Below are 284,829 nucleotides of genomic sequence, written 5' to 3' on the forward strand. Positions count from 1 at the left end.
ATAGCCTTAGGCTGCCGATGGGATCAATCCCCGGTTTTCACTTCATACTGTAAGGATTTTTCCATAAATATGTGTTTTTCTGCTTGTGTATGCATATTTAATGTGGATCAATTTGGTATCCAAAAGAGTCGGCTCTTTTTGGTGATTGAAGCCAAGTGATTCTGCTCACCAAAAAGTGGCTTGCCTATCACTATCCCTGACTTCATGCTAAGATGAGACTGAGTAAGCAATTAGAGCTGAAGTATTGTGTAACATCTGTAACTCTGCCCATCCTGCTTTCATTGGTTACATATTGGAAGGCTTCCCTGTTCTTGCACAAAAATACACAAGGAAACAGAACAGACGGAGCTGTAGGGGCTGAGGCTCAAAATGGCTCTGAGTATCTCAGCATCGATTCTCCTGGCTACTGGAGTCACTCTCCTTATTTATCTCATGAAATGGTGGGGTAGGGTCAAACAGAAGGACCTACCCCCAGGACCTACACCTCTGCCCATCCTGGGGAATATCTTTCAGATCAGCACCACTGAAATGCCACAGTCATTAATTAAGGTAAGAACACATATTTGTAACCTTACTCTTCATATGGAACTGGTTATATAGTGATTCCTAGAATAACTTTGCTGTGGAAATAATAGTAGTTTCAGCGTAATCCAGTGATAGATAAAGGAAACCTTAGGGAATGTAGGTACTCTATAAAATCACTGTCATATTGTCTAATTTATCACAGTATGTCCCTCCTGCTTAGTTGGCTAAATATATATGACCATAAACAGCAATCTATACTCTCCTCTCAAACTCAAAGTGTGAAAGAGATGAAAGAAGGGAATTTGATGCCCCCACTGCTGTCTTCTTACATTGGGACTGATACATTGTGATGATTATTGTAAGTTAGGGCCCCGTCAAACATAGTGACTCACCAGCGATCCCGAGAACGATATCAACTTGTCAGGATCGCTGGTGAGTCGCTATATGATCGATGGTGAGCTGTCAAACAGACAGCTTCACCAACGATCAGCACCAGCGACGCCGAGCGCACGGCGTCGCTGTGTACTTTAGCGACCAGCGCGCTGATGCAGGGAGCTGGTAACCAAGGTAAACAGCAGGTTTCTAAGGGGCGTGCCTCACTTAGAAACCCGATGTGTACCTTGGTTACCAGCTCCTTGCATCAGCGCGCTGGTAACTAAGGTACACATCGGGTTTCTAAGCACTGCCTGGTGCTTAGAAACCCTGCGTTTACCTTAGTTACCAGCGCGCTGATCACTGGCCTCCCGACTGTCACACGCAGTGATGCGTGCTGGCCAGCGGAAGACCAGCGATCAAAAAAATGTCCTGGCCATTCCAGGAAGATCAGCGATAACCGGCAGGAGGGCCGGTCGCTGGTCAGTGTCACACACAGCGATCTCGCTAGTGAGATAGCTGTTGCATCACAAAATTTGTGACTCAGCAGCGATCTCGCTAGCGAGATCGCTATGTGTGACAGGGGCTTTAGGTAAAATGAAACCCTAATTCCAAAAAAGATTTTACACTGTGTAAGATGAAAATATTACAATAATTTATAAATCTCTCAAAGACATATTTTATTTACAACAAAACATAGAACACAGATTAGTGGCTAAAATTTGGTAATATTTGCATTTAATTTGAAATAATTAACATTTAAAAATTAATGACAGCAAGACTTTTGAAGACTACTCTGACAAGATTAACAAAAGGCTGTAAAAATAAAGTGGTTCTATTGAAAAACAGCTGGAGAGTCAATTTTCACCTAACTGTATAAAAAGAATATTAGAGAGGCAGTGTCTCTCAGAAGCGAAGATGGTCAGAGATTTACTAGTCTATGAACAACTGCTTGTAAAACTCAATTCAGGAAAATGTTCCACAACATAAAGATTTTGAATGTCCCTCCATCTACAGTGCATGATATCACCAAAATATTGAGAGATACTGTAGAAATCCATGTGCATCAGGGTGGAGGCTGGTGTTTAATATTTTGTGCTAGTGATCTACGGGTCCTCAGGTGGCACGGCAATAAAAACAGGTAAATTAGTGTGTGGACTCAAGCATACTTCCAGAAATCATAATTTGTGAACCCTTTGCAATGTAATTTCCAAATGAAGATCAAAGATCATGCAAAGAAGGAGCCAAATATCAACACAATCCAGAAAAGCTGCCATCTTCTCATTTATAATGGACTACGGCAAAATGGAAAACTATTCTGTGATCAGATGAGTCAAAATTCTTTATGGAAACCACAGACACTGTGTCATGCAGACTCAAGAAGAGAAAGACCACTCAGATTGTTATTGGTGAACAATTCTGTATCTCTGATAATATGGAGCTGCATTAGTACCTATGGCATGAGCAGGCTCTGTCAATGCTGAGCATTATATTGAGATGTTAGAACAACATATGATCCAAGCATACTATGTCTATTTCAGGGAAGCTCATACCTATTTCAGCAGGACAATGATAGACCACACACTGCATCCACCACTACACAGCATAGCTCCGCAGAAGAAGAGTTCGGCTGATGAACCGACCATCTCCAGTCCAGACCTTTCATCAATAGAAATTATTTGGCACATTACGAAACAGAAATTTCGGCAAAGATCCAGAACTCAGGAGAAACAAGAATCAAATATCAGAACAGGACAATGTTCCTCTTCCAAAAAATCCTAGCAAATGTCTCCATGCTTCCCAGACATTTACAGACTGTTACAAAAAGAAAAGGAGATGCTACACAATGGTAGACATAGACATAGCCCAACCATTTTGGAGTTATGTTGCTGCCATCAATTTCTAAATAGTTTTTTTTTTTCTAATCAAAAGGAAAAATGTCCAACCCTAAACTCTGACTTGTGTTCTATGTTCTATTTTGAATAAAACTCACAGTACTGTGCCAACATTTTATGCAGTTACGATGATGAATGTGATTTAATGTCAATACACAATCCCACACAAAGTTCTATGCAAATGTTTCAGACAAGTGTGGAAAAAATGCCGGAAAATAAGAATTCTATCTATCTTTACATGATAACATTAGTTTCACTGTCAAACATTAAAAGTATTTAGGACTGTATACTTTAATTAGGATCCTGTATAATAAACTGATCATAAAGGATCTCTGCTACTAGTACCATCAGCAATTAGCAGTGATTTGTGGAAAAACCCACCAACAAGTTTTTAACGTGCTTGCAGCACCTCAACAGGAAAAATGAAGTATTAAATTTTGCCCTTTAAAATTAATTCACTAAATGTAATCCAAGCACATGTTGGGTCCTCCAGTGAGACACACTTTGTATATTCTGCTCTTCTCACCGGCTAATAAAATTTGCACCTACTATGGGATTCCTACTATAAACTCAAAAATGTAAAGGCTTGATATGCAAATTGCCTCTTCAGAAAAAAAGAGGACATAGGCCTAGGTCTGTGTAGCAATTACATCTTAGCCTAAGTGATTTCAACTTTTTTTTACACATTTAGAGGGTAAATATACAGTTTTTGCCTACAGTATATCTTACTTGTTTGGAAGATAAATTCACATTCACCAGTTATTTTTTGCATCTCTCTAGCTAAGTGAGATGTATGGACCTGTCTATACTATCTATATTTCAAACCTCCGGACCATAGTACTGGTTGGGTATGATGCCGTGAAGGAAGCATTGGTGGACTGCAGCGACGCCTTTAGTGACAGGGGAGACATAGGAGCAGGAGAGTTTTTTACAAAGGATTTTGGTAAGTTGCTTAAGTAAATTAGTATCGTAGCAAAAATATGACTCTTTACCTTGATATTAATGTAAAATATTCAATAACACTAAATAAAAACCTTATGCTCACTCTTCCCAGTCCCACAAGCTCGCTGCCTCGGGGTAATACTTGATTCTGATCTCTCCAAACCACATATCTGAGCCCTTGCCACTTCCGGCCGACTTCAACTCAAAAATATTTCCCGGATCCGTACATTCCTCAAACAAGAATCTGCAAAAACTCTAGTGCAAGCCCTCATCATCTCCCACCTTAACGTCTTGCTCTCTGGCCTCCCCTCTAACAGTCTCACACCCCTCCAATGTATTTTAAATTCTGCTGCCCGACTATTTCACTTATACCCCTGCTATTCCCTTCGTTGGCTCCCTATTACACAGAGATTCCAGTTCAAAACCCTAACCATGGCATACAAAACCATCCACAACCTGTCGCCTCCATAGATCAGTGACCTCATCTCCCAGTTCTAACCAGCACACAACCTCCGATCCTCACATCTCCTACTCTACTCCCCTCTTATCTCCTCTTCCCACAATCCGATACAAGAATTCTCCCACACATCCCTCCTACTCTGGAACTTTCTACCCCAACATATCAGACTCTCGCCTACTGTGGAAACCTTTAAAAAGAATCCAAAGACCTACCTCTTACAACAAGCCTACAACCTACACTAACCACCAAACCGCTACATGCCAAGCTCTACCCTCACCAGCTCTACCCCCACCTACTGTATCCTGACCCATCCTTTGCAGATTGTGAGGGTCCTCTCTCCTCCTGTACCCGTCGTGACTAGTATTGTATAAGGTTATTATTAGTGATCAGCGAGTATACTCGTTGCTCGGATTTTTCCGAGCATGCTCGGGTGTCCTCCGAGTATTCTGGCATGCTCAGAGATTTAGTTTTTGTCGAAATAGCTGCATGATTTGCGGTTGGTAGACAGCCTGAATACATGTGGGGATTTCCTAACCAACAGGCATTCCTCACATGTATTCAGCCTGTCCAGCAGCCACTAATCATGCAACTGCGTCGACACAAACTAAATCTCCGAGCACGCGAGAATACTCAGAGGACATCCGAGCATGCTAATAAATGATTGATGATGGTGGGCAGAATTATTAGGCAAGAGAGTATTTTGGCCATGTCATCACTTTATACAGATTTTCCAACTCCAAGTTTTGCATATTGCATGAAGCAGATCAGGTGACTTGTATTTGTGTAATGAGGGTGAATGCAGCCTATGGTTACAATGACCTTTATCAAGGTGTGCAAAATTTTCAAACGTTTTATGGCCTGATGATATTAGAGTGGCTGTTGATGGAACAGATGGTTGTACCTGTGGCTGGATAAGTAATGTCCACCGACCTTCACTTCCACTCAGACAGTAGCAAGATATAGATGGAGTACTGCTACAGACTGAAATTATTAAAGATGAGCTAAGTGGATCTTTAGAGATTGAAGATGGACTTAAAATCAACTCCCAAGCTTGCTGACAGTATTTAGAAACTGTGGTATAGGAAAAAGTCTGCATCTTTCAGGATTATCATGGCTGTTCTGCAGGACAACGCTCCATCACAGCATCAAACAGAGGTGTATCTAGGCTTTCTGGCACTCGGGGCAAGAAGTCATTCGGCGCCCCCCCCCCCCAGTACTTATGCGATTTCCAAACTTAGTCATGTACTGACGAGCTGCTCTCCCTAATGATCTCAATGTTCAATGAAACACTGAGAGAAGCAGGAAGAGAAGCTCGTTGTCACAAAACCATAAGTATGAAAATCGCATTTGAGTGAAGAGTCCATGTGATGACTACTGGAACCTGCAGAGCTGAATCCTGACATTGCAGCTTCTGAATTCTCACAACAAATGCCCTGCACACTTAGGATTCTCCTGTACCGGTGGCAAGATGGCAAGAGTACATCGGTCATGTCAGCACAAGCATGTGATTTATGTACTTCTGGCCACATTCCAACTAGACGTGCCTGGCCTTGCTCCATTCTTTTTCACTGAGTGAGGCCACACATGTCTAGTCAGCATGTGACCGCATGTATGTAAATTACCGGCATGAGAGAATCCTAACAGCGCTCAGTGAGCTCTGTGAGAATTCAGAAGTCTGCAGTCACATAGAATGACTGCAGACTCAGCACAAACCTGGACAACCCCTGTAATGTTCCTGACATAAATAAAAATATAAGAATTAGTCAGTATCACAAATAATATTTACATCCAGGTACCTTATAGATGATGTCGTCTCTGGAGTCGTTCTCCTTCTTTTCTTCTTGTCCAGACCCCTTGATGAGTTTTCTCATCCACAGCCGTCTCTGCAGACTTCCATCTTCTCCGGTCTTCTGCAGTAAATCTCCAAACGATGCCCTTAAAGATAGAAGTGTCATTATAATGCTCCTAAATAAAAATATCTGCAATATACTGTCGCCTCACACTATTCCCCTCCCTCCTCATACTGTCTCCTCTAGCTATCCACCTGTTCACCATACTGTCTCCTCATATTATTACCCCCTCACTCTCTATACTGCCTGCTCACACATACCCCCTGACTCCCCATACTGTGTCTGCACACATCCCATCACCCTCACTCCCCATATTGTGTCCACATAGATTTTTTCCATCGCTACTCATGCTGTGTCCACATACATTTACCCATTTGGCTCCCCATACTGTCTGCACCCATCCCCCACTCACCATACTGTGTCTGCACCCATCCCCCATACTGTTTCCTCATACATGCCCTCATACATACACTCTTCATTTGTGTCCTCAAATCATAGAATCATAGAATCGTAGAGTTGGAAGGGACCTCCTGGGCCATCTGGTCCAACCCCCTGCTCAAAGCAGGATTCGCTAAATCAGCCCAGTCAGATGTCTGTCCAGCCTCTAAATCTCCCCACACACATAAGTATCCCCCATCCCCACTCCAAATCCTCCCACACATTAAATATCCCTACTCCAAATCCCCCCACACATTATGTTCCCCCATCCCCACTCAAAATCCCCCCACACATTATGTTCCCTTATTCCCACTTATCCCTATAATATCTTCAGGTTTCCCCCATAATATCCTCAGGTTTCCCCCCAAAATGTCCTCAGGTCCCCCCATAATATCCTCAGGATTCCCACATAATGTCCTCAGGTTCCTCCATAATATCCTCAGGTTTCCCCCCAAAATGTCCTCAGGTCCCCCCATAATATCCTGAGGTTTCCCCCATAATGTCCTCAGGTTCCCCCATAATGTCCTCAGGTTTCCCCCATAATATCCTCAGGTTTCCCCCATAATGTCCTCAGGTTTCCCCCATAATGTCCTCAGGTTCCCCCATAATGTAACATCAACTGTTATTCACTGTCCAATTAAGGGAATAGAAGAATCCAGGATATCTATAAACAGAAAGATAGTGAGGAAACACTTAGCTAGCCTAAATGAATTCAAGTCTCCAGGTCCAGATGAATTACACCCCAGAGTACTGAAGGAGATAGCAGAAGAAATTTTTGAACCCCTCTCCATAATCTTTGAAAATTCTTGGAGAACAGGAGAAGTGCCAGAAGACTGGAGAAGAGCAAATGTTGTTCCTATCTTCAAAAAGGGGAAGAAGGTGGACCCAGGCAACTATAGGCCGGTGAGTCTGACTTCTATACCAGGAAAGATCTTTGAACAAATTATTAAACAACATGTATGTCAATACCTGGATAAGAATGAAGTGATTAAACAGAGTCAGCATGGGTTTGTAACTAATAAGTCATGTCAGACTAACTTAATTTCCTTCTATGATGATATCACTGATTGGGTGGATCAAGGAAATGCTGTAGATATAGTATATCTTGACTTCAGCAAAGCATTTGACAAAGTCTCTCATACAATCCTTATTGAAAAAATGACTAAGTATGGAATGGACAAGGCAACTGTTAGCTGGATTCATAACTGGCTTAGTGATCGGACCCAAAGAGTGGTCGTAAATGGCTGCACATCCAGTTGGAAGAATGTCTCAAGTGGGGTACCACAGGGCTCTGTCCTGGGCCCTGTATTGTTCAACATCTTTATCAACGATTTAGATGAAGGAATTGAGGGTAAACTGATTAAATTTGCTGATGACACAAAGCTAGGAGGGATAGCTAATACTAGAGAAGAGAGAGAGAGGATTCAAAAAGATTTAAATAAACTGGAGAAGTGGGCAGCAACTAACAGAATGGTTTTTAACAGGGAGAAATGCAAAGTACTACATCTGGGCAATAAAACTGAAAAAAGCATATATAGAATGGGAGGAATAGGGCTAAGTGACAGCACATGTGAAAAAGACTTGGGCATACTAATAGATCACAGACTGAATATGAGTCAACAGTGTGATGCAGCAGCAAAAAAGGCAAATGCAATTCTAGGATGTATTAACAGAAGCATACAGACTAGATCACGTGAAGTCATTATTTCCCTCTACTCCTCTTTGGTCAGACCTCATCTGGAATATTGTGTCCAGTTTTGGGCACCACATTTTAAAAAAGACATCAACAAACTGGAGCAAGTTCAGAAAAGAGCGACCAGAATGGTGACCGGTCTGCAAACCCTGTCTTATGAGGAAAGGTTGCAGGATTTGGGAATGTTTAGTTTGCAAAAGAGAAGACTGAGAGGAGACTTAATAGCTGTCTACAAATATCTAAAGGGCTGTCACATTGTAGAAGGATCAACTTTATTATCATTTGCACAAGGAAAGACTAGAAGCAATGGGATGAAACTGAATGGGAGGAGACACAGATTAGATATTAGAAAAAACTTTTTGACAGTTAGAGTGATCAATGAGTGGAACAGGCTGCCACGAGAAGTGGTGAGTTCTCCTTCAATGGAAGTCTTCAAACAGAGGCTGGACAGACATCTGATGGGGATGATTTAGCGAATCCTGCTTTGAGCAGGGGGTTGGACCAGATGGCCCAGGAGGTCCCTTCCAACTCTACGATTCTATGATTCTATGATTCTATGATAATATCCTCAGGTTTCCCCCATAATATCCTCAGGTTTCCTCCATAATGTCCTCAGGTTTTCCCCATAATGTCCTCAGGTTCCCCCATAATATCCTCAGGTTTCCCCCATAATGTCCTCAGGTTCCCCCATAATGTCCTCAGGTTTCCTCCATAATGTCCTCAGGTTTCCCCCATAATGTCCTCAGGTTTCACCCATAATGTCCTCAGGTTTCCCCCTCCACCCCCATATGTTCCTCAATCTTTCGACACCAAATCACATTAATATGTCTGCACCCTGGGCCTGGCCTTGCCCCGAGTCCTCCTCACACACTCTCCTCAGTAAATTAACTCCCCCTGCTCCCTCCCTATCCATTCCATGGGACTCTGCAGGCAGCCATCCCCCTATCTTCCCTTGCACAGTCATCGGTGGTATCTTCAGCTCCATTACCCGTCTGGAACACTTACCGCACCAACCGCAACGCTGCCTCAGCTTGCCTCTGAAGAGCTGGCTTGTGACGTCACAGCGTGATCATGTGACCTGATCACGCTGCTGGCCGCTGGCAGTGGCGGCGCACGGGCGCAGTGGCGCTTACACCTTCACAACAAGTGAGTCAGAGACAGAGTCTGTCAGACAGTGTGTATTTGTACTAGTGTCTGAAGACGCTAGTACACAGACGCGCAGCACTTTCTCTGCGCCAGCTGTCAGTTTGACAGCCGGCTCAGAGAATGGGAGAGTCTGAGTGTGGGGGCGGCAGAATGCCGCCGACGGGGAGTCTCCTCCTTGGACCGCCGCATCAGGCAGCCCGATGGCGCCCCCTGTCGGCTGCGCCTGGGGCAAATGCCCCGATTGCCCCCCCGGGATACGCCCCTGGCATCAAAGCCTCCACTGCTCGGCTGCCTGTAAAGGCCTTAAAGATTAAAGATTAATGACATGGCCCCTTCCTCACCTATCCTAAACCCTACTGAGACCTTGTGGTCTCTCTTAAATGGGATATTTATGGTCAGGGAAAACAGTCACTTCAGCGCTATGTCTTGGAGGCTGTTGTTGGTGCTACCCAAATAGCCGATCTTATCGTTGCTAGTGAAAAGAAGGGCGGCTACGGTATATTAGTCACTGTGATTTTTCTTGAAATGTTAGAAATGCATTTTTGTACATTGTGAGATATTTGGTCATTATGCTACGTTAACAGATGAAACAAAAAAAATAATTGAGTTGGAAAAATGTATGATTTTCATTCATAATAATTCTGTACAATAATAGTTATCAGATAATTCTGCACACAGATATTCTCCTAAGAAAAATTAAATCTCCTTTGTACTATCTTAATGATTAAGGTTTCAGGTTTATTTACCTTATGGAATGACCAACAGCACTGCAGTTGTTCAATAGAAAAAAAATAATCATGAAAAATACAAATTGGCGAACAATTGTGCACACAGTGTAGGTTTGGTTAGATGAGGTTGACCTGACAGGTGTGTGGGGGTTGCAAGATTTGTCATAGCATGCTTATCACAGTAGCTTGTAAAATGGAGATTTGAAATTAAGAAAATGGACCTGTTTCACTCAAGCAGCTCTAGCTACTATAATGAGGTCTGCTATGCACATAAAGACTTAGAAGACAAAATTCCACAATCTTGATTTACAAACTATTTAACTACATGATTGAACTTACAGGGGTCATTGCAAGCAGTGGAGAAAGGTGGAAAATCCTTCGTCGATTTTCCTTAACAACGTTGAGAAATTTTGGAATGGGAAAACGAAGCATCGAAGAAAGAATTCAAGAAGAGTCTCGATGCCTCACCGAGAAATTTTTGAAGGATAAAGGTGGGTGGATAACCATATATTACACTGGCTGTGGACCAGCATCTGTCAATCTGGACCATCATTTCTGAGTTTGAAAACTTAAAGGGTTGTGCCACCATAACAAATACATTTAACTAAACAAAAAAGGCGGAAATAAATGGTTTTCTAATTTATAGTTATTAAAACTTATACACCATTCAAAAAATAACAAGGTTTAGTCTTTTGAAGCACACACCCCTGGCATTATTCCAATCCATCCTCCCAGTGACCGATCATGATATCGTAAGAGTCCCCACCCAACTGCCCACCCCCGGTGTGTACAACGTATGCTTCTTGTTTTCAACCTACATAGTCTTACAGCTAGCACAAATTCCTGAAAGAAAGGAAGTGTGTGTTAGGCACCAGGATTCTCCTGATACACAGGGTGGACTCCAAGCTTTGTCACCCTCTGCGGTCTCCCATTCAGCTTCAGCCACAGTGGGTGCTGCTCAGCAAAGATGTCAAGCTCAGCATCTTGCTCAGACTCATGCTGTTCTCTTGGTTACTGGTGGCTCTACAGCCAAAACTATAGTAACCAGTAATAAAAGACTCAAGGGAAGTGCAATATATAGTAATAAGTTAACCTAAAATCATAATAATGCACCCATGGAAATATAAAGGACAACTCGGATAATAGAATAAAACAAACGAAAAAAAACGAAAAAATGTCCAATGATGAAATACTTTATTTTATTAGAATATAGTTAAAATTAATGAAAATCAGGGGAGGCCAATGCCAAAATAAGGGCACACCCTGGGGACAACAGTAATTACTCAATATCAATACATCACAAAGAATATCTCACAATGTTAAAAAGTAATAAATAATAAATAAATAATAACAAGTGTCAATACAATATCTTTGTGTAAAACAGCCAAAATACATCACATAAAGTGTAGTCAAAAAGACTGTGCAAAGGACTAGATAGATATATACACATCAATATATAGCCACAATAAAGTGCATAGCAAATAAAAAATAATTAATAAATAAATAAATTGCCACACATAAAGTGCAATGTGCAATGTGCTACAGTAATGAAGTGAATCAATAAGTAATTAAAATGAAGTGAAAATACAATAAATAGAATTGCGAGCACAATGTGGATACCTTTCAGCTGCTTTAGTCCCCGGGATGTGCCAGCCCTGACGCGCGTTTCTGCGTACCTGATGAATTTACGCCGAAACGCGCGTCGGGGCTGGCACATCCCGGGAATCCGCTAGGGAATCCCTGTACTAGTCTGGACTCCTCGTCGTCCCCATCTTCCATCTCACTGCACAGTATTTCAACCTTGCAAGTGCTGTGATCCTGAGCAAGCAGGGGGGGCCCACTCATTGGCGACGGCACTGGCACAGGGCCCCTGATAGTATGGTGGTGTGTCTGATGGCGGGTGGGCCGAACCTGCACTTTCATCTGCAGCTTCCTCTTTGTCACCGTGTAAGATGGAATTGTATATGGGAAGGGTAACTTGAGTTTCATCAGGGTCAGATTCAGGCCGTGTAGCGTGCGAGGGGAATGTAGTGGTCTGGGTCAATGTGCCAGCAGATTCATCGAGCAGTGGCTGGGCATCAGTGCACTTGTGTCGCCCCCAGGAGTACGGTCGCCACAGTGGCATTACCTTCCTCCTAGGGAGTGTGATGTCATGCTTGGGAGCAACGAAGGATCTCTCTAGCAGGTTAACTGATTGGGCGGCGTTATTCCCACGAGTCATGACCCTCCAAACAGCGTTCATGAAGGCAAAGTGTTTGTTTTACGTGGGCAGTATGGTTGCAAAGCTGAACCTTAAAGGAATGTCCAGAAGGGCACCACCAGGAGTGGAGCCTATGGTTAAATTCGACTCCACCTGGGAAACCTCAACCATGCCAGCTACAGAAAAGATGCACACATTGCAAGCTTAATTCCGTTAACGAAAGAGACTCCGTCATGCCCCGCGGTCCGGGTCCGGCTTACTAGAGGGACATGTGAGGCTCTGGCACATGAGATTGGCCAATAACTGGTGTGTCATGCCCTTACATGTCCGTGGCTGCATGTGCGCTACACTGAAAAGGCCAGCGTTTGTCGCTTACAGGTGCAGATAACCCGCTGAACAACGTTAGTGATGGGGATCACTGATTACAATTATTACCCGCGAACGATGATTTCTCAGTAAGTGCAGGTCAACCGCAGTTCTGGAATTAGGCCTAACCGTCATTCCTGAAAAAATGAAAAACTTACGTGTGCAAACCACAGGTGCTGTAGCTTGCTTAACAGCTCGCCAGCCGTTCTCACGCCCAGTATGGATTACACGTGATTGCACAAAGGTGAGAAAGGGTACCGTATCCCCGGATAACATGTATGGATAGCGTACACATTCAAAATATATGTCTATACATCAGGAGGCAGGCTCAGACGGTGTTAGGCCCAGGATGGCTTGCACGTGATTGCACAAAGGTGAGAAAGGGTACCGTATCCCCGGATAACATGTATGGATAGCGTACACATTCAAAATATATGTCTATACATCAGGAGGCAGGCTCAGATGGTGTTAGGCCCAGTATGGTTTGCACGTCATTGCACAAAGGTGAGAAAGGGTACCGTATCTCCGGATAACATGTATGGATAGCGTACACATTGAAAATATATGTCTATACATCAGGAGGCAGGCTCAGACGGTGTTAGGCCCAGTATGGATTGCACGTGATTGCACAAAAGTGAGAAAGGGTACCGTATCCCCAGATAACATGTATGGATAGCGTACACATTCAAAATATATGTCTATACATCAGGAGGCAGGCTCAGACGGTGTTAGGCCCAGTATGGATTGCACGTGATTGCACAAAGGTGAGAAAGGGTACCGTATCCCCGGATAACATGTATGGATAGCGTACACATTCAAAATATATGTCTATACATCAGGAGGCAGGCTCAGACGGTGTCAGGCACAGTATGGATTTGACGGCCCAGACTACACAGCGGAGGAGCAGGGAGAGGTTAAGATTGCAAATGCTGGGGCCCTGCCCAAGCAAGGGGGGCCCACTTGTGGGCGTCGGTACTGGCACCGGGCCCCTCTTAGTACAGCGGTGTGTCTGACGGCGGGTGTGCACCACCACCGTCATAGACACTTGATTGCACTATGAGGGACCCTGTGCCAGTGCCCGAGCCCAAGAGTCGGCCTACCCACCTGTCCAGGGCAACGGCACTCGCACGGTGTCGTGCGCTAGGTGGTGACCCCGGCCATGGGGGGGGGAGGCAGCACAGTTAGGGAGTTTTAGAAAGTGGCATATGTTGATGTTGGACATTCAGCTGATGCAAAAGGCGAAATAGGTCAAGTCCCAGGAAGAGGTGGACCAAAACAAGCCATTTTTCTGTCACCCTATGTGTCATCAGGGGAAGGTGGGACAAAATCCTTGGAAACCCATGCATGGTTCATTTTAATGAAGGTTAGATCATCCACATTTTGGGTTGACAGACGGGTCCTTTTTTCTGTCAGGATTGATCCAGCTGCACTGAAGACTCTTTCCGATAGCACACTTGCAGCTGGGCAAGCAAGCTCCTGTAAGGCATATAGTGCCAATTCAGGCCAGGTGTCCAGTTTAGCGGCTCAATAGTCAAAGGGGAATGACCTGTGTGGGAGAACATCGATATGGGAGGAAAAGTAGTTTGTAACCATAGTTGACAACTGCTGTCTCCTGTCACTTTCCATCGATGCAGTATTACCAGTTGTGTGAGCGGTACTTGAAAAATCAGTCCACAACATTGTCATGAAACCCCTGTCTCCAACGCCACTTCTGCTGTGTGCACCATGAACACCTCTGCCAAGCTGCCCCCGGCCCGTACGGCTCGTGTGAGAACCATCACCGCTGCTGTGTGCTGGGAATGCCTCAAGCAACCGATTTACCAGAGTTGCTTGTATATTAGCCAATATTAGGTCAAGGTTCTCCTGTGGCATGATGTTTTGTAATTTGCCTTTATAGCGTGGATCCAGGATGCTGGCCAACCAGTAGTCATCATCGTTCATCATTTTGGCAATGCGGGGGTCCCTTTTTAGGATCTGCAAGACATAATCTGACATGTGGGCCAATGTTCCCGGTGTCAATGATGCACTGCGAGTGCTGGTTGGAGGAGCACTTTCTGGCAAATCCACATCCCTCCAGTCACGCACAAACCCTGTACCAGACCTTGCCACGCCAGCATTTTCACTTGCCCCACGAGATGCATCCTCCTCCCCTAAGTAATCATCCCCATCATCATCCTCCTCCTCCTCTTCTTCCTCCACCTCGTCCAGGAGAGGTCCCTGAGCAGACAATGGCTGAATATCATCAAGGATTCCCTCCTCCTCTTCCTCCTCATCAACATTGGCTGCAGACGCCTGCTCCTTAAGGTGCGTCAAAGTTTGCATGAGCAGACGCATAAGTGGGATGCTCATGCATAGGATGGCGTCGTCTGCGCTTACCAGCCGTGTGCATTCCTCAAAACACTGAAGGACTTTACAGAGGTCTTTCAGCTTCGACCACTGCACACCTGTCAACTCCATGTCTGCTCTCAAAGTGCCTGGTCGTGTATCCTCCCACAAATGCATTATGGCCTGCCTCTGCTCGCACAGCCGCTCCACCATGTGCAGGGTGGAGTTCCACCTTGTTGCAATGTCGATAATGAGGCGGTGGTTGGGAAGGTGGAGCAATCGCTGCAGCTTCTGCATACGAACGGAGTGTACAGGCGACCGGCGGATGTGCGCGCACAGTCTTCGCACCTTCTGGAGCAGGGCTGTTAACTCCGGATAATTTTTGAGGAAGCACTGCACCACCAGGTTCAAGGTGTGAGCCAAGCAAGGTATGTGGCTGAGTTTTGAAAGGGCTATGGCTGCCACAAAATTACGGCCGTTATCACTAACTACCTTGCCTGCCTCAAGATGTACACTGCCCAGCCATGACTCAGTTTGTCGCTTCAAGTACTCGGCCAGCACCTCGGCGGTGTGTCTGTCGCCCAAACACATCATCTGCAACACAGCCTGCTAACGCTTTCCACTAGCTGCTCGATAGGGGGACACCTCGTGTGCAACAGTGGCAGCTGCAGATGGAGTGCTCGTACGACTGCGCTCTGTGGACGAGCTTTCGCTTCTGGAGGAGGAGGAGGAGGAGGGTCGAACGCCTACAGCCAACTGTTTCCTATACCGTGGGCTAGGCCTCACTGTCCCACCACCGCTGTCCCCTGTGGACCCTGCATCCACCACATTAACCCAGTGCGCAGTGATGGACACGTAACGGCCCTGGCCATGCCGACTGGACTATGCATCAGTTGTGAGGTGCACCTTTCCACTCACTGACTACTTGAGTGCATGGACAATGCGGTCTTTTACATGATGGTGGAGGGCTGGGATGGCTTTGCGAGAGAAGAAGTGGCGACTGGGTAGGTCATAGCGTGGTACTGCATAGGCCATGAGTTCGCGGAAAGCTGCGCTTTCCACCAACCGATAGGGCATCATCTCAAACGAGATTAGTTTGGCAATGTGGGCGTTCAAACCCAGTGTACGCGGATGAGAGACTGAGTACTTTCTTGACCTACTCATAGTGTCTGGGAGGGTGAGCTGGACTTGAGAGCTGCATATGGTGGAACTAGCGGTGGACAGGGCGGACTGAGAGAGGGTTGATGATGGTGATGGAGTTGGTGTTCTTTCTGATGGCCTAGATTCAGTATTTCGTTGATATAACAGTGGGATTCCCTGACTGCTGTGGCCTTGCAACGACACCTCAACATTTGCTGCTGTGCTAACCGGTGGGCTTACAGTGGTGGAAACAATGTAGCGTTGCTGACTACCTTCTTTGTGATCAGTTGCACATGTGGCACTTGAGGTTTGGTGTTGTGTCCACGCTTGCAAGTGCATGGTGGTTAAATGTCTAAGCATGCAACTGGTATTCAAATTTTTCAGATTTTTCCCTTGGCTAAAGGTCTTTGCACACTTCTTACAGATAACCTTGGCCTGATCATGAGGATTTTGTTCAAAAAAGTGCCACACTGCACTCTTCCAACTTTGGCAGACATTTTGCGGCCTAGCACGCTGTGATCTTTTGACCCTCTGGACAAGCTGTCCAGCAACTCTTTTGATTTTTGGAACCTGTCTTTGGAGTGCTCCGGGCCTGCCAGATAACAGCTGTTGCAATGTCGATGTCTGCTGTGGATGCTCCTCATCTGAGGTATTGGAAGCAGCACCCTCTTCCCCCAATGGATGCCAATCTGGGTCAACAACTGGATCATCCATCACCTCCTCTTCAATGTCATGTGCACCTTCCTCTGTGTCACCGTGTATGGTGGTATAGTGTGCGGGAAGGGGCACCTGAGTCTCATCAGGGTCAGAATCTGGCTCTGTACACTGCGAGGACAATGTAGTGCTCTGAGTGAATGTACCAGCAGAATCATCTATCAGCGGCTGTGCATCAGTGCACTCCATGTCAGATTCATCTTGGCCTGGGTAATTCACCATTTCACTTGATAATCCAGGCATGGTATGTGAAAACAGCTCCATGGAGTAATCAGTAGTATGACCTGCGTCATCCTTCAATCTTGGTTGGGGTGAAGGACACAAGGAAAGGTGTGGTTCATGAACATGAGCCTCCAATGACGACTCAGTGCTTTTACTTTTTACAACTTCAGAAGAGGAGGCGATAGAGCTGGAGGCTGAGTCAGCAGTGTAAGACAAAACTTTTTCCTGATGCTCTGGCTTTAAAAGTGGTTTGCCAACTCCTAGAAAACTAAGCCTTCGAAGCCTTATGGAGCCAGACGATGATGCAGGCTCAACACCTCCTGCATTCGGTCCTATTTTGCTCTTGCCACTACCATTAGATCCACCACCAACACCATCATTACCAGCTGCCAACCCCCGCCCAATTCCACGGCCTCTTCCACCAGCCTTCCTCATTTTTTGTAGAAATGTAGACAAAATCCAACAAACTATATAGCAATGTAAAACAAGGTACAAGGTGTCTATAGGACAGGGGAGATTTTGAATTTCTGCACACACTTGTGGACACTGGACACTTATGGATTGTGTGAGGCCCACTGAATATCACAGCGCTATGTCACAGGCTCGATGGCACAGGTGTGAAAAAAGTGACTACAGGATAAGGGAGATTTTGAATTTCTGCACACACTAGTGGACACTGGACACTTTTGGATTGTGTGAGGCCCACTGAATATCACAGCGCTATGTCACAGGCTCGATGGCACAGGTGTGAAAAAAGTGACTACAGGATAAGGGAGATTTTGAATTTCTGCACACACTAGTGGACACTGGACACTTTTGGATTGTGTGAGGCCCACTGAATATCAGAGCGCTATGTCACAGGCTCGATGGCACAGGTGTGAAAAAAGTGACTACAGGATAAGCGAGATTTTGAATTTCTGCACACACTAGTGGACACTGGACACTTTTAGATTGTGTGAGGCCCACTGAATATCAGAGCGCTATGTCACAGGCTCGATGGCACAGGTGTGAAAAAAGTGACTACAGGATAAGGGAGATTTTGAATTTCTGCACACACTAGTGGACACTGGACACTTTTGGATTGTGTGAGGCCCACTGAATATCAGAGCGCTATGTCACAGGCTCGATGGCACAGGTGTGAAAAAAGTGACTACAGGATCACAGAGATTTTGAATTTCTGCACACACTTGTGGACACTGGACACTTATGGATTGTGTGAGGCCCACTGAATATCAGAGCGCTATGTCACAGGCTCGATGGCACAGGTGTGAAAAAAGTGACTACAGGATAAGGGAGATTTTGAATTTCTGCACACACTAGTGGACACTGGACACTTTTGGATTGCGTGAGGCACACTGAATATCAGAGTGCTATGTCACAGGCTCGATGGCACAGCTGTGAAAAAAGTGACTACAGGATCACAGAGATTTTGAATTTCTGCACACACTAGTGGACACTGGACACTTTTGGATTGTGTGAGGCCCACTGAATATCAGAGCACTATGTAACAGGCTCGATGGCACAGGTGTGAAAAAAGTGACTACAGGATCACAGAGATTTTGAATTTCTGCACACACTAGTGGACACTGGACACTTTTGGATTGTGTGAGGCCCACTGAATATCAGAGCGCTATGTCACAGGCTCGATGGCACAGGTGTGAAAAAAGTGACTACAGGATAAGGGAGATTTTGAATTTCTGCACACACTAGTGGACACTGGACACTTTTGGATTGTGTGAGGCCCACTGAATATCAGAGCGCTATGTCACAGTCTCGATGGCACAGGTGTGAAAAAAGTGACTACAGGATCACAGACATTTTGAATTTCTGCACACACTTGTGGACACTGGACACTTATAGATTGTGTGAGGCCCACTGAATATCACAGCGCTATGTCACAGGCTCGATGGCACAGGTGTGAAAAAAGTGACTGCAGGATAAGGGAGATTTTGAATTTCTGCACACACTAGTGGACACTGGACACTTTTGGATTGTGTGAGGCCCACTGAATATCAGAGCCCTATGTCACAGACAGAAATTGGCTAGTGTATCACAAACTACAAGGTGTATGTAGAATTGGGCAGAATAGGAATCTCCCTAGAGTGTAGGTCTGTAAGAACGGAACAAGTCCTCCACTTATCCTTCCACAGTGACACACAGATAGCTTCACTGTGGCCGTGATAACAGCCGTTGCACGGTACTGAGAGGAGCGTGCACGTACACGGCTGTCCGGTGTACGTAAAATTGTCAAGCTCCGTGTTTTTTAAGTATACGGACTGACACACGCTGTCTCTCTATAGTTTTGAATGTGATCAAACAGCAAATATATTTAACTGTTTGAAAGCTAGACAAAACTAGCAGGTGCAGGTCTGTAAGAACGGAACATGTCCTCGACTTATTCTCACAGAGTGACACACAGATAGCTTCACTGTGGCTGTGATAACAGCCGTTACACGGTACTGAGAGGAGCGTGTACGTACACGGCTGTCCGGTGTACGTAAAATTGTCAAGCTCCGTGTTTTTTAAGTATACGGACTGTCACACGATGTCTCTCTATAGTTTTGAATGTGATCAAACAGCAAATATATTTAACTGTTTGAAAGCTAGACAAAGCTAGTAGGTGCAGGTCTGTAAGAACGGAACATGTCCTCCACTTATTCTCACAGAGTGACACACAGATAGCTTCACTGTGGCTGTGATAACAGCCGTTACACGGTACTGTGTGAGGAGCAAACACCGCTGTATGGTGTGAAAAAATGCACGCTCAGTACCTCAGCAGGACAAAAAAAAAATTGGGATTGCTTTTAAAAAAGCAGTTTGCAGAGCAGTGGGTATGCTAAGATCGGCAGAAGTAAGATGGCGGACGGCGTGCACGCCCTTTTATAACCCCTGTGACGCCCACCAAAGCAAGCCAATCACTTGCATGCCCTTCTGAAAGATGGTGGTGACCCCTGCCTATGTCATCACGTTGCCCACAGTGTCCGTGGATCCTGATTGGCTGAAAAAGAGCGCAAAACAAACTTTTGAAACCCGACTTTGGCGCGTAAGTCGCCGACCTCGTGGCCGACCTCATCCTAGAGTCGGGTTTCGTTTCATGAAACCCGACTTTGCCAAAAGTCGGCGACTTTTGAAATTTTTCGACCCGTTTCGCTCAACTCTAATAGAGAGATTTACATTTTTCCATACACTGTATAGAGCTGTCCATATCTGATACTGTACCGTATATCTGCTGTTTGGAATTACGGTCAAATCCATACTGAGGCAGCGTGTGTGTGTGACTCCAGAAATAAATATACGGAGATTTACATTTTTCCATACACAGTATAGAGCTGTACACTCTTTACACACTACTGTGTACTGGCTGGTATCACGGACAAATACATGCTATCTGTGTGTGACTCCGGAAATAAATATAAAGAGATTTAAATTTTCCCCTACACCGTATTCAGCTGTTCGCTTCTGTTACAGTACCGTATATCTGCTGTTTTAATTACGGTCAAATCCATACTGAGACAGCGTGTGTGTGTGACTCGGGAAATAAATATATGAAGATTTACATTTTCCTCTACACCGTATTCAGCTGTCCGCCGTATATCTGCTGTTTGGATTACTGTCAAGTACATCCTGGGAGAGCGTCTGTGACTAAGGAAATATATAAGGAGATTTAAATTTTTCCTTACACTGTATACACCTGTATGTTTCTGATACAGTACCGTATATCTGCTGGTTGTATTATGGTCAAATACATACTTGGAGAGCGTCTGTGACTAAGGAAATATATACGGAGATTTACATTTTTCACTACACCTTATACAGCTGTATGCTTCTCATATAGTACCATATATCTGCTGGTTATTTTGGTACATTTTCCCAAGATGGAAGAGGCCGCAGACGTGGGCAGGGGGGCGCGGCTGGTACTGATGGTGGTGGTGCATCGGCTGGTTCTGGCAAAAGCACAATAGCAGCTAAGGTAGGAGGTGTTGAGCCTGCGTCATCGTCTGGCCCAAGAAGGCCTGTAAGGTTCCCTTTTCTTGGAGTAGGAAAACCGCTTTTAAAACGGGAGCATCAGGATTTGGAGTACATTGCCGTAACAGCCACCAGCTCTATTGCCTCCTCTTCTGAACGTTCGAAACCTGCAAGCACAGAGTCATCAGTGCAGGGTTGTGGTCAGGAAAAACACCTTTCCTTGTGTCCTTCATCCCCACCAAAAGTTAAGGATGAGGCAGCCCACACTTCAGATTACTCTATGGAGCTCTTTTCACATACCATGCCTGGGTTATCCAGTCAAATCCTGAATTCCCCAGTCCAAGATGAATCTGACATGTAGTGCACTGATGCACAGCCACGGCTAGATGATTCTGCTGGTACATTGACCTACAGCACTACATTGCCCTCGCAGTCTACTGAGCCAGAATCTGACCCTCATGAAACTCAGGTGCCCCTTCCCGCATACTATACCACCTTACACGGTGACACAGAGGAAGGTGCAGATGAAATTGAAGAGGAGGTGATGAATGACCCAGTTGTTGACCCGGATTGGCATTCATTGGGGGAAGAGGGTGCCGCTGGCAATAGCTCAGAAGAGGAGAAGGATCCGCAGCAGGCATCGTCATCGCAGCAGTGGTTATCTGGCAGGCCCGTAGCTGTCCAAAAATGTGTTAAAAAAACAAAAAGAGTTGCAGGACAGCTTGGCCAGGCGGTGAAAGTAGCACAGCGTGCAAGCCCTGAAAATTTATACCATAATAGGAAGAGTGCAGTGTGGCACTTTTTTGACCAAAATCCTATTGATGAGGCAAAGGTTATCTGTAAGAAGTGCGGAAGGACCTTTAGCCGAGGGAAAAATCTCCGAAATTTGAATACCAGTTGCATGCTTAGACATTTAACCACCATGCACTTGCAAGCATGGATGGACTACAAAACCTCAGGTAGCACACCTGCTCCGACTGAAGGTAGCCAGCAATGCTCCATCGTTTCCCCCACTGTAAGCCCACCGGTTAGCACCCCACGAGCAAGAAATATTGAGATGTCAAGGCAAAAGCAGTTAGGGAATCACAATGTTTTTGCAACGAAAGACTGAATCTAGGCCATCACCACCATCAACATCACTAACCCCCTCTCAGTCCACCATGTCCACTGCTAGTTTCCCCATATGCAGCTCTCAAGTCTAGCTCACCCTAGCAGAGACTCTGAGTAGGACAAGAAAGTACTCATCCTCTCATCCGCGTACACTGGCTTTGAACGCCTACATTGCCAAACTGATCTCATTAGAGATAAGATAAGATGAGATAAGATAAGATAATCCTTTAATCGTCCCACCATGGGGAAATTCAGAAATTCAGATGATGCCCTTCCATTTGGTTGAAAGTGCAGCGTTCCGAGAGCTCTTGGCCTACGCTGTCCCACGCTATGACCTACCCAGTCAGCACTTCTTTTCTTCAAAAGCCATCCCTACCCTCCACCTGCATGTGAAAGACCGTATTGTCCATGCACTCAAACAATCAGTGAGTGGAAAGGTGCACCTCACAACAGATGCATGGGCCGTTACGTGTCCATCACTGTGCACTGGGTTAATGTGGTGGATACAGGGTCCAAAGGGGACAGCGGTGGTGGAACAGTGCTGCCTAGCCCACGGTATAGGAAACAGTTGGCTGTGGGCGTTCGACCCTCCTCCTCCTCCAGAAGCAAAAGCTCGTCGAGAGAGTGCAGTCGCACGAGCACTCCATCCGCTGCTGCCAGTGTTGCACACGAGGTGTCCCACTATCGAACAGCTAGTGGTAAGCTTCAGCAGGCTGTTTTAAAGATGATGTCTTTGGGCGACAATAGACACACTGCGGAGGTACTGGCCGACTACTTGCAGCGATAAACTGAGTCATGGCTGGGCAGTCTACATCTTGAGCTAGGCAAGGTAGTCAGTGATAATGGCCATAATTTTGTGGCGGCCATAGCCCTTGCAAAACTCAGACAGATACTTTGCCTGGCTCACACCTTGAACCTGGTGGTACAGTGCTTCCTAAATAATTATCTGGAGTTAATAGCCCTGCTCCATAAGGTGCGAAGACTGTGCTCGCACATCCGTCGCTCGGCCGTAGACTCCAGTCGTATGCAGAGGCTGCAGCGATTGCTCCACCTCCCCAAGGACCACCTAATCATAGATGTTGCAACAAGGTGGAACTCCATCATGCACATGGTTGACAGGCTGTGCGAACAGAGGCAGGCTGTAATGCATTTGTGGGAGGATACACGGGCAGGCAGTTTGAGGGCAGACATGGATTTGTTGGGTGTGCAGTGGTCAAAGCTGAAAGACCTCTGTAAAGTCCTTCAGTGTTTTGAGGAATGCACATGGCTGGTAAGCACAGACGACGCCATCATAAGCAAGACCATCCCACTTATGCGTCTGCTCATGCAAACTTTGACGCACATTAAGGATCAGGCATCTGCAGCGGAGGAGGAAGTGGAGGAGGATGAGGGAAGCCTTGATGACAGTCAGCCATTGTCTGCCCAGGGAACTGTCCTGGACGAGGTGGAGGAAGAAGAGGAAGAGGAGGATGAGGGCGAGGATTATTTGGGGAGGAGGATGCTTCTCGGGGGGGCAAGAGAAAATGTTGACTTGCCAAGGTCAGGTATCAGGTTTGTGCGTGACTGGAGGGATGTGGATTTGGCAGAAAGTGCTCCTCCACCCACCACTGTCAGTGCATCATTGACACCTGGAACATTGGCCCACATGTGTGATTATGTATTGTGGATCCTAAAAAGGGACCCCCGCATTGCCAAAATTATGAAGGATGAGGACTACTGTTTGGCCAGCATCCTCGATCCATGCTATAAAGACAAATTACAGAACATCAGGCCACAGGAGAACCTAGAGCTAATATTGGTGAACAAACAAGCAACTCTGGTAAACCGTTTGTTAGAGGCATTCCAGCACACAGCAGTGGTGCAGGTTCTACCACGAGCCGTACTGGGCCAAATGGAATATATGTTCGTGGTGCACACAGCCGTATTGGCGTTGGAGACAGGGGTTTCATGACCATGTTTTGGACTGATTTCTCGAGGACCGCTCACACGACTGTTAATACTGAATCGATTACAACAGGCAGGAGACAGCAGTTGTCAACCATGGTTCAAAATTACCTCACCTCCCCTATCGATGTTCTCCCTCACAGTTCATTCACCTTTGGCTACGTGCACACGTTGCGGATTTTGCTGCGGATCCACAGCGTTTCAGGCCCTGCGGGTCCACAGCAGAATCTGCTTTGTTGTACAGTACCATTTTACTCTATGTAAAATGGAAACCGCTGTGCACATGCTGCTGAATTTTCCGTGCGGTTTTGCTGCGGTTTGAGATCCGCAGAAAGAAATGACATGTCACGTCTTTTCTGTAGATTCTGCTGCGGTTTCCCATCTCCTCCATTGTAGAGGTGATAAACCGCAGGGCTAAGCCGCAGCCTAATCCGCAGGTAAACCGCAGGTCTTTTGACCTGAAATTTACCTGCGGATTTTTACAAATCCGTGGGGAAAAATCCGCAGCTACAAAAAATACGTGTGCACATAGCCTTTGACTACTAGGCCTCTAAACTAGACACCTGGCCTGAATTGGCACAATATGCCTTACAGGAGCTCGCATGCCCTGCTGGTAGTGTGCTATCAGAAAGAGTGTTCTGTGCTGCTGGATCAATCCTGACAGAAAGAAGGACCCGGCTGTCGACCCAAAATGTTGGTGATCTCACCTTCATTAAAATGAACCATGCCTGGGTTTCAAAGGATTTTGTACCACCTTCCCCTGATGACACATAAGTTGCCAGCAAAATGGCTCGCTTTGTCCTCCTCTTCCTCAGACTTTTGCAATTCCTCCATTTACAGCTGCTGAACATCCAGCCTACACCTCAACATATTCCAGTTTTTCCATCTCCGTAACTGGGCTGTACCCACCCAGGGCTGGCGTCAGCACCTGGTGCACCCGGGCAAGTGCCGGGGCCCTGAGCAGGTTGGGTGGGGGGCCCACTCGCCGTCACAGACACCGTTGTACTATGAGGGGCCCTAAGCCACTGCTGTCATCCACGAATGGGCCACCCCTGCTTGCTCAGATCACCAGCACTTGCAATACTTGCCTCTCCCTATACACTGGAGAATTATATATGGGGCCCATCATACACTTGAGCATCATAGATAGGGCCTATTATACACTCGAGCATCATATGGGGCCCATTATATATGGAGCATTATATAGGCCCATCATACACTGGAACATTACAAATGGGGCCCATAATATATGGAGCATCATACACTGTGTGCATAACTATTATTAGGCAAGTTGCATTTGAGAGGATTCTTCTTATTATTGAACAACAAATATGTTCTCAATCAACCGAAAAGACTCATAAATATCAAAGCTTAATATTTTTGAAAGTTGGAGTAGGTTTTTTTTCAATTTGGCTATCTTAGGAGGATATCTGTTTGTGGAGATAACTATTACTCTGCAGAATTATTAGGCATCTTAATAAAAACCAAATTTATACCCATCTCACTTGTTTATTTTCACCAGGTAAACCAATATAACAGCACAAAATGTAGAAATAAACATTTCTGACATTCCAAACCAAAAAAAAAGGGACCAACTGTCAGGAGTCAGATTTCGGCCATTGCTAGGCAGGAATCTAGACCCTCACATGCTGCGGTCTCCTGCTCTGCGTTTAATGCAAAGGAGATTGCAGAGGAAATTGCTTTACAGCAACTCTCCCCGGAGGCTAAGTCCTTCATCCCTTCTTCTGAGCATGCTCGTGGGATAACTTCCCATTGGAGTTCAGGAGTCAGGTGCTCAGGTCCTGCTCCTGATTCCATTGGTTCATCCCAGGGCTCTGGAGATTTCCGGAAGGTCCCGCTCACTATAAAAAGTGCGCATGACTGTTCCGCCATGCGCTAGTATTTCATACTTGCTGCTGTATGTATGGTGATGGATGCTTGGACTGGTGACTGACTTATTAAGAAACCCCTTCCCTCTGATAATACGATTGTGTGAGTGTTTGGGTCCAGCCTGTAGCAGCGCTTGCGCCAGCGCGCTTACTTTCCATCTACCTCAGCAGCTAGCGTCCTGCATCGCGCTTGCGATATAGCGGTGCCATCTCTGCGGCACAGGTTTCGCCGCGCTGCGCTTGCCGTCTTGTCGGGCGTTCGCAGTTGCGACATCACGCACCTTATTTAACGGTAGGTCTAGATGGAGTAGTCCTGTTGTTTATGGCTACTTCTGTGACTTCTAATACTGTGTCTGTATCGCTGATAGTCTGTGACCCTGAACAGACTCAGCGCTTAATTTATGCCTTATGCCTGCAGCTCTGTGAATGTAACTGAGCTTGCTTCGGTGCACTGGGTGCAGTTTAACCCTTGTACACCTGCATACTTAATGCCTGCTGCTTTGTGCAAATAACAGAGCTTGCTCCAGTGCACACTGGTGCTGTTATCCCTGTGCACAATACCGCCATAGTGCTCTGCCTCTTTTAGCAGCGGTTTTTCCATCCACCGCACGGTGGACCCCGAGTGGCGAAGGCACTTTATTTATTTTTTATTTAGTGTCTTCCGCCACTCCTAACACCAACATAGCCACCTTTCTTTACGATGACACTCAAAAGCCTTCCATCCATACATTCTTTCAGTTGATTGATCTGTTTACGATCAACATTGAGTGTAGCAGCCACCACAGCCTCCCTGACACTGTTCTGAGAGGTGTAATGTTTTCACTCCCTGTAGATCTCACATTTTATGAGGGACCACAGGTTCTCTATGGGGTTCAGATCAGGTGAACAAGGGGGCCATGTCATTATTTTTTCTTCTTTTAGACCTTTACTGGGCAGCCACATTGTGGAGAATTTGGATGCATGTGATGGAGCATTGTCCTGCATGAAAATCATGTTTTTCTTGAACGATACCGACTTCTTCCTGTACCACTGCTTGAAGAAGTTGTCTTCCAGAAACTAGCAGTTGGTCTGGGAGCTGAGCTTCACTGCACCTCAACCCGAAAAGGTCCCACAAGTTCATCTTTGATGATACCAGCCCATACCAGTACCCCACCTCCACCTTGCTGGCGTCTTATTCAGAGTGGAACTCTCTGGCCTTTACTGATCCAGCCTTGCGCCCATCCATCTGGCCCATCAAGAGTCACTCTCATTTCATCACTCCATAAAACCTTACAAAAATCTATCTTAACATATTTCTTGGCCAAGTCTTGACGTTTTATCTTATGTTTCTTGTGCAAAGGTGGTCGTTTTCCAGCCTTCCTTACCTTGGCCATGTCCCTGAGAATGGCACACCTTGTGCTTTTTGATACTCCAGTAACGTTGCAGCTCTGAAATATGGCAAAACTGGTGTCAAATAGCATCTTGGCAGCTTCATGCTTGATTTTTCTCAATTAATGGGCAGTTATTTTGAGCCTTTTTTTATCAACACGCTTCTTGCGACCCTTTTGGCTATTTGCCATGAAACGCTTGATTGTTCAGTGATCACGCTTCAAAAGTTTGGCAATTTCAAGACTGCTGCATCCCTCTGCAAGACATCTCATGATTTTTGACTTTTCAGAGTCCTTCAAATCTCTCTTCTGACCCATTTTGCCAAAGGAAAGGAAGTTACCTAATAATTAAGCACACCTTATATAGGGTGTTGATGTAATTAGACCACACCCCTCCTCTTTACAGAGATGCAAATCACCTGATTTACATAATTGGCAGTTGGCTTTCAAGCCTATACAGCTTGGAGTAGGATAACATGTATAAAAAGGATGATGTGACCAAAATACTCATTTGCCTTATAATTCTGCACACAGTTTATAGGTCCATCATACACTGGATCATCATCCATGGGACCCTTCATATACTGGAGCATCATATGGGGCCCATCATATACTAGAGCAGCATATGGGGCCCATTATATATGGAGCATTATATAGGCCCATCATACAATGGAGCATCATCCATGGGGCCCATCATATACTGGAGCATCACATGGGGTTCATTATCTATGGGCTATCATATAGGGTATGGAGCATTATATGGAGCACATATGGGGCCTATTCTGTATGGAGCATTATATGGAGCCCATTCTGTATGGAGCAATATATGGGGCTCATTATTCTGTATGGTGCACTATGTGGTGACGATAATACTGTATGGAGGAATATACTGTCCGGTTTTTGAGCTATTGTAGAATTTAGAATAGATATCAGTCATGTAATGTAAGAAGTGAAGTATTTTTCATTGCACTATACCAATATTTCTCTGCCGCATCGGAGCAGCATGAATTGCTGTATGTGTTAAAGGGGCCCACTGACACTCTTTCGCTTGGGGCACACGGAAACCTGGAGCCAGCCCTCCCCCCCCACAACTTTAGCCAAATAACCCCCAGTTTTCAATGCGTAACTATTTATTATAAAGTAAATTGAGGTTGACAAGCTTAAGTAATAAGAATTGATGTCGTTGGCATTGAAATGGGCAGTGTAGGTGTGTTTACTGTCCTCCACTCCCTGCCGACTTTGTTTCCCCATTGTCTTGCATTGAGTTTCGTGTTTCAGTCGGACCTCTGACTTTTCCCGATAGTCGGACGATTTTGTTCGACTCGACTTTTGAGAAAGTCGGGTTTCATGAAACCCGACTCAACCCTAAGTGTTATGATTGAGTAACCGTAGGAGGCAAAAATAGAAATGCTAGCTAAGTCCAGAAAACCAGAGAAGTTGGCAGCTATCGGATTGCAGACCCCTGAACCTATCAACACAAATAGCAGTAGCCGTGGGGTGCTCCTACGATGCCCTAGGCCCCTCGATCACAGCCGGAGGACTACATAGCCTAAAGACAGAAAGGGAAATCTAAACTGCCCCAGAGCAGACCCCAAAGTAAAAGGCAGCCCCCCACATATAATGACGGTGAAGCAAGAAGAAAGAACAAAACACAGACAGAAAGATAGACTGAGCAAAGATGGGGCCCACGCTAGCTTAGATAGGAAAGGACAGGAATGCTGCTGTCTGCAATCCGTGACAACCCCTATGAAAATAAGAGCCAACAAACTGACAGTAAAAAAGGCCCTGAAGACGCTAGGCTTCAAAAAAGCTATGTCAGTACTCAGGAATATTCTGAAGACAGAGCAACAAGCAAAAGGAGATTCAGCTTACCCCAGCAGGGAATGGCAGAATCCAGAAAAGCAAGGAAAACAAAACACTAATGCAAAAAGGCAAAGCAGAAATCTTAGCTTTAGATGAGCAGGAATCAGACTGGTTTCCTAGAAGTCCACAGAGAAATCACCCGCAGGCCAGAAGGGCGTCGGCAGCCTTATATCCAGTCATTAACTCCACTCAGCCAGTCATCATCATCAGCCCCAGGTGTTTGACAATCAGGCTCACTACCTTTCTTCACCAAAAGAGGGAGTTCCTCGGGCCTCAGTAGTGAAGGGGAAAATGAACTCACAACACCTAAAAAAGGCAAAGTCGCTCATCTCTAGTGATCGGTCGTCAGCTACTCTGGTGACTTGGCGGTTCCGGATTGGTCCATGAGCAAGTTCCTGTCTTGTCGGCGTGCTAAGTTCATATGTGTATGTGTGTTGGTGGATACGGTCACTCCCTGTGTGGACGTGTGCCGCTACTTGCACTGCGAGTGTGTGTCTAGACAGGCAGTGTAGGGTGAGAACTACTGCTTGACTCAGCATCTGACTCCGGGCGTCCTAAGTCGCATGTGCGTTCAGCACAAACCGTGTGTCAGAGCAAAAGAGGGAGTTCCTCGGGCCTCAGTAGTGAAGGGGAAAATGAACTCACAACAGTACCTCCCCCTTGAGGAGGGGTCACCAAACCCTCAACCACGCCACCAGGGCGATCAGGGTGAGCCCGATGAAAGGCACGCACCAATCTTTTGGCATGAATATCAGAGGCAGAGACCCAGGAATTATCCTCCTGACCATAACCCTTCCACTTAACCAAATACTGGAGTCTCCGTCTAGCCAGACGGGAATCCAGTACTTTCTCTACCTCATATTCCATGTTACCTTCAACCAATACAGGGTCTGGAGGTGCAACCCCCGGAACAACAGGTTCAACAAACCTCTTCAACAAAGATTTATGGAACACATTATGGATTTTAAATGTGGCAGGAAGAGCCAAACGAAAAGAGACCGGATTAATAATCTCCAAAATCTTGTAAGGTCCAATAAATCTAGGCTTAAACTTAGGAGAAGCCACCTTCATAGCAATATTTTTTGATGATAACCACACCATATCACCAACCTTAAACTGGGGACCAATGGTCTTATGTCGGTTGGAAAACCGCTGGGCCTTTTCCTGGGAGAGAGATAACTTATCCACCACTTGGTCCCAGATCTGGTGCATTCTCTCCACCACAGTGTCAACCCCTGGGCAGGCGGAGGGCTCCACCTGCCCTGAAGAAAATCGAGGATGAAACCCAAAGTTACAAAAAAAAGGAGACATCAAAGTGGCAGAACTAGCTCTATTATTTAAAGCAAATTCGGCCAAGGGCAAAAATGAAACCCAATCATCCTGATCAGCAGAAATAAAACATCTCAAATATGACTCCAAGGTCTGGTTTGTTCTCTCGGTCTGCCCATTGGTCTGAGGGTGAAAAGCAGAGGAGAAGGACAACTGAATTCCCAGCTTGGAACAGAAAGTTCTCCAAAATCTAGACACAAACTGGACTCCTCTGTCAGATACAATGTTCTCAGGAATCCCGTGCAAGCGAACCACCTGTTGTAAAAACAGGGGCACCAATTCAGAGGAAGACGGCAACTTAGGGAGTGGTACAAGATGAACCATCTTAGAGAACCTATCACAAATCACCCAAATAACAGTCATCCTTTGAGAGACAGGCATATCAGAGATGAAATCCATTGAAATATGGGTCCATGGCCTCTTGGGGACAGGCAAAGGCATCAACAACCCACTAGAGCGAGAACACGATTTAGACCGGGAGCACGTCCCACAGGACTGCACAAAATTCCTGACATCACGAGACAAGGAGGGCCACCAAAAAGACCGACTCACCAGATCTCTAGTACCAAAAATACCTGGATGACCAGCCAAAGCAGAGCAATGAACTTCAGACATCACTCTCTTCTTCCACTGGTCATGAACATACAACTTTCCACTGGGACAATGCTCAGGTTTGTCCTCCTGGAACTCTTCCAGAGCACGTCTCAAATCGGGTGAGATGGCAGAAAGAACTACCCCTTCGCCTAAGATGGTAGCAGGCTTGGTCACCACAGGAGAATCAGCAAAGAAGCTCCTAGAGAGGGCGTCAGCCTTGACATTCTTAGTTCCAGGAAGAAAAGAAACCACAAAATCAAAACGTGTAAAAAACAAGGCCCACCTACCTGTCTAGGGTTCAAGCGCTTAGCCGACTCTAGGTAAATCAAATTCTTGTGGTCAGTGAGGACCAAGACTTGATGCTTAGCTCCCTCCAACCAATGTCTCCACTCCTCAAATGCCCATTTCATGGCTAACAGTTCCCGATTCCCCACATCATAGTTACGTTCAGATGGAGAGAACTTTCGGGAAAAGAAAGCACAGGGATTCATTTTAGATGTTACAGGATCCTTTTGGGACAAAACAGCTCCTGCACCAATCTCAGAAGCATCCACCTCTACCTGGAACAGAAGTGAGACATCAGGTTGCCGCAACACCGGGGCGGAGGTGAATCTTCGCTTCAGCTCCTGAAAGGAAGAAACAGCCTCCGGAGACCTATTTAACACATCAGCACCCTTCTTAGTCAAATCAGTCAATGGCTTGGCAATACTAGAAAATTTTGCTATAAATTTCCGATAAAAATTAGCAAAACCCAAAAACTTCTGGAGGGCCTTCAAAGAAGTGGGCTGAACCCAATCGTAAATGGCCTGTACCTTGGCCGGGTCCATTTCAATAGTTGACGAGGACAAAATAAATCCCAAAAAAGAAATCCTCTGTACTCCAAAAAGGCATTTAGATCCTTTGACATACAGGGAATTCTCCCTCAAGATCCGGAACACAGTCCGAATATGTTCCACATGAGAATCCCAATCCTTGGAGAAGATCAAAATATCATCCAGATAGATAATCAAAAATTTATCGACAAAATCTCGGAAAATATCGTTCATGAAGCACTGGAAGACAGAAGGGGCATTAGTGGCCCAAAAGGCATCACCAGGTACTCAAAATGTCCCTCCAGAGTATTAAACGCCGTCTTCCATTCATCCCCATGCTTAATGCGAATAAGATTATACGCCCCCCTGAGGTCAAGCTTGGTAAACCAGCAAGCACCTTTAACTCTGGAGAATAGATCAGAAATCAGGGGTAACGGATACTGATATTTAACAGTAATTTTGTTGAGAGCACGATAATCAATACAAGGTCTTAATGATCCATCATTTTTGGCTACAAAAAAAAAAACGGCACCTAAGGGTGACGAGGTTGGTCTAATATGACCCTTCTCCAACGCCTCCTTAATATAGGATCGCATAGCCTCGTGCTCGGGTACAGATAAATTGAAGAGCCGACCCTTGGGAAATTTACACCCCGGGCTCAGTTCAAGAGCACAGTCATAACTCCTATGAGGAGGCAGAGACGCAGACTCATTCTCACTAAATACATCATAAAAGTCCGCCAAATAATCAGGAACATCATGCGACTGAGGAGAGGTGGAAAACACCGGAGCCTCACTAAAGGCACACCGACAACCCCAACTCACCACAGACACAGATTTCCAATCCAAAACTGGATTATGAATTTGTAACCAGGGAAACCCCAGAACAATAGTATCATGCAGATTATGTAACACCAAAAACCTGCAATTTTCTTGACGGTCTGGGGCGACCCGCATTACCACCTGGGTCCAAAACTGAGGTTTATTTTTAGCCAAAGGAGTAGCATCAATCCCCCTCAAAGGGATAGGCGTCTGCAGAGGTGTCATCGGAAATCCACAACGTTTAGCAAAATCCAAGTCCATTAGGTTTAGAGCTGCTCCCGAATCAACAAAAGCCTTGGCGGAAAATGTGGACAGGGAGCAGATCAGAGTAATAGCCAGAAGAAACTTAGGTTGAACACCACCAACAGAAAACGTGTGTGCAAAGCGTTTCTCGCGTTTAGGACAGACAGAAATAATATGCGAGGCATCTCCACAGAAAAAACACAACTTATTACGCCTTCTGAACTCCTGACGCTGCTCTCTGGAAAAAACTCTATCACATTGCATAGGTTCAGACACCTCTCGTGCAGCTCTGCGTTCGCGTAAACGCCGATCCACCTGAATGGCTAAAGACATAGAATCGTCAAGACCAGAGGGAACAGGAAATCCCACCATAGTATCTTTTACGGCTTCTGACAACCCCTTCCGAAAGAGAGCAGCCAAGGCATTATCATTCCAGGTAGTAAGTACTGCCCACTTTCGGAATTTTTGACAGTACAATTCTGCAGTATCACGACCCTGGTTCAATGCCAGCAGGGTCTTTTCAGCCTGATCAATGGCATTAGGTTCGTCATACAACAACCCCAAGGCCTGAAAAAATGCGTTCACATTAGTCAGAATAGGATCATCTGGCTTCAAAGAAAACGCCCAATCCTGGGGATCGCCACGCAGCAAAGAGATGACAATTTTAACCTGCTGCGCGGAGCTCCCTGACAAGTTAGGTTTCAAGGCAAAAAATAATTTACAATTATTTTTGAAATTCAAAAATTTAGACCGATCCCCAAAAAATACATCAGGTGTAGGAATCTTTGGTTCAGCAGCATGTGAATGAGCAAGGTAGGCGGAAATTCCCCGCACTTCCGCAGCGAGCAGCTCCACACGATCAGACAATTGCTTTATCTCCATTGAGAGAAAAAAAAAATTCCCCCTACGGCCTCAGAGATATAGAGGAAAAAATATACACACCCTTTTTTTTTTTTTTACAATTCTTTCCTGCTATTGAGTACCCTAGAATCTGCGGTATGGCGGGTGATTCTGTTATGATTGAGTCACCGTAGGAGGCAAAAATAGAAATGCTAGCTAAGTCCAGAAAACCAGAGAAGTTGGCAGCTATCGGATTGCAGACCCCTGAACCTATCAACACAACTAGCAGTAGCCGTGGGGTGCTCCTACGATGCCCTAGGCCCCTTGATCACAGCCAGAGGACTACATAGCCTAAAGACAGAAAGGGAAATCTAAACTGCCCAGAGCAGACCCCAAAGTAAAAGGCAGCCCCCCACATATAACGACAGTGAAGCAAGAAGAAAGAACAAAACACAGACAGAAAGATAGACTGAGCAAAGATGGGGCCCACGCTAGCTTAGATAGGAAAGGACAGGAATGCTGCTGTCTGCAATCCGTGAAAACCCCTATGAAAATAAGAGCCAACAAACTGACAGTAAAAAAGGCCCTGAAGACACTAGGCTTCAAAAAAGCTATGTCAGTACTCAGGAATATTCTGAAGACAGAGCAACAGGCAAAAGGAGATTCAGCTCACCCCAGCAGGGAATGGCAGAATCCAGAAAAGCAAGGAAAACAAAACACTAATGCAAAAAGGCAAAGCAGAAATCTTAGCTTTAGATGAGCAGGAATCAGACTGGTTTCCTAGAAGTCCACAGAGAAATCACCCGCAGGCCAGAAGGGCGTCGGCAGCCTTATATCCAGTCATTAACTCCACTCAGCCAGTCATCATCATCAGCCCCAGGTGTTTGACAATCAGGCTCACTACCTTTCTTCACCAGAAGAGGGAGTTCCTCGGGCCTCAGTAGTGAAGGGGAAAATGAACTCACAACACCTAAAAAAGGCAAAGTCGCTCATCTCTAGTGATCGGTCGTCAGCTACTCTGGTGACTTGGCGGTTCCGGATTGGTCCATGAGCAAGTTCCTGTCTTGTCGGCGTGCTAAGTTCATATGTGTATGTGTGTTGGTGGATACGGTCACTCCCTGTGTGGACGTGTGCCGCTACTTGCACTGCGAGTGTGTGTCTAGACAGGCAGTGTAGGGTGAGAACTACTGCTTGACTCAGCATCTGACTCCGGGCGTCCTAAGTCGCATGTGCGTTCAGCACAAACCGTGTGTCAGAGCAAATGCAACCACCTGCCTCGACTTTCCTGGGCGGATATCTATAGGGACCCCAACTAGCATCATTACCACTATGCTCCTGTGACGTCTAACAAGGTATGGCATAGAGTGCGTTCAGTTGTAGTGCCGCTCTGTGGAGTAACAGAGTCAGGTAATTTGCTTTCTGTTCACACCGAGTGACATTTAACTAGGTGTGTTTACGGTGCTTGCTCACAGCTTCGCTCCACCATTGTCCAATAGGTGCAGTTTTCCAACACCGCACGATGGACCCCGGGTTGCGATCGCACTTTACCATCATTTAAATTCAGTGCGATCCGCTAACCCTAAGGCTAAGTGCACACATTACGGAATTCCCGTGGAAGTTACCGTGGGAATTCCGGAATTCCATTCCACGGGAAAATCACATTTTAACTTCCCGCGATTTTCCTGCGGAAAAACTAGCGATTTGCAAGCGTAATTAGCTTGCAGAATGCTAGCGTTTTCCAAGCGATCTGTAGCATCGCTTGGAGAACTGATTGACAGGTTGGTCACACTCGTCAAACATAGTGTTTGATGAGTGTGACCAACTTTTTACTATTGAGGCTGCCTATGCGGCATCAGTAGTAAAAAGATCAAATGTTAAAAATAATTAAAAAAAATAAAAAATCGTATTTTTCTAACCTTCCGGCATCCCGAGCAGCCTTCCCGGTCATCAGCGATGCTCCCGCTCCCAGTAATGCCTTGCGAGACCTTTGATGACGTTACAGTCTCGCGGTACTGTAGCGATCTCACGAGACTGCTGCGTTATCACAGGTCCTTGCCGCAAGGCATTACTGGGAACGCGAGTTGGCAGGAGCATCGGTAAGGCTGCGCCGAACGCCATAAGGTAAATATAACACGATTTTTTATTTTTTATTCTATTTTTTACAGGGATATGGTACCCACAGCCTGGAGGACAATCTCCTCTCCTCCACCCCCTAGATACCATCCGCAAATGTTCTGCTTACTTTTCGCATGGTGGGCACAGCCACATGCGGAAAGTAAGCAGAACAATGGAACAATGCATTCCTATGTGTGCGGAATCCCCGCGATTACGCAAAATTAATGAGCATGCTGCATATTTTTCCACGATGCGATTCCACAATGGGAAAATCCGCAGCATTAGCACAGCATTACAGAATCCCATAGCAATGCATGGGATGCTTTTTTTGCATTTTCGCGGCAAAAACGCACGTTAAAACTGCAGCAAAAACGCGAAAAAACGCAACGTGTGAATGCAGCCTAACAGTGTGTCACTGATTCTTCCCCTTGAGCTCACACGTCTGGCTCCTGGTTGAGATCGTTCTGCTTCACAGAGCTGTGTGAACACCTTTGCAGACAGACAATTCCCAAGCTGTAAAGCAGGACTATCTCACCCAGAGGACAAACTTTTTCAAAACTTCTGGATAGTTGGGAACCCTGCCCCCTAGGAATATGAAAGGTTTTGCTGAGAAAGCAAAAGATTAGTTATGTTGAAATATACCATTTCTGAGTCTTCTATTTCTCTGTGTCTACAATAAAGAGACTGTTCGAATTACCACTGCAGTATTAGCTCAATGTCTGATCCCCTAAAATTGATGGGTAGAGTTAACTTTACCATGAGCTCACATTACACAACAGACTATAGATCTGCAGTCCTACTTTGTAATTTTTTCCATTATCAATGTTTTCCTATTATATGTATTGCACTATGCACTATGTAGTAATGACTGACCACATGGTTATATTTCCCTACAGACTCTCCAATTAATCCAGTACATATAATGCGACTCGCTGTTTCCAATGTCATTTGCTCCATTGTATTTGGTGACAGATTTGACTATGAAGACAAAAAATTCTTAACTCTCATTTCATATTTTAATGAAATTGCGGAGCTGTTCAACAGCACTTTGGGACAGGTAAATAACTGTATGCTACCAAGTACATACAAACTCTACATTGTCCTATTCTACAGTCATATTTCATTCTGTCAGACCTCCATGACACCCAGTTCAACAAGACTGGCATTTTTTTACATTGATTTTGATGACGAGATACGGTGGAGTCCAAGGTACTTGATTACTTAAGAGGGGCACGCATCTTAATGAATCTGATGAGACATAAAGTGGCATGTACCTCTGTGTCCACTTTGGCGCAAAGCTTATTCCAGTCCGAGATCATGATAGATTTGTGGCATAAGTAATGCTGCCAGTCATCATAAATTGAATGAGCCAGCATTGACTTGCTCCGTCATGCCCCAATCCCAGCTTTGCTAAGTTTTTTCAGAACTGGGCAAAACTGGTCTTTGCTAAGAAAAAATTGTTTTTTTAAAGCTTTATACACAGGAATTCTGTCATCACAGCTTTTTAATTGAGGCCATGGGCCATTTGTAGTCTGAAATCATGGAGATATGTCTCATTTTTTAAGTTTAGATTCACTGAATCATCAGCAACTTCTTTTCAAAAAGGAGGGCATAGAATTTAAATATGTCACTGACCTAACCAAATAATAGTCAAATCATGTTTTTCTAACACTTCTTCCCTTAATAAGCTCCTCATCATGTTCCCAAGAATAATGCCCTACATTCCTGGTCCTCATCGGGGGATCATTAAAATTATGAACAATTTGAAACAATTTATTAAGGAGATGACAGAGACACATCGAGCCACCCTGGATGAAAATTGCCCTCGTGACTTCATAGATTGCTTTCTCATGAAGATGGAAGAGGTACTTTTCTTGATAACATTAGATATTTTGACATTTGAGGGATCACATATTGTTTGTACAGAATGTGCACAGTAATCAAAATTCAACTAGTTTTGAAAAAAGGCATTGAAATAAAAATGAGCGGATTGATCTGTGGAGAATTGACCTTGAGTCGAATTTCCTGAAATATGCAGATGCCCACAAGTTCAAATCCAAACATGCAAAGTCGCCATTTAACACACTGCTGAAGGCTAAGAAAGTGGGATAATAACATCAGGCGCGGCTGCCCAGTCTTCCCATTAATATCGTTCAGCTATCACATTACTTAACTCAGCCAATCAGGAAGATATAGAAGATGGTGGGAGGCCAGAGAACACAATTTTCTGCCTGTACTGTATAGAAAAATACCTAATCTGAATGTGATGTAGTAATTCAGTGCTCAAGCATATTAAAAATGTGATGGGAGTGCTACTGATATATAAGGAATTGCTGGACCTGTATTCAATGTGACTTCGAATCGATTGATATTTGATAATCTGTAGTAACAGAATCTTAATCACAGTCTTTTTTTTAATTCTTTACCTACTGTAAAGAAGGAGGGCAGTATTAAACCCCTCAGTGTTATTTTTGATTCTTGTAACGTATGATGGGCAAGCCACATTTTTTTAAATCCTAAATAAAAATCTCTATAATATGCTGTTGTAATAGTCCAGTATTAGACTGGTACACGTCACTTAAATACAGTAGTTAGTTACCATCGTTTACCATCCGTTTTTCCCTAGCCAGGAAGGATGAGGTCATTTGGAGATTACTAAGGCTTTGTTTGCAATATAAACCTCAAAATGGTTCAATACAGTCCTAGGGTATGTCAGGGTTTGAGTTACATGTTTTCTGGGCAATTAGAGGTTTTTTAACATCATGGCTCACAGAAAATATATTCACCACCATGAATCAAACCTTTCTGCAAAATTCCAAAACTGATCATTCCATTTCATTGCTCTTGTTCTGACTTATTTAATCTTTAAAGAGCTTAAAGGCTTTTGACAAATTTTCATATATAAAATAATGGTGAGTTTTATGTATTTACTTTTGTAGGAAAAAAAGAATCAAGATACAGAATTTCATGAGGAGAATCTAAAGGCAACAATAACAGACTTATTCATAGCTGGAACAGAGACGACAAGTTTGACTCTGAGATACGGTTTTCTTATACTCATGAAATATCCAGAAATACAAGGTAATAATTTTAATGTATTTTTATATAATTTATTAAGGTCCTCTCATAGCATCATGGCACGAGTAGTGGTAGCATTTTGCCTCTTTACCACTGGTGTCTGAGTGGGTACAAAGTTCTGCCCATCAGGGTACATGGTAACTTTGGGGATCTTGCTAAAGATTATGAATTGGAGCCTAGGAGTTTCAAAATTTAAATGTTATCTTTTTCATTTACTTAATAAAGGAATATAAATATGACGCTGAGTCACTTCACACAGACAAGCCATGAGTCAGGATTGTCAAGGAGTTCGAGGTCAAAAGCCAAAAGGAGACTTCCTAAACAGAGGGAAGAGACAAAAGCATAGTCAGGTAACGGTTCAAGTTCAAAATACCAGGAAGATAGCAGATCAGAATGCAAGGGTTAAATAGTCAGATGGTCAAAGCAAGGTCCAAGGTTAGGCAAGGAAAGATCATCAAGCAAAACACTAGGCACAGAGAAAATCAACAATACTTAGCTGAAGCTACGTCTGGCAGAGGGTTGGGGCTAACAGCCCAGCTAAGTAGCTGGACAGTCACCTAGGACAATGAAAACCTAGAAACAACCAGCACCTCCCAATCTCAGATTGGACAGCTGAACTGTCAATCAAAACACCTACAGCTCAGCACGACCCTACAACAGACTGAACACTGAGCAGTCAAAGTACTGACAACTTCAGCATGCCCCTGTACCAGATTAGATGACTGAGCCATCAGTAACTGAATCCTAGATACACTGAGGGGTGGAATCTATATATAATAATATATACACTACTGTTCAAAAGTTTAGGGTCACTTAGAAATTTCCTTATTTTTTAAAGAAAAGCACATTTTTTTCCAATGAAGCTAGCATTAAATGATTCGGAAATACTCTATAATACTCAAACTATAATACTCAATATTTTTAACAAAGACGAAAGAATCTAATTAATAAAAATATTGGAGAAAGAGAAACCAATCACAAACTAAAATGTTTCTATACTAATGCACAAAGCATGGGCAACAAACAAGGAGAATTGGAACTACTAACACAGGAACAGAAATATGATGTAATTGGAATCACTGAAACTTGGTGGGACAATACACATGATTGGAATACAAGACTAGAAGGATACGACTTATTTGCAAGAAACAGACTTGATAAACGAGGAGGGGGTGTCGCATTGTATGTTCGAAACGCGTATATCTGCACAGAGATTGAAGCTTCAGAGACTGGGAGTTCTGTGGAAACTGTTTGGGTAAGAATACAAGGACAGAACAATGGAAAGGACACCATTGTAGGCATTTACTACAGGCCGCCTGTGCAAGCCGAAGATATAGATGAACTCTTTATGCATCAGATGGCCAAGTTCTCCAAAAAATATGACATAGTTGTCATGGGAGATTTCAACTATCCAGACATTTGTTGGGAATCTCTCTCAGGCAAAACTAACAGGTCAAGGAAATTCTTATCCTCTCTTGCTGACAACTTTATCTTCCAAAAGGTAAGGGAGAAAACAAGGGGAACTGCTACCTTGGATCTAATCCTTATAAACAGGGAGGAAATGGTTGAGGAGGTAAAAGTGGCTGGGACCCTAGGAGGTAGCGACCATGCTATTTTAGAATTTTGGATTACTAGAGGTGGAAGACCTGTGAAGACTCAGACGTCAAGGTTAGATTTCAGAAAGGCAGATTTTAAGGGATTCAGAAAGAGAATTGGAGGGATCCAATGGCTGGATATCCTTAAAGACAAAAATGTCCAGGAAGGATGGGAAATCTTGAAAAATGAAATTCTCAAAGCACAGTTGTTAACAATTCCGAAAAGAGGGAAGAATAGGAAGCATTTAAGGAAACCAGGATGGATGAACACAGAACTTAAGCACATGCTAAAAAGGAAGAAAAAAATGTTTATAAAATGGAAAGAGGGAGGCATATCTAAAGAAGAATATAATGCTGTCTGCAGAACCTGCAGGGCACAAATCAGATTATCTAAAGCTGAAAATGAACTGAGGCTTGCAAGAGATGTCAAAAGCAATAATAAAGGATTTTGGGGATATGTCAAAAGTAAAAGAAAAGTCAAAGATGCTATAGGATTTTTACAGGATGAAAATGATGAAATGGTAAGACAGGATGTTGAGAAGGCTGAACTTTTAAATTCCTATTTTGCATCTGTTTTCTCTCAGAAAGGAAATGCAACATCAACTGTTATTCACTGTCCTATTAAGGGAATAGAAGAATCCAGGATATCTATAAACAGAAAGATAGTGAGGAAACACTTAGCTAACCTAAATGAATTCAAGTCTCCAGGTCCAGATGAATTACACCCCAGAGTACTGAAGGAGATAGCAGAAGAAATTTTTGAACCCCTCTCCATAATCTTTGAAAATTCTTGGAGAACAGGAGAAGTGCCAGAAGACTGGAGAAGAGCAAATGTTGTTCCTATCTTCAAAAAGGGGAAGAAGGTGGACCCAGGCAACTATAGGCCGGTGAGTCTGACTTCTATACCAGGAAAGATCTTTGAACAAATTATTAAACAACATGTATGTCAATACCTGGATAAGAATGAAGTGATTAAACAGAGTCAGCATGGGTTTCTAACTAATAAGTCATGTCAGACTAACTTAATTTCCTTCTATGACGGTATCACTGATTGGGTGGATCAAGGAAATGCTGTAGATATAGTATATCTTGACTTCAGCAAAGCATTTGACAAAGTCTCTCATACAATCCTTATTGAAAAAATGACTAAGTATGGAATGGACAAGGCAACTGTTAGGTGGATTCATAACTGGCTTAGTGATCGGACCCAAAGAGTGGTCGTAAATGGCTGCACATCCAGTTGGAAGAATGTCTCAAGTGGGGTACCACAGGGCTCTGTCCTGGGCCCTGTATTGTTCAACATCTTTATCAACGATTTAGATGAAGGAATTGAGGGTAAACTGATTAAATTTGCTGATGACACAAAGCTAGGAGGGATAGCTAATACTAGAGAAGAGAGAGAGAGGATTCAAAAAGATTTAAATAAACTGGAGAAGTGGGCAGCAACTAACAGAATGGTTTTTAACAGGGAGAAATGCAAAGTACTACATCTGGGCAATAAAAATGAGAAAAGCTTATATAGAATGGGAGGAATAGGGCTAAGTGACAGCACATGTGAAAAAGACTTGGGTATACTAATAGATCACAGACTGAATATGAGTCAACAGTGTGATGCAGCAGCAAAAAAGGCAAATGCAATTCTAGGATGTATTAACAGAAGCATACAGTCTAGATCACGTGAAGTCATTATTTCCCTCTACTCCTCTTTGGTCAGACCTCATCTGGAATATTGTGTCCAGTTTTGGGCACCACATTTTAAAAAAGACATCAACAAACTGGAGCAAGTTCAGAAAAGAGCGACCAGAATGGTGACCGGTCTGCAAACCCTGTCTTATGAGGAAAGGTTGCAGGATTTGGGAATGTTTAGTTTGCAAAAGAGAAGACTGAGAGGAGACTTAATAGCTGTCTACAAATATCTAAAGGGCTGTCACATTGTAGAAGGATCAACTTTATTCTCATTTGCACAAGGAAAGACTAGAAGCAATGGGATGAAACTGAATGGGAAGAGACACAGATTAGATATTAGAAAAAACTTTTTGACAGTTAGAGTGATCAATGAGTGGAACAGGCTGCCACGAGAAGTGGTGAGTTCTCCTTCAATGGAAGTCTTCAAACAGAGGCTGGACAGACATCTGACTGGGATGATTTAGCGAATCCTGCTTTGAGCAGGGGGTTGGACCAGATGGCCCAGGAGGTCCCTTCCAACTCTACGATTCTATGATTCTATGATTCTATGATTCTATACATTGTTAATGTGGTAAATGACTATTCTAGCTTTAAACGTCTGTTTTGTAATGCAATGTATAGGTGTATAGAGGCCCATTTCCAACAACCATCACTTTAGTGTTCTTATGGTACTTTGTGTTTGCTAACTGTGTAAGAAGGCTAATGGATGGTTAGAATACCCTTGAAAACCTTTGTGCTGGTATGTTAGCACAGCTGAAAACAGTTTGGCTGATTAGAGAAGCTATAAACCTGACCTTCCTTTGAGCTAGTTGAGAATCTGGAGCATTACATTTGTTGGCTCTATTAAACTCTCAAAATGGCCAGAAAAAAAGAACTTTCATGTGAAACTCGACAGTCTATTCTTGTTCTTAGAAATGAAGGCTATTCCATGCGAGAAATTGCCAAGAAATTGAAGATTTCCTACAACGGTGTGTACTACTCCCTTCAGAGGAGAGCATAAACAGGCTCTAACCAGAGTAGAAAGAGAAGTTGGAGGCACCGCTGCACAAATGAGTAACAAGACAAGTACATCAGAGTCTGTAGTTTGAGAAATTGACGCCTCACAGGTCCTCAACTGGCAGCTTCATTAAATAGTACACGTAAAACGCCAGTGTCAACATCTACAGTGAAGAGGCCAGCACAGTCACCAGTTCTCAACCCCATTGAGCTGTTGTGGAAACAACTTGACCGTAGGGTACAAAAAAAAGTGCCTATCAAGCCAAACCAACTTGTGGGAGGGGCTTCTGGAAGCATGGTGTGAAATTTCTCCAGATTACCTCAGCAAACTAACTGCTAGAATGCCAAAGGTCTGCAATGCTGTAATTGCTGCAAAGGGAACATTCTTTGACGAAAGTAAAGTTTGAAGGAGAAAAATATTATTTCAAATAAAATTCTTTCTTTCAAACCTTGTCAATGTCTGGACTACATTTTAAATTCAGGAAATCTAAAAGTAAGCACCGACACTCCACCTAATGCAAACTAGAGCTGCAGGTGCTGGGACAACCTCTGTGCTGGTGGCTGTCAGGAAAGGAATTTACAGGAGGAGGACAAAAGAGCACCGCACTGGAGTTGTAAAAATCTCAAAAGTAGTGACTAAAGATCACGAAGGTATAACAAGTGGGTGAAAGAATCGTCTGCTTACCTTACAAGGATTGAATGGTCCAGGTTAAGTAGGGTGATCCTATGAAGGAGATTCCTGATCCATCAAAACATCCATAGAAGTGGCTGCAGTAGAGGATTCTGTGCACTGGAGCAGGGGTGTGGGAGTCATTGAATATGTAGATACTGGCGATAGACACCAACGGCACAAGGAGGGTGCTGTACACTCCAGGCAGAGGACAAGTTGGGACAGGGGAGCGTCCCCCCCAGATAGTGGGGCCCACCTGAACCTCACCAAGAGTGGAGGCGCGCGGCGTGCACCGGCCGAGAGACGCCGCTGACAGTGCCGAGGTGTCGGGGGGCGTGGTCTGGGTGACGTCACCTAGAGCAGGGAACTGAACACAGGGGGAACAGAGGCTGGGAGAGACCAATTGCCTACACATTTCGAAGGTGCACGGACCTTCTTCGTCAGGGCCCTGATTAAGAAGGTCCATGCACCTTCGAAACACGTAGGCAATTGGTCTCTCCCAGACTTCATAGGATCACCCTACTTACACTGGACCATTCAATCCTTGTAAGGTAGGCAGACGATTCTTTCACCCACTTGTTATACCTCCTTGATCTTTAGTCACTACTATTGAGATTTTTACAACTCCAGCGCGGTGCTCTTTTGTCCTCCTCCTACATTTTAAATTCATTTGACAACTCATTTGATTAATAAAAGAATGAGTTTTCATAGAAAATACAAAATTGTCTCCTAATGTGTTGTGATGCCCCCACAAGGTCTTAGGAGCAAATTCCTTAATTGATGTAAAAAGACATAAATCCATGCGACACATTCATTCCAGCATTGAGAGTGTCAAAGGTCATCATAAATTTATACTCACAGACTCTTCTCTCTCTCTGAGATGTGAAGTTACCTTTCAATACCAGTGATTTCATATCCTGGTGTTGTGGTCCATCATACAAAAATGTTTTGCCACAGGTAGAGCCATTCTTTTTTCTCTTATTGTGTGACGATGAGCATTCATCCTTGTTCTAAGCTTTTGCCCTGTCTCCCCCACATACAGACCCCCAGTTGGACATTTAGTACAAATAATTAAGTACACCACATTAGATGTAATGCAGCTGAAAGTACCTGGGATCTTGTAGTCCTGATGTGAATTGGGGATCTTTATCTTGTCCGTGGTCATTATAGATGGACAGGTTTTACATTTTTTCTGATTGCAAGGAAAGGTTCCTCCAGCTGTTGGAGAGGACAGGGAGCTTCACAGTAGTGGGGGGTCTGGAAAAATGGATTGTAATCGGGCATCTTTTTGTAGTAAAGGTTGTAATTTCCATGCAGCTCCCCTTAGCACTTCCAGATTTGGGTGATAGGTGACTACTAGAGGCACCCGGTTATTTCCTTCTTTAGCTTTGCAATGTAGCAGGTGATTCCTTGACATTCTGGTGGCTCTTGTAATTTGGTTTTCAATTGTTCTTGGATGGTAGCCCTGATTCAAAAAGGTCTTTTTGAGGTGACCAAGGTGTTTGTCTCTATCCATGGGGTTGGAACATATACGATTGTATCTGATGGCTTTGAAAAAGATAATAAAGTTCTTTGTGTTTTGGATGGAAACTGTCCCATTTAAGGTATGTTGGACGGTCGATTAGCTTCTGATACAGGGATGTCTCTATTTCATTATGTTTTAGCTTAATGATGGTGTCCAAAAGGTTAATCTCAGTGCTGGAGTAGTTGAGTGTTAAATTGATGGTGGGATGAAATTGATTAAACTGTTCATGCAAAGTCACACGTCATAGGCTATGTTGTGAGGCAAAATTTTAACCCCGCATGTTCCAATTCACCAAACAATTTTACCCCTATCTACATAATGGGGAAAAAGTGTATGTATGTATTGGCATCTGCACCGTCGTAGCTACAGCCACAAAATTTTGCACAGTCACACATCTGGACCCTGAGAGCGTCATAGGCTATGTTGTGAGGCGTAATTTTTACCACGCGTGTTCCAATTCACCAAACAATTTTGCCCCTACCTACATAATGGGGGAAAGTGAAAGGAAAAGTGTTGGAGGCAAATTGATAGCTGCCAGATGTGAACAAGGGGGACTTAAAGAATGAGAGCGATGGCGCCAAAGAGTATATACTGTACAGTTGCTAAGGTGGGGCCCTGACATGGGATACTCACCACTCACGGGGATATGAACACACACACACAAAATGCGCCACACACTACCACGTGCTTCGACACATATACCACCCTCAGCACACATTTCACCACACATACACCAACCTCGCCACTTAAAAGTCGAAACACAAAAGTCGCCACTCAAAACTCACCATGCTGTCCCAGAGCTGTTTAAAAGATGAAAAATGAGCTGTGATTGGTGTCAAGAACACCGCACTGCACTTGCTCACTGAGCCAGTGCGTGTGTCCTGAGTACAAAAACTGAGCACAAAGATACCTGCGGAGCGGGGCAGCAGTGGTGACGATGCATTCTCCAGGCTCACAGGACCTGAAGCACGTGACTGCTGGGGTATGGCCTAAGCTCCACAGAGTTAGGAGCTGCAGGGAAACTCCTAGAAAGGTAACTACTGGACAATGTTACCAAGGGGCATAGACAGACAGAAACCAGATCAAGCCGAGGTCAAAGCACGAGATCGCACGACAGTACCAAAGAGTTAGACAGAATGGAAAGTCAGGACGTAGCAATAGATCAGAAAACCAGAACGGGCAATAGACGGTACAATAGGGACAAACTGTAACGGAGTAACGATAGCCAAGCCAGAAGGTCAGAACCGGAAAAGACAATAGTACCAAAATGAGAGACGGAGTATAGTGTGAGGGGACAGACTGGGTCATACACGGGAAGCAAACAAGCAATGCAATATACAAGCACACCAGGTGGGTCAGACACACAGCCAGAATAACAGTATAGCTGACAGAGAACCCTGGTAAAGAGTGAGTATAAATACCCCTCCCACATCCAGAAAGAGGCCATGTACACTTAACCCTGTGAGTGCAGGGCAAGAACCCTGTTCAAACCATGACAGTACCCCCCTCTTAGCGGGGGGCCACTGGACCCCCAGGCTTGTCTGGGTATCTGGCGTAGAAAGTCTGCACCAGACGATCGGCATGCACCGAACTGACCTGAACCCATGACCTATCCTCCAGAGAGTGCCCCTTCCAGTGTATCAGATACTGGCCCCCTCCTCTTGTCAGCAAACCGCTTATAGTTTTCCTGGGCCTTGGAAATATTCCTCTGAACCTCCCTCCAAAGAATTCTAAGACATTGTGTCGCACCCTCAGCTCCAGGACAACCTGAATCCATGCGGGAAAACTCTCCAAAATGTGGGTTAAACCCATAGTTGATCTGAAAGGGAGACTTCCCAGTAGATTGACTCACACGACCATTGAACGCAAACTCTGCCATGGGCAATACCTCACACCAGTCCTCCTGCCTGGAAGAGGCCAAGCATTTCAGAATCTGCTCAAATGATTGGTTTGTGCGCTCCATCTGTCCATTAGACTCTGGGTGGTAGGCAGAGTCCATAAGTCCGAGATGGAAACGTTCCGGTACAAACAATTTACCAGGGGGTTTACCACCCGGAGCCCGAGCCTGGACCTCCAAAATCCCTCTCTGTAACTCAGATGAGATTTCGGCCACCACTACTCCTGGCTGAAGAATGGAGGAGGGAGGTTCTGGAGGGGACACCGAATCAAAGCTTCAGGACAAGGCATCAGCCTTGATGTTTTTAGATCCCGGGCGGAATGTGATGGTAAGCCTGTCTGGGGGTCAATCTCTTGGCAGACTCGATATAGGCCAAATTTTTGTGATCAGTGATGACTGTAATGGGATGAACGGCCCCCTCCAGGAAATGCCTCCATTCTTCAAAAGCCAATTTTACCGCCAACAACTCTCTATTGCCGACATCGTAATTTCTCTCGGCAGAGGAAAATTTTTTAGAGAAGAAGGCATCAGAATAGTAAGGGTAGGAGGGCCCTGAGACAAAACTGCCCCCATCCCTACTTCCGAGGTGTCAACCTCCACGACAAAAGGTCTTGACGGGTTGTATCAATACAGGGGCTGAAGAAAAGCACTTTTTTAATGTCATGAAAGAATTTTTTGCAGCTACAGACCAATTTTTTACAGCAGCTCCCTTGAGTGTGAGGTCTGATAGAAGCTATACCACCTGCGAGAAGCCCTTAATAAATTATCTATAAAAGTTAGCAAAGCCCAAAAATCGCTGCAACCCTTTCAAGTCATGAGGCTGCACCCAATCCGTAACAGCCTGGACCTTCTTAGGATCCATGCGGAACCCCTCCCCTGACACAATCAACCAGAGAAAGGATACTTCTTGCATGAAAAATGAGCATTTTTTCCAACTTGGCATACAAATGATTCTCCCTCAGTCTCATGAGAACCATCCGCAAATGGTGCAAGTGAGATTGACTGTCCACCGAGTACACCAGAATTTCATCCAAATAGATAACCACAAAACGACCAGTTAAATCAGAGAAAATTACATTAATAAAATTCTGAAAAACAGCAGGAGCTTTGGTGAGACGAAAGGGCATAACCAAGTTTTCGAACAGCCCTTCAGTCGTCAGGAATGCTGTTTTCCATTCGTCCCCTTCCTGGACTCTTATAAGGTTTTATGCCCCACCTAAATCCAGTTTAGAGAACCTCTTGGCCCCTGTGAGTTGGTTACATAGATCAGGAATTAGGGGGAGAGGGTATGTATTTTTCACAGTAATTTTGTTTAATTCTCGAAAGTCGAGGCACGGCCGCAAACCACCATCTTTTTTCTTAACAAAAAAGAAGCCCGCCGCCACAGGTGAAACAGAAGGCCTAATATGCCCTTTGCGGAGACTCTCGGTAATGTACTCCTTCATGGCTAGACGTTTGGGCCCGGACAAATTGAACAGGCGAGCCTTGGGTAACTTGGCTCCAGGGACTAGATTAATGGCACAATCAAAGGGTCTATGTGGTGGTAGCGCCTCAGCCTCACTTTCAGAAAATACATCTTCAAAATCTTTCAGGTACTCCGGAATACCTTCCAGATCGACAGATGACACTGACACAGATTTTACTGGGGTGACAACAGTTGTCAAGTTATAACATAGACCGTTAGCCATACAACCCCATTGAATGATCTCCCCCGTGACCCAGTCAATAGTAGGATTGTGGCGTTGAAGCCAGGGCATACCCAGTACCAGTCCAGCCGGCAGATTATTTAGAATAAAACACCTTAATTTTTCCATGTGAGTGGAACCCACTTTCAGAGAAAAGGTATCAGTCATGAAACAAATTCCCTCCTGGGTGATAGGAGAAGAATCAATTGCCACAATTTTAACAGGATCTTTTAACCTGACTGTCCCTATTTTATGAAAACCATGAGTAAGACCTTCTAGGTCGAAACGCGTTGGTTGGAGACCACCAGAGACCCCATCTGCCTGTATGTCCTTATTCATACTTTTTTCTTGTCCGATTTTAAGAATTTATAATAAATGATAAATTTTTAACTGAAGTCCAGCGCTGGAGATTCTATCCTTTATCTTATGAAAAGTTACAACTTTGGCATCGATCAGATTAATAGAAGAACCACAGTCAACACAGGCGGTAGTCACAACCAGACCGCCTGTAAGTTCTAGTTCTACCAGAAGTAGAATTTTAGTAAGTGAGGAAAAGGGTACCTGGGAGTCTGGGCAATCTCCTCGATTGTTACCCAGACTCAGTCGTTTTCCTGACGGCTTCACTGAAGAAGGGCAAGAAGGACAGTTCCTTCTCCAATGTCCAGCGGATCCACAGTAAAAGTACAATTGGTTGTTTCTACGGCGTCTCCTCTCTTTTTCCTTCAATGACGTGGCACCAACCTCCATGGGCTCGGGACGAGATGTAGAGTCTCTCAGATTGGAGAATAAAGGGGTCTCCTGCAGCATGACCCCTCTCGCCCGCAGCCTACGGTCCATGCGGACAGCCTGGATCATAGCATCTTCCAAAGAATCCGGTGGAGGATGAAGGGCTAAGGCATCTTTCAAACGTTCGGACAGGCCTCTACAGAACAAACCCCGGAGGGCAGCATCATCCCAGGAGACCTACGCTGCCCAGCATCTGAACTCAGAGCAGAACCACTCAGCCGAGTGATTTCCCCGGCACACACTCATCACCATATCCTCGGCTAGACTCACACGATCGGGTTCATCATAGATATGCCCAAGGGCCTCGAAGAATGCATTCACTGACATTCTCTCAGGGGAGGTAGGGGGAAGGGAAAAAGCCCAAGCCTGAGGGGAACCCCTTAACAAAGACATAATGACCCCAACCCTCTGACTGTCATCCCCAGAGGAGCGTGGCCTTAACGAGAAGAAGAGTTTGCACCCCTCCTTAAAAACCTTAAATGTTTTTTTTATCCCCAGAGAAAAAGTCAGGCAATTTAACAGGTGATTCAGGGGAGATTAATGAAACATCTGGGGTACCCTCACCCCGGGCCCCAGAAGGAAAAGAACCCTGCATGGCATCAGCAACCTCCCTCTGAACCTGTTGCTGCGACTGAGCCAGGGTTCGCTGCTCCACAGGCAGGTTTTGCATCATTTGAGTGAGGCTATTCACTTGCTCAGAGAGAGCATGCAGCGGAACCATGTCTCAAGGAAAAAAAAGTGCAAACCTCATTTAAATGTTTTGGGTCAGCTATAATGTCAAGAACACCGCACTGCACTTGCTCACTGAGCCAGTGTGTGTGTCCTGAGTACAAAAACTGTGCACAATGATACCTGCAGAGCGGGGCAGCAGTGGTGACGATGCATGCTCCAGCCTCACAGGACCTGAAGCACATGACTGCTGGGGGTGTGGCCTAAGCTCCACAGAGCTAGGAGCTGCAGGGAAACTCCTAGAATGGTAACTACTGGACAATGTTACCAAGGGGCATAGACAGACAGAAACCAGGTCAAGCTGAGGTCAAAGCACGAGATCCCAAAGAGTTAGACAGAATGGATAGTCAGGACGTAGCAATAGATCAGAAAACCAGAACGGACAATAGACGGTACAATAGGGACAAACGTAACGGATTAACGATAGCCAAGCCAGGAGGTCAGAACCGGAAAAGACAATAGTACCAAAACGAGAGACGGAGTACAGAGTGAGGGGACAGACCGGGTCATACATGGGAAACAAACAAGCAATGCAATATACAAGCACACCAGGAGGGTCAGACACACAGCCAGAATAACAGTATAGCTTATAGAGAACCCTGGTAAAGAGTGAGTATAAATTCCCCTCCCAGATCCAGAAAGAGGCCACGTACACTTAACCCTGTGAGTGCAGGGCAAGAACTCTGTTCAAACCATGACAATTGGTTGCTATCAGCAACATTTTTCTTTGCAGACAGTTGTAGTAACTGAGGCCTATTATTCTTATAATTTTTATGGTGTTATCGTCCTTCTGTAAAGCTGGAAATAACACAATTTATTAACGTGCTGACACAGACCACCCTCTGACACAGACTGCAGGGGAAGCCCAGTATCACACAGGATAGGATTAGATACACGGCTCAGCAGTCAGTATCACACAGGATAGGATTAGATACACAGCTCAGCAGTCAGTGTCACACAGAATAGGATAGATACACAGCTCAGCAGTCAGTATCACACAGGATAGGAATAGATACACGGCTCAGCAGACAGTGTCTCACAGGATAGAATTAGATACGCAGCTCAGCACACAGTATCACACATAATAGTATTAGATACACAGCTCAGCAGACAGTATCACACAGAATAGGATTAGATACACGGCTCAGCAGTCAGTATCACACAGGATAGGATTAGATGCACTGTTTTTATGTGCAATATAATCATAATTTGTTATAACTAACCACAGTTGGTTACTACTGTATGCCCAGGCAACGCCGGGCTCTTCAGCTAATATATATATATACATATATAATAATTCCACCACAAACCTCAACTTTCTATTCACATGAAATGTAAAACTCCTTCCTTTACCCTAACCCTCAATTGGGATCCAAATAATATCAGCAGGGATCTCGCCTGTATATCTGAGTTTTTTCTGAGTTTTTACAGTCCCTGTAGAAGGAGTGTAAATTAGAGGAAGGGTTCTGGTGTACTACATAGTGTCAGAGGTAAGGCAGCAAACTAAATATTTGCTGCAGTTATGGCTTATGCATATGGAATTATTGAGTTCTAGTCACTCTGTGTGACGCCATATTGTGCCTCCATCTGCAATGCTTTTTGCAGAAAATGGCTTGTGATTAAGGACAAGCGAATAGCTTTGGATAAGATAATAATATAATAATAATAAATTTTATTTCCATAGCGCCGACATATTCCTCAGCACTTTACATTTCAGAGGGGATTTGTACAGACAATAGACATTACAGCATAACAATAATCACATACAGTAGATTATAACAAATACCAAGAGGAATGAGGGCCCTGCTCGCAAGCTTACAGTCTATGAGGAAAGAGGTAGACACGAAAGATGGGTGGTAACAGTTGCTCTGATTGTATGGACCAGCCATAATAAGTGTGTAACAGTACAAACAAAGAGGGCTAATGGATGCATAAAGCATGTGGGAACATGATGCGGGGAATCTGGTTATGGTAAAACTTTTGGCTGTGCCACACAGGGATAGATTAGGTTAATGTGTTGAAGCGATAGGTCGGTCTGAATAAATGCGTTTTCAGGGCACGCTTAAAATTGTGGGGATTGGGGACTAATCTTATTGACCTGGGAAGTGCATTCCAAAGAATTGGCGCAGCACGTGTAAAGTCTTGGAGACGGGAGTGGGAGGTTCTGACTATTGAGGATGCTAAAGTCAAGGTCATCAGCAGAACGGAGGGCGCGGGTAGGGTGGTATACTGAAGCAAGGGAGGAGATGTGGGGTGGTGCTGAGCTATGGAGGGCTTTGTGGGTGAGGGTAATAAGTTTATACTGAATACAGAGTGGATGGGTAGCCAGTGTAATGACTGGCACAAGGTAGAGGCATCGGATAAGAGCTTATCCGAATAGCTATAGCGCTTAACGAATAGCTGCATTGGGAACCCAGACACTTGGATGGCTCCCAATGATCAGCTGTTCGTCACCACAGCTGCATGTGTCACGGCTGTGTGACAGTCACAACACAAGCATGGAGAGCCCAACAAACAGGCTCTCCATGCATGTGTTGTGACTGTCACACAGCCGCGACACATGCAGCTGCGGTGCCAAACAGTTGAGCATAGGGAGCTCTCCAGGTATCCAGGTTCCTGATGCAGCTATTCGCTAATGCTATAGCCATTCGGATAAGCTCTTATCCGAAGCTATTCTTTTATCCCTACTTGTGATGCAACAAATTAAGAAATTTCATCTCAAAAATGTTATTTGAATCCATGAAAAAAAATTATATGGAATTGGAAGCATAAGGAAGTATTTAATAGGCCACAAAATAGAGCCTGGGAGTAAAATGTGGCCTGTGGTGCCAATGCCGGTCTCCAACATTATGGCTATCTAAGTACTTTGCGAATGTTGTCAAATCAGAGCAAAGAGGAGCCTCTTGGGAGCAGGGATGGGTAAATACTAATGATGCCTTTTATAGCCATCTCTGTAACCCCAATATATTATGACAGTGGCGTCCCTTGAGCAATAATTGTCACTTTAGAAAAGAGTATATGAGTTTAAAGTAGCTGCCTATGAATGTGGCTCTCTCCATTTCAGATAATGGAAGTTGCCACTCTGTTGTATAACAATAGTATAACACTAGCAGTCTATAAAGGAGAAAGTCATATGCAGGGTCTTCTCCCCTCTGGAGTACTGATTAAGAGAGAAGAATCCATCAGTCTCCTAAAAGGTACAGTAGTTGCCTGGAAGTGGAACTTGCATCTATCATACATGTGGATACCAGAGGGGTCAGCTGTTGCTCTAGTCCACTAGCCGAAACCACATGGACCAGGGATCATTCCACCGAATGCCCGCTCTTCTTTTACCGTTGGCATCATACTACTCAGACAACATAAGGGAGGGTAAAACAGTGTGGCAATACTTTATTGAACCACAAAACAGGCAAACAACACATAGAACAGTCCCAGCAAAAGACTCAAGATCGTGAAAAATTAAGCAGTCTCACCCTTCCGCTGACTCACCAAGAAAAAAGCAGCTGTGACTTCAGAGCTTCCAGAACCAACTACCTCCACCTGTGGCATGCACAGAGAGGAGGTAACGAAAAGCTTAGGAAGCTGACAGTCCATTGAGGTACGAGGCCAGGTGACCGGAGGGCCACAACCTAGCTTTTGCGAATATCTACATAGAGCTAGGTGACTGGTGGGTTCCAATCCTGGCCTTCCCAAATGTATCCATGGGGCTCAGGTGACCGGTGGGTCCAAATCCTGGCTTCTCAAAACATATTCAAGGGTTTAGTCATGGTCAATGGAGCAGATATGTATTCTTTCAGCTGGACCATATCAGAACTGTATCCCATGTGATTGGGCCATGATGTCTTGGCGGGTTCTCCTAGGTGTGGTTTTGGAAAGAGTTTCTGGTTCTTTGGATCTCTGGATTTCTTGGATGTCTTGTTACAGAAGCATATAACCCTTTCTGTTATGAATGGGTCACCGAGGAGAAAAAAGCAAAACAAGCTAAGTCACAGAAAACCAGAGAGGTTGGTATCTATGCAGATTGCAGATCCCTTATCCTAACCACACAACTAGCAGCAGCCGTGGAGCGTACCTACGATGTTCCTAGACGCTTCGTCACAGCCGGAGGACTAAATAAACCTGAAGCATGAAAAGGGGAAAACTGTTGTGAGCTCATTTTCGGGTTTGCCTCTGGCTTCTGGTGAGGGTTATGGAGCTGGCTGTGCTGACAGAGGAGTAATGAGTTCTCTATCTGGACTCCCTCTGTTGATGAAGGGAGGTAATGAAGCTGATCTAAATGGCAGAGACCGGCCACCTGAGGAAGAGGACTGCGATTGGACATCAGGACTTTCTGATTGGATTTAAGGCAGCCGACTCCCTAGTTTCTTGCTGGTGATTTTCCTGACTGTGGCTTCTGGTTTCCAGTTTGGTTCCTGCCTTCCTAAAGCTAAGTTTTCTTCTGCTATTGTTCATATGAGTTTTTGTCTGGTTTGCTTAGTTTTTGTGCTCAACCAGCCCTGGCTGGGACTGGGCTGAATCCCCATTTTGTCTCTGATCAGTTGATCTCTTTTGCTCTGTCTTCAAAATATACTTGAGTGCTGATATAGTGATTTGAAGTCTAGCGACTTCAGGGCCTTTTTCTATCAGACGTGTTAGACATTTTTTTGGGCAGGGTTTTTGCATGATTGCAGACAGCAGCTTTTCTTTCCTGTCCTTTCTAGTTAGTGAGGGCCCCATCGTTTGCTCAGCCTATCTTTCTATCTGTGTCTGTGTTTTCATCTTGTTTCACCGACAATACATGTTGGGGGCTGTCTATTGCTTTGGGGTCTGCTCTGGGGCAGTTTAGATTTTCCCTTTCTTTCTTTAGGCTTATTTAGTTCTCCGGCCGTGACGAGGCGTCTAGAACCACCGTAGGCACGCTCCACGGCTACTGCTAGTTGTTGTGGATAGGATCAGAGGTCTGCAATCCGCTAGTTACCAACCTCTCCGGTTTTCTGGGCTTAGCTTGCTTTTTGTTTTTTCCTCCTCGGTGACTCATTCATAACAGAATCACCAGCCATACCGCAGATTCTAGGGTACTCAAAAGCAGGAGAGAATTGTAAAAAAAAATTAAAAAAAAAAGTGTCAGAATTTTTTTTATATGTATATTTTCTCCTCTTTTTCTCTGGGGCCGTAGGAGGATTCTTTTTTTTTTTCTTTTTCTCCTTGATGGAGATTAAGCAATTTTCTGATCGTGTGGAGCAGCTCGCTGCTGAAGTGCGGGGAATTTCTGCCTATCTCACTCATTCACATGCTGTTGAACAAAGGATCCCTGCTCCTGATGTGTTTTCTGGGGATCGGTCTAAATTTTTGAATTTTGTAAATTATTTCTTGCCTTGAAGCCTAACTCATCGGGGAGCTCTGCGCAGCAGGTTAAAATTGTCATCTCCTTGCTGCGTGGCGATCCCCAGGATTGGGCATTTTCTTTGACACCTGAAGATCCTGTTTTGACTAATGTGGATGCATTTTTTCAAGCCTTGGGGTTGTTATATGATGAACCTAATGCTATTGATCAAGGTGAGAGAGCCCTATTGGGATTGAACCAGGGCCAGGATCCTGCAGAGCTATACTGTCAGAAATTCCAAAAGTGGGCGGTCCTTACTACATGGAATGATAGAGCATTGGCAGCTCTCTTTCGGAAGGGTTTGTCTGAGACTTTAAAAGATACTATGGTGGAATTTCCTGTTCCCTCTGGTCTTGACGATTCTATGTCACTAGCCATTCAAGTTGATCGGCGTTTACGTGAGCGCAAGACTACACGGGAGGCGCTGCCACATTTTGAACAAATGTCTGAACCTATGCAATGTGATGGAGTTTTGTCTAGGGCGCAACGTCAGGAGTTTAGAAGGCGTAATAAGCTGTGTTTTTTCTGTGAAGATGCCTCTCATGTTATTTCTGTCTTCCCTAAACGAGAGAAATGTTTTGCACACACATTTGCTGTGGGTGGTGTACAACCTAAGTTTCTTTTGGCAATTACTCTGATCTGCTCCTTATCCACATTTTCCATGAAGGCTTTTGTGGATTCAGGAGCGGCCTTGAATCTAATGGACTTGGATTTTGCTAAACGTTGTGGTTTTCCTATGACACCTCTGCGGACGCCTATTCCTTTGAGGGGTATTGATGCTACTCCTTTGGCGAAGAATAAACCTCAGTTTCGGACCCAGGTGATAATGCGGGTCGCCCCAGACCACCAAGAAAATTGCAGATTTTTGGTGCTGCATGATTTACATTATATCATTGTTCTGGGTTTTCCCTGGTTGCAAATCCATAATCCAGTTTTGGATTGGAAATCTGTGTCTGTGGTGAGTTGGGGTTGTCGGTGTGCTCTTGGCGACACTCCTGTTATCTCCACCTCTCCCCAGTCGCATGATGTTCCTGACTATTTGGCTGATTTTTATGATATATTTAGTGAGAGCAAGTCTGCGTCTTTGCCTCCTCATAGGAGTTATGACTGTGCAATTGAGTTGAGACCTGGGTGTAAATTTCCCAAGGTGAGCCCGTATAGGCCTCCAGACAAATGCACTATCAGGGTGCAGTGGACCCATATAGTTAAGATGGCAACACAGGTGCATGAATACCGATATAAAACAACCGCTCACAGCCTACCAATGTATGGAGGGGGCGGTTGCCTGGTATGTTAATGCATAGCATGGAGATCTTTGACGTAGGTTACGGGCTCACGTATTTTGGCCAAAATATCAGCTAATACTCCACATTATTAATGTATTTTTTAATGTGTTTTTTGCACTTATTATTCAGGGTGCAGTTGGGCCCATCTGGTCTTGTAAACTGCGGCGTCTGTTCACATGGCATGCATTTTGATAGCGCTGGGCCAGTCCGCCTGAGCTAATAGAAGGGTGTCACTACTAGGCTGGCCTGGATGCTGTGCATGGCCTTAGTGTGAACAGCGCCGCATACAAGTGTTTTGCTGTGCATTAACATACCAGGCAACCGCCCCCTCCATACATTGGTAGGCTGTGAGCGGTTGTTTTATATCGGTATTCATGCACCTGTGTTGCCATCTTAACTATATGGGTCCACTGCACCCTGATAGTGCATTTGTCTGGAGGTCTATACGGGTAAACCTCTTTGCTCTTTTTGCTGTTTCACATTATTGGTGGACTTTCAAGTCCTCTTTTTGTGCTGTATTAGTCTTAGGATTAGTGTTAGGTACCCGTAAGCGTGGAGATCTTTGACGTAGGTTACGGGCTCACGTATTTTGGCCAAAATATCAGCTAATACTCCACATTATTAATGTATTTTTTAATGTGTTTTTTGCACTTATTATTCAGGGTGCAGTTGGGCCCATCTGGTCTTGTAAACTGCGGCGTCTGTTCACATGGCATGCATTTTGATAGCGCTGGGCCAGCCCGCCTGAGCTAATAGAAGGGTGTCACTACTAGGCTGGCCTGGATGCTGTGCATGGCCTTAGTGTGAACAGCGCCGCATACAAGTGTTTTGCTGTGCATTAACATACCAGGCAACCGCCCCCTCCATACATTGGTAGGCTGTGAGCGGTTGTTTTATATCGGTATTCATGCACCTGTGTTGCCATCTTAACTATATGGGTCCACTGCACCCTGATAGTGCATTTGTCTGGAGGCCTATACGGGTAAACCTCTTTGCTCTTTTTGCTGTTTCACATTATTGGTGGACTTTCAAGTCCTCTTTTTGTGCTGTATTAGTCTTAGGATTAGTGTTAGGTACCCGTAAGCGTGGAGATCTTTGACGTAGGTTACGGGCTCACGTATTTTGGCCAAAATATCAGCTAATACTCCACATTATTAATGTATTTTTTAATGTGTTTTTTGCACTTATTATTCAGGGTGCAGTTGGGCCCATCTGGTCTTGTAAACTGCGGCGTCTGTTCACATGGCATGCATTTTGATAGCGCTGGGCCAGCCCGCCTGAGCTAATAGAAGGGTGTCACTACTAGGCTGGCCTGGATGCTGTGCATGGCCTTAGTGTGAACAGCGCCGCATACAAGTGTTTTGCTGTGCATTAACATACCAGGCAACCGCCCCCTCCATACATTGGTAGGCTGTGAGCGGTTGTTTTATATCGGTATTCATGCACCTGTGTTGCCATCTTAACTATATGGGTCCACTGCACCCTGATAGTGCATTTGTCTGGAGGCCTATACGGGTAAACCTCTTTGCTCTTTTTGCTGTTTCACATTATTGGTGGACTTTCAAGTCCTCTTTTTGTGCTGTATTAAATTTCCCAAGGGTCAACTTTTCAATTTATCTGTACCCGAACACGAGGCTATGCAATCTTATATTAAGGAGTCGTTGGAGAAGGGTTATATTAGACCATCCTCTTCGCCCTTAGGTGCTGGGTTTTTTTTCGTGGCCAAGAAAGATGGTTCATTAAGGCCTTGTATTGACTATCGTTCCCTCAACAAAATTACGGTTAAATTTCAGTGTCCGCTACCCCTGATTTCTGATTTATTCTCCAGAGTTAAAGGTGCTTGATGGTTTACTAAGCTTGACCTCAGGGGGGCGTATAATCTTATTCGCATCAAGCATGGGGATGAATGGAAGCCGGCGTTTTATACTCCGGAGGGACACTTTGAGTACCTGGTGATGCCTTTTGGGCTCACTAATGCCCATTCTGTCTTCCAATCCTTCATGAATGATATTTTCCGGGACATTGTGGATAAGTTTTTGATCATCTATCTGGATGATATTTTGATCTTTTCCAGGGATTGGGATTCTCATGTGGAACATGTTCGGACTGTGTTCCGGATTTTGAGGGAGAATTCCTTGTATGTTAAGGGATCGAAGTGCCTTTTTGGTGTACAGAGGATTTCATTTTTGGGAGTTATTTTGTCTCCGTCAACTATTGAAATGGACCCGGCCAAGGTACAGGCCATTTATGATTGGGTTCAACCCACTTCTTTGAAGGCTCTCCAGAAGTTTTTTGGTTTTGCTAATTTTTATCGTAAATTTATAGGTAATTTTTCTGGTATTGCTAAACCACTGATTGATTTAACTAAGAAGGGTGCTGATGTGCTGAATTGGTCTTCAGAGGCTGTTTCGGCCTTTCAGGAGCTGAAGCGGAGGTTCACTTCTGCTCCGGTTTTGCGGCAACCTGATGTCTCACTTCCTTTTCAGGTGGAGGTAGACGCTTCATAGATTGGTGCAAGAGCTGTTTTGTCCCAAAAATATCCGGTGACGTCTATTATGAATCCCTGTGCCTTCTTTTCCCGAAAGTTCTCCCCATCTGAACGCAACTATGATGTGGGGAATTGGGAATTGTTAGCCATGAAATGGGCATTTGAGGAGTGGAGACATTGGTTGGAGGGAGCTAGACATCAAGTTGTGGTCCTCACTGACCGCAAGAATTTGATTTACCTTGAGTCGGCAAAACGCTTGAATCCTAGACAGGCTAGGTGGGCCTTGTTTTTTACGCGTTTTGATCTTGTGGTCTCCTTTCTTCCAGACACTAAGAATGTTAAGGCAGACGCCCTTTCTAGGAGTTTCTTTGCTGATTCTCCTATTGTAACCAAGCCTACTACCATCCTAGGTGAGGGGGTAGTTCTTTCTGCCATCTCGCCCGATTTGAGACGTGCTCTGGAAGATTTCCAGGAGGACAAACCTGAGCGTTGTCCTATGGGAAAATTGTATGTTCCTGACCAGTGGAGGAAGAGAGTGATGTCTGAAGTTCATTGCTCCGCATTGGCTGGTCATCCAGGTATTTTTGGTACCAGAGATTTGGTGAGTCGGTCTTTTTGGTGGCCTGCCTTTTCTCGTGATGTCAGGAATTTTGTGCAGTCCTGTGGGACTTGTTCCTGGTCTAAACCCTGTTCTCGCTCTAGTGGGTTGTTGATGCCCCTGCCGGTGCCTAAGAGGCCATGGACCCATATTTCAATGGATTTTATTTCTGATCTTCCTGTCTCTCAGAGAATGACTGTTATCTGGGTGATTTGTGATAGATTCTCTAAGATGGTCCATCTTGTACCACTCCCAAAGTTGCCATCTTCCTCAGAGTTGGTACCCTTGTTTTTACAACAGGTGGTTCGGTTGCATGGGATTCCTGAGAACATTGTATCGGACAGAGGAGTTCAGTTTGTTTCCAGATTCTGGAAAGCCTTTTGTTGCAAGCTGAGAATTCATTGTCCTTCTCCTCTGCGTTTCACCCTCAGACCAATGGGCAGACGGAGAGAACAAACCAAACTTTGGAGTCCTATTTGAAATGTTTTATATCTGCTGATCAGGATGATTGGGTTTCATTTTTGCCCTTGGCTGAATTCGCTTTAAATAATAGAGCTATTTCTGCCACCTTGATGTCGCCCTTTTTCTGTAACTTTGGGTTTCATCCTTGATTTTCTTCAGGGCAAGTGGAATCTTTAGCCTGCCCAGGTGTTGACACTGTGTTAGAGAGAATGCAGCAGATTTGGGACCAAGTAGTGGATGAGGTGTCTCCCAGGAAAAGGCCCAGCGGTTTTCTAACCGGCATAGGACCATTGGTCCCCGGTTTAAAGTTGGTGATATGGTTTGGTTGTCATCAAAGAATATCTCTATGAAGGTGGCTTCTCCAAAGTTCAAACCAAGATTTACTGGACCTTATAAGATTTTGGAGATTCTTAATCCGGTTTCTTTTCGATTGGCTCTTCCTGTTACGTTTAAGATCCATAATGTGTTTCATAAGTCACCGTTGAAGAGATATGTTGAGCCAGTAGTTCCTATGGCTGCACCTCCTGACCCTGTATTGGTCGAAGGTAATGTGGAATATGAGGTAGAGAAAATACTGGATTCTCGTCTGGCTAGACGGAGACTCCAGTATTTGGTCAAGTGGAAGGGTTATGGCCAGGAGGACAATTCTTGGGTCTCTGCCTCTGATATTCATGCCGATAGATTGGTTCGTGCTTTTCATCGGGCCCATCCTGATCGGCCCGGTGGTGTGGATGAGGGTTCGGTGACCCCTACTCAAGGGGTGGGTACTGTTGTGAGCTCATTTTCGGGTTTGCCTCTGGCTTCTGGTGAGGGTTATGGAGCTGGCTGTGCTGACAGAGGAGTAGTGAGTTCTCTATCTGGACTCCCTCTGTTGGTGAAGGGAGGTAATGAAGCTGATCTAAATGGCAGAGACCGGCCACCTGAGGAAGAGGACTGCGATTGGACATCAGGACTTTCTGATTGGATTTAAGACAGCCGACTCCCTAGTTTCTTGCTGGTGATTTTCCTGACTGTGGCTTCTGGTTTCCAGTTTGGTTCCTGCCTTCCTAAAGCTAAGTTTTCTCTGCTATTGTTCATATGAGTTTTTGTCTGGTTTACTTAGTTTTTGTGCTCAGCCAGCCCTGGCTGGGACTGGGCTGAATCCCCATTTTGTCTCTGATCAGTTGATCTCTTTTGCTCTGTCTTCAGAATATACCTGAGTGCTGATATAGTGATTTGACTTCAGGGCCTTTTTCTATCAGACGTGTTGGACATTTTTTTGGGCAGGTTTTTTTGCGTGATTGCAGACAGCAGCTTTTCTTTCCTGTCCTTTCTAGTTAGTGAGGGCCCCATCATTTGCTCAGCCTATCTTTCTATCTGTGTCTGTGTATTCATCTTGTTTCACCGACAATACATGTTGGGGGCTGTCTATTGCTTTGGGGTCTGCTCTGGGGCAGTTTAGATTTTCCCTTTCTTTCTTTAGGCTTATTTAGTTCTCCGGCCGTGACGAGGCGTCTAGAACCACCGTAGGCACGCTCCACGGCTACTGCTAGTTGTTGTGGATAGGATCAGGGGTCTGCAATCCGCTAGTTACCAACCTCTCTGGTTTTCTGGGATTAGCTTGCTTTTTGTTTCTTCCTCCTCGGTGACTCATTCATAACAGAAAACTAACTTCCCCAGAGCAGACCCCAAAGGAAAGACAGCCCCCACACATGTACTGACGGTGAAACAAGATGAAAGCACAAACACAAGCAGGAAAATAGGCTGAGCAAACGATGGGGCCCAAACTAACTAGGAAGGAAAGGAAAGACACTGTCTGCAATCTGCAAAAAACCCTACAAAAATAACATCCAACTTTTCTGATAGCAAAATTAACCCTGAAGTCACTAGACTTCTCCCACTATATCAGCACTCTGAAATATTCTGAGACAGAGAAAAAAGAAGCCAATCTAGTAAGGGACAAAAAGCAAATTGGCAAATACAGATAAATAAGAGTGGAAATTCAGCGCAGCCCCAGCCGGGGCTGGCTGACCACACAAAAAACTGAATAGACCAACAAAATCAAGTGTGAACATTAGCAGAAAAACTTAGCTTTAGATGACTGGAACAGAGCTGAAAACCAAGACCTGATAAGCCAGAAGGAATCACCAGCACCAGAATAGGGCGTCGGCTGTCTTAAATCCAGTCTGAGATTCCTGAGGTCCAATCGTCATCCTCATTATCAGGTGCCAGATCTCTACTCATTAAATCAGCCTCACTACCTCCTGTTACCACCAGAGGGAGTCTGGAAGGAGAACTCAAAACTGGTGGACCAGACAATGAACTCACAACAGTACCCCCCCTTGAGGAGGGGTCACCGAACCCTCATCCATGCCACCAGGCCGATCAGGATGGGCCCAGTGAAAAGCACGAACCAATCTATTGGCATGAATAACAGAGGCAGAGACCCAAGAATTATCCTCCTGACAATAACCCTTCCATTTGAGCAAATACTGGAGTCTCCGTCTAACCAAACGAGAATCCAATATTTTCTCTACCTCATATTCCACATTGCCTTCAACCAACACAGGGTCAGGAGGTGCTACCATAGGAACCACTGGCTCAACAAACCTCTTCAACAGAGATTTGTGAAATACGTTATGGATCTTGAACGTAACTGGAAGAGCCAATCGAAATGAAACAGGATTAAGAATCTCCAAAATCTTATAAGGTCCAATAAATCTTGGCTTAAATTTAGGAGATGCAACCTTCATAGGAATACTCTTAGATGACAACCAAACCATATCACCCGCTTTAAACCAGGGACCAATGGTCCTATGCTGGTTGGAAAATCGCTGGGCCTTTTCCTGAGAGAGTGACAATTTATCCACCACTTTGTCCCATATCTGCTGCATTCTCTTAACCACAGTGTCCACACCTGGGCAGGACGAAGATTCCACTTGCCCTGAAGAGAATCGAGGATGAAACCCAAAATTACAGAAAAAGGGTGACATCAAAGGGGCAGAACTAACTCTATTGTTCAGTGCGAATTCGGCCAAGAGCAAAAATGAGACCCAGTAATCCTGATCAGCAGATATAAAACATCTCAAATAAGACTCCAAGGTCTGGTTTGTTCTCTCAGTCTGTCCATCGGTCTGGGGATGAAACGCGGAGGAGAAGGATAACTGAATTCCCAGATTGGAACAAAAGGCTTTCCAGAATCTGGAAACAAACTGGACTCCTCTGTCGGACACAATGTTCTCAGGAATCCCATGTAACCGAACCACCTGTTGTAAAAACAAGGGCACCAAGTCAGCGGAATATGGCAACTTTGGGAGTGGTACAAGATGGACCATCTTCGAAAATCTACCACAAATCACCCAGATAACAGTCATTCTCTGAGAGACAGGAAGATCAGAAATAAAATCCATTGAGATATGGGTCCATGGCCTCTTGGGCACCGGCAAGGGCATCAGCAACCCAATAGAATGAGAACAGGGTTTAGACCGTGAACAAGTCCCACACGTCTGTACAAAATTCCTGACGTCACGAGATAAGGTGGGCCACCAAAAAGACCGACTCACCAAATCTCTGGTACCAAAAATACCTGGATGACCAGCCAATGCGGAGCAATGAATTTCAGACATCACTCTCTTTCTCCACTGGTCAGGAACATACAATTTTCCCATAGGGCAACGATCAGGTTTATCCTCCTGAAATTCCTCCAGGGCGCGTCTCAAATCGGGCGAAATGGCAGAAAGAACTATCCCCTCACCTAGGATGGTAGTAGGCTCGGTCACATTAAGAGAATCGGCAAAGAAACTCCTAGAAAGGGCGTCTGCCTTAACATTCTTAGTGCCCGGAAGAAAAGAGACCACAAAATTAAAACGCATGAAAAACAAGGCCCATCTAGCCTGTCTAGGATTCAAGCATTTGGCCGACTCCAGATAAATCAAATTCTTGTGATCGGTGAGGACCACAACTTGATGTCTGGCTCCCTCCAACCAATGTCTCCACTCCTCAAATGCCCATTTCATGGCCAACAATTCCCGATTCCCCACATCATAGTTGCGTTCAGATGGGGAGAACTTTCGAGAAAAGAAGGCACAGGGATTCATCTTAGAAGTCACAGGGTCTTTTTGGGACAAAACGGCTCCTGCACCAATCTCAGAAGCATCTACCTCCACCTGAAATGGAAGTGAGACATCAGGTTGCCGTAAAACTGGAGTTGAAGTAAATCTCTGCTTAAGCTCCTGAAATGCTGAGACAGCCTCAGGAGACCAATTCAGCACATCAGCGCCCTTCTTGGTCATATCAGTCAGTGGTTTGACAATACCAGAAAAATTACCTATAAATTTACGATAGAAATTAGCAAAACCCAAAAACTTCTGGAGGGCCTTCAAAGAAGTACGCTGAACCCAATCATAAATGGCCTGTACCTTGGCCGGGTCCATTTCAATAGTTGATGGAGATAAGATAAATCCCAAGAATGAAATCCTCTGTACACCAAAGAGGCATTTCGATCCCTTAACAAACAGGGAATTCTCCCTCAAAATCCGGAACACAATCCGGACGTGTTCCACATGAGAATCAAAATCACTAGAAACGATCAAAATATCATCCAGATAGATAATCAAAAACTTATCCACAAAGTCACAGAAAACATCATTCATAAAGGACTGGAAGACAGAAGGGGCATTAGTGAGCCCAAAAGGCATCACCAGGTACTCAAAATGACCCTCCGGAGTATTAAACGCCGTCTTCCATTCATCCCCGTGCTTGATGCGAATAAGATTATACACCCATTAAAAATACAACAGGAATTTGCGCTAATAATACCCGCATAAAAACCACTCTCTATAGGGAAAGCAAAGATGGATGCCAAAGAATATTAATATGCTTCTATGCAAAACGATAATAATGACCCCCTTACTCACGTGGGGGGGTGTGCTATAAATATGTGTCTCACTGTAAAAAGTGAGTAACAGTTTATAAAATACAACCAGTCTCACTGCCCAATAAACATGAATGAGTCTGTCACTAGGAAGAAAAAATCATACTGACCGTCCAGATTACTGTTCATGTCATGGGCAATGGTAACAGTCTTGAATTCAGAACATAGCAACTCCTCTCCTGATGGACTTTGATGAATTCCAGTAGTGGTGTAATACTCAGTCCAAAAAAAAAATTAGCAGGCTAGTAGTGGGTAGACTCCAAAAGAGGGGGGTCACCTCTGCTATAATCGCGGGCGATGCTCCGGCCGGTAGCAATCGCCCAATTCCCCCGATATTGCACTGCCCGTTATCAGTGGGACATGCAGCGGGAGACACGGTGAATGCCGGCAACGTACAGGACCTTGCGTGACGTCACAGTCACGTGTTGAGTGCGATACCTAAGGAACAGAGAGAATTTATTTTGGATTGTATTGAATTCATTCTAACGCACAATTATTTTAAATTTGGGGTGAACTACTACTCCCAGAAATGGGGCACAGCTATGGGCACAAGATTTGCCCCGAGCTATGCCAACCTCTATGTGGGAAAATGGGAACTTGAGACCATTTATATGGATGGGGAATTACGGCCAAATTTGGTACTATGGCGTCGCTTTATTGACGACATTTTTTTCATTTGGTCAGGGGGTGATGTTTTATTAAACAAATTTTTAAGTGATCTAAATAAAAATTGTTATTTTTTAAACTTTACTGCAAATATTAGTCACAAAGAGCTAAATTTTTTAGATTTGAGGATTTTTATTGAGGAGAATACCATTCAGACTCAAGTATATCACAAACCCACGGATTCAAAAAATTTTATTTCTCTAGATAGCTGTCACCTCCCGAAATGGCTTCTAAATGTCCCTAAGAGTCAGCTCATTAGAGCGCATAGAAATTGCTCTAAACAACAGGATTTTGAAAAAGAAGCAGAGTCCATGAACATTAAGTTTAAATATAAGGGATATGATGTAAAAACATTGGAAAAAACTACAGAAATGGTTAGAAAAATACCAAGAGACCAACTACTGGACCCTATAAAAGAACGTATTCCTAATGATTCTTTTGTCAAGAATGAAATTCCGATTATTTTACAATATAATTCCAATGTCAGGATCATTAGGAATATTGTTAGTAGACATTGGAATATCTTACAAAATGACAAAATTATTGGGGAATTACTGCCCACGTATCCTAGATTTGTTTTTCGGAAGGCAAATAATCTTGGGAACTTGATAGCACCTTCAATCCCAAGAGTTTCAAATAGAAAAATTAATGGTGAACGAGTCTTTCTTAGTGGTTTTTTCCCATGTAAGAAATGTGGACCATGTAAAAAATTAAACACTAAGAAACAAAAAATGATTATTAATAAAGGTATTGAGAACAATATAATTGATTTTATTGATTGTAATACAAAAGGGGTTATTTATGGGGTAATCTGTCCATGTGGTAAACTATACATTGGAAGAACTATTCGTCCAATGCGGGTACGAATTGCTGAACATCTTCGCAATATTACTAATAAATTTACAGGTCATCCTCTTTCTAATCACTTTGTTACACATCATGGAGGTTCTATTAAGGGAATTACGGTAACCGGTATTAAAATAGTTAAGAAATGCTGGAGAAAAGGTAACTTCATTGAGCAAATGTCAAAAGTAGAAAGTGAGTGGATATTTAAAATGAACACTCTCAGACCAAATGGCTTGAATAGCGAGATTGAACTTTTTGCCTTCAACAAATAGGACTAATACACTATACGGGCTGGGTATATAGGTGTCACCTCCATGACAGGAATCATCCCTGAGGAAGGAAGCAGTAAGCCTCCGAAACGCGTAGGATTGGTTGTTGATCCTGTCAGTCATTCTAAGCCGGTCACGTGACTCAACACGTGACTGTGACGTCACGCAAGGTCCTGTACCTTGCCGGCATTCACCGCGTCTCCCGCTGCATGTCCCACTGATAACGGGCAGTGCAATATCGGGGGAATTGGGCGATTGCTACCGGCCGGAGCATCGCCCGCGATTATAGCAGAGGTGACCCCCCTCTTTTGGAGTCTACCCACTACTAGCCTGCTAATTTTTTTTTTGGACTGAGTATTACACCACTACTGGAATTCATCAAAGTCCATCAGGAGAGGAGTTGCTATGTTCTGAATTCAAGACTGTTACCATTGCCCATGACATGAACAGTAATCTGGACGGTCAGTATGATTTTTTCTTCCTAGTGACAGACTCATTCATGTTTATTGGGCAGTGAGACTGGTTGTATTTTATAAACTGTTACTCACTTTTTACAGTGAGACACATATTTATAGCACACCCCCCCACGTGAGTAAGGGGGTCATTATTATCGTTTTGCATAGAAGCATATTAATATTCTTTGGCATCCATCTTTGCTTTCCCTATAGAGAGTGGTTTTTATGCGGGAATTATTAGCGCAAATTCCTGTTGTATTTTTAATGGTTTTAATATTCAGACGAATAGGTGGCGTAGTCTGCTAATTTGCAGCTGCTATACCCCTACACAGCGCCATTGGTTGTTAAAAATTAAGATTATACACCCCTCTGAGGTCAAGCTTAGTAAACCAGCAGGCACTCTTAACTCTGGAGAATAATTCAGACATCAGAGGTAACGGGTACTGATATTTAACCGTCATCTTGTTAAGGGAATGATAATCAATACACGGTCTTAATGAACCATCTTTCTTTGCCACAAAAAAAACAGCACCTAAAGGTGACGAGGATGGTCTAATATGACCCTTCTCCAATGACTCCTTAATATAGGATTGCATAGCATCATGTTTGGGTACTGATAAGTTGAAAAGCCGACCCTTGTGAAATTTACACCCAGGCATGAACTCAATTGCACAGTCAAAACTCCTATGAGGAGGCAAAGACGCAGACATGCTCTCACTAAATACATCAGAAAAATCGGCTAGATATTCAGGAATATCATGAGACTGAGGAGAGGCGGAAAAAACAGGAGCGTCCCTAAGAACACACTGACAACCCCAACTCACCACAGACCCAGATTTCCAATCCAAAACTGGTTTATGAGTTTGCAACCAAGGAAAACCCAGAACAATAGTATCATGTAAATTATGCAGCACCAAAAATTTACAATTTTCTTGGTGGTCTGGGGCAACTCGCATTGTCACATGGGTCAAAAACTGAGGTTTATTCTCCGCCAAAGGAATAGGCGTCCGCAGAGGCGTCATGGAAAAACCACAACGTTTAGCAAAGTCCAAATCCATCAGATTCAACACTGATCCTGAATCCACAAAAGCCTTCGTGGAAAACGTGGATAAGGAGCAGATCAGAGAAACTGCCAAAAGAAACTTAGGTTGTACACTGCCCACAGCAAATGTGTGTGCAAAACGTTTCTCTCGTTTAGGGCAGACAGAAATAGTATGAGAGACGTCTCCACAGAAAAAACACAGCTTATTACGCCTTCTAAACTCCTGACGTTGCACCCTAGACAAAACCCCATCACATTGCATAGGTTCAGTCGTTTGTTCAAAAGGTGGCAGCGCCTCCCGTGTAGTTTTACGTTCACGTAAACGCCTATCAACTTGAATGGCTAATGACATAGAATCAGCAAGACCAGAGGGAACAGGAAATCCCACCATAACATCTTTTACTGTCTCTGATAAACCCTTCCGAAAGAGAGCTACCAATGCACTATCATTCCATGTAGTAAGGACCGCCCACTTTCGGAATTTTTGGCAGTATAACTCTGCAGAATCCTGACCCTGGTTTAATGCCAACAGGGTTCTCTCAGCTTGATTAACAGCATTAGGTTCATCATACAACAACCCCAAGGCTTGAAAAAATGCATCCGCATTAGTCAGAATAGGATTTTCAGGTGTCAGAGAAAAAGCCCAATCCTGGTGATCACCGCGCAGCAAGGAGATGACTATTTTAACCTGCTGCACAGAGCTCCCCGATGAGTTGGGCTTCAAGGCAAGAAATAATTTACAATTATTCTTAAAATTCAGAAATTTAGACTGATCCCCAGAAAACACATCAGGAGTAGGGATCTTAGGTTCAGCAGCATGTGACTGAATGAAGTAGGTGGAAATTCCCTGCACTTCAGCAGCAAGTTGCTCCACACGATCAGACAATTGCTTAATCTCCATTAGGAAAAAAAAAATCCTCCTACGGCCCCAGAAAAAAAAGAGGAAAAAATGTAAAAAAATTCTGACAATTTTTTTCTTTTTTTAACAACTTTTTCCTGCTTTTGAGTACCCTAGAATCTGCGGTATGGCTGGTGATTCTGTTATGAATGGGTCACCAAGGAGAAAAAAGCAAAACAAGCTAAGTCACAGAAAACCAGAGAGGTTGGTAACTATGCAGATTGCAAATCCCTGATCCTAACCACACAACTAGCAGCAGCCGTGGAGCGTACCTACGATGTTCCTAGACGCTTCGTCACAGCCGGAGGACTAAATAAGCCTGAAGCATGAAAAGGGGAAAACTAACTGCCCCAGTGCAGACCCCAAAGGAAAGACAGCCCCCACACATGTATTGACGGTGAAACAAGATGAAAGCACAAACACAGGCAGGAAAATAGGCTGAGCAAACAATGGGGCCCAAACTAACTAGAAAAGAATGGAAAGACACTGTCTGCAATCTACAAAAAAACCCTATAAAAATAATGTCCAACTCTTCTGATAGCAAAATTAACCCTGAAGTCACTAGACTTCTCCCACTATATCAGCACTCTGAAATATTCTGAGACAGAGAAAAAAGAGGCCAATCTAGTAAGGGACAAAAAGCAAATTGGCAAATACAGATAAATAAGAGTGGAAATTCAGCGCAGCCCCAGCCGGGGCTGGCTGACCACACAAAAAACTGACTAGACCAACAAAATCAAGTGTGAACATTAGCAGAAAAACTTAGCTTTAGATGACTGGAACAGAGCTGAAAACTAAGACCTGACAAGCCAGAAGGAATCACCAGCACCAGAATAGGGCGTCAGCTGTCTTAAATCCAGTCTGAGATTCCTGAGGTCCAATCGTCATCCTCATTATCAGGTGGCAGATCTCTACTGATTAAATCAGCCTCACTACCTCCTGTTACCACCAGAGGCAGTCTGGAAGGAGAACTCAAAACTGGTGGACCAGAGAATGAACTCACATCACCTTTCAAAGTTCACAATTGGCATACTTCAAGCCATCATCCACATGTCAAGGGGAAGGGATGATAAGATTAACCCGCATTGTTTGATTATTTATAGTTTACCCTTCAATGATTGCAAGTCAACAAACTGCATGGCCTGGTATAATATTCAATCTACATATTAGCAAACATCATAGTTCAGTGACCTTGCATCCATCTTTTGCAAAGATAACAGTACAATAAACTGTAGGAGTTGAAATAAGAGGTAAATAAAGCCCCCGTTACACACAGCGAGATAGCTAGCAATATCGCTGAAACGTCACTGGTTTTGTGACGCAGCAGCGATATCGCTAGTGATATCGCTATGTCTGATACTTACCTGTGACCGGTTCCCCCCCTGGTTATCGCTGATCGTGCGAGAAGGTCCTGGACCATTTCTCGTTGGGCACTTCCTGCTGGGCTTCCTGTGGCGCCGAGAAGCGACGCGTGGACGCGGGGGGGAGGATGTCAGGATCGCCGCGTCTGACAGGTATGTAGCGACCCCCGACCGCTGCTATGTTGCTGGTGAGATCTGCCTGTGTGGCAGCTCACTAGCGACCACTTAGCGATGCACCAGCGATCCATATCATTGTCGGGATCACTGGTGCATCGCTTAGTGTAACGGTACCCTAACTATTCATCGATTCAACCTACAAGAAGAGTCAACATAAAGATAACAGTTTATGCCTCCTGGATTATTGTATTTACGTCTGGATAATTAAGATTAAGTGCTGTGTCATAACAATATACATACCCAGTATGGTATATTCTGTTGGTTCGTTTGATATTTTATGAATGTCTCAGATTGTAATGTATTTGTTTTACTTACTTAAGTAGTGCCATCATATTCCACAATGCTTTACACTTAAATTTACATGCATTACCATTTAATTATGGCAGTGTGCATATATGCATTATGTTTCTATTCGGGGTTATATTCATTAGACAGCATGAAGATTGTAAATTACTTTTTCTATCTGCTATAGTTGTGATATGAGAGCTTTTGTGTTACATTGTTTACATTTTGTTTCTACGGAGATTGACCACCTTCCACTCAGCTCCAGATCCAGATTTACTGTTATCAGTCTTTCAAATTCATCATTGGCTGGTTAAAGAGCAGTTCTCCTATTCACAGCTAACTTTTATGCAAATTGTCACAATAAAGGTACAAAATTATTTTTATATTATTTGGTGTTATCCTTTTTGTTCTGAATGTTTTACAATAGCACATTCAGCTCAGCAGAAGGACAAAGCTACTAAACTAGAAATGTCAGTCAAGAAGGAGTGCTGGATTCCCAGCAACAAAGAACTGAAAAGGCTGGGAAGGTGTGTGCTCCTGAAGACACATATTGAGCATAGCCCTTTTAGGCTATGTGCCCACAATCAGGATATAGCAACGTTTTGGAAGCAGCATATTTTAGCTGCATCCAAAACGTTGCGTTCTAATCAAACAGGTAAATCCGTATGCATTCATTGAACCATGCAGATTCACCACATATAATGAATTGCTGTGGGTCAGACTACACAGCGGAGACTACCATCTTTGCTTCAGATAATTGACATGCTGCAGCGTCAAATAGAAGCACAGTGGGCATCAGGTTTCTATAAATCCCATCCACTGTGCTTGTCACCTTGAACGCAGCCGTTTGGACGAAGTGCAGTTGAGCGGTGTCCAAACCGCTGCTATTCCGGATTGTGGGCACATACCCTTAACATTTCAAACTATCTGCAGCTGTTATTTGGTTGTAATTGCAAAATAGATACAATTTGAATATAATTCTAGATTGAATTCTAGATTGAAAAATATTTTCATTCTTCCATATTTGTTAACTTCAGAGAAGATCCACAAAGAAATTGACAATGTAATAGGAAAAGATCGCTGTCCATCCATAGAAGACAAGAGTAACATGCCGTATACTGAAGCCGTAATCCACGAGATCCAGAGATTTGCTGATATTGCCCCTGCTGGCGTTCCACATGCTGTCAGCAAGGACACAACCTTCAGAGGATATCACATTCCAAAGGTAGAGTATGCTGCTCATCTCAATCTTTTGATCATGTTTGCCAACCTTTGATGGTTGGTATCAGGAAGATTGGTAGTTTAGTGGTATGAGAAGAGTGCCTTCATAAATTTTCAAAGTCACATTCTCTTTCAGGGATCTTGGCCCTCCCTGCACTCCATCCAATCACCTCTCCAAGTCTCAGCCTCAACCTTTCCGAAACATAAGGGCCAGAGAGATTTCTTAACTGCAGCTCAGGAGGTCTCGCCTTTTTTCTAGAGCTTCCTAAACATACAATATTTTCAGTCTATGAATCAAATGCAGTATGTAGGAACCAGATCCCTTTGTCATTAGTGGAGACCATACCTATAGTGTGTGTGTAATCTCTTATAGTCAACAAGTTTCTCTCTTCCTCTTTCTTGCTCACTGTGTCTCTCTCTCCTATGGAGTGTGATTTGTTATGATCATTAGGGTCCTTTTTCTATCTCTTCTGTAGTTTGTAAGCTATTATTGTTATTATGGTCCTCTTTCCTATAGAGTAAGCTCCTATGGTCTGCAGGGTCCACTCTCTTTTTCCTGGAGTTGTAAGCTCTTATTGTCATCAGGGTCCGCTCTCTCATCTATAGTGTTAGTGCCTATTTTCTCTCTCTTTCTCCTTTAGCATGGTGTAAGCTCTATGGTCTGCAGGATCCTCTCTCTTTCCTTTAGAGTCTAAGCTCTTTTGGATAGCAGGATCCTCTCTCTTTTTCTCGCAATCTATATCTCTTCTATGAGAGTAATCTCTTATGATCATCTGGGTCCAATATAAACTCTTATCATCAGTGGTGTTTTCTCTCTCTTCTTTGGTGTGATCTGTTTTGATCATTAAGGTCCTTTTTCTAACTCTTTTGTAGTTTGTAAGCTATTATAGTTAGCATGGTCCTCTTTCCTATAGAGTGTAAGCTCCTATCGTCTGCAGGGTCCTCTCTCTATTCCCAGGAGTTGTAAGCTCTTATTGTCAGCAGGGTCCTTTCTCTCTCTTTCTCCTTTATTGTTGTGTAAACGCTTATGGTCAGCCAGATCCGCTCTCTTTCCTTTAGAGTCTAAGCTTTTATGGTCAGCAGGGTCCTCTCTTTTTATCTTTTTATCTATATCTTTCCTAAGAATTGTAATCTCTTATGATCATCTGGGTCCTTTATCTCTTCTGTAATGTGTAATCTCTTAGGCTACTTTCACACTAGTGTTTTTTAGCGCTGCGCTTCGTGCGCAATGGAAAAGCATGCACATGCGTTTTTTGAGACACGTCGGACGGACCAAAAATGCAACAGGTTGCGTCCGGCGCGCCTAGGTGCACACTACAAAAAAACGCATGAGCACGAAAATGCATATGAACGTGTGCAAACGCTATACCATGTGCCCCCATGTCAAAGATAGGGGCGCAGGACGCATGCGCATGGGTGCGCATGATGTGCTGCACTAAAAAACACAAGTGTGAAACCAGCGTTAGGCCTGTTTCACATTTCCGTTTGTTGCCATCAGTCAAAATCCGCCGTTTTGCCAAAAAAACGGATCCGCCAATTTTTTTCCCATTGACTTGCATTAGCGGCAGATTTTGACTGATGGTCATCCGTTGGATCCGTTTTTTGATAGATCTGCTATAATTTTGGCTTCCGCTGACTTGAGTGGATGGACAATGAAACGTTTTTTGTGTGCGTCAAAATAGCGGATAGCAACTGATCCGCCGCTATCCACCATTCGTTATAATGGTCGCCTATGGGCGGCGGATCCGTTGCCAACCGTTAATTGATGGAATCCGGCAACGGATCCGCTTTTTTACACTGAGCATGCACGGAAGCATTTCCTTGCCAGAAATATAACCCCAAATTCCGTTCTGGCGGCGGAAAATTCCCTCTATCTCTCTCTCTCTCTCCATACATACACTGTATAGAACTGTCCACTTGTCAAACAGTATCCTATATCTGCTGTTTGATTATGGTCAAATCTATACAGAGACAGCGTGTGTGACTCCGTTAAAAAATAGATGGAGAATTAAAATTTTCCATGCATACACCGTATAGAGCTGTCTGCTTGTCAAACAGTATCCTATATCTGCTGTTTGATCACGGTCCAATCTATACAGAGACAGCACGTGTGTGTGTGAGTCCGTAAATACATAGACGGACATTTCCATTTTTCCATACATACACCGTATAGAGCTGTACACTCCTCACACACTACCGTGTACCGGCTGGTATCTCGGACAAATACATGCTATCTGTGTTTGACTCCATTAAAAAATAGATGGAGAATTAAAATTTTCCATACATAAACCATATAGAGCGGTCCGCTTGTCAAACAGTATCCTATATCTGCTGTTTGATCACGGTCCAATCTATACAGAGATAGCACGTGTGTGTGAGTCTGTAAATACATAGACGGACATTTCCATTTTTCCATACACCGTATAGAGCTGTCCGCTTCTCTAACAGTATCGTATATCTGCTGTTCGCTTTACGGTCACATCTATACAGAGTCAGCGTGTGTGTGTGAGACTCTGTAAATACATATACGGACATTTCCATTTTTCAATACATCGTATAGAGCTGTCCGCTTCCCATACAGTACCATATCTCTGCTGGTATTTTTCGTTCATTTTCCCAAACATGAGGAAGTATGGTGGGAGAGGCCGCGTACGTGAGCGGGGGGGCACAGCTGGTATTGATGGTGGTGGTGGTGCATTTGGTGGTTATGGAAAAGCACAATAGCAGCTAAGGCAGGAGGTGTTGAGCCTGCGTCATCGTCTGGCACAAGAAGGCCTTTAAGGTTCCCTGTTCTGGTAGTAGGTAAACCGCTTTTAAAGCCGGAGCATCAGGAACAGGTTTTGGCTTACATTGAAGAAACAGCCTCTAGCTGATGTCAGTGCAGGCTTCTGGTCAGGAACAACACCTTTCCTTGTGTCCTTCACCCACACCAAAAGTGAAGGATGCCACAGCACACACTTCAGATTACTCCATGGCGCTCTTTTCACATACCATGCCAGGGTTATCAAGTCAAATCCTGAATTCCCCAGTTGAAGATGAATCTGACATGGAGTGCACTGATGCACAGCCACTGCTAGATGATTCTGCTGGTACATTGACCAAAAGCAATACATTTGCCTCCGAGTCTAGTGAGCCTGAATCAGACCCTAATTAAACTCAGCTGCCCCTTCCCGCATACTATACCACCTTACACGGTGACAGAGAGCAAGGTGCAGATGAAATTGAAGAGGAGGTGATGGATGACCCAGTTGTTGACCCGGATTGGCATCTATTGGGGGAAGAGGTTGCCGCTGTCAATAGCTCAGAAGAGAAGGATCCACAGCAGGCATCGACATCGCAGCAGCAGTTATCTGGCAGGCCCGTAGCTGTACCAAAACTTGTTAAAAAAACAAAAAGAGTTGCAGGACAGCTTGGCCAGACGGTCAAATTTGCACACCGTGCAAGTCCTGAAAATTTATACCATAGTAGGAAGAGTGCAGTGTGGCACTTTTTTTACCAAAATCCTATCGATGAGGTAAAGGTTATCTGTAGGAAGTGCGGAAGGACCTTCAGCCGAGGTAAAAATCTCCGAAATTTAAATACCAGTTGCATGCTTAGACATTTAACCACCATGCACTTGCAAGCGTGGACGGACTACAAAACCTCAGGTAGCACATGTGCACCTGCTCCGGCTGAAGGTAGCCAGCAACGCTCTATTGCTTCCCCCAGTGAATGGCCAACGATAAGCACACCATCAGCAAGAAATGTTGAGTTTCGTCGCAAGGCCAAAGCAGTTGGGGAATCACAATGTTTTTGCCAAAAAACACTGAATCTAGGCCATCACCAACACCACCATCACCATCATCATCCCCCTCTCAGTCTGCCATGTCCACCGCTAGTTCCCCCATATGCAGCTCTCAAGTCCAGCTCACCCTACCAGACACTCTGAGTAGGACAAGAAAGTACTCATCATCTCATCCGCATACACTGGCTTTGAACTGCTACATTGCCAAACTGATCTCATTAGAGATGATGCCCTTCCGTTTATTTGAAAGCGAAGCGTTCCGAGAGCTTTATGGCCTACGCTGTCCCACGCTATGATCTACCCAGTCGGCACTTCTTTTCTCGAAAAGCCATCCCTGCCCTCCACCTGCATGTGAAAAACCGCATTGTCCATGCCCTCAAACAATCAGTAAGTGGAAAGGTGCACCTCACAACAGATGCACGGACCAGTAGGCATGGCCAGGGCTGTTACGTGTCCATCACTGCGCATTGGGTTAATGTGGTGGATGCTGGCTCCACAGGGGACAGCGGCGGTGGAACAGTGCTGCCTAGCCCACGGTGTAGGAAACAGTTGACTGTAGGCGTTCGACCCTCCTCCTCCAGAAGCGAAATCTCGTCCACAGAGCACTGTCGCACGAGCACTCCATCCGCAGCTGCCAGTGTTGCACACGAGGTGTCCCACTATCGAACCGCTAGTGGTAAGCCGCAGCAGGCTGTTTTAAAGATGATGTCTTTGGGCGACAAAAGACACACTGCGGAGGTACTGGCCGACTACTTGCATCGACAAACTGAGTCATGGCTGGGCAGTCTACATCTTGAGCCAGGCAAGGTAGTCAGTGATAATGGCCGGAATTTTGTGGCAGCCATAGCCCTTGCCTGGCTCACACCTTGAACCTGGTGGTGCAGTGCTTCCTAAATAATTATCCGGAGTTAACAGCCCTGCTCCTTAAGGTGCGAAGACTGTGCTCGCACATCCGTCGCCCGTACACTCCAGTCGTATGCAGAAGCTGCAGCGATCGCTCCACCTCCCCAAGCACCACCTAATCATAGACGTTGCAACAAGGTGGAACTCCACCCTACACATGGTTGAGAGGCTGTGCGAACAGAGGCAGGCTGTAATGCATTTGTGGGAGGATGCACGGGCAGGCAGTTTGAGTGAAGACATAGAATTGTGGGGAGTGCAGGGGTCAAAGCTGAAAGACCTCTGTAAAGTCTTTCAGTGTTTTGAGGAATGCACCCGGCTGGTAAGCGCAGACGACACCATCATAAGGATGACCATCCCACTTATGCGTCTGCTCATGCAAACTTTGACGTAAATTAAGGATCAGGCGTCTGCAGCAGAGGAGGAGGAAGAGGAGGAGGGAAACCTTGATGACAGTCAGCCATTATCAGCGAGGGCAACTGACCTGGACGAGGTGGAGGAAGAAGAGGGGATGATTATTTTGGGGAGGAGGATGCTTCTCAGGGGGCAAGAGATAATGTTGGCGTGCCAAGGTCAGGTCCAGGGTTTGAGCGTGACTGGAGGGATGTGGATTTCCAAGAAAGTGCTCCTCCACCCACCACTAGCAGTGCATCATTGACACCTGGAACATTGGCCCACATGTGTGATTATGCCTTGCGGATTCTAAAAATTGACCCCCGCTTTGCCAAAATGATGAAGGATGATGACTACTGCTTGGCCTGCATCCTGGATCCACGCTATAAAGGCAAATTACAGAACATCATGGCACAGGAGAACCTAGAGGTAATATTGGTGGACAAACAAGCAACTCTGGTAAACCGTTTGTTGGAGACATTCCCAGCACACAGCGGCGGTGCTGGTTCTCCCACGAGCCGTAGAGGTCAAAATGGAAGAGGTTTTCGTGTGCACACAGCTGAAGTGTCGTTGGAGACAGGGGTTTCATGACCATGTTGTGGACTGATTTTTCAAGCACCGCTCACACGACTGCTAATACTAAATCGATTGCAAGTGACAGGAGACAGCAGTTGTCAACTATGTTTACAAACTACTTCTCCCATATCGATGTTCTCCCTCACAGGTCATTCCCCTTTGACTATTGGGCCTGTAAACTGGACACCTGGCCTGAATTGGCACAATATGCCTTACAGGAGCTCGCTTGCCCTGCTGCTAGTGTGTTATCTGAAAGAGTCTTCAGTGCTGCTGGATCAATCCTGACAGAAAAAAGGACCTGTCTGTTGACCCAAAATGTTGATGATCTAACCTTCATTAAAATAAACCATGCATGGGTTTCAAAGGATTTTGTCCCACCTTCCCCTGAAGACATATAGGTGGTAATAAAAATGGCTCGCTTTTGTCCTCCTCTGTCCTCGTACTTCTCCACTTCCTCCATTTGCAGCTGCTGAATGTACAGCCTACACATCAACATATGGCATTTTTTCAACCTCCCTAACTGGGCTGCCCCACCCCATGGCCGGGTTCACCACCTGGCGCACCCGGGCAAGTGCCATTGCCCTGGACAGGTGGGTGGGCCCACTCTTGGGCGACGGCACTGGCACAGGGCCCCTTGTAGTACAATAAAGTGTCTCTGACGGTGAGGGGGCCCACTCGCCGTCAGAAACACCGGCGTACTATGAGGGTCCCTGTGCCAGTACCGCCGCCCACGAGTGTGCCCCCCCTGTTTGCTCAGGGCCCAAGCACTTGCAAGACTTACCTCTCCCTGCTCCACCGCTGTGTAGTCTGGCCAGTTAAATCCTTCACAGGGACGGGACTACAACTTTGCTGAACTGATCGATGATGGTTAAAATGTAGCTATGGCGAGTCCTGCTGGGCTCAACCTTCAGATGATCAATGGCCACCATTTGTAATGGACGTCGACTCACAATCGGATGCAGGGGGTGCATTATGATCAGCTTTCACAGTTTTCCTAGTCACAGACGTGTGACATTCCTGCCACCATTTTTCAATGTCTCCTCTCATGGCAATCCAATAGAATCGCCTACGGCCTGTGGCTTCCGTCTTTTGCACTCGAAAGTGAACAGACAGATAATGATAGGCAGTGAGGACCATGTGTAATTCTCTCCCTGTGATCACAATTTGATGGAGACGAGTAACAGTGATGGGATCCACGCTACTGCTATACAGCAACCCTTTATTCACAAAGAACCGTTTTCGCAGTCTCCACAGACAAATTAATTGAGGGTCAGCATCGCCTCTGCGAATCCTCCTGGGAGGTTTTCCAGTGATTAGTCATTTAAAAAATTTCTGCAATCACTTGACTTTCCGTCTGGACTTGTATCCATCTAGTTTCCTGTAGCGGACAGTCTGAACTGGCTTACTGACACTGAAATATATACGAATATTTAAAAGTACCCCAACGCTGTATACTGTTGTATTGTACTCTTCGAATACATTTCCCTTTTTCTAATTTTTATATTCTGGTGTAATCCATACTGAGCCTGTGAGAGTTTGTGTCTTACTCTGCAAAACTATAAGGAGATTTAAAATGACACCAACACTGTATGCAGCTGTACGCTTGTAATATATTACCCTTTTTGGACTTTTTTATATTCTTGTCTAATCCATACTGAGCCTGTGAGTGTATTTTTCTGACTCCAGATATATAGACGGATAGTTCCAATTACCCCTGGACTGGATACACCTTGTATCTGCTGATACAGTACCTTTTTTCAACATGTATGAGTACAGTTAAATCCATACGAACTGAGTGAGCAGGTGTGGTTGACTCATGAAATCTGGTGGTTGGAAAAAATAATGGAAACACATGGAAACCAACAAAACTTAGGTTAATATGGTGTAGGTCCACCTTTTGCGACGATTACAGGCTCGATTATCTGACGTATGGATTCATACAAGGTGTGAATTGTTTCCAAAGAATTTGTAGACCATTCTTCAGTTAAAACACCCTCCAGTTCTTTGAGCGACAATTGTGGTGGAAATTGACGTCAAACTTGAATCTATAAAATCTGCCATAAATGATCAATAATGTGGAGCTCTGGGGATTGTGGGGGACAGATGAGATGATTAACTTCATTACAGTGTTACTCGTGCCATTCTTTAACGATTTGAGCTGTATGAATTGGTGCATTATCATCCTGAAAGATGACGTTCCCCTCCGGGAACAGTGCTTGATCCATAGGATGCACTTGGTCACCCAAAATGCCTAAATAATTGCAGCTGTTACTTCTTCAATGAAGGGATATAATTGTCCAGGCGTATCTCCACGAAATAGCACCCCAGACCATCACAGCACATCCGCCATGTTTTACTGTTGGGAGAAGGCAGTCTGGATGGAATGCTTCTTTCGGCTGTCTCCAAACGTACACTTAGCCGGAGGTCGGAAATAGGGTAAACGTTGATTTGGCTGAGAATATAAAATGTTTTCACAGCTCAAGAGACCTATTCTGGAGGTTTCTGCACCACTCTAAACGCATGGAAACATTTGTCATTGAGAGAAGCGTTTTTACAATTGCAGCTCTTCCATGAAATCCAGATTTGTGCAGCTCGAGACAAACTTTTTTTGTGGAAACTGTGTTCTGTAGGTGTTCATTGAGCTCTGCATTGATTTTCCGAGCTGTGGTCTTGCGATCCTCTCTCCCAATTTGCTTTACAGTCCGACAGTAACTCTCTCAGTCAACTTCGACTTTCGGCCGGACCTGTGCTTTGCTGCGGACATTTTTCCTTCTCTTTCAAGCGCAGTCATTACTTTGGAGACAGTACTGCTTTACACGCCAAGCATACGGTCACTTTCTGTTACACTAGCGCCCGCCATACGAGCATCAACAATTTGGCCTCTTTGAAAATCAGAGAGGTCTGCCATTGGTATCAGGTTTTCCTCAAAGTTCTTAGAATTATGCAAAACAAACAGTTAATTTACATACACATATCACATGACACAAATAATCAACTACAAAACATTAACATATGTCACGATTTGCATGTTTATAACATGTTTGAAGATTATGATGACGACACGTTAGGTGTTTGGTTGTATTATTTTGTCCAACCCCTGTATATACGGAGTGTGTATAAAAGCCCTCACTGCCATTTTTCTTCTGCCCATCTTTACAGTAGGGAGAGGTTGCTGACGCTGTTTATAACTTAGGCCTGTAAACAGAAGTTATGTGCTTGCGCTGAACGCAATTGTTGTGTTCTGTTAGTGTGCAGTGACAGGGGAGGATTTCCTTGTGTGCAGCAGCGCTAGTTATTAGGCTGCCTGCCAGTGACAGGGAGGATTTTCTTGTGTGCAGCAGCGCTGATTATTAGCCTGCCTCATAGCAGTATTGCTGTGTGGACACTGCTGTGCAGACTGCTTTTTACACAGCACTAATACTTTTATTCTTTTTTTCTGCACAGTGAACGAACGTTCATTATTTCCCAAACCGTATAGAGCTGTACGCTCCTCACACACTACCGTGTACCGGCTGGTATCACGGAGAAATACATGCTGACTATCTGTATGTGAGTACGGAAATTTATAGGGAGAATTACATTTTCACTTATACTATATAAACCTGTTATCTGCTGATACAGTACCTTATTTCAAATTTTTTTCTTACGGTATAATCCATACTGGGTGAGCGTGTGTGGTTGACTCCTTCAATATATACGGAGATTAAAATTTACCCTATACTATCTACACCTCCTATCTTGTGATACAGTACCTTTGTTAGACATTTTGTATTACGGTGAAATCCATACTAAGTGAGCATTTGAGGGTGAGTACGGAAAAATATACGGAGATTTCAATTGTACCCTACAATATATATACTAGCTATCTTTTTATCCAGTACCTTTTTTCAACATTTTGTATTATGGTCAAATCTAGACTGAGTGAGCGTCTGAGGGTGACTACGGAAATATTTACGGAGATTTAGAATGTTTAAACTATGCTAAATATACCTTGTATCTGGTAATACTGTACCCTTTCTCAACTTTCTACATTCTTGTCTAATCCATACTGGGCCTGAGAGCGTCTGTGCCTGCCTCCTGAAATACATACGGAGATTTTTTCTATTTTCACTATACTATATATACCTGGTATCTGTTGCTACAGTACCCTTTCTGCCAGAAAGTTCTCCTCCACTCACCATTCTAAGTGCATCATTAACACCTTGAACATTGGGCCACATGTGTGATTATTTCTTGCGGATCTTCTTTTTAGATCATGGTGTGACCCATAATGAGCGTGTGAGAGTCTGTGTGTTACTCCTGAAATATATATGTAGATTTAGAAATTACCCCTAACACTGTAGACAGCTGTACGCTTGTGATACATTACCCATTTACTGCTTTTTATATTCTGGTCTAATGCATACTGATCCAGTGAGAGTCTGTTTCTGACTTTGGAAATATATACAGAGATTTACAACGACCCCTACACTGTATAATGCTGTACGCTTCTGATCCATTACCCTTTTACTGCTTTTTATATTGTGGTGTAATCCATACTGAGCCTGAGAGTGTCTGTGTCTGCTTACTGAAATATAGTCATTCAAAAGATATAAGCCAGCTCACCGACTTCCATAGGAGCACGGATCACCATCCCACAGTGGTAGATTCAGCGAAGAAAGGAAAAATTATCCAGCTCCACACGATACTCGATTTAGGAATTTATTGCAATAGAGACAATATACAAGTCAGCTCCAGAGTTGCATGGCTCACACAGGAACGGCATTAGCGACGCGTTTCGATCGCTGACTGCGATCTTTATCACATGCGCCTGTAGATGTGAATGTGCCCTCTGGTGTATCGGCTTCTTATGTGCAGCTGGATAAGCTGATGACACAGGAGATGAAGACCTGGTGGGATTTGACCACTTTGCAAAACTATGTTTCCAAAGATATGGTCCCTCGTGGATTGAGAATTAAGAAGAAATGCACCACGTTTTTTTGAGACAAATTTGTGGATGAGTGGAATGCGGTTTTAAGTAATTGCTCACTCACTCTGATGCGTTTGATTATACAATATGAAGAGACCAAATTGTCTGATATACAAAGAGAAATTTCTGATATTAAACAATCCTTTAATGCATCAGATTCCTTGATTAAATATGAAGGTTGGATTAAAAACATTCAGGATAATATGAACATATTGGAGAATGAAATCATGCAACGGAAAAAACGTAAATTTCAGAGAGATCTAGAGGACTACTCCCAGAATAAAGTATTTGATTGGAACACCTGGGATGTGTCCAAATCACCTAAGTCCATTTTGAGGCGGGGTAATTACAAAAAAACGCTTTCCAGACAGCGTGTTAGTTTTTCATCTGAAGGAGATTCCATTGAAAATAATCTGGATACATCAGAAGCGTCTTCTAGTAGTTCAGTCAATTTTAATAGGTCAAAAAACGTAAAAGGCGCGGTGGGCGCAAACATAGAAAACAATTTTGGTATGATGACTCGCCGCAGGAAGAGTTTCAGAAGGAAATAAATGTTATTGATAATGTGCTCAATATTTCATCTAGGACTTTGTCTATTGATCATATCAAAGTCTTGGCATATGGCTTGAATTTTGTTCCTGATAAGGATTTTAATCTTTTTTCAACATTGCTTGATGTCAATAAGTTTATTCGCAATTTGACCATTAGGAAGCACTTTTGGACTGGTTCTCCTGATGTTTTGGAAAATTCTGATGCGGTTTTTTCCAATGAATATCATGATTTGGATTTTCAGGAGCAGATTTCTCTTATATCATTGAAAGAATTGTCTAAGGAAAATTTTGATGAGAATGTTTCTATCAATCAATCTGCTGCGTTAAAAACGAAAAATCCATTTTTTTATCCAATTCAGTCACGTTCAGAGTGTATGGACCGTTTTCAAGATGTTATTGAACATGAATTAAAGATTCTACATGACAAGAAGAATGATTTCAGTAAAAAAACCAATCTGTCAATTAAAGAGAAAAAGGCGATACAAGAATTGAAGGATATGACGGACATTACTATCAAAATGTCGGATAAAGGAGGAGTGGTGGTGGTGATGAATTCTAGTGATTATAAGGTTAAAATTCAAGAAATGCTTTCTGATTCTTCTCTTTATAAAAAATTGCCAAACAATCCTACCTCTTTATATAAAATTCAAGTTAATAAAATTCTCCAGGAGGGTTTGTCATTGGGGGTGTTAACGAAGAAACAAGCTGATTTCTTGGAAGTGTCAAATCCGGTTTTACCCATTTTACATGGTTTACCTAAGATCCATAAAAATGAGGATTTTCCGTCTATGAGACCTATAGTCTCGGGAATCGGTTCTATTAATGAGAATTTGGGTGAGTGGTTGGATTCTTTATTGCGCATGATTCCTGGTTTTATTAAGGATACTGGTGATGTTCTTGATATTTTGACACAGAAGAAATGGTTACCAGATTATTCATGGCTGAGCTGTGATGTCACAGCTCTTTATACTAATATACCCCACAACATTGCTTTGGAAGCTTTGGAATTCCATCTTGTGGAACATAGTGATTATTCTTCTGATTTGATTAATTTTATGTTACAGGTTACTTTTTATCTTTTGACTCATAATTTTTTTTCATTTGATCACGTTTGTTATTTACAATGTAAGGGCGTAGCGATGGGTGCAAAATTTTCACCATCATTGGCAAACATCGTTATGGCCTTTTGGGAACATAATTTTTTGTATTCTTTATCCAATGAGTTTGCTCATCACATCGTCTGGTATGGTAGATACATTGATGATACTTTAATTATTTGGAGAGGAGATGTATCTGCCATACCAGACTTTGTGGAATATATCAATTCCAATGAATATAATTTAAAATTTACTTTTGTGCATAATAAAAATGAGATTTCATTTTTAGATTTATTTTTGCAGGGTGTTCCAGGTCAGCTTATTTCCACCCGTACTTATTCTAAACCAATGGCAGGAAATACTATCCTGCATGCCAATAGCAGTCATCCGAGACATACAGTGAAGTCGATCCCTGTGGGTGAGCTTACAAGAATTAAAAGGAATTGTAAGAATAACAACAGTTTGCAGCAGGAACTTAATAGATCTTGTAACAAATTGAGAAACAGAAATTATCCCAATTGGATGTTGAATAGAGCTTTGCATTTAGTTACAGAAGACAGGTGTGCTTCAGCTGATAATAAGAATATAAAATCTGTTATGTCTAAAAATCCATTTATATGTTTTCAATTTAGCCTTCAATTTGTTGAAATTAAAAAGATTATTAATAAATTTTTGCCTCTATTATATGAGGATCCTATTTTGGCTGCTGTATTAGGAGAGGGATGTAACTTAGTTGCACGTAGAGCCCCCACTTTAGGCAATATTTTATCACCAAGTCTTTTTTCATATAGAAATAATAAGGGTACATGGTTGGACAATAGAGGTAATTATAAATGTGGAGGCAACAATTGTAGGACTTGTAAACATATGGTAAAAACTAAATTTTTTCATAACAATGATAAATCCACATCGTTCAAAATCAATAATTTTATTAATTGTAATACTGATTTTGTGGTGTACAAAATTGATTGCACTATTTGTAATAAATCTTATGTAGGTTGTACATCTAGGAAATTGAAAACTAGGATAGCTGAACATCTATATGATGTTATCAATGTTACAAGTGGAGTCCGTAATATTTCTTCTGTAGCCAAACATTTTATTAACTTCCATTCTCGTAATATTGCTTCCCTGCAGGTGGCAGGTATTGAAAAAATCAGGAAATCTTCTAGGGGTGGTGATATCAGAAGAACTCTGCTCACCCGGGAGGCTTTCTGGATTTTTAATCTGGGGACGAGATTTCCTGATGGATTAAACAAGAAGAATGAAATCATGTTTCATTATTAACATTTCAGAGCATGTTTATAATATAATGTTTTTTATTCTTGCTTGTACAGATTTGTGTATGATATTTTTCATGTTTTGTGATAAATATATGTGACACCGCTAATAGTTTTTGCGCTGGTTAGGTCAGCTTTTGCGGTCACATGATTCATGAATTTATACATGTAGTTTTATTGTTTTCGATAAAATTGTGGATTTTTCCTATTATAAGTGTTTTTTACATTTATATAGTTTTTCTTTTGCATATTTCAGATGTAATTTTGAGATATATTTCACAAATTTGTTGTTTGTCTGTATTGCATTAATGGAACAGGACCTTCCAATCATGTGATTTGTATCAGATTTTGGATTGGTCTTTGCTCTTTTTTAACCTGTGTGTGATTTTGATGTAGTAGCTTTGATAAAGATCGCAGTCAGCGATCGAAACGCGTCGCTAATGCCGTTCCTGTGTGAGCCATGCAACTCTGGAGCTGACTTGTATATTGTCTCTATTGGAATAAATTCCTAAATCGAGTATCGTGTGGAGCTGGATAATTTTTCCTTTCTTTACTGAAATATATACGGAGATTTAGAATGTTTAAACTATGCTATATATTTCTGGTATCTGGTGTTACAGTACCCTTTCTCAACTTTCTATATTGTTGTCGAATCCATACTGGGCCTGAGAGCGTCTGTGTCTGCTTACTGAAATATATATGGAGATTTAGAATGTTTAAACTATACTATATATACCTTGTATCTGGTGATACTGTACCCTTTTTCAACTTTTTATTCTATTGTCCAATTCATACTGAGCCTGTGAGCGTCCGTGTCTGACTCTGGAAATATATACGGAGATTTACAGTGACCCCTACACTGTATAAAGCTGTACGCTTCTGATACAGTACTATATATCTACTGGTATTTTGGGTGCATTTTCACAAAAATTAGGCAGTATGGTGTAAGAGGCCATGGACATGGGCGTGGGTGGCTAGATGGTACTAATGGTGATGGTGGTGCATCTGCTGGTAGTGCCAAAAGTACAATACCAGCTAAGGCAGGAGGTGTTGAGACTGCAGCATGGTCTGGCTCCTGAAGGCCTGGAAGGATCCCTTTTCTGGGAGTAGGTAAACCGCTTTTAAAGTGGGAGCATCAGGAACTGGTTTTGGCTTACATTGCTGAAACAGCCTCCAGCTCTATCGCCTACTCTTCTGAAGTTGCAAAAAATGCAAGCACTGAGTCGTCAATGCAGGCTTCTGGTCAGGAACAACCCCTTTCCATGTGTCCTTCACCCCCACCAAAAGTGAAGGATGCGGCAGCCCACACTTCAGATTACTCCATGGAGCTCTTTTCACATACCATGCCTGGGTTTTCAAGCCAAATCCTGAATTTCCCAGTCCAACATGAAACAGAGATGGAGTGCACTGATGCACAGCCACTGCTAGATGATTCTGCTGGTATATTCACCAACAGCACTATATTCCCTCACACTCTACAGAGCCAGAATCTGACTCTGATGAAACTCAGATGCCCCTTCCCGCATACTATAGCACCTTACACAGTGACACAGAGGAAGGTGCAGATGAAAGTGTCGGTTCCCTGAGCAGGTGGGGGGCATACTTGTGGGCGACGGCACTGGCACAGGGTCCCTCATAGTACGCAAAAGTGTCTCTGCCGGTGGGAGAGCCCACTCACCGTCAGACACACCGGCGTACTATGAGGGGCCCTGTGCCAGTGCCGTCTCCCACGAGTGGGCCCCCCTGCTTGCTCAAGGCCACAGCACTTGCACTACATACCTCTCCCTGCTCCACCGCCGTGACGTCTTCCGCGTTTCCTGACAGTGACATTCAGGTCAAAGAGCGTGATGACATCACGTCTGTATGCCCTCTGCCTAAACAGTCCAAGTGCAGAGAGCTGGTAGATGTTGACGCTGAGGAGTCCAGAGTAGAGCAGTTCCCAGCGAGGAGAGGTATTTAATTTTTTTAAAGGTTAGGAGCAATTTTTGGGGAGCACTATACACTGGAGAATGAGATATGGGGCCCATCATACACTGGAGCTTCATCCATTTGGCCCATCATATACTGGAGCACGCCAAATGGGGGACATCAGACACTGGAGCATTTACAGGGCCCATTATACACTGGAGCATTAGAAATGGGGCCCATTATATATGGAGCATTATTTGGGCCCATAAGACACTGGAGCATCATCCATGGGGCCCATCATATACTGGAGCCTTCTAAATGGGGCAGATTATATATGGAGCATTACTTGGGCCCACCATACACTGGAGCATCATCCATTTGGCCCATCATGTACTGGAGCATTCCAAATGGGGGACATCAGACACTGGAGCAGCATTTACGGGGCCCATTATACACTGGAGCATTAGAAATGGGGCCCATTATATATTATATGGAGCATTATTTGGGCCCATAAGACAGTGGAGCCTCATTCATGGGGACCAACATATACTGTAGCATTATGTGGAGCTCATCATATACTGTATGGAACATTATATGGGACCAATTATTCTGTATGGAGAAATATATGGGGCTCATTATTCTGTATGGCACACTATGTGGTGGCCATAATACTGTATGGAGTAATATACTGTCCGTTTTTTGAGCTATTGTAGAATTTAAAAGAGATATCAGTCATGTCATGTAAGAAGTGAAGTATTTTTCATTGTACTATACCACTATTTCTCTGCCGTATCGGAGCATCCTGAATTGTTTTATGTGTTAAAGGGGCCCACTGACACTCTTTGGCCCAGGGCACACGAAAACCTGGAGCCAGCCCTACCCCCCCACAACTGTAGCCAAATATCCCCCAGTTTTCAATGCGCAACTATTATTATAAAGTAAATTAAGGTTGCCAAGCTTAAGTAATAAGAATTGATGTTGTTGGCATTGAAATGGGCACTGTAGCTGTGTTTACTGTCCTCCACTCCCTGCCGACTTTGCTTCCCCATTGACTTGCATTGCGTTTCGTGTTTCAGTCGGACCCCCAACTTTTCCCTATAGTCGGCCGATTTCGTTCGTTTCATGAAACCCGACTCGACCCTCAAAAAAGGCAATGTCGCTCATCTCCAATTACAAGCTTCGCAATATTGAAATTCACACAAATTTATTTGCTGTAAATTACATTTTGGGGGAAAAATTTGGCAAACTCGGTAAACTCAAATTTCAAAAGATCTGCTCATCCCTACATAGGACTGATAAGAGCATCTCATCAGGAGAATGTTAAGGAGGAAGGGGATCTTTAGATTGGTCTTTGGATTTTCTGTTACTGATTATCCTCACATATTATTGATATAAATGATGTGTATCGTGTTCCACGTGACTAAGGAAGGTCTAATCAAAGCCAAACAATTAAAAAAAATGATCCAAAGACTGAAAGGGCCAAGCAGAGGAGCTGTGGGGTCTGGAGAAACCTCACAGCATATTATACGTCTTTTCGGGGCACTTTCAATTTGGACTAAATTTGATTTGACCTGAGTCGATTCTGCCCAAATCAAATTTTGGCAGATTCGTTCATCTCAACTTCATAGGATTAACTCAAACCTCATTTTTAACACTTCAATTTTTCTAGATATGCATATTTATACATTCACTTTCAGGGAAGCTTGGTATTCCCAGTCCTGACTTCTGTTCTGAAAGACCCCAAATATTTCAAGAACCCAGAGGAGTTTGATCCAGGACGCTTTCTTAATGAGAAAGGCTGTGTTAAGAAGAGTGATGCCTTTATGCCATTCTCTACAGGTAAGATGTTAGTACTTGATCGTGATCTGTGAATACTGAATTTAAAGTGCACTTGTCACCTGTTCAGCCCGCTATAAGATGCGTCCGCTGCCTTTCAGGGCTTATGTACAGCATTCTATAATGCTGTGGATAAACCTCGGTCCAACCTGCAAGATAATAAAAATAAGTTTTATTATACTCACCTAGGACGGGCGGTCCGATGCGGTCTGGTCCGATGGATGTTGCAGACCCGGTTCCGTCACCTCCCATCTTCTTGCGACGCCATCCTCCTGCTTGCTTCATCACTCCCAGCATCGCACTTCTGCAGAGGCATATTTCTCTTCCCTATTGAGGGTAAAGCAAAGTACTGCAGTGCGCAGGCACTGGGCCTCTCTAATCTTTCCCAGCGCTTGTGCACTGCAGTACTTTGCTTTGCCCTCAACAGGGCAGACAAGTTTGCCTGTGCAGGAGCGCAATGCCGTGAGCGAAGAAGCAAGCAGGAGGGCGGTGTCGCAAGAATATGAGAGGCACCAGACCCGGACCTGTGACATCCATTCGACCGGACTGCATCGGACCACCCCCTGGGTTAGTATAATAAAAATAATAAAACTTATTTTTCTTATCTTTCAGGTCAGATCGAGGGCTTATCTACACCATTATAGAATGCTGTAGATAAGACCTGAAAGGCGGTGGCCGCATCTTATAGCGGCCAAAACAGGTGACAGGTTCCCTTTAAGCTTCAGTATATGAAAATATTTTTATATGACTGGTTGACAGACTGGTATTAGGAAGATCAAAAATATTAATTGATATGATTTAGGAATCAATTGTTTGTGCGTTTTTTTAAATTCACTGAATTAATTGACATTTATCACAGAAAAGAGATTAAGACACAACTCAAAGGTATTTTTGGACCGAGAAATTTGCGGCATCTCACAAAAGTTCTGATCTATTGTCCATGGTAGAAAGGTGATAATGTGACATGTCATGACTTGTAACCAGGGATACCAACTTGATTTTGTACTATTTCTGAACAGTTTATCAAAAAATCAAGGAGACTCAATATTTTTTACAGACACTTTGTAAAATCATGGTAAATCATTAAGATTAATATAATTTACTGGCAATACACTGAGACTTTTGACAATATTGCAAAATTATAAACTTAAAGGTGTTTTCCAAAAATGAACATTTTCCTCAAAAGCTCTTTCTGGATGAAAATAAGAAACTGAGCATTACTTATTTACTTGCTGCATTACTTCACTTGCTTCAGCGTCCGCACTTCACTGCTGCCTTTGGTGATTGTTTACAGGCAACACCACTGACTCCACAACGCTGACTTCACAAATGGCAGTAAATGTCCAAGCTACAGCCAATAATTCAGCTCAGAGTTTTTGCTGATTTAGGAGGCCTGAGCAAAGCTTAGTGTTTGGCTGCAGCAGTGATGTCTTCTGTAATCATGACATCACTCTGCCTGCAGCCTGTGAACTATCACTGGAGGCAGTGGTGAATACCGGTGCTGGAACGAAGTAAGAATTTACTTCTCCAATTAGGTAAGTGAAAATTACGTACTGACCCTTCAAATCATTCTTCAAACTGGTTTATGCTGGAAAGATAACAGGATGTCCGTCCATCCTCTGTTGATTTGCAAAAAGGCAATTAAAAATGTTTTTTCTAAATCAAACAACGCCTTTAATTTGACTACTTATGGTGTTTGTTCTCTCTGTTTTCTCAGGCAAACGCGTGTGTTTGGGAGAAGGCTTGGCTCGCATGGAGCTCTTCCTCTTTCTAACCACCATACTGCAGAAGTTCACCTTGGAGCCCACTGTAGACAGAAAAAATCTGAGCATAAAACCCGAGCCCAACACCAATGCTTCAAGACCTCAGTCCTACCAGATGATGGTTGTCCCTCGTTTCTGAGCTGAAGATCAACTTCTTGCCTAAAGAACGCCTAAAAGTTCTGGAACCTAGAAAATAAGAAAGCTGGTCTAATATTAAAGATATAAACATTGAAATAAATACAAAGATTAACAATTATATATTTTTTAATTCTATTGTTAATATCAGCCATGCCTGTATGAGTGTGCAAAATATATAACTATCAAGAGCTGTAATCATTTTATGCTAAAATAAAGAATGACAACTGTGTTATTTTATGCAAGGAGTCACAACTTTGGCTAATTTCACATCTACACTGGAGGCTTTGTTTGTAGCTCAGCTAATTTGACCGGAAAAATGGTAAAACAACGACAATGGCCCAACTCAGCACATCATAGTCAACTGGGTCTGTGAGGTGCTGCTATTGTTCATCGTGTAACTGCCATAAATTTCTGTTCCTACAATGGAGTAAAACAATAAGTTAAACAGGATAAATATGAATGATGTTTTATTTTGCTTGTTGAAAGTGCATTATGTTGGTTAAAGTTCCGTCATTAGGTATCTAATATTTCCATGGGAATTGTTGATTATTGGATTGTGCATATGAGCAGCCACTCATTGTTGTATTAACTAGCCACAAATTATCCAATCTTAAAGTGGATAGGATAAAGAAAGATCAGGCAGATATCCTTTTCCATTTCAAATTCCTTTTCTACTTAACTGAGTTGAACTATTAACCAGTTGATGCATCCATTATTGTCAACAAATAAACATGACCATTATAACCAATGGTTAATTTGTCCATTATAGTTAATTAATGAACATGCCCATGATAGTCTAGTCGCAAACATGCCTCTGACAATAAAATTATCAAACTCTCCCTGATAGTCAAACATCGTAGATTGTCTAAATATTCTGTATGCTTGTTCATCCAATATAAGCTATTACAATCTACCAAAAGCACAACCATAATTTGAGTTTTTGGAAAATGAAGGAACGTATACAAATTTAAGGATCCATTGAGTACTTTTCATTCTCAGATAGGTAGATAGCAAAAAAGATATAATATTTTTTGAGGGATTTGCAAGTTTGGTAGTCTGAAGGATCCCTCCCTCCACTCCAGGTTTTGGGAGTGTCTCTATGTCCACAATTCACCTTTAAAATTTTCAGTGTTGTCTTGGGTGTGTCAGTTTTCATTTTGCAAGCTGCGGAGGAGGCTTTGTGCAACCCAGGCCTTTTTGAAGTTAACACAGAGCCAGGTACTTCAAAGCTGCTGATGCAGCCAAGAGATACGGCGGTCCCACAGCAATGGGTTTGGAGATGGACTGTTTTAAGGACCCAGCTTTGAACTGGAGGATATCACTTACCGTATTTTTCAGACCATAAGACGTACTTTTTTCCCAAAAAATTTCGTGGGAAAGTGGGGGGTGCGTCTTATGGTCGCAATATACTCATATTGGTGCCGGTGCGGCGTGGCTCTGTGGTGTAGTGGTGGCAGTGGGCTGTGCTCCGGTGCAGGGGCAGCGGCCCTCTGTTCTCCGTGGGGGGGCTCTGCCGGCTCCGGCATTTCCTCAAAGCCCAGAGGCCCCGCACATCCATTGCTGCCATGTTGCGGTGGCCTACGGGAACATGGACGCCGGGAAGATGGCCGCCTGTCCGGGTACTGCGCATGTCAGGTACAGATCTCGTCCCGAGATCTCAGGAGGCGAGATTCAAATCTTTGGGGGAAATGCCGGCGGAGCCTCCGCCCCTGCACCTGAGCACAGCGCCCCTGCACCTGATCACAGCACAGCGCCCCTGCACAGTTCCACAGCACAGCGCCCCAGCACAAGCAGAGTGCCCCCAGAACAGCACAGTGCCCCCAGCACAAGCACAGTGCCCCCAGCACAGCACAGCACCCCATCACAAGCACAGTGCCCCCAGCACAGCCCCACAGCACAGTGCCCACAGCACAGTGCCCCCAGCACAGCACAGTGTGTGGCACCCCTGAGGGTCCAGTCACCACAGAGGTACTGCACCTCATCCAGAGGTGTGGTATCCCACCCTCAGGTAAGGAGGGAGCACCACCCAGGACTCCTATCACTCACACACAACACACACTAGTTTAGTCAGGGCATCTTGGTGTACCCTTTGGGAAGAAGGCCTCATCCTAGACTGGCTAGGAAAGGGTGTTGGGAAGATAGTGGGGAAGGTAGGTAGAAGGGGAGGAGCTTAGGAAGTGGAGTGATTTAGAACAGCCAATCAGAACAGTGAGTGGGAGGAGCTAGTCCTGAGGTAAACAGATCTTTCCAGAGAGTTGGCAGTTGGTGACGGGACAGAAAAAGAGTAAAAGGAGTCAGAGCCAGAGTGAAGGAAGAAGACCTGAAGGGAGCTTCTAAAAAGACTGAAGGAGTCCTGAGGGGCACAGGAAGTGCGGCAGTAGCCCATGGGGCCCGCTCCAGTTTGGAAGGACTAGGTCGCAGTAAGGGGACTGGCCCCTGAGTCCAGTGGAGAAAAAGACAGACTTAGCTGGCAAGCCAGAGGCTGAGGTGACTGCAAGTACCTCAGCCACATCCACATCAATTCCCTGAAAAGGTGGCCACGTAGAGGATCCCGGGGCCTGACCCACGTCGCTCGGTAAGGTCCAAGGCTGCTGGCTTAGGGACACTGTTGTGAAGGTGCTAGGCGAGAGGAAAGGAAAGACCAGCACAGGGAGACGACCATTAAAGAGAGGGACGACACAAAAGGAAGTCCTGGAACGGTGTTTCCCAAATTAACTGAGAGTTGGCTGGACCCCTTACTTGGAGGACACAGTGCTACGTGGGACACCTGAGCGCACAGGTTAATTGTGAGTAAAAGCCGTGAAACTGCACCTCACTGTGTCAATTGTGTCATTCACGTCCCACTTGCTTATCATCGCACATAACATCACAGTCACCAACTCACAAGCAACATCTTGGCTGCCCTGGGACACAGCTCTGCCCGTGGAGAGCTACACCTTCTCTGCGGCTGCCATACCACCGTTCCAGAGGATCTGTATAGCAGCGTCCGCTACCCTAGTCAAATACTATGGGTGGCGTCACGATTTCCCTTTTCCCCTACAACTATCCTACCATCTTCCCAATCTGAACTTCCATCATCTGCACTGGACGCCCGGTACCGAATACCCCTGGCCCTGGGGGGCATTACAGATGCCCCCAGCACAGCACCACAGCACAGTGCCCACAGCACAGCACAGCGCCACAGCGCAGTGCCACCAGCACAAGCACAGTTCCCCCAGCACAAGCACAGTGCCCCAGCACAGCCCCCCTTCCCCAGCACCCCTGCCCCAGCACAGAGCCGCCACAGCACCAGCTTGGGATGGGATTTCCTAGAGGCCACTACACCAGTCTGGAACACCGAACGACCCCTGTGACCACTTCTCTACCTGTGCCGGATCCCTTCCCTGGTAAGCTGATTTCGGACTGTAAGATGGACCCCTATTTGACACATTATTATTTTTTTCCCTATTTTCCATCTGAAAATTTGGGGTGCGTCTTATGATCCGGTGCGTCTTATAGTCCAAAAAATACGGTACCTGTTTTGTCGGTTTTCTGCAATAAAGACATTTTATGTTGAATTTTCTTGGGTCCCTTCCTAATAGTCGCACTGTGTGAACACTGCTGCACTGCGATATGTACTCAGCAATCATCAAATCTGAGTAGTTTTCAAAGAGAAGAGTAAGAGCAGGATGCAGCTATAGTATTCTCCATTGGAGTTTCGGCTGCCATATGGGTGGGTGTCATGTCTGATTAGTCAGACACAAGTAGCCGGAGAACAAGATAGCTCAATGTTATCCAGATAACAGTATTGATCATAGAAGCAGTTTTGCTCACCTGATTCGGTTGTGTGAGACACAACAGTAAGAGGGCATAGATAAATGGAATCCCAGATGCTGTAGCACCACAGGTTTGAAAATCCAACGTAATGATGAATTAAGGAAGGAAACTACTTGAGTTTAATTTACTACTAATGTACTACTTGAGTTTAATTTATTCCTTGATCGTATTCATGCCAGCAGTGCAGCAGACCTGTTTTTCCTCCATTAATCCATGTCTGATTTATCATAGCACTCCAAACTAGTGGCAGGCCATTCTCAATCAATCTAGTACAAAGAGCCAGCTGTTATCTGTGAATGATGGGAGCCAGCAGCCCACTGAGAGCCACTTGCAGTTTCTGATTGAATCTCACTGGGGGGTAAAATTACTATGCTAGGCTGGCAATAGGATCAATCCCCGAGTTTTCACTGTGTTATAGTGTGAGGATTTTTACATAAATATGTGTTTTTCTGCTTGTGAATGCATATTTAATGTGGATCAATTTGGTATCCAGAAGAGTTGGCTCTTTTTGGTGATTGAAGCCAAATGATTCTGCTCACCAAAAAGTGGCTTGCCTATCACTAACCCTGACTTCATGCCAAGATGAGACTGAGTATTGTGTAACAGCTGTAACTCTGCACTTTGCACTCACCCTTACTGCTTTCATTGGTTACATGTTGGAAGGCTTCCCTGTTTCTGCACGAATATAAATTCATAAGTATGCAGAACAGACGGAGCTGTAGGGGCTGAGGCTCAAGATGGCTCTGTCTATCTCAGCAACGATTCTCCTGGCTACTGGAGTCACTCTCCTTATTTATCTCATGAAATGGTGGGGTAGGGTCAAACAGAAGTACCTGCCCCCAGGACCTACACCTCTGCCCTTCTTGGTGGAACATCATTCAGATTAGCACGTCAGAAATGCCAAAATCATTAATTAAGGTAAGAACACTTATTTGTAACCTTACTCTTCATGATTCCTACAATAACATTGCTGTGGAAATAATAGTAGTTTCAGCGTAATCCAGTGATAGATAATGGAAACCTTAGGGAATGTAGGTACTCTATAAAATCACTGTCATATTGTCTAGTTTATCACAGTTTGTCACTCCTGCTCAGATGGCTATAAACAACAATCTATACTCTCCTGTCAAACTCACAGTGTGATAGAGATAAAAGAGGGGTTTTTGACGCCCCCACCGCTGTCTTTTTATGTTGGGACTGATACTACTTAAAAAGGGAGATATTATGCTGATTATTGAAAGTTAGACAAACTGAAAACCTAATTCCAAAAAGATGTGACACTGTGCAAGGTGAAAAAATTACAATAATTTATAAATATCTTACAGACATATTGTATTTACAACAGAACATGGAACACAAGTCAGTGGGTAAAAGTTGTTAATTTGTCCCATTCATTTGAAATAATTAGGTCAATAATTAATTTATTTAAATATTAATGGCAGCAAGACATCTGAAAACAGTTGTGACATGATTAACAAAAGGCTAGAAAAATAAGTGGTTGTATTGTAAAACAGCTGTAGAGTCAATATTCACCTAAGTTACATGACTGTATAAAAAGAACATATACAGTAAGAGAGGCAGAGTCTCTCAGAAGCAAAGATCATCAGAGGTTTTAGTTTATGAACATCTGCCTCTAAAAATCAATTCAGGAAAATGTTCCTCAACATAAAATTGCAAAAACTTTGAATGTCACTCCATCTACATTAAATGATATCACCAAAATACTGAGAGATTTGGTAGAAATCCATGTGCACAAGGGATGAGGCTAGTATTTAATATTTTATGCTAGTGATCTACCGGTCCTCAGGTGGCACGGCAGTAAAAGCAGATAAATCACAGCGTAGACTCAAGAATACTTCCAGAAATCATTGTTTGTGAACCTTTTGCAATGTAATTCCCAAATGAAGGTCAAAGATCTATCATGCAAAGAAGAAGCCAAATATCAACACAATCCAGAAATACTGCCATCTTCTCTCGGCCAAATCTCATTTATAAATTACTGGGCTAAATGTAAAACTGTTCTGTGGTCAGATGAATCAAAATGTGAAAATCTTTATGGAAACCACAGACGCTGTGTCCTGCATATTCAAGAGGAGAGGGACCACCCAGCTTGTTACCAGTGAACAACTTTTGCATAAGTGCCCATGGTATGAGCAGTTTTCACATGAAAGGCGCTATTAATGCTGAGCATTGTATTGAGATGTTAGAACAGTATTTGTATCAAGCATACTATGTCTATTTCAGGGAAGACCATACATATTTCAGCAGGGTAATGATAAATCACACACTGCATCCATCACTACATAGCATAGCTCCTCAGAATAACAGTTTGAATGGATGGACCGGCCATCTCCAGTTCAGAACTCTCACCAATAGAAATTATTTGACACCTTAAGAAACAGAAATTTAGGTAGAGATCCAGAACTCAGGAGAAGCAAGAATCAGATATCAGAACGGGACAACGTTCCACTTCCAGAAAATTCTAACAAATGTCGCCTCACTTACCAGACATTTACAGACTGTTATAAAACGAAAAGGAGATGCTACAAAATGGTAGACATAGATATAGAAATAGCCCAAGAATTTTGGAATTTTTTTGCTGCCATCAACTTCTAAATAGCTGTTTTTTCTTCTAATCAAATGGAAAAAAGGCCAACGTTAAACTTCTGACCTGTGTTCTGTTTTATTTTGAATAAAACCCACTAGTACTGTGCCAACATTTTATGCAGCTATGATAATAAATGTAAGTTAATGTCAATCCACAATCCCACACAGAGTTCTGTTAAACGTTTTAGACAGGTGATGAAAAAATACTGCAAGATAAGAATTCAATCTATCTATCCATATTTGTATTATAAAATTAGTTTCACTGTCAAAAATTAAAAGTTCTTTGGACAATATACTTTTACTAGGATCCTGTATAATAACCTGATAATAAAGGATCCCTGCTACTAGTACCATCAGCAATTAGCAGTGATCTGTGGAAAATCCCTGCAACAAGTGTTTAATGTGCCTGCAGCACCTCCACAGGAGAAATGAAGTATTACATTTTTCCCTTTAAATTTAATTGGCTAAATATAATCCAAGCACATGTTAGGTCCTCCAGAGACATGCACTTTGTACATTCTGCTCTTCTCACCAGCTGATAAAATTGCCACCTACCATGGCATTCCTACTATAAACTCAAAAATTTATAGGTCTGTGTAGCAATTACATCTTAGCTTAAAGGATCTCAACATTCTTTACACATTTACAGGGTAAATATACAGTTTTTGCCTACAGTATATCTTACTTTTTTGGAGGATAAAGTCACATTCACCAGTTTTTAAGATTTTTATATTTCTCTAGCTAAGTGAGACGTACGGACCTGTCTATACCATCTATATGTCAAACCTTCAGACCATAGTGCTGATTGGGTACGATGCCGTGAAAGAAGCATTGGTGGACTGCAATGACACATTTAGTGACAGGGGAGACATAGGAGCAGGAGAGTTTTTTTTCTAATGATTTTGGTAAGTTGTAAAATATTCAATATCACTACATAAAAACCATATAATTATAGTATTATCTACTATACTTGATTTGTGATGGTGATGATAATGGGCAGAATTATTATGCATGGGAGTATTTTGATTGTGTCATCATTTTTATACAAATTTTACAACTCCAACAAGTTCTACATATTGGATGACGCAGATCAGGTGACTTGTATTTGTGTAATGAAGGGGGATTCAGCCTAAGGATACAACACACTTTATCAATGTGTGCATCATTTTCAAGGGACATGTGCCTGGATCAGTAATGACACAGACCTTCACTTCCACTCAGACGCTAGCAAGATATACAGTGGGGCAAAAAAGTATTTAGTCAGTCAGCAATAGTGCAAGTTCCACCACTTAAAAAGATGAGAGGCGTCTGTAATTTACATCATAGGTAGACCTCAACTATGGGAGACAAACTGAGAAAAAAAATCCAGAAAATCACATTGTCTGTTTTTTTTTTCATTTTATTTGCATATTATGGTGGAAAATAAGTATTTGGTCAGAAACAAGCAATCAAGATTTCTGGCTCTCACAGACCTGTAACTTCTTCTTTAAGAGTCTCCTCTTTCCTCCACTCATTACCTGTAGTAATGGCACCTGTTTAAACTTGTTATCAGTATAAAAAGACACCTGTGCACACCCTCAAACAGTCTGACTCCAAACTCCACTATGGTGAAGACCAAAGAGCTGTCAAAGGACACCAGAAACAAAATTGTAGCCCTGCACCAGGCTGGGAAGACTGAATCTGCAATAGCCAACCAGCTTGGAGTGAAGAAATCAACTGTGGGAGCAATAATCAGAAAATGGAAGACATACAAGACCACTGATAATCTCCCTCGATCTGGTGCTCCACGCAAAATCCCACCCCGTGGGGTCAGAATGATCACAAGAACGGTGAGCAAAAATCCCAGAACCACGCGGGGGGACCTAGTGAATGAACTGCAGAGAGCTGGGACCAATGTAACAAGGCCTACCATAAGTAACACACTACGCCACCATGGACTCAGATCCTGCAATGCCAGACGTGTCCCACTGCTTAAGCCTGTACATGTCCGGGCCCGTCTGAAGTTTGCTAGAGAGCATTTGGATGATCCAGAGGAGTTTTGAGAGAATGTCCTATGGTCTGATGAAACCAAACTGGAACTGTTTGGTAGAAACACAACTTGTCGTGTTTGGAGGAAAAAGTATACTGAGTTGCATCCATCAAACACCATACCTACTGTAAAGCATGGTGGTGGAAACATCATGCTTTGGGGCTGTTTCTCTGCAAAGGGGCCAGGATTACTGATCCGGGTACATGAAAGAATCAATGGGGCCATGTATCGTGAGATTTTGAGTGCAAACCTCCTTCCATCAGCAAGGGCATTGAATATGAAACGTGGCTGGGTCTTTCAACATGACAATGATCCAAAGCACACCGCCAGGGCAACGAAGGAGTGGCTTCGTAAGAAGCATTTCAAGGTCCTGGAGTGGCCTAGCCAGTCTCCAGATCTCAACCCTATAGAAAACCTTTGGAGGGAGTTGAAAGTCCGTGTTGCCAAGCGAAAAGCCAAAAACATCACTGCTCTAGAGGAGATCTGCATGGAGGAATGGGCCAACATACCAACAACAGTGTGTGGCAACCTTGTGAAGACTTACAGAAAACGTTTGACCTCTGTCATTGCCAACAAAGGATATATCACAAAGTATTGAGATGAAATTTTGTTTCTGACCAAATACTTATTTTCCACCATAATATGCAAATAAAATGAAAAAAAAACAGACAATGTGATTTTCTGGATTTTGTTTTCTCAGTTTGTCTCCCATAGTTGAGGTCTACCTATGATGTAAATTACAGACGCCTCTCATCTTTTTAAGTGGTGGAACTTGCACTATTGCTGACTGACTAAATACTTTTTTGCCCCACTGTAAGTAGGGTACTATTAAGGGCTGAAATTATTACAGATGAGCTAATTGGATCTTTAGAGATTGAAGATGGACTTAAAATCAACTCCAAAACCTGTTGTCAGCTTTTAGAAAACACTTTCTTCCACCAGTGGCACAGGAAAAATTCTGCATCTTTCAGGAACATCATGGTTGTTCTGAAGGACAGTTCTCCATCACAGCATCGAAACCTCCACTGCTCAGATATCTGTAAAGGGCTTAAAGATGAAAGATTAATGACATGGTCCCTTCCTCACCTGACCTAAACCCTACTGAGACCTTGAGGTCTCTCTTAAACGGGATATTTACAGTGAGGAAAAACAGTCACTTCTGCCATATGTCTGGGGGGCTGTGGTTGGTGCTACCCAAAAAGTCAATCTTATGATTTTTAATGAATAGAAGCGTCGCTTTATTGGTCAGTGAGATTTTTTTTGAAATGTCAGAAATGTATTTTTGCACATTGTGAAAGATTTTGTTATTATTCTCACATTAACAGACAAAAATAAATAATTGAGTTTGAAAAATGTATGTTTTTTCATTTAGTTACATAATAATTCTGCACACTAATAGTCGTTAGATAATTCAGCACACAGATATTCTCCTGGGAAAGACAAAATCTCACTTTTACTTTCTTAATTATTAAGGTTTCAGGCTTATTAACCTTATGGATTGACCAAGAACACTATAGTTGTTCAATAAAAAACAAATAAACGTGAAAAATCTAAATTGGCGAACATATGTACACACAGTGTATGTCTTGCTGATGTTGACCTGACAGGTGTGTAGGGCTTAAAATATTTGTCAGAGCATGCTTATCAGTTGGACACTATAGCTTAGAAAATGGAGATTTGAAACCAAGAAAACGGACCTGTTTCGCTCAAGCATCTCTAGCTACTATAAGGAGGTCTGCTATGCACATAAAGACTTAGAAGACAAATTTCCACAATCTTGATTTACAAACTATTTAACCACATGATTGAACTTACAGGGGTCATTGCAAGCAATGGAGAAAGGTGGAAAATCCTTCGTCGATTTTCCTTAACAACTTTGAGAACTTTTGGAATGGGAAAGAGAAGCATCGAAGAAAGAATCCAAGAAGAGGCCCGATATCTCACCGAGAAATTTATGAAGGATAAAGGAGGGTGGATAATCACATATTTCACTGGCTATGGACTAGCATCTCTCAACCTGGACCATCACTCAGAAATTGACAACTTAAAGGTTTGTGCCACCATAAAAAATACATTTATCTAAGCAGAAAAGGTGGTAATAAATAGTTTTGTAATTTATAGTTATTAATCTTATACTCCATTCAAAAAATAACAAGGTTTCGTCTTTTGAAGCAGGCGCCCTCTGGCATTATTCCATTCCTTCCTCCCAGTGACAGATCAGCTGGGCAAGCATGCACCGTTCCTGACATCATAAGGCCTCTTTCACACATCAGGTTTTCGCCGTCAGGCGCGATCCGGCGCTTTTGACAGAAACCGGATCCGGTGAAATGCAATGCCGGATCCGGTTTCCCCCCCATTGACTTGCATTTGCGCCGGATCGCGCCGGATGGCCATGCGTTTCATCCGGTTTTCGCCGGATCCGGCAATGTGTCGCGATCCGGCGTCTGGAAAAAACGGCTACTGTAACGTTTTTTGTCTCCGGCGTAAAAGCCGGACACGCCGGATCCGGCGCGTCCGGCTTTTTCACACAATGAAAGTCTATGAGCGCCGCAATGGCCGGATCCGGTTTTTTTGGTCTGAGCATGCTCAGTAGCTCTGCCCACAAGACATATATAAAAGCAAGACAGTGGGACCCACAGCCACACCCAACATGCCACCCAAGAAAGCAACCAAGCGCAGCAGGAGAAGGCCACTGCAGCACCATCAGCACCACCACCCCAAATGGAGCAGCAAATGGAACATGCTGAGGAGGGGAGGCCAGCAGCAGATGAGAGACGGTAATTATCAAATCCCCCATTCCTCCAAACTAGGGCTATTGAATATCAAGATATTCATTGGCCCTTTGTTTCTCTTTATTCAACAACCGCCCAATAGATGCAGCAGCAGCAGCAGCAATGGCAGCAGGTGGAACACCACCCACAGGCATGGAGTGTGGCCACCAGGAAGACAGCACATCATCTTCTGGGAGCCCTCCCTCGCATCGTCAGCGTTTGACGGTAAGTTTTTATTTCCAAAATCCATCATCTCTGTAATATATGTCTATTCATTGCCTTTTATTTCAAAACAGGATTCACAAGATGAAGAGGAGCTCCCAGAAGAAGAAGGAAGGGGTGGACAGACACCTGGAGTGGGCTCACAATTGGTAAGTTTTTTGTATCAAACGCAGAAACACAACATCACACTACACACAACACATAGAAAACAATGTTCTGCAGACCACACACAGCAAACAAATGCCTACATCCAAAGACATAACATTTTTTGTTTTCTTCTCTAGTCTTCCCAATCTGGTGCTCGGCCAAGAGGTCCTCGCAGTGCCTCCCAGGGTCGTCGGCGACAGCAACGCGGCGGTCACCAGCGTGTAAGTATAAATATTTTTGCTTTGTTTTTTTGCACTTTTTATTTCATTTCTTTTGTGTAGGCTAATTATGTTATTTTTGTCTTTTTCTTTAACAGCCTTCACAGCGTGCTCCCGACTCTGACGGTGAGGATGGAGGACTCGATGTGGACCACCTCATCGATCTCGTCAGAGAAAGGGAGCCGCTCTGGAATATGGCTGACCGCCGCCACGCTGACCTTATCGTTACCCGACGACTCTGGGAGGAAATCTGTTCGCTCCTTGTGGGCCGCTGGGAGGACCTCGATGTTCGGGCCCAGATTAAAGAGCGTAAGTATATACAGTACCGGTTGCTTGATGTAAACCAGTGTTTCCCGAACTCCAGTCCTCGTGGTCCCCACGGATCATGTGTTCAGGATTTCTATTTACTATGGAAATCCTGAAAACATGACCCCTGGGGACCATGAGGACTGGAGTTTGTGAAACACTGATGTTGTATACTAACCACTCCTTTCTCGTTTCAGGGAACAGAATTGTGAGTCGGTGGCGGTCTGTGAGGGATCGTTTCAAGAAGGAGTTCAATAAAGAGATGCGGGCCCCGAGTGTATCTGGAGGACGCAGGAGCAAGTACAAGTACGCACAAGCCCTGTCGTTCCTCCGGGAAACAATGGTCACTAGAAGGTAAATATTACACACCACATGTGAAAAAAAATGTTAGATGTAACTTTTTTTTTTCAGCCAGGGCCATACCATGTCAGTATTTTAATTGTTTTTTTTTCTCTTTATTCCACAGCACGGTGAGCAGCACTCGGGAGCCTGCACGATTGGACCCTTCTGAGGCGATCCCTGAGGAGACCGGCACCGAGGGACACTTCGACCGCCCCGGTACATCTGCACCTTCCCAGCCTTCCCACACATTCGACCCATCTGTCCCATCCACCAGCACAGGAGCATCGTGGCCGCCTACATTACATGAAGCTGCTGGTGAGGAGATCGCTTTCCCTTTACTCCACCCTTCTGCCCCTGCCACCTCTAGTACACCTGCGGGTACTGGGCGGCAGCGGCAGAGGGGTCAGGAAAAGAGTTATGCGCCAGAGTTCTTGCATCTGAATGCATCTTTCCAGAACTGTCTAAAAGTCTTGTCAGAGCAAATCTCCGCAGGCTTTCAGCAGATCAACTCCAGCATTCTGGAGGTGAAGACACTTCTGCAAACCATGCATTCAGAAGCAAGATCTTCGCCAAACCACACCTTTTTCAGGTCTGCTGTGGAGCGCATGGCAACACTATCTCCTACCCAGCAGATGCATGTAATGCATTCGTGCCACGGTGCTCTACAGCAGGTTACCTCCCAACCTCCACCTCCCACCACTGTAGTTCCTCCACCTGCACCCCCTCCAGCCACTTTCCATCCTCCCCCTCCTATTACATCTGCACCCCCTCCAGCCACTTTCCATCCTCCCCCTCCTATTACATCTGCACCCCCTCCAGCCACTTTCCATCCTCCCCCTCCTATTACATCTGCACCCCCTCCAGCCACTTTCCATCCTCCCCATCCTATTACATACCAGCAACCTCACCAGTACCAGCAACCTTCCCAGTACCAGCAACCTCCCCAGTACCAGACATCTCCCCACTTCCAGCAACCTGCCCCGTACCAAACTCCTTCCCCGTACCAAACTCCTTCCCCATACAACTTTCCATCAACATCATCTGCTCCTACAGTCCCTGCCCAACCCTCCACTCCACCGCCCACCACCTCTTCTGCCTCCCACATGTCCACCCATTCTGTATCTTTTTCCACACCATCACCTCTAACTGTTCCTTCCCCACCACGATCCCAGTCCTCTCTCCACACTCCCATTGTCGAAGTGTCCCGCAGCCCCTCCAGCAGTATTTCCACCCCACACTACACCGAGTTATAATGTATTTTTTGTAATAAAAATGCCCATTTGGTTGGTTTCAAACCTTTATTAAAAAAGTTTTTTTAACTTTAAAAACAGTTTACACAAAAAAACAATTTTTAAATAAAAGTTAAATTATTGTTTACACTGGTTGTCTGTCATTTCTTTCTGCGGCGAAATATGTTTAAAAAAAAGGTTAAATACAGGGTATTTAAAAGGTAAAAAGGTATTCAAAACCAGGTATATAACTGTGGGTAAATTTTAGCTTTTTGCCACAGTTGTGTTCCTGGTTGTGTTTGAAGCAAAGTATTTCACCTGAAAAGTTGTGTTTATTGTTGGTGATTTCCTAACAATGTACACAACTTTTGTTAAAAGGTGAAATACTTTGCATAAAACACAACCAGGTACACACCTGTGGCCTAAAGCTAAAAATAGTAAGACCATGACAAGATAGCCAACTTTGGTTGGCAAAGGTATATACTGTTGGTCCAGAAGGTACACAAGTTTGGTTAGGGCACAAATCTTTCACACTCTGTCATCCTGCCAGTGTACTCTGCCTTGAGGTGACATAAAGTATAGTGCAAAATTGTCCCTCATTACTGAAACCGTCACAGAACTTCTAGTGGTAATATTTCCAATGACAACATCCATCATATATATAGTTTTCCAGTAGCCAATCCCGTTCGGAAGGCCACAAGGGTCAATTTTAAAAACCAGATCCGGCGTAATCCGTCGAAAAACGGATAGAAAAACGGATGAACCGGATGAGACGGATCCGGTTTTGTCTGTCAAGAACAAGACGGATCCGGCAGAAAACCGGATCCGGCACATCAGGTTTTACAAAACATTTGCCGGATCCGGCATTCCGGCACGACGCCGGATCGCGCCTGATGCCGAAAACCTGATGTGTGAAAGTAGCGTTCCCCCTCAACTGCCTACCCCCAGTGTGTACAACGTGCTCAACCCATATAGGTCTGACAGCTAATGCATGGAGCAAATTCCCGAAAGCACGGAAGCGTGTCTGTGATTCTTACCCTTGCGCTCACAGGTTTGACTCTAGGTGAGATCGTTCTGTTTCACAGAGCTGTGTGAACGCGATTGCAGACAGACGATTCCCGCGCTCACACAGATCTGTGAAGCAGCACTATCTCACCCAGCGGTCAGACTTTTTTTAAACTTCTGGATGGTTGGGAACCCTGCCCCCTAGGAAAATGAAAGGTTTCTCTGGGAAAACAAAAGATTAGTTATGTTAAAATATACCATTACCAATCCTTCTTTTTCTCTGTGTCAATTAAGAGACTGTTTGAATACTCGCTGTATTAGCTCAATGGCTGATCCACTGAAATTGATAGGTAGAGTTATCTTTACCAGAAACTCACATTACACAACATACTATAGATCTGCAGTCCTACTTTGTAATTTTTTCCGTTGTCTGTGATTTCCTATTATATGTATTGTACAGTAATGACTGACCACATGGTTATATTTCCTTACAGACTCTCCAATTAATCCAGTACATATAATGCGACTTGCTGTTTCCAATGTCATTTGCTCCATTGTATTTGGTGAAAGATTTGACTATGAAGACAAAAAATTCTTAACCCTCATTTCACATTTTAATGAAATTGCGGAGCTGTTAGGCAGCACTTCAGGACAGGTAAACAATTGTATTCTACCAAGTACAACCAAGCTCTGTGTTATCCTATTCTGCAGCCATTTTCCATTCTATCAGGCCTCCATATCGGTAGCTTGACATAAAATAGGGGACAAATAACAAGGAACATGACACCCAACAAGACTGGCCCTTCTTACATTGATCTTGATGACGAGATAGGGTGGAATCCAGGGTACTTGATTACTTAAGAGGGGCACACATCTTAATGAATCAAGTGATGCACAAAGTGGCATGTGCTTCCATGTCCACCTCGCCACAAAGTTTATTCCAGTCAGAGAATTGAACTGTAGGTTGCATTGACGCTAAAGGAGAAAAAAATCTCTTTAAATCTTCTTCCTTAGCGAGTGTGAGCGAGCTGATTGTGACCGGAGCATAAGTGCAAAAGGAAGTAAGTGTGTGACTTGTGATTCAGTGACTTTGGATTCAGTGATTTTACAAGGGAGGAATTACTGAATTGCTGTTGGCATTTTATTAATTTTTTGCATTTCTTTTTACTTAAATTTTCTGTCTGGTGCAACCCCTATTAGGAAAAGAGCTCCATTATTGACAATGCCATCCAGTGTGCATCTTGCCACATGTATGCAATCCTTCAACAGCCGGTCGATGGTGCATACTGCTGTGCGAGATGCGAGCACGTTGTGCATTTGGAAGCCCAGATACTGGATCTAAATGTGCAGCTGGCAACACTGAGATCCATAGACAAAATGGAAATGAGTCTCCTGCTCACTGAGCAATAGCTCACTGGGATAGATGAGAGGGAGGATGGTAGTATGGAGCTGCAGGTCAGTGAGGCATCTAGATGGGTGACAGTTAGAAGGCAGGGTAGAAGGAAGAGTGCCAGGGAGGCTATTCCTGATTTGGCACACCCCAATAAGCTTGCTAAGTTGGCAGATGAGGGGGTGTTAGTACAGGGGTAGCACTGCTGCAGCAAGGCATGTCCTCTGAAAGCCAGAGGAGTGTCTGCTCCTGTAATAGGGAAATAGGAGAGCAGGAAAGGCCAGACAGGTGCTGGTAGTGGGGGACTCAATTTTTAGGGGAAAAGATAGGGCAATCTGTCACAAAGACAGGGATCGTTGAACAGTGTGCTGCCTACCTGGAGCTCAAGTCCGACACATTGCTGATTAGGTTGACAGATTACTGGGAGGGGCTGGTGAGGACCCAGTGGTTATGGTGCACATTAGCACAAATGACAAAGTTAAAGGTAGGTGGAAGGTCCTCAAAGATGATTTCAGGGAATTAGGCTGCAAGCTTAAAGCAAGGACCTCCAAGGTGGTACTTTCTGAAATACTGCCTGAACCACGTGCCACACCAGAGAGGCAACGGGAAATTAGGGATGTAAATAAGTGGCTCAGGAATTGGTGTAGGAAAAAGGGGTTTGGGTACCTGGAGAACTCGGATGACTTTTCAGTTGGCTACAGGTTCAGTGCTAGGGATGGGCTGCACCTCAATGGGGAGGGTGCAGCTGTGCAGGGGGAGAAAATGGCTAGAAGGTTGGAGAAGTGTTTAAACTAAGTATTGGGGGGAGGGTATTCATTTTATAGGAAGGGAAGATATTGCAGATAGAGACCTGGGCAAAAATAATGAAATTGGGGGTGGGGGTGGCATGGGGGTGGGGCTAGAACAGATAATATTTTAAGAAAGAATATGGGTACAGAGAGATACATAATGTGCGTGTATATTAATGCCAGAAGTCTCACCAACAAAATGGAGGAATGAGAATTAATTTGGTTGGAATATAATAATAATAATAATAATCTTTATATTTATATAGTGCTAACATATTCCGCAGCACTTTATAGTTTGCACACATTATCATTACTGTCCCTGATGGGGCTCACAATCTAAATTCCCTATCAGTATATCTTTCGAATGTGGGATGAAACCGAAGAACCCGGAGGAAACCCACGCAAACACGGGGAGAACATACAAACTCCTTGCAGATGTTGTCCTTGGTGGGATTTGAACCCAGGAAACCAGCAATGCAACAGTGCTAACCACTGAGCCACCGTGCTGCCCTAATTATAACATGGTGGGGATATCTGAGACATGGCTGGATGAGAGCCATGACTGGGCTGTTAATTTACAAGGCTATAGTTTGTTCAAAAATGACCATACAAATAAGCGAGGGAGTGTGTGTTTATATGTAAAATCATCCTTAAAACCCATCCTGTGTGATAATACAGTGCCTTTCGAAAGTGTTCGGCCCCCTGGAATTTTTCAACCTTTTCTCACATATCATGCTTCAAACATAAAGATACCAAATGTAAATTTTTGGTGAAGAATCAACAACAAGTGGAACACAATTATGAAGTTGAACTAAATTTATTGGTTATTTTAAATTTTTGTGGAAAGTCAAAAACTAAAAAGTGGGGCGTACAATATTATTCGGCTCCTTTACTTTCAGTGCAGCAAACTCACTCCAGAAGTTCATTGTGGATCTCTGAATGATCCAATGTTGTCCTAAATGACTAATGATGATAAATATAATCCACCTGTGTGTAATCAAGTCTCCGTATAAATGCACCTGCTCTGTGATAGTCTCAGGGTTCTGTTTGAAGCACAGAACATGAACACCAAGGAACACAACAGGCAGGTCCGTGATACTGTTGTGGAGAAGTTTAAAGCTGGATTTGGATACAAAATGATTTCCAAAACATCCCAAGGAGCACTCACTGAAAATCTACCAAGACCCAGCCATCCCTCTAAACTTTCATCTCAAAAAAGGAGAAGACTGATCAGAGATGCAGCCAAGAACCCATGATCACTCTGGATGAACTGCAGAGATCTACAGCTGAGGTGGGACAGTCATCCATAGGACAACAATCAGTCGTACACTGCACAAATCTGGCATCTATGGAAGAGTGGCAAGAAGAAAGTTATTTCTCAAAGATATCCATAAAAAGTGTCATTTAAAGTTTGCAACAAGCCACCTGGGAGACACACCAAAACATGTGGAAGAAGGTGCTCTGGTCAGATGAAACCAAAATCAAATTTTTTTGGCAACAATGCCAAACGATATGTTTGGCTTAAATCAACACAGCTCATCACCCTGAACACACCATACCCACTGTCAAACAGGGTGGTGGCAGCATCATGGTTTGGACCTGCTTTTCTTTAGCAGGGACAGGGAAGATGGATAAAATTGATGGGAAGATGGAGATTTGTCTTCCAACAAGACAATGATCACAAACATAAAGCCAAATCTACAATGGAATGGTTCACAAATAAACGTATCCAGGTGTTAGAATGGCAAAGTCCAGACCTGAATCAAATCGAGAATCTGTGGAAAGAGCTGAAAACTGCTGTTCACAAATGATCTCCATCAAACCCCACTGAGCTCGAGCTGTTTGCAAGAAAGAATGGGCAAGAATTTCAGTCTCTTGATGTACAAAACTGAGAGAGACATACCCCAAGCGACTTGCAGCTGTAATCGCAACAAAAAGTGGCGCAACAAAGTATTAAGTTAAAAGGACCGAATAATATTGCACGCCCCACTTTTCAGTTTTTGAATTTCCACAAAAATTTAAAATAACCAATAAATTTCATTCAACTTCACAATTGTTTTCCACTTGTTGTTGATTCTTCACCAAAAATTTACATTTGGTATCTTTATGTTTGAAGCATGATATGTAGGAAAAGGTTGAAAAGTTCCAGGGAGTCGAATACTTTCGCAAGGCACTGTATATGTGAATCTAATGAAAATATAGAGTCCCTGTGGGTGGAGATAAAGGGAGGGGGGGAAATAATAAATTACTGATAGGGGTTTGTTATAAGTCTCCAAAATTAATGGAAGCAATGGAGAATATCCTCATAAAGCAAATAGATGAAGCAGCGACTCAAGGAGAAGTCATTATTATGGGGGACTTCAACTACCCTGAAATACATTGGGGAACCGAGACCTGCAGTTCCAGCAAAGGTAATAGGTTTTTGGTTTTTGACAACTATGAGTGACAATTACCTTTCATAATTGGTTCAGGACTCAACAAGAAGGGGGTGGCACTGCTAGACTTAATATTAACTAACAGACCAGACTGCATATCAAATATAAGGGTTGCGGGTCACTTGGGTAATAGTGATCACAAAATAATAAGTTTTCATGTATCCTTTAATAAGATGTGTAGTAGAGGAGTTACAAGGACACTAAACTTCAGGAAGGCAAATTTCCAACGGATGAGAGATGATCTTGGTGCAATTAACTGGGATGATATCCTGAGACATAAAAATACACAAAGACAATGGGAGACCTTTATTAGCATCCTGAATACGACCTGTGCACAATATATACCGTAAGGGAATAAACATGCTAGAAATAGGAGGAAACCACTATGGTTAAATAAATCTGTAAGGGGTGCAATAAGTGACAAAAATAAAGCATTTAGAGAATTAAAGCAAGTAGGTAGTGATGAGGCATTAAATAAATACAGAAATTTAAATAAATTCTGTAAAAAGCAAATCAAGACAGCAAAGATTGAGACAGAGAGGCTCATTGCCAGAGAAAGTAAAAATAATCCCAAAATATTCTTTAACTACATAAATAGGAAGAAACTAAAAAATGATAGTGTTCGTCCCCTTAAAAATAGTCTGGGTGAAATGGTGGATGAGGAAAAAGCAAATATGCTTAATGATTTTTTCAACAGTATTTACACAAGAAAATCCCATGACGGATAACATGATCAGTGATAACAAAAAATTTCCATTAAATGTCACCTGCTTAACCCAGCAGGAAGTATGGCGGTGTCTAAAAATCACTAAAGTTGACAAATCCCCAGGCCCGGATGGGATACACCACCGAGTACTGCAGGAATAAAAGTACAGTCATAGATAGACTGTTATTTTTAATCTTTAAATATTCCAAAATAACAGGGCCTGTACCACAGGACTGGCGTATAGCAAATGTGGTGCCAATATTCAAAAAGAGGACAAAAACTGAACTTGGAAATTATAGGCCAGAGGGCTTAACCTTAACTGTGGGTAAAATCCTGGAGGGTTTTCTAAGAGATACTATACTGGAGTATCTGAAGAAGAATAACCTCATGACCCAGTATCAACATGGGTTTACGAGGGACAGTTCCTGTCAGTCTAATCTGATAATTTTCTATGAGGAGGTAAGTTCCGGACAGGACCAAGGGAATGCAGTGGACATGGTGTATATGGACTTTTCAAAAGCTAGGATAGGAAACAAAGGGTGGTTATTAATGGAGCACACTCGGACTGGGTCACGGTTAGCAGTGGGGTACCACAGGGGTCAGTATTGGGCCCGCTTCTTTTTAACATATTTATTAATGACCTTGTAGGGGGCAGAGAATAGAATTTCAATATTTGCAGATGACACTAAACTCTGCAGGGTAATCAATACAGAGGAGGAAAATTTTATATTACAGGAGGATTTATGTAAACTAGAAGCTTGGGTTGATAAATGGCAAATGAGCTTTAATAGGGATAAATGTACGGTCATGCACTTGGGTAGAACAAACAAGATGTATAATTATGTGCTTAATTGCAAAACACTGGGCAAAACTATCACTGAAAAAGACCTGGGTGTATGGGTGGACGGCAAACTCACATTTAGTGGCCAGTGTCAGGCAGCTGCTGCAAAGGCAAATAAAATAATGGAAAGCATTAAAAGAGGCATAGATGCTCATGAGGAGAACATAATTTTAACTCTATATAAGTCGCTAGTGCGACCACACTTAGAATACTGTGTATAGTTCTGGTCTCCGGTGTATAAGAAAGACATAGCTGAACTGGAGCGGGTACAGAGAAGAGCCACCAAGGTTATTAGGGAACAGGGGGGTCTGCAATACCAAGACAGGTTATTACACTTGGGGTTATTTAGTTTGGAAAATTGAAGGCTTAGGGGTGATCTTATTAGAATGTATAAATATATGCGGGGACAGTGCAAAGACCTTTCTAATGATCTTTTTACTCTTAGACCTGTGACGGGGACAAGGGGGCATCCTCTACGTCTGGAGGAGAGAAGGTTTAACCCCTTAACGACAAGGGGCATTTTTGGTTTTGCATTTTCATTTTTCCCTCCACTTTATTTACTATGTAAATTCATCCAGGCATTTGTGGAATAAATAACGCTATCATGCATCATAAATTTGACGAGACAGGGTTGGCTTGCTACGTCACACCACACTCCCAGGTTCGCTCAGCTTATCAGAACTGGGCAAAATGGTCTTTTTTAAAAAAAAAATGGGTCTTTTTAAAGCTTTATACGCCAGAATTCTATCATGAAAGTTTTGTTGAATTGGGGTTATGGGCCATTTGTAGTCTGAAATCATGGAGACATGTCTCATTTTTTAAGCTTAGATTCACTGAATCATCAGCAACTTCTTTTCAAAAAGTAGGGCATAGAATCTATAATAATAAATGCCCTAAGCAACTTCCGGTTGTAACAACTTCCGTCCAGTTGTAACCGGTGACGTCACCGCACACCTCTTTCCATGTTAACCCTCAACACACACACTCCACTCACCTTTCACCATCTCCACTCACGTCCACTCACTCTTTCACTCCACATACGACCCTTTCTCTCACTCCGTCTCTCATACTCACACCGTCATCGCCGCTGATCCACGATCCCCGACATCTTCTTCCGCCGGCGCCATCCTGGATCCAGACGTCCTCCACGCCGGCGACATGTTCTTGCGGCGACGCCATTTTGGATCGGCGAAATCCCGCGATAGTCAAGATGGCGTCGTCGCAAGAACATGTCGCCGGCGAGGACGACGTCGGGATCCAAAATGGCATCGGCAAAAACTCGCGAGATTTCGCCGATGCCATTTTGGATCCTGACGTCGTCCACGCCGGCGACATGTTCTTGTGGCGATGCCATTTTGGATCGGCGAAATCCCGCGATAGTCAAGATGGCGTCACCGCAAGAACATGTCGCCGGCGAGGACGACGTCGGGATCCAAAATGGCGTCGGCGAAAACTCGCGAGATTTCGCCGACGCCATTTTGGATCCCGACGTCGTCCACGCCGGCGACATGTTCTTCCGGCGACACCATCTTGACTATCGCGGGATTTCACGATACTCAAGATGGCGTCACCGCAAGAACATGTCGCTGGCGTAGACAACGGCTGGATCCAGGATGGCGCCGGCGGAAGAAGATGTCGGGGATCGTGGAGCAGCGGCGATGACGGCGTGAGTATGAGAGACGGAGTGAAAGAAGGGGTCGTATGTGGAGTGAAAGAGTGAGTGGAGATGGTGAAAGGTGAGAGGAGTGTGTTGAGGATTGTGTGTGTTGAGGGTTAACATGGCAAGAGGTGTGATGTTATCGCATCCTCCCGATGCGATAGCATCGGGCCATAATTTAACTATAACACTGATGTAGCAAAATAATAGTAAAATCATGTTTTTCTTACTCTTCTCCCCTTAATAAGCTCCTCATCATGTTCCCAAGAATAATGTCCTACATTCCTGGTCCTCATCGGGGGATCATTAAAATTCTGAATAATTTGAAGCAATTTATTAAGGAGATGACAGAGACACATCGAGCCACCCTGGATGACAACTGTCCTCGTGACTTTATAGATTGCTTTCTCATGAAGATGGAGGAGGTAGGTTTCTTGATAACGTTAGATATTTTGACATTTGAGGATAAAATATTGTTTGTACAGAATGTGCACAGTAATCAAAATCCAATTAGCTTTGAAAAAAGGCATTGAAATAAAAATGAGCGGATTGATCTGCGGAGAATTTACCTTGAGTCGAATTTCCTGAAATATGCAGATATCCACATGTTCAAATCCAAACATGCAAAATCATCATTTAACACACTGCTGAAGGCTAAGAAAGAGGGATAATGTCAGGAGCGACTGCACAGGCTTCCCATTAATGTCCTTCAGTTATCGTATTACTTAGCTTAGCCAATCAGGAAGGTTATCACGTCCAGTATAGAAGATGGTGAGAGGCTTGAAAGCACAATTTTCAGTCTGTACTGTATAGGGATAGGAGATCAGAGAGCACAGCTTATTCCACGTAGGGATAGAAATCTGAATGTGATGTACTGATTCAGTGCTTGAGTATATTAAAAATATGATGGGAGTGCTAATGATATATAGTGAAATGCTGGACCTGTATTCAGTGTGACTGTGAATTGATTGATATGTGATAATCTCTAGCAACAGAACCTTAATCACAGCCTTTTTTTAATTCTTTACCTACTGTAAAGAAGGAGGGCAATATTAAACCTCTCAGTGTTACTTTTGATACTAATACAAAATACTGCACCTATAACCTGTGAGTCAAAGGAAGTGTGATTCTTGCAATGTAAGATGGGCAAGCCACATTTTTTACATCCTAAAGAAAAATATAATACGCGAATTGTGAAAAAAAAATGTTTTGTATACCATACTTTGTTGTTGTAATAGTCCAATATTGGACTGATACGCATCACTCAAATACAGCAGTTAGTTACCACTGGTTACCATCCATTTTTCCTTAGCCAGAAAGGTTGAGGTCAATTGGACATTACTAAGGCTTTATAAACCTCAAACTACAGCTCAATATAGTCCTATCAGATGTCACAGTTTTATACACGTTTTCTGGGCAATTTTTAGTGACATGATTCACAGAAAATATATTCACCATGAATATTCTGACTCTTTAATGCAGTATGAGTCTCTAAATCCCTAGCCATCAATCACTTAGATAACTGTATGATTGTTGTACTCACATGCGTTGCGTCCTCAGATAGTTCCGACTCCGCCACATTGACTTGTAATAAAAGTCCAGGAGAAACAGAGTTGATTTTCTCTGAAATCTTGTATTTAAGCACAATGCAGCAGGTGGAAAAAGTAATCCCAAACAGAGAAGCAGAAGCACACATGTACATTCAAAATGGCTACAGCAAACTGATAATGAGAAAGAAGGGAGGAGCAAAAGCTAACATCATCAACTACAGGAGAGAAAAGGGACAAACTTCAAAGGGCAGAGCTTCTCCCTAGCAACAGTAGAATGAAATGTATAACTTAGAAAATATATAACAAGTTGTTAGAGCGTCATGAGGGCTGTTGATTTGCTGGCATACCTTGTGTAAACGGAGGATGTCTATCCCAAGTAGAATCAGGATTTCTGCGTTGTGATCAAGAGCTGGAATCTTGCTGGCTATAGTCTTCAGGTGAGGGTGATGAAGAGTGACTTCCAGCACTGGGATCTCTTCCTTTTTGGATGCTATCTGATTGCACTCGATGAGTGTGGGTAGAGGTATACCTATGGTATTTTCAAGAGACATTACCATGAGACCACTGGCTCTTCTTCCGAAGACTTCTGAGATTCCGAGATTCCGCTGAAGGTGCCTAAGGTGTAGGGGTATAGACAAATGATGGGAAGAGTCAGCCAATGCCATCAGGAAGTTAAATATATCAATCATGTAAAACCAGAGGCAAAATATCTTTCAGCTAGAAATTTATTGAAAAAATATCAGTCACACAGTATCACCAACGTTTCGGCCAGTATGGCCTTTGTCAAGGTAATTTATCTAAATAAAGCACAACGAAGAAAGCAAAAATTACAGAATTGACATAACATGGTAACAGGACTGATGTAACATAAATACCAATACATCAAGTAAATACAAAAGAGACTAGCAAAATTGAATAAAGGCAAAAGAAGGCACAAATAATTGTGAGGATTGCATCATCCACAATTTGAACTATGAATAATACTGTAAAAAAAATGAAAAATGTATTATTCCAAAACGGTTATTACAATAGTATGTGCGTATATATATATATATATATATATATATATATATACCGTATATACTCATGTATAAGCCGTCCCGTGTATAAGCCGACCCCCCCTAATTTTGCCGCAAAAAACTGGGAAAACTTATTGACTCATGTATAAGCCGAGGGTGGTGCTGCACAAGGGTTAATGGTGGTCCAAGAAGATGCTCCAAAGATAAATACCCCCATAAAATGCTGAAGAAGGGTTAATGTTGGCCCAAGAAGATGCTCCATAGATAAAAAAAAACCCATATGCTGCTGCACAAGGGTTAATGTTGGCCTAAGAAGATGCTCCATAAAACCCCCCATATGCTGCTGCACAAGGGTTAATGCTGGCCCAAGAAGATGTTCCATAAATACCTCCCATATGCTGCTGCACAAGGGTTAATGCTGGCCCAAGAAGATGCTCCATAAATACCTCCCATATGCTGCTGCACAAGGGTTAATGCTGCCCCATAAGATGCTCCATAAATACCCCCATATGCAGCTGCACAAGGGTTAATGGTGGCCCAAGAAGATGCTCCATAAATACCCCCCATATACTGCTGCACAAGGGTTAGTGCTGCCCCATAAGATGTTCCATAAATATCCCCATATGCTTCTGCACAAGGGTTAATGCTGCCCCATAAGATGCTTCATAAATACCCCCCATATGCTGCTGCACAAGAGTTAATGCTGGCCCAAGAAGATTTTCCATAAATACCCCCCATATATTGCATCTGCACAAGGGTTAATGCTGGCCCCATAAGATGCTCTATAAATACCCCCATATGCTGCTGCACAAGGGTTAATGCTGGCCCAAGAAGATGCTCCATAAATACCTCCCATATGCTGCTGCACAAGGGTTAATGTTGCCACTTAAGATTCTCCATAAATACCCCCATATATTGCTTCTGCACAAGGGATAATGCTGGCCCATATGATCCTCCATAAATACCCCCATATGCTGCTGCACAAGGAATAATGCTGCCCCATAAGATGCTCCATAAATACCCCCATATGCTGCTACACAAGGGTTAATGCTGGCCCAAGAAGATGCTCCATAAATACCCCCCATATATTGCTTCTGCACAAGTGTTAATGCTGACCAATGAAATGATGCTCCATAAAAACCCCCCATATGCTGCTGAACAAGGGTTAATGCTAGCCCAAGAAGATGGTCCATAAAATACCTCCCATATGCTGCTGCCGCTGCTGCAATTCAAAAAAATGACATACTCACTTCTCCTTTGCTGATGGTCAGGTCCCGGTGTCCTGACCAGGTGGTGACACTGGCGGGCTATGTGGGCCAGGTGCCAGTGTTGCCGCTGGCTCAGGCCCCCATCACTGGTGATATTTACCGGTCTCCACTCCATCACTGAGCCCCACTGTATCTCCTGGGTCTCTGCAGTGATGTTCAGCAGAGGGTGCGCACTAACTACATCATTGCGCCTCTGCTGGACGTCACAGCCAGAGGACCCAGAGACAGAGCGGTGCACGGCAATGTAACGGGGACAGGTGAATATTGCTCTGCCCCCTGTCATACTCACCCCCTCCTGGCGCACGGTCTTCTCTGCAGCCCCTGCTTCTCCCTCCGTCATCTTCTTCCTGCATTCAGCGGTCACGTGGTACCGCTCATTAAACTCATGAGTATGCGCATATTCATGAGTTTAATGAGCGGTACCATGTAACCTTGAACACAGGCACAGAAGACCTATTTATTTGTGACTGATGATATTTTTTCAATAAATTTCTAGCTGAAATATATTTTGCTTCAGGTTTTGCATGATTAAGGTTTAGGGGTAGGTGCTTCCCATTAAATCGAAAAGATCAAAGAGTTCTGACCATGCTAGTGATCAGATTCTCTAATCGTCCAGGATGCTGTACACCTTCATGGCCTTCTCTGAGTGATCCTTGGGCTAAACCTTTAACAGATAAATCTTCACACAAGACTTGTCCCCAAGACCTTATCCGCAGACTTCTGTGCTTGAAGAAGATACTGCGAGATGACTTGCTGCTTGCCTGTATTCTCCCTGCCATAGCTTTTGGTGGGAGAAAGCATAGGTGGAAGGTAAAGCTCTAATGCATGAAGCACTTGTACGTGGTCCTCACTGTGACACTCAATACACTTGATTGTAACCATACAGTCCTTAGCAAGGTGTTTGGTAGAAGCACACCATCTGAAGCATGCTCCAAACTTTTTTAGAAGCTCCTTGCGTTCTTGGAGCTGTTTCTTTCTGGAGCCGATACATTTCTTCAACGGATGTGGCTTCTTGTGGATGGGACACTGACGGTTTGGATTCTCAACTCTTTCACTCTTGTTGCCCTCGTCATTAACTGATGCTGGTGTGGGAAGAATATCAGTCTTTTTTACCGATACTGGGACTCTACTTTTTCTGTCAATTTGACGAGGGCTCTAATATTTGGGAGCAGGTGAAGCTGTGCTGGTGGGTTCTCCACAGGTGAAACTTGGGTTGGTCTTACGCTTTGCAATGTCTTTCATGAACGGGGGAAAGGACATCTGGTGTTCCTTTTTGTAACTTGTCCCTAGCGTAGTCCACCTTTCTTGCACGTTATATGGCAACTTGGCAACTATGGGTTTCACCCTACTTGCAATGTCTAGGTAGCTGAGGTCAGGTAGATGTGTGCCAGTCTTGGCCAGCTGGAGTTCGAATAGCAGGTCACTACATTCCAGGAATTGTGAAGTTTCCATGCTGGATAGTTAAGGAAAATCCTGTAATTGTTTGAGCAGTGTGTCTTCTATAGCTTCAGGACTGCTGAAACCTTTCTCTAGTCTGTCCCATGTGGTCGTGAGACCAGTCGCTTGCTCGCTGATGTAAATGGATCTTCATGCTATTGTAAATGAGGCAGAGAATTAGAGATCCTTCCTGTCTTTGCCAGTGTATACAGGAACGCAAAGGTGGGGGCTGCTCTGCTCCTAGTTGAAGGAACTCACAATGTTGCTGTTTATAAGCAGAAGGGGCAGTGTCTGCAGACTCTGAAGCTGCTGTGTTTTTACAATTTGCTTGATAGATGTTCCTTCCTCTGGATTGTAAGCTGTATACTGCTCTCAGTGGCAGGCCACTCTTTCCACTATTCTGACTCTTCAAGGCAGTATGAGCCTTTAAATCCCTAGCCATCAATCACTTAGATAGCTGTATGATTGTTGTACTCCTATGCGATGCGTCCTCAGATAGTGCCAACTCAGCCAGCACTAACTTGTAATAAGAGTCCTGGAGAAACAGAGTTGATTTGCTGATGACACAAAGCTTGGAGCGATAGCTAATACTAGAGAAAAGAAAGAGAGGATTCAAAAAGATATAAATAAACTGGAGCAGTGGGAAGCAACTAACAGACTGGTTATTAACAGGGAAAAATGCAAAGTACTACATCTGGGCAATAAAAATGAAAAATGCATATACAGGATGGGAGGAATAGGGCTAAGCAACAGCGCATGTGAAAAAGACTTGGGTATACTAATAGATCACAGACTGAGTATGAGTCAACAGTGTGATGCAGCAGCAAAAAAGGCAAATGCAAATCTGGGATGTATTAACAGAAGTATACAGTCTAGATCACGTGAAGTCATTATTGCCCTCTACTCCTCTTTGGTCAGACCTCATCTGCAATACTGTGTCCAGTTTTGGGCGCCACATTTTAAAAAAGACATCAACAAACTGGAGCAAGTTCAGAAAAGAGCGACCAGAATGGTGACCAGTCTGCAAACCCTGTCTTATGAGGAAAGGTTGCAGAATTTGGGAATGTTTAGCTTGTAGAAGAGAAGACTGACTGGAGACTTAATAACTGTCTACAAATATCTCAAGGGCTGTCACATTGTAGAAGGATCATCTTTGTTCTCATTTGCACAAGGAAAGACTAGAAGCAATGGGATGAAATTGAATGGGAGGAGACACAGATTAGATATTAGAAAAAACTTTTTGACAGTTAGAGTGATGTGATCAAAGAGTGGAACAGGCTGCCACGAGAGGTGGTGAGTTCTCCTTCAATAGAAGTCTTCAAACAGAGGCTGGACAGACATCTGTCTGGGATGATTTAGCGAATCCTGCTTTGAGCAGGGGGTTGGACATGATGGCCCAGGAGGTCCCTTCCAACTCTACCATTCTATGATTCTATGATTTTCTCTGAAATCTTGTATTAAAGCACAATGCAGCAGGTGGAAAGAGTAATTCCAAACAGAGAAGCACACATGTACATCTAAAGTGGCTTCAGCAAACTAATAGTGAGAAAGAAGGGAGGAGCAAGGGCTAACATCATCAACTACAGGGGAGGAAAAGGGACAAACTTCAAAGGGCAGAGCTTTTCCCTAGCAACAGCAGAATGAAACCTAGAAAATACATAACAAGTTGTTCCCATTCATGGGACACAACAATGAATCAAACCTTTCTGCAAAATTCAGAAATCAATCATTCCATTTCATTGCTCTTGTTCTGACTCTTATTTCATCTTTAAAGAGTATAATGGTGAGTTTATTTATTTTTTGCAGGAAAAAAAGAATCAAGATACAGAATTTCGTGAGGAAAATCTGCAGGCAACAATAACAGACTTATTCATTGCTGGAACAGAGACGACAAGTTTAACTCTGAGATACAGTTTTCTTATACTTATGAAATATCCAGAAATATAAGGTAATAATTTGAATGTATTTTTATATAAATCTGTATGTGTTCATTGAACTTTGCAGTTTCACCACATATAATGAATTGCTGTGGGTCAGACTACACAGCAGAGACTAGCCTCTTTGCTGCAGATAATTGACATGCTTCAGCGTCAAACAGAAGCCCAGTGACCATCGGGTTTTTATAAATCCCATCCGCTAGTAACCAAGAACTCAGCGGTTTGGACACAGCGCAGGTGAGTTGCATCCAAACCGCTGCTATTCCTGATCGTAAGCACATACCCTTAACGTTTCAAACAATCTTCAGCTCTTATTTGGTTGTAATTGCAAAATAGATACAATTTGAATATAATTCTAGATTGAAAAATATTTCCATTTTTACATTTTTGCTAACTTCAGAGAAAATCTACAAAGAAATTGACAATGTAATAGGGAAAGATCGCTGTCCATCAATAGAAGACAAGAGTAAAATGCCGTATACTGAAGCTGTAATCCACGAGATCCATAGATTTGCTGATATCGTCCCTGGAGGAGTTCCACATGCTGTCAGCAAGGACACAACCTTCAGAGGATTTCACATTCCAAAGGTAGAATACGCTGCTCCTCTCAATCTTTTCATCATTTTTGCCAACCTTTGATAGTCGGTATCAGGAAGATTGGTAGTTTAAAGGTATGAAATGAGTGCCTTCACAAATTTTCAAAGTCACATTCTCCTTTAAGGATCTTGGCCCTTCCTGCACAAACTCCACCCGATCATCTCTCCAATAGAGTTGAGCGAAACAGGTCGGCCAATTTCAAAAGTCGCCGACTTTCGCAAAAGTCGGGTTTCATGAAACGAAACCCGACCATAGCGTGAGGTCGGCCACGAGGTCGGCGACCAGAGCGCCAAAGTCGCGTTTCAAAAGATGCTTCCAGTGACCTTTTTCAGCCAATGATGAAGGACGCACACTGTCGGCAACGCGATGACATAGGCAGCGGTCACCACCATCTTTGAGAAGGGCATGCAAGTGATTGTCTTGCTTTGTGTGGCGTCACAGGGGCTATAAAAGGGCGTGCACGCCGACCACCATCTTACTTCTGCTGATCTCAGAATAGGGAAAGCTGCTGCTGATTCTGTAGGTAGAGCGTTAGGCAGGGAAGAGGATACAAAAACTGCTGCTAGCGATTTTGCCTGTACAACACACCAGTTAGCGTGCAGTGCAAGGGGAGGCTATATTTTGGTGCATCAGCTCTGTTGGTTATTAGGCTGCTTTATAAGGCTCCCTGATAGCTGCATTGCTGTTTTCACACTGCTGTGCAAACTGCTTTTTTAAAAGCAAAAATAACTTTCATCCTCTTTTTTGCCCAGTTACCAAGCGTTCATTTTTCCACACTTTTGTGTTGAGCAGTCCTGCTTATTAGGCTGCCTGCTGCCATAATTGGGACTGAGAGCATCGTTGTCAGCTTGCTAAAATCTCTAGGGAGATTCAAATTCTCCCCAGTCCTATATAGACATTTTATACACCATCCAATTTCAGCCTGTTATATTGAGGTGTAATCTACACTGGGCCTGAGATAATAATTCAGTGTCCTCAAGTCTGTAAGGAGATTCAAATTCTCCCCAGTCCTATATAGACTTTTTATACACCATCCAATTTCAGCCTGTTATATTGAGGTGTAATCTACACTGGGCCTGAGATAATAGTTCAGTGTCCTCAAGTCTGTAGGGAGATTCATATTCTCCCCAGTCCTATATACACATTTTATACACCATCCAATTTCAGCCTGTTATATTGAGGTGTAATCTACACTGGGCCTGAGATAATAATTCAGTGTCCTCAAGTCTGTAAGGAGATTCAAATTCTCCCCAGTCCTATATAGACATTTTATACACCATCCAATATCAGCCTGATATATTGAGGTGTTATCTACACTGGGCCTGAGATATTAGTTCAGTGTCCTCAAGTCTGTAGGGAGATTCAAATTCTCCCCAGTCCTATATAGACTTTTTATACACCATCCGATTTCAGCCTGTTATATTGAGGTGTAATCTTCACTGGGCCTGAGATAATAGTTCAGTGTCCTCAAGTCTGTAGGGAGATTCAAATTCTCCCCAATACTATATACACCTTGTACCTTGTTTTACAGTACCATATTGCTGGTGGTATTTTGGGTACATTTTCCCAAAAATGAGGAAGTGTGTTGGAAGAGGCCGTGGAAGTGGGCGGGGGTTGCCAGCTGGTAATGATGGTGTTGGTGGTGGTGGTGCATCTGCTGGTAGTGGCAAAAGCACAATAGCAACTAATGCAGGAGGTGTTGAGCCTGTGTCATCGTCTGGCTCCACAAGGCCTCGAAGGCTCCCTTTTCTGGGAGTAGGTAAACCGCGTTTAAAGCCGGAGCTTCAGGAACAAGTTTTGGCTTACATTGCTGACACAGCCTCCAGCTGTATCGCCTCCTCTTCGGAACTTTCAAAAAATAAAAGCACTGAGTTGTCATTGGAGGCTCATGGTCAGGAACCACACCTTTCCTTGTGTCCTTGACCCCTACCAAAAGTAAAGGATGCGGCAGGCCACACTACAGATTACTCCATGGAGATGTTTTCACATACCATGCCTGGGTTATCAAGTCAAATCGTGAATTACCCAGTCCAAGAAGAATCTGACATGGAGTTGCACTGATGCACAACCACTGCTAGATTTATCTGCTGGTACATTCAATCAGAGCACTACATTGTCCTCGCAGCGTACTGAGTCAGAATCTGACCCTGATGAAACTCAGGTGCCCCTTCCAGCATACTATACCACCTTACATGGTGACACAGAGGAAGGTGCACATGACATTGAAGAGGAGGTGATGGATGACCCAGTTGTTGACCCAGATTGGCATTCCTTATGGGAAGAGGGTGCCACTGCCAATAGCTCAGAAGAGGAGGAGGAGCATCCGCAGCAGGCATCGACATCGCAACAGCTGTTATCTGGCAGGCCCAGAGAAGTCCAAAAACGGATTACAAAAACCAAAAGAGTTGCAGGACAGCTAGGCCAGACGGTCAAATTAGCACAGCGTGCAAGGCTTCAAAATGACTTCCATAGTAGGAAGAGTGCAGTGTGGCACTTTTTTGAATAAAATCCTAATGATCAGGCAAAGGTTATCTGTAAGAAGTGCGCAAAGACCTTTAGCCGAGGGAAAAATCTGAGAAATTTGAATACCAGTTGCATGCTTAGACATTTAACCACCATGCACTTGCAAGCGTGAACGGACTACCAAACCTCACGTACCACATGTGCAACTGCTCCCAATGAAGGTAGTCAGCAACGCTACATCGTTTCCTCCACTGTAAGCCCACCGGTTAGCACACCACCAGCAGCAAATGTTGAGGTGTCATTGCAAGGCCAAAGCAGTCAGGGAATCACAATGTTATTGCTATGAAAGACTGAATCTAGGCCATCAGAAAGAACACCAACTCCATCCCCATCATCAACCCTCTCAGTCCGCCATGTCCACCACTAGTTCCGCCATATGTAGCTCTCAAATCCAGCTCACCCTACCAGAGACTATGAGTAGGACAAGAAAGTACTCATCCTCTCATCCGCGTACACTGGGTTTGAACGCCCACATTCCCAAACTAATCTCGTTAGAGATGATGCCCTATCGGTTGGTTGAAAGCGAAGCTTTCCACGAACTCATGGCCTACGCAGTACCACGCTATGACCTACCCAGTCGGCACTTTTTTCTCGCAAAGCCATCCCAGCCCTCCACCTGCAAGTGAAAGACCGCATTGTCCATGCACTCAAGCAATCAGTGAGTGGAAAGGTGCACCTCACAACAGATGCATGGTCCAGTAGGCATGGCCAGGGCCGTTACGTGTCCATCACTGCGCACTGGGTTAATGTGGTGGATGCAGGGTCCACAGGGCACAGCGGCGGTGGGACAGTGCTGCCTAGCCCACGGTATAGGAAACAGTTGGGTGAAGGCGTTCGACCCTCCTCCTCCTCCTCCAGAAGCGAAAGCTCATCCACAGATCGCAGTCGCACGAGCACTCCATCCGCAGCTGCCAGTGTTGCACACTCGGTGTCCCACTATCAAACAGCTAGTGGTAAGCGGCAGCAGGCTGTGTTGAAGTTGATGTGTTTGGGACACAACAGACACACCGCGGAGGTACTGGCCGACTACTTGCAGCGACAAACTGAGTCATGGCTGGGCAGTCTACATCTTGAGGCAGGCAAGGTAGTTAGTGATAACGGCCGGAATTTTGTGGCAGCCATAGCCCTTTCAAAACTCCGACACATACCTTGCCTGGCTCACACTTTGAACCTGGTGGTGCAGTGCTTCCTCAATAATTATCTGGAGTTAACAGGCCTGCTCCAGAAAGTCGGAAGACTGTGCTCGCACATCCGCCGGTCGCCCGTACACTCCAGTCGTATGCAGAAGTTGCAGCGATTGCTCCAATTTCCCAAGCACCGCCTAATTACCGACGTTGCAACAAGATGGAACTCCACCCTGCATATGGTTGAGAGGATGTGCGAACAGACGCAGGCTGTAATGCATTTGTGGGAGGATACATGGCCAGGCACTTTGAGGGCAGACATGGAGTTGTAGGGTGTGCAGTGGTCGAAGCTGAAAGACCTCTGTAAAGTCCTTCAGTGTTTTGAGGAATGCACACGACTGGTAAGTGCAGACGACGCCATCATAAGCATGAGCATCCCACTTATGCGTCTGCTCATGCAAACTTTGACGCACATTAAGGAGCAGGCGTCTGCAGCCGAGGAGGATGAGGAAGAGGAGGAGGGAAGCCTTGATGACAGTCATCCATTGTCAGCTCCGGGACCTCTCCTGGATGATGTGGAGGAAGAAGAGGAAAAGGAGGAGGAGGAAGATGATGGGGATGATTATATAGGGGAGGAGGATGCTTCTCATGGGGCAAGAGAAAATGTTGGCGTGGCAAGGTCTGGTACAGGGTTTGTGCGTGACTGGAGGGATGTGGATTTGCCAGAAAGTGCTCCTCCACCCAGCACTCGCAGTGCATCATTGACACCTGGAACATTGACCCACCTGTCAGATTATGCCTTGCAGATCCTAAAAAGGGACCCCCGCATTGCCAAAATAATGACCGATGACGACTACTGGTTGGCCAGCATCCTGGATCCACGCTATAAAGGCAAATTCCAAAACATCATGCCACAGGAGAACCTTGACCTAATATTGGCTAACAAATAAGCAACTCTGGTAAACCGTTTGTTTGAGGCATTCCCAGCAAACAGCAGCGGTGATGGCTCTCCCATGAGCCATAGGGGGCAACATGGAAGAGGTGTTCGTGGTGCACACATCAGAAGTGATGTTTGAGACAGGGGTTTCATGACCATGTTGTGGACTGATTTTTCAAGTCCTGCTCACACGACTGGTAATACTGCATCGATTGAAAGTGACAGGAGACAGCAGTTGTCAACTATGGTTACAAACTACTTCTCATCCCATATTGATGTTCTCCCTCACAGGTCATTCCCCTTTGACTATTGGGCCTCTAAACTGGACGCCTGGCCTGAATTGGCACAATATGCCTTAAAGGAGCTCGCTTGCCCTGCTGCTAGTGTGCTATCGGAAAAAGTCTTCAGTGCTGCTGGCTCAATCCTGACAGTAAAAAGGACCCGTCTGTCGACCCAAAATGTTGATGATCTAACCTTCATTAAAATGAACCATGCATGGGGTTCAAAGGATTTTGTCCCACCTTCCCCTGATGGCACATATTGTTATGAATGAGTCACCATAGGAGGCAAAAACAGAAATACTAGCTAAGTCCAGAAAACCAGAGAAGTTGGCAGCTATCAGATTGCAGACCCCTGAATCTATCAACAACAACTAGCAGTAGCCGTGGGGGGTTCCTACGGTGCCCTAGACCCCTCGATCACAGCCAGGAGAACTAAATAGTCTAAAGACAGATAGGGAAATCTAAACTGTCCCAGAGCAGACCCCAAAGCAATAGTCAGCCCCCAACATATAATGACGGTGAAGCAAGACGAAAAAACACTCACACAGATAGAAAGATAGGCTGAGCAAATGATGGGACCCAAGCTAACTAAATAGGACAGGATAGAAAAGCTGCTGTCTGCAATCCGCCAAAAACCCTATCAAAACAAGAGCCAACAGACTGATAGGGAAAAAAGCCCTGAAGACGCTAGGCTTCAAAAAGACTATATCAGTACTCAGGTATTTTCTGGAGACAGAGCAAAAAGGAATTCAGCTCACCCCAGCAGGGAATGGCAGAAATCCAGAAAAACAAGGCAAAACAAAACCAAAACACAAATGCAAAAAGCAGAGCAGAAAACTTAGCTTTTGAGGAGCAGGAATCAGACTGGTCTCCTAGAATCCCTCAGAGAAATCACCCGCAAGGCAGAAGGGCATCGGCTGCCTTATATCCAGTCCGCAATTCCAGTCACCCAGTCATCATCATTCTGCTCAGGTGCTTGGTAATCAGCCTCACTACCTTCCTTCACCAGAAGAGGGAGTTCATCAGACCTCAATGGTGAAGGGGAAAATGAACTCACAACAGTACCTCCCCCTTGAGGGGGGGTCACCGAACCATCATCCACGCCACCAGGGCGATCAGGGTGAGCCCGATGAAAGGCACGCACCAATCTTTTGGCATGAATATGAGAGGCAGAGACCCAGGAATTATCCTCCTGACCATAACCCTTCCACTTAACCAAATACTGGAGTCTCCGTCTAGCCAGACGGGAATCCAGTATCTTCTCTACCTCATATTCCATGTTACCTTCAACCAATACAGGGTCCGGAGGTGCCACCCCAGGAACAACTGGTTCAACAAACCTCTTCAACAAGGACTTATGAAACACATTATGGATTTTAAATGTGACAGGAAGAGCCAAACGAAAAGAGACCGGATTAATAATCTCCAAAATCTTGTAAGGTCCAATTAATCTAGGCTTAAACTTAGGAGAAGCCACCTTCATAGCGATATTTTTTGATGATAACCAAACCATATCACCAACCTTAAACTGGGGACCAATGGTCCTATGTCGGTTGGAAAACCGCTGGGCCTTTTCCTGGGAGAGAGATAACTTATCCACCACTTGGTCCCAGATCTGGTGCATTCTCTCCACTACAGTGTCAACACCTGGGCAGGCAGAAGGCTCCACCTGCCCTGAAGAAAATCGAGGATGAAACCCAAAGTTACAAAAAAAAGGTGACATCAAAGTGGCAGAACTAGCTCTATTATTTAAAGCAAATTCGGCCAAGGGCAAAAATGAAACCCAATCATCCTGATCAGCGGAAATAAAACATCTCAAATACGACTCCAAGGTCTGGTTTGTTCTCTCCGTCTGCCCATTGGTCTGAGAGTGAAAAGCAGAGGAGAAGGACAACTGAATTCCCAGCTTGGAACAGAAAGTCCTCCAAAATCTAGACACAAACTGAACTCCTCTGTCAGATACAATGTTCTCAGGAATCCCGTGCAAGCGAACCACCTGTTGCAAAAACAGGGGCACCAACTCAGAGGAAGATGGCAACTTATGGAGTGGTACAAGATGAACCATCTTAGAGAACCTATCACAAATCATCCAAATAACAGTCATTCTCTGAGAGACAGGCATATCAGAGATGAAATCCATTGAAATATGGGTCCATGGCCTCCTGGGGACCAGCAAAGGCATCAACAATCCACTAGAGCGAGAACAAGGTTTAGACCGGGAGCAAGTCCCACAGGACTGCACAAAATTCCTGACATCACGAGACAAGGCGGGCCACCAAAAAGACCGACTCACCAGATCTCTAGTACCAAAAATACCTGGATGACCAGTCAATGCAGAGCAATGAACTTCAGACATCACTCTCTTCTTCCACTGGTCAGGAAAATACAACTTTCCACTGGAACAACGCTCAGGTTTGTCCTCCTGGAACTCTTCCAGAGCTCGTCTCAAATCGGGCGAGATGGCAGAAAGAACTACCCCTTCGCCTAAGATGGTAGCAGGCTTGGTCACCACAGGAGAATCAGCAAAGAAGCTCCTAGAAAGAGCGTCAGCCTTGACATTCTTAGTGCCAGGAAGAAAAGAGACCACAAAATCAAAACGTGTAAAAAGCAAGGCCCACCTAGCCTGTCTAGGGTTCAAGCGTTTGGCCGACTCCAGGTAAATCAAATTCTTGTGGTCAGTGAGGACCACGACTTGATGTTTAGCTCCCTCCAACCAATGTTTCCACTCCTCAAATGCCCATTTCATGGCTAACAGTTCCCGATTCCCCACATCATAGTTACGTTCAGATGGAGAGAACTTTCGGGAAAAGAAAGCACAGGGATTCATTTTAGATGTTACGGATCCTTTTGGGACAAAACAGCTCCTGCACCAATCTCAGAAGCGTCCACCTCTACCTGGAACGGGAGTGAGACATCAGGTTGCCGCAAAACCGGGGCAGAAGTGAATCTTCGCTTCAGCTCCTGAAAGGAAGAAACAGCCTCTGGTGACCAATTCAACACATCAGCACCCTTCTTAGTCAGATCAGTCAATGGCTTGGCAATACTAGAAAATTTTGCTATAAATTTCCTATAAAAATTAGCAAAACCCAAAAACTTCTGGAGGGCCTTCAAAGAAGTGGGCTGAACCCAATCATAAATGGCCTGTACCTTGGCCGGGTCCCTTTCAATAGTTGACGGAGACAAAATAAATCCCAAAAATGAAATCCTCTGTACCACAAAAAGCCATTTCGATCCTTTGACATACAGGGAATTCTCCCTCAAGATCCGGAACAGACGCAGACTCATTCTCACTAAATACATCATAAAAGTCCGCCAAATAGTCAGGAACATCATGCGACTGAGGAGAGGTGGAAAAAACCGGAGTCTCACTAAGGGCACACTGACAACCCCAACTCACCACAGACACAGATTTCCAATCCAAAAATGGATTATGAATTTGCAACCAGGGAAACCCCAGAACAATGGTATCATGCAAATTATGCAACACCAAAAATCTGCAATTTTCTTGATGGTCTAGGGCGACCCGCATTACCACCTGGGTCCAAAACTGAGGTTTATTTTTTGCCAAAGGAGTAGCATCAATCCCCCTCAAAGGGATAGGCGTCCGCAGAGGTGTCATAGGAAATCCACAACGTTTAGCAAAATCCAAGTCCATTAGGTTCAGGGCTGCTCCCGAATCCACAAAAGCCTTGGCGGAAAATGTGGACAGGGAGCAGATCAGAGTAATTGCCAGAAACTTAGGTTGAACACCACCCACAGAAAACGTGTGTGCAAAACGTTTCTCTCGTTTAGGACAGACAGAAATAATATGCGAGGAATCTCCACAAAAAAAACACAACTTATTACGAATTCTGAACTCCTGACGTTGCTGCCTGGACAAAACTCTATCACATTGCATAGGTTCAGACACTTGTTCAACAGGTGGTAACACCTCTTGTGCAGTCCTGCGTTCACGTAAACGCCGATCAACCTGAATGGCTAATGACATAGAATCGTCAAGACCAGAGGGAACAGGAAATCCCACCATAGTATATTTTACGGCTTCTGACAAACCCTTCCGAAAGAGAGCTGCCAAGGCATTATCATTCCAGGTAGTTAGGACCGCCCACTTTTGGAATTTTTGACAGTACAATTCTGCAGAATCTCGACCCTGGTTCAATGCCAACAGGGTCTTTTCAGCCTGATCAATAGCATTAGGTTCATCATACAACAACCCCAAGGCTTGAAAAAATGCGTTCACATTAGTCAGAATAGGATCATCTGGTTTCAAAGAAAACGCCCAATCCTGGGGATCGCGACGCAGCAAAGAGATGACAATTTTAACCTGCTGCGCGGAGCTCCCTGACGAGTTAGGCTTCAAGGCAAAAAATAATTTACAATTATTTTTGAAATTCAAAAATTTAGACCGATCCCCAAAAAACACATCAGGAGTAGGGATCTTTGGTTCAGCAGCATGTGAATGAGCAAGGTAGGCGGAAATTCCCCGCACTTCCGCAGCGAGCTGCTCCACACGATCAGACAATAGCTTTATCTCCATTGAGAGAAAAAAAAATTCCCCCTACGGCCTCAGAGATATCGAGGAAAAAATATACACACTTTTTTTTTTTTTTTTTTACAATTCTTTCCTGCTATTGAGTACCCTAGGATCTGTGGTATGGCGGGTGATGCTGTTATGAATGAGTCACCGTAGGAGGCAAAAACAGAAATACTAACTAAGTCCAGAAAACCAGAGAAGTTGGCAGCTATCGGATTGCAGACCCCTGAACCTATCCACAACAACTAGCAGTAGCCGTGGGGGGTTCCTACTGTGCCCTAGACCCCTCGATCACAGCCGGAGAACGACATAGCCTAAAGACAGAAAGGGAAATCTAAACTCCCCCAGAGCAGACCTCAAAGCAATAGGCAGCCCCCAACATATAATGACGGTGAAGCAAGATGAAAAAACACTCACACAGATAGAAAGATAGGCTGAGCAAATGATGGGGCCCAAGCTAACTAAATAGGACAGGATAGAAAAGCTGCTGTCTGCAATCTGCCAAAAACCCTATCAAAACAAGAGCCAACAGACTGATAGGGAAAAAAGCCCTAAAGACAAAGCAAAAAGGTATTCAGCTCACCCCAGCAGGGAATGGTAGAAATCCAGAAAAACAAGGCAAAACAAAACCAAAACACAAATGCAAAAAGCAGAGCAGAAAACTTAGCTTTTGAGGAGCAGGAATCAGACTGGTCTCCTTGAATCCCTCAGAGAAATCACCCGCAAGGCAGAAGGGCGTCGGCTGCCTTATATCCAGTCAGCAATTCCAGTCACCCAGTCATCATCATTCTGCTCAGGTGCATTCTGCTCAGGTGCTTGGTAATCAGCCTCACTACCTTCCTTCACCAGAAGAGGGAGTTCATCAGACCTCAATGGTGAAGGGGAAAATGAACTCACAACAACATAGGTTGCCAGAAAAATGGCTCGCTTTTGTCCTCCTCTTCCTCGGACTTCTCCAATTCCTCCATTTTCAGCTGCTGAATGTCCAACATCAATATATGCCATTTTTTAAACCTCCCTAACTGGGCTGCCTCCCCCCATGGCTGGGGTCACCACCTAGCGCACGCAACCGTGCGAGTGCCATTGCCCTGGACAGGTGGGTGGGCCGACTCTTGGGCGCCGGCACTGGCACAGGGTCACTCATAGTGCAATCATGTGTCTCTGACGGTGGGGGTGCACACCCGCCGTCAGACACACCGGCGTACTATGAGGGGCCCAGTGCCAGTACCGACACCCACGAGTGGGCCCCCCTTGCTTGGCCAGGGCCCCAGCATTTGCAATATTTACCTCTCCCTGCTCCTGCGCTGTGTAGTCTGGGCTATTAAATCCTTCCCTGGGACTGCCACTACAAATTTGGTGAACTGATAGATGATGGTTAAGACGTAGCTATGCCCTGTCCTGCTGGCCGGGCTCTAGCTTCAGATGATCAATGGCTTCCATTTCTTATGGACGTCGACTCACAATGAGATGCAGTGGTGGTTTATCATCAGCTTTCACAGTTTTCCTACTCACAGACGTGTGACATTCCTGCCCACATTTTTAAATGTGCCCTCTCATTCCAATCCAATAGAATCGCCTACGGCCTGTGGCTTCTGTCTTTTGCACTCCAAAGTTACCTGACAGATCATGATAGGCAGTGAGGACCATGTCTACATTTCTCCCTGTGATCAAAATTTGATGGAGATGAGTAACGGTGATGGGATCAACAATACTAAGATGCAGCAACCCTTTCTTCACAAAGAACTGTTTTTGCTGTCTCCACACCCAAAGTAATTGAAGGTCAGCATCGCCTCTGAGAATTCTCCCGGGAGTTTTTCCCCTGATTAGTAATTCCTAAATTTCTTCAATCAACCGACTATATGTCTGTACTTTTATCCATCTCGTTTCCTCTTGCGGAGAGTCTGGACTGTCTTACTGAGACAGAAATATATATGAAGATTTAAAAATACCCCAACAGTGTATACTGGTGTACGCTTCAAAAACATTTCCTTTTTTCTACTTTTTAGATTGTTGTCAAATCCATACTGAGGCTGTGAGTATCTCTGTCGGACTCCGGAAATAAACACGGAGATTTTAAATGTTTAAACTATGCTATATATACCTGTTATCTGGTGATACTGTACCCTTTCTCAACTTTCTGCAATCTTGTCGAATCCATACTGTGCCTGAGACCGTCTGAGTCTGCCTCCTGATTACAGATGAGTGGTGTTTGAGTGGAACTGTTGGTCATGTTCAAATTCTAGCTGTTTTGGGCGGTGTTAGATCCGTTCGTCGAACTACAACACTTTGATTAAAATTCGGCTGTTTGAGTTTCCGTTTGAGAACGTTTCGTTAAACAAAAGCATATCTTTTTTTTCACATTAATAATGGTTTTCAATGATAACAGATTTAGGGCATAGTAGCGGTGTCTGGTAGCCAGCGGTATAGTATACCTGTGAAGGAGCTACACCGTGTTTGTTTCTAATAATTTTTTACCGCATATTGTCCTGAAAATCCTTTTGGGCCTAGTAACTGTGTCTGCTACTCAGAAGAGGGGCCCACCCGTGAACCGAGCTATGCCGCCTGTTTATGAAAGAACCAGTTTTTGACTGCATTTATACCACTTAATACTTTGGGCCTAGTAACTGTGTATGCTACTCAGCAGAGTTGGCCACCCGTGAACCAAGCTATGCCGCCTGTTTATGTAAGAACTGTGTGCTACTCAGCAGAGGAGCCCAGCTGTTAAGCAAGCTACAGCACCTGTGGTTTGGACACTTAATTTTTTCACATTCTTTCTGGAATGCCGTTTAGGCCTAATTCCGGAATTACGGTTGACCTGCACTTCCTGGGAAATGCTTGTTCGCGGGGAAGAATTGTAATCCCAGATCCCCATCACTAACGGGGTTCAGCGTGTTATATGCACCTGTAAGCGATACACGCTGGTCCTTTCATTGTAGCACGCGTGCAGCCCCGGACATGTAAGGGCAAGACAGACCTGCCATTGGCCGATCTCGCGTGCCAGAGCCTCGTGTGTCCCTCTAGTAAGCTGGACGCGAACTGCGGGGGCATGTCTGAGTCTCGTTCGTTAACGGAATTAAGCTTGCAATCTGTGCAGCTTTTTTGTGGATGGCATGGTTGAGGTTGCCCGTGTTGAGTCCAATTAAGCTGCAGGCTCCACTCCTTGTGGTGCCCTTCTGGACATTCCTTTAAGGTTCAGCTTTGCGACCATACTGCCCCCGGAAACTAAACACTTTTCCTGACAGTGACATTCTGGTCAAAGAGCGCGATGACATCACATCTGTACGCCCTCTGCCTAAACAGTCCAAGTGCTGAGAGATGGAAGATGGGGACGACGAGGAGTCCAGAGTACAGGGATTCCCTAGCGAGGAGACTTATTTAATTGTTTTAAAGGTTGGGAGCAATTTTTGGGGAGCACGATACTCTGGAGAATGATATATGGGGCTCACCATACACTGGAACATTCCAAAGGTGGACATCAGTCACTGGAGCAGCATTTACAGGGCCCATTATACACTGGAGCTTCATCCATGGTGAACAACATATACTGTAGCATTATGTGGAGCTCATCATATACTGTATCGAACATTATATGGGACCAATGATTCTGTATGGAGAAATATATGGGCCTCATTACTCTGTATGGCGCACTATGTGGTGGCCATAATGCTGTATGGAGGAATATACTGTCTGTTTTTGGAGCTATTGGAGAATTTAAAATGGATATCAGTCAGGTGATGTAAGAATTGAAGTATTTTTCATTGTACTGTACCGCTATTTCTCTGCCGTATCAAAGGATCATGAATTGTGTCATGCGTTAAAGGAGCCCAGTGACACTCTTTGGCCCTGGGCCCACGAAAATCTGGAGCCAGCACTACCCCCCCCCACAACTTTAGCCAAATAACCCCCAGTTTTCAATGCCTAACTATTATTATAAAGTAAATTAAGGTTGACACGATTAAGGAATAAGAATTGATGTTTTTGGCATTAAAATGGGCACTGTAGGTGTGTTTCCTGTCCTCCACTCACTGCCGACTTTTCTTACCCATTGACTTACATTGGGTTTCGTGTTTAAGTCAGCCTTCGACTTTTCACGATAATCGGCCGATTTCGTTCGACCCGACTTTTGCGAAAGTCGGGTTTCGTGAATCCCGACTCGACCCGAAAAAAGGCAAAGTCGCTCATCTCTACTCTCCAAGTCTTAGCCTCAACCTTTCCAAAACAGAACCGTTTCAGGGCCGGAAAGATTTCTTAACTGTAGTTCAGGAGGTCTCCCCTTTTTTCTGGAGCTTCCTGAACATACAATCTTTTCAGTCTATGAATCAAATGCAGCATGTAGGAACCGAGTACATCAGACATGATTGGATCCCTTTGTCTCTAGTGGCGGCTATACCTACAGTGGGGGAAATAAGTAATTGATCCCTTGCTGATTTTGTATGTTTGCCCACTAAGGCTACTTTCACATTAGCATTTTTTAGCGCAGCACTTCGTGCGGAATAAAAATGCATACAAAAACGCATCATGCGTTTTTGCATGCATTTGCGTTATTTAGGCGCATGCGTTTTTAACCATTTTCTATCCATGTTACCTCCTAAAATGCATGCATATTCAAATGCTGGCGTACGCATGTCCAAGCGCATGCCTATGTTCCCATATACTGTAATGCGTTATTTTGTCGAGTTCCGTGCGCAAGTATTTTTTTATGCCTTGCGGTGCACCAAAAAATTCAACAGGTTGCGTCGGGCGCGTCTAGGCGCACACTGTGAAAAAACGCATGCGCACGAAAACGCATACGAACGCGTGCAAACGCAAGACTGTCTAAAGGGGGAAGGGCTGGGGGGTGAGTTTGCATTGTTGGGGGCGGGTTCTTTATGGGAAAATCAAAAATGCTTGTACCACTGTTGTATGAATACTGTGCTCTTCATCTTAATAAAAATCTATTTGAGTAAAAAAAAATGATTTAGAGATGATTTGCAAAGAGTAGTGGACCAAAATTCCTCCTGACATATGACTTAAACACAAGAAAACACGAAATGACAAATTTGCAAAAAACACTCTGCAGCAAAAAACTCGACAGCAATCAGCAAGTGCTGTATAACGAATACAGGGTATTTAGTCGATACGTTTTTTGCACAAAATGTATACCAAGCCGCTTCACCACGTCACGGTAACCCTTCACGAAGCAGTCCCTAATGTATTTAAAACCTGAACATGTGAACAGTGTCTAAATGAACAGGATACAGACAGGCGCCTCCTAGCATAAGGGCTTGTGGTGTAAGACAGCTCATTTATGTGCATGTCACACACGAGAGGGGTGGTGTTATGATTGAGTGACTGTAGGAGGCAGACACAAAAATAGAAGCTACGTCCAGAAAACCAGAGGAGCTGGCAACTATCCGATTGCAGACCCCTGAACCTATCAACACAACTAGCAGTAGCCGTGGGGGGTACTTACGGTGCCCTAGACCCCTCGACACAGCTGGAGAACTATATAGCCTAAAGATAGAAAGGGAAATCTAAACTGCCCCAGAGCAGACCCCAAAGTAAAAGGCAGCCCCCAACATATAATGACGGTGAAGCAAGATGAAAAAACACTGACACAGATAGAAAGATAGGCTGAGCAAACGTTGGGGCCCAATCTAATCTAAACAGGAAAGGAAAGGAAAGCTGCTGTCTGCAATCGGCAAAAAACCCTATCAAAAACATAAGCCAGCAAGCTGAAATGGAAAAAGACCCTGAAGCAACTAAGCTTCAAAACTAAATCAGCACTCTGGTATTTTCAGGAGACAGAGCTAAGGAGTTCAGCTCACCCCAGTAGGGAATGGCTGAAATCCAGAAAAAACAAAGCAAGGCACAAATGCAAAAAGCAAGGAAGAAAACTTAGCTTTAGTAGAGCAGGAATTCAAACTGGACTCCAAGGATACCACAGAGAAATCACCCGCAGGGAGAATGGGCGTATGCAGCCTTATATCCAGTCTGTGACTCCACTCAGCCAGTCATCATCATTAATCTCAGGTGTCTGATAATCAGACTCACTACCTCTCCTTACTAGAAGAGGGAGTTCCTCGGGCATCAATGATGAAGGAGAAAATGAACTCACAACAGGGTGGGGTCTCCCAAACCATGCTGAGCAAGGAAAAAACGGATTAAAAACATATGTGACATGCACAAGTGTTATCAAGTCGGTCAGACAATGCCCACACCACCCAATGGCTGAAACACAAGAAAACACAAAATGACAAATTTGCAAAAAATACTCCTGACATATGAGCAAACCTCATCATCAACTATAAAAAAAAGTCTGACAGCTGTGCTTGCCAAAAAGGGTTTTGCCACCAAGTATTATTAAGTCTTATTTGCAAGAGGGATCAAATACTTATCTCTCATTGCAAAATGCAAATAAATGTATTTAATTTAAATAATGTGATTTTCTGGATTTTATTTTTGATATTCTATCTTTCAATGTTAAAATTAACCGACCCTTAAAATAATAGACTGTTCATGTCTTTGTCAGTGGGCAAACTTACAAAATCAGCAAGGGAGCAAATACATACACACGTGGTCAAAATTGTTGGTACCCCTTGTTTAATGTCAGAAAAACCCACAATGGTCACAGAAATAACTTGAATCTGAAAAAATTAGTAATAAATGAAAAATCTGTGAAAATGAAAGTCAGATAATGCTTTTCAACCATGCTTCCACAGAATTTAAAAAAAAATAAAACTCATGAAATAGGCCTGGACAGAAATGACGGTACCCTTAACTTAATTTTTTGTTGCACAAACTTTTGAGGCAATCACTGCAATCAAACGATTCCTGTAACTGTTAATACAGAGAACAAGTGTAGATAAAATACACCAGCGCTCCTACTAATACAAACTGAAGCTGCAGGTGCTTGTGCAGCCTCTGTGCTAATGGCTGGCAATAATAAAAGATGCAAAAACAAAAAGGGAGCACTGCGCTAAAGTTGCTGCTGCATAAGCCAGAGATGCCTAGTCACAATATGTAGTCCGAAAAAAAAAACAAAAACACAATGGCTGAGAAGGTAATGAAAAAGTGGAGGGTAAGTTTCTGAGTTGCTGCCCCATAGGTTGATCCACGAGAATAACTGCAACAGGAGGATCCTGGGCGCTGGAGCAGGGAGATGTGAGCTGAACAGCTCACCGATACTCACGCAGGATCACACCGGCACGTGAGATGTATTGAGTGCGCCAAGGTAGAGGGAGGCTGGGGACCGGAGAGCATCCTCCCCTGAACAGAACCTACCTTACCCTTACCAGAGACTGGAAGCACACGGCGTGCGCCGGCCGGGAGACGCCGCTGACAGTGCCAGAGTGTGGGGGGGGCCTGGTCTGGGTGACGACACCTAGAGCAGATAGCTAGAAGCTGGGAGACGGAGGCTGAGAAGGGCCAATCGCCAACGCGTTTCGAAGGTGCACGGACCTTCTTCGTCATGCTTTTCAACCATGCTTCCACAGAATTTAAAAAAAATAAATAAAACTCATGAAATAGGCCTGGACAGAACTGATGGTACTCCTGAAAATAATGTGACAAAAGGGGCATGTTAAATCAAGGTGTGTCCACTAATTAACATCACAGGTGTCTACAATCTTGGAATCAATGAGTGGGCCTGTATAGAGGACTACAGATACTCTGTGCTGTTTGGTGACATGGTGTGTATCACACTCAACATGGACCAGAGGAAGTGAAGGAATGAGCTCTCTCAGGAGATTAGAAAGACAATTATAGACAAGCATGTTAAAGGTAAAAGTTATAAGACCAGCTCCGAGCAGCTTGATGTTCCTGTTACTACAGTTGCACATATTATTCAGAAATTTAAGATCCATGGGACTGTAGCTACCCTCCCTGGATGTTGCCGCAGGAAGAAAAATGATGACAAATTAAACAGATGGATAATACGAATGTCTGACTTTCATTTGTTCATTTTTATAGATTTTTTTATTTATTATTACTTTTGTCAAATTCAAGTTATTTCTGTGACCATTGTGGGTTTTCCTGTCATTAAACAACGGGTACCAACAATTTTGACCACGTGTGTATTTCCTCCACTGTATCGTGTATGTAATCACTTGTAGTTAACCTCTCTCTATCTTGCTCACTGTGTTTCTCTCTCCTATGGAGTGCGAGCTGTTATGATCAATAGGGTCCTTTTTCTATATCTTCTGTAGTTTGTATGCTATTATGGTTAGCATGGTCCTCTTTCCTATAGAGTGTAAGCTCTTATGGTCTGCAGGGTCCTCTTTCTCTTTCCAGTAGTTGTAAGCTCTTATTGTCATCAATGTCTATTCTCTCTGTTCTGTGCTCACTGAATGAAGCAGACTTATTGCAGTTATACAGATCAGCTAAACCGCTATGCCTGGGTCCAATAAGGAGACTGTAGGTTGAGTCTGTGCTTTTATTGAACTTGATATATTGGAGCAGTGAAACTACAAGCAAAACATAATATATACAATCAGTCAGTACAGGGTACATCAGGAATACATATTAGACATAGTACATTGTAAATCAACATCTGCACACTAATAGCTGACCAGGGGCAGGACTAATTAAACCAGGCTAATATAGGACAGGAATTGGCTACAGAAAGCATGAATATGTACCGGCGATGTAATCGCAAGGGGAGAGGAAAAGATGAGATGCTTCCAGGATGCAGACTGCCGGAAAATGGAGGAAAGTGAGGAAGATGGGGGCTGAACTAACCATAATGCTTTGCAAAGGCTACCATAATGCACTGCAAAGCTTACCAGAATGCACTGCAAAAGGAGGGAAAGATTCAGGCACCAAAGTGAAAGTAACAAGAGAAGACTGTGATTATGACTCTGGCCACTAGAGGGAGTCAAAAACACTGAAAAAAATACAGTCTATGTACATTTAGATTTCTCCATATTCTCACCAGTAATCACTGTAAATATTATCAAACAGACAATCAAAGATTAAATGTCAGAGACAGAACACTCTCATCTGTAGAGCGTTAGTTCCTATTGTCTTCAATGTCCTTTACTCTCTCTCTCTCCTTTAGAGTTTAAATACTTATGGTCTACAGGATCCTTTCTCTTTCCTTTATAGTCTAAGCTCTTATGGTCAGCAGGGTCCTCTCTCTTTTTCTCTCTATATCTCTCCTATGGTTTGTAATCTCTTATGATCATCTGGGTGCTTTATCTCTTCTGTAATGTTTAATCTCTTAGGAATAAAGGGTACTTCACATATAGCGAGATCATTAGCGAGATTGCTGAAACATCAAAGGTTTTGTGACGCAACAGCGAAGTTGCCAGCGAGCTCACTACATGTGACACATAGCGGCAACCGGGCACCCGCTGCGAACTCACTGATCGTGCTCAAATGTCCTAGACCATTTTTTGATCGTTGGTGTCCCGCTGGCCAGCATGCTTTGCTGTGTTTGATGCCATAAACGACGAGCGACCTCATTGGCGACTCATAACACATGCCTATCGAGGTCTGAGTCATCAGAATAGCTGCTGTGTGATAAGGTCCCAACGACCGCCAAGGTCATTATATGGATCGCCGTATCGTTGCTGCATCGTTGAGTAGATCTGCCTGTTTGACAGCTCACTAGCGACCATGTAACGACGTACCAGCGATCCTTACCAGGTCGTATCGTTGTCAGGATTGATGGTGCGTCAATTAGTGTAACGGGACCCTAAGCTCTTTTCGTCAGTGGTGTTTTCTCTCTCTTCTTTAGTGTGTAAGCTCTTACGGTCATAGTTGTTTTCTCTCTACTGTAGATTGTAAACTTTTATGATCAGTAGGATCCTCTCTTTCTCCTCTGTAGTGTGTAAACTCTTCTTATGGTCAGTGGGGTTCTCTATCTCACATGTAGAGTGTAAGTTATCATGGTCACTGAAACACTTTCCTTCCTCTCCCTTTCATATTTTTTCCAAGCAATTACAAGCTTTTCAATATTTAAATTAGCACAATTTGCCACAAGTCAAATTTTTTTTTTTTTTTGGGGGGAGGGGGAATTTGGCAAACTCGATTAATTCAAATTTCAAAAGATCTGCTTATCTTTACATAGGACTGATAAAAGCATCTCATCAGTAGAATGTTAAGGAGGAAGGGGACTGAGATTTTAGGAGTTTACTCATCTCCTGGAATGCAAACCAGAGTCTAGGAAAGGGTTGGTGGTTGAGCTCCTGTTAAAGGGATTGTCCAATCAAAATCCATTAGTCTGCAGTCACTCTGTGTGACTGCAGACTTATGAATCCGCAATAGTCCAGTGAGAACTCACAATAGTCCAGTTGAGAACTCACTGCTGCTCACTAAACTAGCAACTAGAATTGCAACTTTATACGAACTAGGCCCCATCCATCTACCTGTTTACTTCCAGATAGCTAATTTTTGTTAACAACCCTGTTGTAAAGACACACTTGGCAGTGTGTCTTTATGTGCGCGAAACCTAGTGGAGTGCTGCTGAGGATCATGGTCCGGCTAGAAGCATGCAGACACTGCTACGTGCAGGGGATCTCAGAGCAGGACCTGGCGGGGCACGTGACCGCTGGGGGAGTGACCGGGGGTGGAGCCAACCCACGAGATAGGAAGGGAGCTGACAGCACACGATGTGCTGGGGACGTACTCAGGAAAGCCGAGGTCAGAAGCTGGGGAGCGGAGTCAATGCATGGGATGAGACAGGAGAATAGTTAGGGACGAGCAGAGTTCGGAAGCCAGCGGGGATGCAGGAACCAAGGGAGAAGAAAAAGGGAAACAAGTAGAGCAAAATCATTAGGCAGAAGCAGAACGAGGGTCAAGCCGAGTCATGCATGGAAACACAAACACACAGAGGAACAATGGTATCAAACAGAGAACACCTGGGTAAGCTGCTCAAGCCAGTCTATGGAAAGTATCGCTGATGCAGAGCCTGGCCAGAAGCAGGTGTAAATAGCCCTTTCCAAATCAAAGAGAGGTCATACAAGGTTAACTCCAAAAGAACCAGTACGGGGAAAGAATCCCCGTCCTGAATTATGACACCTGTATTGTGCAGAGCTGAATCATACATCTTAAAACAAACATTCACATTCATTAATCATTTAGCATAAAACATCTTCCAATTGTTCCCTCTGGTCTTCGAGTTGGTCTTAATAACAATCTTCACATATCACTGATGTCAATGACGTGTATCATGTTCCAAGTGACTAAGTGAGGTCTAGTCAAAGCCAGAAGATTCAAAGACCGATCCAAAGACTGAAAGGGTCAAGCAGAGGAGCTGTGGCGTCTGGAGAAATTTCATACATATTAAGGCTATGTGCACATGTAGCGGAACTCTCGCGGAAATTACCGTGAGAATTCCAGGGGAAAATCGCATTTAAATTCCCACGATTTTCCCGCGGAAAAAGTAGCGTTTTGCAAGCGTAATTAGCTTGCAGAATGCTAGCGTTTTCCAAGCGATCTGTAGCATCGCTTGGAGAACTGATTGACAGGTTGCATGTTTAAAACCGCTGCGAAAACGCGAAAAAAACGCAATGTGTGAACGTAGCCTAAATGTCTTTTCGGGGCATTTTCAATTTGGACTAAATTTAATTTAGACTGAATTGATTCTGCCCAAACCAAATTTCAGCAGACATGTTCATTTCAACTTCATATTAACCCTTTCGCGCCTGAGCCTGTTTTTGCCTTCGTGACCAGGCCAATTTTTTCAATTCTGACCAGTGTCACTTTATGAGGCCATAACTCTAGAACGCTTCAACGGATCCTGCTGATTCTGACATTGTTTTCTCATGACATATTGTACTTCAGGATAGTGGTAAAATTTCTTAGATATGATCTGCGCTTATATGTTAAAAAAATCGAAATTTGGCAAAAATTTTGAAAATTTTGCAATTTTCAAACTTTTAATTTTTATGCCCTTAAATCAGAGAGTGATATCGCACAAAATAGTTAATAAATAACATTTCCCACATGTCTACTTTACATCTGCACAATTTTGGAAACATAATTTTTTTTTTTTTGGAAGTTATAAGGGTTAAAAGTTGACCAGCGATTTCTCATTTTTACAACAAAATTTACACCATTTTTTTTAGGGACCACCTCACATTTGAAGTGAGTTTGGGGGGTCAATATGACAGAAAATACCCAAAAGTGACACCATTCTAAAAACTGCACCTCTCAACGTACTCAAAACCACATTCAAGAAGTTTATTAACCCTTCAGGTGCTTCACATGAATGAATGGAATGTGGAAGGAAAAAATAAACATTTAACTTTTTTTCACAAACATTTTACTTCAGAACCATTTTTTTTATTTTCACAAGTGTAAAAACAGAAAATGAACCACAAAATTTTTTGTGCAATTTCTCCCAAATACGCCGATACCCCGTATGTGGGGCTAAACCACTGTTTGAGCACACGGCAGAGCTCAGAAAGGAAGGAGTGCCGTTTGACTTTTTCAATGCAGAATTGGCTGGAATTGAGATAGGATGCCATGTCGCATTTGGAGAGCCCCTAATGTGCCTAAACAGTGGAAACCCCCACAAGTGACCCCATTTTGGAAACTAGACCCCTTAAAGAACTTATCTAGATGTGTCGTGAGCACTTTGAACCCCCAAGTGCTTCACAGAAGTTTATAACGTAGAGCCATGAAAATAAAAAATCATTTTTGTTCCACAAACATGATCTTTTAGCCCCCAATTTTTTATTTTCACAAGGGTAACAGGAGAAATTGGACCCCAAAAGTTGTTGTCCAATTTGTCCTGAGTACACTGGTACCCCATATGTGGAAGAAAACTACTGTTTGGGCACACGGTGGGGATCGGAAGGGAAGTAGTGACGTTTTGGAATGCAGACTTTGATGGAATGGTCTGCGGGTGTCATGTCGCGTTTGCAGAGCCCCTGATGTGCCTAAACAGTGGAAATCCTCCACAAGTGACCCCTTTTTGGAAACTAGACCCCCCCAAGGAACTTATCTAGATGTGTGGTGAGCACTTTGAACCCCCAAGTGTTTCACTAAAGTTTATAATGTAGAGCCGTGAAAATAAAAAAATCATTTTTTTTCCACAAAAATGATCTTTTAGCTCCCAATTTTTATTTTCACAAGGGTAACAGGAGAAATTGGACCCTAAGAGTTGTTGTCCAATTTGTCCTGAGTACGCTGGTACCCCACATGTGGGGGGGGACCACTGTTTGGGCACACGGTGGGGCTCGGAAGGGAAGTAGTGATGTTCTGGAATGCAGACTTTGATGGAATGGTCTGCGGGCGTCATATTGCATTTACAGAGCCCCTGATGTACCTAAACAGTGGAAACCCCCAATTCGAATTCCAACCCTAACCCCAACACACCCCTAACTCTAGCCCTAACCCTAGCCCTAACCCTAGCCCTAACCCTAACCCTAACCCTAACCCTAGCCCTAACCCTAACCCTAACCCTAACCCTAGCCCTAACCCTAGCCCTAACCCTAACCCTAGCCCTAACCCTAGCCCTAACCCTAGCCCTAACCCTAGACATAGCCCTAGCCTGCCTACCTGCTTTTTTTTTCTTTACTTTTTTTTTTATTTTTGTGTTTTTTATTTTTTGTATTTTTGACTCATAGTAACGCCACTTCTCCTCTGATCTCACACTGACAGATGATCAGAGGAGAAGCAGCGTTACTATGTGACAAGATCGCTGCCCGGCACATAGTAACGCCACTTCTCCTCTGATCTCACACTGACAGATGATCAGAGGAGAAGCAGCGTTACTGTGTGACAAGATGAGCTGTGCCAGGCAGCGATCTAGTCACACTGTAACGCTGCTTCACCTCTGCTCATCTGTCAGCATGAGCTCAGAGGAGAAGTCGCGTTATAATGAGGGAGATAGCCGGGAAACAAGCAGCTTTCCCAGCGAGCTCTCTCATTGGCTGCTGTGACGCGACGTCATCAGGACCTGAACCAATCAGGTCTCGATGACGTCGGGGGTCCCAGCATGCATTGTGCACCGGGATCCCCGCGTTATAAGGTATGAGGGGGTCCCGGGGGGCACAAAACCGCCGACAGTAGATAAACGTCGGCGCTGCACAAAGCCCAGCAAGCGCCAACGTTTATCTACTGTGGGCGGTCGGGAAGAGGTTAATAACTCAACAGACCCCACCTTTAATGATTGCATTGTCTAGATATGCATTTTCATACATTCAATTTCAGGGAAGCTTGGTGCTCGCAGTCCTGACTTCTGTTCTGAATGACCCCAAACATTTCAAGAACCCAGATGAGTTTGATCCTGGTCGCTTTCTTAATGAGAAAGGCTGCGTTAAGAGTGATGCCTTTATGCCATTCTCTACAGGAAAGATGTTATTACTTGGTTGTAATCTGTGAATACTGAATTTAAGCTTCAGTATATGAAAATATTTTTATATGGTTGGTTTACATAGACTGGTATTAGGAAGATCAAAAATTTTGCTTGATATGATTTAGGAATCAATTGTTTTTGTGTTATAAATCACTGAATTAATTTACATTTGTCACATAAAACGGTTTAAGACTAGTGTTGAGCGATACCGTTCGATACCCCAAAATATCGTATCGGATGGTATCGCCAGATACGAAAAAAATATCGGGTATCGCCGATTCCGATACCGGAAGTCCCATTCAAGTCAATGGGACTTCCGGTATCGGAATTAAAAAAAGCCCTTTATTTCCTTGTTGGCTAATTCTACATAATTGAAAACAAATAAGAATCACGTAGAATGTATAGAATGTATTGTGGGAGGTGGAGGAGACATTAAAGGCATAGTGGTTTATTCAAATCACATGGCATAGCATTAATTCCAATTTTTTTTTTCCAAGACGTGCGGAGTTAAAAAGATATTGACTATGTTAACTTTTTTATATTTTGCCAGATATGTATGTTTCACAACTTCCATGCTCTTCACCTTCTTTTGTACTTCTCCCACACTTTCTGCTTCATGATCCGCAGCAGTAGCATTTTTTTCATCAACTTTTTCTTCACCTTATTCATCTTCTTCTTCTTCATCTTCTTCCCATTAATTTTTTTTTCCACTCTTCATATTCTTCTTATTCAGCTATTATTAATTTCCATATGCTATTTCTTCATCTTCTTCCTATTCTTCTTTTTCTTCATTTTCTTATGGTGACAGGCATTCCTGTAGTACTTATCTCTAAAAGTTATAAGATTACACCTTACGTTCTGCCTGTCACAAAAGATTTACAACAGGATTTGTCCGCGTTCAGTTTGGCCTGCAGCAACAGGCAGAGGCGTATCTAGGCTTTCTGGCACCCGGGGCAAGAATTCGGTTCGGCGCCCCCCCCCCCCCCTCGCCCAAGTACATATGCGACTTGAACACTTAGCCATGTACCCATGAGCTGCTCCTCCTAATGCTCTCAAAGTTCAGTAAAAAACTGAGAGAAGCAGGAAGAGAAGCTCGTTGTCACAGGACCATACCTATGAAAATCGCATATGAGTGAAGTGTCCATGTGATGACTACGGCAACCAGCAGAGCTGAATCCTGACACTGCAGCTTCTGAATTCTCACAACGAATGCACTGCACACTTTTAGGATTCTCCCTTGCTGATGTACCGTCATGTCAGCACAAGTATGTGATTTATATACTTCTGGCCACATTCCGACTAGACGTGCCCGGCCTCGCTCTGTTCATTTTCATTGAGTGAGGCCACACATGTCTAGTCAGCATGTGACCGCATGTATGTAAATTACCAGCACGAGAGAATCCTGACAGTGTGCAGTGAGCACTGTGAGAATTCAGAAGTCTGCAGTCACATAGAATGACTGCAGACTCAGCACAAACCTGGAGAACCCCTTTAATGTTCATAACAAATAAAAACATGAGAATAAGTCAGTATCACAAATAACATTTACATCCAAGTACCTTATAGATGACGTCGTCTCTGCAGTCAGTCACCTTTTCTTCTAGACCCCATGATGAGTTTTCTCATCCACATCTCGTCTCTGTAGACGTCCATCTTCTCCGGTCTTCTGCAGAAAATCTCCACACGATCCCCTTAAAGATAGAAGTGTCATTATAATGCTCCTAAATAAAATATCTGCAATATACTGTCTCCTCACACTATTCCCCTCTAGCATCCCACCTGTTCACCGTACTGTCTCCTCATATATTTACCCCCTCACTCTCTATACTGTCTGCTCACACATACCCCTAACTCCCCATACTGTGTCCATCCACATACATTAACCCATTCGCTCCTCATACTGTCTGCACCAATCCCCCATACTGTTTCCTCATACATACTCTTTATTTTGTGTCCTCAAATCTCCCCACACATTAAATCCCCCCATCTCCAATCCCCCACACACATTAAGTACCCCATCCCAATTCCAAATCCCCCCCACACATTAAAAAATCCCCCCACACATTAACCCAATCCCCACTCATTAACCCCCATCAGCACTCCAAATCCCCCCACCCCCACTCCAAATACCCCCACACATTAACCCCAACCCCACTCATTAACGCCCCCATACATTAACCCCCATCCCCATTCATTAACCCCACGCACATTAACCCAATCCCCACTCATTAACCCCATCACCACTCCAAATCCCCCCCACACATTAAATAACCATCTGCACTCCAAATACCCCCACACACATTAACCCCCATCCCCACTCATTGATGCCCCCACACATTAATCCCCATCCCCATTCATTAACCTCCCCACTCATTAACCCCCATCACATTAAATAACCCCCATCTCCACTCCAAATCCCCCCACACATTAACCCCATGGCATCCCCACTCATTAACCCCCACACACATTAACCCCCATCCCCACTCATTAACCCCCATCCCCACTCTAAATACCCCCACACATTAACCGCCATCCCCTCTACAAATCCCCCCCATCTCCACTCATTAACTCCCCCTCATCTCCCATCTTCGGTGGTTCTTCAGCTCCACAGAGGAGCACACTTACCACCAGCGTTTGCTTTGGGCGCCGGGGAGTGACATCAGCAGCGTGATCACATGACCTGATCACGCTGCTGACGTCGCTCTGGCTCGGCGGTCAGAGCTTCAATTGTACAGGCGTCTGTATAGACGCCAGTACAATTGCTCCCTGGGAGCCGGCACAGCCTCCTTCTCTGCGCCGGCTGTCAGCTTGACAGCCATCACAGAGGACCGCCGACTCTCAGGCGGGGGGCGGCAGAACGCAGCCGCCAGGGAGGACACTGCGGACCGCTGCATTAGGCGGCCCGACTGCGCCCCCCTGCTGGCTGCGCCCGGGGCAACTGCCCCGGCTGCTCCCCCCTAGATACGCCACTGGCAACAGGCATTTTCCAGGGGCACCACGAGGAGGAACGGACTCACCCCCATTTACTGCTTAGTCTTCTTCTGCTTATAATTTTGATTTCTTCTTATGCTTAATGTTCTTCTGCTTTCTGTTCTTCTGCTTTCTGTTCTTCTGCTTCTTGTTCTTCTGTCTTTTGTTCTGTATCTTGGTGGTTGTCTTCATGTTCTTTGTCCTCTTGGTCATATTATTTAGGGTCATATTTCTGGTCTTCTTTGGTGTGGTCTTCAGGGTCGTCGTCATCAGGGTCATCGTCATGGAGATCAATAAGGATTACCAAAGACAATTTCAAAAAGCTTGATCTTGGAAATGTAGCAGAAGGTACAAGAAGGCTGAGAAACTGGCGAGAACCAGCTGACAGTACTGGAACCCCTAGTGGCAGCAGAAGGAACATTAGCCAATGGCACTACTGAGGAACAGCTGACGGTGCTGGACCCCGGTTACTATGCAGGAGGTACCTGTGCTAGAAACCACTACCAAGGACCAGCTGACCTTGCTGGACCTCGGATACCGAGATGGAGGCACCTAGGCCAAAGGCTCTGGCGAGAACCAGCTGGCATCCGGATGGGTAGCAGAAGGAACAAGAGCCAATGGCACTACCGAGGACCAACTGACGGTGCTGGACCACGGTTACTAAGCAGAAGGTACCTGTGCTAAAAAGCACTACCAAGGACCAGCTGACGGTGCTGGACTTCAGATACCGAGAGGAGGGAACCGAGGCCAAAGGCTCTGGCGAGAACCAGCTGACAGTGCTGGCACCCGGATGGGTAGCAGAAGGAACAAGAGCCAATGGCACTACCGAGGACCAACTGACGGTGCTGGACCACGGTTACTAAGCAGAAGGTACCTGTGCTAAAAAGCACTACCAAGGACCAGCTGACGGTGCTGGACTTCGGATACCGAGATGGAGGCACCTAGGCCAAAGGCTCTGGCGAAAACCAGCTGACAGTGCTGGTACCCGGATGGGTAGCAGAAGGAACAAGAGCCAATGGCACTACCGAGGACCAACTGGCAGTGCTGGACCACGGTTACTAAGCAGAAGGTACCTGTGCTAAAAAGCACTACCAAGGACCAGCTGATGGTGCTGGACATCGGATACCGAGATGGAGGCACCTAGGCCAAAGGCTCTGGTGAGAACCAGCTGACAGTGCTGGAACCCGGGTGGGTAGCAGAAGGTACCCATCCAAAGCAAAGTAGCCAGGCCGCAAGCCGGCCGCAGTTACCGAAACCCACAGTCCTACAGGGGGTCCATGTCCCATTGGCACTACGGATGCAGCCTTCAGTGCCAGTTCCCGCAGCCCACATAGGAGTCACCTAAACTGCAGGCACCGTAGAGTCGGCAAACCCGGCCGCAAGACGACAGGACAACAGATTGGTGGCATAGTGACCTTGACACTACCTGGAAACAGCAGGCGTGCTGAAAACAGGCTGGGCAACAGGGAATACCCGTGCCAAAGACACTGCCGAGAACCAGCTGACAGTGCTGGAACCCAGATGGGTAGCAAAAGCTACAAGAGCCAATGGCACTACCAAGGAACAGCTGACGGTGCTGGACCACGGTTACTAGGTAGGAGGTACCTGTGCTAGAAAGCACTACCAAGGACCAGCTAATGGTGCTGGACCTTCGGATACCGAGATGGAGGCACCTAGGCCAAAGGCTCTGGCGAGAACCAGCTGACAGTGCTGGAACCCAGGTGGGTAGCAGAAGGTACCCATCCAAAGCAAAGTAGCCAGGCCGCAAGCCGGCCGCAGTTACCGAAACCCACAGTCCTACAGGGGGTCCATGTCCCATTGGCACTACAGATCCAGCCTTCAGTGCCAGTTCCTGCAGCCCACATAGGAGTCACCTAAACTGCAGGCACCGTAGAGTCGGCTAACCCGGCCGCAAGACGACAGGACAACGGATTGTTGGCATAGTGACCTTGACACTACCCGGAAACAGCTGGCGTGCTGGAACCAGGCTGGGCAACAGGGAGTACCCGTGCCAAAGACACTGCCGAGCACCAACTGGCGTTGTTGGAACCCAGGGACAATCATGGTGTAGGCCGAGACCTACTTGGTGGCAGTATTATATAGGTTGTAGACTACAACAGACTGTCAACATGCTCCAATTAGGCATCTGTCTCCACTCTGTTTCCAGGATTTCATGTGACCACCAACACCGCCAGTTTATGCGTACAGTAGCCGTCTGCCCAATCCACACGTCACGTGTTCCTGTGTTACTGGGGTTCTGTAATGTCAGCAGATCCCCTGATGTGTGTCTGCCAATGTCTCCTGCTCTGTCCACATTCCCACCACTCGCAGTGGGAAGGTGGACAGCGCAGGAGACAGTGCCGGACACACATTGGGGGATCAGCTCACGTAACAGAACACCAGGAACACAGGAACACGTGTGGAATGCGTGGACGGCAACTGTGAGCAGGAACTGGCGGTGTTGGAGGTCAGGGGAAATACTAGAGACAGAGTGGAGACAGAGGCCAAATCAGAGAATGTTTAAATCTGAAGTAGTTACAATTTGGAGGCAGCAGCAGTTTGCCCTCCACACAGCAGGGGATCAGCTGACGTTACTGAACCCCACTTTCACATGAACGAGTGTTTTTTTCTGTGTGGACAGCACTTCCGAGCACCAACTGGCGTTGTTGGAGCCCAGGGACAATCATGGTGCAGGCTGAGGCCTACTAGGAGCCAGGTGTAAATCGGAGGTATTTTGACTTTGGAGGGAGCAGGACACTTTGCCCTCCACACAGCAGGGGATCAGCTGACATTACCGAACCCCACTTTCACATGAACAAGTGTTTTTTTCTGTGTGGACAGCACTTCCGAGCACCAACTGGCGTTGTTGGAGCCCAGGGACAATCATGGTGTAGGCCGAGGCCAACTAGGAGCCAGGTGTAAATCGGAGGTATTTTGACTTTGGAGGGAGCAGGACACTTTGCCCTCCACACAGCAGGGGATCAGCTGACATTACCGAACCCCACTTTCACATGAACAAGTGTTTTTTTCTGTGTGGACAGCACTTCTGAGCACCAACTGGCGTTGTTGGAGCCCAGGGACAATCATGGTGTAGGCCGAGGCCTACTTGGTGGCAGTTTTAGATTGTTTCTAGACTACTACTAACTGTCAACGCACTCCAATTAGGCCTCTGTCTTCACTCTGTTTCGAGTATTTCCTCTGGCTTCCAACCACGCCAGTTGCTGCTCTGAAATGCCGTCTGCACAACCCACACTTGTTCCTGTGTTACTGGGGTTCTGTAACAGCAGCTTCTCCCTAGAGGTGAGTCAGGCAATGTCTCCTGCTCTGTCCACTTTTCCACTACAAGTAGTGGGAATGTAGACAAAGCAGGAGACATTGCCAGACTCACCTCTGGAGATGAGCAGATGTTACAGGACCCAGGTAACACAGGAACAAGTGTGGATTGTGCAGACGGCACTTGAGAGCAGAAACAGGCGGTGTTGTAGGCCGGAGGAAATACTCAAAACAGAGTGGAGACAGAGGGCAAATCAGAGAACATATTAAATCAGAGGTAGTCAGAAGTTGTAGGCAGCAGGAGAGTTTGCCGTACACACAGCAGGGGATCAGCTGACGTTACCGAACCCCACTTACACATGAGCGAGTGTTTTGTCTGTGCGTACAGCACTTCTGAGCACCAACTGGCATTGTCGAAGCCCAGGGAAAATCAGGTAGTAGGCCGAGGCCTACTTGGAGCCAGGTGTAAATCTGAGGTACTTTGACTTTGGAGGGAGCAGGACTCTTTGCCATACACACAGCAGGGGATCAGCTGACGTTACCGAACCCCACTTACACATGAGCGAGTGTTTTGTCTGTGCGTACAGCACTTCTGAGCACCAACTGGTGTTGTCGGAGCCCAGGGAAAATCATGTAGTAGGCCGAGGCCTACTTGGAGCTAGGTGTAAATCTGAGGTTGTTTGACTGTGGAGGGAGCAGGACACTTTGCCATACACACAACAGGGGATCAGCTGACGTTACCAAACCCCACTTACACATGAGCGAGTGTTTTGTCTGTGCGTACAGCACTTCTGAGCACCAACTGGCGGTGTCGGAGCCCAGGGAAAATCAGGTAGTAGGCTGAGGCCTACTTGGTGGCAGTTTTAGATTGTTTCTAGACTACTACTAACTGTCAACGTACTCCAATTAGGCCTCTGTCTTCACTCTGTTTCGAGTATTTCCTCTGGCTTCCAACCACGCCAGTTGCTGCTCTGAAATGCCGTCTGCACAACCCACACTTGTTCCTGTGTTACTGGGGTTCTGTAACAGCAGCTTCTCCCTAGAGGTGAGTCAGGCAATGTCTCCTGCTCTGTCCACTTTTCCACTACAAGTAGTGGGAATGTAGACAAAGCAGGAGACATTGCCGGACTCACCTCTGGAGATGAGCAGATGTTACAGGACCCAGGTAACACAGGAACAAGTGTGGATTGTGCAGACGGCACTTGAGAGCAGAAACAGGCGGTGTTGTAGGCCGGAGGAAATACTCAAAACAGAGTGGAGACAGAGGGCAAATCAGAGAACATATTAAATCAGAGGTAGTCAGAAGTTGTAGGCAGCAGGAGAGTTTGCCGTACACACAGCAGGGGATCAGCTGACGTTACCGAACCCCACTTACACATGAGCGAGTGTTTTGTCTGTGCGTACAGCACTTCTGAGCACCAACTGGCATTGTCGAAGCCCAGGGAAAATCAGGTAGTAGGCCGAGGCCTACTTGGAGCCAGGTGTAAATCTGAGGTACTTTGACTTTGGAGGGAGCAGGACTCTTTGCCATACACACAGCAGGGGATCAGCTGACGTTACCGAACCCCACTTACACATGAGCGAGTGTTTTGTCTGTGCGTACAGCACTTCTGAGCACCAACTGGCATTGTCGGAGCCCAGGGAAAATCATGTAGTAGGCCGAGGCCTACTTGGAGCTAGGTGTAAATCTGAGGTTGTTTGACTGTGGAGGGAGCAGGACACTTTGCCATACACACAGCAGGGGATCAGCTGACGTTACCAAACCCCACTTACACATGAGCGAGTGTTTTGTCTGTGCGTACAGCACTTCTGAGCACCAACTGGCGGTGTCGGAGCCCAGGGAAAATCAGGTAGTAGGCTGAGGCCTACTTGGTGGCAGTTTTAGATTGTTTCTAGACTACTACTAACTGTCAACGTACTCCAATTAGGCCTCTGTCTTCACTCTGTTTCGAGTATTTCCTCTTGCTTCCAACCACGCCAGTTGCTGCTCTGAAATGCCGTCTGCACAACCCACACTTGTTCCTGTGTTACTGGGGTTCTGTAACAACAGCTTCTCCCTAGAGGTGAGTCAGGCAATGTCTCCTGCTCTCTCCACTTTTCCACTACAAGTAGTGGGAATGTAGACAAAGCAGGAGACATTGCCGGACTCACCTCTGGAGATGAGCAGATGTTAGAGGACCCAGGTAACACAGGAACAAGTGTTGATTGTGCAGACGGCACTTGAGAGCAGAAACAGGCGGTGTTGTAGGCCGGAGGAAATACTCAAAACAGAGTGGAGACAGAGGGCAAATCAGAGAACATATTAAATCAGAGGTAGTCAGAAGTTGTAGGCAGCAGGAGAGTTTGCCGTACACACAGCAGGGGATCAGCTGATGTTACCGAACCCCACTTACACATGAGCGAGTGTTTTGTCTGTGCGGACAGCACTTCTGAGCAACAACGGGCGTTGCTATAGCCCAGGAAATAAAGTTCAGGTCATAGAAACATGAACACAACAGGAGACCTGGATCCTGTTGCCAGCCAATTATTTATTCTGGAAGAGGACTGGCAAATTCAGGTGAGATCCAGGCCTTGTTCATTTTCACAAAAGTAAGCCGGTCAACATTATCGGCGGATAGTCGCGTGCGACGGTCTGTTACCACACCACCTGCAGCACTAAAGACACGTTCCGATAATACACTGGCAGCAGGGCAAGCCAGCACCTCCAATGCATACTGGCTAAGCTCCGGCCATGTATCCAGCTTAGAGACCCAATACTTGAACGGGGAAGAGCCGTCTGGGAGTACACTAACAGGGCAAGACAAGTAGTCTGTCACCATCTGACGGAAACGTTGCCTCCTGCTGACTGGAGCTGTCTGTGATGGTGTAGCCGTTTGTGGCGGTCCCACAAAACTTTTCCACATTTGGGCCATACTGGCCTTGCCTTGTCCTGCGGCACTGCCTCTGCTACCTCTTTGTGCAGAGCTTCCTCCACTGCCTCTACCCACATGGCTGCTTTGAAAAGCACTACTAGCAACACTTGCGGGGGGAATGGAGAACATGATGGCCAGCACAAGTGTTTCTTGGTACTCCCGCATTTTACGCTCCCGGTTGAACTGTGGTATGAGGCTTTGTAAGTTGTCCCGGTAGCGAGGATCTAGGAGGGTGTACACCCAATAATCAGCCGTGTGGAGAATGTTGGCGATGCCGCGGTCATTTAACAAGCACTGCAGCATGAAATCAACCATGTGCTGCAGACTGCCAACTGGACCGGAAACACTGTCCCCAGCTTGAGGCAGCATCTCAGCCTGCTCAGCATCACCCCACCCTCACTGTACTCACTGAATACTAGAGCCTTGTGTACCTCCCTCCTCTGGAGAGATGTGTTCCTCCTCCATTGACTCCTCGTCATCCTCCTCACTAAGTGTCCCCTGCCTGGGCCTTTGTGTGGAGGCACGTTGCGCAGACTTGCCAGAAGCAGATGGCATTTCTGACTCCTCATCCTCGACCGTTTCAAAAACCTCCTCACTTAGTGCTTGTAAGCTTTTTTGAAGCAGACAGATAAGGGGGACAGTCATGCTGACTAGTGCATCATCTGCACTGGCCATCCGCGTGGAGTCATCGAAGGCACACAAAACTTGGCAGATGTCCCTCATAGTGGCTCACTCAGTGGTGGTGAAGTGTGTCCAGCGCACAGTGCGACTTGTTTGCGCCTGATGCAGCTGATACTCCATTATTGCTGCCTGCTGCTCACACAACCGCTCCAACATATGTAACGTTGAATTCCACCTGGTGGGGAGGTCACATATGATGCGATGTTCTGGCAGGCGGAATCGGTGTTGCAGAGATGCAATGCGCGATCTTGCCATGCTGGAACGCCGCAAGTGAGCACACTCTAGGCGAACCTTGTGCAGCAGTGCATCAAGATCCGGATAGTCCCTCAGAAAGTTCTGCACGACCAAATTGAGCACGTGTGCCAGACATGGTATGTGAGTGAGGTTGCCTAGGCCCAGAGCTGCCACTAGATTTCGGCCATTGTCACTCACTACCAAACCTGGCTGGAGATTCGCTGGCACAAACCACACATCGCTCTCCTGCTTGATTGCATTCCAGAGCTCCTGTGCTGTGTGGCTCTGATTCCCCAAAGAAATTAATTTAAGGACGGCCTGTTGACGTTTGGCCACACCTGTGCTCATATCTGGCCTAACAGGCTCATGCAGTGCTGATTCGGAGGAACTAGAGTAGGAGGAGGACTCAATATGTACAGACTGCATTCCTGCAATCCTTGGAGTTGGCAGAATACATACAGAGCCACTCTCCAGATCAGTACCAGGCTCCACAACATTGACCCAATGGGCAGTGAGGGAAAGGTATCGTCCCTGTCCATGGCTACTGGTCCACGCATCGGTGGTCAGGTGGACCTTGCTACTGACGGCGTTTAGTAGCGCATTTTTAATTTTTCCCTCCACATGCTTTTGCAGGGCAGGGACGGCTTGCCTGCTGAAATAAAAGCGGCTGGACACATTGTATTGTGGAACTGCCAATGACATCAAGTTCCGGAAGGTGTCAGTCTCCACCAGCCTGAATGACAGCATCTCAAGGGCCAGTAGTTTGGCAATGCCGGCATTCAGAGCCAGTGTTCGGGGATGGTTTGCCGAGTATGGCCGCTTTTTCTCCCATACCTGTGCTACCGATTGCTGGTGAGTGGCCTGGGAGTGTGCTGATGACTGTGAACGTGGTTAAGTGGGTGGAATTTCACTGGGTCTCTGGACAACAGTGGCAGTGGTTCTTCCATGGCGTTCCAGTGAGGAAGCCGAACCAGCTGTGTGTGAGCTGGAGGAAGAGGCCCCAACACGAGCTGAAGAGGTGGTAGGTGCTGCTGAAGGTTGGCCTACATCTTCAGTGTGTCTGTGTAACTCCACCTCGTGCTTGGTACGCACATGTTTCCACATATTTGTGGTATTGAGGTTGCTCACATTTTTCCCTCGTTTCACTTTCTGATGACACAGCTTGCATTTGACAAAGCAAATGTCATCTGCAACTGTGTCAAAAAAAGACCACGCACTGCAAGTCCTGGGAGCGCCCGTTTTCTGTTTTGGAAGAGGATTGCTCCTCACGGGTGCCAAAGTGGAGGCTACAGGCAACCAAGTCTGCCCCCGCCCTCTCCCTCCTCTTTTGGCTGTTCGGGGAATCTCTTCCTCAGAGCTGCTTCCACCACCTTCCTGTGGCTGACGCCATGATGGGTCAAGGACCTCATCATCTCCACTCCCCTCTTCAAGCACCGGCTGGTCCAGAGTTGTCTCGCCAGCACCGTACGCACCAGAAATTGGCAACTGAGTCTCATCATCATCAGATGAGCACTGAGGTGTGCTGACAATAGGCACTGGCCCACTCGCCTCTTCAGATTCAGAGGGACAAAGCAGTTGCGCATCACTGCATACTCCCTCTTCTTCACACTCTAGAATGCTGCTTGGCTGGCCACCTCTTTCCAAGCCAACAGATTCTGAGAACAGAAGTAAAGATTGAGATGGCTCCTGTCCAGGGCTCTCAGACTCCCTGGGCAATTTGGCAGGTGGTGAAGAGACAAATGGTTGCTCTTCAGTGCTCTGGCCCTGGAAGGATGCGGAAGTCATTGAAGTGGATGCGTTAGCTGCCATCCATCCGACAACGGCTTCAATTTGTTCGTCACGCAGCAGTGGGGTACGGCGAGGTCCTACAAAGCTGCGCATGAAGGACTGTTGCCTGGTAAAAGTGGGGGATGCCGGGTCACTGGTGGCCGCAGCAGACACCGAATCCCCACGTCCTCTCCCCGCTGAAACTCCACGGCCACGACCACGTGCCTTACTCCCTGCCTTCTTCATCTTGGTAGACTGATAAAGATAGGCAGAAAAGTAAAAAAGGGGTGGCTTAGTGTTCTTATTCCTGAACACCTGCTAACCAGTATAAGAAACACTAATTTGGCTAAGAGTGTGTGTACTACACTTTAATATGATCTAATGTGGCCTGCACAACTCTAAAGTGGAGTGTTTGGTGAACTTTATTTCCTTTTTTTTTTGGGGGGGGGGGAAAAGAAAAGGATGTGACCAAAGTTTGAAAGCTATGGTATCACAAACTTTTTGGAGCGATTACAATGCAGGAAGCTAACCTACAATGCAATTGATGAGGCTCCAAAAAATAGGGTGATACTAGTCTGGCTAGCCCTGAAGGGCACAAGCCAGCAAAAAGGCTCCTCTATCTAATCCTATATAGTGTTTGCAACCAACCCATGACAATGGATGTGGATGGAAGCACACTAATATAGGAGCAAAAATCTGGACAAATTAGCTGCAAAAAAAGGACTATGTATGAGGCAGTGATGCACGCTGAGCGGACTACAACCAGCGGTGGCTGTAGAACACACTGCAACATGAGCTGCACTCACACACAGAGAGACCTATCAGACAGCCAAAAACAGTGCAGAGAAATGGGCTATAGCACTGAAAGGCTGCTGAAAGGCTCCGCTGTCCACTCCTTTAGTGTTTGCAACCAACGTATATGGATACGTATGGAAGCACACTATACAGGAGAAAAAAAAAGCAGCAATAAAAGAAAAATGTGTATGAGGCAGAGACACACGCTGGGCGGCCTACAAGCAGACGTGCCTGCAGGACACACTACACAGCGTGGGTCTGCACTCACACAGCCCTTGCAGACAGCTATTAAAACAGCGCTGCTGGGCTACAAAAATGCTACAGTGGTGGATTATGTAGCCTGGGTAGAGCAATAGATATGTTTGATGATCGCTATTTCTAACTGTCCCTCACAGTCTTCAACAGCAGCCTGTCCGTAACTGAATTCACAGCAGAGTGAACCGGAAATGGCGGCTGCTGCGGTTTTTATAGTGCATCATGACATCATTTCAGCAGCCAATCACAGCCATGCCAGTAGTTAACATGCCTACATGCCTAACAGGATGTGCCCACACTTCTGAGGGGGATCCTTGGCTGATCATTGGCTGAATCAAATCGAGCGGGCTCCTAGCATTATGGGAACTTCCGATTCCAGTATTCGATATAAAAAAATATCGGAACTAAGTATCGGAATTCCGATACTTGCGGTATCGGAATGCTCAACACTATTTAAGACACGACTCAAAGGTTCTTTTTTGGACTGAGAAATTTGCGGCATCTCTGAAAAGTTCTGAGCTACTGTCTATGGTAGAAAGGTGCTAACGTGACATTTCATGACCTGTAACCAGAGCTCTGCAAAGGAATACGTGGATTTCGTCTGCGCTGCCCAAATTATGAAATTCCAGAAGGTTAATAAGGTTTGACAGTGGTTTATTCTACGCGTAGAATAAACCACTGTCAAACCTTATTAACCTTCTGGAATTTCATCATTTGGGCAGCGCGAACGAAATCCACGTATTCCTTTGCAGAGCTCTGTTTCAGATGGTCGGTGACCGACTTGTGGATCTGCAGCAGCCCTTATCTATACATGCTTTGAATACCTACTACCAGGTGAGCAGTTTTTTGTCAAACCGCTTACTTTATTTGTGGGATAAGACCCTATATTGCGCTTGTGTCTCCCTCTTTCCTCACAATACTAATGACCTGTAACCAGGGATATCAACTTGATTTTTGTACTTCTGTACAGTTTGTCAATAAATCAAAGACAGTTAATATTTTTTTTTTTACAGACACAAAGAAAAACCATGGTAAATCATTAAGATTATCGAATATAATTTACTGGCAGTATATTGAGACTTTTGACATTATTTCGAAGTTATAAAGTTAAGGTGTTTTCCAAGAATGACCATTTTTCTCCAAAAGCTCATTCTGGATGAAAATAATAAACTGAGCATTACTTATTTACTTGCTCCATTACTTCACTTGCTTCAGCGTCCGCACTTCACTGCTGCCTTTGATGATTGTTTACAGGCTACCACTGACTCCACAATGCTGACTTCACAAATGGCAGTAAATGTCAAAGTTCCAGCCAATTATTCTGCTCAGAATTTTTGGTGATTTTGACGGCATGAGCAACAGAGCGTATCGTTTGGTTGCAGCAGTGATGTCTTCTGTAATTGTAACATCACCCCTGCAGCCTGTGAACTATCATTGGAGGCAATGGTGAAGACCGGCGCTGGAACGCAGTAAGTATTTAGTTCTCCAATTAAGGAAGTGAAAATTACATGCTGACCCTTCAATTCATTCTTCAAACAGGGTTATGCTGGAAAGATAACAGGATGCCCGCCCATCCTCTGTTGATTTGCTCAATTGAAAATGTTTTTTCTAAATCAAACAACACCTTTAACTTGACTGCTTATGGTGTTTTCTTTTTCTGTTTTCTCAGGCAAACGCATGTGTTTGGGAGAAGGCTTGGCTCGCATGGAGCTCTTCCTCTTTCTAACCACCATACTGCAGAAGTTCACCTTGGAGCCCACAGTAGACAGAAAGAATCTGAACATAAGACCCAAGCCCAACACTAATGCTTCAAGACCTCAGTCCTACCAGATGATTGTTGTCCCTTGTTTCTGAGCTGAAGATGAGCTTCTTTCCCAAAGGAAGCCCAGAAGTTCTAGAACATAGAAAATTAGAAAGCTGATCTAATATTAAAATATATAAACTGAAATAAATACAAAGATTGTGAGCAAAAAAGTATATATTTTTTGATTATATTTTTAATATCGGCCATGCCTGTATGAGTGTACAAAATATCATATAGCTCTCAAGATTTGTAATCATTTTATGCTAAAATAAAGATTAAGCTTGTATGACAACTGTTTTATTTTATGCAAAGGAGTCACAAGTTTGGCTAAGTTCATATCTACACTGGAGGCTTTGTTTGTAGCTCAGCTTTTTGACTGGTAAAACCGAGCACATCATAGTCAACTGGGTCTGTCGGGTGCTGCTATTGTCCATCGTGTAACTACCAGTAATTTGGGCTCGTTGCTCGGATCGAGCACACGAGTATTTCAATATGCTTGAACTGAGCAACGAGCACCCGAGCATTTTAGTGCTCGCCCATCACTACTGGGAACATCACAAACTTTCTTCTTTTTTTTATTGTGTCTTGTGCATTTGAGATATTTTTGTATTTGCTGCCACCATGGTGTCACATACCCTCAAGTTGTTCAGAACATCCAGACACATCAATTTGGATGCTTTCTCTTTCCTACAATGTGGCACAATAAAAACCATTTGGTACAGCAAAACTTGACAGTCCAACTCCTGAAAGCACACCACAGGCATGCATCTAATCTTCTTGTCAAAATTGATGACATTTGTAAAAGAATCTCCAAGCTGAGTCTCCTGAGCATAATTCAAGAGAGATATAATAACAGTGGATTGTAAAAGAAAACTCTACTAGTACAGATTGAGAGATACTGCAAGAAATACAATTGTAAGAGCACTGGAAGTGAGGTTCTTTGGACGCAGTAAAGAGCCGGATGCAGAGAAGGGGTTAACGCGATTTACTATAACAGATTATGGATGTACAAGAAATACTCCGAGCAGGGAGATGAAATAAAAAATGGGAAAACGTAGGAACACTGAGCGCAACAACAGGATTTGCACAGAAACACAATATTTGGAAAAAAGGTGTACGAAAAAAGAGATCGCTTTCAGTTCTAGTTGGGGAAAGGCTGGAATATCTCCCACCGGCGTCTTAGATCGTGGACAATGTCTCTGGCTCTGTTACGGAGGAACGAAAAGCACTGTCTCCCGACTGTGCCGATGTATCCTGGCTTGCTGGACTTGAGTGCGCTGGAACATAGAAACAGTTTATTTTCTTTATTCCTCTGGAATAGTGCTGAACACAAACAGCAGCGTGCGAACCTCTGAAGTAGTCGCTAGGAGCAGAGTAAGTCAGATTATTTTTTACTGAGAGAGAGAAGGAGCCATCTAGTAAAGGAAAGTTTGTGGACAGCTCAGTAAGGACACTGTCAGTGGGCAAGTCAAACTATGGGGGATAGATGATGAGGAGTTAGCAGTCGGGGCAGTTGGGAGGGAGTCAACCTTCTCCTTGTTCTCCTTTCGCCTTCCCGACAAATCTCCCTAGTTCCCGCACTCAGTCCCTTTTATCTCCCCCATGCCCCCTGCTGTCCAGTGCAAAGGTCCTCCCCACTCAGAAGATTCATTCCCTGGCAAAAGTTGGGACAGTCCCGATAGTTCCGGCCCTGAAGTGTACCGGCAACCGCTGATTCTGTCCTGGCTCATCTTCTTAAACATTCAGTGAAGATCATGTTTCATAATTGCAGAAATGCATGAATCTATTTTTGCAAATGATAGACTGTTTATAATACACAAATAGGGGCCTCTTCATCCCCATCCGGGTATGCATGGCTCCCCATCCCTATCCTTTTATGCATAGCTCCTCATACCTATCATGGTATGCATAGCTCCTAATCCCTATTGTGGTATGCATGGCTCTTCATCCCTATTATTTTATGAGTGGCTCATCATCCCTAATCTTGCGTGCATGGCCCCTCATCCCTATCCTTGCATGCTAGGCTCTTCATCCCTATCCTGGTATGAATGGCTCCTTATCCCTATCCTTGTGTGCATGGCTCCTCATCCCTATCCTGGTATGTATGACCCCCATCAGAACAACATTAAAAAAAAATCCTACTTACTTTCCTGCGCTCCCACACCTGCGGGCATGGAGGGCAGTGAATATTCATTCCCTTAAGTAGCCGACACAAGTGATCGCCCAGCCACTTCAGGAAGCCGGTGGCTGTGACTACTGTGCACGATATTAAATAAAAATGAATGTTCACTGTTAGAGCAGTGAACATTAATTTCTCTTTAGTAACAGGCACAGGCTTTAGCCACAGCAGCAGGTTCTGTTATGAATGGGTCACCGAGGAGGAAAAAACCTAAACATGCTAAGCCCAGAAAAACCAGAGAGGTTGGTAACTATGCAGATTGCAGATCCCTGATCTTACCACACAACTAGAAGCAGCCGTGGAGCATGCCTACGATGAACCTAGACGCCTCGTCACGGCCGGAGGACTAAATAAGCCTAAAGCAAAAAAAGGGAAAACTAACTGCCCCAGAGCAGACCCCAAAGGAATAGACAGCCCCCACACATGTATTGACGGTGAAACAAGATGAAAACACAAACACAGGTAGGAAAATAGGCTGAGCAAATGATTGGGCCCAAACTAACTAGAAAGGAGAGGAAAGGAAAGACACTGTCTGCAATCTGCAAAAAAAACCCTACAAAAATAATGTCCAACACTTCTGATAGCAAAAATAACTCTGAAGTCATTAGACTTCTCCCACTATATCAGCACTCTGAAATATTCTGAGACAGAGCAAAAAGAGGCCAAATAAGGGACAAAAAGCAAATTGGCAAACACAGATAAATAAGAGTGGAAATACAGCACAGCCCATGCCGGGGCTGGCTGACCACAAAAAAAATGAATAAACCAACAAAATCATGTGTGAACACTAACAGAGAAACTTAGCTTGAGCTGACAGGAACAGAGCTGAGAACCAAGACCTGACAAGCAAGAAGTATCACCAGCAACTGAATAGGGCGTCGGCTGCCTTAAATCCAATCTGAGACTCCTGAAGTCCAATCGTCATCCTCATTCGCAGGTGGCAGATTACCACCGATCAAATCAGCCTCTCTACCTTCTGTTACCACCAGAGGGAGTCTGGAAGGAGAACTCACAACTGATGAACCAGAGAATGAACTCACAACAGTACCCCTCCCTTGAGGAGGGGTCACCGAACCCTCATCCACGCCACCAGGCCGATCAGGATGGGCCCGGTGAAAAGCATGAACCAATCTATTGGCATGAATATCAGAGGCAGAGACTCAAGAATTATTCTCCTGACCATAACCCTTCCATTTGACCAAATACTGGAGTCTCCGTCTAACCAAACGAGAATCCAATATTTTCTCTACCTCATATTCCACATTGCCCTCAACCAACACAAGGTCAGGAGGTGCCGCCACAGGAACCACTGGCTCAACAAACCTCTTCAACAGAGATTTGTGAAATACGTTATGGATCTTGAACGTAACTGGAAGAGTCAATCGAAATCAAACAGGATTAAGAATTTCCAAAATCCTATAAGGCCCAATAAATCTTGGCTTAAACTTAGGAGATGCAACCTTCATAGGAATATTCTTAGACGACAACCAAACCATATCACCCACTTTAAACCGGGGACCAATGGTCCTATGCTGGTTGGAAAATCGCTGGGCCTTTTCCTGAGAGAGTGACAACTTATCCACCAATTGGTCCCATATCTGCTGCATTCTCTTAACCACAGTGTCCACACCTGGGCAGGACAAAGATTCCACTTGCCCTGAAGAGAATCGAGGATGAAACCCAAAATTACAGAAAAAGGGTGACATCAAAGTGGCAGAACTAGCTCTATAGTTCAGCGTGAATTCGGCCAAGGGAAAAAATGAGACCCAATCATCCTGATCAGCAGATATAAAACATCTCAAATAAGACTCCAAGGCCTGGTTTGTTCTCTCAGTCTGTCCATGGGTCTGGGGATGAAACGCGGAGGAGGAGGATAACTGAATTCCCAGATTGGAACAAAAGGCTTTCCAGAATCTGGAAACAAACTGGACTCCTCTGTCGGACACAATGTTCTCAGGAATCCCATGCAACCGAACCACCTGTTGTAAAAACAAGGGCACCAACTCAGCAGAAGATGGCAACTTTGGGAGTGGTACAAGATGGACCATCTTCGAAAATCTATCACAAATCACCCAGATAACAGTCATTCTCTGAGAGACAGGAAGATCAGAAATAAAATCCATTGAGATATGGGTCCATGGCCTCTTGGGCACCGGCAAGGGCATCAGCAACCCACTAGAATGAATACAGGGTTTAGATCGAGAACAAGTCCCACAGGACTGTACAAAATTCCTGACGTCACGAGATAAGGCAGGCCACCAAAAGGACCGAGTCACCTAATCTCTGGTACCAAAAATACCTGGATGACCAGCCAATGTGTAGCAATGAATTTCAGACATCACTCTCTTTCTCTACTGGTCAGGAACATACAATTTTCCCATAGGGGCAACGCTCAGGTTTATCCCCCTGAAATTCGTCCAGAGCACGTCTCAAATCGGGCGAAATGGCAGAAAGAACTATCCCTTCACCTAGGATGGTAGTAGGCTCGGTCACACTTAGAGAATCGGCAAAGAAACTCTTAGAAAGGGCGTCTGCCTTAACATTCTTAGTGCCCGGAAGAAAAGAGACCACAAAATTAAAACGCGTGAAAAACAAGGCCCATCTAGCCTTTCTAGGATTCAAGCGTTTGGCCAACTCCAAATAAATCAAATTCTTGTGATCGGTGAGGACCACAACTTGATGTCTAGCTCCCTCCAACCAATGTCTCCACTCCTCAAATGCTCGCTTCATGGCCAACAATTACCGATTCCCCATGTCATAGTTGCGTTCAGATGGGGAGAACTTTCGAGAAAAGAAGGTACAGGGATTCATCTTAGAAGTCACAGGGTCTTTCTGGGACAAAACAGCTCCTGCACCAATCTCAGAAGCATCTACCTCTACCTGAAATGGAAGTGAGTAGTGTTGAGCGATACCGTCCGATACTTAAAAGTATCGTATCGGATGGTATCGGCCGATCTAAAAAAAATATCGGGTATCGCCAATTCCGATACCGGAAGTCCCATTCAAGTCTATGGGACTTCCGGTATCAGAATAAGAAAAACCCTATTTTTGCCTTGTACAGCCTCTCTGGGGTCGGTACGGGCCTTTCGGGGGGCTGTGCCGGCCTGCCGGGGGGTCTGTGCAGGCTCCGGTGGTCTGTGCCGGCCTGCCGGGGGGCTGTGCCGGCCTGCCGGTGGTCTGTGCAGGCTCCGGTGGTCTGTGCCGGCCTGCCGGGGGGCTGTGCCGGCCTGCCGGTGGTCTGTGCAGGTTCCGGTGGTCTGTGCCGGCCTGCCGGGGGGCTGTGCCGGCCTGCCGGTGGTCTGTGCAGGCTCCGGGGGTCTGTGCAGGCATTGTCCGATGGGACTACAAGTCCCATCGGGCGATGCCTGCTACCATGACAGTGATTGACACATTAGCCAATGATGGGACAGTAGTAGTCCCATCATCCGGCTAATGTGTTGAATGTAAAAAAAAAAAAATAATAATTTACATGCTACATACATACAACATGCATACTACATATATACTACATGTAACATACATACTACATGCATGCTACATACATGCTACATACATACTACATACATAATACATATATACTACATATATACTACATGCATACTACATACATACTATATATATATACTACATGTAACATACATACTACATATATACTACATGTAACATACATACTACATACATGCTACATACTACATACATGCTACATACATACTACATACATAATACATATACACTACATGCAACATGCATACTACATATATACTATATATATACTACATGTAACATACATACTACATGCTACATACATGCAACATACACACTACATGCTACATACATGCTACATACATGCAACATACATGCAACATACATGCTACATACATGCTACATGCTACATACATGCAACATACATACTACATACATGCTACATACATACTTACTACATACATACCACATGCATGCAACATGCATACTACATGCATGCAACATACATATATACTACATACAATACATACATATAGACATACAGTACATATAACATAGAGTACATACTTACCGTCACTTGTCACTTTGATCCCCGAAGCCATTGTCACCTGAGGGATAAATATCAAAATAAAAAAACACCAATATACTTACCCCGATCCGCAGAAGTCCACGAGGGTCCCACGTCCATCTTGCGTGGAGAACAGCAGCATCAGCTGATGCTACCGTTCTCTACCAGCTCCAGGAATACAATGACGGAAGGTAGGTATCCTTCCGCACTGTATTCCTCCACCACTTTAAAAAAAAAAAAAAAAAGTCCCTAGTCTCACTTTATGCCATTGCTGCATGGCATAAAGTGAGACTAGGGGCTTTTTTTTTTTACAGTGGTGGAGGAATACAGTGCGGAAGGATACCTACCTTCCGTCATTGTATTCCTGGAGCTGGTAGAGAACGGTAGCATCAGCTGATGCTGCTGTTCTCCACGCAAGATGGACGTGGGACCCTCGTGGATTTCTGCGGATCGGGGTAAGTATATTGGTGTTTTTTTATTTTGATATTTATCCCTCAGGTGACAATGGCTTCAGGGATCAAAGTGACAAGTGACGGTGAGTATGTACTCTATGTTATATGTACTGTATGTCTATATGTATGTATTGTATGTAGTATATATGTATGTTGCATGCATGTAGTATATATGCAGTATATATGTAGTATGCATGTTGCATGCATGTGGTATGTATGTAGCATGTATGTAGTATGTATGTAGCATGTATGTAGTATGTATGTAGTATGTATGTTGCATGTATGTAGTATGTATGTAGTATGTATGTTGCATGTATGTTGCATGTATGTAGTATGTATGTTGCATGTATGTAGCATGTAGTGTGTATGTTGCATGTATGTAGTATGTATGTTGCATGTATGTAGCATGTAGTGTGTATGTTGCATGTATGTAGCATGTATGTAGTATGTATGTTGCATGTATGTAGCATGTAGTGTGTATGTATGTAGCATGTATGTAGTATGTATGTTGCATGTATGTAGCATGTAGTGTGTATGTATGTAGCATGTATGTAGTATGCATGTTGCATGTATGTAGCATGTAGTGTGTATGTTGCATGTATATAGCATGTAGTATATATGTAGTATGTATGTTACATGTAGTATATATAGTATATATGTAGTATGCATGTTGCATGCATGTAGTATATATGTTGTATGTATGTTGCATGCATGTAGTATATATGTATTATGTATGTAGTATGTATGTAGCAAGTATGTAGTATGTAGCATGCATGTAGTATGTAGCATGTATGTAGTATGTATGTTACATGTAGTATATATGTAGTATGTATGTTACATGTAGTATATATGTAGTATGTATGTAGCATGCATGTAGTATGTAGCATGTATGTAGTATGCATGTTGCATGTAGTATATATGTAGTATGCATGTTGTATGTATGTAGCATGTAAATTTTTTTTTTTTTTTTTTTACATTCAACACATTAGCCGGATGATGGGACTACTACTACGATGCCTGCACAGACCACCGGAGCCTGCACAGACCACCGGCAGGCCGGCACAGACCCCCGGCAGGCCGGCACAGACCACCGGAGCCTGCACAGACCACCGGCAGGCCGGCACAGCCCCCCGGCAGGCCGGCACAGACCACCGGAGCCTGCACAGACCACCGGCAGGCCGGCACAGACCCCCGGCAGGCCGGCACAGACCCCCGGAGCCTGCACAGACCACCGGCAGGCCGGTACAGACCCCCGGACAGTCGGCACAGCCCCCCCGAAGGCCCGAACTGATGGCGCATCATGATGCGCACAGACAGCGCATCATGATGACGTCAATTCGGCAGCCAATCAGAGCCACAAAAGTGGCCCATTGCATTTTGGACTTCCGATTCCGGTATCCGATACGAAAAAAGTATCGGTACTCGGTATCGGAATTCCGATACGGCAAATATCGGCCGATACCCGATACTTGCGATATCGGAAAGCTCAACACTAGAAGTGAGACATCGGGTTGCCGTAAAACTGGAGCTGAAGTAAATCTCCGCTTAAGCTCCTGAAATGCTGATATAGCCTCAGAAGACCAATTCAGCACATCAGCGCCCTTCTTGGTCAGATCAGTCAGTGGTTTGACAATACCAGAAAAATTACCTATAAATTTACGATAGAAATTAGCAAAACCCAAAAACTTTTGGAGGGCCTTCAAAGAAGTAGGCTGAACCCAATCATAAATGGCCTTGTACCTTGGCCGGGTCCATTTCAATAGTCGATGGAGATAGGACAAATCCCAAAAATGAAATCCTCTGTACACCAAAGAGGCATTTCGATCCCTTGACAAACAGGGAATTCTCCCTCAAAATCTGGAACACAGTCCGGACGTGTTCCACCTGAGAATCCCAATCACTAGAAAAGATCAAAATATCTTCCAGATAGATGATCAAAAACTTATCCACAAAGTCACAGAAAATATCATTCATAAAGGACTGGAAGACAGAAGGGGCATTAGTGAGCCCAAAAGGCATCACCAGGTACTCAAAATGTCCCTCCGTAGTATTAAACGCCGTCTTCCATTCATCCCCATGCTTGATGTGAATAAGATTATACGCCCCCCTGAGGTCAAGCTTAGTAAACCAGCAGGCACTCTTAACTCTGTAGAATAAATCAGACATCAGAGGTAACGGGTACTGATATTTAACTGTCATCTTGTTAAGGGAACGATAATCAATACACGGTCTTAATGAACCATCTTTCCTGGCCACAAAAAAAAACCCAGCATCTAAAGGTGACGAGGATGGTCTAATATGACCCTTCTCCAATGACTCCTTAATATAGGATCGCATATCATCATGTTCGGGTACAGATAAGTTGAAAAGCCGACCCTTGGGAAATTAACTCCCAGGAATCAACTCAATTGCACAGTCATAACTCCTATGAGGAGGCAAAGACGCAGATTTGCTCTCGCTAAATACATCAGAAAAATCGGCTAGATAATCAGGAATATCATGAGACTGAGGAGAGGTGGAGAAAACAGAAGCGGTCCTAAGGACACACTGACAACCCCAACTCACCACAGACCCAGATTTCCTATCAAAACTGGATTATGAGTTTGCAACCAAGGAAAACCCAGAACAATAGTATCATGCAAATTATGCAGCACCAAAAATTTTACAATTTTCTTTGTGGTCTGGGGCAACTCGCATTGTCACCTGGGTCCAAAACTGAGGTTTATTCTCCGCCAAAGGAGTGGCATCAATACCCCTCAAAGGAATAGGCGTCCGCAGAGGCGTCATGGAAAAACCACAATGTTTAGCAAAGTCCAAATCCATCAGATTCAACGCTGCTCCTGAATCCACAAAGGCCTTTGTGGAAAACATGGATAAGGAGCAGATCAGAGTAATTGCCAAAAGAAACTTAGGTTGTACACTGCCCACAGCAAATGTGTGTGCAAAATGTTTCTCTCGTTTAGGACAGACAGAAATAGTATGAGAGACATCTCCACAGAAAAAACACAGCTTTTTATGCCTTCTAAACTCCTGACATTGCGCCCTAGACAAAACTCGATCACATTGCATAGGTTCAGACATTTGTTCAAAAGGTGGCAGCGCCTCCCGTGTAGTTTTACGTTCACGTAAACGCCGATCAACTTGAATGGCTAATGACATAGAATTATCCAGACCAGAAGGAACAGGAAATCCCACCATAACATCTTTTACGATCTCTGATAAACCCTTCCGAAAGAGAGCTGCCAATGCACTATCATTCCATGTAGTAAGGACAGCCCACTTTCGGAATTTTTGACAGTATAACTCTGCAGAATCCTGACCCTGGTTTAATGCCAACAGGGTTCTCTCAGCTTGATCAACAGCATTAGGTTCATCATACAACAACCCCAAGGCTTGAAAAAATGCATCCACATTAGTCAGAATAGGATTTTCAGGTGTCAAAGAAAAAGCCCAATCCTGGGGATCGCCGCGCAGCAAGGAGATGACAATTTTAACCTGCTGCGCAGAGCTCCCCGATGAGTTAGGCTTCAAGGCAAGAAATAATTTACAATTATTCTTAAAATTCAGAAATTTAGACCGATCCCCAGAAAACACATCAGGAGTAGGAATCTTAGGTTCAGCAACATGTGACTGAATGAGGTAGGTGGAAATTCCCTGCACTTCAGCAGCAAGTTGCTCCACACAATCAGACAATTGCTTAATCTCCATTAGGAAAAAAAAGAAATCCTCCTACGGCCCAGAGAAAAAGAGGAAAAAATATATATATAAAAAAAAAAAATTCTGACAGCTTTTTTTTTTCCTTTTAACAACTCTTTCCTGCTTTTGAGTACCCTAGAATCTGCGGTATGGCTGGTGATTCTGTTATGAATGGGTCACCGTGGAGGAAAAAAACCTAAACATGCTAAGCCCAGAAAAACCAGAGAGGTTGGTAACTATGCAGATTGAAGATCCCTGATCTTACCACACAACTAGAAGCAGCCGTGGAGCGTGCCTACGATGAACCTAGATGCCTCGTCACAGCCGGAGGACTAAATAAGCCTAAAGCAAGAAAAGTGAAAACTAACTGCCCCAGAGCAGACCCCAAAGGAATAGACAGTCCCCACACATGTATTGACGGTGAAACAAGATGAAAACACAGGTAGGAAAATAGGCTGAGCAAACGATGGGGCCCAAACTAACTAGAATGGAGAGGAAAGGAAAGACACTGTCTGCAATCTGCAAAAAAAACCCTACAAAAATAATGTCCAACACTTCTGATAGCAAAAATAACTCTGAAGTCACTAGACTTCTCCCACTATATCAGCACTCTGAAATATTCTGAGACAGAGCAAAAAGAGGCCAAATAAGGGACAAAAAGCAAATTGGCAAACACAGATAAATAAGAGTGGAAATACAGCACAGCCCATGCCGGGGCTGGCTGACCACAAAAAAAAATGAATAAACCAACAAAATCAAGTGTTAACATTAACAGAGAAACTTAGCTTGAGCTGACTGGAACAGAGCTGAGAACCAGGACCTGACAAGCAAGAAGTATCACCAGCAACTGAATAGGGCGTCGGCTGCCTTAAATCCAATCTGAGACTCCTGAAGTCCAATCGTCATCCTCATTCTCAGGTGGCAGATTACCACCAATCAAATCAGCCTCACTACCTTCTGTTACCACCAGACGGAGTCTGGAAGGAGAACTCACAATTGGTGAACCAGAGAATGTACTCACAACAGGGTTCCTGCCTCTTGTGACCCGCTTCTTTGCTGCTGACGCTCCCCTGTCTTCTATGACCCTCACTCGAGTTTAAGGTGAGGGGGGCTTTTTCAGCTGAAAAAAATTGGCTTATACTTAAGTATATATGGTAGTCCTCTAAATATTTTAACCCCTTTCAGACATCAGGCATAATAGTACACCGATGATACCTTTCAGACATCAGGCATAATAGTACGCCAATGATGGACTCCCTCCCTTTGATGTGGGCTCCGGTGGTGAGCCCATATCTTTTCCGGCACATGGCAGCTGTTTTGAACAGCTGACATGTGCCCGGGATAGCCGCCGGTGCAATTGCAATCCACACCGGCCTATTAACCCGTTAAATGCCACTGTCATATGCTGACAGCAGCATTTAACATACACTTCTGGCAATCACATCGGAAATCCACCCTCCGGAGACCCCGTCACGTGATCGTGGGTCACCAGTGGATTGGCATGACAACCAGAGGTCTCCTGGAGACCTCTATCATTGTCAGTGCCGGCTTGCTGTGAGCGCCGCCCAGTGGTCCGTGCTCATAGAAAGTGAGTAATTCAGCTACAAACAGGCGAGCTGATCATCACCTGTATGTAGCTGAGCCGATCAAGTTATGGCAGCTTTTAGTCTCCCATGGAGACTATTGAAGCATTCCTAAAGTAAAAAAAAGTTTTTAAAAATATAAAAAATAAAACAATATAAAAGTACAAATCACGCCCCTTTCTCCCCATTCAAAATAAAACAATAAAAAAACAAACATACACATATTTGGTATCGCCGTGTTCAGAATCGACGATCTATCAATAAAAAAAAGAATTAACCTGATTGCTAAACGGTGTAGCGAGAAAAAGTCAAAACACCAGAATAACGTTTTTTTTACGCCGCAACATTGCTTTAAAATGCAATAATGGGCGATCAAAAGATCATATCTGCACCAAAATGGTATCATTAAAAACACCAGCTCAGCATGCAAAAAATAAGCCCTCACTCAACTCAAGATCACAAAAAATGGAGACGCTATGGGTATTGAAAAATGGCAATTTTTTTTTTTTTTTAGCAAAGTTTGGAATTTTTTTTCACCACTTAGGTAAAAAAGAACCTAGACATGTTTGGTGTCTATGAACTCATAATCATAGAGAATGGAGAATCATAATGGCAGGTCAATTTTAGCATTTAGTGAATCTAGTAAAAAATCCAAACAAAAATCAAGTGTGGGAGTGCAGTTTTTTTGCAATTTCACCACACTTGGAATTTTTTCCCATTTTCTAGTACATGACATGGTAAAGCCAATGTTGCCGTTCAAAAGTACAACTCGTCCCAGAAGAAACAAGCTCTCACATGGCCATATTGATGGAAAAATTAAGGTTATGGCTCTGGGAAGAAGGGAAGCAAAAAAACAAAATGCAAACACAAAAATACCTCCGGGGGTTAAAGGGTTAAACATATTAATTTGAAAATTGTGACCTGGTTATGTATTCAGACTCCTGAGTCAATACTTTATAAAACCACATTTTGCTGCAATTACTTCTACAAGTCTTTTGGGGTATGCCTCTACCAGCCTTTGCACATATAGTGGCTGAAATTGTTACCCTTTCTTCTTTGCAAACTAGCTCCAGCTGAGTGAGATTGGATTGGAGAGTGTCCGTGAACAGCAATTTTCAAGTCTTGCCACAGATTCTCAATGGGATTTAGATCTGTGAGATGTTAAAAGATTGGGATAATATTTTTTTTATAAACTAACCCTGCTTTACTCTTCTGAACAACTTTATCCCTGACCTATCTGTTGTGTTCCTTGGTTTTCACAATGCCGTTTATTCCCTAATATTCTCAAACAAAAAAACCTTTGAAGTCTTTACAGAACAGTTGTAGATAAATAAAAAAGCACAGTAGGGTCTTATCCTAATATAAATGAAACAAGTACAAGTAAGGGTACCGTTACACTAAGCGACGCACCAGTGATCCCGACAACGATGCGACCTGGTTAGGATCGCTGGTACATCGCTACATGATCGCTAGTAAGCTGTCAAACAGACAGATCTCAATGACGCAGCAACGATACGGCGATCCGTATAACGACCTTGGCGGTCGTTGGTACCTTGCCACACAGCAGCTATTCTGACGACTCCCGCCTGCGTCCATGAGTTCTGCGTCGCCAACGAGGTCGCTCGTCAGCATCAAACACAGCGATGCATGCCGGCCAGTGGGATGCCAGCGATCAAAAAATGACCAAAGACATCCGAGCAAGATCAGCGATATCCAGCGGGGGGGCCAGTTGCCGCTATGTGTCACACGTAGCGAGATCGCTGGCGAGATCGCTGTTGCATCACAAAATCGGTGACACAACAGCGATCTCGCTAACGATCTTGCTATGTGAGATGGGGCCATTAGATACACTCACCTTGCAAGGTTGTTTGTGACACAACTAGCGAAAAAAACAGATGCAGCAGCTTCCATAATACGTACCAGGAATGATATTGTTAGGGAAATGGAAGTGATCTGTGCTTACTGGAAGGATGACATATAGGAAATATATTGAAATAAAAAACTACATATTGGCACAGAAAAAAAACAATCCCTCACAAAACTCATTTTCTGCAAGATAAAATAATTGATAGGACTCAGAAAATGGCATTACAAAATATATTGTTTTTTCACGGTTCAAATTTTTATAAGCCACTAAAACAATAAAAAAACTACGAAAGTTTATTTTCACCATCATCAGGCTGTCCTGAGGAATCATTTTGCCAGAGCATTGAGTGCCATAAACATCCAAACCAAAACACCATGGCAAAAGTGGGGTTTTTTTCACAATTTCACCACATTTGGATTTTTTTTTTCAAATTTTCCCACAAATATAAACCCATAAAAGGTTATGTCAATGGAAGAACAAAAATGTAGTGCTTTTGTAAGGCGAGGAGGTAAAACAATAGTGCAAAAATGAAAATATCTGCTTCTCAAAGGGGTTAAATTATATGTGATTACAACAGCAGTTAAAGTACATTGTGCAATACATTGTGAAATACTGCTATAACGCTGCTGTAACTTTGCACTTCACCCATGTTCAGCCTGTTTAAAAGTTGAGTCATTGCCCTGTACCAGACTGAATAGAAATACACAGTAAACACCGAGCTATAGTCACCAGTGCTCAGGATGGCACTCAACATTGCAGCAACGCTTCTTCTAGCTACTGGAATTACTCTCCTTATTTATGTTATTAAATGGTGGAGTAGGGTCAAACAGAAGGACCTACCCCCAGGACCTACACCTCTTCCCGGATTGGGGAATATCCTTCAGATCAGCACTACAGAAGTACCCCAGTCATTAGTTCAGGTACGTACATTTACTTGCAATCTCACTCTTTTTACTGAACTGGTTATAAAGCAATTTCAGGTATAAATCGGGTATCTGAATAGCATAGGGCCATCCGGACACAGACAAGGAAAGCTGCATAAAATTCATATAACCTGCAGTTGTTCTTGTACAAGCCTAACATCCATCATTTACAGATTATTTTATGACTGATTGTGCCCACAGCAGAACCTCCACAGGAGAAATTAGGTATTACACAGTGAATATTGAAATTAAAGGGAATCTGTCACCCCATTTTTGTTAGGAGTGGCGGAAGACACTAAATAAAAAATATAAATAAAGTGTCTTCGCCACTCGGGGTCCACCGTGCGGAGGATGTAAAAACCGCAGCTAGTAGATGCAGAGCACTATGGCGGTAATGTGCACAGGGTTTAACTGCACCCAATGTGTACTGAAGCAAACTCTGTTATAGTCACAGAGCTGCAGGCAAAAGCATACACAAAACGCTGAGTCTGTTCAGGGTCACAGAGTCTCAGCGATGCAGACACGGTATTCAGGGTCACAGGAGTAGCCTTAAACAACAGGACTACTCCGTCTAGACCTACCGTTAAATAAGGTGCGAGGCATCGCAACCGCAGACGCAGAGAAAAACTGCAACTGCAGCGCGGCAAGAACTGAGCCGCTGGCAAGGTACTGCAATAAAGCTGGCGCAATGCAGACGCTAAGCTGCTGAGCAAGATGGAGAATATGCGCGCTGGTGCTAGCGCTGCTACTGGTTGAACCCAAACACTCACACAATCGTATTATCAGAGGGAAGGGGTTTCTTAATAAGTTAGTCACCAGTCCAAGCATCCATCACCTTACATACAGCAGCAAGTATGAAATAGTAGCGCATTGCGGAACAGTCATGCGTGCTTTTTATACCAAACGGGACCTTCCGGAAATCTCCAAGGCTCCAGGAGGAGCCAATAGGATTAGACACAGGACCTGAGCACGTGACTCCCGAACTCCAATGGGAGCTCGTCCCATGAGCATGCTCAGTGGATGGAACAGAGGACTTAGCCTCTGGAGAGAACTGCCGTAAGGCACTCTCCTCTGCAATCTCCTCTACCGCAGATGAAACGCAGGAGACTGCAGAATGCAAGAGTCTAGATTTCATCAAAAGAGTGGAAGAAATCAGACTCCTAACAATTTTTCGACTATCAGCAGTCGGCACTGACATCAGGGGCTTATCTACAGCATTCTGTAATGCTGTAGATAAGCCTCTGATGTAACCTGAAAGATAAGAAAAAAAGAGTTAGATTATACTCACCCTGGGGTTCGGTCCGGTCCGATGGGTGTCGCGGTCCGGTCCGGCGCCTCCGATCTTCTAATGGTGACGTCTTCTTTGCTGTCTGTCGTGGCTCCTGCGCAGGCGCACTGCTCTGCCCTGTTGAGGGCAGACCAGAATACTGCAGTGCGCAGGCCCAGACCTCTCCCGGCGCCTGCGCACTGCAGGACTCTGCTCTGCCCTCAACAGGGCAGAGCAGTGCGCCTGCGCAGGAGCCAAGACAGGCAGCAAAGAAGAGGATGTCACCGTTAAAAGATGGGAGGCGCTGGACCGCGACACCCATCGGACCGGACTGAACGCCAGGGTGAGTATAATCTAACTCTTTTTTCTTATCTTTCAGGTTACATCGGGGGCTTATCTACAGCATTACAGAATGCTGTAGATAAGACCCTGATGTCGGTGCTGGCAGCTGATAGGTGAAAAATAGGGTGACAGATTCCCTTTAACAAGCAAATCTGATTTATGGACCTTTTGGGTTCTCTAAATAATCTTTGTAGATGCTCTTCTCTCTCTGATAAAAAGAAGTCCTGAAGCTGGAACTCCCTCTCCATTCCCTGACTATGTATTCCTGTATGTAACTCAACCTCCAGTATCCAAAAAGCCTTTCCAATTATCCGAATACATGAGATAGCTATAGGCTGGCACTATAGCGCTCGGATCAGCTGAGCATTCATGTGTTTTTAACTGTAAAAGAGGATAACACCTCCTATGCCAGTTGAATCTTATTTCCCCTGAAAACACAAAGTTCAGACATGGAAATTCCAATAACCATATCCATTACTACTCCGACAATATCTGGTTACGAGAATAAGGAGGTGTCCATCCATATCACATGGTCAGCAGGTCCAGTCAATATCAGTAGGTTCAGAGGACTTTCATCAGATATGCGGTCATTAGTTATATGACTCCCTTTTATGTTGACCAAACACATGTGATGGTGGGTGGCTGAATGTTCATTTGGCCTACAACTATCATTCCCACCCTTCTGCATACTTAAACTCCTGACTTTACATGTTTTCAATGGAAAGAAGTGGTCAAAGGCTTGAACGCTTGAATTTATTAATGTCTGACCCTTATTTTCTCCAAAATCATCTGTCAGGGGAGAGATTCAAAAGCCTAAGTTATGTAATAGAACACGGCACTCCCGAAAATGCTGGCACACAAGTATGGGCCCAACCCTTAGTAAATGTAACCTAGAAGAACATGGATATCAAATTGTGATACAAGATATTTTGTTCCTAGGTGTTCACTGTGTTCCTAAGTCCACAGTGAAAAACAAAGTTTCAGTCAAATCATAGACCAAAATGTTATGCTTTTCACTGTGGATTGCCCCTACTATATGAATAAAACATCTTATATTGTGCCGCTAACTACAGACCTGTCTCTAATCTTCCCTTCATCTCTAAACTCCTGGAACGCCTGGTCCACTCCCATCTTATCCACTATCTCTTTGATAACTCTCTTCTTGACCCTCTCCAATCCGGTTTCCGCTCTTTACACTCTACTGAAACTGCCCTCACTAAAGTCTCTAATGATCTACTAACAGCTAAATCAAATGGTCATTACTCCATGCTAATTCTCTTGGATCTCTCTGCAGCATTCAACACTGTGGATCATCCGCTCCTCCTCACTATGCTCCGTTCCATTGGCCTCAAGGACACCGTTCTCTCCTGGTTCTCCTCCTATCTCTCTGACCTCTCCTTTACTGTATCTTTTTCTGGTTCCTCCTCCTCTCACCTTCCCCTTACTGTTGGGGTTCCTCAAGGATCGGTTCTAGGCCCCCTCCTCTTCTCCTTATACACTGCCCCTATTGGTCAAACAATCAGTAGATTTGGTTTCCAGTACCATCTCTATGCTGACGACACCCAATTATACGCTTCTTCACCTGACATCACGCCAGCCTTTCTAGAAAACACCGGCGATTGTCTAAATGCTGTGTCTAACATCATGTCCTCACTATATCTGAAACTGAATCTGTCAAAGACTGAACTCCTTGTGTTTCCTCCCGCTACTAATATACCTATACCCTACATTGCCATTTCTGTGTGTAGTTCCACTATTACTCCCCAGTAACATGCCTGCTGTCTTGGGGTCATACTTGACTCCGAGCTTTCCTTTGCCCCCCACATTCGATCACTGGCTCGCTCTTGTCATCTGCACCTCAAAAACATTTCTAGAATTTGACCTTTTCTTACTTTTGACTCCGCAAAAACTCTTAATGTTTCTCCTATTCATTCTCGTCTCGACTATTGTAACTCTCTTCTAATCGGTCTCCCTCTTACCAAACTCTCCCCTCTCCAATCTGTCTTGAATGCTGCAGCCAGGATCATATTCCTCACCAATCATTACACCGATGCCTCTACCTTGTGCCAGTCATTACACTGGCTACCCATCCACTCCAGAATTCAGTACAAACTTATTACCCTCACCCACAAAGCCCTCCATGGCTCAGCACCACCCTACATCTCCTCCTTTGTTTCAGTATACCACCCTACCCGCGCCCTCCGTTCTGCTGATAACCTGAGGTTAGCATCCTCAATAATCAGAACCTCCCACTCCCGTCTCCAAGATTTTACAAGTGCTGTGCCAATTCTTTGGAATGCACTTCCCAGGTCAATACGATTAGTCCCCAATCCCCACAATTTTAAGCGTGCCCTGAAAACACATTTATTCAGACTGGCCTATCGCCTCAACACATTAACCTAATCTATCCCTGGGTGGCACAGCCAAAAGTTTTACCATAACCAGGTTCCCCGCATCATGTTCCCACATGCTTTTTTCTTCCATTAGCCCTCTGTGTCTGTACTGTTACACACTTAACATTATGGCTGGTCCATACAATCAGGGCAACTGTTACCACCCACCTTTCGTGTCTACCTCTTTCCTCATAGACTGTAAGCTTGCGAGCAGGGCCCTCATTCCTCTTGGTATTTGTTATAATCTATGTGATTATTGTTATGCTGTAATGTCTATTGTCTGTACAAATCCCCTCTGAAATGTAAAGTGCTGCGGAATATGTCGGTGCTATAGAAATAAAATTTATTATTTATTATTATTATCTTATATCACAATTTGAGTGACAAGTTCTTCTAGATTATAATTTAAAAAAAATTCCTTTGATGGTTTGATCCCCCATATTTAGATGTGCTCTACTGATTTTAGCCTAGTGTTTGTGAAGGCCATATGAATTTTAATTTATACCCATTGTTTTACATGTATATCTATATATCTCTAAAGCTGAGCAAGACGTACGGACCTGTTTATACCATCTACTTCGCAAACGTCCGGACCATAGTACTTATCGGGTACGATGCCGTGAAGGAAGCATTGGTGGACTGCAGTGATGTGTTCAGTGATAGGGGAGACATAGGAGCAGGAGATGTTTTCTATAAACAGTTTGGTAAGTCGATAAAATAAATGACTAAAATAACAGTAACTGATTATTTTCTGTGAATTTAAGACTAGTAATTCTAAAATGCCATATAGAGACATAAATTTTTGGCAATATCTGTAATATTTGACAGATGACATACATTATATAAAGCGTACGGAGCAATCAAAGTATATTTCTCTCACAGTTCCTATCAGACAGATAGCAGTGAGCACAATATATGGCCATTCCTGAAGCTATCTTATGTAACCTGTTTTACAGGTTGTAATATATCAGCTGTTATGAACCTCTGTACCTTGTATGTAAGATAGCTTGATAGGACTAGTATATAATTATTAAAGGTGTTACCTGATATGCAGAAAATCTATATTTTCCCAGAAACAGCACCTCTCATTGGCTGTGTCTAGTTTTGCATTGTACAACTATTTAATTAAATTGACTTAAACTGCATTACCAAACACAGCACACAATCAGAAATAGCAATTTTTCTCTGTAAAAAGTAAACTCTTTTTCTTTAGCTTTTATAAGACCACATTTCAACTACATCTTTCTGCATTTCCAGAAGGGTAAATTCTAAAGTCTCAATGACAAAACATTTTTAGAAAGCACTGCTTGCGAGCATATTGTGTTTACTATATTGTTTGTTTTTCAGGATGTTTCAACATTATTTGTAACACTTTTGTAAACAGAAAGCATTATATTCTGATGTTTTAATAAATATAGCAGTTGTTAAACTACGCTCACCCGGTGCCGGGACTCCTCGCCTGACATCACCACTTCCGATGCCGGGGCCGCTCCGGGGATCCCGTCGGGTGTGCACGCGCACCTCTCACACTCGATCCTGTGGTTGCACGGCTATGTCTAGCGCGCTTGCATGCCCTTCCCTGCTCTGACTGCAGCCACGTCATCTCTATGGTCCTGGAGGACCTGACCCGGAAGTCCCTGTGCTCTTGCCCTATATCAGGCTACCTCTTCCTGTGGAAGGCACCTGATTATGAGGCTGAGTTCACACGTGGCGTTTTTTTTGCGTTTCCGCGGCGGTTTTAACCGCGCGATTTTGCCGCGAAAAATAAGCATCCCATGCATTCCTATGGGATTCCGCAATGCTGTGCTAATGCTGCGGTTTTTACCGCAGCAGAATCGCTTCGTGGTAAAAACCGCAGCATGCTCATTAATTTGCGGAATCGCGACGATCCCGCACCCATAGGAATGCATTGTTCCGCTTATTTCCCGCATGTGGCTGTGCACACCATGCGGAAAGTAAGCAGAACAATTGCGGATGGTACCCACGGTCCGGAGGAGAGGAGACTGTCCTCCGGGCTTTGGGTACCATATCCCTGTAAAAAATAGAATTTAAAGTAAAAAATATTGTTATTCTCACCCTCCGACGTCCCGCGCATCCGTTCCCAGTAATCCTTTGTGAAAATGCTCGCGATGACGTCCCTTCTCGCGGGATCGCAAAGTCTCGCGGTCATTCGCGCGACGTCATCGCGAATTACCGCGAGACGTCGCAATCCCGCGAGAACTGACGTCATCGCGAGCATTTTCGCAAAGGATTACTGGGAACGGATGCGCGGGACGTCAGAGGGTGAGAATAACACCGTTTTTTATTTTTTTTTTTACATTCTATCTTTTACTACTGATGCCGCATAGGCGGCCTCAGTAGTAAAAAGTTGGTCACACTCGTCAAACACTATGTTTGACAAGTCTGACCAACCTGTCAACCAGTTTTCCAAGCGATGCTACAGATCACTTGGAGAACGCTAGCATTTTGCAAGCTAATTACGCTTGAAAAATGCTAGTTTTTCCGCGGGAAAATCGCGGGAATTTAAAATGCAATTTTCCCGCGGACTGGAATTCCGAAATTCTCGCGGTAATTTCCGCAAGAGTTCCGGTACGTGTGCACTTAGCCTTATTGTGCTTCCCAGGTAGGCCGCTTGGTCTCTGCTCGGTGGCTCTCTGTACTCGGGTCCATGCCTCGTACTCTGCATTGTGCTCTGCCTCGTGCTCTGCCTTATGTGCTACCTTGTGCTCTGCTTTGTGTTCTGCCTAGTGCTCTGTTGTGCCTCTTAGTACACACTCTGCTCTGTGCTCTGTTGTGCTTTTAGCACACGCTCTGCTCTGTGCTCTCTTGTGTTTCTCTGCACACCTTCTTCCTTGTTTTATACTCACGCATGCTTCCCAGCTCGTGCTCTGTCTAAACCTGTACTCAGGCGTGCTTCCTAGCACGCTCTCAGTCTAGCCTTGTACTCTAGTGTGCTCCTTGCACGTGCCCTGCTTTACCTGCACCCGGACGTGCTTGTCTATGCACGCCATAGGTGCTTCCGTGTACGCTCCTTGCATGTTACAGTTTCCAGATCACTCCCGTGTACTCGCCTTGTGCTGTCCTGAATCCTCGTATGTGCTCCCATGTACACGCATTGCACGATCCAGTTTCCAGCGCACTCCCGTGTACTCGCCTTGTACTGTCCAGAACCCTCTATACTTTCGTGCACACACCTTGTATTGTCTTATACCCTGCATACCCCAGAGCCAATCCTTTGCAGGCCCTTGCATTCTGCGCGTTCCCAGTTCACTCGTGTCTTCCTTGAGCCGGCCACCTGGTTCCAGCAGTCGTGGTGCTTAGTCCCCCAGGGCCTGCCCCTGACCCTCCCTGTATAGCAGGTGGTCCTCACTAGGTCAGCTTGCCCTGGGTGGGCTGGTGTCATGACCCAGAGGGTCCACTCCAGAAGACGTCACAGCAGTGTTTCAAATGTTTTATACAACTTTTATGGCACAGAAAAGTTGCAAGTTTTGGTGAATGCTTTATGTTTAGTGATCGGTGAACCCGAACAGTAAACTTCTACAGGAAGTCTGTATTACTGTCCTACAGTACAGCATCCCAATCGGGTGTTTTCCATGCTGTCATCTGCATGACAGCATGACATACTTTAGTTGCTCTGATTGGCATTAAGATTATTACTGCTGGTCAGAGAGCTGCGGATCCCACACTGTCAGATGACAGCATGAGTCAGCAGCTGTGAACGGTGGTAAAAAGGTACTATTCCCATCAACCTATCCCTGCTGTCGCTGAAAACAGCTTTAGCAAGTGCCGCTGATGGGAGTATGGGGGCTGATGGGAGAGCCTGTGCTATAAATAAAAAAAGTGATGTAGGGCCTCTTCTATTTTTGATAACTAGCAAGGCAAAACTTACAGCTGTGGCCTGCAATTCTCAGCTGTCAGTTTTATCATGGCTGTTTATCAAGAATGGAAGGGTACCCATGCCATTTTTTATTATTTAAATAAGTAATTTAAAAAACTGAGTGGGGTACACCACATTTTTGACAAGCAGACAAGCTAAAATAGACAGCTGGTATTCCCAGGCTGGTAAGGTGTCATGGATATTGGCTCACCCTGCCTAAAAATAGCAGCCCACGGCTGCTCCAGAAAAGTCTTATCTATGAGATATGCCAATTCTGGCGCTTTGCCTAGCTCTTCCCTCTTACCATGTGGCAGTGGCAAGTGGGGTAAAATTTGTGGGGTTGATGTCACCTTTGTTTTGTCAGGTGACATCAAGCCCCAGGTTACTAATGGAGATGCATATTTAAGACGTCTATCCATTACTAACCCCCATATGCCTCAATAATCATATTGTAAATAAAATAAACACCCTGAATAAAGTATTTTATTTGAAATAAAAACCCACACCACACCCTGCTTTACAAATTTATTATCAGATAACAAATTTAAGATAAGATTAAGATAACAAACACAGTTATACTCACCTTACGCCCATTCCATTGAAGCCCTTGTCCCCTGTGAAAAAAAGAAAAATAATAAACAACCATATCCCTCACCTGTCCAAAGTGGATATGTCCCATGCCTTAACCCCTTAACATCCATTGATGTGCACAGTCCGTCATGGGCGGTTGTAACTTACCACACCATGACGGACTGTATAAACACGCAGTGACAGTTCAGTGCCGACAGCTGTCTAAGATAGCTGTCAGGCACGGAAAGGGGTGCAGGGTCCCTTGCAGTCGGTCCCTGCCCCCCAAGCGCTGTGATTGTTCAGTCAATCTGAATGACCATACACAGCAGAGATCTGGCAGGAGATGCTGAAATTTCAGCATCTCCTGCCCGATCAGTGCAGGAGCTCAGCGCTGCAGTGGCTGAGCATCCTGCACTGACAGTCAGGAGCGGCGCCCCCACCGCCCCTGGCTGCTAAACCCCTGAGTGCAGCGATCGAGCATGATCACAGAATTCAGGGGGGAGGCAAAGGGTCACCGGCTCCCTCTGCCTCAGGTCGGCATCTCCGTGATGTAATCGCAGGTCCTGACCTGTTGCATGATGGCCTGGGGTTTGTCATAACAACCTCTGGGTCATTCAGCTAGGGAAAGCTTTTGAGACCATGCTGAAACAGTGGTTCCACTTCACATATGGGTAGTGTTGAGCGATACAGTTCGATACCCAAAAATATCGTATCGGATGGTATCGCCCGATACGAAAAAAATATCGGGTATCGCCGATTCCGATACTGGAAGTCCCATTCAAGTCAATGGGACTTCCGGTATCGGAATTAAAAAAAGCCCTTTATTTCCTTGTTGGCTAATTCTACATAATTGAAAACAAATAAGAATCATGTAGAATGTATTGTGGGAGGTGGAGGAGACATTAAAAGCATAGTGGTTTATTCAAATCACATGGCATAGCATTAATTCCAATTTTTTTTTTCAGTACGTTCGGAGTTAAAAAGATATTGACTATGTTAACCTTTTTTATATTTTGTCAGATATGTATGTTTCACAACTTCCATGCTCTTCACGTTCTATTGTACTTCTCCCACACTTTCTCCTTCATGATCCGCAGCAGTAGCATTTTTTTCATCAACTTTTTCTTCACCTTATTCATCTTCTTCTTCTTCATCTTCTTCCCATTAATTTTTTTTTCCATTCTCCATATTCTTCTTATTCAGCTATTATCAATTTTAATATGCTATTTCTTCATCTTCTTCCTATTCTTCTTTGTCTTCATTTTCTTAGGGTGACAGGCATTCCTGTAGTACTTATCTATAAAAGTTATAAGATTACACCTTACGTTCTGCCTGTCACTAAAGATTTACAACAGGATTTGTCCGCGTTCAGTTTGGCCTGCAGCAGCAGGCATTTTCCAGGGGCACCACGAGGAGGAACGGACTCACCCCCATTTACTGCTTAGTCTTCTTCTGCTTATAATTTTGATTTCTTCTATGCTGATTTTTAGTCTTATGCTTAATGTTCTTCTGCTTTCTGTTCTTCTGCTTTTGCTTCTTCTGCTTCTTGTTCTTCTGTCTTTTGTTCTGTATCTTGGTGGTTGTCTTCATGTTCTTTGTCCTCTTGGTCTTATTATTTAGGGTCATATTTCTGGTTTTCTTTGGTGTGGTCTTCAGGGTCGTCGTCATCAGGGTCGTCGTCATGGAGATCAATAAGGATTACCAAAGACAATTTAAAAAAGCTTGATCTTGGAAATGTAGCAGAAGGTACAAGAAGGCTGAGAAACTGGCGAGAACCAGCAGACAGTGCTGGCACCCGGATGGGTAGCAGAAGGAACAAGAGCCAATGGCACTTCTGAGGACCAACTGACGGTGCTGGACCACGGTTACTAAGCAGAAGGTACCTGTGCTAAAAAGCACTACCAAGGACCAGCTGACGGTGCTGGACCTCGGATACCGAGATGGAGGCACCTAGGCCAAAGGCTGTGGCGAGAACCAGCAGACAGTGCTGGCACCCGGATGGGTAGCAGAAGGAACAAGAGCCAATGGCACTACCGAGGACCAACTGACGGTGCTGGACCACGGTTACTAAGCAGAAGGTACCTGTGCTAAAAAGCACTACCAAGGACCAGCTGACGGTGCTGGACTTCGGATACAGAGATGGAGGCACCTAGGCCAAAGGTTCTGGCGAGAACCAGCACACAGTGCTGGAACCCGGGTGGGTAGCAGAAGGTACCCATTCAAAGCAAAGTAGCCAGGCCGCAAGCCGGCCGCAGTTACCGAAACCCACAGTCCTACAGGGGGTCCATGTCCCATTGGCACTATGGATCCAGCCTTCAGTGCCAGTTCCCGCAGCCCACATAGGAGTCACCTAAACTGCAGGCACCGTAGAGTCGGCTAACCCGGCCGCAAGACGACAGGACAACGAATTGGTGGCATAGTGACCTTGACACTACCCGGAAATAGCAGGCGTGCTGAAAACAGGCTGGGCAACAGGGAGTACCCGTGCCAAAGACACTGCCGAGAACCAGCTGACGGTGCTGAAACCCAGATGGGTAGCAAAAGCTACAAGAGCCAATGGCACTACCGAGGACCAACTGACGGTGCTGGACCACGGTTACTAAGCAGAAGGTACCTGTGCTAAAAAGCACTACCAAGGACCAGCTGACGGTGCTGGACCTCGGATACCGAGATGGAGGCACCTAGGCCAAAGGCTGTGGCGAGAACCAGCAGACAGTGCTGGCACCCGGATGGGTAGCAGAAGGAACAAGAGCCAATGGCACTACCGAGGACCAACTGATGGTGCTGGACCACTGTTACTAAGCAGAAGGTACCTGTGCTAAAAAGCACTACCAAGGACCAGCTGACGGTGCTGGACCTCGGATACCGAGATGGAGGCACCTAGGCCAAAGGCTCTGGCGAGAACCAGCAGACAGTGCTGGAACCCGGGTGGGTAGCAGAAGGTACCCATTCAAAGCAAAGTAGCCAGGCCGCAAGCCGGCCGCAGTTACCGAAACCCACAGTCCTACAGGGGGTCCATGTCCCATTGGCACTACGGATCCAGCCTTCAGTGCCAGTTCCCGCAGCCCACATAGGAGTCACCTAAACTGCTGGCACCATAGAGTCGGCTAACCCGGCCGCAAGACGACAGGACAACGGATTGGTGGCATAGTGACCTTGACGCTAGCTGGAAACAGCAGGCATGCTGGAACCAGGCTGGGCAACAGGGAGTACCCGTGCCAAAGACACTGCTGAGAACCAGCTGACGGTGCTGGAACCCAGATGGGTAGCAAAAGCTACAAGAGCCAATGGCACTACCGAGGAACAACTGACGGTGCTGGACCACGGTTACTAGGCAGGAGGTACCTGTGCTAGAAAGCACTACCAAGGACCAGCTGACGGTGCTGGACCTCGGATACCGAGATGGAGGCACCTAGGCCAAAGGCTCTGGCGAGAACCAGCAGACAGTGCTGGAACCCGGGTGGGTAGCAGAAGGTACCCATTCAAAGCAAAGTAGCCAGGCCGCAAGCCGGCCGCAGTTACCGAAACCCAGAGTCCTACAGGGGGTCCATGTCCCACTGGCACTACGGATCCAGCCTTCAGTGCCAGTTCCTGCAGCCCACATAGGAGTCTCCTAAACTGCAGGCACCGTAGAGTCGGCTAACCCGGCCGCAAGACGACAGGACAACGGATTGGTGGAATAGTGACCTTGACACTACCCGGAAACAGCAGGCGTGCTGGAACCAGGCTGGGCAACAGGGAGTCCCCGTGCCAAAGACACTGCTGAGCACCAACTGGCGTTGTTGGAGCCCAGGGACAATCATGGTGTATTCCGAGGCCTACTTGGTGGTAGTTTTAGATTGTTTGTAGGCTACAACAGACTGTCAACGTGCTCCAATTAGGCATCCATACAGCAGCCGTCTGCCCAATCCACACGTGTTCCTGTGTTACTGGGATTCTGTAATGTCAGCAGATCCCCTGATGTGTGTCTGCCACTGTCTCCTGCTCTGTCCACATTCCCACCACTTACAGTGGGAAGGTGGACAGCGCAGGAGACAGTGGCGGACACATATTGGGGGATCTGCTGACGTTACAGAACCCCTGTAACACAGGAACACGTGTGGAATGCGTGGACGGCAACTGTGAGCAGGAACTGGCGGTGTTGGAGGTCAGGGGAAATACTAGAGACAGAGTGGAGACAGAGGCCAAATCAGAGAATGTTTAAATCTGAAGTAGTTACAATTTGGAGGCAGCAGCAGTTTGCCCTCCACACAGCAGGGGATCAGCTGACGTTACCGAACCCCACTTTCACATGAACGAGTGTGATTTTCTGTGTGGACAGCACTTCCGAGCACCAACTGGCGTTGTTGGAGCCCAGGGACAATCATGGTGCAGGCCGAGGCCTACTAGGAGCCAGGTGTAAAGCTGAGGTATTTTGACTTTGGAGGGAGCAGGACACTTTGCCCTTCCACACATCAGGGGATCAGCCGACGTTACCGCCCCCCACTTTCACATGAACGAGTGTGTTTTTCTGTGTGGACAGCACTTCCGAGCACCAACTAGCGTTGTTGGAACCCAGAGACAATCGTGGTGCAGGCCGAGGCCTACTAGGAGCCAGGTGTAAAGCTGAGGTATTTTGACTTTGGAGGGAGCAGGACACTTTGCCCTCCACACAGCAGGGGATCAGCTGACGTTACCGAACCCCACTTTCACATGAACGAGTGTGTTTTTCTGTGTGGACAGCAATTCCGAGCAACAACTGACGATGTTGGAGCCCAGGGATAGTCATTTTGTAGGCTGAGGCCTACTTGGAGGCAGTTTAAGATAAGACGTTGTTTGAATTTGGAGGCAGCAGCAGTTTGCCCTCCACACAGCAGGGGATAAGCTGACATTACTGACCCCCACTTTCACATGAACGAGTGTGATTTTCTGTGTGGACAGCACTTCCGAGCACCAACTAGCGTTGTTGGAGCCCAGGGAGAACCAGGGTGCAGGCCGAGGCCTACTTGGTGGCAGTTTTAGATTGTTTGTAGGCTACAACAGACTGTCAACGTGCTCCAATTAGGCATCTGTCTCCACTCTGTTTCCAGGATTTCACGTGACCACCAACACCGCCAGTTTATGCGTACAGCAGCCGTCTGCCCAATCCACACGTGTTCCTGTGTTACTGGGATTCTGTAATGTCAGCAGATCCCCTGATGTGTGTCTGCCACTGTCTCCTGCTCTGTCCACGTTCCCACTGCTTGCATCATCAGATGAGCACTGAGGTGTGCTGACAATAGGCACTGGCCCACCCGCCTCTTCAGATTCAGAGGGACAAAGCAATTGCGCATCACTGCATACTCCCTCTTCTTCACACTCTAGAATGCTGCTTGGCTGGCCACCTCTTTCCAAGCCAACAGATTCTGAGAACAGAAGTAAAGATTGAGATGGCTCCTGTCCAGGGCTCTCAGACTGCCTGGGCAATTTGGCAGGTGGTGAAGAGACAGATGGTTGCTCTTCAGTGCTCTGGCCTTGGGAGGATGCGGAAGTCATTGAAGTGGATGCGTTAGCTGCCATCCATCCGACAACGGCTTCAATTTGTTCGTCACGCAGCAGTGGGGTACGGCGAGGTCCTACAAAGCTGCGCATGAAGGACTGTTGCCTGGTAAAAGTGGGGGATGCCGGGTCACTGGTGGCCGCAGCAGACACCGAATCCCCACGTCCTCTCCCTGCTGAATCCCCCCGTCCTCTCCCTGCTGAAACTCCATGGCCACGACCACGTGCCTTACTCCCTGCCTTCTTCATCTTGGTAGACTGATAAAGATAGGCAGAAAAGTAAAAAAGGGGTGGCTTAGTGTTCTTATTCCTGAACACCTGCTAACCAGTATAAGAAACTAATTTGGCTAAGAGTGTGTGTACTACACTTTAATATCATCTAATGTGGCCTAGACAACTGTAAAGTGGAATGTTTGGTGAACTTTATTTCCTTTTTTTTGGGGGGGGGAAGGAAAGGATGTGACCAAAGTTTGAAAGCAGTGATTACAATGCAGGAAGCTAACCTACAATGCAATTGATGAGGCTCCAAAAAATAGGGTGACACTAGCCTGGCTGGCCCTGAAGGGCACAAGCCAGCAAAAAGGCTCCTCTATCTAATCCTATATAGTGTTTGTAACCAACCAATGACAATGGATGCGGTTGGAAGCACACTAATATAGGAGCAAAAATCTGGCTAAATTAGCTGCAAAAAAAGGACTATGTATGAGGCAGTGACGCACGCTGAGCGGACTACAGCTAGCGGTGGCTGTAGAACACACTGCAACGTAAGCTGCACTCACACACAGAGAGACCTATCAGACAGCCAAAAACAGTGCAGAGAAATGGGCTATAGCACTGAAAGGCTGCTGAAAGGCTCCGCTGTCCACTCCTTTAGTGTTTGCAACCAACGTATATGGATACGTATGGAAGCACACTATACAGGAGGAAAAAAAAGCAGCAATAAAAGAAAAATGTGTATGAGGCAGAGACACAGATGTGCCTGCAGGACACAATACACAGCGTGGGTCTGCACTCACACAGCCCTTGCAGACAGCTGTGAAAACAGCGCTGCTAGGGAAAAGCAAGCTACAGTGGTGGTTTATGTAGCCTGGGTTAAGCACTGTATGTTTTGTGGAATCGCTATTTCTAACTGTCCCTCACAGTCTTCAACAGCAGCCTGTCCCTAACTGAATTCACAGCAGAGTGACCAGAAATGGCGGCTGCAACGCTTTTTATAGTGCATCATGACATCATTTCAGCAGCCAATCACAGCCATGCCAGTAGTTAACATGCCTACATGCCTAACAGGATGTGCCCACACTTCTGAGGATCCCCATTGGCTGAATCAAATCGAGCGGGCTCCTAGCATTATGGGAACTTCCAATTCCGGTATTCGATATGAAAAAAGTATCGGAACTAAGTATCGGAATTCCGATACAGCTAATATCGGCCGATAACCGATACTTGCGGTATCGGAATGCTCAACACTACATATGGGGTATCAGCGTACTCAGGACAAATTGCACAACAATCTTAGGGGTCTAATTTCTCCTGTTATCCTTGTGAAAATAAAAATTTAGAGGCAAAAAGATCATTTTTGTGAAAAAATATGATTTTTTTTATTTTAACAGCTCTAAGTTGTAAACTTCTGTGAAGCACTTGGGGGTTCAAAGTGCTCACCATACATCTAGATAAGCTCATTGGGGGGTCTAGGTTCCAAAATGGGGTCACTTGTGGGGGGTTTCTATTGTTTAGGCACATCAGTGGCTCTGCAAATGCAGCATGATGCTCACAGACCATTCCATCAAAGTCTGCATTCCAAAACGACGCTCCTTACCTTCTGAGCTCTGCCATATGCCCAAACAGTGGTTCCACCCCACATATGGGGTATCAGCGTACTTAGGACACATTGCACAATAACTTTTGGGGTCCTATTTCTCTTGTTACCCTTGTGAAAATAAAAAATTTGAGGGCAAAATGAACATTTTTGTGGAAAAAAATATGATTTTTTATTTTCACGGCTCTACGTTATAAACTTTTGTGAAGCACTTGGGGTTTCAAAGTGCTCACCACACATCTAGATAAGCTCACTGGGGGGTCTAGTTTCCAAAATGGTGTCACTTGTGGGGGGATTCCACTGTTTAGGCACATCAGGGTCTCTCCAAACGTGACATGGCGTCTGATCTCAATTCCAGCCAAGTTTGGGTTGAAAAAGTCAAACGGCGCTCCTTCCCTTCTGAGCTTTGCCATGCACGCACGCAGTGGTTTACCCCACATATGGGGTATCAGAATAGTCAGGACAAATTGCACAACAATATTTGGGGTCCTTCTACCCTTGGGAAAATAAAAATTGGATGAAAAGATTATTTTTGTGGAAAAAAAGATTTTTTCAATTTTACTGCTCTATGTTATAAACATCTGTGAAGCCCTTGAGGGTTCAGAGTTCTCACCACACATCTAGATAAGTTCCTTGGGGGGTCTAGTTTCTGAAATGGGGTCACTTGTGGGGGATTTCCACTGTTTAGGCACATCAGGGGCTCTCCAAACGAGACATGGTGTCCGATCTCAATTTCAGCCAAAAAAGCAAAATTACGCTGCTTCCCTTCCGAGCTCTGCCATGCACCCAAATAGTGGTTTACCCCCACATATGGGGTATCAGCACACTCAGGATAAATTGCACAATAACTTTTGGGGCCCTGTTACCCTTGGGAAAATAAAAATTGGGGGTGAAACAATCATTTTTGTGGCAAAAAAGATTTTTTTAAATTTACGGCTCTATGTTATAGCCTTCTGTAAATGTTCATTTTTTTCACATTACTTCAATTCTTGTAAAGTACCTTAAGGGTTAATAAACTTCTTGAATGTGGTTTTGAACACCTTGTGGGGTTCATTTTTTAGAATGGTGTCACTTTTGGGTACTTTCTGTCATATAGACTTCAAATGTGAGGCGGTCCCTAAAAAAATGGTTTTGCAAATTTTGCTGGAAAAATGAGAAATCGCTGGTCAACTTGTAACCCTTATAACTTCCTAGCAAAAAAAAATTTGGGTTCCAAAATTGTGCTGATGTAAAGACATGTGGGAAATGTTATTTATTAACTATTTTTTCTGACATATCTCTGATTTAAGGGCATAAAAATAAAATTTTGAAAATTGCAAAATTTTAAAAATGTTCGCCATATTTCCGTTTTTTCATAAATAAACACAAGTCATATCGAAGAAATTTTACCACTAACATGAAGTACAATATGTCACAAAAAACAGCCTCAGAATCCGCATGATCCAATCACGCATTCCAGAGTTATAAGCACATAAAGTGACAGTGGTCCGATTTCACAATTAAGGCCTGGTCTTTAACCTACAAAATGGCTTGGTCATTAAGGGGTTAATCCATGTCTGTGATATGTGTTTTGCATCCTAGATAGTGCCATGATGTGACCATCCAGGCTGAAAACCACTGGATAATGAGGTGGTGTGAGCACAGTTTTCTGCTTTAGCTTGGCTGGTTGTCAAATATGGGGGGACCCCATGCCACAGCTGTCAATTTTGCCATGCTGGCTATCAAAAATAGAATAGACCCACATCATTTAAAAAACTATACTGTATATTTGTTTTGTGTTTTGCTTTTGGTTTTCTCTGTGTAAAGGTCATGTGTTCATATGCAATTACATTTTGCATGCACATTAATTTACTTTTTCTGCTCAGACCCAGTTTCTCATTTGTTTCATTGTGCATTCTGTGCATATAAGGGTGTGACCGCCCTGTTTCTGAGTTGGAAAATCCATCCTGTCTGGCCTATACTATTACTGGTGGTTCAGTCCCTCTGTCCTTGTTCACATTCACGTCACTTGACAAGTGGAAAGGTTTTAAATACAAGAGTTAGGACTGTCCCACAAGGGTTGCCGTGACGTGGCGGGATGGCTTCTACATTATTTTGATCAAAATTATGTTAACTAAATACCCTTATTATTACTATTATTACTACCTTCATGCAATTTTTGCAATATATTTTTTTACTTTTTTATTCCAGGATATTTGTTTTGTGTTTTGCTTTTGGTTTTCTCTGTGTAAAGGTCATGTGTTCATATGCAATTACATTTTGCATGCACATTAATTTACTTTTTCTGCTCAGACCCAGTTTCTCATTTGTTTCATTGTGCATTCTGTGCATATAAGGGTGTGACCGCCCTGTTTCTGAGTTGGAAAATCCATCCTGTCTGGCCTATACTATTACTGGTGGTTCAGTCCCTCTGTCCTTGTTCACATTCACGTCACTTGACAAGTGGAAAGGTTTTAAATACAAGAGTTAGGACTGTCCCACAAGGGTTGCCGTGACGTGGCGGGATGGCTTCTACATTATTTTGATCAAAATTATGTTAACTAAATACCCTTATTATTACTATTATTACTACCTTCATGCATTTTTTGCAATATATTTTTTTACTTTTTTATTCCAGGATATTTTGTTTTGTGTTTTGCTTTTGGTTTTCTCTGTATATTTATTTATAGAGCAGGCACCGGCTGATAAATACTCCCATCAGTGGTGCCTGCTCTCGCTGTTATTGGTGACAGCAGGGGTAGGTTGATGTGAGCAGTACTCTCTAATCAGCTGATGGCTGTGACCGTAGGTAAACTTTTTACTGTTGGTCACAGGTGCTTTCTCACATCTGACAGCGTGGGAACAACAGCTCTCTGTCTAGTGATAATGATCTTACCATCGATCAGAGGTAGTAGTTTCTGAGCTGCAAACAAGGGATGTTCTGGCCCCTCATTAATCTGAATGGGGCCTGGGTTCAGGTACTCTTCTGCAGGGCCGCCATCAGGGCATTATTGCCCTTACTGCTGTATGGGGCCCAGTGAGCAGCACTACAGAAGGGGGCTCGCAGGTCCAGTGTTAGGGCCTGCGGAATGCACCAAATAATATAAAAGGAGATATGAGGTGCGTTCGCAGCCCAGGGTCCACCGTGCAGAGATGGAACCTGCTGCTGAGTAATGGCGGAACTAGATGGTGTATAAACGCTTGCTCACACGTGGGTTAACTTCACCCAGTGTGAATGGAAGCAAACTCTGTTGCTCCACAGAGCTGCTAAGACAAACGCCGAAGCCTGTTAAACTCACAGAGCTCGGCTGACTGAGCGCTAATTAGAGGTCACAGAGCTCTGTCCACTGCGAGGACAATGTAGTGCTCTGAGTGAATGTACCAGCAGAATCATCATTTGCTGTGCCAGCAAAAGGAGGGCATATACACAATCACGCCAAGTGCGCACAGTACCGCTACGGCGGACGCCACTAACCACCCGGGGTGGGGAGGAAAGCGCTAGAGGTGCGCATGGCGTCGCACTGGCGGTTACTGCTACCTGGCACGATATGACAGTGCCCTGAACAGGGAGGCACAGTCGGACGCTAGGTAGTGCAGACGACTGGACTGCACTGTGGCGTATAGCTTAGCCACTGACCGGCGCTTACTCTAACCCTGAATCCCTAACACAAACACAACCAGAGGGAGGGAATCTTAATCAGTCAGTCACCAGATACATGGATCCATCTTCATACACATATATAACAATTAGAGTCAATACTAGCGCATGGCCATGCGGCTCTTTTATAGCAGCGTCCTTCCGGGACCTTCGCAGTAGTGGACCAATCAGAGCAGGAACGGGACCTGCGCATGTGACCCACGACCTCCAATGAGAGGTCATCCCACAGGCATGCTCAGTAGGAAAAATTGCACAAATAGACGAAAAAAAATTGGCTAAAAAAGCCCTAGCCAGCTCACCAACCACAGCCACAGCATGGAACCTCGTCTGAAACCAACGATAGATGATAGTAGACAAAAAACATGAGGGACGTTCCAGCTGATAAAATTTTTTGCTTTATTGAAAAAATTAAAATAGTACAGCGGCTTACTCCTCAAGAGTAGATGGATGTGCTATGAGGCACTGAAACACCAGCTACGCGTTTCGACCCTACATGGGTCTTTATCACAGCTGAAAATTACTAACATAATGCAAACCTTATACTTAGTGCTGACCAATGAAAACTGCAATGTGAATCACATGAACAAGTCAAAGATCCTGTGAGCATTACTGCAATGCCTATGTTCCATAGAGACCAATGACGATATCACCTTCTATCACATGTTCTAATAGAAAGGTCCTGTGTGCAAAACTCCACATTCTCTAGGTTTGCATAATTATACCACATAAAAACAAATTGATTAACATATATACAAATATTTCAAATATAGCAATAACCATCAATAATGATACATGATCTCTGTTCTTTTGTTTAACCCATTTGGATATCTAGACCCCAGACAGAATATCCAAAAAGCCTCTCTTGTAAGGAGATGTCTTTTTCCATCCCTACCACACTTTGCATTTTTAACCCATTCAATTCCTGCAGCTGACATTGCCTCCAAATCCCCATTGTGCTGCATTAGAAAATGTTTAGACACCATAGAAATATTAAGTGTATTGCTACTATTATTCCCTACATTCCTAATATGCTCCAGGATGCGAGTTTTTAGTTTCCTTGTTGTACAGCCTTCATAGGATAAATTGCATATTTTACAGTGTATCCTATAGACCACATTTTCTGTATTGCAATTAATAAATTGTTTGATGTAATACCTCTGAATATTACCTGAGTCATTGAATGTTTGTTTTTTTGTGCATATCTGCACATTTTACGTTTATTAGAACCACATTTATAAAAGCCGGTGATTTTTAGCCAATTTTCCGAAGATGCTACAGATGTAAAGAAACTAGGGGATACAATATCTCCAATAGTGGGAGCTCGTCTGGCAACAACATTAGTACCAGCATCTAATATTTTTGCTAATATTTCATCCTCATAGAGGATTGGTAGGAATTTAAAAAAAATGCTCTTTATTTTGTCAAATTGCAGACTATATTCAAGACTATCAAATATTTTTTTATTCACGTCTCTCCTTTTTGTAAGATTCACATTAGTTTTTGGTTCCAATAAATCTTTTATGTCCCTATTATCTGCCTTGCTTTTAGCTCTTTCTAACATCCAATTTGCATAGCCTCGTTTTTTCAATTTTTTGTGCAGCGCATCAAATTCTTTGTTTTTCACCTGTTCCTCCGTGCAGTTTCTTTTTAACCTTATATGTTCTCCAACGGGAATAGATTTAATTACATGCCTGGGATGTCCACTTCGGGCATGCAATAGAATGCTCCCTGTAATAGGTTTACAGTAAGTGTTAGACATAATTTCTTGTCCTACATTTCCCCATAATTTTAGATCTAGAAATGATATTTGGGTTTTATTGGATTTGTGAGTGAATCTGATGTTATAAGTATTGGAGTTAATGTAATCCATAAATGCTGGTATGGTAGATACATCACCCTCTCAGATAATGAGGGTGTCATCGATGTATCTACCATACCAGTGGATGCACTGCACATAGGGGTTATTCACTGAATAAATAAATTGCTTTTCCCCAAATGCCATGGTCAAATTAGCCAAGGATGGGGAGTACTTAGCTCCCATTGGGACTCCAGACTTCTGTAAATAAATAGCACCATCAAATGCAAAAAAAAAATATGCTTAAGAAGAAAAAACACAACCTGCAACAAAAAATTAATGAAATCTTCTGAATATTCATTATAACTCCATAAGAAATACTCCAGAGCTTCCATAGCCAAATCATGCGGGATGCATGTATACAGCGATATAACATCGCAACTCAGCCATACAAAGTTTTCTCGCCATATTTTATCAGAAAAAGTGGCTAAAATATCCCTAGAATCTTTGAGGTAGCCTGGTAGGCTCCGTACCATTGGCTGAAGAAGAGAATCAGCCCATTCACAAAGAAGCTCATTTGAAGACCCAATACCCGATACAATTGGTCTCATAGGAGGGATATCTGCAATTTTGTGAATTTTGGGCAAGCCATATATGATTGGCAAAATCGGATTTTGAACTATCAAATATGCAGCTTGTTTTTTATTTAATATGCCCATATTAAGACCTTCCATGACTATATCTTCAGCTATTTTATTATAGGTTTTTGTTGGATTAGAGATTAATCTATAATAATAAATGCCCTAAGCAACTTCCGGTTGTAACAACTTCCGTCCAGTTGTAACCGGTGACGTCACCGCACACCTCTTTCCATGTTAACCCTCAACACACACACTCCTCTCACCTTTCACCATCTCCACTCACTCTTTCACGCCACATGCGACCCTTTCTCTCACTCCGTCTCTCATACTCACGCTGTCATCGCCGCTGATCCACGATCCCCAACATCTTCTTCCGCCGGCACCATCCTGGATCCAGACGTCCTACACGCCGGCGACATGTTCTTGCGGCGACACCATTTTGGATCGGTGAAATCCCGCGATAGTCAAGATGGCGTCGCCGCAAGAACATGTCGCCGGCGTGGAGGACGTCGGGATCCAAAATGGCGTCGGCGAAATCTCGTGAGATTTCGCCGACGCCATTTTGGATCCCGACGGCATCCACGCCGGCGACATGTTCCTGCGGCAACGCTATTTTGGATCGGCGAAATCCCGCGATAGTCAAGATGGCGTCGCCGCAAGAACATGTCGCTGGCGAGGACGACGTCGGGATCCAAAATGGCGTCGGTGAAAACTCGCAAGATTTCGCCGACGCCATTTTGGATCCCGACGTCGCCAACGCCGGTGACATGTTCTTCCGGTCGACGCCATCTTGACTATCGCAGGATTTCACGATACTCAAGATGGCGTCGCCGCATGAACATGTCGCCGGCGTGGACAACGTCTGGATCCAGGATAGCGCCGGCGGAAGAAGATGTCGGGGATCGTGGAGCAGCGGCGATGACGGCGTGAGTATGAGAGACGGAGTGAGAGAAGGGGTCGTACAGTCATGACCAAAAGTATTGACACCCCTGCAATTCTGTCAGATAATATTCAGTTTCTTCCTGAACATGATTGCAAACACAAATTCTTTGGTATTATTATCTTCATTTAATTTGTCTTAAATGAAAAAACACAAAAGAGAATGAAGCAAAAAGCAAAACATTGATCATTTCACACAAAACTTCAAAAATGGGCCGGACAAAAGTATTGGCACCCTCAGCCTAATACTTGGTTGCACAATCTTTAGCCAAAATAACTGCGACCAACTGCTTCCGGTAACCATCAATGAGTTTCTTACAATGCTCTGCTGGAATTTTAGACCATTCTTCTTTGGCAAACTACTCCAGGTCCCTGATATTTGAAGGGTGCCTTCTCCAAACTGCCATTTTTAGATCTCTCCACAGGTGTTCTATGGGATTCAGGTCTGGACTCATTGCTGGCCACCTTAGAAGTCTCCAGTGCTTTCTCTCAAACCATTTTCTAGTGCTTTTTGAAGTGTGTTTTGGGTTATTGTCCTGCTGGAAGACCCATGACCTCTGAGTTAGACCCAGCTTTCTCACACTGGGCCCTATATTATGCTGCAAAATTTGTTGGTAGTCTTCTGACTTCATAATGCCAAGCACACAGTCAAGCAGTCCAGTGCCAGAGGCAGCAAAGCAACCCCAAAACATCAGGGAACCTCCGCCATGTTTGACTGTAAGGACCATGTACTTTTCTTTGAATGCCTCTTTTTTCTCCTGTAAACTCTATGTTGATGCTTTTGCCCTAAAAACTCTACTTTTGTCTCATCTGACCAGAGAACATTCTTCCAAAATGTTTTAGGCTTTTTCAGGTAAGTTTTGGCAAACTCCAGCCTGGCTTTTTTATGTCTCGGGGTAAGAAGTGGAGTCTTCCTGGGTCTCCTACCATACAGTCCCTTTTCATTCAGATGCCGACAGATAGTACGGGTTGACACCGTTGTACCCTTGGACTGCAGGGCAGCTTGAACTTGTTTGGATGTTAGTGGAGGTTCTTTATCCAACATCCGCACAATCTTGCATTGAAATCTCTTGTCAATTTTTCTTTTCCAGCCACATCTAGGGAGGTTAGCCACAGTGCCATGGGCTTTAAACTTCTTGATGACACTGCGCACGGTAGACACAGGAACATTCAGGTCTTTGGAGATGGACTTGTAGCCTTGATATTGCTCATGCTTCCTCACAATTTGGTTTCTCAAGTCCTCAGACAGTTCTTTGGTCTTCTTTCTTTTCTCCATGCTCAATGTGGTACACCCAAGGACACAGGACAGAGGTTGAGTCAACTTTAATCCATGTCAACTGGCTGCAAGTGTGATTTAGTTATTGACAACACCTGTTAGGTGCCACAGGTAAGTTATAGGTGCTGTTAATTACACAAATTAGAGAAGCATCACATGATTTTTCGAACAGTGCCAATACTTTTGTCCACCCTCTTTGTTATGTTTGGTGTGGAATTATATCCAATTTGGCTTTAGTACAATTCTTTTTGTGTTTTTTCATTTAAGACAAATTAAATGAAGATAATAATACCAAAGAATTTGAGTTTGCAATCATTTTCAGGAAGAAACTGAGTATTATCTGACAGAATTGCAGGGGTGTCAATACTTTTGGCCATGACTGTATGTGGAGTGAAAGAGTGAGTGGAGATGGTGAAAGGTGAGAGGAGTGAGTGTTTTGAGGGTTAACATGGCAAGAGGTGTGATGCTATCGCATCCTCCCGATGCGATAGCATCGGTCCATAATTTAGTTTCTCATAAACCTCATTGTCAGATAAAAGTTTTAACATTTGATTTTTATAACCTTCAACGTTGAGGACTACGACCATACCTCCCTTATCACTGTGTTTAATTACTATATCTGTCATGTTTTTCAGGTCTGTCAATGCAGCTTTTTGTTTTTTGCTGAAGTTTTCTTTGACACGAGTATCAGTAGAAATTTCATTTTTCAGTTGTTTTAGTTCTCTTTCTAGAACTTCCTGAAATTTATCCATACACTCCCCTCTACTTTGTATCGGATAAAAATAAGGATTTTTAACATTTAAGTGCTGAGACTGATTAACTTTGTCTGTATCACCTACACCATTTTCAGATTCTAAAGACTGCAGATTTAGGATAGATAATTGTTCTCTATAGTCTAGTTTTTGATAAATATTTGCTTCCTGTGGAATTTCACATTCTTTTATTTCTTTTTTATCAGTCTCAGCAAAAAAATGTTTTTTAATTGTCAGATTTCTAATAAATTTATTGAAATCTAAAATTGTCAAAAAAAGGTCAAAATTTTGATCGGGTGCATAATTTAATCCTAAAGCCAGAATGTCAAGATGATCTTGTGTAACAGTCCGTGAAGATAAATTCAGCACATTTAATTCTTCATTTTTTTCTTCCTATGCCTGGTAATTACTCCTTGCGCTTCTCCGGTGTTTCCTACCGGCACGCCACATACGTTTTTTGAATGTCCCAAAAAATAATTTTTATTTCTATTGGCACTGTTACCAAAGGAAAAATCAGAAGTACTGCAATTGGAATCAGATGAGTCAGGATCCGATGAGATGGAAAAAGCAACATGCGATTTTCTGGTTGGGGTGCTATGAGTCTGGCTATGTTTTAAAATAGATTTGGGTCTGCGCTGTGTTTTCTCCCATTGGCCCCATTCATATGTTTTACCGGTTGCATAATCTTTTAAATCTCTGGAAAATTTTCTCTTTTTCTGGCTTATGATGTCTTCCTCTAGAGCAGAGAGATTTTCTTTTATGTTTTTGAGTGATTGGTCATATTGTGGCAGGGTTTTATGTTTCTCCATAACTTTTTGCATCTCCTCAATTTCTTTCTGGATTTCAGTAAGCTTTTTTTCTTCCTGCTTAATGATCAATCTCATTAGATTCAGAGAACAGTTTGTTAATATTTGATTCCAGCTCTCCATAAATTCAGCATTGAAACTAGTTGTCGGCAATTTTTTTATTCTGAGTCCTCTAGGGATCATCTCTTTAGCTACATAGTTTTGCAGGGTAGTAGAGTCCCACCATATTTTAGCTTCTTGCTGAGTTAATTTCTCCAGCTGTGTCACTTGCTCTGTGAAATCTAGATAGTCCCCGGCTTCTATGGGTTCATTTCCAAACACCTGAGCCACTTTTTTATTTCTGTCTTCTAAGGCCTCTTTCACACATCAGTATTTTTGATCAGTATTTCATCAGTATTTGTATGCCAAAACCAGGAATGTCTCCATAATAAGGAACAGGAGTCAGTCTTTCAATTATATTTTTTTCTCGGTAAGTTCCATTCCTGGCTTTGGCATACAAACACTGATGCAAAATATTGACCAAATACTGACGTGCTAAATTGCTAAAACAGTGCCTTCTCAGCAAACATCCAAATTAAAGCAATAATTTGTAATAGAGGAGAGGCGGGAAAAACACGGCAGGTCCATATGAAATTGCACAAATAGAAGTAAAAAAAATGGGCTAAAATAGCCCTAGCCAGCTCACCAACCACAACCACAGCACGGAACCTCGTCTGGACCCAACGATAGTTGATAGTAGACAAAAACATGAGGGGCATTCCAGCTGATAAAATTTCTTGCTTTATTGAAAAAATTAAAATAGCACTGCGGCTTACTCCTCAAGAGTAGATGGATGTGCTATGTGGCACTGAAACACCAACTACGTGTTTCGACCCTACAAGGGTCTTTATCACTGCTGCTAATTACTAACAACCCAAATATCCAATAAAACCCAAATATCATTTCTAGATCTAGAACTACGGGGAAATGTAGGACAGGAAATTATGTCTAATACTTACTGTAAACCCATTACAGGGAACACCATATTGCATGCCCGAAGTGGACATCCCAGGTATGCAATTAAATCTATTCCCGTTGGAGAACATATAAGGTTAAAAAGAAACTGCACGGAGGAACAGTTGAAAAACAAAGAATTTGATGCGCTGCACAAAAAATTGAAAAAACGAGGCTATGCAAATTGGATGTTAGAAAGAGCTAAAATCAGGGCAGATAATAGGGAAAGAAAAGATTTATTGGAACCAAAAACTAATGTGAATCTTACAAAAAGGAGAGACGTGAATAAAAAAATATTTGTCAGTCTTGAATATAGTCTGCAATTTGACAAAATAAAGAGCATTTTTTTTAAATGCCTACCAATCCTCTATGAGGATGAAACATTAGCAAAAATATTAGATGCTGGTACTAATGTTGTTGCCAGATGAGCTCCCACTATTAGAGATATTGTATCCCCTAGTTTTTTTACATCTGTAGCATCTTTGGAAAATTGGCTAAAAACCACTGGTTTTTATAAATGCGGTTCTAATAAATGTAAAATGTGCAGATATGCACAAAAAACAAAAACATTTAATGACTCAGGTAATATTCAGAGGTATTACATCAAACAATTTATTAATTGCAATACACAAAATGTGGTCTATAGGATACATTGTAAAATATGCAATTTATCCTATGTAGGCTGCACAACAAGGAAACTAAAAACTCGTATCCTGGAGCATATCGGGGATGTAGAGAATAATAGTATCAATACACGTAACATTTCTATGGTGTCTAAACATTTTCTAATGCAGCATAATGGGGATTTGGAGGCGATGTCAGTTGCAGGAATTGAATGGGTCAAAAATTCAAAGCGTGGTGAGGATGGAAAAAGACGCCTTCTTACAAGAGAGGCTTTTTGGATATTCTGTCTGGGGTCTAGATATCCAAATCGGTTAAACAAAAGAACAGAGATCATGTATCATTGTTGATGGTTACTGCTATATTTTAAATATTTGTATATATGTTAATCAATTTGTTTTTATGTGGTATTATTATGCAAACCTAGAGAATGTGGAGTTTTGCACACGGGACCTTTCCATTAGAACATGTGATAGAAGGTGATATCGTCATTGGTCTCTATGGAACATAGGCATTGCAGTAATGCTCACAGGACCTTTGGCTTGTTCATGTGATTTACATTGCAGTTCTCATTGGTCAGCACTAAGTATAAGGTTTGCAATATGTTAGTAATTTTCAGCTGTGATAAAGACCCATATAGGGTCGAAACACGTAGCTGGTGTTTCAGTGCCTCATAGCACATAGTACAAGAAATTTTATCAGCTGGATCGCCCCTCATGTTTTTGTCTACTATCAGTAGGCAAAGTACAGGACTTAGTCCCTGCAGCATCTGTTTGCTGCTGACTCAAGCACGATGTTACAGCAGAGCCTGAAGGAGCAACCAGATGCCTAGCATTAGCCTGGGCAAGATGCCTGGACTGATGTCTTTGCTGAGCAGTAATCTCTGCGGTCGCAGAGGACATGGCTTGAAATTCCCCCTGTGCAGTGGGGGAAACTTGACGCCTATCATTACCCCCCTGAGCCTCACTATGCTCAAAGGCCGCAATAAGTAGTGGAGCGTGGATGTTCGCCACAGGCTCCCAGGTCCGATCCTCTGGGCCATGACCCCTCCAATCCACCAGATAATACATTTTTCTACGTACCAGCTTGCAGCCCACAATGGCGTTCACCTCAAACTCATCCGAGGACAAGCTTGATGTCCCGGCAAATGACTCGAAGAACTGAGACATGTGAACGGGCTTAAGGAGAGAAATGTGGAAAGTATCAGTGATACCCAGGCATGGGGGAAGGGCCAGTTGGTAGACTACAGGGTTGACCTGTTCGAGGACCTTGAAAGGACCAATGTAATGACTTAATGGACTCGACACGCAGCCTGATGTTACGGGCGGAGAGCCACACTAAGTCGCCAGGGGAGAAGGTCGGAGCGGGGTGCTGGTGTGCATCAGCGGAGACCCTCATTCTCTCCTTGGAGGCCCAGATGGCATCCTGAGTGCGGTCCCAAATGTTTCGTGCCTCCACCGCCCAGTCTGCCACCCTAGAATCGGTGGAAGACACGGGCATGGGAACAGGGACGCGAGGATGCTGGCCGTTGTTCAACACAAACTCCGCCCATGGTAGCAGGGATGCCCAGTCATCCTGCCTTGTCAAGACAAAGTGTCGTAGGTATGTGACTAGGGTCTGGTTGGCCCTCTCTACCAACCCATTCATCTCAGGATGAAAGGCCGAGGAGAGATTCAGCTCAATGCTGAGCAGACTACATAGTTCTCTCCAGAACTGAGACGCAAACTGGGGACCCCGGTCGCTGACTACCTTGTCCGGCATACCATGCAGGCAAAAAATATGTTTAATGAAGAGTGCTGCCAGGCCCTGAGCAGAAGGTAACCTTGAGAGAGGCACCAGATGCACCATTTTGGAGAAATGGTCAGTGACAACACAGATAACCGTGCTGCCACTGGACTTGGCAGTCTCACCACAAAATCCATGCCGACCATCTCCCAGGGCCTGTCCCCGACTGGCAGGGGGTAAAGTAGCCCAGCGGGCTGTTGCCGAGGAGACCTATTCTGGGCGCAAGAGACGCACGCCCAAATGTAGTCTCCAACGCCCCGGACATATGTGGCCACCAATATGTTTTCGCCAGGAGGTCGATTGTCCGCTTCGTCCCAAAGTGTCCACCCACCCTGGATGCATGAGCCCAAGAGAGGACCTCCAGTCGCAAACGGGTAGGGACAAAAGTCTTGCCCGGGGGCACCGAATCTAGAGCGACTGGAGCTACAGTCCTCAGGCTCTCAGATGGGACGATCAAGCGAGGCTGTTGTGAGTTCATTTTCCCCTTCACTACTGAGGCCCGAGGAACTCCCTCTTCTGGTGAAGAAAGGTAGTGAGCCTGATTGTCAAACACCTGGGGCTGATTATGATGACTGGCTGAGTGGAGTTAATGACTGGATATAAGGCTGCCGACGCCCTTCTGGCCTGCGGGTGATTTCTCTGTGGACTTCTAGGAAACCAGTCTGATTCCTGCTCATCTAAAGCTAAGATTTCTGCTTTGCCTTTTTGCATTAGTGTTTTGTTTTCCTTGCTTTTCTGGATTCTGCCATTCCCTGCTGGGGTGAGCTGAATCTCCTTTTGCCTGTTGCTCTGTCTTCAGAATATTCCTGAGTACTGACATAGTCTTTTTTTGAAGCCTAGCGTCTTCAGGGCCTTTTTTACTGTCAGTTTGTTGGCTCTTATTTTCATAGGGTTTTTCACGGATTGCAGACAGCAGCCTTCCTGTCCTTTCCTATCTAAGCTAGCTTGGGCCCCATCTTTGCTCAGTCTATCTTTCTGTCTGTGTTTTGTTCTTTCTTCTTGCTTCACCGTCATTATATGTGGGGGGCTGCCTTTTGCTTTAGGGTCTGCTCTGGGGCAGTTTAGATTTCCCTTTCTGTCTTTAGGCTATGTAGTCCTCCGGCTGTGATCGAGGGGCCTAGGGCATCGTAGGAGCTCCCCACGGCTACTGCTAGTTGTGTTGATAGGTTCAGGGGTCTGCAATCCGATAGCTGCCAACTTCTCTGGTTTTCTGGACTTAGCTAGCATTTCTATTTTTGCCTCCTACGGTGACTCAATCATAACACGAGGCTCTGTCTCCTCCTCTTCGGATGACACCACGGAGCGAGACAGAGCGTTGACCCTGACGTTCTTCTCACCGGACCAAAAAATGAAGGGTAAAGTGGAACCGGTGAGAAAAAGAGCGACCATCTGGCCTGGCGAGAATTTAGCCGCTGGGCTGTCTGTAGGTAGACCAAGTTTTTGTGGTCAGTGAACACCTGGAAGGGAAAGCGAGCCCCCTCCAGGAGATGTCTCCACTCCGAGAAGGCCAACTTCATTGCCAGCAACTCCCTGTCCCCGATGGAATAGTTCCTCTCCGCCGATGAGAAGGTCATGGAGAAGAAGAAGCACGGATGTTTCCTACCTTGAGTGTCTTTCTGGACATGAACTGCTCCGGCACCGACGGAAGAGGCACCACCTCCAAGATAAAAGGCTTATCAACATCGGGGCGGTGGAGAATGGGAGCGCCGGCAAAATGAGTCTTGATGGAGACGAAGGCCTTGGAGACCTGTTCTGACCACAACTTGGGATTGGCTCCCTTCTTGGTGAGGGCGACCAAGGGAGCTACCAAGGTGGAGAAGTGGGGAATGAATTGGCGGTAGTTTATGAACCCCAAAACACGCTGCATCGCTTTGAGGGAGTGGGGTTCCTGCCAGTCCATTACCGCCTGCAGTTTGGCAGGATCCATAGCCAAACCCTAGGCCGAGATGATATAGCCCAGGAAAAGCAAGGACTCCTGCTCAAACAGGCACTTTTCCAACTTGGCGTAGAGGAAGTTAGCACGTAAGCCGTCGAAGACCTTGCAAACCTCTCTCCAGTGGGACTCCATATCTGGAGAGTAGATGAGAATATCATCCAGATAGACCACCCCTGAAGAGGAAATCATATCTCGGAAAACATCATTTACAAAGTCTTGGAAGACGGCCGGGGCATTACAAAGGCCAAAGGGCATGACCAGATACGCATAAGGCCATCTCTGGTATTAAAAGCCGTCTTCCACTCATCCCCGTCACGGATGCATATCAGGTTGTAAGCCCCCCTGCAGATCGAGTTTGGTAAACACTCTCACTCCCCGCAACCTATCAAACAGTTCCAATATCAGGGGCAGTGGGTACTTATACGTAACGGTGATGGCGTTAAGACCCCTGTAATCAATGCAAGGCCGCAATTCTCCATTCTTCTTCTGGACAAAGAAGAAACTCGCCCCCGCTGGTGACACCGACTTCCTAATAAATCTTCTTGCCAGATTCTCCCTGATATACTGTGACATGGCCTCCATCTCTGGGAGAGACAGGGGATACACACGACCCCGGGGAGGCTCGGCACCAGGCAAGAGGTCTATAGAACAGTCATAGGGGCGGTGCGGCGGAAGAGTTTCTGCCGCTTTCTTGGAGAACACGTCTGCGTACTGCTGATACTGCTTAGGGAGTGATGAAAGATCTGTGGGGACCTCAGTGGAGGCAACCTGTACGCACTCCCTCTGACATCTACCCTCACAGGACTTACCCCAACCAAGAATCCTCCCTGAGGACAACTCTATATTGGGAGAGTGATACCGCAACCAGGGGACCCCTAGAAGAACCTGGTCGATACCCTCGGGCATGACGAGGAGGGATATCGTCTCCTGATGAGATGGAGACACCGAGAGTAACAAGGGGGCGGTCTGGTGGGTATTCTGTGAGGGTAGAGTTACGACATTCACCACTCTGACGGTGACAGGTTTAGGCATCATAACCAGGGGTATTGCATGCCGTTGAGCGAAGGCAGACGACATAAAATTGCCCTCCGCTCTGGAATCCACACAAACCTCCACCGCCAGAGTGGAAGAACCAAACTCAAGTGTCCCCTCAAAGGACAACTTGGAGGAAAACGCCGCTGATTCTAGTGAGCTGCCTCCTACGTGTTACGGTGGCGGAACATGCTTAAAAAAATATAAATAAACGTGTTCGCCGCCCGGGGTCCACCTTGCGGCAGGAGTAAAAACCGATGCTGAAAAGGCAGAGCACCAGGACGGTAATGTGCACAGGAAGAACTGAACCTGGTGCACAAAAGCAAACTCTGTTAAAACTCACAGAGCTGTACCCAAAACACAAATTCAAAAAAACGCTGAGTCTGTATCAGCCTCACAGACACTCAGCGGCACACGTGCGGTAGCCAAAGCCAGAGTAGTTAAGAACAGCACTACACCCGAATGGACTTATCGTAGGTAGGTGTGTGCACAGCATCGCAACTGCAAACACCAAAAGCGGGCTGCAAGCGCGATATAGCAGGCGCGAAGCAGGACGCTGGCTGCTGCAACTGGTGGAGCTTGAGCGCGCTGGTGCTAGCGCGCACACTGGCTGAATCCCAATCACTCACACATTCGTATTATCAGAGGGAAGGGGTTTCATAATAAGTCATTCACCAGTCGAAGCATCCATCACCAAACACACAGAATCATAGAATCGTAGAGTTGGAAGGGACCTTCTGGGCTATCTGGTCCAACCCCCTGCTCAAAGCAGGATTCGCTAAATCATCCCAGTCAGATGTCTGTCCAGCCTCTGTTTGAAGCCTTCCATTGAAGGAGAACTCACCACTTCTCGTGGCAGCTTGTTCCACTCATTGATCACTCTAACTGTCAAAAAGTTTTTTCTAATATCTAATCTGTGTCTCCTCCCATTCAGTTTCATCCCATTGCTTCTAGTCTTTCCTTGTGCAAATGAGAATAAAGTTGATCCTTCTACAATGTGACAGCCCTTTAGATATTTGTAGACAGCTATTAAGTCTCCTCTCAGTCTTCTCTTTTGCAAACTAAACAATCCCAAATCCTGCAACCTTTCCTCATAAGACAGGGTTTGCAGATTGGTCACCATTCTGGTTGCTCTTTTCTGAACTTGCTCCAGTTTGTTGATGTCTTTTTTAAAATGTGGTGCCCAAAACTGGACACAATATTCTAGATGAGGTCTGACCAAAGAGGAGTAGAGTGAAATAATGACTTCACGTGATCTAGACTGTATGCTTCTGTTAATACATCCTAGAATTGCATTTTCCTTTTTTGCTGCTGCATCACACTGTTGACTCATATTCAGTCTGTGATCTATTAGTATACCCAAGTCTTTTTCACATGTGCTGTTGCTTAGGCCTACTCCTCCCATTCTGTATATGCTTTTTTCATTTTTATTGCCCAGATGTAGTACTTTGCATTTTTCCCTGTTAAAAACCATTCTGTTAGTTGCTGCCCACTTCTCCAGTTTATTTATATCTTTTTGAATCCTCTCTCTTCTCTAGTATTAGCTATCCCTCCTAGCTTTGTGTCATCAGCAAATTTAATCAGTTTACCCTCAATTCCTTCATCTAAATCGTTGATAAAGATGTTGAACAATACAGGGCCCAGGACAGAGCCCTGTGGTACCCCACTTGAGACATTCTTCCAACTGGATGTGCAGGCATTTATGACCACTCTTTGGGTCCGATCACTAAGCCAGTTATGAATCCACCTAACAGTTGCCTTGTCCATTCCATACTTAGTCATTTTTTCAATAAGGATTGTATGAGATACTTTGTCAAATGCTTTGCTGAAGTCAAGATATACTATATCTACAGCATTTCCTTGATCCACCCAATCAGTGATTCCGTCATAGAAGGAAATTAAGTTAGTCTGACATGTCTTATTAGTTTCAAACCCATGCTGACTCTGCTTAATCACTTCATTCTTATCCAGGTACTGACATACATGTTGTTTAATAATTTGTTCAAAGATCTTTCCTGGTATAGAAGTCAGACTCACCGGCCTATAGTTGCCTGGGTCCACCTTCTTCCCCTTTTTGAAGATATGAACAACATTTGCTCTTCTCCAGTCTTCTGGGACTTCTCCTGTTCTCCAAGAATTTTCAAAGATTATTGAGAGGGGTTCAAAAATTTCTTCTGCTATCTCCTTCAGTACTCTGGGGTGTAATTCATCTGGACCTGGAGACTTGAATTCATTTAGGTTAGCTAACTGTTTCCTCACTATCATTCTGTTTATAGATATCCTGGATTCTTCTATTCCCTTAATAGGACAGTGAAGAACAGTTGGTGTTACATTTCCTTTCTGAGAGAAAACAGATTCAAAATAGGAATTTAAAAGTTCGGCCTTCTCAACATCCTGTCTTACCATTTCATCATTTTCATCCTGTAAAAATCCTATAGCATCTTTGACTTTTCTTTTACTTTTGACATATCCCCAAAATCCTTTATTATTGCTTTTGACATCTCTTGCAAGCCTCATTTCATTGTCAGCTTTAGATAATCTGATTTGTGCCCTGCAGGTTCTGCAGACAGCATTATATTCTTCTTTAGATATGCCTCCCTCTTTCCATTTTATAAACATTTTTTTCTTCTTTTTAGCATGTGCTTAAGTTCTGTGTTCATCCATCCTGGCTTCCTTAAATGCTTCCTATTCTTCCCTCTTTTTGGAATTGTTAACAATTGTGCTTTGAGAATTTCATTTTTCAAGATTTCCCATCCTTCCTGGACATTTTTGTCTTTAAGGATATCCAGCCATTGGATCCCTCCAATTCTCTTTCTGAATCCCTTAAAATCTGCCTTTCTAAAATCTAACCTTGACGTCTGAGTCTTCACAGGTCTTCCTCCTTTAGTTCTCCAAAATTCTAAAATAGCATGGTCGCTACCTCCTAGGGTCCCAGCCACTTTTACCTCCTCAACCATTTCCTCCCTGTTTATAAGGATTAGATCCAAGGTAGCAGTTCCCCTTGTTTTCTCCCCTACCTTTTGGAAGATAAAGTTGTCAGCAAGAGAGGATAAGAATTTCCTTGACCTGTTAGTTTTGCCTGAGATAGATTCCCAACAAATGTCTGGATAGTTGAAATCTCCCATGACAACTATGTCATATTTTTTGGAGAACTTGGCCATTTGATGCATAAAGAGTTCATCCATATCTTCAGCTTGCACAGGCGGCCTGTAGTAAATGCCTACAATGGTGTCCTTTCCATTGTTCTGTCCTTGTATTCTTACCCAAACAGTTTCCACAGACCTCCCAGTCTCTGAAGCTTCAATCTCTGTGCAGATATACATGTTTCTAACATACAATGCGACACCTCCTCCTCGTTTATCAAGTCTGTTTCTTGCAAATAAGTTGTATCCTTCTAGTCTTGTATTCCAATCATGTGTATCGTCCCACCAAGTTTCAGTGATTCCAATGACATCATATTTCTTTTCCTGTGTTATTAGTTCCAATTCTCCTTGTTTGTTGCCCATGCTTTGTGTATTAGTATAGAAACATTTAAGTTTGTGATTGATTTCTCTTTCTCCAATATTTTTATTAATTAGATTTTTTTTGTCTTTGTTCTTCCTTTCCACTTCTAATAGCAGAGTTCTCAATAGCATTTGTCAGGTGTATGGCTTTTTCTGGTCTTTTGCTTCCCTTCCCATGTTGTTCTAGTTTAAAGCTCTCCTTACAAGTGTAGCAAGGTGACTTCCAAATACTTGTTTTCCAGTCTTTGAAGGTGCACCCCATCTCTAGCAAGTAGTCCATCGTAAAGGTAATTCACTCCGTGATCCAGAAATCCAAATCGTTGCTGATGGCACCATCGATGTAGCCAGTTGTTCACCTGCAGAATCTTATTCCACCTCCTTGTTCCATGGCCATCCTCTGGGAGGATGGAAGAGAAGACCACCTGCGCTCCCAGTTCTTTCACTTTCTTGCCTAAGTCTTCAAAGTCTCTGCAGATGGTTTCCAGGTCGATTCTTGCGGTGTAATTTGTCCCCACATGTAGTAGCAGGAATGGGTACTCATCTGTAGGTCTGAAGAGTCCTGATATCCTGTCAGACACATCTTTAATTTTTTGCACCTGGAAGACAGCACATTTCTCTTGAAGTTATATCCGGTCTGCAGATAGCGGCCTCAGTTCCTCTCAACAGGGAATCCCCCATGACCACCACTCTCCGTTTCTTCTTCACAACATTTTTCTTTCTCCATCCAGGAGGAATTTAAGGCGTACAAGGTTGCTGTTTGTGGGCAAAGTCTTATCCTGATGTATTTCTTCATCGTTTTCCTGTGTAAGAGCCTGGTACTGGTTACTAAGAAGTATGGGTGCTGACTGCCTCCCGATCCTCCTGCTTCTCTGGGTCACATGTCTCCATTCCTCTGTTTCTTCAGGTGCACTTCGAATTTCTTTTCTTTCTGTAACATGAAGAGATAATTCTGCTCTGTCTAAGAACTCTTCACCTTCCTTAATGATCTTCAACGTAGCTAACCTCTCTTCGAGACTTTGCAACTTTTCCTCCAACAGGGACACAAGCTTGCATTTGTGGCATGTGAAGTTTGGCTTTTCCACTGGTAAGTCTGTGAACATTTAGCAAGAAATGCAGCTCACCAAATGGCTCCTGGCCTCTTCCATATTGAGATTTCTTAAAAATGATGAAAGATGAGCCAAAATGCGCGGTTTTCCGATTTCCTCTTTTCAGCTGCAACGGCCAAAACCCAGTGATCGTTGAGCTCACGGAGACTCTTCACTTATCCCAGAAGGCACTGGGAATATGCAAATGATCTCCTCAAAACTCATCCCCTGGTTTTCCGATTTCCTCTTTTCAGCTGCAATGGCCAAAACCCAGTGATCGTTGAGCTCGCGGAGACTCTTGACTTATCCCAGAAGGCACTGGGAATATGCAAATGATCTCCTCAAGACTCTTCCCCTGGTTTTCCGATTTCCTCTTTTCAGCTGCAACGGCCAAAACCCAGTGATCGTTGAGCTCGCGGAGACTCTTCACTTATCCCAGAAGGCACTGGGAATTTGCAAATGATCTCCTCAAGACTCTTCCCCTGGTTTTGGCAGCAGCAAGTATGGAAAATACTAGCGCATGGCATAGCGGCCATGCGCACTTTTTATAGCGTACGGGACCTGCCAGAAACCTCCAGAGCCCCAAGCATAACCAATCAAATCAGGAGCAGGACCTGAGCACCTGACTCCTGAACTCCAATGAGAGCTAGTCCCGTGAGCATGCTCAGAAGCAGGGAAAAAGGACTTAGCCTCTGGAGACAAATGTGAGAATCTGGGTTGCTGCATAAGCATAGAATGACCCAGATTCCTAACATTACCCCTCCTCCCTGAACCCTCCGATCCACCAGCCTGTGCCCGACAGCAGCACAGGTCTCAGACTCGTCAAAAGGCGAGCCTGATCTCCCGGTAGGTGAAACCGAAAACTGGGAGATGCGGACGGTATCGGGGGAGACCAGATCACCAGGTCTCAGGAGGGACACCCGGGAAACAATGGGAGTTTTAGGAGAAGGCCGCCGTGTATCGGCAGGTGTAGCCACTCTCCGTTCGGGAAGACTATCCCGAGCACATAGGGTGCATGCCCGAATAAATTTTTTTACATCCCGAGCCCTGTGCGGCCACCAATACGAACCGGCCAGTGACTTCGTGGTCTGCATATAGCCACGATAGCCGTCCGCATTGGGCGCGTGTGCCCACGCAAGAACTTTAGGCCGCTGGCAAGGAGGGACAAAAGTCTCGCCTACCAATTCGCAATCAGACCATTGCGGGGCACTGTCTTCCTGAGAAGCAGCAGGCAGATGGTGACAACCGCATATGGTCTCCTGCGCCGAAAATGTCTCTGAAACGGCGCGAGACACCTCCATGGGCTCAGAGGGTAGAACCTCTGGCTCGGGCTGATCCAAAGGCTCAAAAAATTTGGGAGCCGGAGTACCTCTATGCTTGGTGTGAGCACGCTCCAAACCACGCTCCGAAAAACGGAGGTCGATACGGGAGGAGATGGAGATTAGCTCCTCCAGAGTGGTGGGGATCTCCCTAGTGGATAGAGCATCCTTTACATGCTCAGCTAGTCCTCTCCAAAAAACTAGGATAAGTGCCTTGTCAGACCACTCTAACTCAGACGCCAGTGTCCGAAAACGGACGGCGTATTGACTTACTGAGAGTGATCCTTGAGACAAGGCAAGCAATTGGAGTGAGGTATCGTGTGTAACCCGTGGACCGAGAAACACCTGCTTAATAGCAGTAAGGAGATTAGCTGCGGTCCGAACATCTGAGTCACCACGCTGCCAAAGTGGCGTTGCCCATTCCAGCGCCTTGCCCGACAATAGGGAAATAATAAAGGCCACCTTGGCCCGTTCTGTATGGAATTGCGCAGCCAGCAGCTCCAGATGGATTGAGCACTGGCTGATAAAACCCATACAGGAGGCGCCATCCCCAGAATATTTCTCAGGTAACGGGAGGCAGGTAACTGTCGGCGCAAGGGCGGACATGGACATATGACCCACCGCATCCGTAATTGCCTGGACAGCAGCATCCATGGCCTGCGAAGCTGCGAGGGCCCTCTCAAGGGTAGTCAAGCGAAGCGAGCCTCGAGCTGTCACACGCATTGCACAAGTTGCTGCTGATCTGCCATTTAGCCATACCCTGGCGCTAGTATTATGTTACGGCGGCGGAACACGCTTAAAAAAATATAAATAAACGTGTTCGCCGCCCGGGGTCCACCGTGCGGCAGGAGTAAAAACCGCTGCTGAAAAGGCAGAGCACCAGGACGGTAATGTGCACAGGAAGAACTGAACCTGGTGCGCAAAAGCAAACTCTGTTAAAACTCACAGAGCTGTACCCAAAACATAAATTCAAAAAACGCTGAGTCTTTATTAGCCTCACAGACACTCAGCGGCACACATGCGGTAGCCAAAGTCGGAGTAGTTAAGAACAGCACTACACCCGAATGGACTTACAGTAGGTAGGCGTGTGCACGGCGTCGCAACTGCGAACACCAAAAGCGGTCTGCAAGCGCGATATAGCAGGCGCGAAGCAGGACGCTGGCTGCTGCAACTGGCGGAGCTTGAGCGCGCTAAGTCATTCACCAGTCCAAGCATCCATCACCAAACACACAGCAGCAAGTATGGAAAATACTAGCGCATGGCATAGCGGCCATGCGCACTTTTTATAGCGTACGGGACCTGCCGGAAACCTCCAGAGCCCCGAGCATAACCAATCAAATCAGGAGCAGGACCTGAGCACCTGACTCCTGAACTCCAATGAGAGCTAATCCCGTGAGCATGCCCAGAAGTAGGGAAAAAGGACTTAGCCTCTGGAGACAAATATGAGAATCTGGGTTGCTGCATAAGCATAGAATGACCCAGATTCCTAACACTACGGCCACTAGGCACCGGTTGGCAATGTGACCAGACTGCCGGCACGCATGACAGATCACAGGTGCTTGAGCGGACCGGGGCCTGGATCCCTCATGGGAAGACCCCTGACGCTCGGACGCCTGATCGGGAGATTCCAGAGGTTTAGCAAAACTGGGTGCCAACCTAAACCTCTGCCTATAATAGGACTGCTCCAACCTTCGCTCGGCAAACCGAAGATCTATACGGGTGGAGACGATGATAAGCTCCTCCAGTTTGGTGGGAATCTCCCTGGTGGCTAGGGCGTCCTTCACATGGCCAGCCAAACCTCTCCAGCATGCCGGAATGAGGACGTTATCTGGCCACTCCAACTCAGAGGCCTGCGTCCGGAACTGGATGGCAAAGTGGCTGACCATGGACGAGCCCTGTGACAGTGCCAGCAGCCGGTGCGCGGTGTCATGGGTAACTCGCGGTCCCAGGAAGACCTGCTTCAGAGTGTCCAAGAACTGCGAGGCACTCTGTACCACATGATCACCACGCTCCCACAGTGGTGTGGCCCACTCCAAAGCCCTGCCCAACAAAAGGGAAATAATAAATCCCACCTTAGCCCACTCGGAGGGGAATCGTGCAGCCAGCAGCTCCAGTTGTATAGTGAACTGGCTAACAAAACCCCTACAAGAGTCGCTATTGCCCGAGAACTTTTCGGGCAGCGGGAGGCGGGACAAAGTCAGGGCAGGAATGGCAGTGGGCACACGGGAGACAGCCTCTGTGGCTGCCTGAACAGTGACCGTGGTAAGGCCGGTTTCACATTTGCATTAAAGGCCGCAGCATTGGCCTGCGCACGGCCGCCGCTAAGCCCCGCCCCCTGCCGCGCCTCCGTCGGTAGCTCCGCCTCTGGACGCATGACGCTGCATGCGTCATGCGTCCCCTATCTTTATCACTGAGGATGCAGGCCATGCGCAGTATGCGTTTGGCGGCACCTGCGTCCTTTTGACGGTGCGCCAAGCGCAACCAAATTGCAACAGCTTGCGTTTGGTGCTGGCCGCCAAAACGCATACTGTGGATGGCCTGCGTCCTCAGTGATAAAGATAGGGGACGCATGACGCATGCAGCGTCATGCGACCGGAGGCGGAGCTACCGGCGGAGGCGTGACAGGGGCGGGGCTTAGCGGCGGCCGTGCGCAGGCCAACGCTGCGGCCTTTAACGCAAATGTGAAACCGGCCTAAGATCCACAGCTGAGGTTGAGTGCTCAAGAGCCGCCAACCTGCCCTCCAGCTGCTGGATGTACCTGTGGAGTCGCTGCTCATCCACCGTTACTAGCCAGACCCTGGCACTAGTATAATGTTAGGGCCTGTGGAAAGCACCAAATAATATAAAAGGAGATATGAGGTGCATTCACAGCCCGGGGTCCACCGTGCAGAGATGGAACCTGCTGCTGAGTAATGGCATACCTAGATGGTGCATGAACGCTTGCTCACACGTGGGTTAACTTCATCCAGTGTGAATGGAAGCGAACTCTGTTGCGCCACAGAGCCACTAAGACAAACGCCGGAGCCTGTTAAACTCACAGAGCTCGGCTGAGTGAGCGCTAATTAGAGGTCACAGAGCTCTGTCCCAGAGGAACAGGACTAGAGCTCCTCTAGACCATCAGCGCTCGGCGCCGTGGCTGCGGTGCCAGCAAAAGGAGGGCATATATACAATCGCACCAAGATCGCACAGTACCACTACAGCGGACGCCACTAACCACCCGGGGTGGGGAGGAAAGCGCTAGAGGTGCGCACGGTGTCGCACTGGCGGTTACTGCTACCTGGCGCGGTACGATAGTGCCCTGAACAGGAAGGCACAGTCGGACACTAGGTAGTGCAGAGGACTGGACTGCACTGTGGCGTATAGCTTAGCCACTGACCGGCGCTGACTCTAACCCTGAATCCCTAACACAAACACAACCAGAGGGAGGGAATCTTAATGAGTTTGTCACCAGATACATGCATCCATCTTCATCCACACACATAACAATTAGAGTCTATACTAGCGCATGGCCGTGTGGCCATGCGGCTCTTTTATAGCACCGTGCTTCCGGGACCTTCCCTGTAGTGGACCAATCATAGCAGGAATGGGACCTGTGCATGTGACCCCCGACCTCCAATGAGAGGTCATCCCACGGGCATGCTCAGTAGGCAAAATACAGGACTTAGTCCCTGGAGCATCTGTTTGCTGCTGACTCAATCATGGTGTTACAGCAGAGCCTGAAGGAGCAACCAGACGCCTAGCATTAGCCTGGGCAAGACGCCTTGACCGACGTCTTTGCTGAGCAGTATTCACAGCAGCCGCAGAGGAATGGGAGACCGTAGAGGACATGGCTTGATATTCCCGCTGTACAGTGGGGGAAACTTGACGCCTAACATCCAGGGCCCCGCTCTTGTGCTTCTACTCATTGGGCCCCAAGTGCTGTGTGTCTTCAGGCCCCAAGTGTTGTGCGCTGCAGGCCTGTGGTGCACAGGTCTGCGCTGGGGCCAGGAGCTTTCTTGGAGCTGTGCATGGCCATCTTACCTTGACTGCTGAACAGATCCTGCTCCCTCCATGTTCTCTGTACTTCTGGTCATGTGACATGTACTGGACATTGGAAGCAGAGCTGCGCTGCTGGGGAATAACTGTGAGGTAAGTATGTAAAACATTTTTGTTTTCTTTATAAAATGAATTCAATGGATGAGGGGGTGAGGGTAACTGCAAGTGATGAAGTGGGGAGTGTAAGGGGGACTGCACATGATGGAGTTTGGGGGTTAAAGGAGACTGCACATGATGAAGTGGGGGAAGTAGGGCTGCACATGATGAAGTGGGGGAATGGGGCTGCACATGATGAAGTGGAGGGGTAAGGGGGACTGCACATGATGAAGTGAAGGGTAAGGGAGACAGCACATGGTGAAGTGGAGGGTATGTGGGACTGCACATGATGAAGTGGGGGATGGGGACTGCACTTGATGAAGTTGGGGAAGCGGAACTGCACATGATGAAGTTGGGGTAAGAGGGACTGCACATGATGAAGAGGGGGGAGTGGGGCTGCACATGATGAAATGGGGGTAAGGGAGACTGCATATGATAAAGTGGGGGGGTAAGGGGGACTGCACATGATGAAGTTGGGGGAAGGGGACTGGACATGATAAAGTGGAGGGAAGCGGGACTACAATTGAGGAAGTGTGTCTGAGGGGAGACTGCACATGATGAAATGAAAGGGGGATAGGGGGCTGCAAATGATGAAGTAAGGGGGGCTTCAAATTAAAGTGTGGGGACTGCAAATGTTGAAGTAGGAGGAGAGGACGGGAACTGCAAATGATGAATTCAGTGTGAGGGACGGGGGACAGCAATTTAATTGAAGGTGGGGGTGGGGAGAGCAAATTATGAATTGAAGGTGCAGGTTGGGAAGAGCAAATGATGATCTAGGGGGAGAACAAATAATGAATTTTGAGGGTGTTGGAGTAAATGATGCATTGATTGTGGGGTAGAGCATTTGATAAAGAATAGAGGGTGGGAGAGAAAGACATGACAATGAATTGGGGCAGGAGAGGCATGCAAATATAATGAATCTAGGTTAAGGTTAGAGCGGGAGGTACATAGAGGGGGTGTTGAGGATGAAGTGACTGGTAATGAATTGGGAGAAAGGGTACAGGTGCTAATTAATTTATATATTAAATGGGGAAAGTGGCTATTCATAGTTAGTGGGTGCACAGTGGCAGATTATAATTTATATTTGGAATGGTGGGTTGCATAATAACCAATTATATATTGATGGTGGGTGCACGTCTGTATTCAGATGTGTGGTGTAGAAGAAATGGAAAAAGTGGGGAATATGCTCTGAAAGCGGTGCTCTAGGTAACTGTGTTTATGCAGAGATGAGTCCTTGCTGGAAGAAGTGACAGCGGTCTGTGCTGGATGAAAAAGAAACGCAAAGATGATGGACTTCAGCTAGAGACATCACTGGTGAGTCTGAACACTTGCAGTATATACAGAACTCCTGTGTACATTATCACCGGTGATCACTGTATTACCTGTACATTGACACTTTATACAGAGCTCCTGTTTTTGTCACTACCTGTATACTAACACTATAAACTGTATACTATATACATAGGTCCTGTGTATAATGTCACTGGTGGTCCCTGTATCACCTGTACACGAACACTGTATACAGAGCTCCTATGTATAATGTCACTGGTAATCATTGTATTACCTGTACACTGAAACTATATACAGAGCTCCTGTGTATAATGTCACTGGTGATCACTGTAATACCTTTACACTAACACTATATACGTAGCTTCTGTGCATAATATCAGCATTGATCACTGTATTACCTGTTCACTGACAGCAAATACAGAGTTCCTGTGTACAATGACACTTAGTATTGTGTTTTTTTTATTAATGATCAGTATGTAGTATTCAGTCACTATGTGGTGGTAATATGCGATTTGTGTAACAGAGAGTCACCCCCCAGCCTGTACACAAGGACCATACTGTAATTGGACTTACATTATCATTCCTTGCCCTGTATCTGTTGTGGACATGCTTGTCTTTGTTCCACTCTGCACGGGGCATCTCCAATACACAAACCTGTACAGAGAATGCAGACAGGGTTTCTGGAATGTTCTGTTCTTAGTCCTTGGTGCTATGTGTAAGGGGGTGGGTGTTGGGATCAACCCCTTTATTGGGCAGAGATACTAAGAGTGGTAGGACAATAAGACACATAGTCAGTTAGTTGATGCTGTGTGCTTTGAAGGACAGGGATCTGCACCTGTGGCTGGATCCTGGTATCATGTATGGAGATTGGAGATTATTTTGCCACATAGAATTGTGATGTCTCACCACCCTACTGGATTTGAGGACTGAATCTAAAGACTGTTGTTGTGTGGTGACCTGCGAAGAACTGGGATCTTATGCTGAGGCGAGATCCCAGTGACCGTGTGAATTGTTAGAAGCGGCCACTTGGGACATTGTTGTGTCCCTCATCTGCTGGATCCATTTAATTCACCCAAGGACTATTTCTATATTTTCCTGGCGTCGGATTGCCAGGTGGCGCCCCCGGATTTGCTCTATTTGTGTGGACTCATTGTGGACTAATTACAGATGCTGCGGAATTACTTTCATTTGTGTTGTCCCAATTCCCTGTTCCAATAAATCTTTTTGGATTTGTTTATTGGCCTGGTGTCTCTACCTGCTCTGTCGCATACCCCATCACAACCTGGTCATGGTGTGGTAGTATTTGCTCCTTGTATGTGGTATTATTCGGTCACTATGTGGTGGTAATATATGGTCTGGTCATGGTGTGATGATATTTGTCCATTGTATGTTGTATTAAAGGAAAAATGTTTGTGACTCATTCCCTTAAAGAAAAATACATAAAAATATGTTTATTTTTAATAGTTTAGAGTAGAGTAGGGTTCGGCCAAAAGAGTCTACCATGTCATGGTGGCAGCTTAAAAATTCTTTTGGCCAGAACAAAAGCGGCTGGTTATGAATGTGATCTGGTGTTAGATGGGAACTGTTAATATCTGATTGGTGAGGACGTGGCGGAGAAGTTGAGTTTTTCCAAGAGTGGGCGGTGGGACGATGGAGGCACAGCTGGGGTTGAGCCTGGTTGGAGTCTCAAAGGGGCCTGAAAATTTTGCCAGTATGGGGCTCCGAAATTCCTAGTGGCAGCCCTGCTCTTCTGGCACCAAACCAAAATGTTTTACAAAGATTTGCTGAACCTGAACATCCGGAGGTTCAGCCATCACTATTTATGTTGCAGTTGTTTTTTACACCTTTGTTGAGTTAACCAGGAAAAGGATGATTCTTCTGCAGACTGAAATGAGTGCATGTATTAAAAATTTACTCCATTATACTCTATTTTTTGCATCACTGCATCCTTTACCTGATGGTATATCACACCCTGCACTTTTTTAAATACTATATTTTGGACTCACTTCCATGCGGTTGAGTTTCTTGTCTGATTCTGATTAAATTTCTTCAGTTTCAGTTGTTTTACCCTCTATGCTCTGATATCAATCCCATGATCATTCAGCACAGCATTATTTAGTTAGCAAGAGACAACGTAATTGCCACTGGGAAGACAATGTCATTATCCTCCCATCTATTTTCTTCTAAATAAAAAATATATCTTTGACTATAATTCTGTCTTATCATCGTCAGCAACTGTGATGGGAGTTTCTGTCTGACTCCTGTGGAGAACTTATGTGCAACAGTCAATAAAGTTTGATTAGACTGGGAAACTACCTTAAAGGAATTATAAAACAATTAACTCTCTAGGGATCAATTATATCTTCCTTAAAGTCTGTATCTCTGGATGTTTGAAATTATGTACTGTACATAGATCCATTTGATGTGAATTGGGCTAATCTGCAATACCTGAAACATCCTGTGGAAAGGTGTGACATTAATTATGGTAAAAAGATACCCATGTTTTTCTAATCTTGGTCAATCTGTTTAACAATATGCTTGAACTTGCAGGAGTCATTGCAAGCAATGGAGAAAGATGGAAAATCCTTCGCCGATTTTCTTTGACAACTTTAAGAAATTTTGGAATGGGAAAGAGAAGCATTGAAGAAAGAATCCAAGAAGAAGCCCAATGTCTAACTGAAAAATTAATGGAGGATAAAGGTTGGTTGAGTTCCAAAAAGGGATCTCATGGTCTCAGACCAGGCCATACATATTAGAAATATTTTAACCAATAATCAGCTATTCAGTCATGCCCATAATCATGCTTGTGTGTTCTTGGGGAACATTCCTGATTCTTGATTCTCCTTTTTCCAACTTCTACAATAACTAAACTGTCAGACTGGATCTACGGCTGATTCCTTGAATCAAAAGGTCACTATGCAATCTATGCAAACAAGAGGTCACTATGCAATCTGGACTACACTTCAGCAGTCACTGTGTAGCAACCTTTAACTTGGTCGATATTTTGCCTATGTCCCTAGTTAGTGTATTGTAGAGTTAAACAGTAACTAAACTATTATAAAAAAATAATTTTCCCCCACATGGAAATTAGTGAAACTTTTCGAATCAATGTGTTTGGGAATTTTTGTCTTATTTTTTGTATAAAAAAATCATGTAATTGGCTTCCATCCCCTACATTTTTCCCAGTCTATTTGCCTGGCTTTAGCTGCATTAATATCAGAATCTACTCATTTGGCATACTAATTCCGGTAGTGGTGGGTCAGCACCTGTGCTCTGCCTTTGTTACTGCCATCATCAACACGCCCAATGAGTGCATTTTGATATCAATGCAGCTAAAGACAGGAAAATTATATAAACAGACACAATTAAATAAAAGTTTAGTTATTCTGTAAACCCCTGACTGACAATCTTCTATATATATAGAAATGAGTGTATGTATGTGTGTGTATCAGCCACGCCCACTCCACATAGCAACCAATCACTAAGCATCTTTCATTTCACCAGAGCGGTTTAAAAGAAGCTGAGCTGTGATTGGTTGCTATGAGCAACAGTTTTCCTTGTAGACAGTTGTGGTAACTGAGGCCTATTATTCCTATCATTTCTATGAAATAACACAATTTATTACCGTGTGACACAGACCACCCTCTGACACAGACTGCAGGGGGAGCCCAGTATCACACAGGATAGGATTGGATACATGGCTCAGCAGTCAGTATCACATAGGATAGGATTAGATACACAGGTCAGCAGACTGTATCATACAAGATTGGATTAGATACACAGCTCAGCAGACAGTAACAAACAGGATAGGATTAGATACACAGCTCAACAGACAGTAACACACATGACAATTGGGTATTTGCGATACCTGTAAGCTTCCCCAAACCCTCATAGGGGCACCCAACCAACTTACCCACCAACTACTTGGGGCAGTCATCCTCATCCATAGGGCAATGTCTTTATGGTCCCATCTAATATTCGGCTGTGCCGCTTTGCGCTGGTGGAATTGCTCATCATATCTGAGCCAACCCTGACCACCAAACACCCTATAAGCCTCACCAATTGTATCCATGTAGCAAAAAAGCGCCAAACAGTTCTCCGGTGACTTCTCCCCAATGATGCTGGCTAGGATCGCGAAAGCCTGCAACCAATTATTAAATGTACGAGGAATCAACCGATGCCTCCTCCTTTCCTCGTCCTCTCCTTTTGACTCGTCCCTTCTTACCCTATCCAGATTAAAACGTTCAAGGGGGAGCAAGGAAAATATATCTACATATTCCCTGTTCCAAATCCTGTCTCTCACCACCTTTTTCAAATGCATACCTAAAGGTCCCTCAAAACAAACGTACACCTCTCCTCTAGCTGTGTCATCCAGCGGCGGTGCATCAACCCTCCCGTCATTTGCCGTCGTCAGCTGATGTCACGCTGACATTCGCAGATCCACCTGACACTAACTGTACAACCGAGTTGGCTGAACCTGTAGTCCCACTATCGCCTATAAGCCCAACCCCCGAGTTACCCACCCATGCAGATTAAGGTGAAGACTCGCCCTGACCCAAACCAGGTTCCCACAACTTCCACAACTCACTCAAACCCCGTAAAAACACATCCATACCGGCTCCTCCAGCGCCCCTCGCAAACACATTGCCACTCTCACTCACGCCTGATGCTAGTGCCAGTTGAACAGTAATGATTCTGCCTCATCTGACTGCCTGGGCGCTGTGATCCCAGCAGCTGCAAATTCGGAATCCAGATGCTGATAATTGCTGTTCTGCTCCAAGGTGTTCCGTGGACTCGCCATATCCGAGGATCCATACAGCTGGACTCTCTGGTCCGCTGCGCTGCCCACTGGAGTGTCGATCCTGAGGTGTGTAGGCTGCATAACTGCAACGCTTGATCCAGCCAGATGCTGCCCGCAGCTCTGATACCCGCTGTCTCCCTCCCCCCTTAGGCTACTATCATCTAGGGCCCCAAAACCCCTAGTGAACCCCGCCCGCTCATGCCTCCCTCCCCCTTCATGATGTCCCAGGACCCACAGGGCCCCACATGTCATAGTTTGAATAACCGGCAGCAGCCGGTAAGTGGGCGGAGCTACTGGGCCTGCGCTCCCCCACCGCTCCCTGACCTGCCGTCTGCTGAACTAATTCCCTCCTGGACTCTGCTATCTGCTGGGCTGCAGACCGCTCCTGACGTGGCTCTGCAATGGCCGAATTTGAACTTCCCGCCACTGCCGGCGGGTGGGCGAAGCCACCGCACCGAGTCTTCGGAGGAGGCGCCCGGCTTGCAGGCCCCCGTACAGGCTGATTCGGCTCCTGCAGCCACTGAGTGAGGCTTGTTCCTGGCTGGGCTCTCACTGCATCCCCGCCCGGTTCCACGCCATCCCCCCGCATCAGATGAGGGGGGGCGACCCCCCCGCTGCAGGTCCCGCAGTGACCGCGGATTCCTTCCAGATCCAGAACAGCGTGCCCTCGGCCTGCAGCCCACGTTCCCTGCCGGAGGGTCCCTGGAGGGGCTCCTCATTCTGCGCCGGACCAGTGGGGTTGCCTCAGGATTAAGGCGCTCCGGAGGCCTAGATCTCCGAGGCCGGCATCCTTCTTCAGCATGTCACTGCTCGGCTCCCCCACCTTGTAGCATGTATGGATGCCTGCCACCAACCAGCACCCCTCGAATCCACAGCATCTCGGAGCTGTTGTAAGATAGCTTCGACGTCCATCATGCAGGCATGTGCAGCTTGGTGTTGCTGTAGCAGGGGCACCTAAAATGGTTGCCCCGGAAACATGATCCCCTTTCTTGTAGCATTCCCCACAGGCTCCACCTTTCGCCCCTACTTACCCCATTCAGCCTTACTTCCCACCCCTGTCCTCTTTAGTTCCTTAACCCCAGCCGTGCCACACCTAATACCCCATTCAGCTCACTGTAGGTCCCCTCAACCCAGTCATGCTGGCCTCTCCTTAAAGCCTGCAGCCCAGTCCGGCCTTACTGGATAGGATTAGATACAAAGGTCAGCAGTCACTATCACACAGGATAAGATAAGATACACGGCTCAGCAGACTGCATCACACAGGATAGGATTAGATACACAGCTCAGCAGACAGTAACACACAGGATAGGATTAGATACAAAGCTCAGTAGACAGTATCACACAAAATAGGATTAGATACATGGCTCAACAGACAGTATCACACAGGATAGGATTAGATACACGGCTCAGTAGACAGTATCACACAAGATAGGATTAGATACACTGCTCAGCAGACTGTATCACACAGGATAGGATTAGATGCATGGCTCAGTAGACAGTATCACACAAGATAGGATTAGATACACGGCTCAACAGACATTATCACACAGGATAGGATTAGATACACAGCTCAGCAGACAGTAACACACAGGATAGGATTAGATACATGGCTCAGCAGACAGTATCACACAGGATAGGATTAGATACACAGGTCAGCAGACAGTAACACCCAGGATAGGATTAGATACAAAGATCAGCAGACAGTATCATGCAGGATATGATTAGATACACGGCTCAGCAGACAGTATCACACAGGATAGGATTCAATACATGGTTCAGCAGTCAGTATCACACAGAATAGGAGTAGATACACTGCTCAGCAGACAATAACACACAGGAGAGGATTAGATACATGGCTCATCATAAAGTAACACACAGGAGAGGATTAGATACATGGCTCAACATAAAGTAACACACAGGAGAGGATTAGATAGATGGCTCAGCAGTCAGTATCACACAGGATAAAATTAGATACACAGCTCAGCACACAGTATCACACAGGATAGGATTAGGTGCATGGCTCACCAGACAGTAACACACAGGATAGGATTAGACACATGGCTCAGCAGACAGTATTACACAGGATAGGATTAGAGACATGGCTCAGCAGACTGTATCACACATGATAGGATTAGATACATGGCTCAGCAGACAGTAACACACAGGACAGGATTAGATACACAGCTCAGCAGTCAGTATCACACAGGATAGGATTAGATACACAGCTCAGCAGACAGTAACACACAGGATAGGATTAGATGCAAAGCTCAGCAGATGGTATCACACATGATAGGATTAGATTCACAGCTCAGCAACAGGATGTGCCAAAGGAGAGGACATTTTCACTCCAAGAATTCCACTCATTCCATCTGATTTGCCTTTTGATTTTAAACACCTCCAGTTTCAACTTTGACTGCCATTTGCAATGTCCATTAACAAGGCTCAGGGAAAAGTCATTGAAAGTAGTAGGGATCGATTTGCAATCTCCATGATTTTCTCTTGGTCAACTTCACGTGGCCTGTTCAAGACTTGGAAATGCCAAAAATCTGTTCATCTTTGCCTCGAAAGGAATAAACAAAAATGTTGATCAAAAGGCTCTTGAATCAGTTGAAAATAAAATACTATCAATACTTAGGTATTTGTTTAGTTAATTTGTGCTGCAAATCTGTAGTGTTGAATATATGATGTGAAATGTTTTTATGTGCAATATAATCGTTATAATTTGTTATAACTAACCACAGTTAGTTACTATGCCCAGGTAATGCCGGGCTCTTCAGATAGTCTCTTTATATTTACCTATGTTACTGCAGACACTCCAATTAACCCAGAAAACATAATGCGATCTGCTGTTTCCAATGTCATTTGCTCTGTCGTGTTTGGGGAACGATTCGACTATGAAGATAAAAAATTCTTGACCCTCGTGTCCCATTTCAATGATATTATCAAACTTTTTAACAGCCCTTCTGGACAGGTAAATATTGCAAAAATTCTAAAACTATTTGGGTGTATTGTAATTAGCATGAATTCTAAAAATTAATGGGTTTTATCAACTTCTGGTCACATAGTTAAAGTCAAACTACTCAGTGTTTATTACACATATCTATGCATAGTAGATACCCATCTGTCTGGGTAATATAAGCATCAATAGACCTATGGTTGAATGCCTGGATACTTTTGCTCAGATTTTAGTTTTTAGCACAGAACAGGAACACAAGATCAATTGAGTGAGCCATTACAACTTTACAGACAGAATTGATAAAAAAAATTCCTACATTTTTGGTCTACAGCAACCATACAGACAGGGGCTTTACAATAGGAGGTGCAAAGGTGGCACTTGCTTCCAGGTCATATATTTCATCAAACATTGCTTGGCCACATAAGAACACATAGATTTGGTAGTTTATAAAGAAGTAGTGGGCAAATAGAATTAATCAGGCTGCAAAAGGTTTCTTTATAGTCTGCAACCCCAGAGATAGAAAGGTTTGCATAGAAACTGTAGACACAAAAAGGTAGAAGATTTCTCACTTAAAACTTTCCGCAAATTATGTTTCTTTTATGCTTTAGACGCCTTGAAGCAATACCAACAAATTTTCTGGAAATGTGGAGATATTCTTCAAAATTATTGAAATTGTAGAAGTATATCGTTATTATAGATTGGATTATTCTTTTTCTACTGCTTTTCTCTTTTCCATCAGTTTTTTAACATGTTCCCAACCATAATGTCCTACCTTCCTGGTCCTCACCAGAAGATTTTCACAGTTACAAACAACCTGAAACAATTTATTAAAAAGATGATAAGCACCCATCAAGCCACCCTGGATGAAAACTTTCCTCGTGACTTCATAGATTGTTTCCTCATGAAAATGAAAGAGGTGAAAATGTAGATGTAAAAATTTTTCCAAGGTATCTAAATTAAGTAATTTTTGAGAAAACTTTGAAATCAATGTAACCTCAATGAGCAACTACTAAATTTCTAGCAGTTGATTACATAGTATATTGTCAATTTTTGATCATTAAAATATTGATGAATTCAAATTTTTAGGAAAAAGAGAATTCAGATACAGAATTTCATGAGAAAAACCTAGAGGCAACGATATTTGACTTATTTTTTGCTGGAAGCGAGACGACAAGTCTGACTCTGAGATATGGTTTTCTAACTCTATTGAAATATCCTGAAATACAAGGTGATTATTCTAATGTAATTTTTAACCTTTTTTGGTAATATTCTTCTTACAGGATCATAGCTACAAGAAGTACAAGGGTAAACATCAAGCCCACGTCTTAACCCCTTAAGGACCAAGCCACTTCATAGGTTAATGACCAGGCCTTAATCTTGAAATCTGACCACTGTCATTTTATGTGGTTGTAATTCTGGAACGCTTCAATTGATCCCACTGATTCTGAGATTGTTTTTTCGCGACATATTGTACTTTTTGAGAGTGGTAAAATTTCTTCAACATTTCTTGTGTTTAGTTGTGAAAAAAATGTAAATTTTGCAAAAAATTTTTAAAATTTCACAACTTTCAAACTTTTAATTTTTATGCCACTAATCAGAGCGTTATGTCACACAAAATAGTTAATAAATAACATTTCCCAAATGTGTCCTTTGCATCAGCACAATTTTTGAAACTTTTTTTGTTAGGAAGTTATAAGGGTTAAAATTTGACCAGCGATTTCTCATTTTTCCAACAAAATTTACAAAACCATTTTTTTTGTAGGGACCACCTCACAATTGAAGTCCCTTTGGGGGCCTACATAACAGAAAATACCCAAAAGTGACACCATTCTAAAAACTGCACTCCTCAAGGTGATCAAAACCACATTCAAAAAGCTTATTAACGCTTCAAATGCTTCACGAGAATTGAAGCAATGTGGAAGGAAAAATGAACATTTAACTTTTTTTCACAAAAATTTTACTTCGGACACAATTTTTTATATTTTGTCAAGGGTATCAGGAAAAAATGAACCACAATGTTTGTTGTGCAAGTTCTCCTGAGGACAACGATACCCCATGTGTGGAGGAAGACTACTCTTTAGGCCCATGGCAGTGCTTGGAGGGTAAGGAGCACCATTTGAGGTTTTGAACATAAAATTGGCTGGAATCGAGAGCGGACATCATATCGCATTTGCAGAGCCTCTAATGTACCTAAACAGTGGAAACCCCCTATAAATGACCCCATTTTGGAAACTAGACCCCACAAGGATCTTGTCTAGATGTGTGGTGAGCACTTTCCATAAATGACACCATTTTGCTTCACAGAATTTGATAACATATAGCCATGAAAATTAAAAATCACATTTTTTTCTCAAAAATCATATTTTAGCTCCAAATTTTTTATTTTAACAAAGGTAGCAGGAGAAAATAGACCCCAAAAATTGTTGTGAAATTTCTTCTGAGTTCACCAATACCCCACGACCTGGAAGGGAAGGAGAATTTTTGACTTTTTGAACACATAATTGTCTGGAATCAAAAGCGGATGCTATGTCATATTTGGAGGGCCCCTGATGTGCCTAAACAGTGGAAACCCCCCACAGGTGATACCATTTTGGCAACTAGACCCCTCAAGGAACTTATCTAGATGTGTGCTGAGCATTTTGAACCACCAGGTGCTTTACAGAAGTTTATAACAGAGCTAAGAAAATTTTTAAAAAATACATTTTTCCTGCAAATTTTTGTCTTTTAGCCCCAATTTTTTTATTTTCTCCAGAGTAACCGGAGAAAATGGGCCCCAGAATTTGTTGTGCATTTTCTCCTAAGTGTGCCAACACTCCATGTGTGGGTGAAAACTACTCTTGAGGCACAGTGAAAAAAGCTCAAAAGGGAAGGAGCACCATATTGTAGTGCAGATTTTACAAATATGGTTTGAGGGTGCCTTGACCCACTGGGAGAGCCCCAGAGGTGCCAGAATAGTAGAACATTCCATAAGTGACCCCATTTTACAAACTACACCTCATAATGAATTAATCTAGGAGTGTAATTACCATATTGATACCAAGGGTGTGTCACAGAATTTTATACCATTGGGCAGTGAAGAAAAAATAAAAACAAAATAGTTTTTGCATCACCATATTTTGAGAACTATAATTTTTCCAGATTTCGGCCCAAAGGGTCATGTGAGGGCTTGTTTATTGCGGGATAAGCCGACTTTTTTGGTACCATTTTCGGGCACATGATATTTTTTGATGGATTTCTATTCCAATTTTTGTGGAGGCAGAATGAACAAAAAGCAGCAATTCAGAAATTGTATTTTTTTTCTCCATTTTGCGTGTGATAAAATTGATAAGGCCACTTTATTCTTTGGGTCAGTATGATTACATCGATACCACATTTATATTTTTTATGTTTTGGCAATTTTACACAATAAAAACTTTTATAGAAAAATTTATTTTTGCATTGCTTTATTTTGAGACCTATAACCTTTTTATTTTTCCGCTGATAGAGCTGTATGGCAGCTTGTTTTTTGCAGGACAAGATGGCTTTTTCAGTTATATTATTTTTATTTAAATTCGTCTTTTTGATCCAGTTTTGTTCCACTTTTTCCAAGCGGTATGATAATAAAGAATAATTTAGCTACTTTTTTTGCATTTATTTACAGCGTTCACTGAAGGGGTTAACTAGTGTGACACTTTTATAGACCGGATTGTTCCAAACGCAGCAATACCAAACGCGTGTACATTTTTTGGTTATTTAATTTTTTTTACATAAAAATGTATATTTACTAGTGGATTTTTATTATTATTATTATTATTATTATTATTATTATTTTGTACTTTTTTTTTACATTTTTTTTAGAAAAAATGTTTTCTTTTTTACCTAGTCCCTTTATGGGACTTTCATTCTATTTTAACTTTGATTGCAGGTAGAATACATTGCTATGCACTAGCACTGCACTGCATTATTCCTATACTCAAAGCTTCTGACACCATGCTGTGAGCATGGTCTCAGAGGCTTTCTGTAGCTGGATGACCCCAGGTCACCATGGCAACAATCGAGCAGGGATGCCAATGTGAAGGCAGAGGGAGCTCCCGTCCCTCTGCCTCACTCCTGAACGCTGCGATTGCGCTCGGTCGCAGCAATTAGGTGGTTAACAGCCAAGGATGGTGTGAGCTTCTGCACTGATCGGACAGTAAGTGCTGATATTTTAGCATCTCCTGCGCGATCATGTTCTGATTGGTCAGTCAGATTGACTGACTGATCACAGTGATCTTGGCACAGGAACCCACGGCATGGGTCCCCTGCACCTCTTCCCATGCCTCTCAGCTGTCACAGACAGCTGTCGGCACTGAACTGTCACTGTGTGTTTACACACAGTGATAGTTTAAATGCATGACAGACACAGTTTGTTCTGGTGCAGGAACTGACATCCTGCCATGACGGACTGTGTCCATCATTGGATGTTAAGGGGTTAAAGAGGACCTGCCACTTGTCATAAAAATTTTGTTTTGTTCTTACCTGGTGCAAATGGCGCTGTTCTCTTGTTCACCTCTGTGTTCTTCAGATATGATCCCTCTTCCCTGGCATGGTCCTCACGAAGATATCCATAGAAAAGTAATGAGGATCACGTCTACTTCGCTAAAAAGGCTAGATTTTTATACAGGTCAGAGAAGACAGATACAGGACCAAAAAAAAGTAAAAAACTATGCCAGATTCAGGGAAACAGAGGCATTTGCACCAGGTTAATAAAAATACATGTTTATGACAAGTGACAAAACTTTGTTTACACCTAATAAGACAAAAATTACTGACAATTAAGAAAAAGCCTATAGATTTCTACAGGTGCATTATTATTTCTCCATGTTATATGGTTCTGTGGACATTAGGCTGGTTTCACACTTGCGTTTTTTTTAGCGGTATTTTAGCGCTAAATAGCGCATGCGTTTTTTTTTCCTATACTTTGCATGGGATGCGCTTATGTGCGCATACACATGCGTTTGTACGCGTTTTTCCGCGCATGCGTTTTTTTGCGGTATGCTCTCGGGCGCACAAAATGCAACCTGTTGCATTTTTTGGGCGTCCGACTTGCCTCAAAAAAACGCATGCGCGCGCAATGCGTTTTTTTACAGCAAGACACCCATTAGCATATGTGCGCATTGGCATGCTTATGTATGCGTTTTTTTGCACATGCGTTTTTTTTTTACCATTAGTTTAGACAATGGAATTTAGGAGTTTGGGTTAGAGTTAGGGTTAGTTAAGGGGGTTTAGGGTTAGGGTTAGGGTTAGGGTCAGGGTCAGGGTTAGGGTTAGGATCAGGGTATGGTTTGGTTAAGGGTTAGGGTTAGGGTCAGGGTCAGGGTTAGGGTTAGGATCAGGGTATGGTTTGGTTAAGGGTTAGGGTTAGGGTCAGGGTTAGGGTTAGGGTCAGGGTTAGGGTTAGGGTTAGGGTCAGGGTCAGGGTTAGGGTTAGGGTTAGGGTCAGGGTTAGGGTTAGGGTTAGGGTCAGGGTTAGGGTTAGGGTCAGGGTTAGGGTTAGGGTCAGGGTTAGGGTTAGGGTCAGGGTTAGGGTTAGGGTTAGGGTCAGGGTTAGGGTTAGGGCTAGGGTCAGGGTTAGGGTTAGGGTTAGGGTCAGGGTTAGGGTTAGGGTTAGTAAAGTCATGGTTTGGGTTAGTGTGAGGGGCCACCTAATGTTTGGAAAAAACGCAAACGCGGTAAAAACGCACTAAAAACACATACAAACGCATAAAAACGCTGCGTTTTTCTCATGCATGCTCATAAAAATGCTTGAAAAAAACGCAGCAGTTGTATGCTTTTGTATGTGTTTTTTCAATGCGTTTTTTTGCGGGAAAAACGCGCTGCAAAAAAAGCAAGTGTGAAACTAGCCTTAGTTTGGTTTTAATAAGTTTATACAATTATAAAATATACTCACTGAAATAAATCCTGTCTTTGTAAATTTCAGAGAAAATCCACAAAGAGATTGACAATGTAATAGGCAAAGATCGCTGTCCATCAATAGAAGACAGGAGTAAAATGCCATATACAGAAGCTGTAATCCATGAGATCCAAAGATTTGCAGATATTGTCCCAGCAGGATTGCAGCACGCTACAAGCAAGGACACAACATTTAGAGGCTATCACATTCCAAAGGTGTAGTAACCCAGTCTTATCAGCTTATCGACTCACCACTTTATATACTACTATTTTCAAGATTAATACTTTCTACTTCAAATCTTGTATTACGCGTATTATTACTACTCTGCAAACTTTGCGACTAAGGATCTATTAACAATGCGTGATATGAAACATTAAAGGGATGTTACCACAAACAAAGTTAAATTTATTCAACATTTTAACCAATACATCTTTGAGTACTAATATTTTCCACAATTGGATGTGTTTAAAAAAATGTTCCTGTGCTGAGATAATCTTATTAGAGATGGGCACACCTCTGGCTGTTCGGGTCTGGTGGGTTCGACCAAACAGTTAAAAAAAATTTCTGGTTGTGCTACCAGAACAGTACCCAGACCCGAACCCTGACCCCATTCACTTGAATGGAGGCCTGTACATACAGTGTTTGCCATGCTGTCATGTGCATGACAGCGCGGAAACACCGCTTCTAATCCATGGTGAAATCATCCCCACCAATCAGAGAGCCGCGGTTCACACGTTGTCAAAAGACAGCATGAGCACTCAGCTGCAATCGGAGGTATAAAGCTTACCTCTGGTCACTGGAGTCAGAGGATGCAACTAATGATTCCATCATCCTGACACCTGCTGCCGCTAATAACAGTGAGAGCTGGAGTGGCGGATGGGTGTATTCATCAGCCGCTCCTGCGCTGTAAATAAATAAAAAAATAAAATGGCATAAATTCCCCTGTATTTTTGATAACCAACCAGGCAAAACTCACAGCTGGAGGCTGCAACCCTCAGCTGTCAGCTTCAGCAAGGCTGGTTATCAAGAATAGAGGGGTCTCGACGCTGGTTTTTTTTAAATTAAAATAAATAATTTAAAAAAGTGTGGGTTCCCCCCCAATTTTGGCACCCAGCCTTGCTAAAGCAGACAGCTGGGGGCTGGTGTTCTCAGACTGGTATGGGGCCATGGATATTGCCCACCCAGTCTAAAAATAGCAGCCTGCAACTGCCCAGAAAAAGTCACATCTATTAGAGGCGCCAATTCTGGCACTTTGCCCAGCTCTTCCCACTTGTCCTGTAGCAGTGGCAATTGGGGTTCATATTTGTAAAGTTGATGTCACCTTTGCATTGTCAGGTGACATCAAACCAATGGCTTAGTAATGGAGAGGCATCTATAAGACACCTATCCATTACTAATCCTATAGTTGTATGGTAAATAAAGATACATCCAAAATAAAGTCATTTCTTAGAAAAAAAACAAAACACAGTTTAACTTTTTTATTTAATCCCTTAGTGACAGAGCCAGTTTGCAGCTTAATGAACAGGCCAATTTTTACAATTCTGACCATCTGTCACATTATGAGGTTATAACTCTGGAACGCATTAACGGATCCTGCTGATTCTGAGAAAGTTTTGTCATGACATATTGTACTTCATATTAGTGGTAAAACTTATTCGATAAGTCTTGTGTTTATTTATGAAAAAAGCGGAAATATGGCGAAAATTTTGAAAATTTTTCAATTTTAAAACTTTAAATTTTTATGCCCTTAAATCAGAGAGATATGTCACTCAAATTTCTTAATAAATAACATTTCCCACATGTCTCCTTTAGATCAGCACAATTTTGGAAGCAAAGTTTTTTTTGTTAGGAAGTTATAAGGGTTAAAAGTTGATCAGCAATTTCTCATTTTTACAACAAAATTTACAAAACCATTTTTTTTAGGGCCCACATCATAATTAAAGTCATTTTGAGGGGTGTACATGACAGAAAATGCCCAAAAATGACACCGTTCTAAAAACTAGACCCCTCAAGGTGCTCAAAACCACATTCAAGAAGTTTATTAACCCTTTACTTGCTTCACAGGAACTAAAGCAATGTGGGAGGAAAAAATTAACATTTAACTTTTTTTTGCAAAAAAATTTACTTGAGAACCAATTTTTTTTATTTACACAAGTGTTAAAAGAGAAAATGAACCACAAAATTTGTTGTGCAATTTCTCCTGAATATGCTGATACCCCATATGTGGGGGTAAACCACTTTTTCAGTGCACGGCAGAGCTCGCAAGGGAAGGAGCCCGTTTGACTTTTTCAACACAGAATTGGCTGGAATTGAGATCGGATGCCATGTTGCGTTTGGAGAACCCCTGATGTTCCTAAACAGTGGAAACCCCCAACAAGAGACCCCATTTTGGAAACTAGACCCCTTAAAGAACATATCTAGATGTGTGGTGAGCATTTTGAACCTTCAAGTGCTTCACAGAAGTTTATAACGTAGAGTCGTGAAAATTAAAAATAATTTTTTTTCCCCAAAAATGATTTTTTAGCCCGCTATTTTTTAATTTCCTAAGGGCAACAGGAGAAATTAGACGACAAAAGTTGTTGTGCAATTTGTCCTGAGTATGCTGATACCCCATATGTGGGGGGAACCACTGTTTGGGCACATGGGAGACCTCAGAAGGGAAGGAGTACCATTTTGGAATGCAGACTTTGATGGAATGGTCTGTGGGCTTCATGTTGCGTTTGCAGAGCCCTGATGTACTTAAACAGCGGAAACCCCACACAAGTGACCCCATTTTGAAAACTAGACCCCCCCAAGGAGCTTATCTAGATGTGTGGTGAGCACTTTTAATCCCCAAGTGCTTCACAGAAGTTTATAATGCCTGGGCGTGAAAATAAAAAGTCTTTTTTTATTTTCACAAAAGTGATTTTTTAGCCCCCAATTTTTAGACCCCTAAAGTTGGTAAATAGTGGAAACCCCTCAATTATTGCTCCAACCCTAGCCCCAACACACCCCTAACCCTAATCCCAACCCTAACCCTAATCCCAACCCTAATCCCTAATCCTAATTCTAACCTTAATCCTAATTCGCCCTAACCGTAATTCTAACCCTAGCCCTAGCTCTAACCCTAGCCCTAACCCTAGCCATAACCCTAACCCTAACCTTAGTCCTAACCCTAGCTCTAACCCTAACAATAGCCCTAGCCCTAACCCTAGCCCTAACCCTAACCCTAAAGGAAAAATGAAAAAAAATATTTTCTTTATTTTATTATGTTTTCCTAGCTAAGGGGGTGATAAATGGGGGGTTATGTACTATTTTTTTTTTATTTTGATCACTATGATACTTTATCATAGTAATCAAAATGAATGAATGGAATCTGCCAGCCGAAGCCTGCAGATTCCCGGTGGGCGCACTGCGCATGCGCACGCCATTTTCTCCGGATCCAAGATGGCGGCGCCCACCAGAGGACACTGGCGGGACGCAGGACCACCGGGAGGTGACCCTGGAGCACAGAGAGGTACCGGGGGGATCGGGGACCCTATTTCTCTCTCCTCTGATGTGCGATCACATCAGAGGAAAGAGAATTTAAATGCAAAATCGCGGCTTTTTTTGCGATCGCCGTTATAGGGTTAATAACGGCGATCGCAAAAGCGGGGTCAGTAAAAACCGACCCAATTCATGTTCTCTGGGGTCTCGGCTACACCCTGCAGCCGAGACCCTGGAGAAAATATGACACTGGGGGGCGCTATTTATTTACTCCACAGCGCCATGAATTCACTGCGCTGTAGTTTAAGTACCCTTAATTACCGCCGTTAAAAGGCGTATCGGCGGTCGTTAAGGGGTTAAAAATAACAAACATAGTTATACTCACCTAATGCCTAATACCACCAAAGCCCTCGTTCTTCTGTAATAAAAGTAAAATAAAAAAAACAATATACCATATTGGAGCTCGCCGAGAATTTTTGGGGTTGCTCGGCGGGAGCTCGGGTCCCCAGTCTGCATGTTTGGTGCTCTTTACAGAGCCAATTGCAGGGATTGCCTACCACACACTGTAATGCCGCAGACATGTTGGTTGTGGCATTACAGTGATTGGCTGGCCGCACAGCGTCATCAGGTCTATTTTAGACCTGGTGCACCCTGCTCGTCACAGTTAGCTCTGGAATCACGCAGTGTAGAGAAAGTTGCTGCTGAGCTAGGGAGAGATTTATTTGCTTTGTAGTTAGTGTAGGTATACCACATATAAGGCTTGAGTCACACACAACCTATAAAAAATCGGTCCGTTTTTAATGGACCAGAATCGCATAAATGTTTCATGAACAGTGATCCGTATGTCATCTGATTGGAATGTGAGGATGCGATTTTCTCGCATCTAAGCATCCATGTGACATCCGTATGGCTTCCGTATGATGAGATTTCCTACATAGCATAATAGCCGCTAAACCAATTGCCAGCTTCTGTAAAATCAATACAAAACCCGACATGAAATGACACATGGTTTACATACAGTAATCCATTACATTTCATTTAGTTTTTATGTCTTTGACTAATAATTACATTAGTGTATGGGTGTAAAATTTTGGACATGTTGGTGTTAAATTAACGGATAAATTTGTTAAAAAAAATTGCGTGGGCTCCCGTGGTAATTTCTCCGCCAGAGAGGGAAAGCCAGTGAGTGAGGGCAGATTTTAATAGCCTAGAGAGGGACCATTGTTTTGCCCCCCCAGGTTAAAAAAGTCTGCCCCCAGCCACCACAGAAAAGATGCACCTTTTCTGGCACTTAGCCTCTCTATTTCCATGGCCTTTAGCAGTGGCTCATGGGTTAATAATAATGGGTTAATGTCACCTTGCTATTGAAAGGTGGCATTAAGCTGGGTTAATAATGGAGAGGTGTCAATAAGACACCTATCCATTATTAACCCTAGAATAGTAAAGGGTTAAAAAAGACACACACACATTAATTAAAAATTATTTTAATCAAATAATCACACAAAGTTTTTGACACAATTTATTATTCTGCTAATCCAAAAGAATCCCTTGTTGTCCTGTAAAAAAAACAAAAAATAAAAAAACAACAATATACATAACTCTCCGCTGTTCAGTCAGGTCCCCCGCTGCAATCCATCACAAGGGGTTAACTAGTTTACAATGGGGACCAGTGCTAATGCGACCGGCACCACTGTAAACCACTGCTGAATGAATGAAATCATCTCTGCCCAGACTCCCTGGCTGACTGGAGATGAACTAATAGGTGTGGGAAAGTTTCCAAACTTTTTCGCATGCTCCAGAGTTCAGCTCACGTCAGCCAGGGACTCTGCGCAGCCTCACTGACTACCGCTGACATCAGTGAGGCTGCGCGGAGTCCCTGGCTGACATGAAGTGAACGCGATAGCGTGGGAAAGTTTCTGAACTTTTTCCCATGCTGTCAGTTCACCTTAGGTCAGCCAGGAACTCTGCGCAGCCCACGTATAAAAAACTAAATGAAATGAAATGGTTTACTGTATGTATACCATGTGTCATTTCATGTCAGGTTTTGTAATGACTTTACAGAAGCCGGCAATTGATTTAGTTGCTATTATGCTATGTAGAACTCTATGAACTATAAATATATATATGTGTGTCTCAATGATACGTATATATATATATAATATATGTATTCTATGTGTATATAGCTATTCTATCTATTCTTCATTAAACATATCAGTGTGATTTTACTGTATTGCAAAATGAATTGCCGGCTTTTGTTAAAGGACACCAGTGCGTATTTCTCACAAGTCGCACTTGTGGTCGTGTGTAATCCGATTTTTTTCTTGCACTCATAGACTTGCATTGGCGAGTCTTGGCTGAGAATCGGTGACAATCGCAGCATGCTGCGATTTTCTCTGCCCGATTAAAACAGGCAAGAAAAAATCGGATGATGGGAGCTGACACATAGATTAACATTGGGACGAGTGCAATGCGATTTGTTATGGCATAGCACTCGTCCGTTTTTCTCGCTAGTGTGACTCCAGCCTAATACACATATCCATCTCAACTGACAGTCCTTCTGAGGACTAATAGCTGCATAGATATCAGTGCTAGGCAGGTAGGCAGTGTATGTGGAGACTGCAGTGCATTCAGCAATAGGGTCCATTCCAGTTCTGTCTGCTGCTGCTGCCTATCACAAATATTTGTAGACATAGCCGCAGATATCAGGGGCCAGGAATCATTTTTGTTATATAATCCTAATTATTAGCTTTAAAAAGCAATCCAAAGAACACCATTTTTATGCTCCATTTGCTTGTTGGCACTGCAGAAGGCAGCCAGATCCTTTCCATATTACATTCGTAAAAAAAAACAGCTATTTTAAGTAAACTGGGGTCTTGTCCGCCACATGGATCGCATATCCGTGCGGTCAAAATTGCACCATTTCAAGCCTCAATTTAAATTTTGTTGCACTGTCTCAGGCAAGTTATTACTGAAAAAAAATAGCTACCTACAGGGCAGATATTTTACACTGGGTTTTGTCCACCACACAGATTGCATATCAGTGCAGTCGAAATTGTGCCATTTCAGGCAACAAGTAAAATTTTGTTGTGGTATCTTAGGGAAGTTATTGACACCAGTTTGCTGAGAAAAAAATAGTTACTTACAAGTCAAATATTTTAAATTGGGGTTTTCCCTCAAACGGATCACATATACACTCGCTCCAAATTCAGCCATTTATAGTGAATGTGGAAAATATTGTACTCCATTTAAAATGGGCAAGCTGCATGGCAAGAGACGGGGAAGTGGACGTGATGGTGATGGTGCATGCAGAGGCCGAGGCTGAAATTGTGCCACAACAAGCGCCCACATCTTCTCGCCTGACCTTCCTGTCCCAATTACTTGGGGACCGCAGCATTACACCACAATTGAACCCAGAGCAGTGTCAAAAGGTTATTGGTTGGATAGCGGATAATACTTCCAGTCAGTTTGCCGCCAACACCACCCTGTCTTCTACATGGTCAAGTTTGAGTAGCCATGAGTCAGGACCGCATATTCCTCACCCTGATCCATCTTCCTCCCACCATGCTGAGTGCGCAGAGACAACTGATCCCACACTTGGACTCTCCGAAGAGCTGTTCACTTTTCCATTTATAGATTTTGGCCTCTCGCCCAGTCCACTTGAAGTGGGCAAGAGGAGATCACATGTAGTGATGCCCAAATATTTGAGCAGCCACGGTCACACAAAGGCAACGGTGGGAAAGTATTACAAGAGGTGGACAATGATGAGACTCAATTGCCAGAAAGGAGAAAAACTAACTCATGATGTAAAAAAGAAAACCAGGATTAATGGACATTTGTATATAAAAAAAACACTAAAATAAAAACAAAAATGTGTATAATAAAATAAGCCTTTATTGTAAATTTTGGCCAGACAACAACAGCAGCAATAGAAAGATATATATAAAAACATATAAATAATGTATAAATTGGCAAAAAAGACCACACAATTTATTAATTATCAAGTATCCATACTTATAATAATTTCACCACTGTACAGACAAGAATTGTTCAAATAAGGCATATATAATAGTCCCCATGTAGAGCAGCAGAAAAACGTAAAATAATGAGTGCAATAAATGGTGAAGTGATAAAAAATATATAAATAAAATAATGGAATAATCAAATACAGATCACTACACCAATAAAAATGTGAAAATCACTAATAAAAAATGTGTGTGCGTGTATGTGTAAACCAATATTAGTGAATGATACAAAAATTACTGTGAAATATATATATACGTATATACATATATATATACTGAAAAACTAAAGTGAAAACACTCAAAATAGTGAGGAATGAATGCAAAAAATAAAAACAAAAAATAATAAATGCTGAACTCACATGGAAAATACTGAAAAAATACAATAGCGCTGTATGGAATTTACATAGCTATATATTAAAATACATTATATAAAAAATGTTCCTTAAATAGTGATGCACTTGTGTAATTAATAACTAATATATTTTTTCAGTATTTTCCATGTGAGTTCAGCATTTATTATTTTTTGTTTTTATTTTTTGCATTCATTCCTCACTATTTTGAGTGTTTTCACTTTAGTTTTTCAGTATATATATATATATATATTTTTTTTTTTTTTTCACAGTAATTTTTGTATCATTCACTAATAGTGGTTTACACATGCACGCACACACATTTTTTATTAGTGATTTTCACATTTTTATTGGTGTAGTGATCTGTATTTGATTATTCCATTATTTTATTTACCGTATATGTTTTTTATCACTTCACCATTTATTGCACTCATTATTTTATGTTTTTCTGCTGCTCTACATGGGGACTATTATATATGCCTTATTTGAACAATTCTTGTCTGTACAGTGGTGAAATTATTATAAGTATGGATACTTGATAATTAATAAATTGTGCTGTCTTTTTTGCCAATTTATACATTATTTATATGTTTTTATATATATCTTTCTATTGCTGTTGTTGTTGTCTAGCCAAAATGTACAATAAAGGCTTATTTTATTATACACATTTTTGTTTTTATTTTAGTGTTTTTTCATATACAAATGTCCATTAATCCTGGTTTTCTTTTCTAAATCATGAGTTAGTTTTTCTCCTTATGTATACCGGATGGTCTGCCATCCACTTTTGAAAGAAACACATCGGTCACTCATTAAATTATATTTTGTTGTATATTATTGATTCATTGTACATTGCTGTTGTTTCTTTTTTCTCTTCAATTGCCAGAAAGTCAGGAGGAGGACAAGGGTGCAGAAGGACGAGGTGGTGGATGATATAGTAACTGACCCAAGCTGGCATGAGGACATGCACAGCGAGGACAGCAACACATAGGGGGATGGAGGCGTAGCACCTGAACAATCAGGAAGAAGCAGTGTGGAGGCCGCAAACAGAAAGCGGGCAACCGTTCCCTGTAACACCAACACGATGGAAGTTGCCAGTCCAACTATTAGGTCTTTCCGAGTCTGGTTGCTTTTTAAAGACTCTGCCAATAGCCCCACAGAGGTCATTTGCACCACCTGCCATGCCAGCATCAGCAGGGAAGCAAAGCTACCAGCCTGGCCACCACCAGCATGATTAGGCACATGGTAGCAAAGCACCCGACTTTGTGGGCCAAACCCCAGGGTCTATGAACAGTGTCTGCGAGCGACACCATTGCTTCTTCCACTGTTGTGTGTGCAAGCCAATCCCCTGTCCATGGTGCATGGAAAGATACTTCCTGCCCTGCACCTGTCATTGCACACACTCGACTAGCACCATCATCAAGCAATTCCATGTCCTTGTGATAGCGCATTGTCCAGTTGTCCATACCCCATTCCTTGGAACGCAAGCGCAAATATGCAGCCAACGCCCCACAGGCCACACTACTAAGATGGATGCTTTCTGCAACCTGATGGAGGCGGCCATCCCTCAGTACTCGGTTTCCAGACGCCACTATTTCTACTGGTGTACCGTCCCTGCATTACACAAATATGTGTAACACAACAATAGCCATGCCCTCAACAATGCAGTTACTGGGAAAGTCCACCTAACCACAGACACATGGACAAGTACTTGTGGGCAGGGATGTTACATCTCACTGATGGCACACTGGGTTAACATAGTGGAAGCCGGGACCCAGTTGGACCTTAGGATGGAACACGTCCTCCTGACGCCGAGGATTATGGGCCCTACATCAATCAGGGTTGCCCCCACAGTCTACAGCTCCTGCACCTCATCCTCCACCTCCTCCTCCTCTTCAGCCTCCATCTCCGAAACGATCACATCAGTCACAAGCTGGAAGTACTGCAGCACTGCCTCAGCCAAGCGGCAACAGGCTGTGCTGAAGCTAATATGCTTAGGTGACAAAGCACACAATGCATTCCGGGGATCAACCTGGGCAACCAAAGTCTGTACGGGCCTTGGCAGGGAGTGCACAAACCGGTCCATCACCGCCTGTTCTACCAGCTGCGCAGACGTAGAGGACTCTGGCTGCAGCCACTTGTGGACCAGGTGCAACACATAAAGCATTTGGCAGCACAATGGTTTGTCCTGGTGATATGCCCAACGGTGAACCCGCTGTGCCCTGAGAGTCATTGTTATCCCCAAGCGTGCATGAATCTCTAATTTTAGCTTGCCATACTCTTTAGCATCCTTCAAAGCTAAATCATAGTATGCATTCTGGGGTTCCACCGTCAAGTATGGCACCAGTACTTCTGCCCTCTGCGCTAGCAGGAGTTTCTCCCTCTCGGCAACCCTTTCAAACACCGTCAGGAAAGCCACAACATTGCATTTCTCCATTGTAGATTCTTCAGCCTCAACAATGCAGTTCTCCACTGCACGTTGTTAAGCTTCAACACTGCAATTCTCCATTGCAGGTTCTTCAGGCTTAACACTGCAATTCTCCACTCCCGGGTCTTCAGGTTCAACACTGCAATTCTCCACTGCACGGGTCTTCAGGTTCAAGACTGCAATTCTCCCCTGCTGGGTCTTCAGGCTCAACACTGCAATTCTCCACTGCACGTTCTTTGGCCTCAACATTGCAAATCTCTGTAAGTGTAGGTCAGGACTGTAGTCGTGACAAGAGACACTGAAGCATCTGTGTCCCGACCTTTCCTCACAGAAAACTGTATTCCTCTTCTCAGCGTACCTGCATCTCCAGGTTCAGGCCCCCCAGGGCACTTCCCAGGAGGCGATGGTCTCTCTTCTAGGTGACCCTCAGTAATGGAGACACTGTCCAGGATAACTTGAACATTCTCTTTACATAATACTTCACACATAGCATCCACTGTTGGCACATCATGAAATTCATTTGTCTCCTCATCTTTCCCTGCTTTGCTATTGCTTCTGTGTGGCACAGTCAGGACCGGACCGTCTTAGACTGCTCCCCAGTTCCTTCCTGGCCTAACCTCGCAATGATGACAATTCCTTCTGCCCATTTCGCCCCAGGCTCAAAATTATCAGTCACCCGGTTTGGTTGCCTCTGGTAAAGCATCCGGCTCATCAGTACCATTCTCGTCTAAGCTCCAACTTCCTTCAACTCCTCACTCCAACTGACTCCTGCCCTAAAGGCGACTGCCCAGGCTATGAGTCACCACATCTTTTTCCTTCTGTACTGGCCCACTGCAATGATGCACAGTGGCCATGGATAATGTGGGTTGCAGCTATTAAATGTTGGGTGGCTGCTGAGCCGTCCTGGGCCTAGAGTCCATATGGACACTTCGGGCACCCTGGCCCTGTCTGACTAAACTTCCCTAAGACATGCCGCTTACCACCAGGCAGCCCCTCCTACATTAACTCCCTATAACCTTACTATGAACTATGCCATTAGTGCACACTAGTATGCCCCCATCTAGTGGTTCCCACAAGTACTACAGTTACCCTAGTTACAAAGAACTGCAAACACTATAATGCCCCCCTCTATTGTCCAAAGAGTGCAATAGACTTTCCCTACCAAATGAACATAAATATAATACTCAATAACACGTATAGGAATGCAACATCATTTACAAAGGTATACAAGCAATGGTAAAACATACGAATGTGGCAGTACCAAAAATGTGAGCTGTAATACATATTGCTATGTAGCAGTACCACAAATATTAATATAGACATTACAAACATTAGCACACTAAGAACAATTAAAAGAAGGGGAGCAAGGCGGTAATTCTATCTCACCCCCTTACATATCCACTGCAGGTTCTTCAACCTCAACACTGCAATTCTCCACTGCCGGGTATTCAGCCTTAAAGGGAACCTGTCACCCCCCAGGCATTTTTAAGTAAAAGAGCCACCTTGTGCAGCACTAATGCTGCATTCTGTCAAAGTGGCTCTTTTATTTAGCGTCCCTTCCACCGCAGATTTAAGCGTTTTTAAAATTTGTCAGATATACCCGGAGTTTGTTCAGTGGACAGGTCTTTCCCCCTCGAACACAGACGCCTCACATCCATCAGTCATGTCCTCCTTCAGTCTTTGCTCCGCCTCCTCAGCGTTCATTTCAAATCCTGGCACCTGCGCTGTACTATATTTTCTTGGGCATGCGCAGTTAGCGATGCCCGTGCTCTGACATCACATCATGTCCTTTCTATCGCGCCTGCGTGGGCGCGCAGCCAGAGATCCTGCCCCGCAGTCTCTTCTGATTTATTCACACTGCGGGGCTGGGAATCTTGGGCATGCGCAGTAGTTCTCTGCGGCTCTCCCTCAAATCCCTTCGCATCTTTCCTACTGTGCAGCGTCATAGGAATCGTCAGCTCATCACTACTTCCTATGAATCTGCACAAAAGGAAAGAGGCGGAGGGATTTGAGGGAGAGTCACAGAGAACTACTGCTCATGCCCAAGATTCCCAGCCCCGCAGTGTGAATAAATCAGAAGAGACTGCAGGGCACGTGTCCACGCAGGCACGATAGAAAGGACATGATGTGATGTCAGAGCATGGGCAGCGCTAACTGCACATGCCCAAGAAAATATAGTACAGCGCAGGCACCAGGATTTGAAGTGAATGCTGAGGAGGTGGAGCAAAGACTGAAGGAGGACATGACTGATGGATGTGAGGTGTCTGTGTCCAAGGGGGAAAGACCTGCCCACCGGACAAACTCCAGGTACATCTGACAAATTTTAAAAATGCTTATTTCTGTGGTGGAAGGGACGCTAAATAAAAGAGCCACATTGACAGAATGCAGCATTAGTGCTGCACAAGGTGGCTCTTTTACTTAAAAATGCCTGGGGGGGTGACAGGTTCCCTTTAACACTGCAATTCTCCACTGCCAGGTCTTTAGCCTAAACACTGCAATGCTCCACTGCAGGTTCTTCAGGTTCAATACTGCAATTCTCCAATGCAGGTTCTTCAGTCCAAATTTGGAGCACACCTTAAATTCACTGCATAGGCAAATAGTATGGGAGTACCAACTTCCTAATAATGGCAACATTGCTTTCAGGTAGCTCTCCTGTACATCTCTTCAAAGGGTTATTGTGGTGAATCCAAATTTGGGGCAGGTGTTGCATACACTGCACAGGCAAACAGTATGGGAGTACCAACTTCCTAACAGAGGGAACATTGCTTTCAGGTGATCATCCTGTAGGTGTATTCAAAGGGTTATTGGTGTACGGCCAAATTTAGAGCAGGTGTTGCATTCACTGCATAGACAAACAGTATGGAAGGACCAATTTCCTAATAATGGGAACAATGCTTTCAGGTGGCCATCCTGTACATATCTTCAAATGGGTATTGGGGTGCATCTAAATTTGATGCAGGGCAGGCCTTGCATTCACTGCATAGGCAAACAGTATGAGAGTACCAACTTCATAATAATGAGAACATTGATTTCAGGAGGCCCTCCTGTACGTCTCTTCAAAGGGGTATTGGGGTGTGTCCAAATTTTGGTCAGCCCTGCCATTCACTGCATATGCAATAAGAGTATAGGAGACCCACTGTTTAATAATGGGAACAACAAAGCATAGTAGGCTGATGGATGAATAGTAAAGGCCGCCTGATGCCCCCCAAAAAATAGGCTTTGTCCCTCCTTGGTAAATGAAACAGGATGTGTCTGATGATGTGTCATACACCACATGGCCAGATAATGTTGTAAAATGTTAAAATGGCATTTCCCAGTGAATGCATTTGTCTTGGTTGAAAGCAATGCAAAAGTTGAAAAACGCATCACAAACGGCTACGTGTGAATATAGCCCAAGTGGTGGAGGAGCATTTTTGTTTTGGGTTATTTAATTTGCCTTATATACAAGTCATTACCCTGGAAAAGATGTTCCTTAACATATTTCACAGGGAAATCCATTTTGGTTTCGTTTTTTTGTATGTTTTATTGTGAGTCTGCAAAAGTGGCGCAATACTCTGACAACATTGTTCACAGCAGTGACCTGCGAGTCAGAATTGCTTCCAGGGGTCTTCCCCATGCCGTTCCAATGTAATCTGAGCACTGTTCTCATCAATCTCTGCAATTTTTAGTCCACCTGCAAACCGCCGAGGGGGGGCTGGAAAAATGCTCGAGTTTCCCATAGACTTACATTGGGCTCTTTGCTCGGGTCGAGCACCTGAGCATTCCAATTTGCTCGACCCGAGCAACGAGCATCCAAGCATTCTAGTGCTCGCTCATCACTATTCGTCGTGCATAAGCTGCCATTTTTCTTGACAGTGCAGGACAATGTGCTACTAAGAATGATGAACTTTTGGGAAACCTGAAAGATTATTGTATCTGATGAATAGGCGTTTTGCTCATACATCGTTGTCAGCCTGTTTAGACTGCACGATTATATAGAAGCAAGCATTCCTAGGTACACTTGCTTGCTGATATGAATTCAATGCAAATGGACCATAAAAGAGTTGTCCACTCTTCAGGCAACCCCATGTCAATGATTATTTACCCCAGTAAAATAATAACACCTATACTCACCTTTGGTGTGGGGGCACTTCCATCGGTGTCAGCACAGGCTCTCCCGGGGTCGCTGATTGACCCCAGTCATGGTGTGACATAATGTCACATGAGCCCCGAGAGAGCAAGTGCTGACACCGCTGGAACAGACTCGGCACCAGAGGTCAGTATAGGTGTTATTTTTTTACTTGTTGGAAACATATTAATTAAGAATGGATTGTCCAAGTAGTTGACAACCCCTCAAAATATAATGCCTGTAAAAATACTACAGTCCTCTGAAACCCAAAGCCAAACATAAAGAAAATGTGTTGATCTGTCTAACGTCTTGGTTCCAAACATCTGATCATTTGACATCTAAACTTGACTTAACACTTTCTAGATCTATAGTTTACATTTCATACACTTAATTACAGGGAACTATGGTGCTTCCGATCCTGACCTCTGTTCTGAAAGACTCCAAACTATTTAAGAATCCAGATGAATTTGATCCAGGACATTTTCTCAATGAAAAGGGCTCCTTTAAGAAAAGTGATGCATTTATGCCATTCTCTGCAGGTAAGAGATATTGTTCACCTCAGATCGTTTCAAAGGTAACGCTGACTACAAATATCATTTACTATACAAGTTCTTTGTGAATGGATTGTTAGTGCTCATTTGTGACCACTGCTCCATTCACTTCCATAGGTTTATAGAAGTATTAGTGCACATACACTATGTGACCATCAATCTTACACAATAGAATGCAGTGAGACTCCTAAAATTTGGAAAGGGGATTTGACTTTCATAGAATAAATTTAGTGTGATTCGAATTTGTTACAAGGTCGTTAAAAAAAATAATATTTCTTATACTCACCTGTTATGATTGAGTCACCGTAGGAGGCAAAAACAGAAATGCTAGCTAAGTCCAGAAAACCAGAGAGGTTGGCAGCTATCGGATTGCAGACCCCTGAACCTATCAACATAACTAGCAGTAGCCGTGGGGGGTTCCTACGATGCCCTAGACCCCTCGATCACAGCTGGAGGACTAAATAGCCTAAAGACAGAAAGGGAAATCTAAACTGCCCCAGAGCAGACCCCAAAGCAAAAGGCAGCCCCCCACATATAATGACGGTGAAGAAAGAAGAAAGAACACAACACAGACAGAAAGATAGACTGAGCAAAGACGGTGCCCAAGCTAACTAGATAGGAAAGGACAGGAAGGCTGCTGTCTGCAATCCGTGAAAAACCCTATGAAAATATGAGCCAACAGACTGACAGTGAAAAAGGCCCTGAAGACGCTAGGCTTCAAAAAGACTATGTCAGTACTCAGGAATATTCTGAAGACAGAGCAACAGGCAAAAGGAGATTCAGCTCACCCCAGCAGGGAATGGCAGAATCCAGAAAAGCAGGGCAAACAAAAACAAAACACAAATGCTAAAAGGCAAAGCAGAAAACTTAGCTTTAGAGGAGCAGGAATCAGACTGTTCTCCTAGAAGTCCACAGAGAAATCACCAGCAGGGCAGAAGGGCGTCGGCAGCCTTATATCCAGTCCGTGACTCCACTCAGCCAGTCATCATCATTAGGCTCAGGTGCCTGATAATCAGGCTCATTACCTTCCTTTACCAGAATAGGGAGTTCACCAGACCTCAGTGACGAAGGGGAAAATGAACTCACAACACTCACCTCATCACATTGTAAATATCAAGATATCGTTATGTTCAAACTTCTATTACCTGGAGGTAGATACAGTTGTGGCCAAAAGTATTGATACCCCTGCAATTCTGTCAGATAATACTCAGTTTCTTCCTGAAAATGATTGCAAACACAAATAATTTGGTATTATTATCTTCATTTAATTTGTCTTAAATGAAAAAAACACAAAAGAGTATGAAGCAAAAAGCAAAACATTGATCATTTCACACAAAACTCCAAAAATGGGCCAGACAAAAGTATTGGCACCCTCAGCCTAATACTTGGTTGCACAACCTTTAGCCAAAATAACTGCGACCAACCGCTTCCGGTAACCATCATTGAGTTTCTTACAATGCTCTGCTGGAATTTTAGACCATTCTTCTTTGGCAAACTGCTCCAGGTCCCTGATATTTCAAGGGTGCCTTCTCCAAACTGCCATTTTTAGATCTCTCCACAGGTGTTCTATGGGATTCAGGTCTGGACTCATTGCTGGCCACCTTAGAAGTCTCCAGTGCTTTCTCTCAAACCATTTTCTAGTGCTTTTTGAAGTGTGTTTTGGGTCATTGTCATGCTGGAAGACCCATGACCTCTGAGGGAGACCCAGCTTTCTGACATTGGGCCCTACATTATGCTGCAAAATTTGTTGGTAGTCTTCAGACTTCATATGCCATGCACACGGTCAAGCAGTCCAGTGCCAGAGGCAGCAAAGCAACCCCAAAACATCAGGGAACCTCCGCCATGTTTGACTGTAGGGACCGTGTTTTTTCTTTGAATGCTTCTTTTTTTCTCCTGTAAACTCTATGTTGATGCCTTTGCCCAAAAAGCTCTACTTTTGTCTCATCTGACCAGAGAACATTCTTCCAAAATGTTTTAGGCTTTTTCAGGTAAGTTTTGTCAAACTCCAGCCTGGCATTTTTATGTCTTGGGGTAAGAAGTGGGGTCTTCCTGGGTCTCCTACCATACAGTACCTTTTCATTCAGACGCCGACGGATAGTACGGGTTGACACTGTTTTACCCTCGGACTGCAGGGCAGCTTGAACTTGTTTGGATGTTAGTCGAGGTTCTTTATCCAAAATCCGCTCAATCTTGCGTTGAAATCTCTTGTCAATTTTTCTTTTCCGTCCACATCTAGGGAGGTTAGCCACAGTGCCATGGGCTTTAAACTTCTTGATGACACTGCGCATGATAGACACAGGAGCATTCATGTCTTTGGAGATGGACTTGTAGCCTTGAGATTGCTCATGTTTCCTCACAATTTTGTTTCTCAATTCCTCAGACAGTTCTTTGGTCTTCTTTCTTTTCTCCATGCTCAATGTGGTACACACAAGGACACAGGACAGAGGTTGAGTCAACTTTAATCCATGTCAACTGGCTGCAAGTGTGATTTAGTTATTGCCAACACCTGTTAAGTGCCACAGGTAAGTTACAGGAGCTGTTAATTACACAAATTAGAGAAGCATCACATGATTTTTCGAACAGTGCCAATACTTTTGTCCACCCTCTTTTTTATGTTTGGTGTGGAATTACATCCAATTTGGCTTTAGGACAATTCTTTTTGTGTTTTTTCATTTAAGATAAATTAAATGAAGATAATAATACCAAAGAATTTGTGTTTGCAATCATTTTCAGGAAGAAACTGAGTATTATCTGACAGAATTGCAGGGGTGTCAATGCTTTTGGCTGTAGCTTATGAGGGTAGGTCCTACTAATAGATACCCTTTATTTTGGTGTTCTGAAAAGGATAGGTACTTAATATGGCCTCATCGATCGTCTAGTCTTATATATCAAGTCTAATTTTCTTATTTATTTAATAAATTAATTAAGAGGTCTGCGTTCTTTAATGAATCAGAAACATCATACCCTAACAGACCTTCTAATCAAGATCAGGGCCTTAGTGTAATACAGAATGTCTCATACATGCTTTGCTTGTTGACCTTAGAATGATAACAGTTGGCAAGTAGATATTCATTAGGAATAAATCCGGAAAGTGAGAATAGAAAACTGCTCCTCGTTTGACATACAGTACATTAAACCTGACCATAAGTGTCCAGTTCCCCTGCAGTGTCCCCATAGAGGGAAAAAAGCATTGCATTCCAATTGAAAGCACAATTCATTCTGGATTTTTGTGATACTAACAGGTGACTTACAGCTTTTATATTCAGTCAAAATTTCCTTAAAAGGCAAGCAAAAAAAAATTTCTAACCCACACAAGTTTAGGTTTAGCTTAATTTCCATTCTGTTTTCCCAGGCAAACGCATGTGTTTGGGAGAAGGCCTGGCTCGCATGGAGCTCTTCCTCTTTCTAACCACCATACTGCAGAAGTTCACCTTGGAGCCCACTGTAGACCGAAAAAATCTGAGCATAAGACCCGAGCCCAACACCAATGCTTCAAGACCTCAGTCCTACCAGATGAATGTTGTTCCTCGTTTCTGAGCTGAAGACTAATGTCTTGCCTAAAGGAAATATACAAGTTCTAGAACTTACAAAATAAGACAGCTGCTCTAATATTGGAATAATATAAAATAATAAAACATTACAAAGACTTTATTGCACAAAAAAATCATACATATTCCTTTTATTTAGTTTTTAATGGTCATTCCAGCGACAAATTTTAGGCCACGCTCCCAACCACACCCATTTCACAGCTAGTCACACCCATGTCCATGCCCCAACGGCACCCATTTAGCACTGATAATCACACTGACTGGCACTGAGGGCACAGTGGTTGGCATTATGGGCACAGTGGCTGGTACTGTGGACACACTGACTGGTACTGACTGAGGAAAAGAAAGAAAGAAAGAACAGTGAAAGAAAAAAGAAAACAGAGAAATAAAAAAAGAAAAGAGAAAGAAAGAACAGAGAGCAAAAGAAAGAAAAACATGGAGAGAACAGAGAAAGAAAGAAAGAAAGAAAGAACAGAGAAAGAAAGAACATAGAGAGAAAGGAAGAACAGAGAGAGAGAGAAAGAGGGGAAAGAAAGAAAGAGAACAGAGAGTGAAAGAAAGAGCAGAGAGAGGGAAAACAGAGAGAAAGAAAGGAGAGAGAGAGAAAGAAAGAACGAACAGAGAGCAAAAGAAAGAACAGAGAGAGAAAGAAAGAGGGGAAGAAAGAAAGAACAAAGAGAGTGAAAGAAAGAATGAACAGAGAGAGAAATAAATAAAGAACAGAGAGAGAAAGAATGAAAGAGGTGAAAGAAAGAAAGAAAGAACAGAGAGATAGAGAGAAAGAAAGGGGAAAAAAGAAGGAACAGAGAGAGACAGAGAGAAAGAAAAAGAACACAGAGAGAAAAAGAACAGAGAGAAAGAAAGAAAAAAGAAAGAACAGAGAGAGAAAGAAGAAAGAACAGAGAGAGAGAAAGAAAGAGGGGAAAGAAAGAAAGAGGGGAAAGAAAAAGCAGTAAGAGAAAGAAAGAACAGAGAGCAAAAGAAAGAACAGAGAGAGAAAAAATAGGGAAAAGAAAGAACAGAGAGAGAAAAAGAACAGAGAGAGAGAGAAAGGGAAAAGAAAGAAAGAAAGAAAGAAAGGAGAAAGAAAGAAAGAAAGAAAGAAAGGAGAAAGAAAGAAAGAACAGAGAGAGAGGAAGAAAGTGAAAGAAAAAGAACAGAGAGAGAAAGAAAGTAAGATAGAAAGAGGGAAAGAAAAAAAGAACAGAGAGAAACAAAGAGGGGAAATAAATAACAGATAAAGAAAGAAAGAAAGAAAAAAGAAAGAAAGACAGAACAGAGAGGTAGAGAGAAAGAAAGATAATGAAAAAGAAAAAGAACAGAGAGAGAGAGAGAAAGAACAGAGAAGGAAAGAAAGTAAGCTAGAAAGAAAGAGGGGAAAGAAAGAACAGAGAGAGAAAGAAAGAAAGAAAGAAAGAAAGAGAAAAAGAACACAGAGAGAAAAAACAGAGAGAGAGAAAGAAAAAAGAAAGAAAGAACAGAGAGAAAAATAGGGGAAAGAAAGAGCAGAGAAAGAAAGAAAAAAGGAAAGAAAGAACATAGAGAAAAAGAAAGGACAGAGAGAGAAAGGAAGAACAGAGAGAGAAAGAAAGAACAGAGAGAGAAAGAAAGAATAGAGAGAGAGAAAGAAAGAAAGAGCAGAGAGGAAGAAAGAACAGAGAATGAAAGAAAGAATGGAAAGAAAGAACAAAGAGAGAGAAAGAAAGGGGAAAGAAAGAAAGGACAGAGAGAAAGAAAGAACAGAGACAGAGAAAAAGGGGAAAGAAAGAAAGTACTCAGAGAGACAAAGAGGGGAAAGAAAGAACAGAGAGAAAGAAAGAAAAAAGAACAGAGGGAGAAAGAAAAAAGAAAAGAGAGAAAGAAAGAGGGGACAGAAAAAAGAACAGAGAGAATGAAAGAAAGAGGGGAAAGAAAGAAAGAAAGAAAGAAAAAACAGAGAGAGTGAAAGAAAGAGGGGAAAGAAGAAAGTACAGAGAGAGAAAGAAAGAAAGAACAGAGGGAGACAGGAAGACAGAGAAAGAAAAAGAACAGAGAGAGAAAGAAAAAAGAACAGAGAGAAAGAAAGAGGGGAAGATAGAGAACAGAGAGAGAAAGAAAGAAAGAAAGAAAGAAAGAGAAAGAAAGAAAGAAAGAAAGAAAAAGAAAGAGGAGAAAGAAAGAGCAGAAAGAGAGAAAGAAAATAGAGAGAGAAAGAAAGAACAGAGAAAGAAAGAAAGAACAGAGAGAGAAAGAAAAAAGAAAGATTAGAGAGAGAAAGAAACAACACAGAGAGAGAGAAACAGAGAGAGAAAGAAAGAAAAAACAGAGAAAGAAAGAAACAGAGAAAGACAGAAAGAAAGATTAGCGAGGGAAAGAACAAACAGAGTGAGAAAGAAACAGAGAGAGAAAGAAAGAATAAAGATACAATAGCAGCCCAGCTCCCATTTTAGTACCCACCTGAGCCTCCCAATGCAGGACATATCATGATCTGCTCACATGACCGGCATCCCCGATTCCAAGGCAATCCCGCTGTCAGCACCGTCGGAGGAGGACGAGGTGATGGATCTGAAGCATTCCCTGAAGTGCGTCCATGGTTTCGTAACAATCTCCTCCCGAAATTACCTCATTTCCAGTCAGCTTCCAGCACATCACTTCCGATGGAATGTCACGTGCGAGTTTTAAAGTGCTCCTCTGGGCTCCGCCATGTACTCCTGTGTCCACGGGAAACGTAAGCTCCCGGCCGGGACAGCAGCGCAGACGTCAATATCGGGACTTTCCCTTGGATTTGGGACGGTTGGGAGGTATGAATGCTCCCCACCATACACCTTGTACACGCACGGCTATACACACCTCATGCACACACGGTTCCGCTTTGTATGCCTCGTACACACATGGCTCCGCTCCGTACACACATTGCTCCATTTCATAAACCTCGCACAAACACGGCTCTGCTCTACTCCGGACACACACGGTTCAGCTCCGTAAACTTCATACACAGGGCTCCATTTTGTACACCTGGTACACACACGGCTCCACTCCGTATATCCCGTACACACACATGGCTCCATACACTTCATACACACAGGGTTCCGTTCCGTACATCTCGCACACACACGGCTCCGCTCCGTACACCAAGTAAACACACAGCTCAGCTCCGTACACACACGGCTACGCTCTGCACACCCCATACATATATGGCTCCGCTCCGCACACCCCATACACACAGGGCTCCACTCCATACACTTTTTACACACACGGCTCCGCTCCACACACCCCATACACACGCGGCTCCTCTCCATACACCTCGCACACATATGGCTCCGCTCCGTAAACGTTGTACACATGTGGCTCTCCTCCGCACACCCCATACACACGCAGCTCCTCTCCATACACCTCGTACACACACGGCTCCGCTCCGTAAACGTTGTACACATGTGGCTCTCCTCCGCACACCCCATACACATGCGACTCCACTCCATACACCTCATACACACATGGCTCCACTCCGTACACCTCGTGCACACAAGGCTCCGCTCCGTACACCTCGTAAACCACAGACGGCACTTGCTGCCCCACGCTTCCAGCTCATCTCAGAACCTCTGCCTGGTCCCTGCCAGACTGGACTTTTACATATGGCACTTTAGCCCCTCCTGCACATTCATACTGCCGTGATTGCTTCTTTTTCTCTTGTGCTTTAAGTGAGGTTTAAAAAGACCCGACATAGGGTCAAAACGTTACCTCAACGCACTATTCCCCTGTGGTGTCTTCAATAAAAAAATTTTGCATTGAAAATCAAAATTTCCCAGAGTGCAGCTGTTTTCTCTTCACTGGACATCCACACTGTAAACCCCTCCTGACCCCACACTTAAACTTCCCCTCATCCAGCACCATGACAACCAGAAGAGTCCTGCATATACTGAGGCCCCTGATAATGTGACTCTTGACTCTTCCCCTCCTGTGACCTCATCACAGGTCCTGTGCGCACAGAACAGCCTAGCAATGTCATTGCTGGGATTTATTAGCAGTGAGGGGCTGAGGTGGGTCTCTCTGGGAGGGTGAGGAATGGATGGGGTCGGTGCATGGGGGGGCATGGCGGCTTATCAGTGCAGTGCGGGAAAAGTAAACTCCCACCCGGGACAGCGGGGCAGACTTTAAAAATCAGGACTGTCCCGCTAGATCCAGGGCAGTTGGGAGGATTGTATATAAACATCAGTGCAAGGCATGCAGACACTGTATGTAGGTATAATATGGGGAATATGGAAAACCACAGAAGAAAATGCGACCATAGATCCATAATGTTAAAGTACAAAACGTCTTTATTAAATAATTGACAGAAAAGGACAACTGGAGAACATGTGCAAATGGCAACCAAAGTGCAAATAGTGAAAAAATGCAAAATGAGCAGTCCAGCCACAGTCAAACCCTGTTACATAAATGCATACCTAAAAGGACTCTATCAATGATAGGGGGAAAAAGATAGACAGTCCTATATATTGGACTGGCTACGCATGTTAAATCTATATGTGATAATAACTATAATAGAAAAAATATATATATAGTGCCCATATCCGTTTCCCATATGTGCTCTATAGGTCACACAATCAGAACCCATTCACATACTGCCACAAGGCAGAATCAGCTTTATTACTAGAGCACACTAAGGGAACAGAGGGAAGATTCCCAGCACTATTAAACATGCACCCAACCTACCCTGAAAGGGTTACTGCCCCGCAATGATGTTACCTTACTAACAGATTCAGGATGACCGGGCGGGCTGCTCGTCTCCCCGACGCGCGTTTTGGAGCTCTAGGGCTCCTTCCTCAGGGGGAGTGATTAATGAATGCATGGTGCACATTTTTATATGTGCCCACCGGAAGTGCCGTGGACACGCCGCCTGCCGCTACACTGCAGAGGTACCTCCCACCACTGACGCGGCCGGAAACACGCGGGCCCACGTGGTCCGGCACCCGACACTGGCTGGGCGTGTCACACAGGAGCAGTAGGCGCGCATGCGCTGCACTTATGAACCCCGGCGGCCATATTACAATGGGGCAAATCACCAGGACATCCACAACGGGGCAATTACAGACAAAACCACATAATGAAATAAGATAAAATAGGGAATGGAATAGAGGGGGGGATATCGGGTAACAGTGGACAAAGTAAAAATTAAAATTAAACTGCTCCGAACATAAATTTATGCATGTGCTGAAAAGGGGAGGGGCGAGGAAAAAAGGCCGGGGAGAGGAAAAACATGAAGAAAACACGGTGCTACATATGTAAATATCTTATGTCACCATACATAATGTAATAACAGGCCATGATTACAATTATTAATATATATTCATGTTACCATTATCAATACATATACTGGCCGCAATATAATATTACAATCTCATTGAGTATATATATTGTACATTACAAAAATACTGGCCACAATATGATGTTAGATGAAACTTTATAGGATCCATGAAAACGCACAATACCACAAAAAATGGCCAAGATTGAGTCACCTAGTTGGCTCAATATATTCCTCTTATATATATATGTGGCCAATAACCCCAAGGACAAGGACTAAAGGGGAGGGAAGGGTGGGGAGAGGAAGGGAGGGGGGGGAGGGGAGGAAAGGGAGGGGAAGGAAAGGAAAGGGAAAGGGGAAGGGGAGACAAGGAAAACCATCGCACAATGAATATAAAGAAAGAACGAACTTCTTATATAAAAGTCCATATCATTAACAATCCACACGGAGTCTTCAAAAAAGGAAAGCCAACGAACACATCATCCATTTCCTGGACATCTATGGACCACAACCAGTGTCGAAACTCTTCTCTGATTTCCTTCGTGGGAGTCTTTGGATTCCCTCTTTATAACCAGGGGCAATGAATCTGTGTCCCGAAACACCCCATACGCCCGAACCTAATAGTAAACTAAGAAAACAAAACAAAATTAAAAACAATACATAAAAACTACCGCACCATGGCAAGCCAAAGTACAGTCCCAAAATACAAAACTGGGATCATAAGAATGGAACGTAAGACAAACTTTCGTTTAGTCCATTGGGATGCACCGTATTAAGCGTCCAAATCCAACGCGTTTCTTTTTGAGCTAGGCGTTGGGAGATTTTTCCACCCTGAATCCCCATGTCTATCATGTCAATGCCCCTAAATTTAAGGCTGCTGCTGTCACAATTATGGTGCAACTTGAAGTGTCTCGGTAGAGTCTTCAGCAAATGCACCTCATCTTCATTGGCCGCGGACTGTATGCCCAGCACATGCTCCCTGATTCTAACCTTCAGTTGTTTGGTCGTAAGACCTATATAGATCAGGGAGCACGGGCATGTGGCATAATATATCACATTACGGGATAGGCAATTGATATTTTTCTCAATATTGAAATGTTTCTGCCCTGTAGAATCCGTAAACTTGTTGTCCTTGATCATATTAACACACGCCACACAGTGACCACAGGCCACACTGCCACCTTTCTTGCTATGGGTAAAATTATCCAAAAAGGTCTTAGGTGGGTCCCCCGTATAATGACTACGTAAAAGATGGTCTCGTAGATTCCTAGCTCTTCTAAAGGTAATTTGTGGTTTATCTGGGATGATCCTTGCTAGGATGGGGTCAGTTTGCAAGATGTTCCAAGACTTATTCAAAACACCACGTACTTGATCAGACCGGGCATTGAAGGTGGTAATAAATCTCGCTATCTCTGGTTTCTTCACCTCATCGTCAACTTTATACAGAAGAGTGTCTCTACTACTATGTTTGGCCCGTAAGTAGGCCCTCTTAGTTGACCTGTTGCTATATCCCCTTTCTGCAAAACGACCCCTCAGGTCTTTTGCTTGGGTTTCAAACTCCTCTTCTGTTGAGCATAGACGTCTGAGGCATAAAAACTGGCCTACTGGTACAGAACGTATCATGTGTGTCGGGTGTGAGGAGGATGCATGTAGGAACATGTTCGTGGCAGTAGGCTTCCTAAAAATAATGGTCTGTATATTCCACTTGGGACCCCTCCTCAGCAAAACATGTATGTAGGTATATAGATATCATTGCATACATCAAAAGGGTGCATTACTGTCTGCTGCTGCCTCTTACATATATACCTAGCTCCAGGTATCAGTGGCTAGGAATAATTTTTTTGGGCACCTTAATTCTGGTTATTTTATTCCTCCGTTTGCTTGTTGACACTGCAGACTACATCCAAATTCTTTTAATACTACATCATGAAAATCCAGCAATTTTAAACTGCTTTGCCTGTCCCAGGCATCACATCTGAGTGCGCAGAAAATTTTGGCATTTTTTTGTGGTACTGTAGTATTTTTTTGGAGTGTCTAATAAAAAAATTTTGACACCATTTTGCTGACATAAAAATATTTAGGTGCCAAAAAATATTTAGCTGGAAAAAAATATTTACCTAGCAAAAAATATTTATCTGCCAAAAACATATTTAGCTGCTCAAAAAATATTTAGCTGCCAAAAAATTATTTAGCTGTCAAAAAATATTTAGCTACTTTAATATATTTAACACTGTGTTTTGTCCGTCACAGGCATCACATAATCATTGTGCTAAATATTTAACAATTTTAGTCCTCCAAAGAATTATTTTTGTAGTGTCATAGCCTACTTATTGACACAATTTTTGTGGCCAAAAAAAAAAATCCAGGTCACATATTTAACAGTGTGATATCTCAGTCAGATACCTGATCTATCTGTGGCCTAAAATTGTGACATTTCAGGCCTACATTCCACTGTATTTGCTGTCTGTGACCCTAGTTCTATACAATATTTTGGGGTAAAAAATAAAAAAATACAGGCCACAGTCTGGTATCTCCTCAAACACCAGATCAGGTCACATATTTAACAGTGTGATATCTCCGTCAGATACCTGATCTATATGTGGCCTAGAAATTCTGGCATTTCAGGGCTACATTCCACTGTATTTGCTGTCTGTTACTCTATTTCTGTACAATATTTTGGGGTACAAAATTTAGCAACTTAAGCCCCAAGGGTGGTTTGCACGTTCATGACCGGGCCAATTTTTACAATTCTGACCACTGTCCCTTTATGAGGTTTTAACTCTGAAACGCTTCCATGGATCCCGGTAATTCTGACAATGTTTTCTTGTGACATATTGTACTTCATGTTAGTGGTAAAATTTCATTCATATAACTTGCGTTTATTTGTGAAAAAAAACGAAATTTGGCGAAAATTTTGAAAATTTCGCAATTTTCCAAATTTGAATTTTTATGCCCTTAAATCACAGAGATACGGCACACAAAAAACTTAATAAATAACATTTCCCACATGTTTACTTTACATGTTTTTTCACAAAAAAATACTTTAGGTTCAATTTTTTTATTTTACCAAGGGTAACAGGAGAAATTGGACTGCAAAAGTTATTGTGCAATTTGTCCTGAGTACGCTGATACCTGATATGTGGGGGGGAACCACTGTTTCGGCACATGGCAGACCTCAGAAGGGAAGGAGCGCTGTTTGACTTTTTCAATGCAAAATTGGCTGGAATTCAGATCTGACGCCATGTCGCGTTTGGAGAGCCCCTGATGTACCTAATCAGTGGAAACCCCCCACAAGTGACCCCATTTTGGAAACTAGACCCCCAAGGAACTTATCTAGATATGTGGTGAGAACTTTGAACCCACAAGGGCTTCACAGAAGTTTATAACGTACAGCGGTACAATTAAAAAATCATATTTTTTCCACAAAAATGATCTTTTTACCCCCAATTTTTATTTTTCCAAGGGTAGCAGGACCCTAAAAGATATTGTGCAATTTGTCCTGAGTGTGCTGATACCCCACATGTGGGGGTAAACCACTATTTGGGTGCATGGCAGAGCTCGGAAGGGAAGCAGCGCCATTTGACGTTTTTGGCTGGAATTGAGATCGGACACCATGTCGCGTTTGGAAAGCCCCTGATGTACCAAAACAGTAGAAACCCCCAACAAATGACACCATTTTGGAAACTAGACCCCCCCAGGGAACTTATCTAGATGTGTGGTGAGCACTTTGAACCCCCCAGTGCTTCACAGAAGTTTATAATGCCCGGGCGTGAAAATAAAAAATCGTATTTTTTCCACAAACATGATCTTTTAGTCACCAATTTTTTTATTTTCCCAAGGGTACAAAGAGAAATTGGACCCCAAAAGTTGTTGTCCCATTTGTCCTGAGTACGCTGATACCTCATATGTGGGAGAAAACTACTGTATGGGCACACGTCGGGGCTCGGAAGGGAAGTAGTGACATTTTGGAATGCAGACTGTGATGGAATGGTCTGCAGGTGTCATGTTGCCTTTGGAGAGCCCCTAATGTACCTAAACAGTGGAAACCCCCCACAAGTGACCCCATTTGGGAAACTAGACCCCCTAAGGAACTTATCTAGATGTATGGTGAGCACTTTGAACCCCCAAGGGCTTCACAGAAGTTTATAACGACCGGGCATGAAAATAAAAATATCGTATTTTTTCAACAAACATCTTCTTTTAGTCCCCATTTTTTTATTTTCCCAAGGGTAACAGGAGAAATTGGACCCCAAAAGTTGTTGTCCAATTTGTCCTGAGTACCCTGATACCTCATATGTGGGAGAAAACTACTGTATGGGCACACGTCGGGACTCGGAAGGGAAGTAGTGACGTTTTGGAATGCAGACTGTGATGGAATGGTCTGCAGGTGTCATGTTGCCTTTGGAGAGCCCCTAATGTACCTAAACAGTGGAAACCCCCCCACAAATGACCCCATGTTGGAAACTAGACCCCCTAAGGAACTTATCTAGATGTGTGGTGAGCACTTTGAACCCCCAAGGGCTTCACAGAAGTTTATAATGCCCAGGCATGAAAATAAAAAAATCGTATTTTTTCCACAAACATGATCAATTAGTCTCCAATTTTTTTATTTTCCCAAGGGTAGCAGGAGAAATTGGACCACAAAAGTTGTCCAATTTGTCCTGAGTATGCTGACACCACATATGTGGAAGAAAACTACTGTATGGGCACACGTCAGGGCTCGGAAGGGAAGTAGTGACATTTTGGAATGCAGACTTTGATGGATTGGTATGCGGGTGTCATGTGCATTTGGAGAGCCCCTGATATACCTAAACTATTGAAACTCCCCACAAGTGATCCCATTTTGGAAACTAGACCCCCCACGGAACTTATCTAGATGTGTGGTGAGCACTTTGAACCCCCAAGTGCTTTACAGGAGTTTATAACGCCTGAGCGTGAAAATAAAAAAATCATTTTTTTCCACAAAAATGATATTTTTGCCCCCAATTTTTTGTTTTCCTAAGGGTAACAGGAGAAATTGGACCCCAAAAGTTGTTTTGCAATTTGTCCTGAGTATGCTGATACCCTATATGTGGGGGTAAAACACTGTTTGGGCGCATGGCAGAGCTTGGAAGGGAAGGAGCACCATTTGACTTTTTCAACGCAGAATTGGCTGGAATTGAGATCAGACACCATGTTGCATTTGGAGAGCCCCTGATGTGCCCAAACAGTGGAAACCCCCCAATTATCACTCCAACCCTAACCCCAACACACCCCTAACCCTAATCTCAGCCCTAACCCTAGCCCTAGCCCTAACCCTAGCCCTAATGGGAAAATGTAAATAAATACATTTTTTAAAATGTTATTATTTTTCCCTAACTAAGGGGGTGATAACAGGGGGTTTGATTTACTATTTATGGGGGTTTTTATGTTTGGCAGCTGTCACACGCTAAAAGACGCTTTTTATTGTAAAAATAGTTTTTGCATCACCACATATTGAGAGCTATAATTTTTCCATATTTTGACCCACCGAGTCATGTGAGGTCTAATTCTTTGCGGGACGAGTTGCCGTTTTTATTGGTACCATTTTCGGGCACGTGACATTTTTTGATCGCTTTTTATTCTGATTTTCGGGACGCAGAATGAGCAAAAACCAACGTTTCATGAATTTCTTTTGGGGGGGTGCGTTTACATCGTTCCGCGTGCGGTAAAATTGATAAAGCGGCTTTATTCTTCGGTTCAGTACGGTTACAGCGATACCTCATTTAGGTCTTTTTTTATGTTTTGGCGGTTTTATGCAATGAAAACTATTTTATATAAAAAATAATTATTTTTGCATCGCTTTATTCTGCGAGCTATAACTTTTTTATTTTTTTGCGGATGATGCTGTTTGGTGGCTTGTTTTTTGCGGGGCAAGCTGACGTTTTCAGCGGTACCATGGATGTTTCTATGCGTCTTTTTGATCGCGCGTTATTGCCCTTTTTGCTCGGTGGTATGATAATAAATCATTGTCTTTTGCTTTGTTTTTTATTTTTATTTTAAGGGGTTCGCTAAAGGGGTTAACTAATGGGACAGTTTTATAGGGCGGGTCGTTATGGACGCGGCGATACCAAATATGTGTACTTTTATTGTTTTTTTTTTTATTTTCAAAAAATGAATTTATTGGGGAATATATTTTTTTTTTTACCAATTTATTTGGCGATTTTTTTAAAATTATTTTTACACTTTTTTTTTAACTTTATTACATTGTCCCAGTTGGGAGATCACTGATCTGTCACATCACAGATCACTGTGACAGATCAGCGATCTGTCACAGGCATAGACGCCGACTTCCTCCTGCCTGCGCTTTGCAGGCACTGAGGAAGCCAGCTTCCTACAGGCCCCCGAAGGTCCCTGTCGCCATCTTGGATCCGGGGGCCTGTAGGGAAAGAGCCCCCCCGCAGCATCGCTGCACATTGCGCTGCTGTGGGGGGCTCAGGGAAGCACGGAGGGGGCCCCCTCCCTGCTGATGCTTCCCTTTAACCCCCGGTACACCGCGATCGTGTTTGATCGCGGTGTACAAGGGGTTAACGTGTCGGGGGCGGTCCGTGAACGCCCCTGACACATTGTGCCGGGTGTCAGCTGTGATAAATTTCGTAATTTTCCAACTTTGAATTTTCATTCCCTTAAGTCACAGAGATATGGCACACAAAATACTTAATAAGTAACATTTCCCACATGTTTACTTTACATCAGCACAATTTTGGAACCAACATTTTTTTTTGCTAGGAAGTTATAAGGGTTAAAATTTGACCAGTGATTTCTCATTTTTACAGCACAATTTTTTTTTAGGGACCACATCACATTTGAAGTCACTTTGAGGGGTCGAAAATTCAAAGAATTTTTTGAATGTTTAAAAAAATGAACATTTAACTTTTTTTCATAGAAAAATTACTTCAGGTCCAATTTTTTTTATTTACCAAGGGTAACAGGAGAAATTGGAACACAAAAGTTATTGTGCAATTTGTCCACAGTATGCTGATATGTGATATGTGGGAGGGGACCACTTTTTGGGTGCATGGCAGAGCTCAGAAAGGAATGAGCGCCATTTGACTTTTTCAACGCAGAATTGGCTGGACTCCATGTTGCGTTTGGAGAGCCTCTGATGTGCCTAAAGAGTTGAAACTTCCAACAAGTGACACCATTTTGGAAACTAGACCCTCCCCAAGGAACTTATCTAGATGTGTGGTGAGAACTTTGAACCCCTAAGGGCTTCACAGAAGTTTATACTGTGCAGGGAAGGAGCACCGGTTGACTTTTTCAATGCAAAATTGGCTGGAATTGAGATCGGACGCCATGACGCTTTTGGAAAGCCCCTGATGTGCCTAAACATTGGAAACCCCCCATAACTGACCCCATTTTGGAAACTAGATCCCCAAGGAACTTGTCTAGATGTGTGGTGAGCACTTTGAACCCCCAAGTGCTTCACAGAAGTTTATAACACCTGGGCGTGAAAGTAAAAAAATCATATTTTTTCCACAAACATGATCTTTTAGTCCCCAATTTTTTTTATTTTCCCAAGGGTAACAGGAGAAATTGGACCCCAAAAGTTGTTGTCCAATTTGTCGTGAGTACACTGATACCGCATATGTGGGAGTAAACTACTGTATGGGCACACGTCGGGGCTCGGAAAGGAAGTAGTGACGTTTTGGAATGCAGACTTTGATGGAATGGTCTGCAAGTGTCATGTCGTGTTTGGAAAGTCCCTGATGTGCCTAAACAGTGGAAACCACCCCACAAGTGACCCCATTTTGGAAACTAGACCCCAAAAGGAACTTATCTAGATGTGTGTTGAGCACTTTGAATCCCCAAGTGCTTCACAGAAGTTTATAATGTAGAGCCATAAAAAAAAAAATTCCACAAAAATGATCTATTTACCCCCAATTTTTTTATTTTCACAATGGTAACAGGAGAAATTGGACCCCAAATGTTGTTTTACAATTTGTCCTGAGAAGGCTGATACCCCATATGTGGGGGTAAACCACTGTTTGTGCCCATGGCAGAGCTTGGAAGTGAAGAAGCGCAGTTTGAAATTTTTAAAGGCAGAATTGGCTGGAATTGAGAACAGACTCATTGTCGCGTTTGGAAAGCCCCTGATATGCCTGAACAGTGGAAACCCCCCAATTCTAACTCCAACCCTAGCCCCAACACACCCCTAAGCCCAACCCTAACCCTTACCCCAGCCTTAACCCTAACCTTAGCACTAATGGGAAAATGGAAACAAATATATATATTTTTTAATTTTATTACTTTTCCCTAACTAAGGGGGTGATAAAGGGGGGATTGATTTACTATTTATAGCGGGTTTTTATGTTTGGCAGCTGTCACGCGCTAAAAGACGCATTTTATTGCAAAAAATAGTTTTTGTATCACCACATTTTGAGAGCTATAATTTTTTTTTCATATTTTGGCCCACACTCATGTATGTGAGGTCTTATTTTTTGTGGGACGAGTTGATGTTTTTATTGATATCATTTTCGGGCACATGACATTTTTTGATCACTTTTTATTATGATTTTTGGGATGTGAATGAACAAAAACCAGCAATTCATGAATTTCTTTTGGAGGGGGGGACGTTTCCACCATTCCACGTGTGGTAAAATTGATAAAGCGGTTTTATTCTTCGGGTCACTTTGATTACAGTGATAGCTCTTTTATAATTTTTTTATGTTTTGGTGCTTTTATACAATGAAAACTATTTTATATAAAAAATAATTATTTTTGCATCGCTTTATTCTGCTAGCTATAACTTTTTTTATTTTTTTGCTTATGACCCTGTATGACTGCTCGTTTTTGCGGGACAAGATAACGTTTTCAGTGGTACCATGTTTATTTATATCTGTCTTTTTGATCGCGTGTTATTGCACTTTTTGTTCGGCAGTATGATGATAAAGCATTGTTTTTGCCTTGTTTTATTTAAGGGGTTTACTAAAGGGGGTAACTTGTGGGACAGTTTTATAGGGCGGGTCGTTACGGACACGGCAAAACTAAATATGTGTACTTTTATTATTTGTTTTTTTATTTACAAAAAAAAAGAATTTATTAGGGAATATCTTTTTTTCTTTATTCAGGAATTTTTAAAAAATTTTTACACTTTTTTTTTTTTTTACTTTATTATATTGTCCCAGTGTGGGACATTACTATATAGTCTCAGATCGCTGATCTGACACTTTGCAAAGCACTGTGTCAGATCAGCGATCTGAAAGGCAGTGCAGGCGGTTTCTCAGCACCTGCTCTCAGCACATGGCGCACATCGCATTGTTCCGAGGGTATTAGGGAAGCACGCAGGGAGCCCCCTCCATGCGCGATTCTTCCCTATGCCCCCGGAGCACTGTGATCATGTTTGTCGGAGTTGAATGAGATGAATGTCATCCGCTCAATGCCGACTTTTATTCCCCATTGACTTGCATTGGGGTTGGGTTTCGGACGAAACTCCGACTGTTGTGAGTTCATTTTTCCCTTCACCATTGAGGTCTGATGAACTCCCTCCTCTAGTGAAGGAAGGTAGTGAGACTAATTACCAAACACCTGGGCAGCTAGATGATGACTGGGTGGCTGGAATTGAGGACTGGATATAAGGCTGCCGACGCCCTTCCTGGCTGGTGATTTTCCTGCTGGATTCTTGGAGACCAGTCTGATTCCTGCATCTCTAAGATAAGTTTTTCTGCTCTGCTTTGTACTCTTCAGTTTTGTTTTTGTTTTGCCTTGTTTTTTGGGAGTTCTGCCATCCCCGGCCGGGGGTGAGCTGAATTCCTTTTTTGTCTCTGTTCTGTTGATATTTTGCTCTGTCTTCAGAATATACCTGAGTGCTGATATAGTCTTTTGAAGCCTAGCGACTTCAGGGCCTGTTTTTCCTATCAGTCGGTTGGCTCATTTTGATAGGGTTTTTGCGGATGGCAGACAGCAGCTTTCCTATCCTGTCCTATGTAGTTAGCTTGGGCCCCATCATTTGCTCAACCTATCTTTCTATCTGTGTTAGTGTTTTCATCTTGCTTCACCGTCATTATATGTTGGGGGCTGCCTATTGCTTTGGGGTCTGCTCTGGGGCTGTTTAGTTTTTCCCCTTTCTGTCTTTAGGCTATATAGTTCTCCGGCTGTGATCGAGGGGTCTAGGGCACCGTAGGAACCCCCCACGGCTACTGCTAGTTGTTGTGGATAGGTTCAGGGGTCTGCAGTCCGATAGCTGCCAACCTCTCTGGTTTTTCTGGACTTAGCTGGTATTTTGTTTTTTCCTCCTTCGGTGACTCATCATAACATCCGACTTTTTTGCCCTAGTCGGACCAGTTTCATCTGGATCAAATTTTGTTTCATGAAACCCGATCCGACCAAAGTCGCTCAACTCTACTGTTCAGTTTTCCATTTATAGATTTGGGCCTCTCGCCCGGTCCACTTGAAGCAGGGCAAGATGAGATCGCATGTAGCGTTACCCAAATATTTGAGCAGCCACGGTCACACGAAGACAACGATGGAAACGTGTCACAAGAGGTGAACGATGATGAGACACAATTGCTAGCAAGTCAGGAGGAGGACGAGGGTGCGCCAATGGAATCCGAGGTGGTGGATGATATAGTAACTGACCCAAAATGGCAGGAGGACATGCAGAGTGAGTACAGCAGCACACAGGAGGAGGGAGGCATAGTACCCCAACAGGCAGGAAGAAGCAGTGTGTTGGCCACAGAGAGAAGGCGGGCAACATTCCTCGCAACACCAGCACAACGGAAGTTGGCAGCCCAACTGTTAGGTCTTCTCGAGTATGGTTGTTTTTAAAGACTCTGCCGATAACCCCAAACAGGCCATTTGCACCACCTGCCATGCCTGCATCGGTAAGAGTAGCAAAACTAACAACCTGACCGCCACCAGCATGATCAGGCACATGGCAGCAAAGCACCCAACTTTGTGGGCTGAACCCCAGGCCCCAGGAACAGTGTCTGTGGGTGAAAACACTGCTTCTTCCACTGTTGTGTGTGCAAGCCAATCCGCTCTCCACAGGGCATGCGAAGATGCCTCCTGCCCTGCACCTGTCATTGCCCACACTCAACTACCACCATTATCAAGCACGTCCACCTCCTTGTCCCAGCGCAGCCTTCAGTTGTCCATACCCCAGTCATTGGAATGCAAGCATAAATACGCAGCCGACGACCCACAGGCCACAGTACTAAATTCAAACTTTCTCATTTGCTAGCGGTTGAAATGTTGCCGAAATGTGGCCGTCCCAAGGTACTCAGTCCCCAGCTGCCACTATTTCACCCGTTGTGCCGTCCCCACATTAAACAAGCTCGTGTCCCTCAACATTACCCATGCCCTGAACAATGCTGTTGCTGGGAAAGTCCACCTAACCATGTACATGTGGACAAGTGCTTGTGAGCAGGGACGCTACATCTCGATGATGGCACACTGAGTTAACATAGTGGAAGTCGGGACCCAGGCAGACCTCGGAATGGAACACGTCCTCCCGATGCCAAGGATTGTGGGCCCTACATCAATCAGGGCTGCCCCCACAGTCTACAGCTCCTGCATCTCATCCTCCACCTCCATTTTTCCTCTTCAGAGTGGACATGGATGTCAGACATATGTACCATCCTCCAAAACTTTGAGGAATCCACCAAAATGATGAGCGGCGATGACGCCATAATTAGTGTCACCATCCCTCTTCTCTGCATTCTGAAAAGCTCTCTGCTCAGAATGAAAGAGGATGCACTGCAGGCAGAGCACAAGGAAATATAGCAAGGAAGCATACAGGGTGATTACACAAAGCCCAGCCTCATATCATCCCAACGTGGATTGGTTGACAAGGAATAAGAGGAGAAAGAACAAGAGGCACTTTCATGCGCTATAGATGGTACTACAAGCACAACTGTCATAACATCTGTTCAGGATGGATAGCCTGAGGACAGGGAGGAGGAGAAGGAGAGGACACCATGGTCAGTCATCCTGTTGGTGAGGACACGGAAGGCTTGCCTGTTACCAGTCTGGCCCGCATGGCTGACTTTATGTTGCGCTGCATTTCTCGTGACCCTCACATTATGAAAATTTGCGGTGACACTCATTACTGGTTGGTGACACTTTTAGACCCACACTACAAGGAGAACTTTGAATCTCTTCTTCCAGAGGCAAACAGGTCTATTAAAATGATGCAGTACCAGAGGGCCCTTGTTGCAGAATTATTAAAAAAATTCCCATCTGAAAACGCTTGTGGCAGACGTCACAGTTCATTGGACAACCAAGGAGTACAGGCAAGAGAGACACATCTCCAATCCAGCAGAGGCAGGGGAACACTGGCAAAGATCTGGGAGAGTTTTCTCAGACCCTCCCATCGCCCTGGCCAAGAGGTGCGGGGTAATGCCACAAGGAATGGAATGTTTTGGAAGATGCTGAGGGAGTACCTTGCTGACCGTACCAATGTCCTCCGTGATTTCTCTGTGCCTTTTAATTATTGGGTATCCAAACTGGACATGTGGCATGAACTGACTCTCTACGCCTTGGAGGTCCTGGCCTGCCCTGCTGCTAGCTTTTTGTCAGAGCGGTTTTTTAGTGCCACTGGTGGAATTATAACTGATAAGTGCATTTGCCTGTCAACTGAAAATGCAGACAGGCTGACTCTTATAACACTGAACAAGGGCAAGATTGTGCCAGACTTCTCTACTCCACCGAATGATACCAGCGGAACATAACCTCCAATACAGTGTCTTTTTTTGGGAGGTTTATTCCCATGCACCTCTTCACACCCACACATGGGTATACGCTTCCTGATTCTGGCTATTTGGTGTCATCCTTCTCCTCATCATCCACCAGACCACCACCACTAGAACATGAGGGTGACCGTGTTGAATGCTGCTACAGCCTCTCTAGTTTGTTGAAAGGGTATTTATGATGCCCGTTCAAAAATTTAAAAAAGTATGTACCCCACAGGGGGAAATGTTTGCCAGCCCATACACTAGTGTATGGGCATTCCTAGTAAAGGAGACCTGCTCCTTTATAATGGGAACATTTTTTATGAGGCCTTCCTCTACGTCTCTTTCAAGGGGCATTGGATTGCCTCCTAATTTTTAGCAGGCCTTGCATTCAATACATAAGCAAACATTATGGGAGACACACTTTCTTCTTATGGGAATATTTATGTCATGAGGCTCTCAAGTACTTCTGTTGAACGACTTATTTGTGTGCGTGTTACTTTGTGGCAAGGCAGGCCTTGCATTCAATGCATAGGCAAACAGTATGGCAGTAGCAAAAGAATAATCTGAACTTGGTTTTCCTGTGGCCTTCTAGTTCGTGGGTTCAAAGGCTTATTGGGGTGCATGTGACTTTGTGGCAGGGCATGCAAAATGAAAAATAATGGGAACTTTGGTTTCATGTGGCCAACAAGTACGTCTATTCCAAGGGTTGTTGGAGTGCGTGTAACTTTGGGGCAAGGCAGCCCAATGCATAGGCAAACACTTTGGGAGACCCACTTTCTTATAATGGAAACATTTTTTCAGGAGGCCCTCCTGTATGTCTCGTGAAAGGGGTATTGGGTTGCGTCCTAATTTTTGGCAGCCCAGTCACTCAAAGCATAGGCAATATAGGAAACCCACTGTTTTATGCCGACTGATGCCCCTATAAAAATAGGCTTTGTGACTTTAAGGGTATGTGCACACGCTGCGGATTCCGCTGCGTTTCCGCAGCGTTTTTGGCCGCTGCGGACCAGCAGCAGTTTTAGCTGCGGAGTACAGTACCATTCAAATGAATGGTTAAAAAAAAACGCTGTGTAGACGTTGCGGAAAAATCCGCGCGGATTTGCTGCGGTTTTGAAACCGCAGAAAGAAGTGACATGTCAATTCTTTCTGCAGAATCCGCAGTGGGTTCCTATCTCCACCATTGTGGAGATGGTGAATCCGCAGGACCAAACCGCAGTCAAAACCGCAGATAATCCGCAGGTCTTTTGACCTGCGGTTTATCTGCGGTTTTTGCAAAATCCGTGCGGATTAATCCGCAGCGGATTCCGCAGCGTCTGCACACACCCTAAGAGTCCCTCCTTCATAAGTGAAACAAGATGTGTCTGATGAAGTGTCACACACCACATGGCCAGCTATGGTTGTTAAATGATACAATGACATCTCCCAGTAAATGCGTTAGTATTGGTTGAAAGCAATGGTAACGTTGAAAAACGCATCAAAAACGCCACAGGACTCTTTACTCGATAACAGCAATACATCTTCATCTACAGCAGTACGTCACTTCTTCCTTCACTTCACACGTATGAACCACACAGAAAAGCTGACACGTCACAAGGAGCACGATGAACACGGAACACTTCCCTTCATCCTGAGCCCGACTTCAGCCCACGAAGGTACCTGTCTTATCCATTGCAGCTCACCCCTTTACGGCACTGTTGCTCCTGTACGTGTCCTAGGTTTGCAGCTCACTAGACTCTCCACAAAGCTCCTGTACTCCAGCTCCCACAGGGCCTCTCCCACGGACCTCCCTAGCTTGCACAACTCCAGACACAGGCTGAATTCAGTAGACTGGCTTGGGTTGTCACTTCAGCTCTTCCTTGCTGTTAGGAGTGGCGGAAGGCACTAAATAAAAATATAAATAAAGTGCCTTCGCCACTCGGGGTCCACCGTGCGGTAGATCGAGAAACCGCAGCTAAGTGATGCAGAGCAATCTAGCGGTAGTGTGCAAAGGGTTTAGATGGCACCCAGATGCACAAAGGAATCTCTGTTAAACGCACAGAGCCAATAAAGAAAATACAACAACGTAGAGCCTGTTCAGAACACAGGGACTCAGCGGTGCACGAGCGGTATATGGTCACCGGAGTGGTTAAAAAATGGCACTCACTCTGCCAGGACCTACCGTAAACTCTTGTGGAAAACTGCGCTGCAACTGGAGATGCAAACAATAGCTGCAACAGCAGCGCGGTGTGAGACTTGCCGCAAGTTAACACCGCAGTAACGCAAGCGCGATGTTAGACGCTAGCAGGTGCAATAGTGGAGCAATGGCGCGCTGGCGCTGACTACTGGCTATAACTCATTCCCACACACAACCGTAATATCCAAGGAAGGGGGTTTCAAATGAGTCATTCACCAGTCCATTCATCCATACACACAGCAAGTATGAATATACTAGCCATGCGCGCTTTTTATGGCAAACTGGACCTTCCAAAGGTTTCCAGATCTCTGAGCTGAGCCAATGGAATCTGGAGCAGTACCTGAGCACCTGACTCCTGAACTCCAATGGCCGATCGTCCCATGAGCATGCTCAGAGGAAGGAACGAAGGACTTAGCCCCCGGAGAGAGTTGCTGTGAAGCAATCTCCTCTGCAATCTCCTTTGCTTTAGACAAAGAGCAGGAGACTGCAGCATGTGAGGGTCTAGATTCCTGCCTAGTAATGGACGAAATCTGACTCCTAACATTACCCCCCTCCTAGGGCCCCCTCCTCACTGAACCTTCCGAGCCACCAGCCTGTGCCCGACAGTGGTATAGGCCTCAGACTCGTCCGAATGCGAGCCTGATGTCCTGGTAGGTGACAAAGAAAACCGGGACACACGGAAGGTATCAGCGGGAGCAAGATCGTCAGGGCTCAAAAGGGACACCCGGGAGATGAAGGGAGCGGGAGTTTCAGGAGAGCGGCGCCGTGTATCAGCGGCGGTCGCCACACTCCATCTGGGAAGACTATCCCGAGCACAAGAGGTGCATGCCCGAATAAACCTTTTAACGTCCCAAGCCCTGTGCGGCCACCAATATGATCCGGCCAGAGACTTCGTGGTCTGCATGTAGCCACGATGGCCATTCGCATTGGACGCGTGTGCCCACGCGAGAATCTTAGGCCGCAAGCGAGGAGGAACAAAGTTCTCGCTGACCGACTCACAATCTGACCATTGTGGGGCGCTGTCTTCCTGAGGAGCAGCATATAGATGGTGACAACCACATATGGACTCTTGAGCCGGGCGTGACTCAAAAACGGCATGAGACACCTCCATGGGCTCTGGAGGTAGAACCTCTGGCTCGGGCAGCTCCAGAGGCTCAAAAAGGTTGGGAGCTGGAGTACCTCTCCGTTTGGAGTGAGCACGCTCCGAAAAACGGAGGTCAGTACGGGAGGAAATGGATATTAACTCCTCCAGAGAAGTAGGGATCTCTCTAGTAGAGAGAGCATCCTTGACATGCTCCGCTAAACCTCTCCAAAACACTGGAATCAGTGCCGTGTTGGACCACTCCAGCTCGGACGCCAGTGTCCGAAAACGGACGGCATACTGGCTAACCGAGAGGGATCCTTGAGACAAGGCAAGCAACTGTAGAGAGGTGTCGTGTGTGACCCGTGGACCGAGAAAAACTTGCTTGATGGCTGTTAACAAGTGGGCAGTGGTCCGAATATCAGGGTCACCATGCTCCCATAAAGGCATAGCCCATTCCAGCACCTTGCCCGACAGAAGGGAAATAATAAAGGCCACCTTGGCCCGTTCTGTAGGGAATTGCGCAGCCAGCAGCTCTAGGTGGATTGAGCACTGGCTGATGAAAGCCCTGCAGGAGGCGCCATCACCAGAATATTTATCAGGCAACGGGAGGCGGGTAACTGTCGGCGCAAGGGTGGACATGGGCATATGACCTACCGCGTCTGTGAGTGCCTGTACAGCAGCATCAGTGGCTTGTGACGCTGCAAGAGCCTCTCAAGAGTAGCCAAGCGACCCTCGAGCTGTCATACACACTGCAGAAGTTGCTGCTGTTCTGCCATCACTAGCCAGACTCTGGCGCTAGTATTATGTTAGGAGTGGTGGAAGGCACTAAATAAAAATATAAATAAAGTGCTTTCGCCACTCGGGGTCCACCGTGCGGTAGATCGAGAAACCGCAGCTAAGTGACGCAGAGCAATCTGGCGGTAGTGTGCACAGGGTTTAGATGGCACCCAGATGCACAAAGGAATCTCTGTTAAATGCACAGAGCCAATAAAGAAAATATAACAATGCAGAGCCTGTTCAGAACACAGGGACTCAGCGGTGCACGAGCGGTATATGGTCACCGGAGTGGTTAAAAAATGGCACTCACTCTGCCAGGACCTACCGTAAACTCTCGTGGAAAACTGCGCTGCAACTGAAGACGCAAACAATAGCTGCAACAGCAGCGCGGCGTGAGACTTGCCGCAAGGTAACACCGCAGTAACGTAAGGGTGATGTTAGACGCTAGCAGGTGCAATAATGGAGCAATGGCACGCTGGCGCTGACTACTGGCTATAACTCATTCCCACACACAGCCGTAATATCCAAGGAAGGGGGTTTCAAATGAGTCATTCACCAGTCCATTCATCCATACACACAGCAAATATGAATATACTAGCGCATGGCGGAACAGCCATGCGTGCTTTTTATAGCAAACGGGACCTTCCAAAGGTTTCCAGATCTCTGAGCTGAGCCAATGGAATCTGGAGCAGGACCTGAGCACCTGACTCCTGAACTCCAATGGCCGATCGTCCCATGAGCATGCTCAGAGGAAGGAACGAAGGACTTAGGCCTCTTTCACACTTCCGTTTTTGACAATCAGTCAAGATCCGCCAATTGTGAAAAAAAACGGATCCGCCATTTTTCTTTGCGGATCCGTTTTTTCCCCATTGACTTTCATTATTGGCGGATCCTGACTGATTGCCGTCCGTTTCATCCTTTTTTTAAGGATCCGCCACAATGTTAGTGTCCGTCAACATCCTCAAAGATTTGTAAACGGAGCTTGCAACGTTTTTTTGCCCGGCGGATCCTCCAGACACTGAATTAACCTCAAAATCTGTCTGGGTGCCGGACAAAAAAAAAACTCTCTCTCTCTCTCTCTCGGCCAGCGTTTCCTTTAAAATTCCTCATTTTCAGGATCCGTCTAAAAACGGATCCTGTGCCATCCGTTCATGTCAGTTGAGAACGGATCCATTTGTCTGCCTTTTTGGCAGATTGTAACTGATGCAAATAACTGAAGTGTGAAAGAGGCCTTAGCCTCCTGAGAGAGTTGCTGTGAAGCAATCTCCTCTGCAATCGCCTTTGCAGTAGACAAAGAGCAGGAGACTGCAGCATGTGAGGGTCTAGATTCCTGCCTAGTAATGGCTGAAATCTGACTCCTAACACTTGCTAGCTGACTTGACCACGGAGACTCCTTCTTCTGTCTCCTTAGTTCTACAGTTCCCAGTCTCTAACTGCAGGGCCTCCAGTACCACTACGTACTGGCTACTGCTGTAGGCATTCGCTGTGTTCACTTCTGTCCAGTGAAGCTACCCCGGCTCAACTGACTCATGGAGGAAAAACTATCTCCTTTTCTGTCTCTCACTAGCCACGCCTCTCAAGTTCCCTCCTAACAGTCTTCTCACTAGATGAGCTCAGTGCTCCCATCTAGTGGTCCTTTTCTAATACTACAACTAACTAACGTGTGGACGCAAACACACACACACACAACATTCATACAACACACAGATAAAACACAATAATGTTACTATACACAGGGCAAGACCCTTGACCTCCTTAGGCTAAGTGCACACACACCGGAACTCTCGCGGAAATTACCGCGAGAATTCCGGAATTCCAGTCCGCGGGAAAATCGCATTTTAAATTCCCGCGATTTTCCCGCGGAAAAACTAGCATTTTGCAAGCGTATTTAGCTTGCAAAATGCTAGCGTTCTCCAAGCGATCTGTAGCATCGCTTGGAGAACTGATTGACAGGTTGGTCACACTCGTCAAACATAGTGTTTGACAAGTGTGACCAACTTTTTACTACTGAGGCTGCCTATGCGGCATCAATAGTAAAGATAGAATGTAAAAAAAAAAAAAAAATAGTTATTCTCACCCTCCGGCGTCCTGCGCATCCGTTCCCAGTAATCCTTTGCGAAAATGCCCGCGATGACGTCAGTTCTCGCGGGATCGCGATGTCTCACGGTAATTCGCAATGACGTCGCGCGAATGACCGCGAGACTTCGCGATCCCGCGAGAACGGACGCCATCGCGGGCATTTTCGCAAAGGATTACTGGGAACGAGAGCGTGAAGTGAAGCGGGAAGGCTGCGTGGGACGTCGAAGGGTGAGAATAACAATATTTTTTATTTTTAAATTCTATTTTTTGCAGGGATATGGTACCCAGAGCCCAGAGAACAGTCTCCTCTCCTCCGGACCGTGGGTACCATCCGCAAATGTTCTGCTTACTTTCCGCATGGTGGGCACAGCCACATGCGGAAAGTAAGCGGAACAATGCATTCCTATGGGTGCGGGATCACCGCGATTCCGCAAATTAATGAGCATGCTGCGGTTTTTACCGCGAAGCGATTCCGCTGCGGTAAAAACCGCAGCATTAGTACAGCATTGCGGAATCCCATAGGAATGCATGGGATGCTTATTTTTCGCGTTTTCGCGGCAAAATCGCGCGGTTAAAACCGCCGAGGAAATGCGAAAAAAAGCCACGTGTGAACTCAGCCTTACAGTCGTCTCACCCGACAAAAAATAAGCTATCAGACAGCTCTATTGGCAGAAAAATAAAAATGTTACGGGACTCTTAAAATTGTTTCCCAACCCCAAAAAATATTTTTTTTTGCAAACTTCAGATTTGTTTTTCACCACTAAAATAATTAATAAAACTGGACATGTTGGGTGTTGTCATAATCACTTTGATGAGGAGAATCATATTGCATGGTCACTTTTACCACAAAATGTACAACATAAAAGCAATTCCAAAAATCCAGTGTTAGATTTGCGGTTTTTCCATAATTTTACTGTACTCTGAATTTTGTTCCCATTTTCCAGTACACTATGTGGCAAAATAAGTGATGTAATTGAAAAGTACAACCTGTCCCTCATGAAACAAGCCCTCACATGTCAATTTGGACAGAAAAATAAAAGAGTTATGGCTCTGAGTACAAGGGGAGAAAAAGGCAGAAATGCAAAAATGAAAAATGGCAGCAGCATGAAGGGGTTAAAGAGGGCTAAGGCTGTATTCACACATGGAAAATTGAGCACATGCTTGTACAGCCGTGGTCACAGTGTATACAAGCTTTGGAGCTATACTACATATTACAGGTCAACGAGAAAGGTGATAAATGTTATTTTGTCCATATGGGCAATTTTTATTGTGGACAGTTTTCCGCATGGGCAACTTTCTGAGTTGGCAGTTTTCTGTGTGGACAATTTTCCATCTGAGCAATTTTCTGTGTGGCAACTTTCTTTATGGGCAATTTTCCTCTGGGCATTCATGGCTGTGGACTTTTTTCTGTGGGCAATTTTCCTCTGGGCATGCTTGTCTGTGGGCTTTTTTCTGTGGGCAATATTCTGTGTGGACAAATTTCCATGTGGGCAACTTTCTTGTGGGCATTCATGACTGTGGGCATTTTTCTAATCAACCACACGCACAAAAAAATTATATGGGTGCATGGGAAACATCAAACAACACTCTTATGTCAGCTGAGCGCAGTCCGAAGTACGCGCACAAAGAATATGGAGAAGATGAAGAAAATAAGTTCTCTGTCTTCTCCACATCTGACATATGATTCTCTCATGCAAGAGAATCGGCTCCCACTCAGATGACACTCAGACACTCTGACAAAGTTTGAGCTCACTGTCATCTGAGTGTGATCCAGTTCTCTCACATGAGAGACAAAACGGATGTGTAAGGGAGCTCTAACAAGTATATTCACATGAAGCACAATATAATAAAATATGCACATTTATACATTATTATTGTACATAGTAATCACCACCATAAAAAACACCACTTTCAGATCATGTTGGATTTAAAAAAAGACAAAAAGCCAAAGATGGGGGCATCATGCGTTTGTACATAAAAAGCCATACAAACAGCACATTAACCAATGCAATTCCATGATGTAGTTGACATGACCATGTCTAGGCAGCACAGTGGCTCAGTGGATAGCACTGCAGCCTTGCAACGATGGACTCCGTGGTTCAAATCCCACCCAGGACATCTGCAAGGAGTTTGTATGTTCTCCCTGTGTTTGTGTAAGGTTCCTCCAGGACTGTAGCCAATGACACCTGAGCTTTAGTGTCTTGGCCTTCCCTCACAGAAAAATAACATCCACCAGTCAGCATACCTGTGTCTCCAGATCCAGCTCCTTCAGGATTTTCCCTATGTCGCGGGGGAACCTCTAGAGGTGGATTTACATTAACTGAGACACAGTCCATTTCAACTTTAGCAAGAACATCTTTACTGGGTTCTTTACACAGCACATCCAAAGTCTTTACAACAGGCTTAGCAAAACAATTTTTCTTTTCTTTCCCTGTGCTACTCTCGTGGTCACAAGGCGCCGGCCCGGGTCGGACCTTCCCTGACGATTCCTCAGCATCCTCTCTACACAGCTTTGCTACAGATATGCTTCCCTTGGTCTGTTTCACCCCAGATGCAAGATCATTATTTCCCAGAGTGAGAAGCCACTGGGAGAGTGATCTGCCCTTCTGTGCTGTTCCCTGCACTTGCACCACATGCATTCTGTTCAGACTCACTGCATCTGTAGGTTTGCCCCGGCCCTGAGTTTTTCTGCCCATGCGATGAGATGGCATATACTGGAGCCACTGTTGGCTCCCCAACTGTATATGTCCACTGCTGTGATGTCCTGTTGTGTTTGATGACTGGGCTTTACTCCTTCAACGTTGCGTGGCTGTTGTGGTGTCCGGGGCCTGGACGGTTTGGGCATCCCTCGCCCTCTGGCTTAACCTAACACTTACACTCGCTTATTACACAGCAGCCCCTCCTATATTTAACCGTTAGCTATACTAGTTCCTTAGTTACAAATATACCCACTAGGATGCCCCCCATCTAGTGGCCAATAGCGGACACTACACTCTCCCTATAATTTACTTGAATACAATACATAGTATGAAAGAACATAATATGATATGTACATATTGAAGGAAATGGTAATACATGTAATTGCGTAGCAGTACCATTAATTATAGGTGGTAATACATTTACTCATGTAGCAATACTGTGGTGCCCCTGAGGGCTCAGTTGCAACAGAGGTACTGCACCTCACCCAGAGGTGTGGTACCCCACTCTCAGGTAAGAAGGGAGCACCTCACAGAACACCTGCACCCAACACAGACTATAGCAGCAGGGCACCCTGGACGTACCCTAGGGGAGAATGGTCTTATCCCTGGCTGGGTAGTAAAGGGTGTTGGGAGAGTGGGTGGAGATGGTAGGAAAAGAGGAGGAGCTTAGAGAGCGGGACAGAACAGTGCAGAGAGAGTGAGGCATGAGGAGAAAGTGAAAGTAAGCAGACATCAACATCTTTATCAACGATTTAGATGAAGGAATTGAGGGTAAACTGATTAAATTTGCTGATGACACAAAGCTAGGAGGGATAGCTAATACTAGAGAAGAGAGAGAGGATTCAAAAAGATTTAAATAAACTGGAGAAGTGGGCAGCAACTAACAGAATGGTTTTTAACAGGGAGAAATGCAAAGTACTACATCTGGGCAATAAAAATGAAAAAAGCATATATAGAATGGGAGGAATAGGGCTAAGTGACAGCACATGTGAAAAAGACTTGGGTATACTAATAGATCACAGACTGAATATGAGTCAATAGTGTGATGCAGCAGCAAAAAAGGCAAATGCAATTCTAGGATGTATTAACAGAAGCATACAGTCTAGATCACGTGAAGTCATTATTTCCCTCTACTCCTCTTTGGTCAGACCTCATCTGGAATATTGTGTCCAGTTTTGGGCACCACATTTTAAAAAAGACATCAACAAACTGGAGCAAGTTCAGAAAAGAGCGACCAGAATGGTGACCAGTCTGCAAACCCTGTCTTATGAGGAAAGGTTGCAGGATTTGGGATTGTTTAGTTTGCAAAAGAGAAGACTGAGAGGAGACTTAATAGCTGTCTACAAATATCTAAAGGGCTGTCACATTGTAGAAGGATCAACTTTATTCTCATTTGCACAAGGAAAGACTAGAAGCAATGGGATGAAACTGAATGGGAGGAGACACAGATTAGATATTAGAAAAAACTTTTTGACAGTTAGAGTGATCAATGAGTGGAACAGGCTGCCACGAGAAGTGGTGAGTTCTCCTTCAATGGAAGTCTTCAAACAGAGGCTGGACAGACATCTGACTGGGATGATTTAGCAAATCCTGCTTTGAGCAGGGGATTGGACCAGATGGCCCAGGAGGTCCCTTCCAACTCTACGATTCTATGATTCTATGAGGAGCTGCAAATAGAAAGCTGAAAGGGAGAGACAGACGGAAGCTCCTAGAAGAGTCTGAGAGTGGAAGGAAAGTAAAGAGACATGTAGTGAAGCAGCTCCCTGTCAGGAGGAGCTGCAGAAAGGAACAGACAGATGGAAGCTCCCAGAGAGCAGAAGGGGTCTTAGGGGCATGGGAAGTGCGGATGCCACTCATGGAGCCCATTCCAGTATTGGAGACACCAGGTTGCATGGGGGTGCTGGCCCTCTAGCCTAGTGGAGAAGTCATCAGACTCAACTAGCAAGCCGGAGGCAGAGGCACCTTTAGGTGTTGCAGCCACAAGCCACAGTTATCATCGCCAGTAAGGTAGCCATAGAGGAACAAGGGAATGCAGAGAGTACATTACCCAACAAGGTCCACGGCTGCTGGCCTGGGACACTGAGTGTGAGGTGTTGGGGTAGGAGTGGCAAAAAGCCGGCAAGGAGAGGCATATACTGAAAGGAGTCCTGGAAAGGTGTATTCTCATCTACCTGGGACTTTGCTGGACCCCTCAACTGGAGGACACAGCGCCAAGTGGGCATCTGTGCACCAGAACAGTGAGTAAAGCTCTGGAACTGCACCTCACTTCTGTCCTCTGATCATTCCTGCATCGCCTGCCCTACATCATATCTACAAACATCACCTTTATCATCTACATCCAAGCTGCCCTGGGTTACAGCTCTACCTGTGGAGAGCTAAGCCATCTCTACTGCCCTGTCACCATCCCAGAGAATCTGCATAGCAGCGTCGGTCCCCTGACCGAATGCCACAGGTGGCGTCACGAACACTTTATTACAAACTTTATAAACTTTATCCCTTGTAAATATCCCTTTAATTGAATAATTGGTATTCAATTGGTTTACATAGCATGTCCACATCGGACATTACCTTTCTGAATCCTGCTCATATAGGTACTATTCACATGGACAGGTTTAGTACTGCTGTTTTGTTATCATCTTTTTACTAGCACTTGCTGTTTTTTGTTATATATATATTTTTTACAACAGAGTATTTTTACATATTTGTTATACTGTGTTTCAGTCTTTTGATGGTGTGAACACTGTCGTACCAACTTGTTTGCTCTGTGCATGGCCCAGGTGTTTGTATTCACAGTGCTTGTAACTGTATAAAAGGCCTCTGCAGATGCCTTACAGTGGATATAGGGTAGTTTTTATGGTACATTGCGCCTCTAAGCATTTGTGTCTCTGTCTTCCTAGCAACCCCCTCTCACCCACATTCTGCAGATCCACATAATAGGAGTCTGTGTGCTGTGACTGGTATCCAGGAGACACAGAGCTCCCCTCCCCACACAGGGCCCTGCTGTGAGCCTCCTGCTTCACAAAACTAGAGGCAGCATCAAAACTAAATGTAGAGGAGCGGCACCCATCCAGTGTCATTTGCAGAGTGTAGCAGAGCGTCCTCCACCCTCTGTCTGCAAATGACTCAGGTACGGCCCCCTCCCCTCCACTTAGTTTTGATGCTGCTCTTGAATGCATCAAGAAGTTTCAGCAGCTGATTGGGCCGTCTCTCCTTTGGGCCCCTGTTCTGCTGCACCGATGGTATGTCCGCCCCAGCCGGTAATGTTGGCTCCTGCATTACCAATGCCATGAACAGAGTAAGGGACGAGTGCTATTCATAGTTTTGACAGCTAGCACTTGTCCCCATGTACTGTATTGTATGGGGCAGTGCACATTGTCCAATTTGTTCAGAGGAAACATCGCGGCACGCGCGATTTGCCTCTGATAATACGGTGGCAGTCCATTTACGTATGTGGGATTGAACCACACTTGGATCACTGAATGGAGAAGATGAAAAGATGGAGAACCTTTTTTTCTTTTTGTCTCCACATCTGAGAAAATTGGAAAACACTCTGGTCATAACCTGATCAGAGTGTGATTAGCATAACAAATAGTCTTGTAAACGTAGCCTAAATGTGATGGCACCTAGTGACGCTCCAGCAGGTCTTGGTATCGATAAAACATTGCAGAATTCTGTTTGCGTTATTGGAACATGTTGCATTCCCGTGCGGCCGGTGGGCACGTCAAAATGATGCATGGGGATGCATCCACATACAACGCATGTCCCTGCATACCCAATGTTAAAGATAGGTACGCAGGACGCATGCGGAACTAGGCCGACCTTTAGGGAAGATGTGTGGAAGTAGGTGGGGCTTAAGGGAGGAAGTACGCAGCCCACCCTACTCTTGCCAAAAGCGAGTGTGTACTTAGCCTGATAGCACTGCCTTCTAGTGTGAGAATTCAGCTCCACTAGAAAACAAGTAAACCAAGTGCATAGCTGTAAAATAAACCCTTAAAGGGAACTTGTCATCAGGATTGTGTTGAGTAACCTACAAATAGTGTCAGTGTGGCGCTGTTATACTGACAATGATCACGTGTGATGAAATCCATCTTGTGGTTGTTGTGTAATCTTTATTTTCAGTTTTGAGTTAATGATATGCTCGTGCACCTGGACAGCCTTTGGGGGGGCTTCATGTGGTGCTCTGATTAGCTATTCATAATGAAGACTGCTGTCAGGCCACTGATCCCTCACTGACCTGCCCCCTAGTTTACCTAAGCAATATTATATACAAGGTGGGCCATTTATATGGATACAACTAAATAAAATAGGAATGGTCGGTAATATCAACTGTTTGCAGTGTTGCTATCAGTGTGTCAAGAGCGGGAGAAGGGGGATGCATTGACAATCCAACACAATGGGCACTTTGAACACATTTTATAAGTGGTCATAAACTTGTAAATAACTCATGAAAGAATAAAGTTATGTTAAAACCAAGCACAACATTGTTTTTCTTGTGAAATTCTCAATAAGTTAGATGTGTCACATGACCCTCTTTCCATTGAAAAAAATAAAGTTGGATCCAAAATGGCTGACTTCAAAATGGCCACCATGGTCACCTTCCATCTTGAAAAGTTTTCCCCCTCCCATATACTAATGTGCCACAAACAGGAAGTTGATATCACCAACCATTCCCATTTAGGTATATCCATATAAATGGCCCACCCTGTATATTGAAAAAAAAATTAACAGCCCTAGGCATGTGCCGGTGCCTTTGCTGTGGCCTGATCGCATGTGTAATGTGCAGTTAATTATTTTTTATGGTATACATTAATTCCTAAAAAAATCAGTCTACATGGGTTTTTTTTGCCTTCCTCTGGATCAACATGTTAGGGCAAGTTAGGATAAGATATGGGTTGAACTTCATGGATTTAAAGGGAATCTGTCACCCCTTTTTTGAGATATCATATGATGATATCATTCAATTGTGTGTCATATAAGGATTCTCTTAGTACTTTTGCTTCCCCCTGACCCCGCACCTTTCATGCATAAATACCTTGTTTATATCGGTTCAGATGTATGTAAACTGCCACGGTCCGGTCCGATGGGTGGGGCTTATTCAACTGCTCCCCCCCTCCCTGTCTTGCTCTACACAAGAAGAAATGCATAGAGCAAGACAGGGAGGGGGGAGCAGGTGAATAAGCCCCACCCAGCGGACCGGACAGCAGCAGTTCACATACATCTGAACCGATATTAAAAAGGTATTTATGCATGAAAGGTGCGGGGTCAGGGGGAAGCAAAAGTACTAAGAGAATCCTTATGTGACACACAACTGAATGATATCATTATATGATATCTCAAAAAAGGGGTGACAGATTCTCTTTAAAGTCTTCCTTCAACCTTAATAACTATGTAAAAATGGCGGCGCCTGCGCAGTACCAGCTATCGGCGATTTGATAGCTGCTACTGCGCAGGTGGTGCCATAATGCTAGAGAAAACAAACTCCTCCTCCAAGATGGTACCACCAGCGCCTGTGCAGCAGGAGCAATCGGAGTGCCATTTTCAGACTGATTTTTTTTTGTATGAATTAATGTATACCATAAAAAAATTAACTGTGACCAGTCAGAACTTGAAGCTATACAGATGCATACCTAATCAAGGCACCACATGAACCTCAAGACAGATTTAATCAACCAATGTATCAGTTTAATCAGTCTAAAGGCGCCGACCTCACAGTGTCTGTAGGTTACTGTGCTCAATCCTGCTGACAGGTTCCCTTTAAGGAGTTTGCAACACAATCACAAATGTTTAAAATTGCAAAGTGATTGTAAAAACAAGCAACTTTGCAATTTACTTTCTAGCAAAAATCATCTCTGTTCTCGATAATGAAGGGATTTTTAATTTTATTGCTCACTCATTATGCGGGTTACCGGCCAGTGATCCAGTCTATCCGAGGTGGCCGGTCTTGAAGACAATGAGAGCAAGGCTTATAACCTTTTTTGCTCTTGAGTTTGCAAGTTCTTCTGCAAAGTTGGTCAACTTCACTGGACCTTGCTAGCTTCAGTGTCCCTGTGTGTTTGTAAGAGAACACAGTTTGTGGGATGCAGTGAGTAACCGGAGACAGAGAAGGGGTTAACAAAGATTTACTGAACAATCAATAACAAGCAATATTCCACGCAGGGAGGTAAAGGCAATCAGTGAAAGAATATACAAAATAAACGTGAAACTTATCGGTTGCAGTTCTGGCAAGGGGAAGGCAGGTAAATCTCCTGGTGGCATCTCAAATGATGAACAAAGTCTCTGGCTCTGCTACAAAGAAACGAGTAACACTGACACCCGACAGTACTGATTGATGCAGTCCTGCTTGGCTTGGGTGCGCTGGAAAATGGAAACAGTCCTTTATGAAGATGCTCCAGAAATGGCGCCGGGCACGGGTCGTGAGCACATGTACAAGCCGCAACAGCCCATGGTCTCTCTGAGTAGTCTCTAAGTGGTTGTTGGGTAGAACAGGGGTATCCAACAGTACAGGTACAGACGGTAACTTAATGGCGTCACAGGGAGTCTCAAGGTCAGCACACGGGGGTCTGGGAAAAGTGGAGTTGCCAGTATCAGCAGCTGAGAGGGAGTTAACCGTCTCCTGTCACCTTCCTGCCAAGTCTGCTCCATTCCCATGCTCAGGTCTCCTTTTGTACCCCCTGCCCCCTGCTGTCTTACAGAAAGGTCTCTCCCTTTCAGAGGAAATCTCCTGCCAACAGTGGTGACAGCCCCGATAGTTCTTGCCTTAAAGGACACCATACTCCGCTGACTCCGTCTTGACTCATCTTCTTACATGTTCAGGTGCACCATTGGAGAATGCATTGTTTGGGTCAAGGGCACAATCATGCTGTTGGCCCGAACCTTAAATCAAGCAGGAGCACACCGTCCGGTAGCAAGCAGGAGTTGTGCTTGTTTCTCGATTGATCTTCCCATTAGTTTCTTTCCACCTTTTCTCCTGTTTATCAGTTTAAGACATAATTCATATTGAGTTTTCTGCAACCAATTCAAAAATCCAGGCTATCGTAGTATTACTATTTTGGTTTAGATAATT

The 284,829-nt window shown here is 44.3% G+C and overlaps 2 protein-coding genes and 1 pseudogene across 6 annotated transcripts; all 3 read left to right on the plus strand.

Moving 5' to 3' along the window:
- Window positions 1-306: 306 nt before the first annotated feature.
- On the plus strand, window positions 307-92,316 carry LOC141052015 (cytochrome P450 2C8-like). 5 transcript variants are annotated; one of them, XM_073549185.1, is made up of 9 exons: window positions 307-549; window positions 3,573-3,735; window positions 10,391-10,540; window positions 36,806-36,966; window positions 37,598-37,774; window positions 38,849-38,990; window positions 72,701-72,888; window positions 85,458-85,599; window positions 86,292-86,443. In XM_073549185.1, exons 1-9 carry the CDS (start codon window positions 370-372, stop codon window positions 86,303-86,305), a joined length of 1,317 nt encoding a protein of 438 aa, XP_073405286.1. In that variant the 5' UTR covers window positions 307-369; the 3' UTR covers window positions 86,306-86,443. The 5 variants fall into 5 exon arrangements, with proteins under 5 accessions (XP_073405286.1, XP_073405288.1, XP_073405287.1 ...); XM_073549187.1 differs by having other exon boundaries at window positions 85,458-85,572; XM_073549184.1 differs by lacking the exons at window positions 85,458-85,599; window positions 86,292-86,443 and adding exons at window positions 90,040-90,181; window positions 91,896-92,316 and having other exon boundaries at window positions 309-549.
- Window positions 92,317-96,540: 4,224 nt separating this feature from the next.
- Window positions 96,541-161,065, plus strand: LOC141051638 (cytochrome P450 2C20-like; annotated as a pseudogene).
- Window positions 161,066-175,279: 14,214 nt separating this feature from the next.
- Window positions 175,280-251,100, plus strand: LOC141052016 (cytochrome P450 2C8-like). Its single transcript, XM_073549189.1, has 9 exons — window positions 175,280-175,521; window positions 180,068-180,230; window positions 221,398-221,547; window positions 226,459-226,619; window positions 227,344-227,520; window positions 227,691-227,832; window positions 232,543-232,730; window positions 247,283-247,424; window positions 250,789-251,100. Exons 1-9 carry the CDS (start codon window positions 175,342-175,344, stop codon window positions 250,971-250,973), a joined length of 1,488 nt encoding a protein of 495 aa, XP_073405290.1. The 5' UTR covers window positions 175,280-175,341; the 3' UTR covers window positions 250,974-251,100.
- Window positions 251,101-284,829: the final 33,729 nt, after the last annotated feature.

Source organism: Dendrobates tinctorius, unplaced genomic scaffold (genome assembly GCF_039654945.1).
Source record: "Dendrobates tinctorius isolate UK_male_01 unplaced genomic scaffold, ASM3965494v1 ptg000158l, whole genome shotgun sequence".
NCBI classification, from domain to species: Eukaryota; Metazoa; Chordata; class Amphibia; order Anura; family Dendrobatidae; genus Dendrobates; species Dendrobates tinctorius.

Excerpts from the sequence above, each read along its gene's own strand:
- LOC141052015 (XM_073549184.1), top strand. The coding sequence starts at position 370 with ATGGCTCTGAGTATCTCAGCATCGATTCTCCTGGCTACTGGAGTCACT. Across the intron at positions 3,736-10,390 it reads GTTTTTTACAAAGGATTTTG|GGGTCATTGCAAGCAGTGGA; the intron begins GTAAGTTGCTTA and ends TTGAACTTACAG. Across the intron at positions 38,991-72,700 it reads GAAATATCCAGAAATACAAG|AGAAGATCCACAAAGAAATT; the intron begins GTAATAATTTTA and ends TGTTAACTTCAG.
- LOC141052016 (XM_073549189.1), top strand. The coding sequence starts at position 175,342 with ATGGCACTCAACATTGCAGCAACGCTTCTTCTAGCTACTGGAATTACT. Across the intron at positions 226,620-227,343 it reads TTAACAGCCCTTCTGGACAG|TTTTTTAACATGTTCCCAAC; the intron begins GTAAATATTGCA and ends CTTTTCCATCAG. Across the intron at positions 227,833-232,542 it reads GAAATATCCTGAAATACAAG|AGAAAATCCACAAAGAGATT; the intron begins GTGATTATTCTA and ends TGTAAATTTCAG.